Source organism: Lepus europaeus, chromosome 10 (genome assembly GCF_033115175.1).
Source record: "Lepus europaeus isolate LE1 chromosome 10, mLepTim1.pri, whole genome shotgun sequence".
In the NCBI taxonomy this organism is placed as follows: Eukaryota; Metazoa; Chordata; class Mammalia; order Lagomorpha; family Leporidae; genus Lepus; species Lepus europaeus.
The window spans coordinates 82,978,223-83,222,015 of NC_084836.1; the positions used below are offsets into that span (position 1 = coordinate 82,978,223).

Sequence of the window (243,793 nt, forward strand, 5' to 3'; positions counted from 1 at the left end):
CCCCACCACCCGTGTAGGAGACCCGAATGGAGTTCCACAATCCCTGCTTTGGCTTGGCTTAGTCGTCGCTATTATGGCCTTCTGGGGGAGTGAACTAGTGAATGGAAGCTCTCTCTCTCTCTCTCTTTCCCTCCCCCTCTCTCCCCTACCCCTACCTTGCCTTTCAAATAAATACATCTTTTTTTTTTTTTGGACAGGCAGAGTGGACAGTGAGAGAGACAGAGAGAGAGACAGAGAGAGAGACAGAGAGACAGAGAGAAAGATTTTCCTTTTTCATTGGTTCACCCTCCAATGGCCGCTGCGGCCGGCGCACTGCGCTGATCTGGAGCCAGGAGCCAGGTGCTTCTCCTGATCTCCCATGCGGGTGCAGGGCCCAAGGACTTGGACCATCCTCCACTGCACTTCCGGGCCACAGCAGAGAGCTGGCCTGGAAGAGGGGCAACCGGGACAGAATCCGGTGGCCCAACCGGGACTAGAACCCGTGTGCTGGTGCCGCAGGCAGAGGATTAGCCTATTGAGCTGCAGCGCTGGCCCAAATAAATAAATCTTAAAACATATTGCAATGCAGCGTGGGTTAATTGTTGGGGTTCCCCAGATCATGAGTTATTTTGCCACTGTGGTCACTCTCCCGCTCTCCCCTCTTGTTGGGGACAGGGTGGCAGAGCCATCTCCCTTGTGCCTCTTCCCTTCCATTGCTGTATGGATCAGAAAAGACTCAGAGAAGTCAGAGAGGCAATCTCTTCCTTCCGGTGGGCATGGGGGAGACTTTCCATCCTGGGTGGACAGCTAAGGCAGTGCAGCCTGCCACTCCCCTGCTCATCCGTGAGCAACTGGAGCTGCCCTCTGTGGACTACATTTCCCAGGCTCCTCTTCACTCTGGACTCATGGCAGGTTCAGCCAATGGGAGGCACGGGCGCTTGGGAGGGAGAAGCCTGGGTAACTTCCCCACCAGCCCTCTCTGCTTTAGGTGCTGCCTCCTGCCAATGTCTGTGTTTCCTCCAAGGCTTCAGCCCTTCTCATCCTTTGTCCTTGCAACCCCAGGGAAGTAGCAGTTTCTGATCTCTAAGCTGCGTCACCTCCATCATCCACTGTGGGACCTCGTGGCCTGGGCTCTGTACTCCTGTTGGGATCCTGATGGCTGTGGCTACCACAGCGGGACCTGTAAACTACTGGTGGTTCTTCTCGTCCACGGGTTCCATATCTGCAAAGTCAACCAACCATGGATTGAAGATATTTGGAAATAAAATCGGGTCTGTACTGAAGACTGTTCCCCTCTGCCATCAAAGCTCTAAACAACACAGTATGAGGACTATTTACATAGCATTGCCATTGTGTCAGGTATTATTAGACACATAGGGATGATTCAAAGTGTAGGGGAAGATTGCTTAGGCTACATGCAAACCCCATGCCACTTAAGGGACCTGAGCATCTGCTATATGCTGATTCTGGTATCCCCGGGGGCCCTGGAACAAATGCCCCTCGACTACTTTGGGATGGCTGCATCTGAGTGTTCTCACTTCGTAACTTCCAGATATCTATGATTCTGCAAGACAATGTCCACAGGATTTTTTTTTTTTTCCTAAGGCAACTTCCATACTGACTGTCTCCTAGGGTATGACCGCTTCTACTTTCTCCAGCAGACTCTTGGCAAAATGGGCTGTAGCCATTCCCCCTCCATGTATCACATCCCTTTGCAATGTGACTTGGCTGCTCCTGCCATCCAGAGATGGCTCATTTCCACCCGCACCGGTCTTATGACTTGGCCAATAGAACGTGGTACAAGCAAGAGCCAAGGCCTCCAGGGGCTCAGCAGGCTTCCATTTGCTCCCTTGGAAACCTGCTCCACTGCAGGGCAGACAGGCCTGGGCGAGTGTGCCGGGGGAATGCGTGAACATGGAAGCAGAAAGAAGCCACACCCCAGCTGAGACCATCGGGGACCAGCTGTGTCTTCCCGGCCGACTTCATAGGGTGGGTGCCGGACATAACACCTGGTTCCTGTGGTGCTCCTGGGTGCTAAGGTAGAGACTTTGGGGAAGAGGGGGATGTGGCTGCTCCTTCCACTCTGCTGCACTTCGTGGGAAACTGAGGCAGAGAAAGGCTGCTAGCTGCCTACCCCAATCCTCTTTCCCTTTCTTACCTGTTCAGAGCCTCTGACCTAGTATGAGAAGCATAGGTTTATGTTTCCTTGCTCCCCGCCTCCCCCCCCTCCACACCCCCCGTGCCTGGTGAGCAATTTCTGGAACAGATCTGGGACCAGGTGGGAGTCACCTCCTCTGCCCTCCCCTCCCTTCCCACTTCCAGGGTTTTTTTTTTTTGGACAGGCAGAGTTAGAGAGAGAGAGAGAGAGACAGAGAGAAAGGTCTCCCTTCCATTGGTTCACCCCCTAAATGGCCGCTACGGCCGGTGCACCGCGCTGATCCAAAGCCAGGAACCAGGTCCAAGTGCAGGGCCCAAGCACTTGGACCATCCACAACTGCCTTCCCGGGCCACAGCAGAGAGCTAGACTGGAAGAGGAGCAACTGGGACAGAATCCGGCGCCCCAACCGGGACCAGAACCCCGGGGTGCCGGCAACGCAGGTGGAGGATTAGCATATTGAGCTGCAGCACTGGCTTCCACTTCCAGTTTCATCTCACACCAGGGGATCCTTGAATACGCAGAAATGGCCAGCCCTGCTCCTTCACCCTCCAGCAGTCAGCAGCCCCCATGTTCCCTTCTAGAAGAGGGCCAGGTGGGGCTCTGTGGGACCTGCAGCCTCTCTCACTAGGGACCACAGGCAGTGTCCTGATGTCATTGCAGACAGTAGGGACACTGGACTTACCCCACTTCCCAATGAGCCCCATTCCTTCTTCCTTGGAAGGCTCAGTTCCCTTTTCCTAGCAATGTCAGGTCCAGGCCATTCCCACCCACTCTGTGGTATGGCCAACAAGGTTTTCCTCTACAGAAAGCAGAATGCCCACGTTGGGTCTGTGCTGGGGCACCCCCTTAGAAGGTTGCGAAGCCGCAGAGGGGCCATCTTAGCCCGCCCTGAGCAGATCCCCCTCCTGGGTGCTGCAGGCCTATGAGTCGCCCACTCCACCCGTGTGACCCTGCCCCCACACCTGCTGGCCCTTCCTGTGTGAGGCCACTCTGAGGCTCTCAGCTCCCAGCTGTGTTCTCCGGTCCTGGAGCGTCTGCTGCTCAGAGTGTCACCCAGGAAGCGTGGAGCAGATGTTTTTGGCAAACCACTGGTCTGTGGTTAACCTGTGTGCTCATGGGCAGGGGATGCACTGGGGGTTCCTCCCCCCAACCCCGCCTTTCCCCAGGCCACCTGGGCTCTTTGGCAGGGCGAGCCACGTATATATTTATAGCAACCACAGGCGCCCTGGAGTAAATAACGTGACCAACGACACTGGGGGGATTGTTGGCCCCTGAATTAAACCCCTCACCAGCCCCCTCCGAGGTCGGCAGCCTCAGCTGGCGGCACCAGCTCCAGGGCCTTGCCTGGAGCTGAGAAGCTGCTGCTATTACAGACGACAGACCGAAGTTCTGTGAGGAGTAGGGACTTGACCCCAGCTTTCTGACTCCAGGGACTCCTTGGGCTCCTTGGGGGCCGGGGGGACCCTGCAAACGGCAACTTTTTCCAACCAGTCTGCTTAAGAGGCTGTGCATTCAGAGAGTGCTTCTGGCAGGGAAGAAGTCCCTGGAAGCTGTTCAGAGAGCCGAGAAGACCCATGGGATGGAAAAGCATGCCAAATCCCACACAAAAGTGAAAGAGGGGCGGGGCCAGCGCTGTGGCACAGTGGGTTAAAGCCCTGGCCTGCAATGCTCGCATCCCATATGGCTGCTAGTTCATGTCCCAACTACTCCACTTCCAATCCAGCTCTCTGCTATGGCCTGGGAAAGCAGTGGAAGATGGCCAAGTGCCATAGGAGACCTGGAAGAAGCTCCTGGCTTTGGATCAGCTCAGCTCTTGCCATTGTGGTCAACTGGGGAGTGAACCAGTGGATGGAAGACCTCTTTCTCTCTGGCTCTACTTCCCTCAGTAACTCTGTCTTTCAAGTAAATAAAATAAATCTTAAAAAAAAAAAAGTGAAAGAGGAGCTGGCGTTGTGGCAGCTATGGCTGCTTAGGCAACTGTGACAACTCCACCAGCTCACTCCCTTCCCCAAGTGAAGAGATTAGGGATGCTGTGTTTTCTGCCTTAAGCAAGTCACTCAGCTTAGCCTTACTATCTACCTATCTACAACCAGGAGATAAGAACGGCTAGTTCGGGGCAGTGCTGTGGTGTAGTGGGTAAAGCTGCTACCTACAAGGCCAGCATCCCATATGCACACCAGTTCAAGTCCTGGCTGCTCCACCTCTGATCCAGCTCTCTGCTGTGGCCTGGGAAAGCAGTAGAAGACAGCACAAGTCCTTGGGCCCTGCACCTGCGTGAGAGACCTGGAAGAAGCTCCAGGCTCCTGACTTCAGATCAGAGCAGCTCAGACCATTGTGAGCATCTGGGGAGTGAGCCAATGGATGCAAGACCTCTCTGTAACTCTGTCTTTCAAATAAATAAATAAATAAATATATTTTCTTTTTTCTAAGAGAAGAACAGCTAGCTCACAGAGATCTTGCATGTGAAGTGCTCCATGGAGGCTGAGTGTGTTAACTGTTAAAAATTTGTATCATTACCACCACAGTTCTTTCTTCCAGGAACTTGGGAACTGTTCGCTGGGATTTGGGTCAGCGGATGTAAAACTGGCTTCCCTCATTATTCCCAACATCTTTTGATGTGAAGGGCTCATGGGTTGCTGGGAGAGGGCCAAGAATCATGGAAAGGAAAAGGGGGAGACCTGGAACCTTCTCTTTTGTTTTCTAATTTTTTGTTTGAGAGACAGAGAGCCCTATGCTGCGTGTTCCCTTCCCAAATGCCTGGGAGCCGAGAACTCCAGGTCTCCCATTGGGGTGGCACAGACCTGAGGACCTTAGCCGTCACCCATAAGAGGGTGCTGGGATGTCCCAATGGGACACCCATTGGGAGTGAGCTGGGATGCACACCCAGGCACTCCCGTATGATGAGAGCACCCCAAGGGGCGTCGCAACTGCTGTGCAAGCCTTTCCTTTGGAGATTGGCTTCAAGGCACCTGGAGAGGCTTGAGATGGTCACCCAAAGCTTGGGGACCTCATCATGATAAAGCACCGAACCTGCTGGGGTCTTTGTACAAAGCCAAGGTCTGTGGGGTTCAGGGGATGCCCTCTGCTCGGCATGTGGCCGAGGACAGACCCACAGAACTGAAGGGCAAGTTCTTGGCATCCACACCTCCAGCCCTCTCCAATCCTGCCATTCCCTGTCCTTCTACTGGCCACATGTTTGCTTCCCTGCCCGGCCAGCCTTTTCCTGTCTTACCCACCCAGCAAACTTCTACACACCCATCCTTCAAATCCTGGCTGAGTTCCCACCCCACGGGGGCCCTCTGGCACCAGCCCCAGGCAGAACGAAACACACCATTCTGTGTGCTCCCTGGGCTTGTCTGAGCTTCTACAGAGGCTCCAAAGAGCTCCTCTGGCCTTTCATGATAGGATCCCCACGGCTGACCCTACTGACCATAGGGACGGCCAGAAACTGCTGAGAACTTGAACCGCACTTAGTGCTCTGACCGCACTGCCCTGCGGACCCACACCTGTCGTATCACAGGTGAGACAGACGGGTGTTCAAACGCAGCAGGCACCTTGGGAAGCCCCGGAGGGAAAGAGACCAGTTTATCCCCCTCTTTCCTGCACCTAGGAGCTGGCAGGTGCTCACTCAAGCACCAGATGAAGTAAAACATCCCAGGGCACCGATGTACCCAGGTTTATGAAACCATCGCCCTGATGTTGCTGTGACTATTTCCGGCCCTAGCTCCGTCGCCTGGGCTGGATGATTTCCTTTGGGTCGGTTGCTGAGAGTGGAACAACCCGGGCCTCCCCCGCCACGGCTGCCAAGCTTCAGCGCTGCGCCACGTCATCTCCCCTGCCGGCCGCGGCCGCGGGAAGCGGCGAGCGCCTCTGGGCAGCCGGCCCCGCATTCACCTGGACGCGTGGCTGCATGGCGGCGGCGGTGGCTGCAGGGCTGTGGCCGAGTTAGGCACCCCACGGCGGCCGCCGCAGCCGCATCCCCGCGCGCCCTGCCCCGGCTGCCTCGTTGTCAGCCGCGGGATCCAGCCTGGGGCCGGGCCCAGCCCGCAGGCATCCCCGTCTGGCCACTTGGCGGCCACCGGCTGCCTTATTTGGAGGGACGGGAGGTGGGGGAGGGAGGCGGCTCGGGGAGGAACACTTAGAGCAGAGGAGGCCCAGGCGGCGGGGAGGGGTGGCCCCGGGTGCCCGTGAGGGGCCGAGCCTCGGGGCCGCCCTCCCTGCGCTCCGGGGTTCTCCTGCTCTCTGCAGCTTCCCATCCTGGGCTCCCAGCTCGCGCTCGCCTGGGGCTGGGCGCAGAGGCGGTGGCCGGCAGCCAGGGGGTTCTGGCCTCCCTCTCCCCACCACATGGACCCCTCTTCCTCTCTGGCTCCTCCCCATTCTATCCCTTTATTTGTGCATCTTCTCAGGGCGTCTCCACTCCCACTACAAATATGGGCAGGCCATGGGCTAGCAGCGCCCGCATGAGGCTAGCGCAGTGGCGCCCAGTGTGACCCAGGGACTCAGACTGGGAGGTGTTCCATTCAATTTGTGTGTGTGTTAGGGTTGCCAAGTAAAATCCAGGAGGCCAGTTCCATTTGAATTTCAGATGGGCAATGAATAATATGTTTTTATTTATTTAATTATTTTTATGCAGGGAGGAGAGAAAGGAGAGAGAGAGAGGAGAGAGAGATCTTCCATCCTCTGGCTCACTTCCAAAATGCCCACCAGTCAGGGCTGGGGGCCAAGCTGAAGCCAGGAGCCCACAACTCAGTTCAGGGCTCACACAGAGGTGACAGCGCTTGAACTGTTCCTGCTGCTTCCTGCACATCTGTAAGAAGCTGGAAGCTGGGGGGGAGCGGGACTTGAACTCAGGCACTCAGATTGGGAATGCAGGTGTCCCGAGCAGCATCTTAACCGCGGCACCAAATGCCTGACGCATGAATATTCTTAATTTTTAAAAATATCTATTTATTTATTTGGCAGGTAGAGGTACAGACAGAAAGGTCTTCCGTAAGCTAGTTCACTCCCCAAATGACCACAACGGCTGGAACTGGGCCAATCTGAAGCCAGGAGCCATGAGCTTCTTCCAGGTCTCCCACGTGGGTGCAGGGGCCCAAGCAGTTGGGCCATCTTCTACTGCTTTCCCAGGCCATTAGCATGGAGCTGGATTGGAAGTGGAGCAGCCAGGACTCGAACCAGCACCCATATGGGATGCTGGCACCACAGACGGAGGCTTAACCTACTATACCAAGCAATGGCCCCTCATGAATATTCTTAGTAGAAGTGTGTCCCGTTCAATATTTAGTGTAAGCACATCCCAAATATTTAATAAGGAACACACTTTAAAAAAAAGTATTCATTTTTTACCCAAAGTTCAGAATGAACCAGGCCTTGTGCATTTGTATTTGCTAAAGCCGCTGTATTTCCCTTAACTCTTGGAATCCGGAATCTCTCTCCCACCCCCAGCTTCCAACCTTCACCTTTTTGGTGGTGATCTGGCTCCTCCTAGACCAGAGTCCTTTTTTAATTTCCCTCCTCCCCTGGGTTTTATTTACTCTAGCAAAGTCACCCGGAGTCTCAATTTCCAAGTCTTTGATGTTATTACTGGAGTCTGGAGTTGAGGCAGCATAAGCTCTTAGGAAGGTTTCTTCAGGACATTGGAAGGAAATTAAACCTCAGAAAATATGCTCGACATTTTTTTTTTCTTTCTAAAAAGAAAGCCTGTGGACCGGGCTCTGTTACGGTCACGGGAGCATGAACAACAGAGTTAGGGCCAAAAAGCTCATTTCTCAAGCCACCACCAGCTGCAGCCCGAACCAGGGAGTAATTTATCTCCAGCCGCCCCGGCCACTTTCTCAGGGTTTCCATCCTCAGCTGAATTTGCTCAGAGGCCCCAGACTTTGGAGGCTCAGAGTGCTCAGAGAAATAAGCCAGATCAGTGCTCCCCAAACTGTCAACCTGCACAAAAGCCACCCAGGACGAGCTGACCCCATCTCACCTTCCAGGGTCTCCGGGGGTGGGACCCAGGCATCCGTGGAAAATCACAGCTCCCCAGATGGTTCTGGGTTGAGAGCAGGGCCTCTGGAGCTGAAGATCAGGGACCCGCCCCCCTTCTGTTGGTTGGGACAATTCTCAGGAGTGCAACCCCCTTCTACTGGATGTCTCTATCCCTGGTGGCCCAGTTTCCCATGGCGCCCCCTAAAGGCTGCCTTCTCGTCCCTGTTTCTCTTTTCTGTGGAGCGGGCTAGGATCACACCCCTCAACCCCCATCATCCGCTTGTGCTGCTGACAGACATCAGTCTGTGATGGGGGCCTTCTTGCCCATAGCTTGCTTTCTGCTTTAAAACTGAACTCTCGGCCGGCGCTGTGGCTTAACAGGCTAATCCTCCGCCTTGCGGCGCCGGCACACCGGGTTCTAGTCCTGGTCCGGGCGCCGGATTCTATCCCGGTTGGCCCTCTTCCAGGCCAGCTCTCTGCTTGGCCCGGGAGTGCAGTGGAGGATGGCCCAAGTCCTTGGGCCCTGCACCCACATGGGAGACCAGGAAAAGCACCTGGCTCCTGGCTTCGGATCAGCGAGATGCGCTGGCCACAGCGGCCATTGGAGGGTGAACCAATGGCAAAAAGGAAGACCTTTCTCTCTGTCTCTCTCTCTCACTATCCACTCTGCCTGTCAAAAAATAAATAAATAAATAAATAAATAAATAAATAAAATTAAAAATTCTTCTGAATAATAAATACATTAAAAAAAAAAAAAAACTGAACTCTCCATCTAACAGGAGGCCTGGAACGGCAGATGTTTTGGGCACTCCTGGCTTGGACATTCCAAGTTGTCATGGGTACGAGGCGCCGGGCAATCAATTTTACACACGTAACTTGGTATTTTTCCAAGCACGTCTTCTTCATCGACTCACTGAGGTTAACCATGGCTGCCCGTTAAGGTTATTGAAGAAGATGGAATAAAATTGCAGCCGTAGAAGGCAGAATTCGTGCTCCCTTTCTTCACATCCCAGCAGTGGCAATCATATATTTATCTGCACTTCCAGCCTGTTGGGGACAGAGTGTACTTCCTGCTTCCTGATGCTAGTCTTTGCCATGTGACTTGCAGTGACCAACAAGACATTAGCAGACATGATGCAAGTGATGGTTTGAAGGGAGCTGTGCTGTTAGGCACACGCTGTGCTTTCCTCATTGCACAGGCCTTTCTTTAGGTTACCGCTGGTTCTAGAAGCACGGGGAGCATCCTTTGGCGGATTTGAAACCATTCTGTGGCTTGCAGTCAAGCCTGGCCAAGCCCACTTAGATCAGCCAAGCTCCACTTAATCTGCATACACTAATGTGGAGGCCAAGGCATGGACTTGATTCTTTTTTTAAAAAAAAAAATATTTATTTATTTGAAAGTCAGAGTTACACTTAGAGAGGAGAGGCAGAGAGAGAGAGAGAGAGAGAGAGAGAGAGAGGTCTTCCATTTGCTGGTTCACTCCCTATTTGGCCACAATGGCCGGAGCTGCGCTGATCCAAAGCCAGGAGCCAGGAGCTTCTTCTGGGTCTCCCATGCGGGTACTGGGGCCCAAGGACTTGAGCCATCTTCTACTGCTTTCCCAGGCCATAGAAGAGAGCTGGATCGGAAGAGGAGCAGCCTGGACTAGAACCAGTGCCCATATGGGATGCCGGCGCGTCAGGCCAGGGCGTTAACCCACTGTGCCACAGCGCCGGCCCAGCCTTGATTCTTTTCTCTCAAATCAGACTCCTAGATCAAGACCTTGCAGCGAGACCCATGCTGGGATGGAAGCTCCAGCCCACAATGGTGCCTCCCACCCTGGGCCTTTCTTTGTTCCTCATGCAGCTGTAGCCAGAGGGGGGACCTCTGCAAAATATCAGCTCCTCCTGAACACCTCTTTTAAAGCAAGTCCAAGTCCATCTCTGAGCTTTCCTAGACGCCAGCCACAAAGGCCTCCCTTCTTGTCTGTGTTTCTTGCTTAGCTCCTGGCATAATCTCTCTTACCAGTTCACTTTTCACCTGCCATAATTAAAGATAACTATCACAGTAGTCAACATTTTCTTTCTTTTAAAAATTTATTTATTTATTTGAAAGGCAGAGTGACAGAGAGAGAGAGAGAAAGAGAGAGAATTTCATTCATTGGTTCAGTTCCCATATGGCCACAATGTCCTGGGGCTGGTCTGGGCTGAAGCCAGGGACCCAGAACCCCATTTGGTCTCCCACGTAGTGGCTGTGGCCCAAGTACTTGGGCCTCCTTTTGCTGCTTCCCCAAGCACATCATCAAAGAACTAGATCAGAAACAGAGCAGCCAGGACATTCTGATATGAGATGCCAGTGCTGCAAGTGGCAGCCTAACCTGCTCTCTTTTTTTCTTCTTTCGGTAGCCAACACTTTCAGCACCAGTTGCATACCAGGCACTATGCTAGGTGCTCAGCATAAATATTTGTTCAAAAGTCAACACATCCAAGGAAGAGCACATTAACACTTGATTTACAGGATGCCCAGTGGTTTTGAGTTTCATGTGAGTCCAGTTCCAAAAGCTCAATTAACTTTGAAAATGTATTTTTAAATAGTCAACACATCCTTGTGATATACTTGATGGAATTACTTCCATTTTATACAAAAGGAAACTGAGGCCTACAGGGATTTGGCCACAATTGATCCTAAAGCCATCCTCTTACTCTCACCCCATAGCCAACTTGGTCTCTCTGACGGGACTGTCAGGTCCTTGAGAGAAGACATGGTACTGGATCGGCTTGCTGGACACGTCATCTGCGGTAGGCACATGGCTGTCATTTGGTGAGTGGCTGACAGGACCCCATGAGGGGTGTTTGTATTAGGGGCAGGGCTGGCCCTGCCAAGTGGCAGAAGGCTGTTTGGTGCACCATGAGTCTATATGGATGGTCCCATGTTGTAGAAGGGTTGAGGTCGGGTGGGGTGGGAGAGCAGAGAGGCTGTAGAGGGGCCCAAGCACCCTAAGTTGGTTCCTGGACAAGGTCTTTGTACAACCATGTCCTCTGAGGCTCTCAAACTATTGTGTCAGACCCTGGAAAGATCATCCTTTTTTTCCACTGTAAGAGAACGTCGTCCACTGGCCTTGGCTGTATCTAAGGGGGACCCTTCAGAATGATCCTGGAGCAAAGACTCATGGGAGTGCTATTGGGGGAAGCCAGGAAGGGGATGACAGAAGCAGGCTAGGGTGGTGAGAACGCCAAGCCAGGGCCATCTCAGGTGGAATCCCATTGAAGCTGGCTTCAGTGGGTCCCATGGAGGTGCCCCAGACTATGAGGGACCCCTCTGAGCTCTCTTGACTCAAGGCAAGGGACCTGGACTTCCCAGGCCCAGTGGCCACAGCAGGGGAAGCGCTCCAAGGAGGAGCCCCAGGTGCCCAGTGTGGAAAGCAAAAGCACTCGTGAGCTGGGAAAGGCCAGGGACACATGACTGGCAAAAAGGCATCCAAGACAAAGGGTGGGGGACCGACAGTGCCTGCTTCAGGCAGGGGTCCAAGGGTCAACTCTCTCCCATACCCTAGAGGTCCCTAACTCGGGCCCTCTGCCCTGACCCTTCCATGAGATGTATTTTTGCTTAACTCATGCAATGCTGACTGCTCAGTGTCAAAGTTTTTGCAAGAGTGGCCAGCATTTAAAATCCTGGGCAAGTTCAACAAAAAAGTCCAGGTCTCTGTCTCCTCTAGGAGAATCAGCCTTCTTAGCAGAGGCCCACATATCCACATGGCCACAGCTGGTGGATGCCAGAGTCCACCCAACCTAAGTAGTTTTGCTTGGTGGCCCTGAATCCACAGTCCCCACTAATCTCTATTGTGTCCCCAAACCATGGGCTATCATTTTTCTTAAAAGGGGAAGTAAGAAGAAAGAGAAAGGCTTTTGGTAGTCACATCTCCACAGTGGAGCAGACATCCCTAGGCAAGGATGGGTAGAAGGAATAAAAGATGTGTCTGTGTCAAGAGCAGAGTTCAGGGGCCAGTGTTGTGGCCCAGCGGGAGCAGCCATCTGCGACACTGGCATCCCATACGGGTGCCAGTTCGAGTCCCAGCTGCTCCACTTCCGATCTAGCTCCCTGCTAATGTGCCTGGGAAGGCAGCAAAAGACAACACTAGTACCTGGGCTCCTGCTGTCCTTGAAGGAGACCAGGATGGAGTCTCTGGCTCCTAGCTTCAGCCTGGCCCAGGTCTGACTGTTGTGGCCATTTGGGGAGTGAACCAGCTGATGGAAAACCAGTCAGTCTCTCTCTCCCTCCTCTTCTCTCTGTCACTCTGCCTTTCAAATACATAAAAATAAATCTTTTTTTAAAAAAAAGAGTATAACTCAGGGGCAGGCTTTGGCACAGTGGTGAAGATACTTGGCACACACGTGTCCCATATCGGGGAACTTCTGTTTGAGTCCCAGTTCTGCTCCCAATCCCAGCTTACTGCTAATGTGCACCCTGGGAGGCCGTGGGTGAAGGCTCATGGGCGTAGGTCCCCTATGTGGATGACCCTGATTGAGTTCCTGGCTCCTGGCTTCAGACTGGTCCAGCCCCACTGTTGTGGGGAGTGAACCAGCAATGGAAGATCTCTGTCTCTGTCTCACTGCCTTTCAAAGGAATATATACACATTAAAAAGAAAGAAAAGGATACAGTTCAAATGCCATGATAAGCCGGGCCCCTCACGGCCTTGTATTTGTCCCCTCTGTTGTGAGTGGTATACTCCCACCAGACTCTTGCTTTTCCACCAAGATCCAGCTGTTCTGCTCCCCTCCCCCCACCCCTTTTGTTAAAAGCAGCTGTTTTTCCCCTTCCAGCCCTCCAAGTGCTGATTTCATCTCTTTCCTGACAAAAGTTTGGAGCCGGCAGGGAAATGGTTTGGCAGCAAATCAACTCGCGGTGGGAGGAAGGAGCCACGTGGAGAGCGCAGATGCTGGGTGAGGGTCTGGGATGAGGGGTCAGGACGAAGGGTGGGCGCAGGTTCTGGAGAAGTCCCGGGGATCCGGGAGTGGGGAGGGGAACTCCAGGCTCTGTAGCACCCCCCCCCCCCCAAGATGCTCCCAGAGACTCCAGCTAGGGGCAGAGCCCAAGGACGTCTTCCCAGTAGCGTTCCTTCCTCTCCATGCAGCCTGTGAGGGCTGGGGACTAGCCAGCAGGGACACGCAGAGGAGCCACCAGGGGCCGGCAGCAGCTGGCTCCTTCCCCACTTCTGCTCTACAGGCAGAGCACAGATGTTGTCTGTTGACTGTGCAGGGAGACTGGGGAGGTAATGAGATGCCTAGGGGATGACCCAAGACTAGGGAGCTGGTCAACGTGGCCAGTCAGCCCTAGGGCCAACGGGCAGCTGGAGCAGTGTCCACACCCGTGTCGTCTCCTGCCCCACTCCCTGGGGGCCTGGGATCGTTCCTGCTGCCACCCACAGTCATCACAGCCCCCTAGTTCTTATCAATACCGTTCTCACCAACTGAGAGCCGAGCCAACGTCTCTGGCTGAGTCCTGGAAAAATTCCTTTCTCCTTGACTCTGCCAAAAAAAAAGCGTTGACAATTTCCAAAAGGAATGTTGAACTGAGACACAGAGCGGGGGAAATGGAGACTTGGAGACAGGGCTGGATTCACAGGGCACAGAAGTCTGAATTCACCTTGACCATCGGTCTTGGGGAGGTCCTGCTTGCCGAGAAGCAGGGTGGAAGCCACAGTCGCTGAAATCCCTCGGCTTGGGTGGGCTGGGGTAGAGGTCAGCACACACAGGGGATCATCCGTGGAGGAGGGGCCAGGGGCGGGGCTAGGGGCTGCTTCCTGCCTGGAAGGGGCTCTCCACCCCCTGCCATGCGCTGGCCTCCGGGCATATCCTGCCCCTTCGCTTCCATGAAAAAAGCCCTGAGTTTCCTCCCTCACTGTTTCCTGGAAGTTGCTGGCTCCTGGCTCAGGATGGCCCTTCCTCCTGCCACTCCCACCTCTTCTGCCTGTCTGGTTTTGCAAAGCAGTCACAGGGGCCAGGCTTTTCTGTCCAGGAGCAGCCAAGCTCTGCTGGGCCCACCAATGGGTCAGTATGGACTCTCTAGGACTCCCTGGTTCCAGGCCTCAATCATTTTGGAGGTCCCCTACGTGTTTGGTGTCTGACTTGAGCAACTGAACTTAACCTTGGGGAAGCCATGGCTGACCTACCCAAGTGTAACATTTATAAAAGCGTTGTTTTACAATAGTTAATGCCAGGCTGGCATAGCAGTGCAGTAGGCTAAGCCACTGCCCGCAATATCAGTAACCCCATATAGGCACTGGTTCATGTCCCAGCCGCTCACTTCCAATCCAGCTCCATGCTAATGGCCTGGGAAAAGCAAAAGAAGATGGCCCAAGTGCTGGGGCTCCTGCTACCCAGGTGGGAGACCTGGAAGACCCTCCTGGGTTCTGGCTTTGGCTTGGCCCAGCCCCAACTGTTGTGGCCATCTGGGGAATGAACCAGAGGATGGGAGCTCTCTCCCTCTGTCTCTTTAGTTCTGACTTTTGAATAAATAAACAAATCTTTAAAAAGAGAATGAAACCATTAAACAGGCAGTGCGTGTGCATGTTAATGTAGTCAAATGTGAACATAGGTGGCTTCTTTCCCTGTCTCCTCTTCTCTCTAGAGGCAACCACTGCCTGTGCATCTCCCAGAGGTAGTTTATGCAAGCGCGTGTATACACACACATATACTCTCTGCTAGTACACACATACACACACACACTCTGCTAGTACACACACACACAATGCTAGTATACACACACTCTGCTAGTGCACACACACAATGCTAGTATACACACACTCTGCTAGTGCACACACACAATGCTAGTATACACACACACACTGCTAGTACACACACACAATGCTAGTATATACACACATACTATGCTAGTACACACACTCTGCTAGTATACACACACACACAGAGTTGACTCTCTGAATATCACAGTTCCACATCCACAAATTCAGCCAACAGCAAATTGAAAATACTAAAAAACAATTGCAACTGTACTGAACAAACATGGACTTTTTCCTTGGCACGATTCCCTCAACAACTCACCGTAACAACTATTTGCATAGCACTTAACGTTGTATTAGGGAGTCTGAGTAATCTAGAGATGATTTAAGGTAGAGGGGAGGATGTGCATAGATTATATATGCAAGTATTACAAGATTTTACCAAAGAAAATTGAGCATCTGTGGATTTTGGTATCTGCAGTTGGTGGGAAGGGGGTTCTTGGAACCAATCCCCCCTGGGTGCTGAAGGATAATTGTGTGTGTGTGTGTGTGTGTGTATACCCATACAGCTAATGTATTTTGGAAGTCATTTACTATCAGCACATAAAATGCTTCTTCATCACAAAAATGGCTGCAGCATCCCTTGTAGAACTGTGCATTTGTTTAGCCCCCTCCCTACTGCCAGGCACTGGGCCTGCCTTCTAGCTCACTCGCTCGGGAAGCTTTCCAAGTGGATTGGCAGGTGTGCCATGCACCTGCAGGACAGCACCCTAGAAGTGGAGTTGCTTGGGCAAATATTGCCAGAATGTCCTCTCGAGTGAATGTATTGCTTTTTTGCTCCCATTAATAGTATCTGAGAGTGTCTATTTCTCTATGCCCTCAGAGCACAGAGAGCCAGCAAGCCTTTTGCTGGTCTAAGAGCTAAACGTGATTGGTGACACTGCAGTTCCTAAGGTGGGAATCTGCCCAGGCTCCCCAGGATGTCAGTGGCATTCGGACCCAACTGGCTGAGGGGCAGTGCGGAAGTTGATCAGGAGACCACCCAGCGGCTCCTGGAAGAGAATGAGCTGTACCGTGGAGTCTTAGAACAAGGGCCGGGCGAGCAAGCGCCTCCAATACCTGCGTGTGTTACGTTGAGGTCTCATGGCCTCCAACGCACATGCCAGCCCAGCCCGTACTTCAAAAGCAGAATTATCTTCCTGTTGGCCATTGTGAAGAGAAATTGAGTATAATCCATTCCTACAAAATGGAGACAGAATCTTTACCAACTCAACTGCTCAAAACATGAAGGAAACCCCTGTGGCTCTTTTAAAAATGTGAAGAAGGGGCCGGTGCTATGGTGCAGTGGGTGAAGCTGCCGCCTGCAGTGCCGGCATCCCATGTGGGCGCCGGTTTGAGTCCTGGCTGCTCCACTTCCGATCCAGCTCTCTGCTATGGCCTGGGAAAGCAGTAGAAGATGGCCCAAGTCCTTGGGCCCCTGCACCTGTGTGGGCGACCCAGAGAAAGCTCCTGGCTCTCTCTCTCTCTTTTTTTTTAAATTATTTATTTATTTATTTATTTTGACAGGCAGAGTGGATAGTGAGAGAGAGAGACGGAGAGAAAGGTCTTCCTTTTTGCCGTTGGTTCACCCTCCAATGGCCGCTGCGGCCGGCGCATCGCGCTGATCTGAAGCCAGGAGCCAGGTGCTTCTCCTGGTCTCCCATGCGGGTGCAGGGCCCAAGCACTTGGGCCATCCTCCACTGCCTTCCCGGGCCATAGCAGAGAGCTGGCCTGGAAGAGGGGCAACCGGGATAGAATCCGGCGCCCCAACCGGGACTAGAACCCGGGGTGCCGGCACTGCAAGGCGGAGAATTAGCCTGTTAAGCCACGGCGCCAGCTCTCTCTCTTTTTTTTTTTTTATAAGAATTATTTTATTTATTTGAAAGACAGTTACAGAGAGAGGTAAGACAGAGAGAGAGGTCTTCCATCCACTGGTTCACTCCCCAGATGGCTGCAACAGCTGGAGCTGCGCCGATCTGAAGCCAAGCTCCTGGCTCTTGGCTTTGAATTGGCACAGCTCTGGCCATTGCAGGCTATTTGGGAAGTGAACCTGTGGGTGGAAGACCTCTCTTTATCTCTCTGTCTCTGCCTCTCTGTAACTCTGCCTTTCAAATAAATGAATAAATATTTTTTAAAAATGTGAAGAAGGCTGCTGACTTAACTGTATTCTCAGTATAAATATTTATCTTAATAATTAAGCAGATCCCTCAATAGATTGGGCCCAGACATCCTTTCCTAAAATGAGAGCACGTTTGCATAACAGACACAGTGGACAGCTTCAAGGCTACATTTTTGCTCCAGCCTAAGAAGTTTCTACTGAGTGTTGGGTGATCAGCAGGAATTGGTGAGACTCTTGACTCTGACCTTGCCGGATGGACACATGGCTGTGCGCTCCTTCCGACCAGTTTGTAAATGTCCTCTCTCTGACAGCTCTTCCCGGTTGCTTTGAAATAAAACTTGCTTTTCCACAATAAATAAAAAAATAAAATAAAAGCAATTGGCGTGCAATAGTAATGACAGGAGCTGGTGTTGTGGTGCAGTGGCCTTCCCCACAATACGCCCTACCCGGCCACCGGAACCCCACTCCCTGCCTTTGTCTCCTTGGTTCTCATGGGCACTGTGGAACCTTCCTCCCCAGCAACGCTGCCGATACCACTCCATGCTATGCAGTCGCAGGCAGGAGAGTTTTAACAACAAAGGCGACGTAGTGGTCAACCCAAGGTCTGGGCTCCTTATCAAATCCAGCCAGTACTTCCACGTGGTTCGAGCAATGTCCCTGGGTCCCCAGCGCTGAGCCTGACTTCTGCTGCCCCCCTGCAGACAATGCCCTCTGTAGCATTCACTCTGTAAAGGCCACCTGTGCAATTGCTTCTGGTTGTTTTTTTTTCCCCCTAAATCGGAGTTTATTCAAAGAAAAATGATTCTCGCATGGCGTTTGAGAAAGGTCAGCGCATTACAGGGCTGGGAATGTTCGTGGGTCTTGGAAGGAAGACGCAGGGGGCTCGGAGCAGGCAGCTTCCTCTCTGCTTTGCGGTGATCTCCCGCCCAGCCTAGGGGGGCCCAGGTCAGCGGGGCTCACTGGTTCCTCCTGTAGAGCCGAGGGCTGGCCGCAGATCAGCTGGCCGCCAGGCTAGGCGAGGCACTTGTTTCTCACTGAAATATGAAGAGCTGGAATCTACTAACCCTTGGAGGGATTTTTCCTTTCATAAGTAGATTTTAAAATGTTTTAAATTTTCTGTTCATCTTAATTTTCCCCTGACCTTTCATTTTGGAACATTTTAAACCATAGAGAAACTACAAGAACAATCACTGTTAAAATCACTAACACTCAAACGTTTCGCCTCATTTGCTAACTCTCTCAAAAAATATGCACAGGCCAGAAAATATCAGGAATAATTTTTTGCCTTTCTCTCTCTCTCTCTTTCTTCTTCTGGGCCTTTTCCTCTTCTGTCCTTATAGCCCAACATTTTGCCCAGGTGTTTCTGGACGTGTCTATGACGATCATGGACATTTTCCCACAGAAGAACAAAACTGTCACCACACTTGACGGATTTAATTAACATAGATACAAACCCAGTTTCCGTAGGCAGCCTCCTTTCAGATTTTGCTGTTTGTTTTTTTTTTTAAATATTCTAAAATATTTATTTATTTATTTATTTATTTATTTAAAAGGCAGAGAGAAAGAGACAGACATAGAGGTCTTCCATTGTTAGTTCACTCCCCAAATAGCTACAACAGCAGGGGCTGGGCCAGGCTGAAGCCAGGAGCCTGGAACTCCCCTCCAGGTCTCCAGCGTGGGTGGTGGGGGTCCAACTACTTGGGCCATCATGTACAGCCTTCTCAGGCGCATTAGCAGGGAGCTGGATTGGGAGTGGAGCAGCCAGGACTTGAACCAGTGCCCATACAGGAGGCCAGTGTTGCAAGCAGCGGCTTAACCTGCTGTGCCACAGCGCTGGGCCCAGACCTTACCATTTACCGTATGTAGAGCCAGGACCAGTCAGCTCAGTCACTGGCACCGTGACCCTGACATTTTAAAGTCTTCAGACCATTTGTTTTGTAGAATATGCTTCAACTGGATTTGACTGATGCTCCTTAGGAAGTTTCAGGTTGAAGTGGCTTTTTGGTTTATTTTTGCTTTTTGTTTTGGTCAGGATTCATCTTCATTTTTCTTCCATTCTATTTTTGTTTTATTTTTTTTTTTAAAAAAAGATTTATTTATTTCAGAGGCAGAGAGGGAGGGGGAGAGAGAGAGAGAGAGAGAGATAGATCTACTGGTTCACTTCCCAAATGGCCGCAATGGCCAGGGCTGTGCCAGACTGAAGCCAGGAGCTCCTTCTGGGACTCCCATGCGAGTGCAGGGGCCCAAACACTTGGGCCATCTTCCACTGCTTTCCCAGGTACATTAGCAGGGAGCTGGATCAGAAGTAGAGTGCCTGGGACTTGAACCGGCACCCATATGCGATGCTGGCTCCACAGGCAGAGGCTTAATCTACTACACCACAGCACCTTCCATTCTATTTTTGAATAGCTGTCACACTTGCGTGAAATAAAATCCAGGATGTAGACAGTGCACATTCCGAAAGGTCTCCCTCTTTCTCTGGTCCCAGCAGGTCCTTCCCTGGACTGGCAAAGCCCGCTCAAACGTCCTGTGTCTCCTTCCAGAGCTGACCACAGGAAGCTCTGTGATGGTGGCTCCTACATCTCTCACCAGACTGTTTTGTGGGTGGGTATGTCTGATATGCCTCTCGCTTGCCTGGAATCCCTGGAAGCTCTTGGGGGGCCGCCTAAGCACCTCACTCAGCTCACAGGACCTGGAGCTCTGGCCTGGCCCTCTCTCAGCCTTGCCCTGCTCCACTGGTGCCTGGATAGGCTCCGGCATTGCAGCCTCTGCACACCCCCGCCATGTGCCGCTCCCTCTCTCTGCATTGCTCTTGCTGCCCTTGGCCTAGCCAGCTTCCCAAGGTCCCCTAACCCACCCAGTAAGTCCCTCTCAGGTCGCCCTGTGCCCTCCCCTTGCTCCAGGAGGGAGACACTGCTTCTAATTTGGGCACCGAGTGCATTGCCTGGTGCCTAGCAGGTTTTTGGTAAATATTTATATAGAGAGAGTGAATATGTGTGAATCCTTCGTGTCATGGCAGCTGGGCTCAGAGAGCCAGGGCTTGAGGGTAGGAGTGGAAGACATACCCTCCCCTCTCGCTCCATGGCCTAGCTACAGAAGGTCAAGTTCAGGGCCAAGAGGAAGAAGCCACACCTCCCCATGCTGGCCAGTATTCAGCAATGGTGCCAATGACGAACAGGGTCCCCTCTGCCAGGCCTGGACCGTGGGCTTCCTGGGAAGGGGAGGGAAGGACAGAGCAGACGGGGAACAGAAGCAAGGTGTGCAACCAAACAGGAATGAGAACCGGGGTTCCTCAGATGGGCCCAGGCTGGAGTGGGAGTTATCCAGTGGATGTACAGCGCCGGCCTCCATGCAGGGTCCTGCTCCACCCTGCCAGGAGCTCCTGACAATGCCTGGCTGAGGGCACGGCCAAGGCCAGGCAAGGCTATGACAGGTCTCCCTGGTAGAGGTGGCAGGAGGTCGAGACGGTGACTTCTGCAGTGTCTTTTGGGCCAGGCAAGATTGTCTAAGGGAGGAACAGGACAATCTGCAGACAAAGGGTCCCCGTGTTTTGCTGGTAGCTGGAGAGAAAGCCAAGTCCACCAACAGCACCGTCCCTCCCTCTCCCTGCCCTTGGGGGTTGAAGCACAGGACAGCGTCAGCAAACCTGTACCTGCTGTAGAGCTGTAGAGGTGGGGAGGGAGTGGATTGTACTGGATGGAAAAATAAAAAGCCCAGCCTGGTAATCATAGTGCATGCAAGTAGCTTAGTTTTGTTTTTCAGATTTCTCTGCAGCTTTTGAATTTTTTTTAACCACAGATGCCAATTATTTGCATACTTTTATATAAAGAAAAGTATCGTTCCAAAAATTCTGTACACACGCCCTGAAAGCACTGGTTCCAAACCTTGGCTGGGTGTTGGAATCCAGGGAGCTGCCTGCTCCCACCCCCAAGCAATTTGTGTTTAACTGCTTGGGGGTGTGGCCTCCCCCTGCCCTGACTATAGTATGCAGCCATGTTGACAGCCACTGACCCCGAAGGTGTACGCTCCAGAGAGACAGAATGAAAAGGTGACAGACTGGGGCAGGCTTCTGGCGCAGCTGCTAAGTGGCTGCTTGGGACGCCAGCTTCCCGTACTGGGGGGTCTGGTTCAAGTCCTGGCTCCTCTGCTTCTGATCCGGCTCACTGCTTATGTGCACCTGGGGAGGCAGCGGTAATGGCTTAAGCACTTGGGTTGGATCTTGGAGCTTTTAAAAATTTATTATTTATTTATGTTCACTTTATTGGAAAGACAGAGAGACCAAGATTTTCCATCCAGGGTTTACTTCCCCAAACATCTGCAACATCCTGTGCTAGCCCAGGCCAAAGCCAAGAAGAGCCCAGGTCTTCCATGTGGATGACAGGGAACCAAATGCCTGAGCCATCAACGCTGCCTTGCAGGAAGCTGGATTGGAACCCAGGGCTGATACAGGGGATGCAGGCGCCTCCAGCGGCAACTTAGCCCGTGTACCACGTGACTGCCGCAGGATGTTGGAGCATTTCGGATTCGGGATTTTCAGATAATGAATGTTCAGCCAGGAGAGATAAGACAGCAACTCAGATCCGTCGCAAAGATGATGGTGAAAGACGACAGTGTTCCCTGCTGTCCAACACGCTCGCTCCCAGGCCCACTGCCCAGAGACAGCATGTTTTGCTAGTTTCTGCTGGAGGTTTTTCTCCATATTAGCACTCTCACTTCCAAGTGACCGTCTTGAGACAATAGCTGCTCACTCTCCAGTACGTAAGATGAGGCTATGGGGCTGGCGTCGTGGCTCAGCCGGTTAAGCTGCTGCTCCCTGCCTCCCATACTGGAGTTCAGTTCAAGTCCTGGTTCCTCTGCCTCCAATCCAGCTCCCTGCTAATGCACCTGAGAAAGCAGCAGAAGATGGCCCAAGTACTCCGGGCTCCTGCCACCTGCGTGGGAGACCTGGAGGGAGTTCCAGGTTCCTGGCTTTGGTCTGCCCCCGTCCCAGCTGTTGTGGCCATTTGGAGAGTGAACCAACGGATGGATGATCTCTGTCGCCGTCTCTATCCGTCACTCTGCCTTTCAAATAAACACATAAATCTTTACAAGAAAACAGAGATGAGGACATAGTTCACTTGCCCGACGTCTGTGCCTTCTTTAACTATTTGCTTCCTGTGTGAGCACTTCCTGTGCTCCCATTTCCCACTGTAGAAGCTGAGGATGTTACTGCCTCCCACCTTCCGTTCTTTTTGAAAAAGATTATTTACTTATTTGAAAGTCAAAGTTACAGAGTAAAGGGGGGGGGGGGGAGAGGGAGAGAGAGAGAGGGAGAGCGAGAGAGAGAGAGAGATCTTCCAACCACTGGTTCACTCTCTAGATAGCCACAATGGCCAGGACTTGGCCAGGCTGAAGCCAGGAGCTTCTTCTGGGTCTCTCACGTGGGTTCGGGGGACCAAGGACTTGGGCCATCCTCTGCTGCTTTCCCAGGCCATTAGCAGGGAGTTAGATCAGATGTGCAACAGCCAGGACACAAACTGGCATCCATATGAGATGCTGGCATCGCAGGTGGCAGCTTTACCTGCTGCACCACAGCCCCAGGCTCCTCATCTTTTGTTCTTCCCCTCAGTAATCCCATGGTTTGTGACTCCATGTGTTTAACCAGGGATCCTCAGGCTTCCAGGGAGAACCTGCATGAGCTCTTAAAATTAGGTGCAGAAGTGTATGTGTGTGTGTGTTTTCATTCCACTCCTGGGGAGCTTCCATCACACTCTCGAAGGAGTGTCCAGGCTGCATGCTATGCTGCTCTAGTCTGTGCCAGGCGTCTTCTGTCTGCCCCCCAGAGCCGCACTCACTGTTCCCCCACTCCTCTGAGCCCTGGGGCACTGGCCAGCAGGTGGACTGTCTCAACGGCTCTCACACACACGATTTTTGGGTAGGTTCAACAGGTGGGGAGCCTGGCAGTCAGGCGAGAAGGAGCGGGAGGAAGGGCACTTGCTCCATGGTGCCCTGGGCTGGGCTGCCTCTGACAGGCTGAGTTTCTGCTGAAGGCTATTTGTTTTATTTTTATAAAGTTTTAAAAAGATTTTATTTTTTATTTTGACAGGTAGAGTTACAGACAGTGAGAGAGACAGAGACAGAGAGAAAGGTCTTCCTTCCGTTGGTTCACTCCCCAAATGGCCACAATGGCCGGAGCTGCGCTGATCTGAAGCCAGGAGCCAGGAGCTTCCTCCGGGTCTCCCACACAGGTGCAGGGGCCCAAAGACTTGGGCCATCCTCCACTGCTTTCCCAGGTTATAGCAGAGAGCTGGATGGGAAGAGGAGCAGCCGGCACTAGAACCGGTTCCTATATGGGATGCTGGCGCCACAGGCGGAGGATTAACGCACTTTGCCATGGTGCCAGCCCCTGAAGGGTTTTCTACTCCACTAGAGGTGGCTTCCCCCTGGGGCTTTCCCCTTTGAGTCCAGAAACCATGCCCTCTCTGGGGGGACTTCTGGCTGGGGGCAGTCACGGTTCAGTTGTTCTCAGCCCCAGGCTACTGCCTCCACCCTGGTGAACCTGCCACACCCCACCCACACCTCGGTAAATAACTGGCTGTGAATGTCTTAGTTTGTGCCATTTCTTCCCTGTTGGGAGTCTGCAATGACCCCATTCCTGGAACACAAGCTCTGAGATGATTTGGGGGCGTGCTCTTGGGCACTTCAGGGAAAACCTGAATTATGATGTTGTCTGGGTGAGGGTGGGAGCTGACATGTGGGAGATAGAAGCTGGGGTAGGGTTTGGAGAGGCACTGGATGCAGGCAAGGGACAAGAAAAATTTAACCACACCCCCACAATGATGATACATTAGATGCTGGGGGTGGGGGGGGCATAATCTTGGCCAAGTCCCAGGGCCCTTTGGGCTTCCTGGCAGCAGCAATGGCCTGGCCTCTTGGGCAAGGAGAGCCTTGGTCTCAAAGGGGCAGGGGCAGGGGCAGGGGCAGGAGCCGGGGCAGGGGCGGTGGGGAAGGGGGTGGTTATGCCCAACGGAATCCACTACAAACCTGACCTTGGCCTGGCCTAGTTATTCCATGCAGCCCCATCCCTGGCACAGTGTCTGGCCCAGAGTCATTCAGCAAGAGTTTGTTGAATGAATGAATGAACGAACAAGGACCTTCTTTGATTAGATTTAAATGTGCAGCTTCAGAGGGTTTGCATCAAGGTTTTAAATTTTTTTATGTAACTTTTTGCTTTAAAGTATGTTTCCAGGGCCAGCATTGTGGCACAGTGTGTCAAGCTGTCAGTTGCAATGGCTGGCATCCCATATTGGAGTCCCAGTTCAAGTCCCGGCTGCTCCACTTCCAATCCAGCTCCCTGCTAATACATCTGGGAAAGCAGCGACGATGGCCCAAGTGCTTGGGCCCCTGCACCCACATGGCTCCTGGTTTCAGGCTCCTGGTTTCAGTCTGGCCCAGCCTTGACCATTGTGACCATTTTGGGGAGTGAACAAGCAGAATGAAGTGCGCTCTCTCTCTCACACACACACATACACACACACATGCACACACACATACACACACGTTACTATGAATTTCTGAAACACTGGAGAAAGTTGGACACGTTTACTTCTAAATGCCTCTGTGTCTTCCTCCTGAACACACCGGGCATCAGGGCAATGTATGGATTCACAGCTGTGTCGGATGCATAATCTGTGTCTGTGCTCATCAGGAGTCCTGTAGGAGCTGCCTCTGGAACCCAGGACCGATGTCCGGCGCACGTCACCCTCCACTGTCTTGTTCCCCTGGTCTCTTGTCTTTGTCCCTTCCGGGTCTGGGCAGTTTGAGGATCACAGAGCGACTGTTCTGGGAAGTTCTTCAGTTAGGGTTTGCTCAAGATCAGATTAAAAGGCTTTGCTGTGGCAAGATGTGACCCCTGCGTGTCGCTCACCATCTCCAGACCCAGCAGGTTCAAAGTTCACGGAGCCTCTCTTCCCGGAACCCTTCTTCACCCTTCAGGGAGGAGCCATCGCGCTCAGTTTCTGTTCCTGAGTCAAGGTCCAAGAGTTAAATACCTACCCAAGGTGGCACACTTGATTAATGACTGAGCCAAGATGAAACCCAGGTACTCGGAACTGCAGCTGAAATAATCTGATGTCAAACTCCTTCCCTGGCCCTCACTCAGCCGCCTGGGGACTTTGCCCCCAGCTGCCTACCCAGCCCTCAGCTGTATTCATTGGGATAATGAGTGAGAGGCAACTAGAAGAAGCAGAAGGCTGGAGAGGGTAAACTTTCTTTCTCTCTCTCTCTCTCTCTCTCTCTCTCTCTCTCTCTCTGTCTTTCTAAGATGTATTTGTTTGTTTGAAAGCCAGAGTTACAAAGAGAGAGGAAGAGAGAGCAAAAGAGGTCTTCCACCCACTGGTTCAGTCCTCAAATGGCTGCAATGGCTGGGGCTGGGCCAGGATGAAGCCAGGAGTCTGGAACTTCATCCAGGTCTCCCATGTGGGTAACAGGGCCCAAGCACCTGGGCTCTCATCTGCTGCTTCCCAGGAGCATTGGCAGGGGGCTGGAGCAGCTGGGATAGAACCAGCGCCTGCTGCACCACACCAGCGGCCTCTAAACTGATCTTCAAAAGAAAGCACTTAGACTCCTCTGAGCTCCTGGAGGGGGTGTGTGGGAGGGAGGAGGCCCAGAGGCTGGTGGGAGGGGGAGAGGAAGGTCTGGTGGGCTCCTGCCTTGGGGGTGGGGCATGAGCTTTGGAGAGAGGTGGCTTTGGAGGACAGTCCCCTGCTGGCTGCTCCTGCCTCCCCTCCTTCAAGGCTCTGGGAGAAACCTGTTCCACTGCAGAGCAGCTCTGGGTTGCGACTGGCCCCACGCTGGCCTAGTTACATGGTGGTCACGTGGGGACGGACGGAGGGGATTTCCTCCAGGCCAAGTGCGTTAAATAAAGATCACAGCAGGCTGCTGTCCTGGAGGAGGCGCCTGCGCCAAGCCCCAGGGGACCAGGCTGAAAAGCAACATGGAGTCACTCCTGTTGACTCCTCCAAGCCATCAGACCAAAAAGCAGTGAGAAATCCAGAGGGAGAGACAGCAGCCAGGTCTCCTGAACAAGCCCAAGCCCCTCGGCTCTGGTCCCCCCAGAGAAGCAGCCTGCAGGATCCCGAGATGAACCCAGCAGTCCCTTCCCTGTGGTTCTGCCTCCCCGGCCCGTTTCCCAAGGAAGCCACTTAGGAACGCCCAACTGCTTTGTGTGCTTTATTCCTGCTTTTTTCAGCCTTTCTCTGTCTACAAAACCAACTTTTTCTGCTTAGCCCATCAGAACCCTTTTTTTTTTTTTTCTGTTTTATGGAATCAAGTGTTGCCTGGTTTTAGAAATTCAAAATAAAGTCAACTAAGATCTTCAAATTACATTGCTGTGATTTTTTTTTTATTCGTTTGATTTTAGAGATGTGTTTATTTGAGAGGCAGTCAGAGAGAGAGAAAGAGAGAGAGAGAGATCTTCCATCCACCAGTTCACTCCCCAAATGGCTGGGCCAAGCTGGAGCCAGGAAATCCATCCTGGTCTCCCACATGGGCAGCAGGGGCCCAAGCTGCCTTCCCTAGTGCATGTGCAGGGAGCTGGTTCGGAAGTGGAGCAGCCAGGACTCCAACGGGTGCTCTGCTATGGGATGTGGCCACAACACCAGCCTGAAACAGCTGTAGTTTTGACCTTGAGAAGTGCGAGGGCTGCTTCTGTGAAATGAGCCCTTGCAGGTGGGTCCGGTGGTCCTGATGGAGCTCCCTGAGCTCCCCAAGGGGCTCCTGCTGAGCCAGGGTCCTCTGGGCTGTTGAGGTGGAGCCCACAGAACAAGCTCATGAGTGTAGGTTGTGTGTCCCCAGAGGGGCTGCACTTGGCAAGACCAAAGTATTGGACAGCAGCGAGCCTCTGTTCTCCCATATGCTGCCTGGTACAGTTCCTCCTGTCTTTGGGCCTTGGCTTCCTTGCCTGTAAAATGGGTTCCTAAGTGATACTTAGATGGGATAATGCCTTCAACAGCACGTGACGGGCCGTGGAGGGTGGCAGCGACTGAACACTGCAGGACAGAGGAGTGAATCACGGATCTGATAGCCTCAGGCATCGCACCTTCAAAACCTACCCTTAGCCTTCCCTGTCTGACTTTCCCCTTGTCACAGTGGAGATGGGGGCCCCTGAGGGACCCAAGGCCTCAGCGGTGTCTGTGAAGTAGGCCCTCCACCCCCACCCCTGTGGGATGGGAAGTGGGGCAGCCAGGATTCAAACCAGCACTGATATGGGGTTCCGGCATCACAGGCAGCGGCTTTACCTGCTATGCCCAGCGCCAGCCCTCCGTTGACAGCCCTTGACGTGCCCTGTACCCACTGGGGGTTTCAGCGTGGTTGGATGGGATGACCCACGTGAGGCACGGGTCACTGAAATGGTGCCTGGATTGGGTCAGGTGGTGAGGCCAGGAGAGGGAGAGGCTCTGAGCCTTAAGATACCAAAACAACCCTTTCCTGTTCAGGGTATCATGACCAAAAGTGCCCCACCACTCTGTGACCTCCTGTTTTTGCCTTCGTTTGAAAGGCTATAACAGTATTTCCTGGGTGCCGTGGTAAAGATGGCCACATATTTTTTGCAACGCTTTACATTGAGATGTGGGGTCTACATCTCTTCCTTCTAAATTTGGGGTGGCTCTGTGGACACGTGGCCAGAGAAAGCAGCAGACGTCTGAGTCCTGTATACTGGCTTTTGGACCCAGGTCTCAAAGGTCTGATGGCTTCCATGCCCTGTCTTGGGACACCTGCTACAGAAACCCTGACCCACAGTGCAGAGTTGGATGCAGCAGGCTTGTGCTGACGAGGCAATGTGGTTACTCTGGCACAGAGTTGCTTGGGGCCTGCACTGTGGGGGTAGCAGGTAAAGCAGCCGCCTGCAGTGCTGGCGTCCCAAAAGGGTGCCGGTTCAAGTCCTGGCTGCTTCACTTCTGATCTAGCTCTCTGCTATGGCCTGGGAAACCAGTAGAAGATGGCCCAAGTCGTTGGGCCCCTGAACCCCTGCGGGAGACCTAGAAGAAGCTCCTGGCTCCTGGCTTCGGATCAGCACAGCTCTGGCCGTCACGGCCAACTGGGGAGTGAACCAGCAGATGGAAGACCTCTCTCTGCCCTCCTTCTCTCTTTGTGTAACTCTGACTTTCAAATAAATAAGTCTTAAAAAAAAAAAAAAAGTCACAGCTCAGAAATGTCTGCCCAAACAGCACGGCACTTACTTCTGGGACTCAAGTGAGTCTCCCGTCTGGGTACACTCCCTCCGAAGGTGAACTAGGGCTTACAGCAGGTAGGTGCCTGCATGGGTGGCCCAGTGGTAGCTCTTTGTGGAAGTGGAAGTGAGTGGAACTTGGACTTCAGGCTGGGTGTTCACGGACCTTCCCACAAGCCCCGCAAAGCCAGATAGCATTGTCTGGAGAAAAGCAAGTAGCTAGGTCATGCCCTGGGTGAACCCTCTGGGCACTGCCATGCGTGCTGTGGAGCAGAACTCCACAGAGCCCTGAAATTCTGAATTCAAAGCTGGTCTCCCAGATCTTACAAAAGGATGTGTGTCAAGATTGGATCATATTGTAAGAACAGCTCATTTGCTTGATTCATTACATTTAAATGCTCACACATCCGGTATGTGGGCCACCCTTTGAACCCCTGACCCAGGAGGCCTGTATGCCCAACTGCCCAGAGGCTGAGCCAGTGCTGGCGCCCAGGGCTACTGCCTAGCATCCATCTAAGCTTCTTGGCCATGGAGAGTGGTGATGGATGGGCCGAGAGGAGAAACAAATGTTCATGTTCTAAAAGTGCTACTTACAGCATCAGATTGTCTCAGAATCATTCCTGACCCAGGCCAAGTGCAAATTGGCTACGGAGCGGGGCCAACTCCTCGGATGCTGGATCTATGGGATTGAGCTGTAGGAGGGTCCAGTACTCAGGCCGCCCTGGAGGGACAGGAAATATTTTCAGGGTCTCTGCTGTGCCCTTAGGGCAAAGCCAATGAAGAGGCTGAGACGAGGTGCTCAGGGAAGAGGGGGCGAGGAGCCCACCCTGGCTTGGGCTCACTCGCAGCTTTCTATGACCCATGAGCCACATCCCCCACTGGGCTTTGTAGCAAGTCCACCTTTAGGAGCTGTGGGCTTCGCTGCTGGCCCCGAGGGGTGTGGGTAGCACTGGCTAGTGGCATGCCCAGCGTTGCTGGTTGCGTGTCTGTGAGGTTTGTGTCTCCCACCAGGAAAGAATTCAAAAGATAGTTGTTGGTCATTTAGAGGACACATCTAAGAGAGACGGAAATGCCCAAGGTGGGGAATCCTTTTCTAAATCAGCTGTATTTTTTTGGGGTGGTGGGGAGCTACGGATTTGGAGCCCAAACTTTTTGCAGCCTTCTGGGGAGCCACGTGGCCGGGAGCCTCTGCCTCCCCTTGGCCTGGGACTGAGTCTCCCGACATGGACTTGAGGTCACTTTTTCCCTCTCTTCATAGGAAATTCTGAGAGCATGAGGTAAACCGTGTCTGGGCGGGAAGGAATGTGTGGTGTGGAGTTGCCAGCCGGCAGGCTCCCCACGGGAGGTTAGGGAGGGAGCCCGATCTCAGGACTGGGGTTTCCTAACGCCGAGGACGAGGTGGGCTTGGGGGAAGAGCAGTTTCCCATGTTGGCTCAGCCAGAGGGACCCTGCTTCCCGCCCTCGAGAAGGGCAGGAGGGGGAGACCTGGCTGCTGGCCCGACCCAAGGGCGGCTGGAGAGAGGTTCTTGTGTGCTGTTTCCCAGCCTCACACAGGGGCCTCTGCTGGACCCAAAGTGGCCAAGGCAGATGGGGATGCTTGGGGAAAAGCCACTGGTGCAGTAAGCCCAGGGGCGCCTTAACGGGTTGAAGGTGGAGGCTTGGTCCAATTGTGGCTTGCAGGAGGTGGAGCCACGGGAGGTCTAAAGCCCCCGCTGGGGGCCAGCCCTTGGAAGGCAGCTGTCTCTCAGAGTGGGCTGATCACAATGTGCAGCTGGCCCTCACGTCTTCCCGACTCGCCATGCACACAGTCCCCCGTCCACCACCTCATCAGCTACCAGACCAGTGTGGCCAATGGACTACAAAGCTCCAGCTCTCTGGGCCAAAATAAACCTTCCCCTCCCCCCCCCCCCCCCCCCCCCCCGCCTCCCCCAGCAGCCTGTCTGTTATTTGTTACAGGGATGAGAAGCTGCCTAGTGCAGCCAGAGTTGTGTTGCTAGCCGGCTTTCCAGCAGCCCTGTGGAAGTCAAGAGGCTTGGAAGCCACTTGGGGAGGGCGTGGCGGTGTTTCTGGGTGGTGGCCCCCGGCTGAGAGTACAGAAATGACTCTGCTGCCACTGTGGGAGAGGCCGGCTTAGCACTGAGGGGCCCAGCCTGAACACGAGCTTTTTCTACAACCTGTGTCACCTTTGAAAACACCTTCTCATTCTCCTGCCTCCATTTTTCAGCCATTGATGGAGGCTGGACTAGCTTCCTAGGAGCACTATCACGAAAGACCACCAACTGGGAGAAATTTATTCCCTTGCCATCTGAGGGAGTGAAGTCTCAGAGCAGGTCATTGGCAGTGCCATGCTTGAAGTCTCGAGGGAGAATTCTGGGCTCTTCCAGTTTCTTTTTTTTTCTTAAATTATTTATTTATTTATTTATTTATTTAAAAGGTAGAATTACAGAAAGGCAGAGGCAGAGAGAGAGAGAGAGAGGTCTTCCATCTCTAGTCCACTCCCCAAAAGGCTGCAACTGCCAGAGCTGGGCTGATCTGAAGCCAGGAGCCAGGAGCTTCTTCCAGGTCTCCTACATAGGCCCAAGGACTTCTACTGCTTTCCCAGGCTATAGCAGAGAGCTGAATCGGAAGTGGAGTAGCCGGGACTCGAACCAACACCCATATGGGATGCCGGCACTGCAGGCAGCAGTTTTACCTGCTATGCCACAGGGATGGCCCCTCTTCTAGCTTCTAATGGCGCAGGTGTTCCCTGGTGTGAGGCTACAACTGTCTGTTCTCTACTCCATTGCCACATGGCCGTCTCTTCTTATTCTTGTGTCATTCTGTAGATCTCGTCCACAAACACCTGTCGCTGGATTTAGGGCCCACCCAGATAATCCAACCCAACATCCTTACTTATGATCTATGGAGTCCATTTTTCCCAAATAAGGTCCCAGTCTTAGGTTCTTGGATTTAGGACACAGATATATCTGGGGGGGGGGGGGGGGGGGGAATCACTATTCAACCCTAAGCATGGGGTTTCTGAAATGAAGCACTCGGCTAGGGCCTCTGGTGGTTGCCCAAGTGTAGAGAGTTCCCAGCTATGAGTGAAGGTGCCTGGGCCCCTGTCCTGACTGTGAAGGTGGCCTGTTGGGTCTCGGTCTGCTCATCTACAGAATGGCTGCGTGAGCTCAAGGGGCTCTTCCTTCTGGCACGTTCCCAGTGTGCACCTGTCCGCCCTCAGCACCCATGCACTTGGCCTCCGAAAAGTAGGCTTTAATTTAGCCTGTGGTTTTACAAATAGTTATTTACGTGTGTATGTGCACATATGTGTGTGTCACTATCTACATGTGAATCTACACACACACAGGGTAATTTTAAAAGTTCATGGAAATGGAATTAGCGTGCAGGTTTATTTTGGTGCACAAAATTTTGAAATCCATGCATACAAAGTGTCTTCAAAAAGTTTATGGAGAGGGGCCGGTGTTGTGGCATAGCGGGTAAAACTGCTACCTGCAGTGCTGGCATCCCATATGGGTGCCGTTTCGGTTCCAGCTGCTCCACTTCCAATCCAGCTCCCTGCTAATTAGCCTGGGAAAGCAACAGAGGATGGCCTAAGCCCTTGGGCTCCTGCATCCACATGGGAGACCCAGAAGAAGCTCCTGGCTTCTGGCTTCAGCCTGGCCCAGCCCCTGTCAATGTGGCCATCTGGGGAGTGAACCAGCAGGTAGAAGATCTCTTGTTCTCTCTTTTTCTGTGTCTCTCCTCCTCTCTCTCTGTAAACTCTGCCTTTCAATAAATAAATACATGTTTAAAATTTTTTTTCTTAAAAAGTTCTGGAGAGGGGCCAGTGCTGTGGCACAGTGAGTTAAGTTGGTGCTTGTGACACTGGCAACCCACATCAGAGTGCTTGGTTTGAGTCTTGGCTTCTTTGCTTCTGATCCGGTTTCCTGCAGACGCACCTGGGAATCCACCCATGTAGATGGCCTGTATGGAATTACCAGCTCCTGGCTTCAGCCTGAACCAGCCCTGAGCTGTTGCAGGAATTTGGGGAGTGAACTAGCAGATGAAAAAATCTCTCTCTCTGTTGTTCTGCCTTTCAAATAAATGAATAAAATATTTTTGAAAAAGTCTATGGAAAATACAAATTATGAATAAGCTATGCAGGGATTTCTAGATCTTTCTGTACCCAAATTAACTTGTCTTTTATTTCCATTTTCCACAAACTTTTTGCAGTGGCTTTGTACATGCTTTATTGTAAGTAAAATGTACACAGTATAAAATCGGTCATATTAACTGTTTTAAAAAGATTTATTTATTTATGTATTTGAAAGTCAGAGTTACACAGAGAGAGGGAGAAAAACACAAAGAGCGATATATCCCATCGACTGGTTCACCCCCGAGACGGCCAAAACAGCCAGCGCTGGGCCAGGCCATAGCCAGGAACCAGGAGCTTCATCCAGGTCTCCCACATGGGTGGCAGGGACCCAAACAGTTGGGATGTTTTCCACTGCTTTCCCAGGCCATTGGCAGAGAGTTGGATCAGAAGTGGAGCAGCTGGGAACCAAGCTGGCATCCATATGGGATGCTGGCATTGCAGGCGTTGGTTGTACCGACTACACCACAATGCCAGCCCCATATGTTAGTGGTTTTTAAGTACAGGGTTCAGTGGCATTAAACACCCTGACACCACTGTGCGGCCGTCACCAGTCTCTGTGTTTCTGCAAGGATGAAAAAGGAAGACTCATCCCCAGGATCCTGGGGCTCTCAAGGTGTCACTCACAGGTGCAGCTTGCTCCAGGAGATGCCCCATTCATGCTCACCTCAGGGAGATGTGAGAGCAGGGGGACGGGGGTGAACCCATAGCGATAGCCCAGTCCCCAGGTGACCCCGTGACCTTGAAGAGAACAACCCCGCAGCTCCCAACCTGCAGGCTGCCCTGTCTTGTCACCAGGTCTTCTCCTCGATTTCCACCCATGTTCTCTGCTTCCCTCTGGGCCCTGATGCTTAGAGTCTGGTCCCTACGCCTGCAACAGCAGCACTACCTAGGAACTCTCTAGAAATGCAGGTTCTCATCTTCACCCCACAGACTCAGAAGCGAGGGGCAGGGCTCTGTGTCTGTTTCTACCGTCCTTCCGGGGGATCCTGATCCACACAGCTCTGGGTCTGCAGGAGGAATCCTGCTTTCAAAGACCGCCCCCCCCCCCCCACCTGCTCTACAAAGCCATAGGTTTTACTTATTTATTTATTTATTTTTAAGATTTGTTTATTTACTTGAGAGGCAGAGTTACAGACAGCGAGAGGGAGAGACAGAGAACGGTCTTCCATCCACTGATTCTCTCCCCAGATGACAGCAATGGCTGGAGCTGGGCCGATCCAAAGTCAGGAGCCAGGAGCTTCTTCCAGATTTCCCATGTGGGTACAGGGGCTCAAACACTTGGGCCATCTTCCACTGCTTTCCCAGGCCATCAGCAAGGAGCTGGATTGGAAGTGGAGCAGCCGGAACTTGAACCAGCGCCCATATGGGATGCCGGCACTGCAGGCAGATGCTTAACCCACTATGCCACAGTGCCAGTCCCAGCTTCAGTTTTTATTGCTAGAGGCTCTGTGAATACCACCCAGGTCTCCCATGCGGGTTCAGGGGCCCAAGCACTTGAGCTATCACCTGCTGTCTCCCAAGCGCATTAGCAGGAAGGTAGATTGGAAGCATGGAGTGGCCAGGACCTGAACTGGCACTCTGATATGGAACGTGGCATCCCAACTGGTGGCTTAACTGCTCTGCCACAATGCCTGGCACCCTGACCCTCACATGAATCACACCTTCTCACATGATTCTAGAACCTTCTTGGGCTTCTTTAATCTTAGGTGCTTGCAAAACCCAACCTAAGGTTAATGGTTTGGGTCTTTGGTCGTAGGTTGAGTTCTCCCAGAGACAGGCGCTGGAAGCAAGGATTTTACTGATGAACAGCTTATTTGGGAGGTGATCCCAGAAAATAAATACTGGCAGGGAAAGGGTCAGGGTAGCATGGTGGCAGCTGAGCCTCAGGCACTCTGGACGCTCTGAGGGGCAAGGTGGGTAGTTGTACATCACACACAGGTGTGCACTATTTGCACTGGACTGCGTGTGGGTCAGAGGGTCTCAGAAAGCCAGAGCCGTGGCTCAGGAGGACAGACACAGGTGCGGGCAGCTGGGGGATAGTGACACCCCATGTAGTGGCGTGGCCTGTGTACTGGGGTGGCACTGCCAGCAGCCCCTATGTATCTGGGGGAGGTGCAAACCATATTAAAACTCTGAACAGATTGTTTAAGCCATGCCACGAAGACACAGTCAGGAGTAGCTGAGCTGGATCTGGGACAGGGTTGGGGAGGAGGGAGGTTTATTATTACCCAGCATAAGCCTGCTGAGGGAAAACCCCTGTGTAAGAACCAGGCCCGGAGGCAGAAGGAGCTATGAGAACCAAGGGAGAGGCAGACAAATCCAGTACTGCACACAGCGTAGTGTATGTTTACTGGGGACTTACAGACAGAAGCTTAGCCCTGGGTGTCTGGAAGACAAGTGGATTCCAGTACCCCGAGGCAGAAGGAAGAGCCTCACATGCCAATGCAAACAAAGGTGGCGCACAGCCAACCAGAGCGTCCCCAGACTTTCTCAAGGCACATCAGCAGGTCAGGCTCAGTGAAGGGACAGTTCAGGTGGTAGCACCTGGCACGAGGTGCTTGGTAGCCTGGCTTAACATATTTGTTTACCACAGGTTCGGGGCAACTTCCAGGGTCACCTAGTGGGCAGGATGGCTGCTGTTGTGCTAAGGTGGATCCCTACGCAAGCCCATCTCTGTTCCAGGCAAATCTACTCTGGGAAGACAGTCACCCTACCATCCACGTGTGCCACCGCTGGTCTCTGGGCCCTGCTGAGACCGTGGCACGGGGCTGGGAGAAGGTGGAACCTTGGTAGGGTCTGGGGGTCCCAACTCCACTTTGGCCTCCACAGAGCTGTCCCAGCGACAGCGCCCAGTGGTCCTCACCGCTGATAGCTGCCCTTTTTCTTTCCATCCCGTAAATAGCACAACCCATGTGGAAACCAGAGTTCCTTAAAATAGTTTTGTTTAAAGAAACAAAAGCACCACCTCTTGATCAGCTAATTTTCTTTTTCCACCGAAGGCCAGCAGCAAACATCTCTTGAGTTCCAGGCCTGATGCTCACAGGGGGTCCCCAGCCCTCAGCCACCCAGGGCTCTGCTTTCCTGTAGATGCAGCTCTCAAGTATTCCAGACGCCAGATGGCTTTTGTTTAGGGAAAGTGTTACTGCAGAAATGAGAGGGCACTGCTGCAAATGGCCAAATCCCTGCACTGTGGATGGTGTCCTTTGGAGTCCCACAGAGCCACGGCAGTAGCGTCATAGAACCTTCCAGAAGGAGGACAATGTTCTGTGTGAGTCTGTGCTGTCCACCACAACAGCCATGCAGCTAGTACGACCAAGGAACTGAATTTTAAATTCAGTTTCAAGGGCATGAGTGTACTTGTAGCCCACGTGTGGTTGCCGAACTGGACAGTGCAGCTCAGGAGCCGAGCAAAACGCTGCAGCTGGGCTCTCTGGGATGGGGCTGGGTAGAGGGGGTGACATGCGTGCCCCAGGGTGTGTCACACCCCGGACCGCCGACCAGAGGAAGAGCCTCGGAAGGTTTCATCTCCAACGGAAGACCGTTCTAGGAGAGAATCCAGTTCACAAAGGGCCACACTCTGCCCTTGGCCTGTGACGATGACCCTGACCCTGGTCACCAGTGTGGACAGGAAGAGCTAGCAGTTCACACGAGCCTCCTTCCTTGCCCTTGGTGACACCTGGCTGGGAGTCTGTGCTTTTCACTCGTGTCGTTCTGGGAGAGGAAACGGGGGTAGGCAAAAGCAACCTGCGCTGGCTCAGTCAGGATTCGCCCAGGTCCACCGAGGCTCACCGGCTCTAGGTGTTGAGATTTTCTCCTAGAAGGTGGGGTTGCCCTGAGCTTCCTCCCACATTCCTGCTGGAAGCTGCAGAGTGGCACCGGGGTTGAGAGGTAGCTGTGGGAAGCTCTCTGCTCCCTCTGGGTCCAGGCTCACCCCACTCCCACCCTTGGGCCTGGAGTTAAAAATAACAAAGAATGACAAGGCCCGGGGCTCTGCGGTCAGGAGGACAGCGTGTGGTTTTCATTTTCTTCTTTCTCTTCTCTGATTCTCGAGCCTCAGATTAAAGCGGAGAAATCATTTCCTGGCTGAAGGGCTGGGAGACACTGGGAGAGGACTGTCCGGCGGAAAAATTATTCTCCAGAGGTTTTTCTTAAAGCCACGTATTAAAAAACCCTCAAACTTTCAATTATAAAATTCGCATAAGTTCCTTCAAGGAAACTTGGAAAATGGCTGAATGCAAAGAAAGAAGAAAATGCATTGTCAGTCTACTCAAAGGATCATCACTCACACTTGCCATATTCCATTTCAGTCCCTTTTTTTCTGGGCATAAAAAATACGTATTTTAGTTTTTTGTGAGTTTGTGTGTGCTTTAGTTATGACTATAGATTTCAGGGTCTCCCAGATCATGGTGGGTGGATTCAAATGCTTCCTAGGAGATCCTGCGTTGTGGTGCAGAGGGTTAAGGAACTACCTGTGATGCCGGCATCTCAGAGGAGTGCCCGTTTGAGTCCTGGCCACTCCACATCCAATCCAGCTCCCTGCTAACACGACTGGGAAAACAGCTGAAGATAGCCCAAGTACTTGAGCCCCTGCCACCCACATGAGAGACCCAGGTGGAGTTCCAGGCTCTGGCTTCTTCCTGGTCCAGCCCTGGCTGTTATGGCCATCTGTGGAGTGAACCAATGAATAGAACATATCTCTCTCTCTGTCTCTTCCTCTCTCTATAATTTTGCCATCCAAAGAAATAAAATAAATATTTAAACAAAAATCTTTTCTTGGATGAAAGGAATAATCTAGATTATTTCTAATCTGTTATTGACCACACGTGACCAGGACGTAGCCTGCTGTGGCCTGTGTGGACCCATCATCACTCTCACCTGGGCTAAGTTTAAGTCGCTGTGAGAGTCCCTGAGCTCTCACTGCTTCCACACGGGTTTCTCACACCAGCATAGGGCTGGAGTGAGGCACCTGCCCTCCAAACCCTGCCCACCACCTGCTTTATGTTAAGGATGTTTTTTTTTTTTCTTACATTTCAAATGATTGGAAACAAGCATCCCCAATGAGTAATATTTATGGTATGTAAAAATTCCATAAATTAAAATTAAAATTTTTCAATTTCAAATATCTATGAAATTCAATTTTTAAAGAAATAATGTCATGCTCATTCATGTATGTGCTGTCTATGGTACAAAATGGAGCTTGTTGGCCATGGTGGCAAGAGTGAAAGATGGCTTCCCTGACCAGGAAATGGACCAGACCCTGAATGACCCATAGATCCACTCACTTCTCAAACATCGATTTGGCTCCTGGTAGCCAGCTGGTGGGGGATGGGTGGGCAGAGATGAGCAGAACTGGAGACCACCTCTCTAAGTCCTGCATCCAAAGGACCACAGCGGGGGCGCGGTGCTGTGGCATAGTGGGTCAGGCCCCCCTGTCTGCAACACCAGCATCTTCTAGCAGAGGGCTGCTTCAAGTCCTCGCTGCTCCATTTCTGATGCAGCTCCCTGCTGCATCACTGCCTTTGAAATCAATACAATCTTTTTAAAGAAAGATCTTATTTATTTCAAAGGTAGAATAGAGAGACAGAGAGCAAAGGATTTTCCATCCACTGGTTCATTCCCCAAATGACCGCAACGGCTGGGGCTGGGCCAGGCAGAAGCTGGCAGCCTGGGACCCCATCCAGATCTCCTGAGTGGGTGGCAGGGCCCCAAGCACTTGGGGCCATCTCACTGCCTTCCCAGGTGCATTATCAGGGGGCTGGATAGGAAGTGGAGCAGCTGGGACTTGAACCAGAGTATGGGCTGCTGGTGTCACAGGCAATAGCTTAACCCACTATGCCAAAACGCCAGCCCCAGGCACAATTTTGTCCAAGAGATTTGCCATCTATGGCTGGTTGAACTCATAGATATGGAGGCCGGCTGTGCAGCTTGCCAGGCCCTGGCCCAGCCCTGGGAAAGCAGTGAGCAGGTGAGGCCTGGCACTTTGGACCTTGCAAAGCACCCTGCCCCCACCCCTGACGTCAGGCTCTCTGGGAAGCACAGGCCAGGTGTGACCACAAGCTGAGCCCTGGCTGCTGAGTCCTGGCAGAGTCTGCCTTGGGACAAAACTCCTTGTGTCCTGAGCTTCCCCGGAAGTGGGCTCTGCAGCTGTAATTGCCGGTGGGTCCAGCTCTTCTCCGGGCCCACAGTTGGGGTTCACCGGCAGAGCCCGGGCCTGGAGCCCCTCCCACTACAGCTCAGTGCTATCTGAGCTAGCCCTCGATCCCCACTCCCCAACCTGCAGCAGGCCCCAGGGCCTTCCCCCACGCCTACCCCTGGGGCACTTCAGAAGAACAGCCTGTGGCTGGGGCATTGGGCAGCCTGGCCTGCCTCATCTGGGCCCCATGCCTCTCTCACTCTCAGTTTATGTTTCTGGCACCAGAGTTGGAGCTCCGAGCCAGCTGCACACATGGCCAAAGCCAGTTCTCTGGGGGAGTTGAGTGGAGTGATCTGGAAGGCGGGTGAGGACACAGCCAGCATCTCCCAGCTCGTGCCAGTGCCTTGTCTTTCTCCAATTCCTTTCCTACTCTTGCCTCTTTAGAACTCCAACTCCTCCTCCTGCCCCCCCTCGTCTCTGCTTGCTTGCTGTCTCCTTCTCCCCCGGGCCCTGCTTTTCCTCCCTCCCTGGAATTCTTTCCCCTCCCACCTCGAGTTTTCTAGAAAGTCAGGCCAGCTGCTTCCAGGCAGAGCCTAGCTAACCCTCTCCAGAAAGGGACATGCCAGAACGCAGGCCTGTGGGCTGCTGATGTAGGTGGGTGGAGTTTATTCAGGCCCTGCCTTCAGAGAGCTCCTGGCTTATGGGAGGGACAGAGGAGCCACGGCCAATTACAAAGGGAGCTCCAAAAGCCTCCAGGAGAAACAGAATTAAAACAAGTTTCCGGGCCGATGCTGTGGCATAGCAGGTAAAGCCTCTGCCTGCAGTGCTGGCATCCCATATATGCGGCAGTTCAAGTCCCAGCTGCTCCACTTCCAATCCAGCTCTATGCTGTGGCCTGGGAAAGCAGTGGAAGATGGCCCAAGTCCTTGGGCCCCTGTACCTGAGTGGGAGACCCGGAAGAAGCTCCTGGCTCCTGGCTTCAGATTGGCCCAGCTCCAGCTGTTGGGGCCTCTCTCTTTCTGCCTCTGCTTTTCAAATAAATAAATAGATCTTTAGAAAAAAAAAAAAACCAAGTTTTTGTTGGTGCAGAAAACCCCAAAATTCAGAAATCCATGCATATAAAGGATTTTCAAAAGATTCATAAAAAAGTACATTATGAAAAAGTTATGCATGGATTGCAAAGCTTTTGGCATCAAAATAAATGTCTTTTAATTTTATCTTCCAGTTTTTGAAATACCCTTGTGTATGTGTGCATTGTGCTGTTTTTAGCTTACATTTTTATTTTTAACTGAAAAATAATCATTGTGTATATTTATGGGGTACAATGTGATGTTTTGATATAGGTATACATTGTGGGAAGGTTTAATCAAGCTAATTATCATATGCATCACTTCCCCTACTCGGCCTTTTTTTTTTTTTTTGGAGACTGAGAACATTTAAAATCTTTTCTTCCAGCAATTTTGAAATACATAATACATTATTATTAACTATGGTCACTAAGACTTACTCCTGCTGTCTAAATGAAACGTTGTACCGTTGGTCCGTTTTCTCCCATCACCTCCCAGCTTCCGATAAGCACTGTTCTACTCTCTGCACCTGTAAGTGCTCCCTTGTGAGATTTCACTTAGAAGTGAATCACAGGCGACTGTCTTTCTGTGCTTGGCTTCCTTCCCTCTGCTTTATCTATGCTGTCGCAGACAGCAGCAGAGCCTTCTTGTTAGAGGCTGAATAGTACTCCACCGTGCACAGGTGCCCCTCTTCCTTAGCTGTTCCTCTGTTGAGGGTCATGACGCTTCATGCCATATGCTGGCTATTGTGACTAGTACTGCAACGAACGTGGAAGTGTGGAGACCTCTCCCACATACTGATGTTCGTCTTTTTTTTTCTTCCAAAGATTTATTTATTTATTTGAAAGGCAGAGGCAGAGAGAGAAAAAAAAATCTTCCATCCACTGGTTCACTCCCCAGATGACCACAATGGCCAGAGCAGTGCCGATCCAATGCCAGGAGCAGGAGCTTCTTCTGGGTCTCCCAAGCAGGTGCAGGGGCCCAAGCACTTAGGCCATCTTCCACTGCTTTCCCAGGCTATAGCAGAGAGCTGGATCGGAAGTGGAGCAGCTGGGACCCAAGTCGGCGCCCATGTGGGATGCTGGCAGTGGCTTTACCTGCTACATCACAGCATCCGCTTTACCCACTAGGCCACAGTGTTGGCCCCGTGAGGACAGTTCTTTTGGGTACATACCCAGCAGTGGGATTGCTGGTTCCTCTGGTAGTCCTATTTTTGTTTTTTTGAGGAATTTCCATTCTGTTCTCCATATGGGCTATCCTAACACTCGTCCCCACCAACAGAGCTACAGGCAATTTTCATGGTATCCTAAAGGGTGACCGTGGTCAGGGCAGGTGTTTGGTAAGGCAGCGGCCAGCAGACCGCACCCAGGCACTGGGGAGGCTACGGCAGGGGGTTGAGAGAAGTTGCCAAGGCAGAACGGGGGAGCTGGAGCTAAGTCAAGGTGAGGGTGCAAAGTGTCCGCCAGGGAAGGGAATGGACTGTGGGGGTGCCTGGACTTGTCTCATCTTAAGGTCAGGGATACTCCCTTAGCTAAAACCCCTGGAAGGCTGATGATCTGACACTTCAGAAAACTCACCTTTGCTACCCAGAGCGGATTTGGAAGAACATTCGTCTAATCTGAGGGGATGAGGCCTGACCACAGGGCAGGGGAGGGGAGTCGGAGAGGCTGGTGGAGCTTTGAAGAGTACTTGGGCCGGGCATGAGTGATGGATGGCATCCAGCAAGGCTGCCTGGGCAGAGGGCGCACCAGTCAGATGCCTATATGACAACACAGCATAACAACAACCCTCCCCCCCCAGTCTCAGTGGTTTACATCTACAAAGTTTTGTTGCACTCTCCGGGCTGTAGGCTGGCCGCAGCAGGCTCATCTTGGGTGTGCTTGTCTGAACTTATCCGGGTCAGGCTTCCGGTTGGGTTCCAGATGCTCCATTTGACTTCATTCTAGGGCAAGCCAAGGGGCAGTTAACTGTCAGGTGCACGTTCTTGTCATGGAAAATCCCAGGAGCACAGATTGCACAAGCACCTTTAAAATCTTAGCACAGCAGGTACAGAGGTGACCTCAAAGCCACCAGAGGGGGCAGGAGATAAGGCCCCTGGGTACTTGGGGTTGGGGCTGCTCTTCTTTGAAGTAGCTTGCTGGGCTTCCTGCTCTCCTGATCAACAAAGGTCACTCTTGTCATTTATTTCTCAAGTCTTCAAAAGAATGCTGGGGAACAGAGGTGTGGTTACCAAATATAAAGACAACTGATATCTATAGACGTCTTTGTCCATCCAGCAAGTACCTACTGCACCCACTCTTGGCCAGACGGACCGGACCATTCTGTCCTGCACGGTAGGCATGATTGCTGGAACCGAGGCCTGACTTTGAAGCCCCTGTTGTCCTGGCATGGAAAATAGGCTTCGGATGTCCTGAGGGCTAGTTGTTATCATGTAGTGAATCTGCTATCAGAATTTCACAGCAACCAGTTATGTATATTTTATGAATCTGAAAACTGCAGTTGGCTATAACAGAGACCTAAAATAATGGCTCAAACAGCCAAGCCTTTATTCTCTGATTTATTAAGAAATTTAGAGGTAGGCCATCCAGGGCAGGACCAAGCTTGTTATTCGTTTCTGCCCCATTACCTGCAGTCAGTAGCTTCTATCCTAAGGTGTCCTCATAGTCCAGCTTAGCTGCTGGAGCTCCAGCCATCACGTGAGCTGCAGGCTGGAAGAATAGGGTAAGGCAAAAGGGGATAGTTCTCTCAACTGAGACAGTTCCTGTTGAAGCAGGATTCCTGGAGGTACCACAAAGCATTAAAGTTTACATCTTATACTCATGTGGCCTTACTCAGCTGCAAGAGAGCCTAGGAACTTGCCTGAATGAAGTCAAGGTTCTGGGCTGGATTTGGACGTGGTTTGAGTGTGTTCTGCAAAGGTTCCTGGGTTGGAAGTTTTGTCCCCAAGTGGCGATGTTAGGGTGGAGAGATGGAGACCCACAGGGGGATATTAGATCACTAGTGGTCCACTTCATGCTGATGCAGGCTGGGCTTGCACAGTGGGGTAGACTTCATCAGAATGAGCTGTTATAGAGCAAGTTCACTTGTTTCGTGTCTCCCGCTTCCTGTTTCGCTGTGTCATCTCTACAGCTCCCACTGCTGTGATGGCCTCTGCCAGGAGGCATTCTCCAGAGTGAGCAGATGCCAGCGCCATGCCCTTGAACCTCCAGTGCGAGGACTCAGTCTCAGGTTATAGCAACGCAAAACGGACGAGAGGGGCCAGCATCGTGGTGCAGCAGGCTAAGCCACCGCCGGCAGTGCCGGCATCCCACATCAGAGCACTGACTCAAGTCCCGGCTTGCTCCACTTCCTAGCCAGCTTCCTGCTGCTTTGGGGGTGTCTCTTATGGCTACAGTCAGATGTCAGCTGGCATTGAAGCCACGTGAAGGCTCCACCAGGCTGGAGAGCAAAGCAACTGGGCTCTGAGCAGGAACTTCCCAAGAGCAAATGTCTCAAAGCAGAAGCTGCCCCTTCTCTTATCAGCTAGACTGGAACTGGCCTGGGTCCCTTCTGGCCAGATTCAAGGGGGTAGAGCCACCCCCCATGTAGACTGAAGAACATCTGTTACCCACACCCCTTCCAGTCCCTTCTGCCCCAAGCCCCAGGCTCACATCCAGCACAGCCCAGGGCATATTCACTGGCTGTGTCTCTGCAGGCCACCTGAGCCCTATTTCCTTCTCATTAACACAGCCCTTCATTGATTTCCCCTTCTTCCCTGTCTCACTTACTCATTCCCTCCCAGTGCACCCTGGGGCCAAATTCTCAGATAAACTAGCAGTGCCCAATGCTTGTCTCAGTGACATCCCCAATGGTGATGATACATTGAGACCAACACCACGGGCAGGAATGGGGCTGGGGATGAGAGGGTTAAAGCTGCCCTGCACGCGGCCACGGGGCAGGAGGCTGAGGTGACCAGCAGCAGCCTTGGAGCCTTTGTCGGCACACCGCCTAACTCTGCAGCCGGCTCTGACACAGTCCTGCTGGGTCTGACCCCCAGCTCCAGCCTCATCACAGCCCAGTGGTGGGCACGTGACTGCAGGATAGCCAGTCAGAGCTTTCTATCCTCCTGGGCACTGTGATTGGCTCAGGAAAGTCCAATCAGAAGCCTCCTGGGAGAGACTATAAAGGGGGCTTGTAAACCAGGGTTACAAACTAGGAGCGTTGGGGTTGGGGTGCCTGGCGTGTTTGTCTGCTGTGTGAATGGAGCTTGTGTGCAGAATGTCGGTTGATAGAGACGAGATGAGGGGTGTGTGTGTATGAGAGAGAGAGAGAGAGAAGGGGAGAGACAGACAGACCCACGGTGCCCGCAGCATCAGAGCCCCTCAATCCAGTGACACCCGTGGCCAGTTGCCTTTGGAATCTTGTGGTTACCGGAGTGAACACACTTCTCTTGTGCTTATTTGAGTTCAGTTTCTTCCACTTGCACCCAGAATGGTCCTGTCGAAAGGGAAGGATTTCTGACAAAATGCAGCTGTTTAGTTACTTATCGTGGAGAGATGGGAGTGACACCCACCCATGTATCTATGCCGTCACCTAGTTATTAACAAACATTTGTTTAGAGGCCTTATCTACGGTTCTGGGCAAGCAAACCTTCAGAGGGTACTTGAGCTGCAGGTGGGTGTTGTCTGATAAATTGCTCGGGCCGACTTTGCCACTGACTTCCTTATCCATCTGTTCCACAGTGCTACTTCAAAAGGAATTTATTTAAGGATTAAAAAAAAAAAAAAAGGCCGGCGCTATGGCGCAGCATGTTAAGCCACCAGCTGCAGCGCCAGCAACCCATATGGACACTGGTTTGAGTTCCAGCTGCTCCACTTCCAATCCACCTCCCTGCTAATGCACCTGAGAAAGCAGCAGAAGATGGCCCAAGTCCTTGGGCCCCTGCACACATGTAGGAGACAAGAAGAAGCTCCTGGCTTCAGCTTGGCTCAGCCCCAGCCATTGCAGCCATTTGGGGAGTGAACCAGCAGATGGAAGACCTCTCTAACTTTCAAATAAATAAACAATTAAAAAAAAAAAAAAAAAAGGAAGTTACTCAACTGCAAGTAACAAGCCAGCCAAGTAACAATGGCTTAAAAAATAAAGACAAAGGGGCAGGCATTTGTCAAAATGGTTAAGTCATTGCTTATCACATAGTATAAAGTACAAGGACTTGGGCTATCTTCCACTACTTTCCCAGGCACGTTAGCAGGAAGCTAGACAGGAAGAGGAGCAGCCGGGACTCAAACCAGTGCCCATATGGGATGCCGGCCATGCAGTCTAGGGCTTTAACCTGCTGCGTCACCGCGCCAGCCCCAAAGTATAAAATTTTTAAAAAGACACAATTATTTCATCAAACAAGAATATTGTCCAATGATATGAGGAAAGACCATGGGTTTTCTTCAGCATTCCTTCACCACCACCGTTGGTGTCTTGGTTGGAGAGACATGAATTCTCATACCACCCCAGTACTCTCTCAGTCAGTGTCCAGGGAAACAGGAATCTCACTGGGTCCTTCAAACAGAAGGAATTTAATACAGGAAATTGGTTACAAAGGCACTGGAAGCGCTGGATTTGCAACCGGGGGAGGTAAGGGTACCCAGTGATGAATAACTGCAGGCATCCACAAGCACTTTGGGCCTGGAGAAGCAACCGGGAAAATGGGATAACCCAGAGTCATCAGTCACCTGGCTACCGGAGCTGCCGGAGCGGGAGCCCAGAAAGCCGCCCCTGCTGCTGCCTGTGCTGGAGGGAGGGACAGCCTGGAACAGGTAAGGGCAAGATCCACTTTTTTTTTTTTTTTTTTGACAGGCAGAGTGGATAGTGAGAGAGAGAGACAGAGAGAAAGGTCTTCCTTTTTGCCATTGGTTCACCCTTCAATGGCCGCTGCGGCCGGCGCATTGTGCTGATCCGAAGCCAGGAGCCAGGCGCTTCTCCTGGTCTCCCATGCCGGTGCAGGGCCCAAGCACTTGGGCCATCCTCCACTGCCTTCCCGGGCCATAGCGGAGAGCTGGCCTGGAAGAGGGGCAACCAGGATAGAATCCGGCGCCCCAACCGGGACTAGAACCCAGTGTGCCGGCGCCGCAAGGCAGAGGATTAGCCTGTTAAGCCACAGCGCCGGCCAAGATCCACTTCTGCTTCTGCTCCTCTGGCATCTCTCCTATGCCTCCTAGCAGGGAGTGGGATCAGAAGAGGAGCAGCCGGGACTCGAACCAGCGCCCATATGGGATGCTGGCGCTGCAGTCTGGGGCTGCCAGCTGGTGAGGGAGCCTGGGAGATATCCCCTGCAAGGTTCCAGCCCCTGTGACAGAGAGCAGAGCACAGAGGACAGGAATGGAGCCAAGAACCAACAAGCAACTCACGGGGCAGGGTGTGAGTGGAGGACTATGTGGTTGAGCGTAAGGGAGTCAGTTAAATAGCCAGAACTGGATGAGAGAGAGAGAGAGAGAAAGAGAGAGAGAGAGAGAGAGGCAGCTCATCGCTTCCCAGTTGCGTCAGCGCAAATGTGCTGGGCTGCTGGTGTCCTGGGGTCATGGGACAAGGCATCCCGCAGGTGACTTCCATGCCCAGTAGTCTCAGGTTCCAGTCGTCCGCATTCACGCTTCCACACCTGCCTTCCATTGGACGGCTCTGTGCGTTTTTCACGCGTGTTGATTATGCGGTTCCATTAGACGTGGATTCTCATACAATCGCCCCCTCACCTCTTGGTGCAGCCTTCATCATTGTTATTATCAGACTGGCTGGCAGACGCCTCTGTGTGGGGGGTTATTTACAACTCCACTCTACTCTTTTTTTTTTTAGGATTTATTTTATTTATTTGAAAGACAGAGTTACATAGAGAAACAGTCAGAGAGAGAGAGGGCTTCCATCCACTGGTTCACTCCCCAAATGGCTGCAATGGCCAGAGCTGAGTCGATCTGAAGCCAGGAGCCAGGAATTTCCTCCGGGGTCTCCCACACAGGTGCAGGGGCCCAAGGACTTGGGCCATCTTCTACTGCTTTCTCAGGCCTTAGCAGGGAGCTGGATTGGAAGTGGAGCACCTGCGGCTCAAACTGGTACCCTATATGGAATGCCAGTGCTGCAGGCTAGCACACAGCGCTGGCCTCTCCACTTGACTCTTGAAATGTGCCCAGGGTTTTAGGGAAACATTCCTTCCAGAAAACGGACAGACACCAAAAAATAAATTATTCTAGAAAAAAAATTGCACCTCATTCACTAAGGAAATTTAACAGGTCGTCAGCTATAGGAATAAATTTTCTAATGTGCGAGGGTAGTAGGCAGGACCGTGAATAGACATGAGCGTGCTTCTGAGATGAGGCTGTTGGAAAGCATCTCTGACCCACTGCCTATCTGGAGGGAGGGTGTACTGGAAAGGCACATTAACTCTTGGTAGGCTGATTGGTCCAAAATGCTGTTAACCCGGGATTTCTGCCGATTGTGTCAGAACTCGCAGCATGTACAAACCAATTGCTGGTGAAGCAAGGGGGAAAACTAGCCACCCTATGGCCTTCAGGTCAAAAGCCTGGGAACAAAGTGATGTCCAAGCCATTTTGTAAACACTCCCGGGCCCATCGTCGCTTCAGCCTTTCCACTTTGAGCTTCCGTACTGCTTGATTCCCCACCCACGTGAGCTACCTACACGCAGGAAGTCCCATGAGAACCAAACCAACACTGGGAAGCGGTTGGAGCAGAGGATCATAAATGTCTGATTAGGAACTCGCAGGGCTCAAGGACCAACCCTTGTCTTCTTTCTGTCTCTGGGTCTTTTGATAATTTGTTTCTCTTCAGGGTTGGGTTAAGCCAATGGTTCTCAACCTTAGTTGCACCTTAAAGCCACCTTGGGAATTTTAAAATAGCATGATTCCGAGGTCCCCTCAGGAGCGTCCATCACAGCTTTTTTTTTTTTTTTTTTTTTTTTTTTTGCCAAGCAGAGTTAGTGAGAGAGAGAGAGAGAGAGACAGAGAGAGAGAGTTATAGACAGTGAGAGCGAGACAGAGATAAAGATCTTCCTTCCGTTGGTTCATCCCCAAATGGCTGCCACGGCCGGCGCTGCTCTGATCCGAAGCCAGGAGCCAGGTGCTTCCTCCTGGTCTCCCATGCGTGCATCACAGCTTTCTCTAGGGGTACACCTGGCCTTGAGTATTTGCTCACTCAGGTGATTCTGAAATCCAGCCAGAGTGGTGTGTAGCCTCGTAGTGGGCGTGCACTCTCATATCCTTTATTCTGTTTAAAAGATGTATTTATTTTTATTTAGTTGAAAGGCAGAGTCACAAAGAGACGTCTCCCATCCACTGGTTCACTCCTCAAATGACTGCAATGGTTGGGGCTGGGCCAGGCTGAAGCCAGGAGCCAGAAACTCCACGCGGATGGCTGTGGGCCATCTTCCACTGCTTTCCTGGGCACATTTGCAGGGAGCTGGATCAGAAGTCAAGCAACCGGGCCTGGAACTGGCGCAAACCGGCTGCACCACAAGGCCAGCCCCTCCCATACACATTATGTCATCGCTAGGTTACTTGGAATACCTAATATGATAGGTAAGTATCTAATATATAGACGGCATATACCTAATACACTGTGTAAGTGATTCTTACACTGTACGTGTTTAGGGAATAATAGATCAGGCAAAAAACTCTGTACATGTTCAGCACAGATGCAAAAGTTTCTCCAAGTTTTTGTTCTGTGATTGGTCGAATCCCCAGCTGCAGAACCTGCAGGTACGGAGGCAGAGTGTGCATCAGAGACACACAGGTGCTTAGAGAGGCAAGCCCGTGGCACAGCCTGCACTGTCCACCAAGGCTGTCAGTAGCCTCCAGAGTGGGTCTTGGGCACCAGGGTTTCTGCTGCTATCTGCTTCCTATTGGACCCTTACAACAGCCCTGTGAGGAGTTGTTACTCCATTTGCCAGTCAGGTACATTGAGGCCCAATCAGTTTCAAAGTTCTGAAAACAATGTGCACAATCAGCAGACAACCTGCTTTTTAAAATTGACCTAGTTTACAGAGTTCAGGATTTTACAAGTTTCTTCCAAAAGTTTGACCTGCATCTTATCTTGAGAGTTTGTTACTACAGCTTGCTTGTTCATTGGCACTAAGACTCTGGCAGTCATGAGTATTATTATAAGACATTTATTCATTTGTTTAAAAGGCAGAGTGACAGAAAGAGAGGGAGAGCTAGAGGGAGAAACAGAGATGTTTTCCCTCTGTTTTATTTTTAAGATTTATTTATTTATTTGAAAGGCAGAGTTACAGAGAGGTAGAGGCAGAAGCAGAGAGAGAGAGAGAGAGAGAGGGAGGGAGAGGGAGAGAGAGAGGTCTTCCATCTGCTGGTTTACTCCCCAGTTGGCCCTAGTGGCCAGAGCTGGGCCAATCCGAAGCCAGGAGCCAGGAGCTTCTTCTGGGTCCCCCACGTGGCTGCAGGGGCCCCAGGACTTAGGCCATCTTCTCCTGCTTTCCCAGGCCATAGCAGAGAACTGGATCAAAAGTGGAGCAGCTGGGACTTGAACCGGCCCCCAAATGGGATGCCAGCACTGCAAGCAGTGGCTTTACCCACCACAACACAGCGCCGGCCCCCATCCATTGGTTCACTTCCCCCAAATGGCCACAGCAGTGAGAACCAGGCCAGCTTGAAGCCAGGAGCCTGGAATTCCATCCAGGTCTTCCACATGGGTGACAGGGCCCCTGCTGCCTTCTCAGGCACATTAGCAGGGAGCTGGATCAGAGGTGGAGCAGCTGGGACTTGAACTGGAGCGCTGCTATGGGATGCCAACATTGCAAGTGGCAGCTTACCCTGCCGCCCTGCAACGCCAGCCCCAGCTCCTGGCCATTATTATCGGATGGTGCTGGCTGTTCAGAGCCTGTGGAAACAGACACAGGGTGAAGAATCCCTGGGCTGGCGCTTTGCAGTGTTGATGTGTACCCCCAGGAGACAGGGCCCCAGCACACCCTGCTGAAAAGCGAAGTCACAACTTTTCCCCCACGCTGCCTCATCCCACTGTGAACAGGATGTGGCTGGCAGCCCTCCCTGGAAGCCAGCCAGTTTTTCAGACATCACAGGCACTATTTTTTTTTTTAATGCTCCTGAAAGTCCAGGAAACATCGTCCCACAAATCAAGACCTGGCTGCAGCCCTGGATTCTGCCACTTTGCTCTCCAAGGACCAGATGAGAATACTTGGCACACAGGGGCCAGGCTTAATTATTCGGCATGGACGTGTGGGGATGCGGCAATTGGATCAATGCCGCTTTCTGCTTGGCTGCCAAGTAACGTAAAGAAGCTCCCTGGGCACGCAGCTCCCTGGGCACAGCAGTGTAGCCTTGGGCAAGTCACTTAGCCTGAGTGGGACCCAGCTGCTTGTGTGGAAGATGATGAGCTTGGTTCATGAGGTGGCCAGCCTGAGGCACAGGTGCCGACCCTCCCCTCTCTCATTGCCGACGACCAGAGTTGGCATTTGGGTTGAAAACCATTTACCGTCCCAGAACTGGACAGTTTCTGAAGTTCCTTCTCATTCTTTTTTTTTCTTTTAAAGATTTATTTATTTGAAAGTCAGAATTACAGAGAAAAAATGGAGAGACAGAGAAAGAGAGAGAGAGAGAGATCTTCCATCCCCTGGTTCACTCCCCAGATGTCCACAATAGCCAGGGGCTGGGCAAGACTCAAGCCACGTGCCGGGAGCTTCCTCCAGTCTCCACGTGGGTGCAGGGGCCCTGAAACTCTGGAGCAAAATCAAGCAGGCCACTCGGCACCTGTCAGTCTCTCAGCTCCTTCCCTGAACTTGATGTTGGGAAGGTCTTTCCAGGGAGAGTGCTGGGGGAGGTGGAGAGAACCACGGGTGCTGGCATTCCGTGGAAGCTGAGGCTGGATCCACGGCACAGTTACTTTACACAGCTACGATTCATAAAGCAGAGGAGGATCCTGGGGTATCTCCTGGTACGTAACGCGCTTCAGTTCTTCAGATCTCAGACAACAGCCGTCTACACTCAGGAATGCCCAGAGGGACCCCTGGTCCCTCTGGTTGTTGCAGGCATCTAGGGAGTGAACCACAGGATGGAAAATCTCTCTCTCTCTCTCTTTTTAAAAGATTTATTTATTTATTTGAAAGTCAGAGTTACACAGAGAGAGAAGAGGCAGAGAGGGGGGGGGGGGAGGTCTTCCATCTGATGGTTCACTCCTCAGATGGCCGCAATGGCTGGAGCTGCGCCGATCCAAAGCCAGGAGCTTCTTCCCGGTCTCCCACGTGGGTGCAGAGGCCCAAGGATTTGGGCCATCTTCCACTGCTTTCCCAGGCCATAGCAGAGAGCTGGATCGGAAGTGGAGCAGCTGGGTCTCGAACCGGCGTCCGTATGGGATGCCGGTGCTTCAGGCCAGGGCATTAACCCACTGCGCCACAGCGCCGGACCCTGGAAAATCTCTTTTGCTCTGTGTCTCCCTCTGCCTTTTCAAATGAATGAAGTAAATAAATAGAGCAGAATTCCCCTCCGTAGAGAGAGCTTCCCCGGCCTCTGTACCACAGCAGCCTTCATGCACTCAGTGTCTTAAACCATCTCAGTTGTCTGCATATTGCTCTCTCTTCCCTGAAGAGTGATCTCCACGTGCACAGGAACTGTGTCTGGTTCCCTGTTGTGTCAGCCCCTAGTGAGGGACTGGACGCTAGTCCTTCAATTCCAGATGTTCGTTGAGCATCTACTATGTGCTGAGCACAGCTTTGGTACCTGGCTCCCGAGGACATGGTGCATTGTAGAGTTTCCTCCCATGGCTGTGGGTGGAAAATTGGGTCCACGCTACGTGATTCAGGACATGGCAGGTCCAGGAGGTGGGACTGGCCACAGAGATGCCTCAGGCTGGTGACCCATTGTTCCACCAACAAGTTGCTGCATAGCAAGCCATCCCCAAAGTATGGTGGCTTAAAACACAGCATTCTGGGGCCAGTGCTGTGGTGGCCCCAGAGCCGCCCTGGCCTGAAGTGCTGGCATCCCATATGGTTGCCAATTCTAGTCCTGGCTGCTCCTCTTCCCATCCAGCTCTCTGCTATGGCCTGGAAAAGCAGTAGAAGATGGCCCAAATCCTTGGACCCCTGCACCCGCGTAGGAGACCTGGAAGAAACTCCTGGCTCCTGGCTTCAGATTGGCATAGCTACAGCCATTGCGGCCATTTGGGGGTGAACCATCGAATGGAAGACTTTCTCTCTCTCTCTCTCTCTCTCTCTCTCTCTCTCTCTCTCCCTCCCCCTCTCCCTCCCCCTCTCCCTCTCCCTCTCTTTCTCTCTGCCTCTCCTCTCTCTATGTAACTCTGACTTTCAAATAAATAAATAAATAAATCTTAAAAAAAAAAAAAAACAACACAGCATTCTGGGGATGGCACTGTGGCATAGCAGGCTAAGCCGCCACATGTGTCCCATATGGGTGCCGGTTCTAGTCTCGGCTGTTCCTCTTCTGGTCCAGCTCTCTTCTATGGCCTGGGAAAGCAGTGGAAGAGGACCCAAGTGTTTGGGCCCCTGCACCTGCATGGGAGACCCAGAAGAAGCTTCTGGCTCCTGGCTTCGAATCAGCTCGCTCAGCTCCAGCCATTGCAGTCATTTGGGGAGTGAACCAGCAGATGGAAGACCTTTCTCTTTGTCTCTCCCTCTCTCTGTCTGTAACTCTACCTCTCAAATAAATAAATAAAATCTTTAAGGAAAGCAATTTATGATTTTATTTGTATTTAATATTCTCTCTTGCCATTTTGGGAAATAAAACCTGCCACACCAAGCCTGCTGAGTTCCAGCTTCTCCATAGAACTCTGATGAGGATTATGTGTGAAAACTCAAATCTTAAAACCTGAGCTGAAGCCACCAGCAGCTTGCCAGGCACACAGAAGGCCCCAGTGGGTGGCCATCCTCTCTTCTACCTCTCACACTCAGAGGCTGTTACTGTTGGCTTCATTTTGTAGCTGTTTGCAGAGATCTCAGAATAACAGATTTGCCAGGCAGGGATCACCAGCTTTCTTTCTTTTTTTTAAGAGTTTATAGAGGTATAATTTGCATACAGTAAAACTGACACTTTCCTGCCTAGGTCTGTGAATACAGCGGCTTGAGCACCACCTTCCCGTTAACCCCAACCCCCTGCGACACTTGTGGTCAGCCCTTCCTTTCCCAGTTCCTGGCAACCCTTGATCTCTTTTCTGACCCCACTGTTGCGTCCTTTCTAGAATGCCACCTACGTGGATCCCCAGCATGTGGCCATTTGGTTTCTGCCATTCGAGGCTCCCCGCACTATGTGTGGGTCGCTTGTTGGGTGCTTGGCTGTTGGGTGCTTGGCTGGATGGGAGTGCTGACCTGTGCCTTGCTTACCTGCCCAGACTTGTTTTTCAGATAGGGGATTCTGTACGTGGAGTCTCAAAGCAGAAAACAGATGCGAACTGGGATCCGATGAGGCCAGAGTGCTGCTGGCAGGTTGGGAAACCAGGCTGTTGGAAGACCCCCGCTCTCACTCATCTCTGCTTCCTTCTCCCTTGGTTGTGTCTTGGATCTTCCGACCATCCTTTGACACTGGCTGTTCCCCGTGCCTGGGATGCTTTACCTCAGTAAACACAGAGCTCACTCCCTTAGTGCCTTCCTGTCTTTGCTAAGATCTCACTTTCTTGAAGTCAACCCTGACCCCTTATTTAATCATTATGCAAACCTGGGTCCCCACCCCACACTTCCAACCTCTTCACCGTTTCCTGCTTATTTTCCCATAGCCTTTACCTCTTTCCAACCTACCATATTTATTATGCCTATTATCATCATTTTTTGGAGTGCCTATTATTTTTAAATTTTATAATTTAAAATTTTTAAAATAAATTTTATTTATTTATTAGCGAGACATGGGGCGAGGTGGGGGTGGGACAGGGAGAGAGCTCCCATCTGATGGTTCACTCCCCCACGTGCCCACAATGGCCAGGACTGAGCTGAATTGAAGCTGGGGACACAGTCCCGGTCTCCCACATGGGTGGCAGGAACTCAACTACTTGAGCTGTCACTGCCACCTCCCAGGGTCTGCATTAGCAGGAAGCTGGAGACAGGAGCCAGAGCCGGAGATTGAGCCCAGGTACTTTGATGTGAGACCTGGGCGTCTGCTAGAATGAGATTTTCAGGAGCCAGGTTCTTGAGTGCATCCGTCTCTCTCACATGCCTAGAGCAGTCCCTGGCCAACTGTAGGTGCTGAATAAGTAGTGTTGGGTGAACAGAGTATCTCAGATAAGCAATGGAAAGGGCACTGGAGCCTGATGAACCTGTGCCTGGTGCTTAGTAGCTTTGCCACTTTTGCACGCACCCTTCGCCTCTCCGAGCCTCAGTTTTCTCATCTGGAAAATGGGAATAAGGGTGTGCCTGCATCAAAGGTTCTAGTCATCACATGAAAATAAGGGAAAGGAAACAGGGGTGGGTCCTTGGGCTCTTAAAGCAACATGAATGAGTTGATCTGAAGCCAAGAGCCTGGAGCTTCTTCTGGGTCTCCCACGTGGGTGCAGGGGCCCAAGGGCCTGGGCCATCCTCCACTGCTTTCCCGGGCCATAGCAGAGAGCTGGATCGAAAGTGGAGCAGCCGGGACTCGAGCCGGCGCCCATGTAGGATGCTGGTGCCACAGGCAGATGCTTAATGTGCTATGCCACAGCGCCAGCCTTCTCAGGGTTTTCTAAGAGATCTCTAAAACCTCTGTTTCCCCGTAGATCATTTTGTAGGGTGAGTGACCCGGGGCTCCCACACTGGCCAAGTCCGAGTACACGGATATGGAGGGCGAAGTGGTCTTAGAACATTTATTTCTGTTTTGATCCTTCCTGCCTCTTTGTTCCAAATCTGAGCCTGAGGCAGGGTCGAGCAGCACTGCCCTGGACTCCCTCGTGCCTTGAGTGTTGGGCAGTCTTGTCCAAGTTCATGTAAAACCAGACCCCCAAGGGTTCCCAGGAGCTTCCGGGCATCCAGATTCCTATGGAAATGGCCCAGAGGTAGGCTCCGACTGGGGCCCAAGAGGCCTCAGCACTGCTGCTCCCTCTCTTCCCTGCCCTGCAAGGACTTCCATGACGTCAGCCCCACCCCTCCCTCCTGGCTCTCGCCCCCTCTTGAGCCCTTCCCTTGATTTAGCGCAGTACCTCTTCTGCTCGTTGAACTGCGATTGTGTCTCTTCCTCCTGCCTCCTGTCCCAGCTAAAGGCAAGTCTGTGAGGGCGAGGAATTTTATTTGTTTTCGTTTGGTGTCCACCCCCAGAGTGGAGAACACTGCCTGGCACACAGTAGGTGCTCAATAATCCGGGCATGCGTCACTCAGTAGGGGACGAGCAGTGTTCTGAGAAATGCGTCCCTGGGTGATTTTATTGTTGGATGAACTTGCACAAGTGCAATCGAGAGGCACAGTGAAAAGTAGGAGGCTGCTACTGGCATAACTTAGAGCCGGATTGTTTGTTCTGTTTTATTAAAAAGGCAGGGACAGACAGAGACAGAGAGATCTTCTATCTGCTCAATGCACTCCCCAGGGGCCTGCAACAGCCAGGGCTGGGCCAGGCCAAATTTAGGAACTGAAACTTAATCCAACGTCTCCTACAGGGGTGGCAGGGGCCAGGGACTTGAGCCATCACCTGCTGCCTCCCAGGATGCACCTTAGTAGGAAGCTGGCTAGGAAGCAGAGCCAGGACTCAAAGCAGACACTCTGATATGGGACGCACGCATCCCTAGCAGCATCTTAACGCTGTACCAGATCTGCCCCCTCCCATCTTTTTTGTAAGTAGAAGAAATACATTCCAAAATAATGATACAAGTCAAGTGTACACAGACGCCGGTAACAAAGTGTGTTATTATCATCAGGTATCAGGTACTGTACGTAACTGCTTTCCTTTTATCGGGTGCTGGGTGTGTGCACTTTAACATCACCTCAAACACAGGAGTAACCCATTGCTCCATGACCTTGAGACACGAGACGTCACTAGGCTGCAGGAATTTTCCATTCCATTATCATTTTATGGGGAGAGCCATCATAAGTGCGCTTCCTCCCATGGCTGACCGAAACTTCCTTACGTGGAATGCGACTGCACGATCCACACGAGTGATGGCAATGATAACCCCCTGTGTCGCTGCTTTATGCTTGTGCTCACTGAGAATGCTTTCTTCTATATTTTTCATTTCTGCCTGGAGGAGGTTGAAGCTGGCAGCCTTATTGAGAGAGGTGGGGACCACAGCTGGGGACCACACTTGCCGTATGCAAGAGAGATCTTTTGGTTACCTACCGTGAGCCAGACACCAGGTTGCAGGGCACACAGAATTCCAAAACCACCCTACAGATTGCACACCGCGGTCCGTGCGTTCGTTCCAGAAAACCAGGCTCTCTCTTTTCTTTTTTTAATCTGTGTTACATTTTTGACAGACACAGAGTTGCATAGATAAAATATACGAAGTGACATTTCCCTCTCACCTTGGACCCTGTGTCCCCGCTCTCCTCCCCAACCCCTGACGAGTTCCTTGTTTATCCTTCCAGACACATGTCATGCATTTATTAACAGTTTTTTCCCTTTTGCACAAGTAATAGCATATCATTCCCACCCTTCGGCACGTTGCTTCCTTCACTTAACAATATGACTTAGAGGCACTTCCATCCCAGCGCTCAATGAGCTCCCATTCACCCGTCTATAGAAGCGGCTATCAAGGACTTCACCCACCCGAATCCACGGGCACGCAGGTTAATTTCAGACCTGGCCTATTATAAGCAATGGCAGCAGGTGGATACCTTTTGCAGAGGAAGAAAAGAAAGAAGCAAGCAATGGAAAGAAGGGAGGCAGGGAAGCAAAGGAGGAACCCTTCGGGATTTACAAGACAAATCTTTATCGGTGCATCTCTTCTGTGCCGGGTTTGTTGTTAAAACGTCGTGGCGCCCTTGTCCTTGGAGCCAGTCTGACAGCGAATCAAAGCCCCGCTGCCTTTTCTCCATAGAAATTCCTCGTGGCTTCTCCTATGGGAGATGGAGAGAGGAGGGCAGCGGAGAAGAGGGCTCTGTTCGGCTTTGAACTTGGCCTGCCACGCTGGGTTTTATGTGGAACCACTCAACCACAAGCTCAGCAGCAGCTCTCGCCAAGGTGCATTGAGACAGCCCGAGGGTTCTGAGTTTGCCGTGATATATTTAGAGTGAACCCTTTAGTGGTGCCCTGAGCTGGAGAGTAAATAGCTGCTTACAGGGCATTGAGAGCCAACCTAGAAAGAGGCTGTAATTGCAGAGAGCAGGAAACACCGTACTGGAGAGCTTTGCTCAAATGACATGCTATTTGAGCCAGTATTCTCCAGAATGCAGAGGCTTCTTTGATCTTCGAGGCAAGTGGCCTTGCACAATCACTAGTTCCCAGCCGGGCTCCAGCCAGACGTGCCCAGCCAGGGTAGGCTTGATAACGGGGAGAACCTGGGCTGAGAGCTAATGGAATGGGGCTTGGTGTGAATTCTCCCAGAAGCAGAGGAAGACCAAGGTCAAGTAGATTATTTGGAAGGCGATTCTCTGGAAGTACCTTGGGGGAGCAGGGAGAGAAGGAAGCCAGGCACAGTCATCACCACGGACCTTGGAGGCCAACAGGATACTCTCCTGAGCTCCCCGCTGAGGGGGAGAAATCTTCGGTGTTTATTCCACCGACGTGCACCTGTCACTGGCTGAAGGTCCCATGGGAGGGGTGGGGTCAGTTTGTGGTCTGCATGAAGCTGGGAGCAGAAGCTCTTGAGGTGGTCTCCATGGGGTTTTATGGAAAAACCTCCTGCACTGACAGCGTTGGCCAGTGATGGGCCAATTCTCCAAGTGCTGCAAGTGTCAAACAAAACAAGCTGAGGTCCCTAGATGCAGTGTGGCGACTTCTAGGGTGCAGCTGGCAAACCCCTCCTTCCCTCCCTGCAAGGTCTGCCTCCTGGATGTCTGATCACATGCTGCCTGGAATGACCAGAGAGCTCTGAGTGTACCCTCAGCGCCTAAGATAATGTGAAGGTATCCACCTGCCCTTCTCCACCTGAAAAATCCAGGTCAACCCTCTTGAGCTGAAACCATATCTAAACACGTGAGGCTCATGAGCCTGGAGCAACACTGGAGGATTCTTCAAATGGGACTCAAAGAGCCTTCAGTGTGAGTGTCTGACTGAGGGCTACACCAAGGTGGGCCTGTGAGTGGTGGGACAGTGCTTGTTAACAGGTGGACTCAGGTTGCACCAACAGACCCTCTAGACCCCACCCCCAAAAAACTCCACCTCCTGGTTTCCCCACAGGGGAGCTGGCCCCCCAGATGCCATCAATACTACACCTTCTGGGGCCAGCACTGTGGCACAGTGGGTTAAAGTCCTGGCCTGCAGCACCAGCATCCCATTGTGGGTGCTGGTTCGAGTCCTGGCTGCTCCACTTCCGAGCCAGCTCTCTGCTATGGCCTGGGAAAGCAGTAGAAGATGGCCCAAGTGCTTGGGCTCTGCACCTGCGTGGGAGACCCTGAAGAAGCGCCTGGCTCCTGGCTTCAGTTCAGCCCAGTTTGGCCATTGCAGCCATTTGGGAAGTAAACCAGCAGGTGGAAGATCTCTCTTTCTCTCTGCCTCTGCCTCTCTATAACTCTGCCTTTCAAGCAAATAAATAAATCTTCAAAAAATTAACTGAAAAAAAAAAAAAACTATCACTAAAAGAAAAAGGAACAGATCCCTGTCGACACTTGTCAGAGTTTAGGCAGACGGAAGATTGACAGGGCAGTGCTGCCTCAGCAGGCTGCATTTATTTAAAAAGCTGATGTTAAATGTGCCCAACACGGGGTATGGCTCGCGGTGGATATGTAATTCATGTCAAAGCATGGCCATTGAACAGTGTCAGGGAACCGGGGCAGGTTCCGGGCGGAGGTGATGGATCAGAAAGGATGGCAATTAACTTCACCTGGAGTCGTGTTGCGCAGGATTCTGAGTCCCAGCTGGGCTCAGCAGGAATCGGAGTAGCCCTCTCTTAGTGATGTCTGCTGTGTCTGTGTCGGGCATTTGCCATGTTCTTGCTCTCAAGTAGCTTAAAATCTTGTGAACTGACAAAAGTGTATTTTTTTAAAGATTTATGTATTTACTTGAGAGGTACAGTTACAGACAGAGAGAGGGAGAGACAGAGAGAGAGGTCTTCTATCCGCTGGTTCACTCCCCAGGTGACCACAATGGCCAGAGCTGAGCTGATCTGAAGCCAGGAGCGAGGAGCTTCTTCTGGGTCTCCGACGTGGGTGCAGGGGCCCAAGGACTTGGGCCATCTTCTACTGCTTTCCCAGGCCATAGCAGAGAGCTGGATTAGAAGAGGAACAGCTGGGGCTCGAACCAGCACCCATATGAGGATGTCAGTGCTGCAGGCTGGGGCTTTAACCCACTGTGCTACAGTGCCGGCCCCTTGGAGAATTCTTAGAGAGAATCTAGGGAGGTCACCCAAGGCCTGCTCCACAACCCAGCAGCTGCACTCCTGACCTTCCCCCAGTAGAGAGAGATGGCACCAAGACCACTCCAACAGTATTCATAGCCACTCCCCGCATGATGGCCCCGAAATGACATCAACACAACTGTCCATCAACAGGGGAGTGGATAAATAGGTTGTGTTGTATTCCCACAGTAGAAGAGCACACAGCAATGAGAAGGCATGGCTGTCACCACAGCGGGTGAAGTGAGGGACTCTCTCAGAGAAGAAAGTGGACAGAACAGAGCCAGGCAAAAAGAAGCATCACTATGTATTTCTATTTATAGGAAGGTTAAGAACTGGCAACACGAATCTCTGGGGGTAGATGTGGGGAGGGTGGTCGTCTTGGAGAGGGCATTTGATGGGCAGAGGGCACAGGGAGCCCCCAGGGGGCTGGAGAAGCTCTCTGTCTCGCTCTGATGGTGCTTTATTGGGTGTGTGTGCATGTGACGTTCATCGGTCCATCCACGCCTAGGGCTGGTGCACTTTCCTGCGTGCTAATTATACCTCAGTACAAAGGAGGCAGAAGTACACCCCATAGGCCTCCCACTGCTCTGAGAATAAAGCCCTCATTTCTCTAAGGATGTCACAGGCTGCTGCTTGTCCCCTTGCCGCCTCAGACACACGGGCTTGCTTGCTCTCTCCCTCCCTCCCTCTCTCTCTCTCTCTCTTTCTTTCTAGATTGATTTATTTATTTGAGAGGTACAGTTACAGACAGAGAGGGAGAGACAGAGAGAAAGGTCTTCCATCTGTTGATTCACTCCCCCAGATGGCTGCAATGGCCAGAGCTGCGCTGATCCGAAACCAGGAGCCAGGAGCATTTTCGGGTCTCCGATGTGGGTGCAGGGGCCCAAGCACGTGGGCCATCTTCTACTGATTTCCCAGGCCATTAACAGGGAGTTGGATTGCAAGAGGAGCAGCCGGCACACGAACCGGCACCCATATGGGATGTTGCTGCCACAGGATGAGGCTTAGCCTGCTACACCACAGTGCCAGCCCCCACGGGCCTTTTTTCTATAAACTCCATCCTGTCTCAAGGCCTTGGCACCTGCTATTGCCTCCTCCCAGGTTGCTCTTCCTCCAGATCTTTGCATAGCTGGCACCTTCTTGCACTCTCTCCCCACCAGGTAGTCCCTATCCCAGGATCATTTCTGCATTAGAAAGAGATGAACAGAGTCTCTGCTCTGAGCCCTACTCCTGCCCTCCCAAAAGAGCAAGGGGCAGATGGTCTGAGGGAAGATAACCCAAACCCAGACTCCTACTGGACCACACAGCGGGGCTCTCCTCAGACTGCCTGGCCCTGCGTCCAGGGCCGCATAGGGCTGGGCTCTCCCGCAGGTGCATCACACCCCAGGGGGAGGGGAGACATGGAGGGGTGCTCAAGGCCCCTCCAGAAGCAGGTCAGAGCATGGAGTAGGAATTGGGGTGTCCTCTTTGCTATTTTTTACATTTGCCAGAGCTGTGAGATGAGAAGTGGATCCCCACTATCTGGTACACTGCCAGGCACAGAAGCCGCTCAAAGCTGCTCAGTAATTGTTTGCTGTGACCAGCGCTGTGGAGCAGTAGGTTAATCCTCTGCCTGCAGAGCTGGCATCCCATATGGGTGCCGGTTCTAGTCCCAGCAGCTCCTCTTCCAATCCAGCTCTCTGCTATGGCCTGGGAAAGCAGTGGAAGATGGCCTAAGTGCATGGGGGACAGATAAATAGGTTGAGTCGAACCAACCTGAGGCATGCCCTTGACCTTGGAACCTGGTGGCGCAGGCGGGTGAGTGATGGCCCCTTCTCACCTCCTCTTCAAGGGCTTACGCCTCCTTCCCTGCACAGGAAGGATCACCTACCCCACCAGCTGTATCCCTTAACTCATAACCTGGATGGAGTCCCATGGAGGGTGTGCCTTGGTCAGACAGGGTGCTAGGAGAGTTTGAGTCCTCAGGATAGGCATGGTGTCCCACTCATGCGGCTTAGCTACTCCAGTGGGGGACAGGGGAGGGAGGGGAGTCAGCTTTGAGGGCTGCCTTTCCCACCTCTCCTCACCTCCCAGGAAGTCTGAAAGGCCAATCAGCCAGTGAGGCAGCTACATTCTAGGTTGAGTGTATTTGGATACAACAGGTGCACAGAAACACACACAGGCCGTAGCATGGAGACGGTCAGTTCTCAAACACACTGTGCTACCCAGCACCAGGGTCAAGGACCACGATGGTCTCAGCCCCCAAGAGCCCCTCGCACGCCCTCTGTCTGGGCCTGCCATGGACACAGACAGCAGAGCGCCCTTGGCTTGGATGAAGGCAGCCTCACCCAGCAAGTGCTCGTTGGGCTTGGCTGCCTGTGCTCCGCAGGGGTACTTTTGCATCAAGCTGTAGATTGTTCATTCTTGTTGCTGGAGTATAGGCCATTGGATAGCACTATTGAATTATTCATCTATTTATTTACTATGATTATTATTTATTCTATTTACATCCATTTTGCTGTTGATGGGCTGTTTCTAATTTGGGGCAATGGCGGCTCCTGCCACTGTGCACGTGGCTGGACTGACTTCCGGAGACCAAATCAGTGCTCTTCTGTCGGTTGCACAGGCTGGACAGAATGGAGGGCGGGGCTGAGTCTGCAAGAGCGAGGTCTGCGTCCGTGAACTCCGGGTTTGTTTTCTTGTAGGGAGGGGATGGTGAGGGCTCGCTAAGGCTTCTGGTACTGCCCACTGGAGGTGCAAAGTGCATGAGCTTGTTGGGCACCCACTTTCAGGGGCGGACAACCTTTTTCCTGCTAGGCACCATTTAGGTATTTGCAGCATCGTTTGTGGGCCATACAGAATGATCAGCTTAAAAAATCAGCCTGTTGTTATAGATTTATGGAATTTCAACTGTCGCCTGCGGTTGCTTCAGCAGGGCCAGACTAAATAATTTTGCAGGAATTATACCACTGCGGCTGGACGTTCCCCGCCCCGGGGCAGCTGCCTCTCCTCCCCTTCCCCCACGGTGACCTCTAAAGCAAGAGCTGCCAGAGCTTCGATCTTGAGGGTGCACATTCCCCCTTCCTCCCCCACCCAGCCCCCTTCTGCTCTGTCTGCCACCCAGCACCCACCCCAGTCCTAGGCCTCAGGGATGGATCCTGGGGGGGTGGTGGCAGGGAGGAGGCAGAGCCCCGAGGGCCCACTCAGGTCCTTGTTGTCTGCACCTGCTGGGCCCTGGAGTGAGGCTGCAGGATCCCAGGAGCCAGAGCAGCCACTCAGAGCTAGTGAGAGAGACAGAGACAGAAGAGAGAGACGAAGGGAGAAAGAGAGAGAGAGAGAGAGAGAGAGAGAGAGAGAGAGAGAGAGAGATAGCCCAAGCACCACAATGATAAAGTCAGCAGCCAGCAGCTAAGCAAAAAGAATGGAAAGCTGGGGCTGTGGAGTGAAACCAAATAGCACTGGGGAAAATCTCCATCTTCAAACAGGTGACAATCGTGGTTTTGACCAAACTGTTGTAAGATGTGGTTTCAGTTTGAAAGGCTCCCAGGGCTCACTCAGAGTAACTTCAGGGAAATGACATGGGGTGGGGGTGGGGCTGTCCATGGCCCACTTCAGAGGCAGCTGGAGCCCACGGAGGGGGGGCGGGGGAGGCCTTGGAGGTGAATAGGGCCCTTTCTTCACCTGCCAGCTTCCTGGCACAGTCAGCACTAGCCCTGGTGACAGGTTTCCCAGCAGCCCCTGACTCTAGCCCCTGCACTCAGGCACCTGCCCTGCACCTGGAGCAGCCCAGGCCCACCTCCTGCTCCTGGGGTCTAGCTCAGAGCTGGGCACTCTCCCAGGTGCTGGGCCAGGCCTAGGGCTACTAGAGGAAAGAAGGCACCTGCCTTGGGGGCCACACTGAAGGGAGCCCCAAGAAACTTAGCAGTCTAGAGAAATAACCTTTTAGTGTACTATTTTTAAAAATCACAGTGAATGAAAAAAAAAATGATGAACCAGCTGAAGAGTTTTTATTTGTAATTATTTTTTATTTATATATTTGAAAGGCAGAGTTACAGAGAGAAAAAGCTCTTCTACCCACTGATTCACTCCCCAGATGGCCACAGCCAGGAGCCAGGAACTCCACTTGGGTCTCCCATATGGGTGGCAGGGGCCCAAGCACTTGGGCCATCTTCAACTGATTTCCCAGGCCACAGTAGAGAGCTGGATCAAAAGAGGAGTAGCTGAGACTAGAACCGGTGCCCACATGGGATGCCAGCGCTTCAGGCCAGGGCTTCAACCTGCTGCACCACAGCACTGCCCCACAGTGCCCCCCCCCCCCAATACTTTAAATACAGGAACTAAGACTCAGATTCTCTTTCTTGGAGGCTCTAGGGCCTCCAAATTGTATTCCCCAAATTGTAGAAGTTGGCACCTGAGGCCCCATGGAATAACAGCTGGAGGGCAGAGGAAGGGATGGGAGGTAGCGAGAGACCAGGACGGTGTGTGTGTGTGTGTGTGTGTGTATTCCAGCTGCCTGTGTCCCAGGCTTGCTCCTGTTCTCCCTGCACCTGCTTGAGATGTCTCAGGAAGGGCTCCTTCCAACAAATTCTCCCTCTGAGCCAGGCATGCTCCAATCAGACTTCTGTCACGGACACACCAAGAATTCCAACTGAAACCTAATTACTTGTGGGATACCTACTGTGTGTACCTACTATGGTGACTTTGAGAGGGACTTTAGGGAAGAATGCCTCAGGAGGACATGGAAGGGGTGGCCCCCAACAACGGGGCTAGGAGCCTCTGCCCAGGAAATGGGGTTGGGAGAGAAGGAGAGAGAGAGAGAAACACCTCCATTCACAGCCTTGTTTAAGGACAACACAAAATCTACTTGTTCCCGGCTCTGCCCCCTGCCAACTTCAACGTTCTGTGGGTGATTTAGAGGCATAATTATCTCTAGAATTGCCATGTCCTGGCTGTGGTAGCCTCAGCTGGCAGAAGCTGGGCGCCAGCAAATGTGACGTCTTGCAGAGGATGTAGGTATTTGCATGGCACGTGGGATTTTGCTTTTCAAAACCAGAGCTCGGAAATGGACATTTAAAACCAAAGAGGATACAGATGGCCAACAAGCAAATGGAAAGATGTTCCGTATCTTTAGCCTTTAGGCAACTGAAAATTGGAACCATGACGAGATATCATCACACACACCTATCCGAATAGCCAAACTCCCAGATGCTGTTGGGGCTGCAGGGAAGTGGGGCCCCGCACTCATGGACGGTGGGGTGCCGAAGGGAACACTCTGGGAAATGGCTTGGCAGCCTCTCTAAAAAAAAAAAAAACATGTGACTACCACGTGACCCACAAGTTTATCACGGAGAAGTGAAAACAGATGTTCACACGAAAACCCGTACCCAAAGATTCGCAGCAGCTGGTTGTGTAAGGGCTGAGACTTGCTCAGGTGGCCTTTAACAGGAACAAACCGTGAATCCATGCTGTGGAATAGAGGCATGAGTTACTGATACCTGCAACACGGAAGAATCTCCAGGAAATTCTGCTAAGAGAAAACACCAACAAAAAACCAGGCTCCGAAAGGTTACATACCGTACGATTCCATTGATATAACATTGTTGAAATGTCAGCGTTTTAGAAGTGGGGAAGTGATGAGTGGTTACGAGGAACTAGGGGAGGAGGCGGGATGCGAGGCAAGCGGGCATCGCTACACAGGGCAACATGGGGACCTTCCGTGCTCTATCCTGTTTCGGTGTCAGGATCCTGTGGTGACCTTGAACTATATTTTGTCCAGATGTTACTGGGGGAAGCTGGAAAAGGTGCAAGAGCTCTTTCTGTATTATTTCTTTCAACTGTGTGTAATTCTTTTTTAAAAATATTTATTTATTTATTTGAAAGGCAGAGTTTCAGAGGCAGAGAGAGAGAGAGAGAAGGAGAGAGAGAGAGAGAGGAGGAGAAAGAGAGAGAGAGAGAGAGAATCTTTCATCCACTGGTTCACTCCCCAAGTGGCTGCAATTGCTGGAGCTAGACCAATCTGAAGCCAGGAGCCTGGAGCTTCTTTCAAGTGTCCCACATGGGTGCAGGGGCCCAAGTACTTGAGCCATCTTCTGCTGCTATCCCAGGCCATAGCAGAGAGCTGGATCAGAAGACGAGCAGCCAGGACTTGAACCAGTGCCCATATGGGATGCCATCACTGCAGGCAGTGGCTTTACCTGCTATGCCATAGCACCAGCCCCCAACTGTGTGTGATTCTATAATGATCCCAAAAATAAAAAGACTAATTAAGCAACAAAACTGCCTGAAGGCACTGGAGAGTGAGCAAAAGCAGGCATTATCAAGAGGAGACTGTGTGCGTAGAAGAAAGGAAAAGCGAAGGAAGAGTCTCCCATGTTTGTTCGTACTGGCTTCTGGCCTTAAAGCTGTCCCCAGCCTGAGCTACACGGGGTGGCTACAACTCCAGTAGAACACCTGCAGTGTTTTTGGCTTGAAGAGCTGGAAGACAGAGTCTGGACAACCACAACTACTGGAAAGCAAGAGAATCCCAGAAATGCGAGCAGCAGAGAGGATGAGCTCCAAACTCTACCCACGTCTCCGGCTGACTCCTCACACATCCACATGTGTATCCCCTCCCTGGTTCTACTGTTCTAAAGCACGGAGTCACCACCCAAGTGTTTGTTTTTGTTATCTGTTCTCCCCAGCTCAAGTGTTTGCCCTGGACAGGAAGGGACTTTGCCTACCTTGCTTATTGCTATCTGCAGTGCCTGGAGCAGCGCTGAATACACAGTAGGTTTCTATACTAGCTATCTAGTATAGAATAGAATATAGAATAGTATAGAATAGCTATCTAGTATAGAATATACTATACTAGCTATGTCTATGGCCATACCACCCTGAACGTGCCCAATCCCGTCTACACAAGCTATCTTTTATACATGGTGACTTTTCCAAACTCTGAGACATTAAGACAACCACTATTTCATTAGGCCTGTAGATTCGGACAGGACTGAGAGCAGAGTATGTCCCTGTTTTACAATGTACGGGGAGACAGGGCTGGCTGATAGTGTCTTGTAGGACTGGGACTGAAGGATCGTCTTCCAAGTGGCCTCCCCCAAACACAAAAACTACACATCTGGTGCCTGGCTGGAATGGTCGGGAAGCAGGATTATCGACTGGGTTCTGCAGGTGGTCTCCCAGCCTGGAAACCTCAGGGATGTCAGATTCATTGTAAGCTGGCCTAGGTTTTCAATGAACCAGGCTCAAGCTGCATAGCACAGACATCACAAAGCAGAACTCCCATCATACTAGAAGGAAATATGCACCCGATGGGAAAAGGGTACAATAATTTGCGGCCATGTATAAAAACTGCCACAGTCCCCAACAAACATTGGAATGGATCATCTTCAATAGTAGGTACTGAAGACAACCAGTACTGAGGAATGCCAAAGGGAAGGGACCTACATAAGCATGCTTTTTTTTTTTTAAAGAATTTTTTTTTATTTTAAAAACAGAGTTACAGAAAGAGGTAGAGCAAGAGAGAGAGAGAGGTCTTTCATGCTGCTGGTTCACTCCCCAGATGACCACAACAGGCCAGAGCTGCGCTGATACAAAGCCAGGAGCTTCTTCCAGTTCTCAGACAGAGAGAGGGAGAGACAGGGAGAAAGACCTTCCAACCACTGGTTCACTCCCCAGATGATCGCAACTACTGGAGCTGTGCCGATCTGAAGCCAGGAGCTTCCTCTGGGTCTTCCACACAGGTGCAGGGGCCCAAGCTCTGCTTTTCCAGAGAACTGGATTGGAAAAGGAGCAGCCAGGACTTGAGCAGGTGCCCATATGGGATTCCGGCACTGTAGGCAGAGGCTTAGCCCACTATGCCACAGCACCCGCCCCATAATGTGAGGGATGGGGGTTAAGCCATCCTAAAAACTCAGGCCCGAAATTGGATCCAAAGCCAAGGCACCCTTTGTAAGCAGTCATAAGCCCTTTCCAAAAGTGCTTGGGAAAGAGAGAGAGAGAAATGAGGTTCTTTTCAAACTTGGTCAAGCCAGAGAAGTTGTGGATTTGCAAACACACACATTTTTAAATGTCTGTTATATATGTGGCATTGGATAGAAAGTAGAAAAGAGGGCCGGCACTGTGGTGTAGTGGGTAAAGCCGCCACCTGCAGTGTAGGCATCCCATATGGGCACCAGTTCGAGACCCAGCTGCTCTACTTCCGATCCAGCTCTCTGCTATAGCCTGGGAAAGCAGTACAAGATGCCCCACGTCCTTGGGCCCCTGCACCCACATGGGAGACCTGGAAGAAGCTCCTGGCTCCTGGCTTCAGATTGGCACAGCTTTGGCTATTGGGGCCAATTGAGGAGTGAACTAGCGAATGGAAGACCTCTCTCTTCTCTCTCTCTCTCTGCTTCTGCCTCTACCTCTGTGTAACTCTGCCTTTCAAATAAATAAATAAATCTTAAAAAAAAAAAAAAAAGACCTAGATTCACCATGTTCAGAATATTAAGGGGATCAGTTCTGGGCTCTGGCTGCCATTCCAAAGGAGGAATTCCAGAGTGAGCTGAGCCAGGAGTGGATGGCCTTCAGCTGTGACCGGGTCCCCTGCCAACCCTCAGTGGGCACTACACTTCCATGTGGCTCTGAAGACAGCCTGCTTGTTTGTGCAAGTTCAAATGCAGCTTGGAGAGCAGCTCAGGATTTGGATCGCCTCTGAATTTGTTTCCTCTCTGGAGGGCCCGTCTGACACCAGTAATTATGGGACATTGTCTGCCTGTTGACTTACTGACACTTTAAGACACAGTATTGGGTTGGGAATTTTGACCCGGCGCCTGCCCTGGGGAAGCGGGGGGCCTGGCAGGAAAGGCTGCACAATGGGAGACTCCTAAGGGACTCCCAGGGCCTCTGCCGGACTCACCAGAGAAGGGGTTTCCCCATTCCTGTGGGCTCTTCCTCTCCCGCCCCCGGGCAGGAGACTGCAGACTCTGTCCATATTTGGGCACTGGGGCCAGCTCCCTGGGAGGTCCCAGTGAGGTCAGAGCACATCAGTCTGGCCTCAGGGCAGCCAGAGCGGAAGCAGGCTGGCGGCTGAGGAGGCCTGGTGGGTTCTGTGCGCTCTGTGTGCACCCTTTCCAGAAGGGATCCCTGTTCGGCCTGCTCCCTGTGGGCCCTTTCTCTCATGGCCAGCCTCTTCCAGCTTTCTCTTCTGGCCAGAGCAGACAATCCCGCGGCAGCTGCCTGTCTAGTTTGCTGCAGAGCCGAGGCAAGGAAGCCAAGCTGACACGCATTTGTTGAAAGACCAGAAGAGAAGGCTGGAGCAGGCAGGAGGCAGAGGCCTCTGGTCTTGGAAGAGTGACCCTCAATGCTGGCCACCGACTGGACTCAATGCATTTATTGGTGCTTGTACCCAGGCCAGGTTCCGGGCCAGACTCTAATGATTGATTTCAGTGGGTTGAGATAATATACCGAGTGAGTAAATTATGCAGGAGATTACAATAAGTGGAGAGAAGAGATAGGGAATGCTGGGAGGGGTGTTTTTCATGGGAGGGCCTCATGAGAGAGTGTAAGCAGAGCCTTGAAGGAGGTGACGGGGCCAGATGGACACTGGGGAAGGGTGTTCCGGGTGCAGGGAACGGACCATGCAAGGCCACCACCCAGGACCTCATGCGGGGCCATTGGGCAGATTGGTGTGTTTGAGAGCAAGGAGGCTGGCCTGACTGGAGCTCCCAGGGCTACAGGGGCAGAAAAGAGACAGTGAGGGAGGGAACAGCCCAGATTAGGCAGGACCTCCCAGGCCATGGCAAGCCATTTGTTTTTATTCTGAGAGTGATAAGATGGCATGAGATTGATTCTCTTAAAGCCATAGTCAACAAGTTGGATCAACCATTCTAGGAAACAGCTGTCGGAGTTGGTGCTGTGGTGCAGCAGGTTAAAGCCCTGGTCTGCAATGCTGGCATCCCATATGGGAGCCTGTTCGAGGCCTGACTGCTCCACTTCCAATGCAGCTCTCTGCTATGGCCTGGGAAAGCAGTAGAAGATGACCCAAGTGCTTGGGCCCCTGCACCTGCATGGGAGACCTGAAAGAAGCTCCTGGCTCCTGCCTTTGGATCAGCACAGCTCTGGCCATTGCAACTAACTGGGGAGTGAACCAGTGGATGGAAGACCTCTCTCTCTCTCTCTCTCTCTCTCTCTGCTTCTCTGTAACTCTACCTTTCAAATAAATAAATAAATCTTTTTTAAAAAAGAAAACAGCAATCAAGTCGAAAGACTTTCAAATTTTCTTTTTCTTTTCTTTCTTTTTTCTTTTTTTTTTTTTTTTGTTTCACTTCCCAAATGCCTCAACAGTTGGGGCTGGACAGGGACAAAGCCAGGAGTCGGGGACTCCATCTGGGTCTCCCACGTGGGAGGCAGAAACCCAAGTACTCGAGCCACCGTCTGCTGCCTCCCAGGGTTCATCATAGCAGCAGCTGGCTCGGAAATGGAGCTGGACCTCGAACCCAAACACTCTGCTGTGGGAAGTGGGTACCCCAGCCAGCAGCTTAGCCACTATGGCAAACACCTGCTCTTGTGGCTGCTTTTAGCATAGGATCTTTCTCAGGCCCCAGGAGCAGAGTTGTCAGATTGTGGGTTATCAGCACAGATGGGGCCCCCATCCCCAGTAACCTTTAGGACAGAGGCCCCGTGGTGACTCGCTTCTCAAACTGGGCCAGCTCCCCGTGCGCACTCAACCTCTGTCTGCTTGAAACCAAACAGGGGAAGTGTGCTGGCTGCCACAGAGTCCAGCTTTACCTCTTACCTGTTCCCGTAGCTTCCCACTGCCACTGTGTGCAGGCAGCTGGGTTTATTTCCCCTTTATAGCTCCTACTCTCCCCCTTGTCCTCCTCTTAGCTCTTCCCCATCCTCAGCTTGTCCAACCCTGACCTACCCTTTTAATACCAAACTCACATGTCACCTCCCCCCGGGAGCCTCCCCTGACCGCGCTGGTTGGTCAGTATCAGCCTCTCCCTTCTCTAAATCACCAGACGCGACCCAGGCTGCACATTCTGACACTTGGGTTTTTAGGGCCACTGAGCGTGAGACTCTTACCAGGTGCCAGGAATCTGAAACTTTTTTTTTAACACCTGAGTAAATGCTGTTATCACCATATTACAGCCAGATAGCTGGGGCCAAGAGGACGGCCTTATAACTCGTGGCCAGGGCTGGATTCTACTTTCAAAGCCAGGCCTGTCCTACTCCAAAACCCGCCAGTGCCCACCTCTGTCCCCCTTGCCCTAAAATTTCAGGGCAGGTGCTGGGCCCCACTGGCCACCACCAGTACCTGTGTTTCTTTGCCTGAGCTCTTGGCCAGCGAGGTTCGTTTGCCCACGGGGCAGCTTCAGAGGCCCCAGGGTGGGGTAGGTAGCTCGGGAGTGTACTGCAGGACGGAGCTCGTCTGGCCGATAGTGAGAACCAGTGACAGTACCTCCATGGCTGCCTCTCCTCGCTGTCGGGCCCCCCATGCCCTACCTGCCTTTTCTGGGAGTGCCTCCAAATAAACCAGTCTTACTCAGAAGCTTGTCACAGTGTCTGCTTTGAGGGGAAACCAAGCTAAGCCCACCTCTCAATACCTTCGCTGGCGGCCCTCCCTTCTGGATGATATCCTGGAAAACTACCCGCCCTGGAAACCAGGGAAACTCCTCCCTGTGTCCCCTGCTTCTCCCACAGCCGTTAACCACATATGGAGCCATAGACGACCATAAATGCTAATCAAAATCATGTGCTGATTCATAGAGTCCCCCAAACTGCGCTATCAGGCCAAGAAGAGGTGAACACCACCCTTTCCTTGTGGACATCTTAGCTCCTATTGAAATCCATGGTCAAGTCCACGACCATGGCCAAGTAGTCTCAAGCACCAATGCTCCCCTCTGTGTCATTGAAACAACTGCTGAGCCCGGTAGAAGCTGTGCTGTTGGCCTGGCTTGAGGCCTGGCTGCTCCTTTCGGGAGCCCTTTTGGGGGACTGGGGGTGGGGCTCATGTGACCCCACAAGATCATAGTCAACATCAACATCTGGAACCATTTGATTTTCACCCTTGTGCTGCCTGCCTACCCATTAGGCAGTGTGCAGGCCCTCACCGTTACAGAGTGTCCAACTGGACAGAGCTAGACTAGACTGGATAAGCTCTATCACTTCCGCTGTGAATTCTCCTCCAGAGCTCCAAGGACAGCGCTACACACACAGGCAGCACTGGCCGTTTACTGTGCTCCTGCTGTAGCCAGGCAGGGCTATTACTTCCATGCTCATATTTCACAGATGAGGAAAGCCAGGCTCAGAGACGAAAACTCACTCTCCCAGGATAAGGTGATGATTGGCAGAACTGAAATTCACACCCATGCCTGGCTGGCTCCACAAGCAATGTACTTTCTCTCACCTTGGGCCACTTCTCTCCATCGAAACATTTGCTTAGGGGGCCCGTGCTGTGGTACAGCAGGTCAAGCTGCCACCTGCAGTGCCGGCATCCTTTATGGGCACTGTTTCATGCCCCGGCTGCTCCACTTCTGATCCAGCTCCCTGCTCATGGCCCGGGGAAAAGCAGTGGAAGATGGCCCAAGTGTTTGGGCCCCTGCACCCACACGGGAGACCCAGATGAAGCTCCTGGCTCCTGGCTTCAGTCTTGCCCAGCCTTGGCCCTAGCAACCATCTGGGGAGTGAACCAGCAGATGGAAGATCTCTGTGTGTGTGTGGGTGTGTGTGTCCCTCTTTCTCTGTAACCCTGACTTTCAAGTAAATAAATAAATTGAGAGAGAGAGAAAGTTGCTTGGACTTCAGTACCGTACTCCTTGACTGGATAATGATATTTCAGACTATAAAAAAATCATCCATCAAATGTTGCCTCCTGGCAAACTGTCCCCACATCTGTGGCTTTAAAATGAGACCCTCCTCTCTTCGTGACTCAGGTAAGCTGAGGGTTGGCTTATCCAGGATGGGTTCACCTGGTCAGCCACACATCAGCTGGCCTTAAGTCCTTTTGGCTCAGGCCAGCCCCACCTGACTGCATTCCGGGGACCAGGCTGAAGGGGCAACAGTCATGCAAGGAAGTAGCTCTTCTCTTGGTGCTGTCAGAGACACGGAGAGTCAGTAGAAACATACAAGGAGACTAGGAACTGGAACCCTGTCATCTCATCTCCCACCACTGGTCAAAGCAAGTCCCAGAGTCAAGTCTAACTCAAGGGGCCATCCCTGTGGCATAGCGGGAAAGCTGCCGCCTGCAGTGCCGGCATCCCATATGGGCGCCAGTTCAAGTCCCTGCTGCTTCACTTCTGATTCAGCTCTCTGCTATGGCCTGGGAAAGCAGAAGAAGATGGCCCAAGTCCTTGGGCCCCTGTACTCATGTGAGAGACCCAGAAGAAGCACCTGGCTCCTGGCTTCAGATCGGTGCAGCTCCAGCTATTGCAGCCATCTGGGGAGTGAACCAGCAGGTGGAAGACCTCTCTCTCTGCCTCTCCTTCTCTCTCTGTAACTCTGACTTCCATTTAAATAAATAAATCTTAAAAACAAAAGTCTAACTCAAAGGGCTGGGCCTTACTCTCTGACTTGTGGGAGGGACTGCAAAATCCCACAACGGAGGTGAAGAATGAAGAGAGAAAGGAGGAATCAAGACTAATAATTTTATTAATGAATTGAGGTCAGCAATTTTATCTCCCTGGGGGGAATAAACCAATACAAGGCTGCTCGGTTTATGGTAGTGTTACATTCTGATAGACCCACTGTACGTTGAAAGTGCACGGAACGCACCTGACCTGCCGGACTTCCCAGCTCAACAACTAAGCACAGCATAGAGCACTGGGTGTTTCCCCCGGTGACTGCAGGGCTGACGGCCAGCTGCATTTGCACTACTGTTCAGAGTCACCAGGGAGGATTGGGCTACATAGCACTAGCCTAGGAAAAGGCCCAAATCCAACATGGCAAGTACAAGTTCTGCTGAATGCATATCCATCTTGTACCATCACAGAATTGAAACATCCTGAGTCAGGGATCAACTTTACAGGGACTGATTGGTGATGGGAAAAATTCCTGGTGTCTGGGGGAAGTAGAGTCATTCCCAGCATCCTTTCCATTACACTACACAAGGAACAGCTACTCCTGTCTTCAATGTGTGTGCGAGGGGCCCCTGTAGAGGCTCCTTCGCCTTGGGGAGGTCCCATCTCCTCCAGGTTTCTCAGTTCCTAACCTTCCTACAGGATCCTAGACATCAATGTGGCAGTAGGGATGGATTTTAGCCATCGGGGAAGCATGTGGGAACAGACCAAGAGACAGAACCACTTCCCTCTTTCCCTGGAATCAACCAGCTCTTACCTTAGAAATGAGTGATGTCTAAATACCAAGACTGCTTCAGTAGAGAATTATTCTAAGGGTGAGCCACGCAAGAGGAAGCCAGAGAAAGGCTCTCGTTAGCCAAAGCCTCTGTGCTCAGGGATGGCACTGTTTAACTCTTTGGGTCAACCAGTTGGTCCACCAGAAATTCTTGACTCTTTGGATTCCTCTTGTCTCCAGGAGAGTGAGAGAAGCAGAGCAAGAAAGGACTAACAGACTCCATTGGGAATATTCCATCCCATCATGGATTTGGGAAGTATGACACCTGAGAATCATTCAGGGAAAAAACGAAGAGCTTAGTTGATGCCAATGTTCTTGATGAGTGGCGTCACCAAATATTCCCATTTCTGAATCCAGAAGCGCCCTAGCCCTTGTGAAGTTAGGGCACGTGACTTGCTTTGGACAATGAGATGTGAGTACAACTTGAATCTGTTGCTTCCAGCAGAGGGTGTGAAAGCCAGTATGCAATTGACCGTGCCCCTTCCCACTGCTCTGGTGGTTGTGGAATTGTGACAAGAATGGACAGTGCTCTCCCAGTGACATGCACTGGCCATGCAGCATGAGGGAATGGCTAAGTCAATGAGATTTTTTAAATTATTTATTTATTTGAAAGAGAGGAAGAGGGAGAGACAGAGACAGAGACAGAGAGAGACTCTTCTACCTGATGGTTCACTCGCCAAATGGCTGTAATGGCTAGGGCTAAACCAAGCTGAAGTCAGGAGCCAGGAGATTCATTGGGTCTCCCACGTGGGTAGGTGCAGGGGCCCAAACACTTGGACCATCTTCGGCTGCTTCCCCAGGCCATTAGCAGGAGCTGGAGAGGAGCAGCAGGACTACAGCCAGCATTCATATGGGATGCCAGCATTGCAGGCAGCAGCTTAACCTGCTACACAACACCAGCTCCCAATCACTGGGGTTCTGGAGGTTGTTTGTTACAGCAGCATAACCTGACCTATTCTGTCTGATGCAATATTGCAACTCAACCAACAGAGAAGTATCAAAGTCAAGGATTCAGGATTGGCAAAGCTGTGATCTTTAAAATAATGATGCTAACAAGGATTGATGATAAACTCTTTGAAAAGCTTTCTGATACATCATAAGAGTCCATAATTATATGGCACAGTGTGATGGTTTGACACATGTATACAATGCATCATGATCAAATCAGAGTAATTGGTGTTTCCATCTTCTTAAACATTTACCATTTCTTTGTGTTGGAAGCCTTCAACCTTGTCTTTTCTAGTACTTTATAGTACATATATCAAGATGCTATGGGGGCCAGTGCTGTGGTGTAACGGGTAAAGCTGCTGCCTGCAGTGCTGGCATCCTCTATGGGTACCAGTTCAAGTCCTGGCTGCTCCACTTCTGATCCAGCTCTCTGCTATGGCCTGGGAAAGCAGAATAAGATGGCCCAAGTCCTTGGGCCTTTGCACCCATGTGGGAAGACTCAGAAGAAGCTCCTGGCTCCTGGCTTCAGATCGGCACAGCTCTGGCCATGGCGGCTAACTGGGGAGTGAACCAGCAGATGGAAGACCTCTCTGTCTCTCTCTCTCTCTCTCTCTCTCTCTCTCTCTCTCTCTGTCTCTGCCTCTTTGTAACTCTCCTTTCAAATAAATAAATAAATCTTTAAAAAAATGATGCTGTGAACTAGAGTCACTCGGCCATGTGCCTCCTAACTCTACTTTGGTAGCTGCTATCCAAACTCCCTGCATTGCCCTTCGCTGCCCTTCCTGGACTCTAGTGAGCTCCTCTCCACTCTCTTCTTCCATGAGATCAATATTCTTGGCTTCCACATCTGAGTGAGAACAGGTGGTAACCGCCGTTTGTGACTGGCTTATTTCATGTAGCATGATGTCCTCCGATTCCATCCTGGCCTTTGCAATGGCTGAGTAGCATTCCATTGTGAGTATGTTACCACATTTCCTCGGTGGTGAGTCCTTAGAGATAGAACCAAGACTAAACAACTGCCAAGATGATGCTTACGGGAAGCCTGGAAATGCTATAAACCTTGACAAATTAAAAGTAAGAATGAAACCAATAAAAATGGGAAGGAAAAGGGAAGAGCTATGAGTGTTAATTTCTTTTTACTCTCACACCATCTATCACTGAAAAATTGAGTTCAAAGGAAGCCTAATGATTTCCGACCATTATTCTTAAAGTCAGGACATTGATTTGTACATTTATCACCGTATCTACCAATGGAGAAAAAAATCCAGTGAAGTTCGGCAATTCTTTCAGTTCTACTTTTTTTTTTCTTCTGCTAAATAAAACTAAAGATTTAGTCTCATTTGACTATCATATACATTTTTCATGAATTTTCAGGGGTATTTTTGCTTTTGCTTTTGAGAGGCAGAGAGACAGACAGAGGATCATCTGACAGACAGATCCCATCATTAATTACCTCAACAAATGCCAGCCATGGCTGAGGCTGAGCCAGGCCAAAGTCAGGGGTGGGAACTCGGGCCAGGTCTCTCTCTTGGGTGGCAGGCGTCCAACCACTTGAGTCACCACCTGCAGCACCCCCAGGGTCTGTACTAGCAGGAAGCTGGATTTGGAAGCCAGAGGCAGGACTTGAACCCAGACACTCTGATAAAATTTACATATTTCATGGCAGTGGTGAGCCTGGGGGAGGAGAGTGAGCCCAGGAAACACCTGTAGGGAAGTGGAAAAGCAGAACAAGAAAGAGAAGGAAGTAAATACAAGCGTGTTACAAAAGCAGGTGCCCACTGTGGACAGCTGGGCTCAGCACCACTGGGAGACTGTCAGAGCTATCCCACCTGAAGGCCAGGGACACTGGGACATTGACCTGTCAACTCAAGGGCTCTCCTGGACACTTTACTCCCTGGCCAGTGTGTGTGTGCTGATCCCCTTCCAGCAGCCAGAGACTCCCAGGAAAGGGCCTGTGGTGAGGCTACCGGAAGTCACTGGGCTTGACTGGATAGGGAATGCCAGCAGGGCAAGGCACCGGCACCATCATGAAACTCTAGGCTTAAGAAGCCCATTCAAGGAATCAGTGTTGTGCAGCAGGTTAACCTGCTGCCTGCAATGCTGGCATCCCATTTGTGCGCTGGTTTGAGTCCCAGCTGCTCCACTTCCAATCCAGATCACTGCTAATGCACCTGGGAAAGTAGCATAAGATGGCCCAAGTATTTGGGCCCCTGCCACCCACAGGGGAGACCATGATAGAGTTCCAGGCTCCTGACTTCAGCCTGGCCCACACCCATTGTGGTCACTGCAGGAGCGAACCTGCAGATGGAAGATCTCTGTGTCTCTCTTCTCTCTGCAACTCTGCCTGTCAAATAAATAAATCTTTTGTTTAAAGCCTGTAGATTCAAATCATCTCAAATACATTGTGCTAAATCAAAGAAGTCAGTCTTAGAAGGCTCCATGCTGTGTTCTTCTACTGTTAGGGCTTTCTGGAAAAAGTCTAAACCTTGAGGACAGAAACAGGGTTGTGGTTTCCAAGTGTTGGGAGGGAGCGAGGACAGAGAGGCGTGAGGGGAATTCTTTAGGGTTACGGCAATGTTCTACATCTTGGTTGGGTGGTGCATTTGTTCAAATTTGTAGGACTGCACCCTGGAAAAAGGTTTTACTGTATATAAGTCCCATCTCAAAAGCCTGATTGCAATGTTTTTACAAATATGTCTGCATTATTTGCAGTTGCAACAAAGTTTAATGTTTCCCTTGAGGACTTAACACTTCGAACAAATGGAGGAAGGCAGAAGAGATGTGTTCCTGGGTCACAAAAGGTGCTGCGGCCTCCTGATTCTGCTCTCACTGTCTCCTGGCTTGACAGCTCTGGGGGCAGCCAGATACCACACTGTGTGGACAGGCCCACATGGTGAGGAGCTGAGGCCGCTGGCCAAGAGCCATGGCAGCTGCCATCTTGGAAGTGGATCCTCCAGCCTGGTGCATCCGTCAGTGACTGACACTTGGCCAGCAGTTATAATCTCCTGAGATCCTGGAACAGAACCAGCTAGCTGAGCAATTCTGTTTCCTAACCCTCGGGAATGATGTGAAATAAGATTGTTGTTTGTTGTGTGAAGCTGCTACTTATAGAGCTACTGTGTTATATGGCCATCGATCTCATATGAGGGTTCTTCAGAAAGTTCGTGGAAAATTGAATTTCAAATAAAAAAAGAGAAATGTTATTTTTGTGCCCCCAGATTTTTTTAAAAAGATTTATTTATTTATATGAAAGTCAGAGTTACACAGAGAGAGGAGAGGCAGAAAGAGAGGTCTTCCATCTGATGGTTCACTCCCCAAATGGCTGCAACGGCTGGAGCTGTGCCAATCTGAAGCCGGGAGCCAGGAGCTTCTTCCAGGTCTCCTACACAGGTGCAGGGGCCCAAGGATTTGGGCCATCTTCTACTGGTTTCCCAGGCCATAGCAGAGAGCTGGACCGGAAGTGGAGAATCCAGGCCTTGAATGGGAGCTCATATGGGATGGCGGCACTTCAGGCCAGGGCATTAACCTGCTGTGCCACAGCACCGGCCCTGCCCCCAGATTCTGAAACCCACGCATACAGAGGCTGTTCAGAAAGTTCACAAAGGGATGAGCATTTGGCCTCACAGTTAAGACTAGTTGGATACCCACCTCTCATTTTGGAGTGCCTGGGTTCAAGACCTGCCTCCGGCTCCCAATTCTAGCTTTCTGCTAGTGCACACCCTGGGAGGCAACAGGTGGTTGGATCCCTGCCACTCAAGTGGGAGGCCTGGATGGAGTTCTCAGCTCCTGTCTTTGGTCTTGTGCAGCCTTAGCCATTGCAGGCATTTGGGGCGTGAACCAACAACGACAGATCTCTCTGCCTCTGGAAAAAAAAAAAAAATCATGAAAAATGTGTATAATGAAAACCCGCACGGATTTCTAATTTTCTTTCAAAACTCCATGTATACTTTTTTTCATAAAATGCATTTTTCATGAACTTTTTGAAGACCATTTGTAAGCATGGATTTCAATTTTATTTTTGCACGAAAATAAAGTTACCTTTTAATTCCATTTCCACAAACTTTTCAAACTATGTGTGTTCACTGACTTAAAATTTAATTCTCAGTTTTACATAAAATCATCAGTTTTTTTACAAGAAGTGTTCTGAGAGATCTTTGGCATGGTACTCATCTAAGGTGGGTGACAGTGGCTTCTGGGCTGTGGGTTTTTGGGGATAATTTTTCTTGTGTGTGTCCTTGCTATCCTTGAACTGCTTGTTATAATGCGTATCACTAACGTTCAAAACATAAATAATGGAGCCAGCATTGTGGCCAAACGGGTTAAGCTGCTGCCTGCAATGGCAAATCCCATATTGGAACACTGGTTCAAGTCCCAGCTGCCCTACTTCTGACCCAGCTCCCTGCTAGTGTGCTCGTGTAAGCAGTGGAAGATGGCCCAAGGGTGTGGACCCCTGCCACCCACGTGGGAGACCCAGATAGAGTTCCTGGCTCCTGGCTTCCAACTGGCCCAGCCCTGACTATTGTGGACAAAGGGGGAGTAAACTAGCAAATGGAAGATTTCTTTCTCTTTGTCTCTCTCTCTATATATATAAATCATAAAAAAACACACCCAAAAGCCCTATAAACCCACAAAAAAAGCCTCGGAGCCTGGCATAGGCAGAGGAGGTGTTATTCAACCAGGGCCGGGCCAGGTGTCTACAGGAAGCAGGTGCACCACTCCTTGAGACATTTGGAGCTCCTCTTGGCCTCACACTCGGTGGCACCACAACAACAAATGATCCAGTTCTGAAACTCAGTTTCGTTCTTGTGCATCAGAAGGAACTGTCCCAACAGGATGTAGGCCTGGGGGAGGGGACAGGGCAGGGAGGAAGAGAGGAAAGGTTATAACAACCTGGCCTGACATGCTCTTCTTCCCTCACCCACCAGGAGCAAAATCACTAGGACTCCTGGGTCCCATTCGAGGGAGATTTGCACTCTCTGCAGCCCTGAGGGGGGCCGTGTGGATTGGGGGGCAGACTCCTGTAGAAGCAAGGTCACATCCCCCGGGGGTTGGTTGTGGGGGTCGTCTAGCTTGGAATGAATGAGAATCTGTTCACCAAACTGTGCTGACCACAGGAACGCCCTGGGGTGTCCTTCAAAGGCAGGTTCTGACTCCGAAGGCCTCAAGCTGGGGTGGGCATCAGTGTTTCTGCCCCGCTCCCAGCTGAGGCCAGTCCAGGGACCACATCTTGAGTGGCAGGGGGCCGAGCATGCCTCCGAGGCTCCCTCCCCACCTCTGATCCAGGAGTTCTGTCTCTGCAACACCCAGGGCTCAGAGTTGGAGATGCTCTCACCCCACGCATCCTCCATGGCCTGGGCAGTGAGTGTCTCAACCACTCTCGGCACTGTTTGGTTAAGTCTGCGCTGTGGCACTCTGTCCTGTAAGTGGCAGCGTCACCCCTGGTCACCTCTTCCCACGCACCCAGCCACCTGTGACGATCGAAACCACCTCCACACGTTGGCCAAATGTCCCCTTGGAGGCAAATTCTCCCTTGCCGGAGAGCCACTGCACACGGAGCTGCTGGATGAAGGGCACCTTTAGCGTTGGTGTGTCCTTGGAGACCACCTGGGGCATCTCAGGCTATGCAGCCACCTGAGGTCAGACCCAGCAGAACCTGGGTCTCAGCGGCTGAACCTGCTTTCTGCACCTCAGGCAGCCGGCCCTGCAGATCGAATTAAGGGAATCCAACAGGAAAGCACTCAGAAAATGCAAATGCCACTTTTGTCCGGGGAGATGTAGCCCTGTGGGAGGGGCACGGCAGGTCTAAAGCATGCTGAGATCTGCGGATGAAAACAGATCCCATAAACAGCGCGGCACCCTGACACAGGCTCCTGGGGGCATCGTCTGGTTTTCTTAGGACCTGCATCCGCGGCTTTGCATTTCTCTTTTCCCGTTTGATCACAGCATTGTGGATGAAGGACAAGAACCACAGGAAGAAAGGGAACAGCTGAGACCCTGCGGCCAAGCCGCTAGTGGTGGCGGCTGGAGATTCCAGGTCACATCCAGGACCATCTCTCCAATGAGAAGCAGCACCCCCCAGCCCCCACCCCATGCCTCCAAGCTCTGGGCCCTTTCCAGGAAACTTGCTGCTGTCTGTTTACTTTCAGTTGCATAAAACAAAGCAAACTTTATCTTAACCAGAGGGAATTTTTTTTTTTTTTTCAAGAGAAATCAAATAGAGGCTGAATCCCAGTCACAAAAGGCAGCAAGCATTGGAGCTAGGGTTTTATTTTTGGTCATCATGGTCCAGTTGTTGAAAACATAAGAGAGCCAGGATTCCTGGTGATTTTAAACTGTTACTTTAATCACCTTAACTAACAAACAAACAAACAAACAGACAGACGCAATACAGAGATGTTTCCTGTGATCTCATTTCGCTTTCCCACTGGTGGATTGCACTGAGGTGTTTTTAAGCCAAATTTATTTTTTAAAGATTTATTTATTTTATTTGAAAGTCAGAGTTACACAGAGAGAGGCAGAGAGACAGAGAGAAAGGTCTTCCATCCACTGGTTCACTCCCCAAATGGCCGCAATGGCCGGAGCTGAGCCGATCCGAAGCCAGGATCCAGGAGCTTCCTCGGAGTCTCCCATGCAGGCACTTGGGATGACTTGGGCCATCTTCTACTGGTTTCCCAGGCCATAGCAGAAATCTGGAGTGGAAATGGAGCAGCCAGGTCTTGAACCAGCTCCCATATGGGACGCTGGCACCGCAGGTGGCGTCTTTACACACTACACTACAGCGCCAGCCCCTAAACCAAGATTTTTAACAAAGCACATGCTGGGGTTAATAGAACAGGATCAAGAGGTGTGGAGCTTCATCCAAGGACAGAGAACATTAAGGAGAATCATAACAATTATCATTATTACTTAATACAGGTTGATCATTCCTGTTCTAAAAATCCCAGATACTGCAAATTACAAAACTTCTTGAGCATAGACACGGTACCACCAGTGGAAAATTCCACACCATGCAATCTCCTCTCATGAACAAAATTATTAGAAACACTGTGTACAATGACAGGCTGCGTGTGTAAGCTGCATAGGAAAACATAAAGCAATTTGGCATTTAGACTGGGGTCCCCTAGGATGTCTCATTATGTACATGCCAATATCCCCAAGTCCCCACATTCTGAATGCAATCAGAAACGCTCCTCGTCCCAGGCATTGCGATGCGCTCTAGTGCCCCACCCTGCTCTCCAGCACTGTTGAGGGCAGGTTCCACTGGAGACACCAAGCGTGATCCTCACACCCACAGGCAGACACAAACCCCTGCTTCCCTCTGCCCTGCCCCGGCACAGCCCAGACACCTGCAGTCTGGCCTGGAGGCTCAGACATACCTCTACCCATTTCTGAAGCCTTACTAGTGGCATCAGCTGGCTTGGCCATCGGAGCCTCCGTGTCCCACCAGGCCCCGCAGCCAGGAAGCCTGGGAATGTGTGGCACACAGGAGCCAGGCAAACTTCGCAGGAAGAAGGGCCTCGTCTTGTAGCCTCTGGAGCCGAGACGCAACCTGAGGCTCCCTCCTCTGCTTTCTCTCCGGCTTCACCCTGCGTCTCTCAAAGGTGAGGAGACAAAGTTGGTGCCTTCTCCATTCATTCCTGAAGACTTCACTCTGCTCCCCATGGAAGCTCCCGGTGCCTGTCGCTGCCCTGCTGGAGGCTTGCGTGGTTTCTCTACTGGCTCTTGATAGCCACCCCTCTCCCTATTTGGGCCACAGCTCTCAGAAACCCAGCTGCAGGGAGCGTGACATAGAAACACAGAGTCACTGAGCAGGATACATGCTTGCCCTCTCTCTGCCCTGGACAGCGGCCGTGACAAACCAAGGGCCCTGGTCCTTCCTGCGGTAGCAAGATGGGAGTACAAGGGCAGACTGCCCTCAACCCCAAGTTCAGACGGGGAGACTCAGCCCCGGGGCTGGGCCTTCCAGCTGGCCAGGTGCACTTCCTGCTGAACAGCAGCAGTCTGAATCTGCCCCCGTGGGGATCCGCGATCCCAACAGCGCTCAGCAGAGTGCTCACCTTGGTTCAGCGCCGTGCGGCCACCATCCTCAAAGTCTCAACACATCTGAACAAAAGACCTCACATTGCATTTGGCAACTGGGCCCTACCAATTAGGCAGCTGGCCCCGGTCCACCTTCAAAATGCTCAGCCTTCACCATGACAGCTGACCTTTCAGAGACCAGCTCTGTCTTGGCCTCCCTTCTCAAGCTTCTGACACATGGCCTGCCCGAGTCCCCACGCCCCCGGCACCTGTACTGGCTGTACCTCACACCACTGCATGACCTCATAGTACAACGACACAACTTTCTCTGCTGTCGCTAAACAGACGTTGTCTCCCCAGTCTTTGTGTTCCTGAGAACCCATGGGATCCAAATCCAGCATCTCCCAGTCAATTCAGGCTTTATACTCTGTGACATTCCTGGGAATGCTCAATCCAGTGTGAGATGTGCACCCTTTTTCTTTCTCCTGGGACCTACTTATATGAAAGAAAAAAAATCAAAAAACAAAAGCAGGGGCCAGCGCTATGGCTCAGTGGGTTAAAGCTCCAGTCTGCAGTGCCAACATCCCATATGGGCACTGGTTCAAGTCCCGGCTGCTCCACTTCCAATCTAGCTCTCTGCTATGGCCTGGGAAAGCAGTGGAAGATGGCCCAAGTCCCCGTGGGAGACTTGGAGGAAGCTCCTGGATCCTGGCTTTGGATCTGCACGGCTCTGGCCATTGTGGCCAATTGGGGAGTGAACCAGTGGATGGAAGACCTCTTTCTCTCTCTCTCTTTCTCTCTCTCTCTGCCTCTCTGTGACTCTGCCTTTCAAATAAATAAATAAATCTTTAAAAAAAGAGAGAGTAAGAAAAAAAGAAAAAAACAAAACAAGGGACCGGCGCTGTTGCATAGTGGACGAAGCCACTGCCTGCAGTGCTTGCGTCCCATATGGACACCGGTTCAAGTCCCGGCTGCTCCCCTTCCAATCCAGCTCTCTGCTATGGCCTGGGAAAGCAGTAGAAGATGGCCCAAGTCCTTGGGCCCCTGCATCCTTATGAGAGACCTGGAAGAAGCTCCTGGATCCTGGCTTCAGATTGGCGCAGCTCCAGCTGTTGCGGTCATTTGGGGAGTGAACCAGCAGATGGAAGACCTTTCTCCCTGTGCTGCTGGAGACCTCCAGAATTGTGTCCACACTGTGGACACAATTGTGTCCATTCACTCATTGTCTGGAAATAATCCCTGGCCGGGGTTTTCATGGGAAGGGAAGGATCTGGAGAGAAAACCACAGGCAAGCCATGCCTCTGTGTCAGGGGTGTGGGTGCTCAGACCAGGCGTGGGAAAGCAGAGTCCGCAGTCATGACAAGGGCTCCCTCTGAAAGCTCAAAGTGCTCAAAAATAGAGGCGATTGGGTAAGGTGGGCAGAAGGAGGGCTTCCCGGCTGGCGCCATGGCTCACTAAGCTAATCCTCCGCCTACGGCGCCGGCACTTCGGGTTCTAGTCCCGGTCGGGGCGCCGGATTCTATCCTGGTTGCCCCTCTTCCAGGCCAGCTCTCTGCTGTGGCCCAGGAAGGCAGTGGAGGATGGCCCAGGTCCTTGGGCCCTGCACCCGCATGGGAGACCAGGAGGAAGCACCTGGCTCCTGGCTTCGGATCGGCACAGCACACTGGCCGTAGCGGCCATTTGGGGGTGAACCAACGGAAGGAAGACCTGTCTCTCTCTCTCTCTCACTGTCTAACTCCACCTGTCAAAAAAGAAAGAAAGAAAGAAAGAAAGAAAGAAAGAAAGAAAGAAAGAAAGAAAGAAAGAGAAGGAAGGCTTCTCAGAGGAAGGGGACCATTAATAGGGCCTGAAGTGGACCACAGTCCCTTTTTTGAGGAGGGTGCCAGGTGGGAGGGGGGTGGTTCCCATATGTGCTTGTGGCTCCTAGAGAGATTGGCGCCAGTGATGGGGTGGGGAGAGGGAGGGAGGAGGCAGGGAATATAAAACAGAGCCAAAGAGACAGTGTTAAGACACCACCTGGAATGCTAGCACCCCAAATCAGAGAACCTAGGTTCCTTTACTGGCCCCGCTTCCCATCCCAGCTTCCTGCTAGGGCACCTGGAGAGGCAGCTCTTCAAGTACTGGGGTCTCTCCCGCCCACATGGGAGACCTGGATTGAGTTCTAGGGTCCTTGGCTTCGTTTTGGGCATTTGGGGAGTGAACCAGCAGACAGGAGTCCTATCTCTCAAATAAGTACAATATATATATATATATATATATATATATAAAAACCTTAAAAAAATATTAAATGGAGCTAAAGCCAGGCCATGGCCAGCCTCGACTCCGTGTGTGCACGAAGTGTTCTCCCATTTCCATAATTCTGGTCTCTCCTACAGCCCTTCCTCCGTTATTTCTAGGCCAACACCGTTCAGTAGGTACACACAAGGTGAGCCAGCCACGTCTGTCATTTCTCACTTTCTAGTACCCACGGGAACAAGCAGGAGTATTCTTTTTTTTTTTTTTTTAATTTTTATTTTTTGACAGGCAGAGTGGACAGAGAGAGAGACAGAGAGAGACAGAGAGAAAGGTCTTCCTTTTTGCCGTAGGTTCACCCCCCAATGGCTGCCGTGGCGGGCGCGCTGCGGCCGGGGTATCGCGCTGATCCGAAACCAGGAGCCAGGTGCTTCTCCTGGTCTCCCATGCGGGTGCAGGGCCCAAGGACTTGGGCCATCCTCCACTGCACTCCCGGGCCACAGCAGAGAGCTGGTCTGGAAGAGGGGCAACCAGGACAGAATCCGGCGCCCCGACGGGGACTAGAACCCGGTGTGCCAGCGCTGCAAGGCGGAGGATTAGCCTATTGAGCCACAGCGCCGGCTGCAAAATGAATATTCTAACAATTGATTTCATTCTTATTGGCTCCGCTGTTTCTGAAACAGCACCACTCTGAGACGTAACCAATGAGAACATGATTGCTGACCCACTCTGCGCCCTCTCGAGTGGGGGGAATGAGGCCATGACATCACAGCGTGCGTTTTCTGTGTCTGGCACACAGCAGTTCAGTCGTGTGCTCGGCAGGCTCACGTGGCTGGTGGCCACCATGTTGCATGCGGATCCTCAGACCAAAGCAGCCTGCCTCTTGTGGGGAGCAGACACAAAATAACCCAGACAGAACACAGTCACAGCTTGGGTTTTTGAGCTCCTGAAGAGAATCCATCATTGCAGAAATCAATGGTTTTGAGAGTCACGACTCAAACTGCGAGCTGGAAACCCAGTTGTGCTATCGGCCAGAGGTCTGGAGACCGGGGCAGGATGTGAGGACAGCTCCTCCGGCCCCCCACCCTGGTGTGGAAGACGAAGACCTGCGCAGAGGCAGGGATGGAGGCAAAGGTGTGAGAAGCAGGGGCTGGTGGGAGAGGTGGGGAATGTGCCATGCCAGGGCCTTAGCCTTCCAAGGGGGTAACACAGCCAGGTGACTCAGGTGGGCATCCAGGGCAGGCGGCTGGTGGCACCTCTGCCCCTGTGCGTCCAGCGTCCTGGTGACTCTGGAGAAAGCTGGTGGCTGAGAGAGGAGCCCAGCAAATAGATTTGGGGGCAGCGCAGGGGTCTTTGTGCCAGTGCATCCTCTGAAAGGGAGCAGAGAGAGCCCAGACAGGCGGGGTCCACCGGGCAAGGCCAACAAGGGAGCTGCAGTGGGGTTGGCTCACAACAAAGAAATTGAGGCTGAGCCCCAGTGTGGGGAGGGGTGGGCAGCAGCAGAGGGCCAGCCAGCCCTTGGCAGAGGCCCCAAAATATGGCCCTTCCCTGTGCCATGCTCAGGTCCCCTCCAATCCAGGCAAGGTCTCAAAATACAGGAGCTCGCATTTTCTTTTATTTTCTCTCTCTCTTTTTTTAAACTATATTCTTCCTCTATTTGAAAGTCAGAGAAAGATCTTGCACATTTGTTCGTTCACCCTCCATTATGCGAACTGTGTAACTCTCACTTTCAAATAATAAATCTTTAATGCCCATTGCCACTGTATAGTTGCCACAATAGAAAAATAAAAAAACAAGTATTTATTTTTTAAAAAACAATTTAAAAAAATTATTTGAGAGGGAGAGATTAAGACAGAGAGAGAGAGAGAGAGAGAGAGAAAGAGAGCGTGCTTATGTGCTGGTTCACTCTCCAAGTGCTCACAGTGGCCAGGTTTAGGCTAGGCTGAAGCCAGGTCTCTCCTCTGAGCAGCAGGGATCCAGTCACTTGAGCCATCACCACTGGCTCTACCAGGGTCTGAATAAGCAGGAAGCTGGAACTAGGAGCTAGAGCTGGGTATTGAACGTAGACACTTTGATGTGGAACCCAGATGCCCTAGCCGGCAGCTGAACTGCCAGGCCAAACCTCTGCTCCCCTAGTAGCTTTTTAATAGCCCCATCCAGACAAATAATTAGTGACCACGTCACTGACACATTGTCCCTGGAAGGAATTAGTGTTCTTGTAAGAGCAGATTATGATAAAAAGAGCAAGACTTGGGGGCAGGCCTTGTGGCGCAGCTGCTTAAATGACCAGCTGCAACGCCAGCATCCCACACCAGAGCGTCAGTTCCAGTCCCTGCCACTCCACTTCTGATCCAACTTCCTGCCACTGTACCTGGGAAGGCAGCAGAAAATGACTCAAGTGCTTGGGCCCCTGCACCAACGTGGGAGACCCAGATGGGGTTCCAGGATCCTGGCTTCAGTCTGGCCATGGTGGGCATTTGGGGAGTGAACCAGCAGATGGAAGATACCCCCCCAACCACCTCTGTCTCTCCCTCTCTGTCACTTTGTCTTTAAAACAAGCAAACTGAATCTTTGGAAAAAAGGGTGGGGGGCAAGATTGGCCTCTCCTTGCTCTCTGGCTTTTGGTCCCATCACATGATCTCCCTTCTCGCAGGCACTCCTGTCATAATACCATCCGCTGGGATGTGATACAGCCAAGGGAGCCCTCACCAGTGCCAGTGCTAGTGCCAGTGCCAGTGCCGTGCTGCTTGGACTTTCAGCTTCTAAAAATGCAGAGCTGAATAAACCTCCCTTCTGTGTATGTACTCAGCACCAAGTACTCCTTATAGCAACGGAAGATGGACTAGCACTATCGGGTTCCACTAGAAATTCTGGAGACTGTCCTTGGATGGGGAATGACCTCTTAGAATGACTCACATGCCCTGACTCTGGTGTAGACCCATGGCCAGGCTGGTGCCCTGACTGGGGGCAGGCGAGACTCCACAGGTGCCTTCCTGGAGGTGGGGCATGCACCTGGCTCATCCAACAGCTCTGTTCCACGCTCCAGAGCCTGGTCCACTTCTGTGTGACCCCGAGCGATTGAATAACCAGTGAGTCTTGCCTAGCCCAGCTGGTCTGAGCTGAAGCAATTCTATCTGCCCATTATACACAAGCCCTTGAGGCTGCCCGAGCACGTGGGCTCAGTAATACTGAAGCACGTGGCACCCTGCCAAGTGGCAGCTTTGCTCTCTGCTGGCCCCTTGCAGGGACACATGGCAGGAACTGCCATCTGGCAGGACCGAGGAGAGAGAAGTTGGGGAGAGAGGTTGGAGAAGTTGAAAAACAAAAACAAAAAAAACCCAAATTACCTTGCTGAAACCTTTGGTGACTAGATTGATGGCAAGCTCCCGGCTAATCCCGTCTATACAGCCAACATCCTTTTCTCCAATGGGTTCAGAGAGGAAGGCTCTGAGCTTGGGGGACATGTGAGCCATCTCCTGCAACAGCAGTGGGAGGGGAGCGGAAGGGATTAGCAGGTGCCTGACCGTGTACAGTGCGTGTGGGCACTGGGGAATTCCCTCAGCCAGCCAAGGGACCGGGGACAACAGATGGTAGACTCCCTTCCATCATGCAGCATTTGCTCAGGTCTTTTAAAGCAGCTGCAGTGCCTGCACTGCAAGCCTTTGCACACCCATTCCCACCTGGCTAGGGGAAGAGAAGGGTAATGATGACCGCAGATGAGCCCCATAAATCCACTGGCCCAGGGTGTGCTTGATGATAAGAACTGCAACGGGCTTCTCGCCAAGTCTTCCCACTACACGCTTAAAGACACAGCTTGCGGGCCCAGTGATGTGGCACAGCAGGTTAAACTCCCTCTCGGAACACCGGCTCCCCACATCAGAGTGCCAATTTGAGTCCTGGCTGCTCCACTTCCCATCCAGTTCCCTGCTAATGCATCTGGGAAGGATGGCCCAGGAACTTGGGCCCCTGCCACCCAGGATGGAGTTCTGGGCTCCTGGTTTCAGCCTGGCCTAGTTCTGCCATTGTGGCGATTTGGGGAGTGAAACATCAGATGGAAGATCTCTCTGTCTCGCCCTCTCTTTGTCACCCTGCCTTTCCAATAAATACATAAATCTTTAAAAAGAAAGAAAGACACAGTTTGCGTCTTAGCAAATTAACCTACCCTCCTCTCTTAGCCACCTGACACTTGTGCCATACTTTTTTTTTTGACTTGCGGAGTTAGACAGTGAGAGAGACAGAGAGAGAGTTACACAGTGAGAGAGACAGCGAGAAAGGTTTTCCTTCCATTGGTTCACCCCCTAAATGGCCGCTACAGCTGGCGCGCTGCGCTGATCTGAAGCCAGGAGTCAGGTGCTTCCTCCTGGTCTCCCATGCAGGTGCAGGGCCCAAGCACTTGGGCCATCCTCCACTGCCTTCCCCGGCCACAGCAGAGAGCTAGACTGGAAGAGGATCAACCGGGACAGAACCAGCGCCCCGACCGGGACTAGAACCCGGTGTGCCGGTGCCACAGGCAGAGGATTAGCATAATGAGCCGCAGCACTGGCCCATACTTTCGTTTTAAATAGTTGCCCTGTTCTGTAGTAGTTGGATGTCTGGTTGCAAGTAAGAGAAAACTCTTTAAACCAGCTCTGATACTAGGAAAGGCATTATATAACTCAAAAGCCCAGGGGAGAGGGTGGATATGGTATCATCCAGGTCCAGCTCCATGTGTCTGGGATTCTCAGTTCCCCTCATGGTGATAGAATAGCTGCTCCTGCACTCCTACGCTCCAACAACTGCACCCAGAAAGAAGGAAAAGAGAGAGCTCTGAGCAGATGCCTCATCTGGTTTCTTTTTTTTTTTTTTTTTAAAGGCAAGTCTGGCTCTTTCCAGCCCTCTCTTGCTTTGTTTCTTCTTCTTCTTCTTCTTTTTTTTTTTTAAGATTTATTCATTTATTTATTTGAAAGTCAGAGTTACACAGAGAGGAGAGGCAGAGAGAGAGAGAGAGAGAGGTCTTTCATCTGCTGGTTCACTCCCCAACTGGCTGCAACGGCCAGAGCTGCACCGGTCCGAAGCCAGGAGCCAGGAACTTCTTCCGGGTCTCCCAAGTGGGTGCAGGGGCCCAAGGACCTGGGCCATCTTCTACTGCTTTCCCAGGCCATAGCAGAGAGCTGGATCAGAAGAGGAGCAGCTGGGACTAGAACTGGCGCCCATATGGGATACCGGCGCTTCAGGCCAGGGCGTTAACCTGCTGCACCACAGCGCCGGCCCCTCATCTGGTTTCTAAGATGGAAGCACCCACTTGCTCGCTCGCTGTCCCTGATGCTCTTGAATTAAAGAACAACACCCATTTCCAGAAGTTTTTTAAAGTCCTCTGATATTCCCAGGAGACGGTGACAACCCTCAAGGGCCACTTTTACGCTCCAGCCCAGGCCCAGTGCCCCGTGAAGTGCCGGATGTTGCACAGCACCTGCCCCATCTCCTTTCCCCACTACCCCCACCCTCCTCCAGACCTGTGCCTGCAGGCCTGAGCTCCTCTTGTGAGTCTTCTTGCAGAGGGGACGATTGGTCATGCTCCGGAGGAAGGAAGTCTGCGAGCAAAGATGGACGCGAAGGCACGGAGTTTAGCAGTCAGGGGTCTCTTAAGGCAAGGGGCCTTCATGTGTTCTGTGATTCTAGGAGGGAAACAAGGCGAGAGAGCTTGCCCAGGTCCCTGACTCTGGGGGCTCCAATACACAAGAGGGTGTGAGCTGTGATATGTGGGACATCCGTCTCTGAGTTCAGTTTGAAGATACCTTTCCTAAACACAAAACAGTGTTTAATGCCAGTGCTAACTGTGGGACTTCTCGATGCCCGTGGCCTTCTAGGATGACCACCGGAACCCTGGTAAAAGTCCAGGACTCCTGAGCAAGGAATCACCCAGCGATCCCACAGCCCACACCAAGCTCTGCTGAGGGAAAATTCCACTTGCTCCCCTTGGTGGCCACCTGTTAAGTTAAACCTCTCTGCCTATGAAACCTTCTGAGAAAAAAAAAAAAAAAAATGGAAAATACAACATTGTTATCAGGGCCCCAGCAGCATCAAAGGCGGGGCCTGATTGGTAGCACCCTGTGTGTGTGTGTGTGTACGTGTGCACTTTTTCTCACACATCTCATCCAACGGGGATCCTTGAAACACCTGGGGTGGGGTGGGGGTTGGGCCGGCCAGGCAGTGATTTCTTACGCGGCTAAGGCCCTGCGGCAGCAGCAGCCACCAGTATAAGAAGGCTGTGCCCTTCTCGGGATAAGCTGGGTGGGCTGTGACAGTGGCTCCCAGCTGGGGGCAATGAGGCTCCCCAGGGAAGCTTTGGCAATGTCTGGAGACAGTTGTCCCGGCTGAGGGGAAGGGGCGGTGTCACTGGCATCTCGAGGCTGCTAAATATCCCACAATGCACAGAATGGCCCCACAACCAAGAACTAGCCAGCAACTTCTAGAAAATCCTGACTCACAGCCGGTGCCACGGCTCACTAGGCTAATCCTCCGCCTGTGGTGCCGGCACACCAGGTTCTAGTCCCGGTTGGGGTGCCGGATTCTGTCCCAGTTGCTCCTCTTCCAGGCCAGCTCTCTGCTGTGGCCCGAGAGGGCAGTGGAGGATGGCCCAGGTCTTTGGGCCCTGCACCCGCATGGGAGACCAGGAGGAAGCACCTGGCTCCTGGCTTTGGCTCGGCGCAGCGCGCCGACTGCAACACACCAGCTGCAGCATGCCGGCTGTAGCGGCCACTTGCGGGGGTGAACCAACGGAAAAAGCAAGACCTTTCTCTCTCTCTCTCTCTCTCTAACTCTGCCTGTCAAAAAAAAAAGAAAAAGAAAAAGAAAAAGAAAGAAAGAAAGAAAGAAAGAAAAGAAAGAAAATCCTGACTCACATGGTCAAACAACACAGCTAACCTGCTCATCTCACCTAGCAGAAACTTTGCAATGAGAAGGACTCAGGATTTGGGGACTCTGTGTTATCAAGGATGAGGCTGGCTGCCCCCAAGGTCCCAAGATACCTGCACAATTGGCTTCGATCCTATTCTGACATGAGAGTGTCCTGCGGAAGAGAAGTCATTTTTCGTGGGCGTCCTTAAGAAGCAAGATGTCTTGCAAGTTCTGCAGCAGAACTCCTTGTAGCGTCATGGGCAAGAACCAGGCAAGAAGCCCACCTGTAATCCGGTGCCTGGTGGGGCAGTGAGACCGGCGTGGCGGTGTGGATGAAGTCAGCCTTCCCGGAAGCACATGACTGCATGGGGACTGTTCAGCCTGAAAGAAGTAGGAAGAGAGGAAACGGATGCTGGGCAGGCCAGCAACAGACTCCATGTCTTCTAAACCCAACTGCTTGGGGAAAGTTTATTTGAAAGGTAGAGAGAGTGAATCAGGCCAGGCCAAAGCCAGGAGCCAGAAACTCAGTATGTTCTATTACAGCTAGCGCTTCTCAAAGTTTAGCAGGTGTAGGTACGGGTCTCTCTCTCTCTCTCTCTTTTTTTTTTTTTTTTGACAGGCAGAGTGGATAGTGAGAGAGAGAGAGAGTCAGAAAGGTCTTCCTTTTTGCCGTTGGTTCACCCTCCAGTGGCCGCCACGGCCGGCACACTGCAGCCGGCGCACCGTGCTGATCCGAAGCCAGGAGCCAGGTGCTTCTCCTGGTCTCCCATGCGGGTGCAGGGCCCAAGGACTTGGGCCATCCTCCACTGCCTTCCCGGGCCATAGCAGAGGGCTGGCCTGGAAGAGGGGCAACTGGGATAGAATCCGGGGCCCCAACTGGGACTAGAACCCGACGTGGCGGCGCCGCAAGGCAGAGGATTAACCTGTTGAGCCACGGCGCCGGCCAACTGGTCTCTTTTTTAAAAAAATAATGCAGGATCTGGTGTGAGTGTCATGGTACAGGAGGTTAAGGCCCCACAGATGTCCCATATCAAAGTGTCTGGGCTCAAGTCCCACTTCTGCTTCCCATCCAGCTTCCTGCTAATGCGCCTGAGAGGCAGCAGACGATGGCCCAAGTACTTGAGTTCCTGCCACCCATATGGGAGACTCAGTTGGATTTCCTGGCTCCTGGCTTTGGCCTGGTCCAGCCCAGGCTGATGCAGGCATTTGGGGAATGAAGCAGAAGATGGAAGATCTAGACAGAAGATATCTCTCTACGTATCACTCCATCTTTTAAAAAACATTTTAAAAAATGCAGGCTCTGACGCCACAGGTCTGGGATGAGCTCAGCTGCTGCATGTCTAACCAGCTCCTGGTCTACAGGCCTCCTCTTCAGACATAAGTCACTGATGGCACCACTTCTCTTTCCGTGTGATTTTATTAATTGTGGTCAAATACAATTTGCCATCTTGACTACTGCTAAGTTCACATGCAGTGGGTTAAGTACATTCACGTGGTGGTGCAGCCAATCTCCAGATTCTTGGTGTCAGACGGAAACTCTGTATCCATCACAGCAGCTCCTCCCAGACTGCTGTTTTCCATCTCTGTGAATCTGACTACCCAAGGCGCGTCTCGAAAGAGGACTCATTCAGTGTGTGTCCCTTTGTGTTGGCTGGCTTCTTGTAGCATAATGTCCTGCAGGTTCACCCATTGTCGCTGTATCAGGATTTCCTTCCTTTTCAATGCCAGAATTCTACCACATTTTATTTATGTTTCATCTGTTGATTGGCAACTGGACTTGCTCCCACCTTGACTGTTGTGAGTACAGATGTGCAAATCCAAGACCCAGCTTGCAGTTCTTGGGGTATCAACCCAACAGTGGAGTAGCCAGCTCATCTGCAACTTCTGGTTTGAATTTTTGGAGCAGCCATCACACTGTTTTCCGAGAGGCTGCACTAATGCCACTTATTCTTAAATTTGACAACACATTAGACTCATGTGGGGAGATTTACAAATGGCTGGTGCTTGGATTCCTCCTCCAGAGAGGGATTTAATTACCACGGAGTATGGTCAGGACATCAGAATTTTCTAAGCTCGCTACGTGACTCCAAAATGATGCAAAGTTTGAGAGCCATTCTGTTCATGTCATTTGCTTCTTTCTCACACACTCTGAGCAGGTTTGCTAGGGTGATGGGATTCCAGCCAAGAGGGACTTCCTGGTGGGACCGCATTGTCTTTGTCACCTTGTGGTGCAGGTCCCCCAGCTGCCAGGCAGTGTCTTACTCAGCCCCCAGCCCCAGGTGCATCCTATCCTCATTACCCATCCATAGGAAGACTTAACGATGACCCTGATGGCTTTGAAGTTGGAAAACTTCAGAGAAGGCAAGCTCCATAATAACCTGTTCTTTTCCCCCAAAATTAAAAAAAAAAAAAAAAAAAAAAAAAAAAAAAAAAAAAAAAAAGGACAGGGGGGGATCTTTACTTCAAAGGAAGTTTTACCTGCAATCCATTTATATAAAATAGATCAAAGCAGAGTTCCTCTGTTGACTTGGGAATGAGGTGAAGGTGCCAGAAGTCCCCCACCTTACAGGGAACAACCATTTGCACTGCACCCCTGTGCTCCCCAGCCCTTCCTGACTTAACCTAAATACTTTCTTTCCCACAACAGAACAAGTGAGGCCGAGAAGTTAAGCGATTTGCTCAAGACGTGCACCTAGTGGAGGATCACCCCTCTCAGATGAGCCTCAAGGCTGGCTATGTTCTCATCAGCCTAAGCATTTAGCCTCCCAGATGTCAGAAGTGTGGCAAACACCTCAACATAACCCCATCTGGTAAAAGGGTCTTGTATTACAGGCGTTCTCTCGATTACTTGACTTTGAACCACAAAGTACAGCTCAGGGAAGCCATGCTGGTGGGTAAGTGACCTCAATCAATTCTGGTTTGAGATGCTTACAGAGTCACCTATTTAAATAAGGAATAAATGAGTCAATATAATTTCATCACGATTCCTAAAGGAATGGCCTCCCAAATTCTGTTGTTTGACAGCCTTTAAAAGTCATTTGAAAGTTAAAAAAAAAAAAAGCTGTCTGCTAAGTCTATGAGAAGCTGGTTATAAATATGTGCTTTTCAGATAAATGGAGTGAGGGCAGGAGGACATAAAAATGGGTGTTCGGGGGCTGGCACTGTGGTTCAGTGGGCTAAAGCTCCAGTCAGCAGTGCCAGCATCCCATATAGGCACCGGTTCAAGAACTGGCTGCTCCACTTCTGATCCCACTCTCTGCTATGGCCTGGGAAAGCAGTAGAAGATGGCTCAAGTTCTTGGGCCCCTGCACCTGCATAGGAGGCCCAAAAGAAGCTCCTGGCTCCTGGTTTCAGATCTGCCCAGCTCTGGCCATTGTGGCCATCTGGGGAGTGAACCTGCGGATGGAAGACCTCTCTCTCTCTCTCTCTCTCTGCCTCTGCCTGGCTGTAACTGCCTTAAAAAAAAAAAAAAAAAAGAATGAGTGTTTGTCCCACGTGGGAGATCTGGAAGAACTCCTGACTTTGTCCTGGCCCAGCCCTGGCAATTGTGGCCTTTTGGGGAATGAGCCAGCAATGAAAGATCTCTCTCTCCCATTATTTCAAGAAAATAAATTAAATCTCTAAGAAAAAAAATGGGTGTTTGGGGTTAGGAATAACATTTCCAGCAGGGACATTATATGCAACTTCAAAAAGTGACATCTTTTAACAAGTGAAGCTGTGGGGGCCAGCACTGTGGTATAGCAGGTAAAGCAGCCGCCTGCAGTGCTGGCATCCCATATGGGCGCTGGTTCGAGTCCCGGCTGCTCCACTTCCGATCCAACTCTCTGCTGTGGCCTGGGATAGCAGTAGAAGATGGCCCAAGTCCTTGGGCCCCTGCACCCATGTGGGAGACCTGGAAGAAGCTTCTGGCTCCCGGCTTCAGATTGGCGCAGCTCCAGCCATTGTGATCATCTGGGGAGTGAACCAGCAAATGGAAGACCTCTCTGTGTGTCTCTACCTCTCTCTGTAACTCTGTCTTTCAAATAAATAAAATAAATCTTTTAAAAACACACACACACACACAAGTGAAGTTGTTAGTCTCTGAATACTGTGAGAGATGACACAAATGCCATTGTTGAAATATGAATGGGAAAAGGGCAATATTTATAAATATATTACTTTATTATATTATAGGTGATTTTAAATGTATGTGCTTATAAAACATTTTTTTTTAGTCTGTACGTCTTAAAGTGCACATAGTCAGGTGCTGGCATCGTGGTGCAGCGGGTAAGCCTCTACCTGAGAAGCCAGTGGCCTCCATGCACTCTGGTTCCAGTCCTGGCTGCTGCACTTCCAATCCAGCTCCCTGCAAATGTGCCTGGGAAGGCAGCAAAAGATGGCCCAAACACTTGGGCACCTGCCACCAGAGTGGGAGAGTAGGATGGAGTTCCTGGCTTCTGATTTCAGCCTGGCCCAGTCCCAGCTGTTGCAGTCATTTGAATAGTGAACCAGCGGATGGATGGTCTCCTTCTCTGTATGTCTCTCTATCTCTTTTTGTAACTCTGACTTTCAAATAAATAAGATCTTTAAAAAAATAAACTCATATATTCAAATGGCCAAAATCCATTTGGGAGACAATAGAGAAAATGAGGGTTACCTTTTTTGTTTATTTGCTTTTGTTTTAGAGAGAGAAAGAGCTCCCATTCACTGGTTCACTTCCCAGATACTCACAATAGCTGGGGCCGGAAGCCAGGAGCCAGGAACTCAATCCATGTCTCCTACGTGAGTGGCAGGAATCCAACTACTTGAGTCATCATTGCCTCCCTGGGCGCACATAGGCAGGAGGCTGGAATCAGGAGCTGGAGCCAGGAAGAATACCCAGTTGCCCCTAACCAGCATCCTAACCACCAACCCAAACACTTGTCCCAGGGCTACTTGACCTTCAAGTTTGCTTTATGTTTGGGCATGTGTGATGCTGCTCAGCCTAGGGAACTGAGATGTTAAAACTTAAACTTCATGTTTTCCTCCCTGCCCCCTCCCCCACTTTTTTAAAAAAGATTTATTTATTTGAAAGTCTGAGAGAGAGAGAGAAATGGAGAAGACAGAAAGATCATCCATCCATTGGTTCATTCTCTAGATGACTGCAAAGAGGGAAGGGCCAGGCCAAAGCCAAGAGTGTCTTCCAAGTCACCACGTGAGTGCAGGAGCCCAAGGACATGGGCCACCTTCTACTGCTTTCCCAGGTGCATTAGCAGAGAGCTGGATCAGAAGCAGAGCAGCTGGTATCTGAACTGGCACCTATATGGGATGCCAGCGCCACGGGCAGTGGCTGTACCCGCTATGCCACAGTGTTGGCCCCTTCTCACCCCTTTTTTGAGAGAGGTAACAAGAAACATCAGAAAGGGAAAATTCTGCATCTATAGTAACATTGAGAACACCATGACTCACATTTTGCTCTTTAAAATCTCCCACACGGTATATTTCTTTTGGCATTTTAATTCCAAGAAAAAGAAAACTTTCAAAATTAGTATATCTTAATGACAGAAAGAAGTTTTAAATATCCTATTTCCCTTTTCCCTCAGTCTATCAGGAAGCTCTGGGCTAAATATTCTAATTGTATGGAGATGAGAATGAAGGAACACCTCTTACTTTGTAGCGATATTTGCTAATTTTTTTTTGACAGGCAGAGTTAGACAGTGAGTTCACACACTGCCCATGTTCACACTGCCCATGTTCACACACTGCCCGTGTTCACACACTGCCCACGTTCACACTGGCCGTGCTCACACTGCCCGTGTTCACACACTGCCCATGTTCACACTGCCCGTGCTCACACTGCCCGTGTTCACACACTGCCCATGTTCACACTGTCCATGTTCACACTGTCCATGTTCATACTCTCCGTGCTCACACACTGCCCATGCTCACACTGCCCATGTTCACACACTGCCCATGTTCACACTGCCCGTGCTCACACTGCCCATGCTCACACTGCCCATGTTCACACACTGCCCATGTTCACACACTGCCCATGTTCACACTGCCCGTGCTCACACTGCCCATGTTCACACACTGCCCATGTTCACACTGCCCATGCTCACACTGCCCGTGTTCACACTGTCCATGTTCATACTCTCCGTGCTCACACACTGCCCATGCTCACACTGCCCATGTTCACACTGCCCACGCTCACACTGCCCATGCTCACACTGCCCACCCGCTGGGATAAAAAGGATCATTGTACAATTGTCAGTTCTGCTTTCTTGGCTCCCTGCACCTCTGTCCCCACTCCTAAACTTAAAGCTTCTCCCTCAAAGAACCAGCCCTTCAGGGAAAGACTAAAAAGAAGGGAGATGATGCTCCTTTAGTGGAGTTTGGCTCGTCGCCACACTGGCAAGGGTCTCAGGAGCGCCTGGAAGGATAAACGCATCTCCAGATGAAAGCTCTTGGCCTCACTGTGTGCAGTCAACTCCAGAGCTGCCTTCCAGGGGGCACCCAGGATCCCGCAGCTGGTAAGTGACCTCCGCTCACCGTCTCATGCCCTAGGAGCGGCTTCCCCTGCGAGGATGGCTTAGCTGGTGGGACCTGAGCCTGCCGCGACCATCTTTGCCCCACTGGAGAAGGAGGGGGATGGATCCCCAGGAATCATTTGCATGCCTGGGTCTAGCCCTGCCTGAAGGCAACTACCCTTGGGCTTTACATGTTAAACAACATAACAAAAGAGATGTTCTTGCTTAATTCAGTCTAAGTTGAGATTGCCCCCCCCTTTAAAAGATTTATTTATTTATGTATGTATTTATTTATTTAAAGGGCAGAGTTAGAAAGAGAGACTCTCCAATCTACTGGTCCACTCCCCAAATAGCCACAACAGCTAGACCTGGGCCAGGCCAAAGCCCGGAGCCAGGAGCTTCATCTGGGTCTCCCACACAGGTCCAAGGGCCCAAGCACTTGGGCCATCTCCAGCTGTTTTCCCAGGTGCATTAGCAGGGAGCTGATTGAAAGTAGAGCAGCCAGGACACAAACTGGCACCCTTATGTGATGCTGGTGTCGCAGGTGGAGGCTTAACCTGCTGCACCACAACACTGTCCCCATGCGATTGCCCTATTTGTACCAAAGGGTCCTAAGGAGTGGAGCCCCAGTAGTCACTCACTCACCCACTCAACAAGTTTTCATGGAGCATCCACTATGCCCCAAGCACTGTGCTAGACACAAAAGCATCCCATGTACTTAGATGCCTGGGGTAAGATGGTCCCATGGCCTAGGCATTGGAAAGAGAAGAAGTTAAGTTTCCTTGACTGTTGCGGGCCATCTTTCAAAAAGAAAGGTAGACTTCCCTTCCCTGCCCTTTGTTCCACTTCTACGATGACAACAAGTTCCTTCAATCCTCTGCTGCTTCATATGTTGTTGCTTTGGCTTGGGGCAGGTGGGAGGAGGAGCCTTATTTGGCAGCCAAACCCAGCCTGAATTGACATGAGCCTATTTATAGTCTTTATTATCCCACGTAGTCTGAATATGTATACATTTTGCCCCAGGAATATTAATGGATTTGTTTACAGGGAGCTTAGCTAGGCTCCACTGGGAATGTCTGTAACATACAAAACAGGCACCATGTTGCTTTTCTAAAAGTAAAAATAAATAAATAGATGAATAAAAATCCAAATTCCCCCCAGACTTTGGGCCCCAGCAGGTTTTGCCGGTCTTCCCACGAGACCACTGTGCCTGCGGCCAAGGTCACCTTGCAGCTCCTCACCCGGGAAGCTGCTGGCTCCCCAGCCAGCCCACATTCCACCATGCCAATCCGAGATTCCCAGCCCCCTTTCCCAATGTAATGGCCCCTTTGTGTAAAATCCTACGTAACCTGGATGTCCTTGTCTGGATGGTGATTCTAGCCAGGACAGCTCCTGGTTGCATCTTTCCTTCATGAAAATAGCGGGCAACTTCACAATGTTCATGGGAAATCTCATTAAAAGATAAGTATATTTGGGTGCAAAAAATGTTTGAAATCTAGGCTATCAGACCCACATTGTCTTCGGAGCACAGTCTGGAGTCCATGAAGTCCTTGCGTCCTGACCCCCTGGAAGAGGCAAGCCCTTCCCTTTGGGAATGTCCCCTTATAACGCATGCATTTTGGTGGGACTGGACATTGTGGCACAGAGGGTTAAGCCATCACCTGCCATGGCTGCAGCCCATGTGAGTGCAGGTTGCTACCCAGATGGAGATCTTGGCTCCTCCTGGCTTCAGTCTGGCCCAGTCCAGGTCACTGCACTGCTACGCCACAGTGCTGGTCCCTATTTCGAAGAGTTGGGAAGTGAACCAGTGGATGGAGATCTTTCTCTGTCTCTTCCCCTCTCTCTCTGTAATGCTGCCTTTCAGATAAATAAATCTTTTTAAAAACAATGATACATGCATATTATCATAGTAAAAGGCATATTATCAACAAACTATGCATCGATTTAAAAAATGTTTTGCATGGAAAGAAACACGTCTTTTAGTTCCGTTTTCCCCACAGCATTTGAAAAAGTATCCTTGTGTTCCCTTTCCTTTGTAGCTTCTGTTGCCTACAAGAGGTTGGGAGCTGATCTATAATAAGCTCTACAAAGAACAGATCCATGGTCAAGGCATGTTTGGCTCCGATGTCCTTTTTGTCACCTTTCACTGTTTTTTTTTGTTGTTGTTGTTTTTTGTTTTTTGTTTTTTACAGGCAGAGTTAGACAGTGAGAGAGAGAGAAACAGAGAGAAAAGTCTTCCTTTGCCATTGGTTCACCCCCCAAATGGCTGCTATGGCCTGTGCACTGCGCTGATCCAAAGCCAGGAGCCAGGTGCTTCTTCCTGGTCTCCCTTACAGGTGCAGGGCCCAAGCACTTGGGCCATCCTCCACTGCCTTCCCAGGCCACAGCAGAGAGCTGGCCTGGAAGAGGGGCAACCGGGACAGAATCCGGCACCCCAACCGGGACTAGAACCCCGGGTGCCAGTGCCGCAGGTGGAGGATTAGCCAAGTGAGTCACGGCGCCGGCCATCCTTTTACTTTTCATTGTGGCAAAATGCACAGCTCAAAATTCTCCACCTTAACCACTTTTATGTGTACAGCTTAACTGTGCTAAGTGCCTGCATGCGACTGTGCCGCCGACTTCCAGAACGCTTTCACACCTGGAAACCCCTCCCATGCCCCCTCCTCCAGGCCCCGGGTAACTACATGCTACTGTCCGTCTCCATGACAGTGGAGGGGGCTGCCACCTCATGTAGGTGGGATCAGACAGTATGTGTCTTTCAGTGACTGGCTGATTGCCCTTGCACAGTGTCCTCAGTGTTCACTCTTGTTGCAGCACAGGGCATGCATTTTTTTTTTTTTTTTTTTTTTTTGAGAGGCAGAGTGGACAGTGAAAGAGAGAGACAGAGAGAAAGGTCTTCTCTAATCCGAAGCCAGGAGCCAGGTGCTTCTGTCTCCCATGAGGTGCAGGGCCCAAGCACTTGGGCCATCCTCCACTGCACTCCCAGGCCACAGGAGAGAGCTGGCCTGGAAGAGGGGCAACCAGGACAGAATCCAGCACCCCAACTGGGACTAGAACCTGGGGTGCCGGCGCTGCAGGCGGAGGATTAGCCTAGTGAGCCACGGCGCCGGCCAGGGCATGCATTCTTTAAGACTGAGTAATATTCCATTTCATGTATACACAGTCGTCTCTCTGTATCCATGGCGGACTGGTTCCAGGATGCCCCACAGACACTAAAATCTGAAGACGCTCACATCCCTTATATTAACTGTATTTGCATCCAACCTACCTGCATACTCCCATCTCTAAATGACTTATAATACCTGATACAAGGGGGCGGCGCTATGGCGCCAGCATCTCATATGGGTCCCGGTTCGAGTCCTGGCTGCTCCACTTCCGATCTAGCTCCTTGATGATGGCCTGGGAAAGCAGTAGAAGATGGTCCAAGTCCTTGGGCCCCTGCACCCACATGGGAGACCCGGAAAAAGCTCCTGGCTCCCAGTTTCAGATCAGCTCAGCGCCAGCTGTTGTGGCCACTTGGGGAGTGAACCATCGAATGGAAGACCTCTCTCTCTGTCTATAACTATGCCTCTCAAGCAAATAAATAAATAAATATATATATTTTTTTTGACAGGCAGAGTGGACAGTGAGAGAGAGAGATAGAGAGAAAGGTCTTCCTTTTGCCGTTGGTTCACCCTCCAATGGCTGCCGTGGTAGGCGCACTGCGGCTGGCGCACCGCGCTGATCCGATGGCAGGAGCCAGGTGCTTCTCCTGGTCTCCCATGGGGTGCAGGGCCCAAGCACTTGGGCCATCCTCCACTGCACTCCCTGGCCACAGCAGAGAGCTGGCCTGGAAGAGGGGCAACCGGGACAGGATTGGTGCCCCGACCAGGACTAGAACCCGGCTGTGCTGGCGCCGCAAGGCGGAGGATTAGCCTAGTGAGCCGCGGTGCCGGCCAATAAATATTTTTTTTAAAAAATACTAGATACAAGGTAAATGATATGTAAATAGCTGTTATATCACATTGTTTGGGGAATACTGACCCAAAAATAGGAACTTATTCAGTACTGCTGCAAATTTTAAAAACTGTTTTTAATGCATGATTGTTTGTTGCAAACAATGCACAGATGTTGAGGGCCAGTCATGTCTTGCTTATCCAGTCACTCATCAATGGACTCCTTTTGGCTATTTGGAGTAATACTGCTGTGAACATGTGCGGACTGTAAATGGATTGCCTTTTAAACCTCTGAATTTATACTCGCTTGTAAGTAGAGTGTGGTTATTTTTTAAATGGATATTGGCTTATTTATCGAGAGGTAGAGAGTCAGAGAGAGAGACAGAGAGAAAGAGAGATCGAGCTCCCACCTGCTGATTCACTTCTCAAATCCCTGAAATGCCCTGGTCCAGGCAGAAGCCAGGAGCTGCGAACTCAACCCAGGTCTTCCACATGAGTGGTAGAGACCCACCTACAGGAGGCATCGTCTCTCGGAGTGTGCAATAGCAGGAACTGGGATCAATCGGGAGTGGAGCTGGGACTCAAACCTAGGCACTATGATGTGTATACAGGCGGTCTTCACCACCAGGACAAAGGCTGCTCCCAAGTACAGTGGTTCGAGTCCACTTGTTTTTGCCATTACAATCCTAAAGGCAATGCTGACTTGGGAAGGAGGGGTTTCTGCAGAAGAAAGGGGCAGCAGGTCCATGTTCCCTGTCCCGTGTCCGCACCACCCTCCCAGGGAAGGCAGAAGAAAATAATGTTTGGGAAGCAGGTAGTAGGGGCAGGGACTGGACCTTTCCTCTGTGGACAAACACTGGGCAGTGGGCAGATGCGTTAGATTCCAGAGACTGAGGCTGCAATGTTGGCCGGACTGTGGGAATGGTGCACAGGAAGCACAGGCCTGCTTCCCGGGGCTTATGGGGTGATGCCAAGAACAGGGCCATGTCCAAAAAGTTCCGGGGCAGTGCCACAAATGGTGGCGAGTCCGACGAGCCTGAGGGGGTGCCCTTGGCTTTGAGCAGCAAGGTGTTCACATGTCCAGGCCAGGATGAGGTGGAAGATACCTCAAGCCCTGACAGGGGAGCCAAAGCCTGGAGTCAGGGTGAAGAGAGATGACCAGGCCGCAGGCTCCAGCAGCGACCACCAACATATCCTCCACAGAGCGGAGGGGCTGGGCAGCCTGCAAGAAGACACAGCAAGGGCCTGCCCTCACCCACTCTCCTACAGCTGCATCAGTCCTTAGGGAGGGCGGGGGAGGGGCAGAGCGTCCCTAAGGAGACTGCATCCCTGAGCCGAGCAGCCTGCCCGGAAGCTGCCTGTTTGAAGAGACGGGGGGGGGGGGGGGGGGGGGTGTTGGTGCCACACCCATGTCCCCTTGGCCAGCCACAGTGCCCAGCCCAGCTGTGGCTGGTGTTGCAATTGTCCCTCACTGTGGCGATACAAGCTGCCACACCTGGAGACAGCTGGGTGGTTGGAGGCCAGCCCCTTGCCTAAGGCTAATGACCTATAGGTATGCAAGTCCCAAATCAGATCCCTAGTCTTAAGGTGGGGCCAGCTCTCTGGAACCTAGGGATCAGACAATAGGCCATCCACCTGACACAGCTCCCTGTCCTGCTTCCTCCTCCTGCTTCCCTCCCTGAGCCAGGAGCACCTGGTCTCAGGCTCTGCTTCTAGGGTGCACCACACAAGATATAAACATTTGTCTCATAGTCTACAGACTCCTGCTCCCCAGAGGGTGAAGGTGCCCAAGCATAAAGAAAGGGCATTTTCTTTCGGTAAGAGTGAGCCTGTGCCCCCTACTGCAGAGTTTAACAATGTCTTAAGGTCAAGGTGACTCCAAGGAGGCATTTACGCCCTGGAGTAGGGCCTCAGGGGAGACACTCCCAGGTGGCCACTCTGCCTCCCCTTTGCCTGCAGGCCCTCTGGGAGGTTGCTGTGCTGCTTTCCAACCCCAGTCTCCCCATCAAAAAGGTTCTCCTTTTGCCCAGATGAGCAAATTTAGGAAATACAACAAGATGCCCAGCTAAACTTGAATTTCAGATAAATGCTATATATTTTTTTCTTTAAAAAGAACTTTTGGGCTGGCGCCGCGGCTCACTAGGTTAATCCTCCGCCTTGCGGCGCCAGCACAGCAGGGTTCTAGTCCCGGTCGGGGCACCAATCCTGTCCCGGTTGCCCCTCTTCCAGGCCAGCTCTCTGCTGTGGCCAGGGAGTGCAGTGGAGGATGGCCCAAGTGCTTGGGCCCTGCACCCCATGGGAGACCAGGATAAGCACCTGGCTCCTGCCATCGGATCAGCGCGGTGCGCCGGCCGCAGTGTGCCTACCGCGGCAGCCATTGGAGGGTGAACCAACAGCAAAAGGAAGACCTTTCTCTCTGTCTCTCTCTCACTGTCCACTCTGCCTGTCAAAAAAAGAAAAAACCACTTTTGGCATGTGCCGCGGCTCAATAGGCTAATCCTCCGCCTTGCGGCGCCGGCACCCCAGGTTCTAGTCCTGGTTGGGGTACAGGATTCTGTCCCAGTTGCCCCTCTTCCAGGCCAGCTCTCTGCTATGGCCCGGGAGTGCAGTGGAGGATGGCCCAAGCGCTTGGGCCCTGCACCCCATGGGAGACCAGGAGAAGCACCTGGCTCCTGCCGTCAGATCAGCGCCGCACGGCCATTGGAGGATGAACCAACGGCAAAGGAAGACCTTTCTCTCTGTCTCTCTCTCTCATTGTCCACTCTGCCTGTCAAAAAAAAAAAAAAAGAACTTTTAACATATTTTGGGATTTTTTTGGGGGGGGTTTGTTTGTTTTTCTGAAAGAAAAAGTGGCAGAGGGAGAAGCAGAGAGAGCTTCCATGCACTGGTTTGCTCACCAAATGGCTGCAACAGCAAGGGCCTGGCCAGCCTGTAGCTAGGAGCCTGGGACTCTATCTGGGTCTCCCACCTGGGTGGCAGGGGCCCAAGTACTTGGACCATCTTTTGCTGCCTTCCCAGGTGCGTTAGCATTGAGCTGCATTGGAAGCGGAGCAGCCAGGGCTCTGATATGGGATGACAGTGTCCCAAGCAGAGGCTTAACCTGCTGTGCCACAATGGTGGTCACTAAATTTTTTTTTTATTTGACAGGTAGAGTTATAGACAGTGATAGAGAGACAGAGAGAAAGGTCTTCCTTCCGTTGGTTCACTCCCCTAATGGCCGCTATGGCCGGAGCTACACCAATCTGAAGCCAGGAGCCAGGAGGAATCCTGATCTCCCATGCAGGTGCAGGGACCCAAGCACTTGCGCCATCCTCTGCTGCCCTGCAGGGCCACAGCAGAGAGTTAGACTGGAAGAGGAGCAACTGGGATTAGTACCCGGCGCCCCGACAGGGACTAGAACCCGGCGTGCCGGCGCCGCAGTGGAGGATTAGCCAAGTGAGCCACGGCGCCGGCTAATATTTTAGTATAGTAAGATCCTAGATTTCCATAGGACATATTTATAGTTTAAAAAAAAAAAAAAAAGGTATTCAGGAGCAGAAATTGGCCTGGAGTGAAGCCATCCACTGGGACTCGGGTATAGCATGCTTGAGTGCCTTGATTTGAGTCCTGGCTCCACTTCTCATCCAGCTTCCTGCTAATGCTCACCCTGGGAGGCAGTAGGTGATAGTACTGGGAGCTGGATTCCTGCTGGCCCTGTGAAATACCTGGGTTGAGTTTCCTAGCTCCCAGCTTCAGTCCTCGGCCTGGCCTCACTGACACTGGAATTTGGGGAGTGAACCTGTGGATAAGAGATCTGTCTGTCTCTGTCTCTCAAGAAAATTAACTAAATATCTTACTCATGGTTTATCTGAAATTTAAGTTTAACTAGCCTTCCTGATTTCATCTGGTAACCCGGTCCCAGCTAGTGTAACCCAGTGTGGCTGCTGTTTGGGGAGTGAACTAGCAGATGGAAGATCTCTCCCTCTCTTTCTGTATCTCTGCCTTTCAAGTAAATAAATTTATCTTTTTTTAAAGATTTATTTATTTATTTGAAAGTCAGAGTTACAGAGAGAGAGAAAGAGGGGCAGAGAGAGAGAGGTCTTCCATCTACTGCTTCACTCCCCAGTTGGTCACAATGGCCAGAGCTGTGCTGATCCAAAGCCAGGAGCCAGGAGCTTCTTCCGGGTCTCCCATGCAGGTGCAGGGACCCACGCACTTGGGCCATCTTCTACTGCTTTCCCAGGCCATAGCAGAGAGCTAGATCAGAAGTGGAGCAGCAAGGACTTGGATCGGCTCCCATATGGGATGCCGGCACTGCAGGCAGTGGCCTTACCCGCTATGCCACAGCGCTGGCCCCCAAATAAATAAATATGTCTTAAAAGAAAAAAGCCACAGACTCATGCAGCTCAAACCTAGAGGAAACAATATGAGAATGTGCAGCTGGTGAGACCGCGTGGCAAGACATCCACCAAAAATCCACATTAGAGGCAAACCAAACATTGAGTGTGAGTGTTAGGGAGTCCCTAGCACTGGTCTGGGAAGACGCCCCAGTGTTGGTCTGGCTCCCAGAATGAGAATGGCGAGCAACCGGGAGAAATAAAACCCAAGGGCACTGGCCAGTAAGGGGGCTCGCATTGGTTGAGCTTCATGTTCAAAATTTGAACTTCATGTTCAAAATTAATTTGGCATCGCTGGAAGATAGATCCTGTTTTGAGATGTGGGGAACTGCGGCGCCGAGAGGCCAAGAGGCTCACCTTTGTGGCACAGTCAGGCATTGCAGAGAGCCGGCGGTGGGAGAGAACCTTCCATTAGTGACTTTACCCTTTATCACCTGGGTCACAGTTGCAAACGGCAGTGATGGGACGCAGCTCAGGTCTGGGGGGGCTGCGAGGCTGAGAGCTTTCCTCTCGGCCGTAGAAATCAGAACCACAACAACAATCTTATTTTTTTAAAAGATTTATTTATTTATTTGAAAGGCAGAGTTACAGAGAGAAAGGAGATCTTCCATGGGCTAGTTCACTCCCCAAATGGCCGCAAACAGCCAGGGCTGGGCCAGGCCAAAGCCAGGAGGTTGGAATTCCTTCCAGGTCTCTCAGGTGGGTGGCAGGAGCAATTGGAGCCATCATCCACTGCCTTCCCAGGTGCATTGGCAAGGAGCTGGATAGGAAGTGGAGCAGCCAGGACTCAAACAGGTGCTTAAACGGGATGCCGGTGTTGCAGGTAGTGGACTAGCCTGCCGCACCTCAATGCCTGCCACCTGCAGTGACAATTTTAGTATGCCCATGTCCTTTCATGGCTCCCTGGCTAGTACCTCTGACTCTTCACATGCAGACAGGCCAAGATGGGGTGCTGGGGTGCCAGACCCCTAGGGACGAATCCAGTCCTCACACCCTCTGCTGGAACAACTCTGAGCTGTGTTCTCCACCACTTCCCAGATGTCCCCAATGGGAGGAGCCACGATGGCTCACGGCAGCTATCTGTGCTGCAGGAGCATTGCTTCCACCCCATTGCAAAATCAGGAGATCCGAAGCTGGGGGCCATTTGCACTCACTCCTGGACAGTGGCCACCACTCACCGAGGCTTCCTGAGTGCTTTACTGAGCACTGCGTTAAGCTCTCCTTGTGTATCATCTCATTTAACTTGCCTGTCCACATGATGAGGTGTGTTCCATCCTTATCCCCACTTCAAAGATATGATACAGTCACTGGCCCAAGGCCTTGTCAGGTTCAAGCTCAGCATGCCTCAGACTAACCTCTGAGTCTTTAAGAAAGGCTCACGCTGGACTTATGGGTGCTCTTCCCCTCTGGACTGAGTTCCTCCACGTGGCACCCATGATGGTGCACAGAGGGCCGCAGCGGTTGGTTGTCAGCCAGCAGAGGGACGTCTTGTGGCATAGGTGGAACTGTGGGATCGTGTGGTGCTTTAAGCATTGCATTCATTTCATTCCTAAGATACTTAAGGCCCACATGCTATACTTCGCTCTGGGTCTCTGCCAGACAGAATGCTGCACGGACGTTTCCCCTTTGCTGTGCTGCTCTGCTCTCACAGTTTGTAGGCATTGCCTTTGCATGCTGGTGCTCAGCACAGCACTTCTGGTGCCTTCTAGGAGCCAGGCAGCTCTGGCTCTCCATTCCACCACTTGCACGTGTCTGCCTACCTTGTGAAGGTAATAAGCAGGTGTTTCTGTGAGTTTCAGTATAGAAATTGGCTCAGGGATGGGCATTTGGCCTAGTGGTTGACCCTAGTGTGATGCCTGGTTCCATATCAGAGTACCTAGGTTCCTAGTTCCAGCTTCCAATTCCAGCTGCCTGCCAATGCAGACTCTGAGAGGCAGCAAGCAATGGCTCAAGTTGTGGGGTCCCTATCACCCATGGGGAAGACTTGGATTGAGTTCCCAGGTCCTAGCTTCAACCCTGGCCCCGATCCCTATGGTTGTGGGCATTTGGGGAGGAAACGAGTGGAGGGGCTCTTTCTGTCTATCCTCTTCTTTAAAAAATTTATTTGAAAGGTAGAGTTATATATAGAGAGAATGGGAGACAGAGGGATATCTTCCATTGGCTGATTAACTCCCCAAATGGCCACAACCACTGGAGCTGGGCCAGGCTGAAGCCAGGAGCTTCCTCCAGATCTCCCATGTGGGATCAGGGGCCCAAGGATTTGGGCCATCTTCTGCTGCTTTCCCAGGCCATCATCAGGGAGCTGGATCAGAAGTACAGCAGCTGCGTCTCAAACTAGTGCCCATATGGGATGCCAGTGCTGAACCCACTGCACCACAACATCAACCCCAATAAAAACTTTTAAGAAAATAAAGAAATTGGGCCGGCGCCGCGGCACACCGGGTTCTAGTCCCGGTCGGGGCACCGATCCTGTCCCGGTTGCCCCTCTTCCAGGCCAGCTCTCTGCTGTGGCCAGGGAGTGCAGTGGAGGATGGCCCAAGCGCTTGGGCCCTGCACCCCATGGGAGACCAGGATAAGCACCTGGCTCCCGCCATCGGATCAGCGCGGTGCGCCGGCAGCAGCGCGCCTACCGTGGCGGCCATTGGAGGGTGAACCAACGGCAAAAAGGAAGACCTTTCTCTCTATCTCTCTCACTGTCCACTCTGCCTGTCAAAAATAAAAAAAAGAAAAGAAAAGAAAAGAAAGAAATTGGGGCTGGCGCTATGGTGCAGTGGGTAAAAAGCCGCCACCTCTGCCTACAATGCTGGCATCCCATATGGGTGCCAATTCTAGTCCTGGCTGCTCCACTTCCAATCCAGCTCTCTGCTATGGCCTGGGGAAGCAGTGGAAGATGGCCCAAGTCCTTGGGCCTCTGCACTCGTGTGGGAGACCCAGAAGAAGCTCCTGGCTCCTGCCTTTGTATCAACTCAGCTCTGGCTGTTGTGGCCAATTGGGAAGTGAACCAGCAGATGGAAGACCCCTCTCTCTCTCTCTGTCTCTCTCTCTGCCTCTCCTTCTCTCTCTGTTTAACGCTGACTTTCAAATAAATAAATAAATCTTTAAAAAAGAAAAAAGAAAGAAAGAAATCAGCTCAGAGTGCCTTGCCTGATTTTTCCAATGCAAGCACTTACTTGAGGCCCTTTCCAAAAAAAATCACTAGGCTGGTTGGCTCTGGCTTCGGAAAGGAGATATCAGCAAGAAAGTTCTTTCTGATTTGCTCCTTGCAAAGCCAAGTTCCCAAGGCTTTGTGAGAAGAAAAGATTCCCAAAGATTGCTGTCACTTTCACTCACTGCATTATCATCTGAGCAGTCTCTTTCAGAGGCTACAAGAACAAGTTTCAGGTTTTTTGTTGTTGTTGTTGCCGTCAAATGATAAGCTTGGCTGTTTGGGAACCCTTGGGTGAAGAGCGTAAACATATTCCTTAGGACGAAGGGAATCAGCATTTCCAGCATGGGTGGGTGATGTTCTGCTCCAGCGCCTGGGTTGAGCTGTGAGAAAGCTCAGTGTCAATGATATCTTTGGAACCAGACGCCCTCTTGAGCGCCTCTTAAGAGTTCAGATCAGGGGATCACAAATGTAAAAGCTGGAGGCACCAGGCAAATGCAAGACAGAAAGAAACCAATGTGGGGCCCAGGGCCCAGATCTTGTGAGCCTTTTAAGAGAAGTCCAACAGCTAGATTTTAATTTTTTAAAAAAATTTCTTTTCATTTATAAAGGAGAGCAAGAAAGAGGGACACAGAGATGACACAGAGAGAGAGAGAGAGAGAGAGAGAGAGAGAGACTGGTCTTCCACTTGCTGGTTCACTCCTCAAATGTCTGCAACAGCCGGGGCTGGGCCAGGCTGAAGCCAGGATCCAGGAGCTCCATCTGGCTCTCCCATGGGTGGCAGGGACCCAAGCACTTGAGTCATCCTCTGATGCCTTCCAGGATGAGCACTAGCAGGAGGCTGGTTTGGAAGCAGAGCCAGAACTCCAACACGAGATGGGAGCATCTCAGGTAGCACCTTAACCACTACGCCCAACACCTGCTGTCTACATGGACTCGGGATAGAGACCTGGGAAGGACCATAGAGATGCACCTGTCACCCTTCCTCCCTCTCCGAGAAGACTTGAGAAAGCCGTTGGTGCTGCTCTGTGCTCAGAGCTCAGCGACTACTACTTCTCTCTGAGTGGCAGTGTAGCGGCAGGATGATCCATACCTGGCCCCTGACTAACTGGACACCTGGCCCTGCTCCTACCTCTCCATCCCCTACCCCCCACATAAGGAGCCCTTGCTGCGGGATGGGCCAGCCATGCTGCTCTTTCACAGACATTATCTTATTTGATACTTATAACCAAGCCAGGAGACAGAAACTCATTTTAAGCCCATTTGCCAGATGAGAAGACAAAGGCTTGGCAAGTTTAACAATACACCCAGGATCATGTGTGTGCCAGGGTGAAGAGCCAGAGCTTGAATCCTGTGTGTTTAGCAAACACTCACTCCTGTGAGTTCAGCCAGCTAAACTGAAGGCTGCTTTTCTCTATTTTCTTTATGTAGGTCACAGGCAAAGTCTGTACCAGGTCACAGGGAGCCTTAAAACGAGTTCATTTTGAAGTACCCAAAGAGGTTCTCAAAAAAATGGGATTGTCACAGAGGCTGCCCTCACGTCAGCACGCCTCAGCCCTGACGCACAAGCTCTCTCTGGCTTTCAAGTGCGTGCGCGGCTCCAGGAATATTCCTTTCCCGCCCTCCCCTCCTGCCTGGCTCCCTCGGTGTCTGCCTGGCACGGACTCCCGCAGGTTCAGCCAAGCTTTGAGCCTATTCTGCCCCGTCCGTGCCGTCAGCTTGCTGGTTGGGTGGCTGTGTTTGCCTAAGTCCAGACCCGCAGGGCTCTGTCACTTCTCCACCCTTCCCTCGGCCTCCCGTTCCAGGCAGGGGTGACAGGCGCTCTGGGTGCCATCACTCCCCACGGGAGCTGTGCCATGGGAGCCCAGGGAGCCACTTGAGCTGTGTGTGTGTGAGAAAGGAGGACAAGTCCAGCTCTCTGCTGTGGCTCAGGAGTGCAGTGGAGAATGGCCCCAGTGTTTGGGCCCTGCACCCCATGGGAGACCAGGAGAAGCACCTGGCTCCTGGCTTTGGATCAGCGCGGTGCACCGGCCGCAGCGGCCATTGGAGGGTGAACCAACAGCAAAGGAAGACCTTTCTCTCTGTCTCTCTCTCTCTCACTGTCCACTCTGCCTGTCAAAAAAAAAAAAAAAAAAAGAAAGACAAATTCTGCCCAGACAGAACAAAATTATGGGGGAGGGGCAGGATGGATGGGTGGGGCTGCCCTGGGGTACAAGGAGACACTTCTGCTTGTCACCAGCACTGCATTAGGAGGTGCTCCCAGCACTAACTACTGTCATTGTGTCATTTGCCCTTGTCACCTTCCCTTCATCTCTACAACAAGTGGGGTGGAGTTAGGGTAGCTTGTCCACCCCAAATCCCTAGCCTTCCTCCCACTCCTGTTGGAAATTCACAGTGTACCCTTGCTGGCTTATTTAAGGCTCTGATCAGTCCTGCATAGCAAGGGAACTGCTGACTTAGGCTAATCTGTAGTCTCCTGAACTCTGTTGACCACCCGGCCTTTTAAGGAACATCAGTTGCTATGCTTCGAGCCAGTGTTCTGCAGAACATGCCTTGGCTATTTTTCAAGTTCCTTCTGGGGGCTAAAATTCTTCTTTGACAGCCCCTCTGAGTTTGTGGTGGGATCGGGAGACCTGCTTTGCTGTGGGCCCTCTGATTATTTGAGACCCCTGCCCTCTGCCTTCTCAGCCAGCATGAGGAAACACAAACACCTGCTTTCCTGGCCAACTGGGGTAATTTTCTGGCTGCCCACATCTCTCCCTCCTTTCTAGTTTTCAATGGAGAGTCGCCCCATTCCTGTTTTCATTCCATCTGGCATGGGTAGGACTCAGCTCCAGGCTCAGACATAACTCAGCCTCTTGGCCACCGTGGTCGCTTCCTTGTAGACATGTGACCCCGGCTGAGCCAACCAGAAAGAAGCCTGGAACTTTTGCTGGAAAGATCTGCAAAGAAGTGGTGCCTTTTCCTTGCTGGGGATGCCAAGAAGGGGGTCGTCACTTCCCCCACTTGGAGGAGATCCTGCCAGAGAGATGCTGGGGGAAGGCAGGACTGAAATAGGTGACAGACAGTTTCTTGACAACATCAGTGGTACCCCTGGGTATAGCCATTCCTGTAGCCATAACATGCTCCAACCAATTCTGTTCTTTGAAGCTATAGATGTTCCTGGATTTGTGACAAGTTTCTGTCCTAATAAGTCTACCATAAGTTGACGATATTGTTAAGTGGGAAAAAAATGCATTACGGGGCCAGTGCTGTGGCATAGTGGGTAAAGCCACCACTTGCAGTGCTGGCATCTCATATGGGTGCTGGTTCAAGTCCCTGCTGCTCCACTTCTGATCCTGCTCTCTGCTATGGCCTGGTAAAGCAGTAGAAGATGGCCCAAGTCCTTGGGCCCCTGCACTAGTGTGGGAGATCTAAAAGAAGCTCTTGGCTCCTGGCTTTGGATCGGTGCTGCAGCAATCTGGAGAGTGAACCAGTGGATGGAAGACCTCTCTCTCTCTCTTTCAAATAAATAAATAAATCTTTTTTTTTTAAATGCATTAAACACATCTAACCTACCAAACATCACAGTTTAGCCTTGCCTACCTTAAATGTGTTTTGGATACTCTGTTGGCCTACAGCTGGGCAAAACCATCTACAACAAAGCCTCATTTAAAATCAGGTGCAGCATGTCTCACATACTCTGCTGAATACAGTGCACTGTAGAGTTTTGGTTGTTTCCCCTCATGGTCACGTGGCTGACTTGGAGCTGGGTTGGTTGCTGTCTGTCCAGCCACTCAAGAACTTCCTATAGGGGCTAGTGCTGTGGTGTAGTAGGCTAAGTCTCTGCCGGCAGCCCCAGCATATCATACGGGTGCTGGTTCAAGTCCTGGCTGCTCCTCTTCTGATCCAGCTCCCTGTTAATGGCCTGACAGAGCAGTGGAGGATGGCCCAAGTGTTGGGGCCTCTGTACCTGTTTGGGAGACCTAGAAGAAGCTCCTGGCTCCTGGCTTCGGATTGGCTCAGCTCCAGCTGTTGCAGCCATTTGGGGAGTGAACCAGTGGTTGAAAGACTTTTCTTTCTGTCTTTCCCTCTCTCAGTCTGTAACTCTGCCTCTCAAAAAAATAAATAAATCTTAAAAAAAAAAAAAAAAGAATTTCGTACAGTGTACCACCAGCCTGGGAAAAGGTCAAAAGGCGAGTCTGGTCTCCACTGACCATGTACCACTTTACTCGCTCGTGAAGCTGGAAAATCATACATGGAACCACTGTGAATTGGGGACCTGTAGGGTTTGAACGCTGTAACTGAAAGGTGCCCATCTCACCATGCTGACAAGGTGATGAGAATTACATGTTAATGAAAAGAAGGAAGGGGCTCTAGAGTGGGTAAGGCCATGAGTTGGAGGAGTGGAGTCAGCAGTTACCCTGTGCTACAGCCCAGGTGCAGGGGAGAAGGAGCTAACCACGTGGGCCTCAGCCGGAGCGGGCAGTGCCTAACCGAACGCGGTGCACTGCAGTGCCAGACATGAGGTCAAGGCCGTGCTAAGCACAAGGTCAGACCTGGTGGGAGGCAGTCTTACCACAACCTAGCTGCCCCGAGGGCGGCCTGTGGATCTGCAGTCTTGGTGTCTCCTGGCTCCCTCCCAGGCCTACCGAGTCTGCATTTTAACTTGCCTGCATGCCCATTCATTTCGAGAAAGCACACCACAGATGTGTTTACAGTGACTGTGGCAGTGTAAAGGGTGCTGCCTGGGATTCTGCCTACTTTCTTTTTTATTATAAAGATTTATTTATTTATTTGAAAGTCAGAGTTACACAGAGAGGGAAGGAGAGGCAGAGAGAGAAAGAGAGGTCTTCCATCCCTGGTTCACTTCTCAAATGGCCACAATGGCCAGAGATTCACTGATCAGAAGCCAGGAGCCAAGAGCTTCTTCAGGTCTCCCACGTGGGTGCAGGGGCCCAAGGACTTGGGCCATCTTCCACTGCTTTCTCAGGCCATAGCAGAGAGCTGGATTGGAAGTGGAGCAGCTGGGAATTAAACTGGTGTCCATATGGGATGCCAGCACTACAGGTGGCAGTTTTCCTGCTATGCCACAGTGCTGGCTCCCTCTTGCTTTCCTTTTCTTTTCTTTTTTTTTTTTTTTTTTTTTTAAGATTTATTTATTTATATGAAAGGCACTGTTTGAGGGAGAAAGAAAATGCATATTTTATCTGCTGGTTCACTCCTCAAATGACCTCAACAATTGAGGGCTTGCCCAAGCTAAAGCCAGGAGCCAGGAACTCCAAATGGGTCTCCAAGGACTCAAGCCATCATCTGCTGCCTCCCAGGCACGTTAGCAGAAAGCTGGGTCAGAAATGCAGAGTAACTGGGGCTCAAACCAGCTGTCCCAATCCAGGATGCTGGTGTCCCAAGCAGTGACCTAACCCCCTGCACCACAACGCCTACCCCTCCTTCTTCCTTGCATGCATATGTGCCCCCCCAATCAGGAAGCGCCCAGCTCCTCAATCCCCTTCTATCTGGGCTCCCCTCATGGCTTGGCTGCACCAAGAGCATGTGAGGGAGATGGCTCCTGGCAGCTTCTGCTTCCTCTCACGGAAGCTGTCATAGCAGAAGTTGGATGGATCACTGGAGACCTCCGTGCTGTGAGGAAACCCAAGTTCCCCACCTAGGAGATGTCTGCTGGGGGGCTGAGAGTCCCAGGCCTGTTGGGTGTGAAGCCTTCTTGGGCTGCCTAGTCCAGTGTCCAGCTGATGGAGTTGAGACCAGCCCTCTTCTGTGTAGCTGGGCCAGCCCCACTCAAATTTCCGACCCAGAAAATCAGGGGGAAATAACTGATGCTCGCTGTGTGCTGTGGATATTTTTGTTACCCAGGAAAAAGGTTGCTGAAGGAGGTGGCTGAGGGACCACCTGCAGGTGTTCACCTGCTCTGCTGAGTTCTCTCCACCTGCCAGGTGCTGTTCCCAGCATGGGGATGGAGTGGGGCAGAGGACAGTCAGTGCCTCTTGCCCTAATGGGACCAATGTGCTTGTCCAGGAGACGGCAAAGAGAAGAAAATATCCCACCATGTGATTTCAGAGAGAGAGAGAGACAAAGAAGGGAACCCAATTAGATAAAATAGGGAAGATTTCACGGGGACTCCCTGGATCCAAGGCCCGCGTGCTGCACAGGGGCAGAGTGTAAAATGATCAGAGGAGAGCGCGGTGCCAGCAGAGGGAAGTGCACAGGCAAGAGTCACAAAGTACAGAAGGCCTGGGAGGTGAGAGCACTGGGTGGGGAGAAGCGGGGGTGCGGATGAGATCACAGATGAAGTCACAAAAGTTGGCAGGGCTTAGCGCTGCAGTGTCCAGCTCAGCAGCCCGAGCCACACGGGGCTGTGCAACCCAAACTTAAGCTGAAATTAAAATGCAGCTCCTCGGTCCCACTGGCTATGTTTCAAGCACTCAGTGGCCACACGTGGCCAGGAGCCGCCATGCTGGACAGTGCAGATATAGAACATTTCCATCACTGAGAAGAGTTCTATTGGCCAGTGCTGGCTCTAGAACAAACCAGAAGTAGACCAGGATCCAAGTTCAAGGTCAGACCACGTGCCCTTGGGCTTGATGTTTCAGTAAATTCCTTAAGATTCTGGTTCTCCCGCGGGGGTTAAAGGAGGAGCTTCCAGCCGGGCAGTGGGTCCCGATTACCCCCAGCTTTAAAAGGCCAAGTCCACCAGCAGTTTAACCCAGGTCTTAGGCGGAGAGCCAGATGGAGGCCTCATCTGCGGAAACTGGCAGCAAAGAGGTCCGTTTGACTGCCTTCTCTGCAGGCTCGTTTAAGCTGCCAATTTGGGGCTCCCTGATGTGAAAAAAGAACAGAGCATGGCTACTATTTCAGGGCAACACGCAGAAGGGAAATTGCCACAATTAGCTGAAGCTGATTTCGATTAGCATATTTTCTTCCGAGGCGCATAACATCTGCCGGTGTGCAAACAGTCGTTGGGTCTCGTCCCAGCAGCGCGAGAGGCCTGGGCAGCAAACCAGGTGGGCCCACAGGGAGCCCAACATCAGCCAGGACAAAGTCCAAAGGGGCCCTGAAACAGTGCTCGTGGAGCTGGACAAGGTAATGGCAGCTTGTCTTGGGGAAAGGGTGAGAAAGGACGCTGTTTCCCCAAGCAAGTTCCCCTGGGGGTCAAGGACATCTTGATATCTCCACAAATGCCCGAACCCTTAGGGCAGTCACTTAACCATCCTCATCTGAGAAACATGGACAATGACACCCACCTGATGAGGTAAGGAGAGGAATCTGAGAAATAATCCTGACAATGCACTTGGCATACAGGAGGTGCTCAATAAATGGTGGCTGACTAGTAATGTTTACAGGAGTCAGGTGAGGAAGACAAAAGGGCACAGGGCTGTTAGGTTAGCTCTCAAGTCCCCAGGGTTTCTCCTTCCCTCCCTCCATCCACCCCTCCCTCCCTCCCTCCCTCCATCCATCTAACTGCATTAACTCTGTGAATTGGCCCTGTGGTCCTGGACACCTCCTTAACCAGCCTGGGCTCCACCTGCCTACCTAGGGCCCTGCAGGGCAACAAAGCTGATCTCTACAGTTCCTTCCCACTCTAACACAGAGTTGGCTGCTGTCCCGGAAAGACCACCCCATCTAGGTTCAAACATGGAAGGTGAGAAAGGTATTGAGACCCAGAATCATTCAATCCCAGACTTGGAAACAACATTTAAGACCTTTTAGGGGGCTGGTGTTGTGGCATAGCAGGTAACACTGCCACCTGAAGCACCAGCATCCCATATGGGCACCGGTTCATGTCCCAAATGCTCAACTTCCGATCCAGCTCTGCTAATGGCCTGGGAAAAGCAGCTGAGGATGGCCCAAGTGCTTGGACCCCTGCCACCCACATGGGAGACCTGGATGAAGCTCCTGGCTCCTGGCTTCAGTCTGGCCCAGCTCTGGCCATTGCGGCCATCTGGGCAATGAACCAGAGGATGGAAGATCGATATCTACACCCCTCGCTCCATAATTCTTTCAAAATAAATAAGTACATCTTAAAGAAAAAAAAAAAAGACCATTTGGCCCTGCTCCTGAATGATCTCAAGAATCCCATTCCTGGGGCCAGTGTGGTACAACAGGCTAAGCTGCTACCTATGATACTAGCATCTTATAACGGAGCACCAGTTCAAATCCCAGCTGTTCCACTTCCAATACAGCTCTCTGCTAATGCACCTGGAAAAGCAGTGCAATATGGCCCAACTCCCTGGGCCTCTGCCACCCAGTGAGAGATGTAGATGGAGTTCCTGGCTCCTGGCTTCAGCCTGGCCCAATCCTGGCCATTTAGTGAACCAGTGGATGGAAGATCTCTCTCTACATTTGCCTTTTGAATAAATAAAAATAAAATCTTTTAAAAAATATTTATTTATTTGAAAGGCAGAGTTACACACACAGAGAGAGAGGATGAGACAGAAGGAGAGAGAGAGAGAGAGAGAGAGATCTTCCATCTGCTGGTTCACTACCCAAATAGCTGCAAAAGCCAGAGCTGGGCTGGTATGAAGTCAGGAGCCAAGAGCTTCTTCCCAGTCTCCCATGTGGGAGCAGGGGCCCAGGCACATTAGCAGGGGACTGGGTCGGAAGTGGAGCAGCCGGGACTCAAACTGGTGCCCATATGGGATGCCAGCACTGCAGGCAACAGCTTTTACCCACTATGCCACAGCACTGGCCCCAAAAATAAAATCTTAAAAAAGTAAATAAGAACCCCATCTCTGGTGGTGCTGATGGATGGTCCCTGGCTTGCCTGTGATCTTGCTGCCTTACAAAGCAGCCCACTGTATTTTCAGAGATCCTTGATTCAGGAGACAGTACAGAGTAAACTTGCATTCCAAGTTCATGTCCCTGTTTGTATGTGGCTCCCAGTGCAGAACAGAGTTCTCAGAGTTTGTATCTGAAACGAGCACCAGAACACCTGCTTGACAGAGCAGTGGCAAGAATTCGGAGCAATAATGTAGGTCAAGGGTCTGGCACACAGTAGGGGTGGTGTTTGCTGGCTCCGTCCTCTCCTGGCCACAGGCCCCTCTAGCTGTGGCCCCTGTTCTGTTCCCTTTCCGTGGGATGTCAGACAGAGCTAAAGTGTTCTCGGTACACATGGGCACTAGCGGTGTCTCAGAGTGGAGACTGGCTTCAGTCCATCACACGCACGAGACAAGGACGGACAGCTAAGCCACGTCCCCTTCTGCCTTACACACTCAGATTGATCCATGCAGTCCTGGGGAAAGCGAAGTCTGCTGCTGCTGTCTAGACCTGCTGGCAGTTGCAGATAGGAAAACGGTCCCTCCACGTGCAAGAACCCCACAGGCAGATGGTGGGAAGGCAGGAAGAGGCCACAGCTGGGAGGCTGCCTCAGCCAGCTGCTGGTGGCCCAGCTGTGACGAGCCCCAGCCTCCCAGAGATGGCTTCGGTCCCTGCCCCATCCCTGCCGTCTTCAACTCCCTCTCCTTTTCCAGTGCTCTCTAATCCTGTTCCCCTTGTATTGTCCTAAAGGGAAGGGAAGGGACTTGCTTCCCCGGAGGATCACGGGGAGCTGGATTGGGACACATGGTGGAGGAAGGGGGCTTCAGCCTCTGACCTCGATTACAGCTCAGAGTGATGCTCCAGTGGATCTGCCACCTGGGAGTCTGGATGCTCTGCCTATGAAAAATACAGGTGACCTGGGCCAGGGTGGGAGGAACTGGCTGGCGCAGGTGGCAAGCCGAGCCTTGGAGGTGATTACGCAGCAGGAAGAGGCTACGTCAGGGGAGAGTTCAGGGATTGTCTTGGTAACTCTCTCTGGCCCATCCACGCCTGTTGTAGGCCCATGACCCAAGTCGCTAGGCCAGCCAGCTATACCAGCTGTTGGCTCCATCTCCTTCCACAGGGCCAGGGTGTTCTGAATACCTACCGGGTGTACCTGGGATGTCAGTGGCAGCAGGCTAGCTCGTCTCCGTTGTGGTGGCTCTGTAACTGCAGGCCAGCCCTAGGAGGTTATACCTGGATGCCCTGGGCCCCAGCTCCTCACTGGCCTACATTGTGACGTCACACCACTAGGGTGGTCCCTCAGGCAGGCCTGCTGGGGCTGCTGGCATCAGAGGCTGGGGTGGGGTAGGGGCAGGAGTGGCAGAAATGGCCACTTCGGGGAGCTGTTCTCAGCCAGCACTGCTAAACCAGCCACGAGGTGTGACTGCCACACAGAGAGTGGCACGTGGTAGACACACAGCCTGGGAGACGCTGACGAAACCACCTCACTGCTCACTGCCATTTGCTACTACCGTTCCTGTCCTCTCTTGGCATAGGCTCACTCGATGAAACCCAGCCCATCTTTTTTTTTTTTTTTTTTTTTTAAATAAAATTTTCCTACTGACATTGACTCACAAGAGCGTTCCTAACTGCAGGTTTTCTGTGATTGACTTAAAATTCCAAAGCAGCTGTTTCTGGCATCTCCCTGACTTTTCCCCTACTGTGCACCTGGTGTGGCCTAAGGCAAACACAAGAACTTAAATATTAGCTCAGGAAGACAAACAGGAACATACATCAGACCTGCCCCTCTCCCCGCCAGTTCAAATCCCACACAGATGTCTCTTGGGTTATCTTCTACCTTACACATTCCCTGGGCTACTTTCCATTGTGGGCACTTGATAATTAGGTATGGTCCCTAGTTAATCAGTGTCAAAGAAGAGAAGAGGTCAGGAAAGGGGGCAAAGCCTCAGAGGTTTGTTTCTAGGGGTAGGGTGGGGTGGGGATGGGGTGAGGGGTCTTCTAACGGAAGTGCATAGGGCTCTGTTTGGTTGCCCTAGATTTCAGAGATGGGAACAGCAGGTCTCAAACTTCAGGATGTATCAGCATCACTGGAGGGCTGTTGAAATGCAAATTCCTGGGCCCCATGCCCACAGTTCCTGATTTGGTAGGTCTGGGGTAGGACCCACGAAATCCACACTTCCAACAAGTCACCAGGGGCTGCACTTGGGGAACAGGTGGGTGCTCGTCTCCTGAATTTGACTGTAAAATGGCACTGCCGGCTGGTGGCGGCGCTCATGCGCAGTGGGAGAAACAACTGGGAGCCAGAGCTCTGGGGCTAAAGCTGGCTGAGCTCTTTGGGATCTATTCACTGTCAGGACCGAGCCAGGTGCTGCGCAGACACGGCTGGCACCGGTCTCTTGGCCTCATGACTTCAGAGGGTCACCTGCTCCAGCTGCAGGCACCTGCGGCTCTTGGTTTGGGGGCCTTCTCCAGCGGTGGGAGCCTACACCCAGGGCAGCTGCAAGTGCCAGGAGCTGAAGCTTCCTAGGAATGTCCTCAACCACCAGCAGCTGTTGGCTGCACGCAGACACGTACCCCAGCTCCCTGCTACCCAGGTAGGACAACCTGCGGGCATGTTCTGTACACCTCCCAGAGGTCCCCCAGGACCTGTGCCTGCAGCGTGAACTAGCGAGAAAGCACGCCTGCACAGCTCCTTCCCCAGTCTCACCTCCCTGCTTCCCTGCTGCTGTTTCCTGGGACCGGCCCTCAAATAAACCACTTCTGCTCAAATCCTGGTCTCAGGGGAAGCCAAGCTAAGGGGAACCATGGATAAGGAACGGTGTTTGTCCTTGCTAAGTTCACGTTTAGAGAGGGACCAATGTGTATGCAGACTTGGGAGTTCCCATATCAAACGCCTCCTACATTCCCCCCGCCATCAACCCTCCTAGGGTCCCCCAAACAAACCCACAATCCAAGTGAAGACACTGAGCACAGCAAGAAAATCCTCTTCTGGTCCAGCTCCCAGCCCCCTGCGATGGGACATTGCATGTGCGGAAATTCCAGAATTGCCACGGATGGATTCAGTCACCGCCTGGCCGGTCACCTCACAGATCATTCTCAGGGGAGAAGGCACCCCGCAGTTCTCCTTTCCCCGCCTTTCAACTGGGCTCAAGGAAGAGCGGAGTCCAGTACATCATAGCATTGTGTCAACCACAGTATTCACCTTTTCAGCACCACCCAGGGCTCAAAAGACAGTCGACTGCACGCAGCCATTCGCTCTACCTGGGGACAGGAGGATCCGTTTTGTGAAAGGGGCCAATTCAGAGACCCCAGGATGGAGCTGGGAGACGGGAAAGGCCGTTGAGTTTCTGCTTTGATGACCCTGGGTCTCAATGTCCACCTCGTATTTTATGCTCTCACTGCCACGGACATGCCTTTGACCTGACAACTTCATAATCTACAATGCAGAGGGACACATAAGCATACATATAAATGTATAAATCTAAATTCTGGGCTGAGGAATATATGCATGAAAATGTTCACTCCAGTGTGATTCAGAATTGTGATCCAATGAAAGCGATTTAAATGTCTAGTAGAGAAAGGAGCAAACAAATGGTGAAGAATTCTCTCATTGGAATAGAGCAGTCATTAATATAATGGGTACGAAGATCATGGCTGTGATGGTGAAGTACTTTAATATGAAATATAAATTTAAAAAGCAGAGAACACCAAGAATTACACCTGCCTGTGAAAAACATTCAACACCATTAGTGAATGGGGAGGTGGGAATGGAAACCTCACCCGTTGGACCAGAAGAGGAGCAGCCAGGACTCAAACTGGCATCCCAGGATGCCAGGGTTTTAATCTACTGTGCCACAGCGCCAGCCCCAAGAGTGGCTAATATTAAAAAGAGCAACAACCCCAAGCGCTGACAAGAATGCAGAGTGGCTTTTGTTCTCCTCCAGTGTGAAATGGTCCAACCACTTGAGAAAGCTGGTAGTTTCCCGTGAAGTTCAATGTCAGACCTCCCCTCTGAGCCAAAAACGCTACCTGAGAGAACTGAGAACACGGCCACAGGCAGGCTGGTGTTCACAGGTGCTTCATGTATCACAGCCACAAGCTAGAAATAACCCAAATGCCCACGAACAGATAAGTGCATCAGCACGTCTTTGTGTATTCTTACAGCAGAACACTTGTCAGAGACAAAGAGGAACAAGCTGTCGATACAGGCACCGAACCACCAACAACTTCAGAAACGTTATGCTGTCCAACAGAGACTGGAAATAAAAGAGGGCCACATGTGATTAAATTGATATGATGCTCTGATACAGGCACACTGATCTAAGATCAGAAATCGGTTCAAGGGGAGCCAGAGTGTTGCGGGGTGGGGAAAGCTACCACCTGCGAAGTCGGCATCCTACATGGGAGCCGGCTCACGTCCAAACTCTCATGACACTTCTCATCCAGCACCCTGCTAATGGCCTGGGAAAGCAGTGGCAGATGGCCCAAGTCCTTGGGCCCCTGCACCCATGTGGGAGACCCAGAAGAAGCTCCTGGCTCCTGACTTTGGACCGGCCCAGCTCTGGCTGTTGTGGCCATTTGGAGAGTGAACCAGCAGATGGAAGAACCTTTCTCTGTCTCTCTCTCTCTCTCAGTAACTTTGACTTTCAAGTAAATAAATAAATATTTTACAAAAAAACAGAAGTCAGTTCCGTGGTTGTCTGTAATGGGGGGCTGGGAGGGATGGGCTAAAGGATGCAAGGCATCTTGGAAGGGTGAAGGAAATATTCTAGATCTTTCTTTGTTCAAGTGTATACATTTGTCAAAACTCATTTACTTATACGCTTAAAGTGCATGAGTTTTTTTTTTAAGATTTATTTATTTATTTGAAAGGCAAAGTTATGGAGAGGCAGAGGCAGAAAGAGAGAGAGAGAGGTTTTCCATCTGCTGGTTCGCCCTCCAGATAGCCAAAATGGCCGGAGCTGCGCCGATCCAAAGCCAGGAGCCAGAAGCCTCTTCCAGGTCTTCCATGCTGGTGCAGGGGCCCAAGGACTTGGGCCATCTTCTACTGCTTTCCCAGGCCATAGCAGAGAGCTGGATTGGAAGTGGAGCAGCCGAGACTCAAACTGGTGCTCATATGGGATGCCAGCACTGCAGGTGGCGGCTTTATCCACCATGTCACAGCACTGGCCCCAAAATGCATGAGTTTTAAAGCATGTAATTTATACCCATATAAGTGAATATCTACATACCACAAACATATACATATATACAGTAAGACATAGGCCAGAAGGAAATACACCAAAATGTAACAAGTAATTTTTTCATGGATGAGATTACAAATTATTTTTTTCTCATCTCAGATTTACCAGTTTTTCCTGTATGATTCTATTTTTTATATGATAGAATGACAAAGTTTCACTTTTTAAAAAATTACAAGCTGCTAGAGGCAAGTATTTATAGTGGTCTGCAATACACCACATTTTTAATGCGTGTTTGTGGGATGGAGACCTGTGAATTTTTTCCACGTATATCCACCAGTCTAAGTCTTCCAGGCAGGCTCAAATAAGCCAGGCTCAAATCTTACATCCCCAGCTAAGTCATCCACAGTGTCCTTGCCAGAAATAAACACTGTGTTTAATCATCCACTCTCTTTTCATACATTGTTTCTCTTTAACAACCTCATGTGCTTACCAAGAGCTGGGATAGTATCTTTATTCTTTGTATTCCCAACATCCCCTTGCACAGAAAAAGCACAGAATTTTGGAGAAAATAGATCCAAGCTGCCATGGGGATGCTATGTACGGTGGCACGGTGGCACAGGCTGTTCACTGCACAAACTAAGTAATGATACAAATGGCTACTGTGTGGCTAGTGCTCTCTAGCATCCGGCAGAGTCCTTGTTCCAAGTCCTTGTCCCACCACTTTTTGGTATGGTGATCTTGAGGAAGTTATCACCTGAACCTGAATTTCCTTATCTTTACACCGGGTTCGTTGGGATGGTTGGATGGAGGAAGTGTGTGTTCAATTCCCTCTGCAAACTATAAAACACTCTACAACGTTAGATGTGACGCTTTATGTATTAGAGCTAACCCGGGCCTTTCTTTCTAACCTGTTCATTATCTCTATTCACTGGCTTTCACTCGGTCCCCTGAAGTTGTCACTCACACACACACCCCTCAGGGTCTTTGTGCACACCGTTCCTGCCACACAGACTTCTGCTTCCGCATCTCCCTGCAGCTGGTCCCTTCAGATGACTCAGATTTCAGCTCCAGTGCACACTGAGGCTTTACCTAAGTCTCCCACAAACAGTCTCCGCCCCACTGTCATTTTCTGTCATTGTTTTATTAGTACTTGAAATTAATGTGTCTAGTGCTGATCATCCACCTCCCATGCCACTCCCCACGTGTCAAGGGTTCATGTCTGTTTTGTCTCTGCTGTCTCTGCAGCCCCCCAAGCATAGAAGGTGCTGAGAATCCATTTCCTGAATCAACCCACAGGCACTTAGGGACAATCAGGGCACACGCGGTGCGTCTGTAGTTTCGCCCGTTTTGGAGAAAGGACACACTGTAAGGCAAGCCCTATTTCTTCCCACCCCGGGGCCTGAGGACATTTGCCCCAAGACGTGCTCCCCGGCCCCGGGGCTGAAGGCTCGCACACACGTCAGCCACTGCCTGGAGAGCAGGGGACTGGGGAAATAAGGAAGGCATTGTGCTGCCTGCAAAGATGGATGTGCTCCGGGAACAGCTGGGAGAGCGCTGCTCCCACCGTGCACACCTTGGCAGCCAGCGGCTTTGTTCTGCGAGCAAGGGAACCAGACCGCTCTGCTTCCCCTCTGTCGCTGGTGGCTCTCAATGCGGGGTTTCTTTAAAGTTCTGGAGCCGGCGGAAGCCCTGCCAACGCCACGGCGGAATCTGCTAACCCGTGCCAGACACGGAGCTCATTAATTTTTTTGTGCGTCTGAAAGAAAGAAAACACTTCTTTTTAGGAGCTGTGTTCCCCTCTGCTGAAGAAGGGTGCGGTGTCCCTGCGGGAAGATTCATCTAGGTCTGGCGCGGGGCCATTCAGAGCGACACCAGCTCGTTGCAAAGCGCTTGGGCCACACTGCCGGCCCGCTGCCCATCGGTGACTGGAGCACAGGAAGGAACGCACAGCCCCTCCCCTCCTTCTCAAGTGTCCACCCAGTTCATTTCCAGAACATTCTTCTGTTTCTTCCCAAACGCCCATGGTTTGGAAGGGACACACTTGGGTGCCTCCTTTACAAACTGGATGAGTTGGATCACTGCCAAGGCCTGACACCCCCAAACAGCCAGGACCTGTCTGCACAGGGTAAGGAGGTAAGGAACTTAAAACAAGATGTGCATCTTTTTTTTTTTTTTTGACAGGCAAAGTTAGACAGTAAGAGAGAAAGAGAGAGAGAGAGGTCTTCCTTCCATTGGTATACCCCCCAAATGGCTGCTACGGCCAGCGCACTGCGCCAATCCGAAGCCAGGAGCCAAGTACTTCCTCTCAGTCTCCCATGCAGGTGCAGGGCCCAAGGACTTGGGCCATCCTCCACTGCACTCCCAGGCCACAGCAGAGAGCTGGACTGGAAGAGGAGCAACTGCGACAGAATCTAGCGCCCCAACCGGTACTAGAACCCGGAGTGCCGGCGCTGCAGGCAGAGGATTAGCCTAGTGAGCTGCGGCACCGGCCAAGATGTGCATCTTTATAAACAGAAAACAGTGTAGAAGGGGAAAATGTTGGAACGCCACAACAAGGAGCTGGGGCTTCAGGTGATTCCCTCCATTTTTCTTAATTCTTTCTCCTGTATTTTATGTATCCACATATATGATTTGTTGTATGTCATGCAGATAACAGTTTGAAAAAGCCTGCTTGTGTGGATATATTTTGGAGAAAAAAAGCAAAACTCCCATGAGATTGACATCAGTCTTTTTTTTTTTTTTTTGGACAGGCAGAGTTAGTGAGAGAGAGAGAGAGACAGAGAGAAAGGTCTTCCTTTTTCCGTTGGTTCACCCACCAAATGGCCGCTATGGCTGGCGCACCACACTGTTCCGAAGCCAGGAGCCAGGTGCTTCCTCCTGGTCTCCCATGCGGGTGCAGGGCCCAAGCACTTGGGCCATCCTCTACTGCACTCCCGGGCCACAGCAGAGAGCTGGACTGGAAGAGGAGCAACTGGGACAGAATCTGGCGCCCCAACCAGGACTAGAACCCGGAGTGCCGGCACCACAGGCGGAGGATTAGCCAAGTGAGCTGCAGCGCTGGCCTTGACATCAGTCTTAATACCTTCCTGGGATTAGATGGTTTAGCGGCCAGAGGGGCCCCTCCCCCTCCAATTTGGTGTCACCTTCACTCCGCAGTTTGCTAAAAATGCTGGAGAGGTGTAGCATGGAAAGTCAATAATACTTTAGTGTGAATTAGTTTGAGTTCTTTTTTTTTTCCCTCTCTCTCTCAAACACCAGCACCACCACCACCACAGAGGGTACCTGGAGCTCTGTGAGAATCTACAGACTTTGCAAGACATGAGACTAGAAGAAAGAATGAAAGGTGCCTATAGGAAAGCAGCCAGCCCTGGAGTTCTCTGTCCCCTAAGCCCACCCGCAGTCTGAGAAGAGCACTGGTGTGGCTGCAGGCGAAGCGTTGATCCCTCTACATCTAATTTTTCTGCAGCTTGCATTCAGATCAGGGGCTGGGCGGGCCCGGCCGAGTTGGGACAGACTGCTTAATATATTTATTGGCTGGTGGAGGGGCCCACCAGGCCAAAGGCAGAGAACTAAACTCAACCAGCCTTTCTGAATTTTATCATACTTTTTTTTTTTTTTTTTTTACTTCTGGTTTGAGGACCTTCTTCAAAACTCTCACTAATGATTAAAAAATAAAGAAAAAAGCTGATTAGCAGAGTTTGAGAAGAGCCATCCGATGATGAATTAGTTGGGGAAGGCAGGTCTCAGGAGCTGTGTCTGCAGAGAAGGGCCTGGAAGATTTGGGTAACGATGTTCAAGTCCCAGGCACTTACTAATCAACCGCCAGGCACTTCACGAACGCTGAGCAGACGCCCTGTGTTGAGTGGGTCGCCTGAGCACTGCTCTAAAGCCACGAAGAAGGTGACTTTAAGAAACAGTGAGGCTGGAGTGATTTAAGGCAGACATGAGAAAGGACTTCCCGAGGCTAACACAGCTCACTGTAGAAATGCAACCACAAGGAACTCAGACCTTTGGTCAGCTTTATTTATTTCAGATTTATTTATTTATTTGAAAGTCAGAGTTACAGAAAGAGAGGATGAGAATGAGAGTGAGAGAGATCTTCCATCTGCTGGTTTACACCCCAGATGGCTGCAATGGCCAGGGTGAGCCAGGCTGAAGCCAGCAGCCAGGAGCTTCTTCCAGGATTCCCACGTGGGTTTAGAGGCCCAAGGACTTGGGCCATCTTCCACTGCTTTCCCAGGCACACTGGCAGAGAGTTGGATTGGAAGTGGAGCAGCTGGAATAGGAACCAGCACCCAATATGGGACTGGTGTTGCAAGAGGTGGCTTTGCTTGCTATGCCACAATGCCAGATTTATCATGAAGAGCCATCTGGCTCTATCCTCACCGATGAGAGGAATCTGGCAAACACAGCACTGATTACAGAATGGAAGACTGAAAGATGAGTGGGTGGGGGTGGCACTCAGTTTGGGCAGTGGCACAGGGTAGGTACAGATGCAAATAGACAAGAGCTTGGCCCCATGGAAGTGGGCACTGGTAAACAGGGCTCCACAAAACTCAGGCACAGAAACAGACTGGACATGGTAGGGGTCATTTCTGGGCTCCTGAGTCAGGGAGCCAGGACAGAAGCAGTGGTTTGAGAGGGTTACGACTGCTCAGGGTGACAGCTTGGAAAGAGAAGGAGCTGGGGAGATGGCACGGTCCTTCAGGGTTCTGGTCTCCCACATCACCCATGGATGTACTACAGAGCCCGTAGCACAACTCGAGTGCTAGTCTACTGCAGTATTTTTTGCATGCAATCAGGCTCTATTTATTCTTCAAATACATGACACGTTGTAATTGTACATGTTTACGGGGTACGGTGTGACTTTTCAATTCAGTCTGTGGAATTATTGATTGCCTGCCCATCCCTCCCCCACACACTAAATTATAAACTCACTGTGGGGAGGGGTCCCATTTGTTTTGTTCTCTGTTGACATCTTATCAGCCAGTGTAGACTGGGGCATTCAGCAGTGCTCCACAAATACGTACCTTTTTTCTCTAGTACTTTATGGTTTTTTATTTTTATGTTTTGTTGAAGGTGGACTTTTTAGATTTATTTGAAAGGCAGAGTTACAGAAAGAGAGAGAGAGAGAGTGAGAGAGAGAGAGAGAGAGAGAGAGAGAGAGAACAAGAGAGATCTTCCATCTGCTGGTTAATCCCCAAATGGCTGCAACAGCAGGGGCTAGGATGGTCCGAAGCCAGGAAACAGGAGCTTCTTCCGGTTCTCCCACAGAGCTGGCAGGGGCTCAAGCACTTGGGTCATCTTCCATTGCTTTTCAAGGCACATTAGCAGGGAGTTGGATCAGTGGAGCAGCTGGGACTCGAACCGGCAACCCATATGAGATGGCAGCGTTGCAGGCAGCAGCTTAACCTGCTGTGCCACAATGTTGGCCCTGGTGCACATTATCTTTTAGCATGTTAGCCAGTTGTGATATTGTTTATTACATGACCTCTTTTCTCTCCACTGATTGGAAAGCCACTTTGAACAAACTAAATTCCTATACATTTCGGGGTGTGTTTCTGAATTTTTTTTTTTTATCTTATTGATCTGGAGAGCTAGCTACACATCTTTCCATGTGCCAGAATCCCACAGTTGTTGTTTTTAAATATTTATTTATTTATTTGGGAGGCAGAGTGACAGGGAGAAAGAGAAAGGGAGAGAGAAAGAGAGAGAGAGAGAGAGAAATATTTACTGCCCAAACAGCCACAATAGCCAGGTCTGAGCCAGGCTGGAGCCAGGAGCCAGGAACTCCATCTGGGTCTACCACCTGAGTATCAGGCCCAGGCACTTGGGCTATCTTCTGCTGCCTTCCCAAGCACATCAGCAGGGAGCTGGATTGTTAGCAGACTTGAACTGCCGTAATGCCAGCCTCCATGAGTGAATGTCAACGAGGAATAGAGTTCAAAGTCTGGTGTTTGGGGCTGGTGCCATGGCGCAGTAGGTTAATCCTCCACCTGCTGTGCCGGCATCCCATATGGGTGCCCGTTCTAGTCCCAGCTGCCCCTCTTCCAATCCAGCTCTCTGCTATGGCCTGGGAAAGTGGTGGAAGATGGCCCAGGTGCTTGGGCCCCTGTACCCACATGGGAGACCGGGAGGATGCATCTGGCTCCTGGCTTCAGAGCAGTGCAGCTCCACCTGTTGTGGCCATCTGGGAGTGACTCAGCGGAGGGAAGACCTTTCTCTCTGTTTCTCCCTCTCACTGTCTATAACTCTACCTCTCAAATAAATAAATAAAATCTTTAAAAAAAATTTTGCGTTCTTTGTTCCTGGTAATTTCAGAGAAGAGCCAACATGTGAAGCAGCTTTGCTAGTTAAGGATGCTTCTTGTTCAGGGTTAGAAAAATGAAGCCCCATTGTGCCTTCCAATCCAATGGTCCTTTGGGTTTTGTCCAGGATGTCCAACATGGGGCAAATGGCACCATCAGGCTGATCTTTTGGGTCACAAAGTATTTCTCCCAACTGGTATTTCCCATCTGAGATGGAGGGGAGTGGCTCCAGCATTCCTAGGACATCATGGCTGGACAGTACAAGTAGACAGCGTCTTTGGTTCAATGGAAAATTATTGACAGTACTGTGATCCAAGCGGTGGGCTGCAGTGGATATGCATGGAGCCCCAGAAGGCCAGTAGGGTTCTGCTAACTCATATAGCTCTGTCAGACCTATGCTGGTGTTTCCATGAGGGAAGCAGAGAGACATATCCTGGACAGATGTGTCTGGGGGAGGTGGGGAACAACTAGTCTTTAAGGCCTGTTTAGCTTTGTCAAAAGCGTGAAGCCTTGGGCAAGCTATTGATTGCACTTCTCTGAATCTCGGTCCTCATCTGTAAACAGACAATAGCAATAATACTGCTTCCTTCTCATGGTGATGGTAAGGGTCATTTGGAAAGCATTTTAGCAACAGAGAAGTACCACCTATTATTTTGTCTTCCCTTGTTTTCTCTGGGGACTCACAGCCAGCTACTGGGTCCTTCATTGTCACTTCTGCAAAAGCCCTTATTTCGAAGCTCATTGCCAGCATCACCTACACAACAAACCAAATATTCCTACCCGAGTTCTCTCTGTCACCACTAGCAACCACAAAACTTGGTAACTTGAGTTCACAGTTGCTAACTTTTTTCTTTGTGTATGTTTCATTCTCCTTCTGACAATTACTACAGTCCACAGACATTTCATGTGTATAACCACCGGGCTTTCTGATTTTGAGTTAACACTGTCAAAGGATTTACAGGGTCTCAGGTATCACCTAGGTCCTGTGCTCTAGACTATGTAGAGGTACAAGGCACACATGTTGACTCTGCAATGGAAGGGTCTCCAATCTGTTTTGAAAAACCCTGAATTTGTGTTTAAAGGAGTTCCAAGGGCACTGTATCTGTTCATTTGAAAAAAACACCGCTCAGTGTTGGAGCAGACACCGTGGGTGCTGGGCTCACTGCTCCTGGGCCATTCATTGTGTGCAGCAATGATTGCAAACATTGGCGACCTTCTTCCCAGTTTTCCTGGGACATGGGCTGGCAATGCTGAGAGTTTAATGCCTTCAGGAGCTGCCTGCAGCCAGAGACGGATCAGAGTTAGTGAGCGCGTACTCCAGCGCCCTTGCACTCTCGGATAATTCTGAGGCACATTCCACACTGTCTCCCAGAGTTCTTCCATGGGATTACATTTCAGCTGCCCACAGTTCAACTGGCTCCTGATTCCTTTCCAGTGGCTTGTTTCCTGCTTCCTTCCCTACTACTGATTCCTGGGATCGCCTTCCTAGTCAACTGCTTTCCCTCAAATCTTTTTCTTGGGGTCTACTTCTGGGGAGATCCAACCCAAAGTGAGTTCGTTCTTTTTTAACTTTTTTTTTAAAATTTATTTGAAAGGCATAATTACAGAGAGAGATAGAAAGTGAGTGAGAGAGACAGAGAGAGAGAGAGAGAGAGACAGAGAGAGACAGGGAGAGACAGAGAGAATCTTTCAATTGCTGGTTTGCTGCCCAGATGGCCACAATGGCTTGGGCTGGACCAGGCTGAAGCCAGGAGTCAAAATTCCATCCAGGTCTCCCACATGGATGACAGGGTCCCAAGCACTTGGGCCATCTTCTGCTGCTTTCCCAGAAGTTGCAGCAGCTGAAACATGAACCGGTGCTCAAATGGGATGCCAGCGTCGCAGGAGGTAGCTTAACACATTGTGCTACTACACCTACCAGAATCAAGCAATTGGGCTTAGGTGTTCAGTGCTACATCAGACAGAGCCACTGACCCCTGTGAGTCTCCAGGTCAGACAGGGAGATGAGATGGGTACAGAACTGTCAATGTGAATACGCACTGTATCTCATTTTCCTAACATTTAAAATGGCTGCTGGCTTGCACACGTGCTCGCTCTCTCACTCTTATACACATACACATACATACACACACACACACACACACTCCACTCTGGGCCAGATGAGCACTATACTCAGTTGTGTGGTAGAACCAGCTTGCTTATGAGAGCTGATTGTTATATTTTTAAGACTTTTTCAAGCAGTTCATTAAACACAGCTATTATTCAACAGGGAAATTACACAATCAAGATGAAATAGATTGTATTAAAAACGGAGGTAATAAACCCTCAAGCCCACCCGTTCCTCTGTGTTTTATGACATTTCACCATTACCTGTGCTCCCGAGATGACTGACGCCTGCAGTGTCTACAGTAGAGACCATATATAGTGGTATACTGCCGCAACTGTCCACCCACGTTTGCCTGCAGTGGAAATCAGTGGGCCCTGATGGGAGTGTTTATCTGGGAGAAACTGGTAAATGCTATAAAGCAGGGAGTGCCCCTCCTCACCCCTGTCTGGGAGAGCTGGTTGTTTAATACGTACTAGCACATCAACCCTATTTTGCCTGGAAGCTGGCAGTGGCCTCCTAACTTGTGTCTGTGAACTCTCCGATGCGCGGCCCAGGGCATCCAGCACACTGCTGCCAATGTGACCCTGCAGGAGGCGGATCCCATTGCACGACCTGCCCCAGGGAGGGTCCCTGGCAGCGTCCTGTCCCGTGCCACAGCCTCACAGATCTGGTCCCCTCCTGCCTGCAGATGCCCTGCCTTTCTCTCCCTTCCTCCTTGTGCCCCATACCACCTTGCTGTTCTCCGAGCCAGTTGCTAAGCTATCTACTGTCCCAGGATTTCTGCCCTTCCTCTTCCTCTGGCTGAGATGAATCCGCTTCTTCTCATCTTAAGTCTCACTCAATCATCAACCTCCCCAGGGAGGTTTTCTCGGACCATCTTCTTCACGTCCACTGCACTCCCTACTTCCAAACCCCCATCCTTCTCCATCCCGCGAGCCTGTCCTCCATTCTCTATTCTGCATTGCTCTTCAAACAACTTTAACACATCTTGCCTATTTACTGGTTGGCTTGTCTACTGTCTCTCTCTTCCCACTACCATGGGAGTGAGCTCCATGCAGGAAGACCATTTACCTGGCTCCTGGCTGTCTCCCCAGCAGCCAGGCCAGGGACTGACATGTGGTGAGTGTGCAGCTGGACGCACCTGTTGGACGAATGGATGCATAATAATGCTTCTACCTTCTCCCCTCCCACTCATTTTTTTTTTTAAGATTTTATTTGTTTATTTATTTGAGAGGTAGAGTTACAAACAGAGAGAAGGAGAGACAGAGAGAAAGGTCTCCCATCCACTGGTTCAATTCTCAACTCGCTGCAATGGTCTGAGCTGGGCTGATCTGAAGCCAGGAGCCAAGTGCCTCTTCTGGGTCTTCCACGCGGGTGCAGGGTCCCAAGCACTTGGGCCATCTTCCATTGCTTTCCCAGGCCACAGCAGAGAGCTGGATCGGAAGGAAAGCAGGCAGGACAAGAACTCGTGCCCATATGGGATGCTGGCACCACAGGAGGAGGCTTAGCCCACTACACCACAGCATTGCCCCCAGCCCCAACACATTCTTCATCCTTCTAGTCTGGTGGCCACCTCCCACCCACCCTCTCCCTCCTCTAAAGCTGCTGCTCCAAGGTCCCTGATGCTTTCTGAGTTGTCACAAGTAACACACTGCCTACTTTTTATCTTGCTGGACTTCTGGGCTACATGTAACTCTGCTTCCCATTTCCTACTTCTTGACACTCTCCCCTATGGTGAACGCACCTGCCCCCATCTACCTGTCCCCCCTTTCCTTCTCAGACTCAGTGGGAGACTGCATCGCCGGTGTCACCCCTTCACCCCTGCCTGAGTTTTTCTTCCTCTTGAATCTGAGCGCATCCTTGTGGTATGCTTTGGCCAGTGGGATGAGGTGGACACAACACCATTCTGAGCCCCATCCAAGAGACTTGTGTATTTCGGCTTGGTTTCTTTTATTTCAACCATCGCCACTGGAAGGGTATTCACTCCGACTAGCTCACTGATTCCTGGAAAAGGGGGTGAGGCAAGAGCTCAGGGGCAGGGTTTCTAAGGCACCCTAGTCAAGCCCAGGCTAGAGGCAGACCCTTGCTGACACAGAGCCACCTGAGTGAGATTGTCAAGGTCAGCCAAGCCTCAGCTGTGTGAGCTCTGGTAGGAAGCCCGATTCGTTGTAAGTTACCGAGTTTTGGAGAGGTTTGTTACGCAGCAACAGCTTTCTTGTGGGGTTTCTTTTCTCTCTCCAGGTCTCTACCACTGTCTTTCTCCTGTCCCCACCCACATGTGGATTCCAGCTCCGGATGCTACATCTGATCCTTGCTGTCCCTGGGGCTTTGAACTTCCACTGGCATGCCTAGGTTCCAAACGGTATGGCCAGCCCTAGCCTTAACCCTCGAGCTCCGCACCCACAGAAACAGTATAGCCATGTGCTGCAAACGACGCTTCGGCAACCACAGACTGCACATTTGATGGTGGTTCCAGTAACACTGCATTGCCCAAGGATGCCATAGCCCCCTGAGCGTGTGTGCCTGCTCTCTGATGCTGGCACTGCGACAACATTACCTGGTGGCCCATTTCTCAGAATGTATGCCTGTGAGGAAGTGACACATGACTACACCTTCACCTGGACTTCCCTCACGCTCCTGAACCTCAGCGTGCCAAAACGAAATACATTTCCCCCATTCCTGTCTCCTGCCAGTCCACTCTGTGGGTCCCGCCCTAATAGTGACACCACCATGCTCCTTGTCACTCCAGAGAGAAAAGAGGGCCTCCTTCTCCTGCTCCCTGTGGTCACTGAACCTCACCTACACCTAAGTAAGCACCCCTTATGAAGAACCCTTGCCATCCCCCGCTGCCTAGTTCAAGCTCTTGACACGTCTCACCTGAGCTACTGCCATGCATGGCCTGCCAACCCAGTGGGCCCCTGGGCCTAGCGGAGGAGAGCAGTCATCTAAAAGAATTCCAAGGGCTGTCACGGATCACAAATCCTTCCTCGAGTCGCCTCCACCAGGTTAGGCCCAGCTCCATCCCTCCCCATAGCTACACTGCTCCTTCCAAGATCTGACACAGAACACAGTGCTTACGTGGATGAACCCTGGGGCTAGCTGCACCCCCTGTGATGAGCCCTGTGACTCATCTCTAAAACAGAGATAATAATGGTACCTCCCTTACAGGGTTTTTCCAAGGGTTAAATAACTGAACATATTTGTAGGGCATCTCGGATGGTGACCAGCAATGGTGACGAACCTAAACATGTTATGGATTGTTATGACTTTTCTTCACATGACATTCTAGTCTGTCATTTACCGTCCTTTCACAGTAGTTGACAAAGCAAAATCTCTTTTGAAGCTGTAAGATAATATAGTCTCATCTTTCTGCCAGCCCTTAATAATAATTGTATTTGGTAATAGAAAATAAAGCACTGTCATGAAGTAATGGTCCATATTAGATAATTATTCTTGTATGTTTAATTTTTCCAAATGATTTATTTGTTTTTAATAATCAACTGAAATCTAAAATATCGGTTTTTTTTTTTTTTTAGTTATGTTCACTGAAATACAATTTGCTAATACAATAGGCTAATCCTCCACCTGCGGCACCGGCACCCTGGGTTCTATCCCGGTTGCTCCTCTTCCAGTCCAGCTCTCTGCTGTGGCCCAGGAAGGCAGTGGAGGATGGCTCAAGTGCTTGGGCCCTGCACCCGCATGGGAGACCAGGAGGAAGCACCTGGCTCCTGGCTTCGGATCGGCGCAGCACACCGGCCGTAGCGGCCATTTGTGGGGAGAACCAACGGAACGAAGATCTTTCTCTCTTTTTCTCACTGTCTATAACTCTCTCTCTGTCTCTCTCACTGTCTAACTCTGCCTGGCAAAAAAAAAAAAATACAATTTGCTTGCAAAATAAATTCACATTTTTTAGAGTGTACATATTGGGGCCGGAGCTGTGGAGCAGTGGGTTAAGCCATCGTCTGCAATACTGGTATCCCATATGGGTACCCATTCGACCAGGCTGCTCCACTTCCAGTCCAGCTCCCTGCTAATGCACCTGGGAAAGCAGCAGAAGCTGGTCCAAGTGCTTGGGCCCCTGTACCCACATGGGAGACCTGGATGAAGTTCCTGGCTTTTGGCTTCAGCCTGGCCCAGTCCTAGCTGTTGTAGCCATTTGGGGATTGAGCCAGCAGATGGAAGATCTTTCTCTGTCTCTGTGTCTCTGTCTTTCTCTCTCTCTCTCTGTAATTGTCCTTCAAACAAACAAATAAATAAATCTTAAAAAATAAACTCTCAGGCTATTAATGTAATAGCCTCTCAATACTTATTCATATTACAGAGTGATCTTTCTAAAACAAATAAAAGAGTGTACAATTTGTTGAGTTTTACCACAGCCACTGAATGATTACTGCAATCAAGATATGGGATGGGGAGGGGGGCTGGCATTGTGGTGCAGCAGGTTAAGCCACCTCTCACAATGCTGGCATCCCATAGTGGTCTGAGTGTTGACTATTCTGCATCTGATCCAGTTTCCTGATAATGCACCTGGCAAGGCAGCAGATGATGGTCCAAATATCTAGGCCCCTGCCACTCATGTGGGAGACCTAAATGGAGGTCAGGGCACTTGGCTTTGGCCTGGCCTATCCCTGGCTGTTGCAGGCATCTAGCAAGTGAATCAGCAATGGAAGATTATCTTTGTGTGTGTACCTTTCAAATAAATAAATAAATAAATCTTTAAAACAAAGATATGAGAGAACATATTATATGGGGGAACATATAACATTGAATCTGTCAGTTAATTTGCCCATGCCCCATGTCAGAGTGCCTGAGTTCGATTCCAGTCCCCAACTCCTGGCTCCAGCTTCCTGCTAATGAGGTCCCGGGAGGCAGCGGCAATGGCTCAGGTAGCTGGGTTCCTGCCACTCTTGTGGGAAAACTGGACTGCATTCAGGCTTGTCTAGCCCTTGCCATTGCAGACATTTGGGGAAGTGGATCAGCAGATGGGAATTCTTAATTTTTAAATAAAAATGCAAAAAAAAAAGGGCATCTGTATTAAACATGTGCAGACTTTTTTCCCTTGTCATTATTCCCTAAACAATTGTAGGATAATGACAGTTTGCAAAGCTTTCACATTGTATGAGGTATTAGGTACACAGAAAGATGTGAGTAGGTTATGTGTAAATACAAGGCCATTTCATAGAAGGGATTTGAGCATATGTGGACTTTGGTATCCACAGGAGGGAGGGGATAAGCCCCAGCCCTCCATGGATACTGAAGCACAAGTGTATTGGTACCAAATCCTCCTGCCAGGATCTGGTCCTTGGTACACTGAAACATGGATGGGCCCTGAGCAGACGGCTCCTTTCTGGATCTATGAGTCACCCTGTGCTGCTTACCCAGCTCGGTGGTGTATCTCAGGTACTCAACAAACACCAGGAACAAAGGAATGAATGTCAGAGCAGGGAGGGGCTGTCCTGGAGGTGTTCACCATGTCCAGAGAAGTTAACTGGCTCGTCCAAGGGGAAGGAGGACTAGCTGGTCGCCAGCGTCAGCCAGAAGCTAAGGTTCTTGACTTTTACGTCAAGCTGGCAGTCACTGCTGAAGAATGACTGGGTGCCGAGCGCTAATCCAGGTTAATTCCTGTTGATCAATCACTAAAGCGCTAAGGAACTGCTGAGATTAAAATTCCTAATGAATGGTTAATTTCAACCCAAGTCCTCTTTATTCCCTCATGAAGGCTTGTATTTCCCGATTTTCCTAACAATCAATACAGTCCCAATGACAAATGGGGGGAGGGGTGACAATGTCCAAGAAATAGATGTTAAGAATGGGATTCAGCAGCCACAGGGGCCGGCTCAGGCAGCCCGCGGCCCTTTTTGGCCTCTTGGAAACCTAAATTCAAAGAACCTGGCTTTGGCTCACGTTTAAAGGGTTCGTTTTAAGAGACATTATATGGTGAAAAACCAAGCCCCATACACCCATACACACCCATACACACACACACACTATTTGAAAGGAAGACATCTTCCATGCACCGGTTCACTCCCCAAATGCTGGCAAAGCCAGGGAGCCCAGAACTCAATCCAGGTCTCCCACGTGGACAGCAGGGACCCAGGGGCTGGGGCCATGGTCACCTGCTGCTCCTCAGTGTGCACAGGAGCTGGACTTCACCCAGGCGGCCATCCAGGGACTCCAAAATGGGCTGCGGGTATCCCAGGTGCCGTCTCAACTTTCAGGCTTAGGCGCATTGGTTAGTAAGAGCAGAAAGGCCTGTGATGAGGAAGCAGTGAGGAAGCGCAGGGTTCCGGGGTATGGGCGAACCCCCTTAGGCCACAGCCCATCACACGGGGCAGGGAGGGCGTCCTGAGGCGGACGGCGGCCCCAGACCCTCTGTGCCTCAGCGAGACCCTCCCCGACACTGCAATGCCGTCCACCTCCATTCCTCCTGCACCCTCTGGCCCTTCTACCCCGCGTCCTCCATTTGCTCAAGGAAAGTCCTTCCGGTGCCAACAGCAATCTCTCCGAAGGTAACGACTTACCCTCTTGGGCAAAACCCATCCTCTTTAGCCGGGGGACCCCAGGGGGCGCGGGCTGCTTCAGGGGCAATCAGCTGGCTCGCCAGAAAAGCATTTTCACTGGCCGCTCGCGGATCTCGCCGCCTCAGCCCCGCGGCGTCCCGGGCTGCCGGGATTCGAACATTCCGCAGCCCGCCCAGTCAGAGCCGGCCCGCACGTCAGCGACCGCATGAGGGCCGCGGGGCCTGGAGTGGGCCGGCCCGGCCGCTGACCTCCTCGATGTGGGCGGAGCGTGCCGGCCCCGCCCCGCCCCCGCGCACAGCCGAGCGCGGCGCAGCGCGGCCCCGCCCCTCACCGGCCCCGCCCCCTCGTGGCTCCCCGCAGCCCCTCCCCTCTTCCATTGGCCGAGGCGGAGACCCTCCCCTTTGTCCAATGGCCGCCGCCGCGGCTCGGCCGCCCGCGTCCTGACTGGCCGGAGACCGGCAGAGTGGCGGGGAGCGGGCCAATGGGGAGCGGCGGCTCGATGAATGGCTGGCCCGGGTGGGGAAGGCAGGAGGCGGCGATCCCGGCGGAGGGGGCCGTTCGCCAGCTCCGAGGCAGAAAGTGCCACGACTCCACACGCGCGCACGCAACCAGCGAGCGGCCGGAGCGGACGGCGGACGGGGCGGACGGCGTCGGGGTCGCGGCGCCTGCAGCTGTTCGAGGGCGGCTTCCCGGCGGAGGCTCAGTCGGCTCCTCTCTCCCGAGTCTGTGGCGGCGGCGGCGGCGGCGGCGGCTCCTGCGCTCTCCTTCTCCCTCCCGCGTCTCCGGCTGCAGGTAAGAAACTTGGCTGGGCCCTGCAGCGGCGGCTGCCGCGGCGGCGCGCGGGCCGGGCCGGGCCGTCGGGGCGCCGGGGCCGGCCGCGCAGCGCCGCGAGTGACACGTCTCCTTGGCGGCCCCTCCCCCGGCGGCGCCGGCCGGCCCGCCCGCCCGCCGTGGCCACGGCCGCCGACCCTCAGGGTCGCTCTCGGCCGGGAGGGCGTGTGGCGGGCCCGAAGCTCGTGCAGGGGCGGCGGCCGAGCGCGCCGGGCCGGGCGGACTCCCCCCTCAGCCCTGGCCGTCGGGGGCCCCGGCCGCGGCGGTGCGACGTGGCGACCCCTCCCTCTCAGGCCGGACCGTCGGGCCGGCCCGCGCGCTCCCAAGTTGGACGAAGAAAGTTGGCGGCGGGGCGGGGCGCGCACAGCTGGCGGAGGAAGGGGTTAAGTTTCGGGAAGCGGCGGGATGACGTTGCCGGGCTGGAGTCCGGGCCGGAGGGGTGTGGGGGGGGGGGGCGCGGGCGGAAGGCGGCGGAGGCCGGCCGAGGGGTAGGGGGTGGGGGGAGCGGAGAGCGGGATTGAATGAGGGGCCCGCGGGCCGAGCTCGCCCACCTGCGGCCCGCAGCCGGGGGGTCGCTCGGGGGGCTCGGGCGGGTCCCCGACGGGGCGGACCGGGGCCGCGGCGCTCGCCTTGCGCGCCCCCGGGGGCTGTCCGGGGCGCGGACGCCCGGGACAACTTCCCGGAGTGCGGGAGGCGGCTCCCTGCTCCCCCTGGCGGCGGGGCCGAGAGCACCGTTCCCCCCTCCAGCGGGGCCGCGCGGAGCCCGGCGCGAGGGCGCCCGGCCGGGGCTGGGGGGTGGGGGGACGGGGGCAACCCAGGCCCCGCCAGATGAATGGGCCGGCGGTGCCAGGCCCGGGCGGATGCGGGCACCTCCGGCCCGGCCGGCCAAGCGCTCTGGCAGCCGGCCTGACGTCCGCGCCGACGCACCGGGCTCTCCAGCCGAGCCCTGGGCAGGAGAGGGCGGCTGCGGCCGCCGCTTGCGGTGGGGGCGCCTGGGGATGCTTTAGGGCTCCCTTCGCGGATTATCTGCGGGACGTTGCCGCTCCGTGTGGTGCTGTGGCTCTCCACTTCCCCGTTTCTGCAAGACACAACTCCTGAAAACTCTTGTGCTGGAGGGAGCAGCTTGGAGAGCCGGTGCACGGTAGAAATAGCAACAAGTGAGGGCCACAGGAGTCCCCGCGCTGGCCAGGTCACACCCTAACCCCTGCGAGCCTTATCTGTAGCCTGGAGATAGGACCACCCGCCCAGAACAGGGTCAGGGGAGCTGCCTGCGGGGAAGTGCCCAGGCCTTGTGCAAACACGAGACAGTTTGGCAATAACTCCGGAGGTCAGAGGTCAGCGGAGACTGGGAGGCACCGAGGAAATGAAACTTTGGAGGCTCTCTGGAGCTTCCCAGGTCACTGTTGGCTCAGCATGTGCTGGAACCTTCCGGGTAGGGGGCGGCTGGCTGGCCTGCAGTGGGGCCTAGTGAGGCCTCCCATCCCGGGTCAGAACTGGGCCAGCACTCCTGGGAAGACACCGTGGGGCCGGGAGCATTCCCCCACCATCCCTGCCTCCCCTCCATAGGCGTTTCCAAGCGTCCCTGTGGCTCTTCTCCCGGGGAACCTGAACCCAGAAGCCCCTGTGGTCCCGCTGGGTGCTGCTGTGACCGGGGCTGGCTGACTCGCCGCTGACCTTTCCTGAGGTCAGCCCCGCTGTCCCTTGCAGAAGCTCCTGGAGGTGCCACTTCCCCTGCTCCTGACGCACGGAAGGGAAGCTGGGGGCTGCCGGGTCAGGTTTCCATGTCCGAGCCACGCAAACCTGACTTCGCAGGCACCTCTGCCAGTTGACCCCTGGAGGCCAGGATGGGGGGGGAGGGGCTCCTGAGGTGTAGGAGCAGAGGGGTCTGTGTGTGTGACAGAACTGTGCATGGCCATTGGCTGTCTACAGAGACTGAGAAGTCGGAGTTGGTACCCTAGCGTGTGAATGTTTTTGTTGATGGGAGAGTTTTAAATAAATCCCGAATCGAGTCACATTTGAGCAATTATGCTCTTTGCCGAAATGAGCCCTCACTCTACAGGCTGCAATAATTACATAGCACCAAGCTCAGGGTAAGTGGTTGCGTGCCAGTGATTTAATTGGAATATTGGTTTATTTTGTAGCAGTGACACCTTTTAAAGGTGTCAGAGCCCTGGACTCTTCCTCTCCCTGGGGAGAGGCAGAGGGTCAGCAGTTCTTCCGAGACACCAGAGTTCTCTGCTAAAATCTTATTTCTGAATACAGTCAGCCAGAGTGTTCAGGCCGAGGCTGGGCCATCCTTCGGCCCATCCTAGGCCTGCGGTGGCTAATAGTGATTGCGAGAGTACACGCCGTCCCTGTGAAGGGTTCCTAGTAGCTATCCAGATATCTCAAGGGAGACATGAAGCTGAGCCCAAACTGATCTTTAAGGTCTACTGTTTAGAATCGGGTTCCCAGTGCCATGGGGCAAGTGTGGTTGCTGCCCGCTGAGTGCCAGGCGACTGTCAGCTCTGCCCCTGTTGCCCTGTGGCTAGCACTAGTGAGGCGGTAAGGACCCTCCTGAAGATCCTGCAGGACGGTGTAGTTGCAGCTTCCTGGACAGCAGTGGCCTCCAGGAGGACAGAGGACGGAAGAGCAGCAGCAGGAAGATGGGCAGTGGATCAAAACGTGGCCCTGCCAGGAGGTGTTTGCGTTGCTGGACACTTAGGGAGTGACACCTGGCTCTCAAGACGCTGCTGTCTGGAATGGTGTTGTCCCCCACACATAAAGCTGTTTAAGTTTAATTTTGAAACAATTACAATTGAAAAATATTAGAAATTCTGTTTCTTAAGTCCATTAGCCCCATTTTCAAGTGCTCAGCTGTCACACCTTGGTCAATGTGAGTTTAGATCTTTTCCATCCACACAGGAAGTTCTTTTGGCCAGCACCTGTCAGTGGGTAGCTGGTGTTTTTGAAACGTTTAGGTCTCACTGTTCCATTTGATCATGGAGAACTTTGTGATGTTCAACCATATGAAACCGCTCATTTTGTAAGTAAAAAACGGCCAGCTGGCGACAGTTCATCCCCTTCAGCCCAGCAGGATGTTCCCTTTGGAAGGCATGGGTGCTGCTCCCGGTATACATGGTAAGCTGCACACCCAGAGAAAAGAGGGGAACAGGGGGAAGGCACAGATGGGCTCCGTCCCGCAGAGATGTTTACCCAAACCAGCAGCGTCAGAGTGGTCCAGTGTACCACACATGGAAAATAAATAGGTGTTAGGTAGAAAGCATATGGCCTGCAAGGAAAGTAAATATTTAATTCTACATGAGCGCGCTGGGTGAGGAAAGCCACTTTAGCATTTCAGAAAATTAACGCGGGACTTCCTAGAAGGGTGTTTTCTTAGGCAGACAGATGCTGAATAAACCTCCCAAAATGGGCATTTTGCCCCTACCCCCCCATTTAAAAATCAGACATCTCCACTGCCTTCCCTTTATTTTTTATTTTTCAAAAAGATGTATTTATTTATTTATTTGGAAGGCACAGTTACAGAGAGGTGTAGAGAGAGAGAGAGGTCTTCCATCCACTGGTTCATTCCCCAGATGGCTGCAATGGCCAGAATTGCGCTGATCCAAAGCCAGGAGCTTCCTCCTGATCTCCCACATGGGTGCAGGGGCCCCAAGGACTTGGGCCATCCTCTACTGCTTTCCCAGGCCATAGCAGAGAGCTGGATCGGAAGTGGAACAGCTGGGACTCAAACTAGCTCCCATGTGGGATGCCGGCCCTGCAGGCAGTGGCTCTACCCGCTATGCCACAGCGCCAGCTCCTGTCTTCCCTTTGAAGAATGTGCATCTCCCCACTCATCCAACCACAGGCAGCAACTTTGATTTAGAAAGAACATTTTGCAGTTTGTAAGTTATTATGGCAGAACCAAAATACCTGCTTAGTCCTCATAGCTCACATATTCGGATAGTACTGGAGTTTTCCGAACTGGCTGGTGCAAATCGTTGCCAGGTCAGGGAGTGCCTACAGGGCTCTGTTAATGCTCCTTATAACTTGGAAAGGATCTCTGGAGGAATTTGGGAATTCTCGGTTGTGCCAGTGGGCTTATTTTCGTGCTCTGCATCAAAAGACCTAAAACTGCAGTTTAAACAAAGAACCTCAAATGATGAGCAGCGAGTTAATCTCTTGTTGGCTGGAGAGGGGACCCACTGAGATTGTGCCAGAAGATAACCAGCTATTTATAGTGATTATGAGTATCAGCTGCTGACTCAAAAGTTGGACGAGAAAACTGTCTTGAACCCAAACTTTTGCCCCTGTGCCCTAACCCCGGGCAGGGTATAAACAGACAAGGTCAGTGTTGGCCATCTGGACTCAGAGGCCAAGCTGGTGTCCTGTGTGGACGGAACTGGGCCTGCCTAGGACATTTTTTGTTGTTGTTTTGCCAAGTCCACATTATTAAGCAGTTGAACCACCTTTTAAAAAAATGGAGAATTTCTTCCATTAAGACTAAGATTTGGGGGCTCTCCTGGGGAAAAGCGAGAATTTCTGGCTGCTCTGCGTCGGGCTTCTCAGGTGGTGACTGTGTACAGGATGCGCTCTGGGGTTGGCAGTCCCTGGGGGAGGTTTGGGGGCATCTGGTGTAACCTGGTGGGTCACCAGCATCTTGCACTGAGTCCCAGGCCAGGGGGTAGGGGTGGGATGGGGCGGGCAGTGAGACAGGCACTGGTGGAAGTCCTCATCCTAGAAGTGAGCGGTGTGGCCTTGGGGTGACGTCTCCTTGGGCTTCAGTATCCATGTGTAAAATGGAAGGAGACCAGATGGCCCCATCTTTGAGCCCACACACCTCAATTCCGGCTTGAAGCCTCGCCCTGTGAGCCCTGACTCTCAGCTCCGCCTTCCACAGAGAGCTAGAGGCTGGCCCTTCCCACCTCTGCTGGTACCTCCTGCTCCAGACTCCCCACTTGCCTGGTCACTGCACCTGCCTCTGAAGTGACCTCCTGGCTTCTGCCCTCGCCCCCTGCCCCCCTGAGCAGACCACATCACTCCTCTGTGAAAGACTGCCCTTGGCCAAAGTCCACGACGGCCTCCACGGCTCGACTTTTCGCCCTGGCTTCATTCCTACCACCCCTCTTGTTCCTCCAGCACACCCCTGCTTCCGCCTGCCCACAGGTGGCTGCGTGGCCACTTCCCAGGTCTGCAGGTCTGTTGCCCACCTTACTTAAGTGATAGCCCCACACGCCCTGCCCCTTAGCTCCTGCTCCCACTTCTCCCCAGCACCTCCTGACACATCCCGTTGTCTGACCGACCTTGTTGTCCCCCCGCTGCCACTGCAGCGGGCTCTCTGCCCAGGCAGGGACATCCCTGTCCTGCTTCCCGAGGCGGCCCCAGGGTTGAGACCGGAGCCTGGTGCGCGGTAGATGCCCCGTTCATGCTGAGCTGGTGGTGAGCTGGTTTCTAGCGCTTACGTGCCATGAGGATATTTAGCCTGAAGTAGCCTGGATTCCTAGAGCATCAAGTATAAACACAAAAACATATTCCAGAGCGAGTGATTTCTGGATTGCCTCCAGTCTGGCTGCAGTTGGGAAATGGGCAGGAAGGCGGTGGAGGGTGCTGTGGCATACCAGGAGAGGCAGGGGCCTCAGCGAGCCTCTGGGAAAGTGGGGGCGTGCTCTCTCCTGGGCACCTAAGCCCCCAGGGCTTCCTGCTGCTTCCCAGGTGCCCCCACTGACTGGGTGGGCCTGCAGAGTGACAAGCATGGCCCTGAGGACACACTGCCCGTGACACAGAGTGGTGCTTTGGGTTTGAACAGTGCGCTGGCTTGCGTGCGATTGTTCCTCAGCGGGTGGAGGGAGAATTCTTCTGGCCTTGGCCAGACTTGGTCAGGTGAAGGTGCGAGTCGTTGCCAGGAGGCCTCTCCTCTGAGGCCTTTTGTGTGGAAGTGGCTGCAGGGGAGGGCGAGGGCTGAGGTGGGGTAGGCTGGCAGCTAAGAGTGGATCCCAGGCCTGGCTTCCTCCCTCTTCCTCCTCCTCTGCCGCTTCTGATTTGAGGCAAAGAAGTGGAGAGTGGACCCAAGGCTCCCGAATTGCGGGCACGTCAGAGCCGTTCTGTGTGCGTGCAGCGGTGAGCCCCTTGTTCCCGCCCAGGTGGTATGGTTTTTCTGGAATTAAAGTGCACCTCTCAAGCACATCAGACAGTTTTGTTTTCAATTCAGACTGAGCCTGAAGAGGACTGAGATACTGCTTTATTTCTGTGGAATGTGTTTTTATTTTCCTGTTGGGTCTAGGTATTTATAGTAATTAGCAAAGTTGTAATTTCCAGAGCTTAATTGTAATCACAGTGAGTGAAAGAAGAACTCAAAGAATAAATGAGTTATTGACACTCCTAGTGAAAACTCTTAGGAGTGACGTGTCAAGAGACAGCCAGCCGGTCTGCTTCAGCCACGGCCCTGGAGCCCAGCCAGGGGCTTAACGTTTCAGCTGGGAGATCCTGCACCTTTTCCTGTCCAGCTTGTGAGACTGAGGAGGACAGTGCAGAGGGCCTGGCCGCAGGTCAGCTCAGGGTCTGGGGGCTCCAACCTGTCACTGCCCTCATCACACCAGGAGGTGATACCTGCCTTGGCTCTGGTCCCAGTGCTGCCTTTCGGAGGAACGGTGTTATGTGTACGTGAGAGTTGGGAAGGGCAGTAGGAACTGTGTCCTGGGACAGATTCTTCAGGCCCTGAAGGTGCCGCTCCTTCAAGATCCGCAGGGCACATTTTCCTGGCAAGGATGACGCACCTGTTGCACTCTTTACCGAAGTAAAATGTGGATGTACAGGCGAGTGCACTGTTGCTGCATCTGCTGCTCCGCACCCAGACTGAGCGCCCTTGTGTAGCCAGCGGATGCAGAAATAGGTGCTCTCGCCCCTCCCTCCGCTCTGGTTGCTGCCGTCCTGGACTTGAACTGGCTGCGAGTGGAATCCTGGGCCATGTGCTGTTTGTGGTGGGGATGGTCGTGCGTGCGGTCCTTCTCATGACCATGCCAGTGTGTGGCTATGTCACAGTTCCTCCATTGAGCGCTACGTGGGTACTTGGAGAGCTCCCAGCCAGGGGCCGTTATGGGCCACCCTGGCATAGACGGTCTTGCCCTGACTTTCAGGGAACATTTGTACACATGTCCGTCCAGTCTTTGTGTCTACAGTGGAATTGTGGGCCGTGGGAGGCAGGTGCTCAGCTTTAGATCACGGTGCTGACTTTTTTCCCAACATGCTTCTACTGATTCCTACTCCCACCCACAGTATATGGGAGTTTGGCGTGTATTATAAAATGGCTGACTTTAAAAAGGAGCCACAAAGAAGCTTGAGTTACAACTGATGATAAGTAAGAACCTTTCGGCTGGCACTGCAGCTCACTTGGCTAATCCTCCGCCTGCGGCACTGGCACCCCGGGTTCTAGTCCCGGGTGGGGTGCCAGATTCTGTCCCAGTTGCTCCTCTTCCAGTCCTCTGCTGTGGCCCAGGAAGGCAGTGGAGGATGGCTCAAGTGCTTGGGCCCTGCACCCGCCTGGGAGACCAGGAGGAAACACCTGGCTCCTGGCTTCAGATCGGTGCAGCTCGCCGGCCGAAGCAGCCATTTGGGGGGTGAACCAATGGAAAAAGGAAGACCTTTCTCTCTGTCTGTCTGTCTCTCTCTCTCACTAATCTGCCTGTCAAAAAAAAAAAAAAAAAGTAAGAACCTCAGGCATGCAGAGGTTCTCTACTGTCTGAGGTGGGACTGTTGGGCTGCAGAATTTGTTAATCGAAGCCCTTTGGAAAGGGCTTGTTTGAAGATCAAGATCTATTTGAAAGGCAGAGCAATAGAGAAGAGAAAGCACATACAAGAGATCTCCCATCCACTGGTTCACTCCCCAAATGGCTGCAACAGCCTGGGCTGGGCCAGGCCAAGCCAGGAGCCCAGGACTCCATCCATGTTCCCCACATGGATGGCATGGGACCAAGTACTCGGGCCGTCTTCTGCTGCCTTCCTGGGCACATTAGCAGGGAGCTGGATCAGAGTGTTAGCAGAGCAGCTAACGCTCAAACTGGTGCTCCTGTATGGGATGCTCACATCGGCAGCAGCAGCTGAACCACTGTGCCAGGACGCCGGCCCTGTGATAAGCTAGTTCTTAACCATAAATCTGAGTGGAAGGGTGTTAAAAGAAGGGTGTGCCACAGAGCTCTAATCTTGAGGTTGAGTTTTTCATCAGACACCGCCAGCCCCTAAGTTGATTTCTTCTTCTTCTTCTTCTTTTTTTTTTTTTTTTTTTTTTGACAGGCAGAGTTAGAGAGAGAGAGAGAAAGGTCTTCCTTTTTCCGTTGGTTCACCCCCCAAATGGCCACTATGGCCGGCGCGTTGCGCCAATCCAAAGCCAAGAGCCAGGTGGGCCCAAGAACCTGGGCCATCCTCCACTGCCTTCCTGGGCCACAGCAGAGAGCTGGACTGGAAGAGGAGCAACCAGGACAGAACTGGCGCCCCAACTGGGACTAGAACCCAGGGTGCTGGCACCGCAGGTGGAGGATTAGCCTATTGAGCTGTGGCGCGGGCCCCCTAAGTTGATTTCTTAAAAATAAGGAACCATCAGTGGGGGTCCCAGACTTCATTCTGCCTTGGCTGTCACATTTCTAACTGGAGCGTTGCCCACTCCCCTCCAGGGCTTGGTGGTGGCGAGGTTCTCCTGCCAGACTGCCTGTCACCTACCTCCCTATTTTCCCACCTGCCAACCTCCCCATCCTGGGACTGTGGCCTTTCCTGTGCATGTCAGATCTGTACAGCACAGCTGACCCTCCAGTCAACCAGCCACGGGGGCTCCCCCCCCCCCCCTTTTTTTTTTTTGACAGGCAGAGTGGATAGAGAGAGAGACAGAGAGAAAGGTCTTCCTTTTTGCCGTTGGTTCACCCTCCGATGGCTGCCGCGGCCGGCGTATCTTGCTGATCTGAAGCCAGGAGCCAGGTGCTTCTCCTGGTCTCCCATGCGGGTGCAGGGCCCAAGCACTTGGGCCATCCTCCACTGCCTTCCCGGGCCATAGCAGAGAGCTGGCCTGGAAGAGGGGCAACCGGGATAGAATCCGGCGCCCCAACCGGGACTAGAACCCGGTGTGCTGGCATCGCAAGGCAGAGGATTAGCCTGTTAAGCCACGGTGCCTGCCAGGGGGCTCCCTTTTCTTTAGGACTTGGTCCAAGGTGGGGCCGGCGCTTCGGCATAAAAGGTTAAGCCCCCACCTATGGCTCTGGCATCCCATATGGGTGCTGGTTTGAGTCTCAGCTGCTCCATTTCCAATCCAGCTCCCTGCTAATGCACCTGGGAAAGCAGTGGAAGATGGATCAAGTGCTTGGACCCCTGCACCCACGTGGGAGACCTGGAAGACACTCCTGGCTCCTGTTTTCAGATTGGCCCAGCCCTGGCCGTTGTGGCCAGGGGGGAGTGAACCAGCAGATGGAAGATGCCTTTCTCTCTCTCTCTCCTTCTCTCTCTGTATCTCTGGATTTCAAATATAAATTTTTTTTTTTTTTTAAAGGCAAAAAAAAAAAAAAAAAAAAAAAAGACTTGGTGATTGGGCTTTGGTTTGGCTGCGAGTGGCAGCAGTGCCTCGGACCAGTTAGTTTAAAGATAGAAGGGCACTGGTGATAGGTGGCGTCTGCTGACTTGGAGGTGAGCTGGGACAAGTTCTAGGTAACAGAGGAAAAACACCTTCTGATAAACATCGAATGGCCCAAGAGACAGAGACAGATGGTGAAAAGAATGCCCAAAAGGATAAACAGGACCTGAGGGCCTTGGCTAGGCTTTGATAGCATCTCCTGACACAGGGCACACTGATCAGAGAGGCAGCAGGATGGGAGATACCCCCTCCATACACACACACACCCATGAGCTGGGAGCCACAAGGAGGAGGTGGTTGGACGTAAGCACTTTTCATACCCTAGAGGTGGGATGGGTGGGAGGATGCGCCCTGGGCAGAGTGCTCCTGGCCCATCCTGCAACAGGCAGACCTTCATCCCAGGCTCAGCAAGTCCCCAGGTATAATTATGAGAGGAAGGCAAACTGTCCCTCCTAAGGAAGGATGCAAAGCATGGTGAACGATGACTGGCGGGAGCAGATCTGTGAAAACACAGATAACGGGGTTCACACAGATTTTAAACAGTGCCACTTACTAAAGTAATGGGTAAGATTGAAATTATCTAGAGGAACAGGAAACTATAAAATGAGCGCACCAGGTACAACTCCATAGACTTGACATTCAGTTAATTGTAAAAATCCAGAGGATGGATTTATCAGCAGATTAGACAGAAGTGAAGAGAACAAATGAACCGGAAGAGCAGAAGAAAACAGAATTTGTTTTAGAGAACCGAACAGAGGGTGAAAACCAATTAAGAATCCAAGAGAACAGACTGAGAAGTGTGTCTGATTGGGATTCCAGAAGAGGAGGAGGGCAGAGCCAGTGTTTGAAGAAACGCTAGCTGAGAAGTTTACAGAATGTGTAAGACCTGCCTCCCCACCCCCAAAAAAGAGCAAAACCAAGCCGCTGGGAACTGTAGATCGCTCAGTGATAGGGCAACTGCGAGGAAGCATTCAACCGTGAGGGTGAAGAGATCATTTAAACACAGACCCGCAGTTCCTGACAGGTCTGAGGAAAGGAGATTGGATATTCCTGGAAGGATGGTGTTGCCACAGAAAAAGTGAGCTATAACAAGGAGTAAGGAGGATGCTTCATATTCAGACGGTGCTGAACTAACACTGGGGAATCAGCATCAAAACAAACATGTAAGTCAGAAGAGGTAATGGGATTAATGCAGGGAGGGGTAAAGGTTTTGTTAATTTTGAATTTTGTAAATCCTGCATTTATTTTAAGGACAATTATTAGAGGGGAGAAACAGTACAGTAGAGTGGAAAAATGGAATATTCTAAACAATCCAAAAAAGATAAGAAAGGAGGCCCCCCCCCAAAAAAAAAAAAAAAAAAAACTCCCAGACGGGTGTGAAATGGCACAAAACAAAATTACAGATCTAAACCTAAATATATTAGTGTTCTTATTACATACAAGTTAACTAGATACTCAAGTGAAAGATATTCTGCTAGATTTTAAAACTCTTATTCTTGGGCTGTTTACAAGAAACGGGATAAAAATAAAAGAGTAGAAGAAGATATATGATAAAATACTATTTAAAGAAAACATGTTAATGTTACATAAAATCAAATTTAAGGTGAAAACAAGCATATTATAGAGGGTCACTCCAAAATGATAAAAAGTAAATGCATTTGGAAGATTTAGCAATTTGAACTTGGTATATTTATTAGCACAATCTCAGTTCATAAATTGATAAGAAGTAGACAAATCTATAATCATAGAGAATTTTGGTGCATCCTGTTAGTAATTGACAGCTAAACAGACAGCTCAAGGATTTTTGAACAAAACAGTAAAAGATGTGGTCTCTATGTAATCATATACAAATAAAACACTGTAGCTGTGCATACTCTAAAATTTTCAGGTTGGTCATACCTCTGCCTCAGTGTTAACTTTCAGCAAATGCTAAGGGATTGAGAGCATACAAAGCAGGTATCCTCCCTTTTTTTTTTTTTTTAAAGATTTATTTATTTATTTTAAAGATTTATTTATTTTACTTGAAAGAGTTACACAGAGAGAGAAGGAGAGGCAGAGAGAGAGAGAGAGAGAGGTCTTCCATCTGCTGGTTCACTCTCCAGATAGCCGCGACGGCCGGAGCTTGGAGCCAGGAGCCAGGAGCCAGGAGCTTCTTCCAGGTCTGCCATGCGGGTGCAGGGGCCCAAGGACTTGGGCCATTTTCTGCTGCTTTCCCAGGCCAGAGCAGGGAGCTGGATCAGAAGTGGAACCGCTGGGTCTCAAACCGGTGCCTGTATGGGATGCCGGCCTGCAGGCGGTGGCTTTTACTCGCTATGTCACAGCACTGGCCCCCTATTTATTTGAAAGTCAGAGTACACACAGAGGGAGAGGCAGAGAGAAACAGAGATTGCAGTTTTCAATCTGCTGATTGACTCCTCAATTGGCTGCAATGGCTGGAGCTGCACCAATCCAACGCCAGAATCTAGGAACCAGGAACTTCTTCCAGGTCTCCCATGCGGGTGCAGGGGCCCCAGGGACTTGGGCCATCTTCTGCTACTTTCCTAGGTCATAGTAAAGAGCTGTATTGGAAGTGGAGCAGCTGGGACACAAATCAGTACTCATATGAGATGCCGGTGCCACAGGTGATAGTTTTACCCACTATGCCTTAGTGCTGGCTCCAGCAGGTATCTTCTTAATTGAAGTAAGCAGAACTATAAATAGAGATAGAAAAGATGCATGTATTTGCAAATTTTAAAATGCTTCTCATTTATTTGTAGGTCAAAAAAGTAATGACAGAAAATGTTTTGAAATCAATGATAATGAAACTATGGCAAAACTTGTAGAATATAGTTAAAATATTATGTATTTTAAATACATTTAAAAAGAAAAAAAGATGAAAATTAATGAGCTTGGGCTGGTGTTGTGGCACAGCAGGTTAAGCCACTGCCTGTGATGCCTGCATCCCATGTAAGCACTGGTTTAAATCCTGGCTGCTCCATTTCCCATCCAGCTCCCTGCTAATAACCTTGGAAAGTAGTGGAGGATGGCCCAAGTGCTTGGGTCCCTGCAACCGTGTGGAAGATCTGGATGGAGTTCTAGGTTCCTGACTGCCTGGCTCCCCACTCCCTGAGGCTATTTGGGGGAGTGAACCAGCAGATGGATTGAAGATCTCTCCATCTCTCTCTCCTTCTCCCCCTCACCCCCTCTGCCTCCCCCTCTGCCTCTCTCTCCCTCTACATTTCCCTCTCACCCTCCCCCTCCTCTCTCCTTCCCTTTCTCCCTCTCCTCTGTAACTCTGCCTTTCTTTTTTTTTTTTTTGACAGGCAGAGTGGATAGTGAGAGAGAGAGAGAGAGAGAGAGAAACAGAGAGAGAGGTCTTCCTTTTTGCCGTTAGTTCACCCTCCAATGGCTGCTGCAGCCAGCACACTGCACTGATCCGAAGCCAGGAGCCAGGTGCTTCTCCTGGTCTCCCATGCGGGTGCAGGGCCCAAGGACTTGGGCCATCCTCCACTGCACTCCCGGGCCATAGCAGAGAGCTGGCCTGGAAGAGGAGCAACCAGGATAGAATCCGGCGCCCCAACAGGGACTAGAACCCGGTGTGCCGGCGCCGCAAGGCGGAGGATTAGCCTGTTAAGCCACGGAGCTGGCCATAACTCTGCCTTTCAAGTAAGTCTTTTTAAAAAATTAATGAGCTAAGTACCTATCTTGATATTACAAAAGGCAAAATAAATCTCAGTTGGAAGGAAGCAACAGTGGGAAAGAATTTATGAAACAGGAAACTAACATACAATAAGGAAGCCTAACAAAGCCAAAGCCAAAACTTCATTCTTAAAAAAGATGGATAATATTTAAAAATTTCAAGCAAAATTGATCTAAAAAAATGCATAGGTAGTATCAGGAATGTAAAATGGGACTTCATGACAGATGTTGTAGACATTAAATAAGTTATGTAGGAAATGTGCTAAAGAAAAATTAAAAATTAATGCCACTTTGTATAATTAAAAATATTTAAATGATTGAGAGGAGGAAGGCTATCCACATTTCATGCATAGAGAGCCTTGTTTTTTAAGTAATTTTTTTTGAAAGAGAGGAGAGACAGAAATCTTCCATCTGCTGGTTTACTCCCTAAATGGCTGCAACAACTGGGGCTGGGCCACGCCAAAGCCGGGAGCCTCTGGATCTCCCACACGGGTAGAAGGGGCCCAGGGACCTGGGCCATCTTCTGCTTTTCGAAGCTAAACATTAACAGGGAGCTGGATCGGAAGTGGAGCTACAGGGATATGAACTGGCGTCCATGTGGGATGCCGGCACTGCAGATGGTGGCTTAACCCATTGTGCCACAGCGCTGGCCCCAAGAACTTTTTTTGTACATCTCAGCCTGGTGAAAATTTTGCAAGGTCTGACCTTATACATTTCTAGAAAACTGTAACTACCAACACTGAGCCAAGCAGAGATAGGGAATCTGTATCGTCCTATAATTAAAGAAGTTAGTCCTGTGATTGTCTTCTCACAAAGACAATACCAGGCCCAAATGGCGTCACTGGTCAGCTCTGCTACGCATTTTTAGAATAAGCATTCTAGTTGTTCTCAACCTCTTCCAAAAACAAAACAAAACAAAAAAAAAAAAAAAAAAAAAAAAAAAAACCCACACTACCCTGTCTGCTGTGTTGATGCCAGCCAACCTTGTTGCAAAACCTAATATCAGTCAAATCTCATGCGAACTCCTGCAGCATGTCTAGAAACTAAATTGTATGTATCCTAGAAGTGCAGACTTGGTTTAACACTTAAAAATAAGTTTATGTTCATCTCCCACACTCATGAATTACAGGGGTGGAATAGTGTGATTATCTTCATAGATACAGAGAAAGTGTTTGATAAAATACAGCATCTGTTCATGCAAAGAATAAATGGCACTTCTTGAGCCTGATGAGGGATGTGGACAGCAAACACAGCACTGAATAACGAGACCCCTAAAACAGGAAAGGAAAAACAGGATGCCGCTGCCGTTCCTGCACTGCTGCTGGAGGCCCTGCCCTGTGCAGAAATTCAAGAAAAATGTAGAAGATAGAGAGACTGGAAAGAAAGGAAACTGTGAGTCACATGCTTATGCATGTTTGAAAAAACGTTTCAAAATCTACAGATGTGTTATTAGAATTAGGCAAGGTTGCTGGGGGAAGCAAGCTCACCCTAAAGGAATCAATTATACTTCTACAGACCAGCAACAAACAGAAAGTGACACTTAAGGGACACCATTTGCAAAGTGTAAAAAGTATGAAGAACCAAGAAATAACTGCAGGAATATGTCAGACACCATGGTGTGCCTCACTGTCCTCTGTGTAAATCTGACCCTTTAGCCACATAAACCAGGAGGCGCTGTCCTGATAGGACGTCTGGTAGGTGACGCATTCTGCAGACGCTGGCTGAGGTGTGACTCCGGTCAGGCTGATACCCGGCTTGTGGCAGTGGGTGTCTGGTGGGCCAGCACCACACATGTGTTCCTGCCAGGATTCTCAATTCCTATCTGTAGACCCGTTGTCTTCCTTAGTAAGGTGAAGCCTGTAGGTGTCTAGTACGCCGTCAGAAGACTTAGGTCTGCTTCAGCATTACTTTTCCAAAGACAATTGTTTCGGAGAAACAAAACCCTGTCAATTCTTTGTGTTCTCCCCCGCCCAGGCGTAGAGATTGAATCTGAAATGGCTGATGAATAAGCAAAGGCTTACAATAGAATACATTTCTATTTTTAGTGTTTCAACTCTTGAAAATAAGTAGCATTGTTTCTTTAAAGTAGGAAATTAGATATTTTTATCCTCTTAATGAAATGAATGATTTCACAGTCCATCTTCTACTTGCTGCATTTTTCTCTGGATTAAAAAATAATCATTACAGTTAAATTTTTAGATCAGATATTCTGAAGCCCTCTTAAAAATGTTAGATAAAGTGAATAAGTATTTAAAAAGCACAGCTGAACTTGGGAGGTAGCCATGCACTGAGTGCGGGGAGTGGCTTAGAGTTCATCTCTGTGCTGACTGGCATAGGGTGTTGTCCATCAAAGTCATCGGCTTTCACCTACAGGGGAGCAGGAATGTATTGTAGATGGGGAATGGGGTCTTAGCCTTTACTTACAGCCCTTGTGAAACCTGAGCCTTGAAAGGATGCACCTTTCAGAAAAACACTGGCCTGGTAGCAAAGGACAGATGACATGGGGTGGGGAGCTTATCTATCTTGTCCTGAGGTTTTGTACCAGCAGGCCCATCCCTCATAAAAGTGCGTCCTGTCTGCTGACTTCCAAGGCCCGGTGGGAGCAAAGAGAAAGCATCTCTTCCGAGAGAAGCCACAAACCACCCCTCCCCTGCAAGACAGAAATCACTATTCAGGTTGGAAAAGAAGGTGATGAAGAGCAAAAAGGGAAAACATGGCACTGTGCAAAAAGACCTGACAGAACAAACAGCAAACTCAAAAGGCTTTTTACCGAGCTGGTTGGATGTAGCTGAAGAGAGAATTGGAAAGTGGAGCACATGTTTGAGGAGTTTGCCCAAATGTAGCACACGGAGATCAAGGGCTCGTTGTGGACTTCTGACATGAAAGGTAAGAACATGGCAGTTTCCAGAGCACCAAGCGGACAAGGATTTTTCAGACTTGATGAAAAGGCCATGACTCCTCAAAGTCGGAAAGCACAGTGAAACTGATTAGAATAGATACGCTTATTTGGTTGACTCCTTAGAACCCCAGAGATGAATCCTTAAAGTGATGAGAGATAAGGGAGTGTGATAAAGGAGTGACAGGTTTACAGCATGGGTCTCAGTGGTACTCCTCCTGCTAAGAGAAAAAAAAAAAAACAAGACAAATACAATAGTATCTTCAAAGCAGTGAGAGAAAGCTGTCAGCATGAAACTGCCCAGTCCATTCATGAAGAATGAAGGTGAAGTCAATTTTTCAGAGCTGTAAGGACACACAGTTTGTCAAGGAGAAAGAACTCACCAGTGTGGTGCTTGGGCAAGACCCTGAAGGAGGAGGGGATACAAGAAGCAGTTGTGAGCAGATGGCAAACGTGTGCCAGCCTCAGCTACCTGGCTCCAGCAGCGTGTGGTGGGACAGGATGACTTCAAGTCTTCTAAGTCCTGTTGAGAAGGTGGCTGGTGACAACAGTGAACTTTTGGTCAAGTATATATGTTAGGAAAATGTAAGCATAAAAGAGGACTCTGAAAAAAATTGAAATAGAATGCTCAACTTCCAAACCATAAAGGAAAAAGGATAATGCGTGAATAACCCCAAGAAGAATACAAACAAGGAGGAAATTAACCAGAAAAAAAAAAAAGCATTGCAGAGAAGAAGCAGTAAATCAAAGTGCAGCTGAGTCCCATTACCTAGGGAACTCACAGAAGATGCTAGTTGACTAAACGCACCAGTTAGAAAGACAAATTACCACACTGATCTTAAAATAAAACCCAGCTATCTGCTATTTTTAAGGGCTCCTATTAAAACATAGCAACACAGGGGTTGGAAGTGAAAGAATAACAAAAGACTTCAGGCCAATGTTAACCCCCCAAAAAGTTAGCAAAACTTTCAAAATAATCATGCAAACTAGACTTTAGTGGGGAAAAATTCATTATGAGGATATTTAAAATGGTCATTATAGAATAGTGAGGAAAAATAACAGCCACTTTACTAGAATGATTTAACAATTCTGAGTCTTATGTTTACCTAACGAGATGGCCAGTAAGTCACAAACTGACAGATTTCAAAAAGAAATCAGAAACTCTGTGATCACAGTGGGAGAGTTAAGAGCTCCCAGAAGTTGCTAGAATAAGCAAGCAAAACACTGGCAAGGATCTGCGGAAGATCACTAGACTTGGATTAAGGATCCATGTAGAGCCCAGTGCTCCACAGACTACACGTCTCTTGATAAAAATTGACCACAGTCTAGCAAAATTCCCCGAATATGGTGTAGTCTAAATCAGTGTTTTATAGCTCTAGGCCCATCTTGTTGTGGGCCACAAAGTCAGTTTATTTGGTTGTGAAAAACCTTCTTAAATTTCTTGATGGTATAGAAAATACCAGTGCAGTGTGCATACTAAGACTTTGTTTTGTGAGGGTCTTGCTATTTACATGTGACAGTATACATATACGTGTGTGTGTGAGAGAGAGAGATCGATCGATCCATGTCCTGGAACATGTATAAATTTTTTTGATTCATGGTTAAAAATCTGAAAGCTGGGACAGACGCTGTGGTGCTGTGGGTTGAGCTGCCGCTTGGGATGCCCGCATCCTGTGTCAGTGCATAGATCGAGTCCCACCTCTGCTGCTGATCCAGCTCCCTACTGAGTGTGGATCCCGAGAGGCAGCAGATGATGGCTCAGAGGCTTGAGTGCTTACCACCCCTTCTGGGCTCCTGGTTTGGCTTGGCCCAGTCCTAGCTGTTGCAGGCATTTAGGAAGTAAGTAGCACTCTCTTTTGCTTGGCCTTTCAAATAAATACAGTAAACAAAAAAACCTGACAAGTTGGACCTGTATCACACATAATGTATTCCTCTGGTAGCATAGCAGCTGAATTAGGATTTATCAATGATAATTCCAAACCCTGTCATGTATTAGGAAACTTAAACATGCTGCCAACTCACAAATCAAAAAAGATAATATGGGAATTAGAAAATTAAAACTGGACAATAATGAGAACACTGTGTTGTAGGTTGTAGGATGAAGCTATAGCTGTATTCAGAGGGAAACTGTGTCTTAAATGTTTGGTGCAAGAAGAGAAGGGCTGAAAATTAATGGATATCTGTCAAGAAGTTAGGAAAAACTGAATAAACCAATAGAAGATGGAGCCAGCAACAGTGAAAATTAATAATATAGATTGGATTACCAACTCAAAGGCTGGCTCTAGAATTATCATTGAGATTGAATCCTCAGTTAAAAATCAGTGCTCTGGCCACCCTCCCCACTCCAGGGCAAAATCTGCAAACACGGATTCTGACGGTTTTGAAGGCGCATTCCTCCAAACCTACAAACAACAGAAAGCCCCATTGTTATACTAACTGTCCCAAAGAACAGGGGAAAAGGGATAAGCCTTAGCTCCTTGCTGGAACTTGAGTGGCCCTCACACCAGGACTGGAGGGCAGCCTGAGAATGCCCTGTGACCTTTGTCACTTACAGCACATGCAGAAACACCCCATAACATGGTGAACAAAGCTCTTTTCCATCAAGGAATGTTTATACCATAAAAGCCATCTGTGACTAAACCATAGAATATATATTACAGTTATTTTTGTTGATCTCTTGCTGGGCGTGATTTATAAATTGGACTTTTTCATTGGTATACACAAAGGGTCTTTAAAAAGCTCATGGAAAGTGTATTGTGGAAAGCTATGCAAGGACTTCAGAATTTTTCCTATCAAACTTACTGTATTGTATTTGAGAGGCACAGAGAGCTCTCATCTGTTGATTTATTTCCCAAATGCCCAACAGTAGCCAGGGCCCAAGTCAGGAGCTGGAAGTTCCCTGCAGGTATCCCACATGGGGTGGCAGTAACCCAGTGGCTTGAGCCATCACTGCTGCCTCTCAGACTCTGTATTAGCAGGAAGCTGGAATCAGGAGCCAGAGCTGGGAGTTAACCATGGGCAATTGGATGTGGGATGCAGTTGTCCCAACTAGTGTCTTAACTGCTGAGCTAAGCCCACTCTTATTATTTTTTTTTTAAAGATTTATTTAATTTATTTGAAAGAGTTACACAGAGAGAAGGAGAAGCAGAGAGAGAGAGGGAGGGAGAGAGGGAGAGAGAGGTCTATCTGTTGGTTCACTCCCCAGTTGGCTACAACGGTTGGATCTGTGCCAATCTGAAGCCAGGAGCCAGGAGCTTCTTCTGGGTCTTCCACATGGGTGCAGGGGCCCAAGGACTTGGGCCATCTTTTACTGCTTTCCTAGATCATAGCTGAGATCTGGACAGGAAGTGGAGCAGCCAGGTCTCAAACCGGAGCCCATATGGGATGCCGGCACTGCAGACAGCAGCTTAACCCACTACACCACAGCACCGGCCCCACTAAGCCCACTCTTTATCTTTTAACTGCATTTTTAAATCATGAACTTTCTGAAGTCCTCTCTTGAATATACTTTCAAAATAACACCTGTTGTGTTGAGTGTCATCTGCAATTTCAAGCATTCCCTGGGGGTCCCCTGGAGATGGGGGTCTACTATATTGTAACTCAACACATTTCAGATTAGAGGAGGAAATTGTCATGTGATAAAGAGAAACCATTGGCTGCACGTAAACACTGAATTGAAGAGTCTCTGTGTCACCCACAAAGAGGTTTCTTCCAAAACCCTGTGGTCAGCCTACCTGTGAGAGTGGCACATGGGCAGTGGGAACGGGCACGTGGAGGGAGGCTGCCCTCTGCCAGCTCTGTTAAGACAGGAGAGAGAAAGCAGAAACAGTAATACTGCCCCCTCCCCACACACGGGAGGGACCAGACAGGAAAAGGTGCTGGGTCATTCAGCCAATGAAGAAAGTCAGGTCACTTAATCCTTGTAAATTGAGGCTTGAAAATAAACCTAACTGCCAAAGGTATCACTGAAGCTTTCAGAAGAAAATAACTGACAGTAAAGGGACTCCCGCCACCATATTGGGCGTCCCCAGGAAGGGACTCTGCGGGGGGCTGGGGCCAAGGACACGGGGAGATTGTTCACTGTGGGGAAGACCTGCCACCCTACAGTTTTGTGTGAACAGCATAAACTTTAAAACCCAAATGTGTGGGTATGGATAATTGTGCTCTGGTTACGTGATATGTATAGGAGTTAAAATGAATGAACTGAAGAAAGCTATGACCGCCTATAGGAGGAAATCTCAAGAAAAAAATTAGAAAATTGTGCCAGGTCACACCCAGAATAGCGTTCCTCACAGCAGTTACCAGGTTTACAACGATGTCATTACATTTCATTTGTGGAGACGTAGGCGTAAATAATGTGGAAGTGCTAAGTGACCCATTCTGGGTATCAGAGAAGACCAGAGGCAAATACAGCGAAATGGTAGGATTTGAGAAACCTGGGTGATGGGTAAATGGGTGTTCATATGTTTCTCCTTAGCTCTTCAGTGTTTGAATTGTGTTATAATACTGGTTGGGTATTCCTCATCCGAAATGCTTGGGATCAGAAGGATTTCACATGGAGGAGTTCTTTGACGTGGGACTATTTGATATGAGACATGCGATAACTTAAGGAGGGGGCCCAGGTGTAGAGACAAGTTTGTTTGTATTTCACGCGCCGCTCGTACATGTAGCCGGAAGGTAACTTTGTGCAGTGTTTTTAGTGTGCCTGTGTTAGACTGCTATCACATCACATGAGATCCTATAGGAAATCTACTTTGGCATTGGATTGACGCTCATGATTTCAGGCTTGGGAGCATTTTGGATTTTCGGATAAGGCGTGCTCAATCCATATCATTGAAAATAGCGCTGAGGCAGCCGTACCTGTTAGTCTCTCTTCGTCACTATTGCATTTTAGCTCTGTTGCTCCCTGGTGAGTCACTTGATGCCCAGGAAAAGGACGTGGAAGCTGTTCTCTTGGATCACCCCTCCCCATGGCTTCAGCAGAGGTCCAAAAGTGATTTACGGTGGAGCAGCTGGGTAGAGAGGAGACCGAACCCCAGGGGTGCTGTTGGGGTCTTTGCCTAAAGCCTACCCAGATCCCAACTGCTAAATTGGACTTGACTGGCTTGCTCAGCCTTGTGACTTAGCAGGTGTACTCCATGTCTAAAGAATTTGGCACTTTCACTACTTTTATTCCCAAATTCTAAGAGCAGAAGAAAAGCCGTTGTTTTGGGATCCTGGAGGTAGGCAATGAGTTGAGCCTGCCAAGTCTGGGAGTGCCCCAGCCTCTGTGTGATCTCCTGCCTCCTCCTCTCCAGGGCCCTCATTTGTTTGCCCCATACTCAGTGCGTACTCAGAATAGTGAATCAGAGTGCCTTTTGCACAGAAGTTGCTGGAGTTGATGCAAGTAAGATTCCTTGTGGTCAGGCTGTAGAGGGTATGAGCAGGCACCCCTCGGGCGTAATTCCTTGCGTTCCTGGGCACGGTCCTGGGTGAAAGCCCCGGGTCCTCTTGCCACGGTGTGGATTTCAGAGCAGAGAGCATCTTTGGGAGGCATCCCTGCTCTATCACTCCTGCAAGTTGGGGAGCTCCCTGGTGATGTGTCTGCCCTGCCACGCCAGCCCTGCCGAGCAGCAGAGAGCTAGCTGGTTTTCATTTTGACTTCTCTGCTCTCTGTGGTTACACTGCCTGAGCTGTGAATGTCTCTGTGTGTTAGCGCTTAAGACTAGGGCTTTTCATTTTGCTGTGAAAGATTTCTTTTACTCAAGTCTAACTCGGGAATTAGTGGTGAGTATGTAATTTCTTTTTAAAGCGACTCATTCTGCAGAAGTTGGGAAGCCACGTTGGTGCTGCTCTAAAACATACATTTGTACGTGCTGTGGAAGAAAATAGTCTCCCCAAGTTTGCCTTGCTCGATTCTGTGTTCCCCGCCGAGAATGCATTTTTGTATGCCATGTTTGCCTGCGTGGAGTGAGATTAAAGGCTGAGTTTCCAGCCCTGGCCTCCCGGCTGGAGTTTCAGACATTGGAAACCACGAGGCTGCACAGAACTCCACAGTCCTTGGCGGCAAACAGGCCCTGCCTTGTGGATGGCCATTGACTGGTCAGGGTCTGGAGACTGCCCAGTGCCAGCTACAGCTGCCCAGGGACCACCCCTCCAAGCACGTGGTTGTTGGGAAACCCTTTGTGGGTACAGAGCCTCAGCCAGGGCGCCTGGCCGGGAAAGGGCAGGTATTTTAGAGGTTTGTTTTTGTTTTTTGTCAGATGAATAGGATGAGTAGGGTGAGTATAATGTGGTTTTTGTCCTGAACACTTCCTTGATGGCAAGGTTCTCAGAGGTCCCTGTGTGACGTGGAGTGGCTCCGCGTGGTTCCCTGCCCTCCTCCCTATAGGGCCACCACAAAACACAGCGAACACCAGAGGTAAAGGGAAGGCTTATTGTCGGGTGGGGGAAACCCGACAGGCTGGAGGGAGAGGACAAGAGAGAGAGAACACATGTGTGGGGAAGCAGGTCCTATTAGACTCTTGCAGGGGGGTAGGGACATGGGAGCCGCGAGTCCTGCTAGGGTGGGGGTGGAGCAGACTTGTGGTTGGGCCATTTGGTCACCTGACTTCTAGCAAGCTAGACTGGGTTCTGGAGAGGCCGAGCTTAGAGTACAGGGTGGTGGCTGGGCCAGAGCCTAAAACGGTGTCTGGGCCTTGAGATGGCGCTTTTAGATAAGATGGCACTGTTCAGCGAACACTCCCCACTGGATCAGTCCAAGGCTAAGTAGGTGAATTCCCTCTTCAGCACCTCGGCTTGGGCTCAGCCTTTGCATGAGGGTCACACCCATGGCCACCCAGGGCCAGGGGTCAGAATCCACCTGGAATGTAAATGCCACCTGGTGTGGCATCCAGAGGCCTCTGTGCCTGCGTCGGGCTTCATTTGCAGTGGTGACAGCCAAAATGGACGGCGGGACCTCGGCCCCGCCCACGCCAGAGAGGCATCTGTGGGCAAAGTGAAGGGCACAGCTGCAGCCGATGGGGTGATGCTACACAGCACAGGCTGGGAAGCTAGTCTGGAGCACATTACACCCTCTTGCCACAAGGGTTTTACTTCTTAGAAAGGTGCGGTGAGAGCCTGCGTTGGGTGTTCAATGGGAGTGATCTCTTCTTGGAACAGAATGCCCACTGAAACAGGCTCATTTCTCATTCACGCCTACAGAGTGCCCTGAGGTCAAGTCTGGGATTCCTGGGTTGTTGAGGACTCCCCCGCCCCCGGCTTTTCCAGGCTGGTTCATACTTGGCATCATGCATGTTTGAGAGAACAGCATTTCATTTGTAATAAGATCTGAATATTTGGAACTCTTAAAGAAAGAGGAGTGGGAATCTCAGTGTCTGTGCCACCAACCAGCTGTGACTCACCTACCCCAGCACCTGGTGACTCCCTTTCTCCGCCCCACTCCTTGGCTCATTAAGATCCCTGCAGACCCTGTTTGTGTCTCACTGCAGTCCAGGGGCCTGGGACGGGTGATGGCACCCACAATAATTGAGTGTATCCAAATAAATAAGTCTCCTGGAGTTCCCAGTGAAGTGGAAGTAGCCTGTGCCTCCAGCATGGAAGGTGTGGACCGCATGCCTCTGCCGCTGTGGACTTTGCAGGCAGAGTGGTTTGCAGGGTGTTGTCCAGCGTAGGACCTAGTGACTGTGAAAATCTCCACCTGGCTTGTTTCCCAGCGTGCAGATCACGGCTCCATGATTTCAGGAGCTAATGCTGGCCAAAGCAAAGTGCGTGAGCTTTCAGGGTTGGAATGCACAGGTTTTTCTCTCTGACTCCAGGTAGCTGTGTGTATTGGTGCTGGGAAAAGGGGAGGCAACATAGAAGAGATGGCACGTGCACCAGGGTTCTGCTGCCAGAGCACGTGGCTGAAAGTGCAGGCATGTTTGGTGTGGCCCACTTGGTGTTTTTTGAATGAATTGATTTCACATTGAGAGAAGAAACAAAAGATTTCTGGCCCGATGTGAAAAATCAGACTTTCAACTCGGTGCTCACATTTCTGTGGTGGTCAGCTAAGACAGAGGGCTCCTACTGCCCACTTTAGGTGGGGCATTTTGTCCTCCCACCCATGCACACACACCCACCCACTCCATTGTCTCACACCTTGTTTGTGCATTACCCTTTCGTGTGTCTTTGAGCCTTACGGTGGGGCTGTCTTGTGCTATATCTTGTCTGAGCATTGTGTACTCAACGTGTAGACCTGCGCTCTGCCCCTTGCCCGCTAATAGGGACTGCTCCTGTCGTGGCCAGCCACTGCTCACTTTAAATGGGGCAGGCAAGAACGTGTGGCCTCAAAGCTTGCCTGAGTGTGTCTCTTCTCATGACCCCTTAAGTTTGGTGGCCCGGGCAGGGGTGGAAACTGTCAAATGCCTCAGTTTCTACAAAAAAAATAAATAAATAATCTCCCTGTGTGTTTGGCAGGTGAAAGGAAAGCCAGCCAGGATGGATATTTACGACACTCAGACCTTGGGGGTTGTGGTCTTTGGCGGGTTCATGGTGGTTTCCGCCATTGGCATCTTCCTGGTGTCCACCTTCTCCATGAAGGAGACGTCATATGAAGAAGCCCTCGCCAACCAGCGCAAAGAGATGGCGAAAACTCACCACCAGAAAGTAGAGAAGAAAAAGAAAGAGAAGACAGTGGAGAAGAAAGGAAAGACCAAGAAAAAGGAAGAGAAACCCAACGGGAAGATCCCGGACCACGAACTGGGCCCCAACGTGACCATTCTCCTCAAAGACCCAGTGCGGGCACCTGCTATGGCTGTGGCCCCAACTCCAGTCCAGTCCCCTGTGGTCATTGCTCCTGTAGCCACCGTAACAGCCATGCCCCAAGAGAAGCCAGCCTCCTCCCCTAAGGACAAAAAGAAGAAGGAGAAAAAAGTAGCAAAGGTGGAACCAGCAGTCAGTTCTGTAGTGAATTCCGTCCAGGTTCTCACCTCCAAAGCTGCCATCTTGGAAGCCGCTCCTAAGGAGGTGCCTATGGTTGTTGTGCCCCCTGTGGGTGCCAAGGCCAGTGCCCCAGGCACTGGCACTGCCCAGGGCAAGAAGGCAGAGGGTGCCCAGAGCCAGGGCAAAAAGGGGGAGGGAACCCCAAACCAAGGGAAAAAGGGGGATGGAGCTCAGAACCAGGGCAAGAAAGGGGAGGGGGCCCCAAACCAGGGCAAGAAGGGGGAGGGAGCCCAAAACCAGGGTAAGAAGGGGGAGGGAACCCCAAACCAGGGTAAGAAGGGGGAGGGTGCCCCAAGCCAGAGCAAGAAGGGGGAGGGAACCCCAAACCAGGGCAAGAAGACTGAGGGGTCCCCAAAACAGGGCAAGAAGGCAGAAGGGTCCCCAAACCAGGGTAAGATGGCAGAAGGAACACTAACCCAGGGTAAAAAGGCCGAGGGGGCCCCAAATCAAGGCAAGAAGGCAGAGGGGGCCCAGAACCAGAGTAAGAAGGGAGAAGGGGCCCAGAACCAGGGTAAGAAGGGGGAGGGGGCCCAGAACCAGGGTAAGAAGGCGGAGGGGGCCCAGAACCAGGGTAAGAAGGGGGAGGGGGCCCAGAACCAGGGTAAGAAGGCGGAGGGGGCCCAGAACCAGGGTAAGAAGGCAGAGGGGCCCCAGAACCAGGGTAAGAAGGCGGAGGGGGCCCAGAACCAGGGTAAGAAGGGGGAGGGGGCCCAGAACCAGAGTAAGAAGGGGGAGGGGGCCCAGAACCAGAGTAAGAAGGGAGAAGGAGCCCAGAACCAGGGTAAGAAGGCAGAGGGGGCTCAGAACCAGGGTAATAAGACAGAGGGGGCCCAGAACCAGGGTAAGAAGGGAGAAGGAGCCCAGAACCAGAGTAAGAAGGGAGAGGGGGCCCAGAACCAGGGTAAGAAGGGAGAGGGGGCCCAGAACCAGGGTAAGAAGGGAGAGGGGGCCCAGAACCAGGGTAAGAAGGGAGATGGGGCCCAGAACCAGGGTAAGAAGGCAGAGGGAAGCCCAAACCAGGGCAAAAAAGCAGAAGGGGCTCCCAACCAGGGCAAAAAAGGGGAAGGGGCTCCCAACCAGGGCAAAAATGTAGAGGGAACTCCAAACCAGGGCAAGAAGGCAGAGGGGACCCAGAACCAGGGCAAAAGGGGGGAGGGGGCCCAGAACCAGGGCAAGAAGGGGGAGGGGGCCCAGAATCAAGGCAAAAAGGGGGAGGGGGCTCCTAACCAGAGCAAAAAGGCAGATTCTGTTGCTAATCAGGGCACAAAGGCAGAGACGAACCAGGGCAAGAAGGGGGAGGGGGCCCCCAATCAAGGCAAAAAGTCAGAGGGAACCCCCAACCAGGGCAAAAAGGCAGAAGGTTCCCCCAACCAGGGCAAAAAGGGGGATGGGGCTGCCAATCAAGGTAAAAAGACAGAGCCAGCTCCTATCCAAGGCAAAAATACAGACGTAGTCCAGAGCCAAGAGGCACCAAAGCAAGAGGCGCCTGCAAAGAAGAAGTCTGGTTCAAAGAAAAAAGGTGAGCCTGGTAAGTGACTGGTTTCTTTGTGAACTTGGAGGGAAAAGCTATCTTTAAATGGATTGTGGATTTCCTTTTGGGGTGTTGTCTGTACCAGTCAGGTGCTGCCTCAGCAAGGCTGCATGACAAACACTGCAGAAGTCGGTGGCCTGCGCTGGTAAGTGTTTATCCTAGTGCTTTTGTGCCGTGGCTGGCCTGCTGATCCTGGACTGTCTGAAGGTGTGATCCAACTGGGTCAGCTCCTCACTTGCACTTGTGTGCCTGTGATCGCCCGGGACCTAGCCTGAGGCTGCAGAGACTCATGGGGGTGCTTCAGGCAGGTGCGTTTCACTCCAGCAGCCCATTGGCCAGGGCAGGTCACGCAACAGCCGGCCTGCTGCCAGAGGCTGGGAGTCTACCATGGCTGAGTGAGAGGGACTTCTGAGTGACATGGGACAGGCGCTGTGAGGCTAGCAGAGTATCTGTACAGGGGGGCTTTCGGCACATCTGTCTTGAATGTCAACCTTTTGAGTGTTCTCACCTGCTGCTGTGGTGTAGACTGACCGTTTTTTGTGCTTGTTGAGTGAATAACCGCTGGAGGCTGTTTCCAAGGAGCAGTTGTGTCCCTCTGTGCTGTCCGTCTTGCCCTCCTCCCTGCTGCCACCAGTCGTCTCATGAAGCATTGTAGACGTTCATGTAGGTACATGGCACTTCCAAACCTTCAGGCAGAGTGCCAGTAAACGTATTTTGGTGCAAAAAAATTTCAGAAATCTAAGTGTAGTTTTTTAATAATAGCATTTCAATGAATTTTTTGGAGAATGCTCATATGCACGGATTTCAAATTTTTTTACACCAAAATAAACTTACCTTTTAATTCTATTTGCTGTGAAATTCTGAAAGTACCTTTGTATTATATCAGCTAGACGTTAAATAGCACAGAGCCTTGATTTGCCATTATGTTTTTAGTGCATGTTACAATAGAATTTAGGCCAGGGAATTTTCTTTCATGTTCCATCATTCATTTGAGTCCACTTTTTTTAATTTTTAATTTTTAATTTTAAATCTTTGAATAACCATTGGCCAATCTGGAGCATCTTAGGGATTCGACGGTGTTGGGTGGTGCAGGGCCCTGTGGCTTTAGCCGAGCTTTCCCTAGCTTGCCCTCTGTTGAACCATGTTACTTTTTCTCAGATTTCCTCCTCCCCTGAATCCACCCCCAACTTTTGATGGGACATTTGCTTAGGCAGCAGCCTGCCCCACATAAGGGGACCCAACCCAGGTGAGCCGCTATGGGCTCCCAGGAATCAGTGACCAGCCTGCCTGGCCCCAGCGAAGGTGTCTGAGGTTGTGGTCCACCGGCACACTGCTCTCTCTCTAACCAGCTGGACCCGAGACAATGATGGGCCTGAGAGCCGGCTGGTACCCGGGTCTCCCACCTCAAGTGTGTCCAGTGCTCCCTGTGTCCGGTGGTCAGCATTGCCTTGGGTGATTTTACACATTGGAAATGAGATGTGTGACAGACTTGGGACGAGAATATTGGAAAGGAAAGTGAAATTGACCCAATAAAGAAACTGGTTAGAAATGCCACCTCCATGGGACCAGGCAGCTTGCTAGAGGTGTTAAAAGAGAAAGCAGTTAAGCACCCCATTCCAGAGTACGGATGATGAAATGCAGGTTATCATTCCCAGCTTAGCCTAGTGGTCTACTCTTGTTCCAGCCAAACTTCCAATGGGATCCCCCACCCTCACCCCACTAACTTGACCAAATGACTCTAAAAGTGCCATCTGCAGTAAGAACGTTGAGGTGGTGTTTTAAAGTGGCTGGAAAGCCAGCCCTACCTGGTGTGTGACCGTGTTCTCAGCTGTTGTGATTACAAATGAGGAGACAGAAAGCTCTGGAATAGACTGTGTTGGCCCCAAGGACGTAAGGGTGAGAATCATGGTACTTCTATAGGGAAAGAGAGTTCCCCCAAGGATCCTGGGCAGTGTGCTCATCATCTGGAGCACCTGCTTAGAGCCCCAAGCACTCACCTCTGTCTCAAAATGTAAGGCTGGCAGGAAACGCATTTAGGTTTCTTTTTTTTTTTTTTTTTTTTTTTTTTTTAAGATTTACTTTATTTATTTGAAAAACAGTTACAGAGAGAGGTAAAGACAGAGAGAGAGGTCTTCCATCCGCTGGTTCACTCTCCAGATGGCTGCAACAGCCGGAGCTGAGCCGATCTGAAATCAGGAACCAGGAGCTTCTTCCAGGTCTCCCACAAGGGTGCAGGGGCCCAAAGACTTAGGCTGTCTTCTGCTACTTTCCCAGGCCATAGCAGAGAGCTGGACCGAAGAGGAGCAGCCGGGACTCGAACTGGTGCCCATGTGGGATGCCGGTGCTTCAGGCCAGGGCTTTAACCTGCTGCGCCACAGCGCCAGCCCTGAAACGCATTTAGGTGTTAAGTATCTGTCAGCCAGATGGTAGAAGAAGGTCACTCAGAGGCTGCAGTCAACCGAGGCCATTGTGGGTAGGGAAACCTAACCACCCTGCCAGCCCCAGGGGACTTGGGGACCCAAATGAAGAGCCAAAGGTGTCGGCAGTGCGTGTGGCAGGTGTGACACCTGAGCAGCGGATTTCTTCGTTCACCAGTGTGTCTCAAAGTCTGTGAGAATGGGAAGAGTACTCTTGTGCTCTCTTGTTTTCCTGCCTTGGCACCGCACAGCCGCAGCCCTGTTTTCCCATGGCTGATGTGTGAAGGCGTCTTCCAGGCTCACTGTGGTGGTCGTAGGCCACCCACAGCCCCATAAAGATCTCAGCGATTACTCTGTTTCAGTGCTTCTCCAACTTCGACATACAGGTTAATCCCTTAGGAATGTGTTAAGATAAAGATTCCAGGGGCCGGCGCTGTGGTGCAGCAGGTTAACGCCCTGGCCTGAAGCGCTGGCATCCCCTATGGGCACTGGTTCTATTCCCAGCTGCTCCTCTTCCGATCCAGCTCTCTGCTATGGCCTGGGAAAGCGGAAGAGGATGGCCCCAAGTCCTTGGGCCCCTACATCCGGGTAGGATACCTGGAGGAAGCTCCTAGCTCCTGGCTTTGGACTGGCTCAGCTCCGGCCATTGCAGCCATCTGGGGAGTGGACCAGCAGATGGAAGACCTCTCTCTCTACCTCTACCTCTCTCTGTAACTCTGTCTTTCAAATAAATAAAATAAATCTTAAAAAAAAAAAAAAAAAAAAAAAAGATTCTGACTCTGCAGATTTAGCTGGGCCTGAGGTTCTGCATTCTAACCATCTGCCAGGGGATTCTGATGTTGCTGGTCCCAGGGTATGGACCTTGGAGACATTTTCCTAAAACCAGCAAACAATTCCAGAAATTCTTGTGAAAACAAATAAGCCTTATTAAACATGGTTAGTGTACACAAAACCATGAACTTGATTGAAAGTGGCATCACGTTCAGCGATGTGACCCTTTTGAAAAGCAGTTTTGCAGGCTGTGGAGAGAACCTGAAAGGGGCTGGTGGTGGTCCTTTGACTCTCGAAGTGCTCTCTGGACACATGGTGCCCACTGAGTCAGCAGGTCTTGGCTTAGCAGCCATGCTGTCAGGGGGACCTGGTGCTCCTGCCCCACCAGGCACCATGCAACCCCTGGCAGAGATGGTTGAGAAGCTGCCGCCATAGTGTGCAGAGATGTGGGCACCGGGTGATTTTTCAATTGGAAAAAAGGAAGATAACCCGATCCTCCACATGCTGCGGAAGCCTAAGATCTTAAGTGAGCAGTGACAATTGAGACAGGAACCTCAGGACATAGGCACTGCTCACTGTCCACATGCAGTGGATACCAAAACCCCACAGCTGCTCAGATCCCTCCAAAGAATTGTGGCACGGTATTTGTACACTGTCCCGTTTGCCTTCAACCGTGACTAAGCCATTGCTACGCCGGGTCGATCAGGGAAGAAGAGCAGGGCAGCCGGCCTGCAGTAGAGATGCAGTTTTTTCCTCGAATATTTCCGACCCTGGGTTGAGGGACTCTGGCTGTGGAACCGACAGACACAGAGGCCGACGGGCCCGCAGTGACACCGTGGCAGTTGTATTTTTCTTCAGGGTGCTTAACAGTCTGTCCTTCAAAAGTCAAAAAACAGCCCTGAAGAAGGCCCTGTACCTTGTGGCTATGACAGTGCCCCCTGGAGTTGGCAGTGCCTGTTAAGGCCTGAGCGCTTTTTGGTGCAGCAAAGCTATGGGCAGGAATCCGGGCAAGCTGTTGGTGTAGATAATTTTGTATTAAAACCCTTCTTGGCCAGCACCGCGGCTCACTAGGCTAATCCTCTGCCTGTGGCGCCGGCACCCTGGGTTCTAGTCCTGGTTGGGGCACTGGATTCTGTCCCAGTTGCTCCTCTTCCAGTCCAGCTCTCTGCTGTGGCCTGGGAAGGCAGTGGAGGATGGCCCAAGTGCTTGGGCCCTGCACCTGCATGGGAGACCAGGAGGAAGCACCTGGCTCCTGGCTTTGGATTGGCGCAGTGTGCCGGCCGCAGCAGCCATTTGGGGGGTGAACCAACAGAAGGAAGACCTTTCTCTCTGTCTCTCTCTCTCTCTCTTTCACTGTCTAACTCTGCTTGTCAAAAAAAAAAAAAAAAAAACAAAAAACAAAAAAAACCCTTCTTATGTAATGGCCTTTAAAAGTTATTTTTAGGGCTGTGCAGCTGGATCCTGACATATTATTTTAAATGCTGTAGTCATCATTCCAGAAAATAAAGCAATAATGACACTTCCAGGTCCTAAAACAGCCCAGAGATTCCTAGAGGGCAGGAGCCCATGAGGCTCCCCGGATGTAGCTCAGTGTGTCAGTCTTCTGCTAGGAAGGGTCTCGCAGCACAGTCAGTAAGGGACCTGGTGACAAAGCCCAGAGCTCCAGCCCTGGGAAAGATACCCTCTGGTTTTCAAGCAGTGTGCACTCCAGACAGAGGAAAGGAAGCAGTTGTGAACATGGAAGGGAGTCACTGACCAGCATACACATTGTTGGTGGTCGGGCCCAAATGCCCAGGTGCTGTCTAGGTGACCAGTGCAGGTGTGCCATCAGCTCTTTGTCCATAGTCATAGTGCGTGCTGAGAGGCTAGCCACAGAAAACTTGCACATCCTTACTGTGAGGCTCTGGGCCCACAGGCGGAGGTCTTCTCCCCGGAGCAGAGTGTCTTCAGGGAAAAGATATTCAGAATCCTTGCCCTGGGTGCTCAGCACCCAGCCCCTGCCGCAGTCCTGGCTCAGAGAGCCAGCTCAGCGCCAGGCAGTGGGGCCATGCTTGCAATGTGAAATCTGCACAGGGGCTTTTTCACCGTGCAAGTTTCCATGAGCTTCTTGATAAGCCCTGTAGCTGCTGGGACGCCTGGAGGTCAGGCATGCATCTCTCGGAGTCATCCTCAGCCTGTCCGCCTGCCTGGCCACAAGAGGGGAGAAACGCATCCTCTCCTCATCTCCTTCTCTGCAGCAGGTACACCCCCAACCCCCCATGTGGCCGCTGTCAGACCAGAGCAGACAAGGCTGTGTCTGTGACTTGCTGTGTGTTTAATTGCACAGTGTGCTTGTCCCTTGTCTGTCTGTGCAGGTGTGTGTCAGCAGAGGCTGAGGCTGTGTGTGTGTGTGCACATGTGTACGTATAGTGCTCTCTCTGGTTTCATCAGAGCCAGGCTGTCCTTGGCCAGGTGGCCGTTTGGATTTGTCTCATCTGGACTCTGTCACAGTCTGCTTGTTCCCCAGCACAAATGTATTTTCCGCTCTTTCTTAACTGACAGGCTCCCGGGACATCTCTCGATGTCCTTGTGGCTGCTATTATCCTGCTGATAGAATAAACGGGGGACAGGGCGGGGGCACACAGTCGCTGGGCCACTGCCCAGCAGCCCAGGAGGAAGGGTGAGGTGAGGTGTGTGCGGAGCACCTGCAGCTTGGCAGGTCTGTGTGTACAGGACAGGTCCCGGGGGTGGCCTCAGGGCAGTGTGCGCCTGTCTCCTCAGCCCCTTTGCTGATCCCCAGTGAGGGGGATGCAGAAGTAGAAGACTTGTCTGAGGGCTCACTGTATACCACCAAGCTCCCCCTTGCAGACCTACCCCAAAGCCAGCCATATTTTGGATTACTAGCCATTTTGCAACATGAAGTCCCCTTGTCAGTTCCCTCTGTCAGCCACTTGCCACAGTACTCCCACCTTGTCCATCATTCCCTTGTACTTTGTTCAATTCAGCAGTAGCTGCATTAGCCACGGGCTGTGGTGCCTGAGGCTTTGAGGCACAAAACTGTGAATTGATGGCATGGATTTTCCACCAGGGGATCATGAAATTGACCTCACACGTCCTTGCAGCTATGTCTTGTGTGAAGGGTCTTGTTCCAGAATTAATCTGAGTCACACTCATCATCAGTGGCTGTGACCCTGCAGCCGAGTGAGGCAGGCTCCATGTTTTGTGCAGGTCAGCTGTGTTCCTCCCTTGGTTGGCGAGGCTTCCGATGACCCCAACTGCCGCTGCCCCCGGCCTCCTTACCCTTCTGCAGGCCTGAGGTTCTCTGTGTCTCCGGCTTCTCTGGGGGGCTTGTGTGCCCAGTCTGGGCATGTGGGAACAGTGGGCGTGACTCCAGGTAGGCTGACTGCCCCTGTGCCTCCAGAAATCAGGACCCTGGAGGGTGTGAGCATTGGGGTGAGGTAGCCTGGTGACCATGCTGCAGGGGTCAAGGAGATGTTTGTGGCAGGAGTTGGGAGCTGCTCCTACAAATCTCTTCCTGGGGCACAGGAGCATTCTTCACAACAGCCAGCCAGGAGTGAGGCCTAGGGCTGTGCTGCCCAGCGTGGGAGCCACCAGTAAGGGGCCCTTAAAAATCATGCCAAAGTGAGTAAAATTAAAGATCCAGTTCCTCATTTGTGCCAGCCACATTCCAGCACTCCGTGATCATGTGGCCAGTGGCTGCCTTTGGACAGTGCAGGCAAAGGACATCTCCAGCATCACGGAGTGTGTTGCATGGCACGGTTCTAATTAGAAGCCGTTTGGAGGGAAGTGTTCCCTTGGTCCCCTTGCAGGTGACGCTGAAGACTGGCCTGTCTCGGAGCCCCATGTTGACGTCACACACAGCCCCTTCGCCTTGCTTGTGCTGGGTGCCTGCTCCCAACGTCTGGGTGGCATGAGCAGCCTGCTGCCCTCCACGTCACTGAGCCGCTTCAAGTGAGGGCACAGGACCCAAGATGCCTGGTCCACGACACACAGCAGATTGACAGCAAAGCCAGCACTGGAGCTCGGGTCCTCCAGAGACAGGAGGTGCCTCCTCAGACTTCCGGGCTGTCCCTGTCATCTGGTCAGTGCAGGGCCCATGTGGCTGACAGGTGTCCCCACACTGGCAGGTGTGGAGGCTGGCTCAGGACGTGGTTCTGCAGGCCCAGGTTGGAACTCTTCCAGACCTTCAGCTCTGATTTTCCTACAAGAGCAAATTGGGGCCATGTGACAGGTTTTTACCCCTTGTGCATGCTGTGTTTAACAGGGAACACCTGCCTTCCTCATCCTTGCTTTTTCAAATTTATTGTGGAATAAATACATGTGTTCAGCAAACAGAATCGGAGAGTACAGAAGCCTGGAGAGTGAAAACTGAAAATCCTTTCTCCCTATCCCACCTCCATCACTCCTCACTCTCCAGGGGCCCTGGGGACACTCTGCTTGTCACATGGGTACCACACACGGGAGCTGTAATGCCCTCCGCCCAGGAATTGCTCTCTCTGCTTAACAGTGTGTTGGTGACATCTTTCCAGATTGCACTTGCAAAGCTCCCAGTTCAGCCGCATAATATTCAGTAGCGTGAAAGTATCATAATTTATTCAAATTGCATTTAAGTAGTATGCAGACTCTCTGTGTGTGTGTGTGTAGTTTTTTTTTTTTTAAATCAGTGCAGTAATGTGCATATATCATTGAGTGAGTGTCTATAAGTTCCTAGAAGGGTGATTGCCGAGTCAGAAGTGGGCTGCATGTTTAAGACAGTGCTAAAAAACACATCACAGCGGACAGCCAGTGGCCCATGTGATGGTGTTCTGACTTAGTCACTGTCTCTGCAGTCCCATGGCCCTGGAAATGGTGATAAGTTTAAGGGGGAGCATCATATACCCAGGTGTGGAATAAGGAGAAATACTTGCTTTTAATAAGAGGGCCGGGAATTCTCTTCAAAATGTTTGGAGAAGGAGAAATGGGTGGAATCACAGAGAAGGGGCAGTTTCCCAGAACTGAAGCTGCACTGTGCTTGGCGTCTGGCCCTTAGCCGGTTCCTTCTGCAGTGGTTAACTCAGCGTTCGGGCACAGGGTCTAATAAGAAAGCATGTGTGCTTGATGGGGGCTGTTTGTTAAAAACCTGCTTTTATCCTTGGATTTGGTCTTTGCCCTTGTAATGATGCTGGCTTGCCTCCCGCCCCCAGCCCTGTCCCGTGTCGGTGGTGTGGCCGTTGCATCTTGGTTTTAAGCCATCAGGAGAGCTGTTCCGCCCTGGCACCTGGAGCTGAGTCCCAGTCAGTAGGATGTGGGCCTGTGCCCTAAACCTTGGGCACGGGATGTGATTGTGGGACCCCAGAGTTAGCTGAGCTCCAGGACAGTCTGCTGTCAGCTGGAGGTGGGGCCACTCTGTGCTGCTGTTGGTTGAGGCCAAGGCCAGCTCAGGCATTGCCTTCTTGACGTTCCCCTGCACACCAGGGAGCATGCAGGCACCAGAGGACCCGGCGTTCTGCCTCACAAGGGCAACTCCGCTTTGCTCTGAGAATGGGGGTTGGCTTTTTTTTTTTAAGATTCATTTACTTATTTGAGAGGTAGAGTTACAGATAGAGGGGTGGAGAGAGGTTTTCCATCTGCTGGTTCACTCCCCAGATGGCTGTAACAGCCAGAGCTAGGCAGTTCCGAAGTCAGGAGTCAGGAGCTTCTTCCAGGTCTCCCACGTGGGTGTAGAGAGCTAAGGACTTGGATCGTCTTCCACTGCTTTCCAAGGCCATTAGCAGGGAGCTGGGTTGGAAGTGGAGCAGCTGGAACTCAACTCGGCACCCAAAAGGGATGCTAGTGTTGCAGGTGGAGGCTTAGCCTACTATGCCTCAGTGCCGGCCCCTGTAGGTTGGTTTCTGCAAGACCTCCGCTCCTGGCTTGCCTCAGGAGTCACAAGGCCCAGGAGAGCCTAACCTGCTTCCACAAGGTAGAAAGCACCTATGGCCACCCCCCACGCCACCTTGTTAAGTCTGGGGGAGCAAGAGACCCCCTTTGGGAGGTAGTATCATGGGTAACTTTGAGTATCTTGCACCCTTCTGCATTTGCATTTTCCAGCTTTTCCTTTTTTTTTTTTTTCCCAAGATTTATTTATTTATTTGAAAGGCAGAGTTACAGAGAGGCAGAGAGAGAGAGAGTCTTCCATCTATCTGTTGATTCATTCCCCTAATGGCTGCAACAGCTGGAACTGTGCCAATCCGAAGCCAGGAGCTTCTTCCGGGTCTCCCACGTGGGTGCAGGGGCCCAAGAACTTGGACCATCTTCTTTTTTTTTTTTTTTTTTTTTTCCGATAGGCAGAGTTAGACACTGAGAAAGAGAGACAAAGAGAAAGGTCTTCCTTTTTTCCGTTGGTTTACCCCCCAAGTGGTTGCCACTGCCAGTGCACTGCGCCAATGCAAAGCCAGGAACCAGGTGCTTCCTCCTGGTCTCCCAGGCAGACTGCCCTCCCAGGCCACAGCAGAGAGCTGGACTGGAAGAGGGGCAACCGGGACAGAATCTGGCGCCCCGACCAGGACTAGAACTCGGGGTGCCGGCGCCGCAGGCGGAGGATTAGCCTAGTGAGCCGCGGCGCTGGCCATTAGGCCATTTTCTACTATCCCAGGCCATAGCAGAGAGCTGGATCAGAAGTGGAGCAGCCAGGACTCGAACCGGTGCCCATATGGAACTCTTTCCATGTGGAACGCCAGCACCGCAGGCAGCGGCTTCACTGCTACATCACAGTGCCAGCCCCGCATTTCCCAGCTTTTCTGTACCATGTGTTGTTTTTTAAGTGGAGAAGAAACAAAAACTCCACTGTGCTCTCTGAATTAAGTAAACCTTCCAGCACAGCTGATGGAATGCTGTCCTTTGGTGTTTCTCGGGCATCCTGTGAGCCTTGGAGGGGAGGGTCTCGCTCCGTTGGGCTGGGATGAGGAAAGATGATGGCCGGTGGCCAGCCCAGCCCTTGGCACACAGGTGTTCTGTTCAGGGTGGCTCCCACACTCTGGAACTTGGCAGTGTCTTGGGGGGCAGGTTATGTGAGCTCCACATTATGTGCAGCCTTAGTGGGTGCCTGCTCCAGCTCTGGAAATAGAATTTAAAATCAGACTTTGTAACCCAGTGTGGGCAAGGGTCACGGGGCTGGGGGAAGACAGCACGCTTGCCAGGAAAACTGCGTTCAAGGTGTCTGTAGCGTAGTAGGGCTGTTGGACTTCTGATAGCGACACTCCTTCCTCCCCACCGTGCCCATGTATGCCCACCTGGACCTGCCGTGACCTAGGCCGGCGCTGGCCACCACACACTGGGTTGCTTCTCAGCCAGGCATCTGGGGAGCTGTGTGGTTTAGGAAGCTCTGTTCTGTGCATTTATTCCCCATGCTGTTCTGCCGGGTGGATGTGCCCTGAAGCCTGAAGGGATCGTCTTTTTGTGTTGCAGAAGCAGGAAGCAGGGCTCAAACTTGGCGGAAGTGACTTGGCCAGCAGATGGCAGCGTGGGATCTCTCCTGGGAAGCCCCCTCTCGGGCCCACCCTCCCTTGCCCAGGTGCAGAGATGGGGAGGAGAGGAAGTCTGCCCTATTCCTTCGCTTTGTCGTGGTCTGAAGCTCTGAAGGAAACTCCTGGGGGCTGGGGACCTGTATTCACTTTCTGCATTAGTTTTTTAAACCCAGCCTTGCCTTTCCCTCTGCCTTATTTATTTATTTATTTATGTTACTTGAAAGTCTGAGTTATAGGGAGAGAGGAGAGACAGGGAGATCTTTCATCCGCTGGTTCACTCCCCAGATGGCTGCAACCGCCAGAACTGGAGCCAGGAGCTTCTTCACTATCTACCACATGGGTGCAAGGGCCTAACGACTTGGGCCATCTTCTTTCCATGACCTGCTTTCCCAGGCCATTAGCAAGGAGTTGGATTGGAAGCAGAGAGCCAGGACTCGAACCCACGCCCATGTGGGATCCCGGCACTGCAGACACAGCTTAACCTGCTATACCACAGCACCGGCCCCCATCCCTCTGCTCCTTTTAAAAGGAGAACACAAAGTCCCCTAGAGAAGTGAGCCAAGCATCAGTGTGAGCGGCCACTAGATGATTCTTCTAGAAGCCTTCCTTCAGCCACCTGAATACAGCAACGCCAGAGCCCCATGGCAGCCCCAGGCCCTGGGGATCAGGGAGCCTAGGGCTGTCTATCTCGGGTCCCCACGTGCCTGAGAAGGAAGGGTCTCACCCCCTGTTCCTCCAGAGATTGTCTTTTTGTAAAAAACAAACAAACCTGGGACATGAGTTTCCCCTGGGCATGCATTTGTTTTTGTTGGAACTGAGGGAAGCAACAAAGCAGTGAAGTCATTCACTCCGCTCGGCACTTTTAAACTCCATGAGACGCTGTCAACGTGCAGCCACCCAGTTCTGCACACTGTGTTCTTTGTGCAGCCAGAGGAGCCAGACACGGGTTGTTGTAGACGTGATTTGTACTTAGTTCCAGCACACTTACAACTCCAGGGGGGATGGCTGTGGCAGTCGGGGGTCAAGGGCAGCCATGCCTCCCAGCTCCAAGTGGGCTGGACTTCATAGCCTGGGCTGGGTTTGGAGGTGGCCATTGGCGTGCTGCCCTGGGCCTGCCTGGGTTGCCGGCAGGTGAGCGGTGAGAGGAGGATGGAGTGGGGAGGACTCACGATGCCTCCCGGCACATTTGGCAGCTCTGCTACCTGCCAGGACTTTGTACAGGTTGCTGTCCTCATGGCTTGGGACCCTTCACAGCCACAGACCGCAGAGGTGCAGTCGGGGCGAGGCTGGCCGTGATGTTGGCCAGAGCCCCTTGGTCCTGCAGACAGGAACCCTGAAGGGAGCTGCTTCTGACACAGGAGGAAAGCCGTCGGAACTTGGGCTCAGCAGGAGTAGGGGCCTTGTCTTACATTTCTGAATCTCCAGCTGTAGACGCTGGTGGTTACCTGTGCAGCGCTGGGCTTCTAGGAGCACAGGGAGCCCCTCCCGGGGGTCCTGGCCCTTTGCCTTTTTGCAGCAGACTGTGTTTGGCTGGGTGACTGGGGATGGCAGGCCGTGGAAGCTGTTTGAGTCTGGGTTCAGATTCCTTTCTGTGGGGACCCACGCTCTCCAGGGTGGCCCCTTCACCCTAGGAAGATGAGTGAAGACCAGGCGCTGCCTCAGCTTCCGCTGTCAGAGTCCCTGGCTTGACCCCTGCACCTTTCCTACCACCTTGGCCTCCTGAATACTCCGGCCTGGCCCATGGTCCTGGCCTCCTGCCTGGAGTGCTGCCTCTGGCCTCATCCCTCTGGGTGTCCTGAAACCACGTTCCCCTAAATGCAAACCTCGCTCCCTCCTAGGCATCGCTCTTCACCTACAGGATGAAATCAGGATGCCTGGGACCTACTCCATTGCCTGTGGGAGTCTGACCAGCCAGTCCTGCGAGCTTCGACTCCTTTCCTGTACCACGTCCCTTCCCGAAGCCCATTCGCTGCCTCCTTCCATGGCTATGTGTGTGGCTCCTGCTTAAAGCCCTTGTGCTGCTTGCCTGGACTCCCTCCGTATAGCTCTATTGTCCTGTGTCCTCTGCGTCTCTCAACTGCAGTCCTGCCTTCCTAGCTTACCTTTCCAGGCTTAGCATTTTGCAGACTCCCAGGTACACAGTAGGTGCATACTACTGTGGAGACCCGCTAGACCTGCCTGCTCCAAGCATGGCTGCTGGGCACATTGAGTGGCAGCTGCTGTGGAGCTGGAGCTTTTCCATGGGCCCATCCTGGGCCCGAGGCGATAATCCCCACTGTTCACCAGTAGCTGTCCACGGACATCGGAGCAGTCCTGGCACGGTTCCGATGCCTGCGCTGCTGGCTGAGTGAGCCAGGCCTTCAGTAGCTGGACACTGTCGGGGCAGCTGCTGAGCCAGTGCTGGGCTGCAGAGCCTCCTACGTCCCTTACGGTTGAGACCTTCCTCTTAGGGCTGAGAGCTGGCCATTGGGAACCTGATAATTATGTAGGCGGAGAGCACATTCTCTCTGAAGGGCCCCATGGTTAACAGTGAGAAGGAAACACACTCCTGCATGCCTCTTTGCGTGGCAAGTTTAATTTTAGGGTTAAGCTTCCAGCGTGCTTGCAAAAGGGAGCATAGCATCATTTTGAAATTTGGGGCATAATGCACATTACCCGAGCCACTGTGTAATTTTGGGCTGGGAGTCCTAGGAGCCACAGGGCTTCTCTTAGCTAAAGAGCTGCCTGTTGAGCATCTTGAGTGAGGACAGTGGTGTCCAGGCCAGAGCAAGAGGCTCGCAGGCTCCAGTGCTCTGTCCTGGCCACAGCCCTGGGCAGACTTTGCTCTGGAGTGCCAGCCTTGCCTGCCTTTTCCATTCCATCTGTGAGAGCAGGGAAAGCGCCTAGCTGTCCATCCTGAGGGGTCAGGGTCTGGGCCTTTCCTCTTGTTGGGCCTTGAAGGCTGGCCCCGTTGCTTCCTTCTGCCGTGCGTTGTCCCAAGCGTGTTGCAGTTTAATCTCTGCAGCTAGGATGTGAGGGGGGACAGGTGACACCTCCACTTCACAGACAAGGGAACTGAGACCAAAGACGGTTAATAAGCCCCTTGTCCAGCGGCATGCAGGTGGAAAGCCACAGAGCCCAGGCCACCTGCCGACCAGACCAGACACCATCCATGGGGTGTGTGTTCACAGCCCCTCAGTTTTATTCATTTCTTTAGTTTTTTGATGGAATTAGCTGACAGCACTAAAGGTCAGAGATGCACATAAAACTCATTCCCAGTCTCATGGACAAGTCCGCAGAACTGAGGATTCTGGCTCAACTTCCCCCATGGGAATGTTGCCTGGGAATGAAATAATGTGTCCAGGGCCCCTCTGGGTGTCACCGTGCCCTCTTTGGGGTGGGGGTCTGCACGACGCTGTCACGGTGAGACTCAGCCCCTGTCTCTCCTGCATTGTCTGCTCCTGCAGTGAGCTGACCTGTGGGATTTACTGCCCTGGGCTCTTTTCGGTCTGTGGTTTTACAGATTAGATGTTGAGTGTTGACAAATCTTAGTACCTTAAGGGTTCACAGTACCAGGGATTACGGAGCTGCCGGTATGCCTCCTGGTATGCATGAGACATGTGAGCAGGTGTTGCTGTTACTGCCTTATTTAAATGTGACTTACCCAGGGGCCCAGGAGTTCTGCTTCCTGCTTGTGAGCACTTTTCTTTTTTATTTTGGTTTCATAGTCCATGATTTGGGGACAGTAAAGGTGACACAGTCATTACCTAAATGATTCCATGAAAAATACTTTTGTAGAGTTATGGGTTGGTTTTTTCTTTAAGAATTTATTTATTTATTTGTGAGATAGAGTTACAGACAGAAGGAGAGAGAAGGAGAGAGGTCTTCCATCCACTGGTTCACTCCCCAGATGGCCACAGTAGCCAGAGCTGGGCTGATCCAAAGCCAGGAGCCAAGAGCTTCCTCCAGGTCTCCCACACAGGTGCAGGGACCCAAAGACTTGGGCCCAAAGCCAGGAGCCAAGAGCTTCCTCCAGGTCTCCCACACAGGTGCAGGGACCCAAAGACTTGGGCCATCTTCTACTGCTTTCCCAGGCCACAGCAGAGATCTGGATCAAAAGAGGAGCAGCCAGGACTCAATCTGGCACCCACATGGGATGCCAGCACTGCAGGAGGAGGCTTAGCCTACTACGCCACAATGCCAGCTCCGAAGTTACGGTTCTTAAAAAGTAATTTTAAAGATAAGTGTAGGCAGTAGCATGGAGAAGGTTCTGCAAGTTTATGTGGGGGGTGTTGAGTGGGCAGAGGGGAATTAAACTTTATGTAGTTTTGAGTACAATTTTTTTGTTTTTAAATTAAAATATTAATGAAGTTTAATTAAATTAGCAAGCTTTAATAAAGATGTCTAAAAATGCCACTCTCAGAGAAAACCCTGGAAACACTGGACAGCGGATGCTGGAGGAAGCATACAGCTGTGGAGGCACCACAGAGAGCAGTGGGCCAGGTGGTACTTGTGCAGGAAGCCAAGTCGAATAAGGCCTGGAAGGGGCACCTTGTGGGGAGAGCGTGAGAGAGGCCAGAGCCCTCCACCGCCTGTGGCCCCTGCAGGGACAGGTGCCACCAGGATTTCAGCAGGGTTGGGAGGGGGTAGAGCAGCCTGTGGTTGCAGTGTACCATCTCAGCCACGTGAACCAGGGCTGCCAGAAACAAATGGAGTCCATTTTAATGCCGTGTTTTTGCCTAAGCCAATTGATCAGAAGTACTGTTGCAGCATGCAGTCAGTATATGACATCACTACAGAGAGTTTATTCTTTGACCAAGCCTTTGAGTGCATCCTACCTGTAGCACTGCAGTCCCAGCAGCCTTGCTGTGGGCTCGGTGACCTTTGCAGGCGTCAGCAGGCCACAGGCCACGCGCTCTTCCTGTCCAGGCTGCGTTTCCGGTGGTGTCTCCGACACAAGGCTCCCTCTCCTGGAAGCCTGTGGGCAGGAGGGAAGGCCATGGGGCTGCTTCCAGGGTGAGTGCCCGCGTGGGCTTTCCTCGTGGCGGGCTGTGCTCAGACTCTCCTGCAGAGAGCAGACGCTTACCACGAACCGTTTTATATCAGAACGTGGACAGGATGCCACAACGAGAAAGAAGGGGGGCTTCCTCCATCCCCTGCCCGCGACGCCTGCAGTGTCAGCGCGGCTGTTTAATCCGCCGAACTTCTCCGAGTTCTGTTACAGAGGTGCTCATAGCAGGCAGCTCGCCCATGCCCCACACTCCCCTTGCCGAGGTATCATGCTAAATGCTTCAACTTGCCATGAAAATATTGTGACGAGGCAGTGGAAATATTGTGACAAGCCAGAGAACTCGGGGTTGCTATGGAAACTGCCCCCCCAGTCCTTGCCCTTCTGAGGTGGGCTTAGCTGAAGGGGCAGGCCGGTCTGTTTGCTTTGTCTCCACTTGTTTTGGGCCCTGTCATTCAGCCATGATGCAAATGTGGCCTGGACAGAGATGACTGCCTGGGCGTTCATTTCATCAGTCTGCCCTGTCGCACCCTCAAGGCTTCCTGAGAGCCACAGTGAGGGCAGAACTGGCTGGGGGTGGGGGAGGTGGGGGGAGGTTTTCAGAGGAGGCTGTTGGTGGTTGGCAAATGGCTGTGTCCTCCAGGCAGTCACTGGCCCAGGCTTCCCCTTCCCCAGACCTGTGCTTGAACTTGCCCCAGGGGGGTTGGGAATAGGGAGTTTGGGCCAGGATGTGCAGGAAGCAGCTTCCCCTTGCCTTCTGTTCTTCTCCAATGACTCTGCACGTGTGTGGTGAGTGATGGATTTGGGGGGTCAGGCAGGGCCCACAGGGCCGTGGGGCTTGGTCATGGCCAGGTTGGGGGAACCTTGCTGAGCCAGGCAGGGGAGAACTGGGCCCAGGCATTGCTGGGAAAAGAAGGAGAGAGAAGCCATCTCGGGGAAATGTGCCTCGCGGAGTTCTACTCTGTGATTAACAAAGGAGGTTGGTTGCTCTCAGCCCAGGCTGAGACCTCTCTGGGCAAGATCAGAGGCTGGTGCAGGGGCCCCTTAAGAGCAAGAGGCCCCCAGAGCCTGCCTACGCACCCAGCCTGCTGCTCCAGCCAGGCAGAGTCCTCCTCCTCGGCCCTACGGGGCAGTGAGGGAGGGGCTTCAAAGCTGTGGCGGGCATTTTCATGTGGGTGTTAAGTCCCTGCTCTTCTGCTCTCACGGCACAGGGCCCCCGGACTCTGACAGCCCTCTCTACCTGCCCTATAAGACACTGGTCTCCACGGTTGGAAGCATGGTGTTCAACGAGGGCGAGGCCCAGCGGCTCATCGAGATCCTGTCCGAGAAGGCAGGCATCATTCAGGACACCTGGCATAAGGTGGGCCCCCTCCCCTGGTCATGCTGTGAGGCCCCTGCAGCTGGTCAAGGCAGTCTAGCCCTCCCTTCCTCTGCCTCCCTGGCCCTGGAGCCCCAACTCCCCAGCGGGGGATGCTTGTTGGGCTGGCCATACCCACCTGCTAGGCTGTGGAGAGAATGTTCACAGAACAGCCTGCACTTCTTCTGGGCAGGGTCCTGAGAGGCTGTGAAGGAGCCGCTGCAGACTGTTACAGGGGCCTCTGGGGAGGTAGCAGGGGTAGTACACAGGAACTGGGGCCCCATTGGTTTGCAGCCAGAGCTCCAGGAGCAGTGAGGAAGTTGTGGGGCATAGCATATGTGAGGGAACCCTTTGATGAGCCCAAAAGCACCCCTGCTGTCAGATGCAAATCCAGAGGCTAGCTCCATCCCTGGCCCTCCGGCCAGTGAAGCCAGGAAGTCCTGTGTACCTGTTTGTTCCTTAAACCCAGAGTCAGGATGCAGAGTAATTTTGCTGGAGAATTTTGTGCTGGGGAGCCCTGCCCTGAGGCATGACTCCAATCGTGATTACTGTCAGCCCTGCTGGGGGTTCCTTGCCCAGGGAGCGGGGGCCTCCTGGACATGAGTGCAGGAAGAGGTAGGCTCAGCTCAGGCCACCAACCCAGGGACCATCTCCCTTACCTTCAGGCTGCTCACACCAGCTCAGGGGTGACTCCGAGCCAGAAACGAAGTCTAGATGTCCCTCGGAGGGGCTGGAAATGGCCACACTTGCAAGAACTGCCCAGGGACATGTCTACCTGCGTGGCTGGGGCAGCTTCCAGAGTCAGGCGGGACGCCCGTGTTGAAGCATGCACTCCCCCTCCAGCCGGCACTCGGGCTCTGCCCTTGTCTGATGGCTGAGGTGGGGGGCCGAGCCCAGGGTCTCTCTGTCTCCTCTGTTTATAAAGCTCTGGTGGGCATTTCCAGGCCACTCAGAAGGGCGACCCCGTGGCTATTCTGAAACGACAGCTGGAAGAGAAGGAGAAACTGCTGGCCACGGAGCAGGAAGACGCGGCCGTCGCCAAGAGCAAACTGAGGGAGCTCAACAAGGTACAGGCCCTGCTGTCCCTTGTTAAGTCTTGTTTCCCTATCTTTGTGAACAAAGAGCCTTGTGAAAATGTGACCCCACAAAGTCTGCTCGAGGGTCACGCCTGTCTGCCCCTCCTGCGCAGAGTGGCCTCTGGCGGTGACGCGTGGCCCTCTGTAAGGTGTAAGGGGGGGGACGTCCCCTCTAGAAGGAAGCCCAGGAGACGGGGCCCCCATGCTGGTCACCGGGCGCCTGTGCTCAGAATTGACCGTGTGGTTTGATTTCCAAAACCAAGATGGCAGCAAACACAGACAGCTCACCAGGCCAGCAGCCCCGCCCTGTCTGTGCGGGGCAGTAGGAGACATCACGGGCTATGAGCTCTGGAGCGAAGCCTTTGCTTTCCACTGCCTCCCGCATTCCAGCGCCAGGTCGTGGCTCCAAGGCGAGCAAAGGTTTAAAGGCCTGTGCAGCCAGGGCCCTCTGCACTCTTGCCACAGCTTCCTCCCAGCAGCCTGAGGACGTCCACACTCTCGGAGGCTGCTGTGGCCCTGCGAGGACCCCTTCCAGCTCTGCTCAGCTCCCAGGCCTCAGCCCCGCCTCCCCGCCTGCCCGCCCGCTCTGCCTCTGGCCTTTCCCCCGTGCCCATGCTGCTGTCTGCAGACAAGCAGCGCCCATTCTCACTTCCCTGGGCCTTGTCTCCTGCCCTTCTCTTGCCCTCGGGTGCCCTCCTCTGCTGGGCTCTGCACATTGCCTTCTTACTCTGGAGCCTTCTGGAGCTCCCTAGGCTCTTCCCACACGGAGGTCCTCATTCCCATCAGGCATGCTGTATGTGGCTCCTGTTGGGCCGTGGACCCCATGCAGCAAGCCTTCTCTGGCCTCTTGGCCCAGCCCAGCCTGCCAGGCCATCCATGAGCAAGTGGTGACCGGGGCCCACGGCTGCCCCCAGCTAAGGGAACAGGCCTTCACTGGCATTTCCTGGGAGTAGCTGGCATCCATTGTGCTCCTGGGATTTGTGCACCGTGGGCCGTGGCAGCTTTCTGTTGAGAGCCCTGAGCAGAACCAGCGTGTTCTCACTGTAGTGCCCTGTCCCCAGCCCAGCACTCTGGAGGGAAGTTGACGCGTGACAAGGGCCATGTTCCTCTGGCCTTAATCCCCAGCAGGAGCTGGTGAGAGGGCCAGGACCTTTCACAGGCTTGCTGGGTCCCAGTAGCAAAGTTGTGTAGTTGAACTGGAGGGGTTTGGTTAATTCTGTTTCGTGGGGCCGTCATCTGATAGTTCGGTGCTTCCCACATGAAGTCCTAGCAAATGAGGCTCAAAGACCAGTCCAGGTCCCATCCGCTGGGGGTAATGGGCTCGGGCATCCCGAGAGCTCTGTCTAGGCCCCGTGAGCGTCTGCAGGACCCAGAGCTTGGATGCTGTGAATCCTGGCAAGGGCTCCCGCCACATCACCAAGGAGGCTCAGCCTTCTTGGAAGCCTTTGCAATAATCATCTTCCTGGGCACTGCAGTCCACGTCGCCAGGGCCTCTGTCCTGAGCCACACGTGGATGCTGGGCTTTAGGGAGCGCGCCTAAGGAGCCCTGGGGCTCCAGGACCCTTGGGGAGGAGGTATTCAGGGTAGGATGGGAGGAGCTCCAGTTGTCAGGCCTCTGGGTAGAGGTTACCTGCAGGCTATGCCTCTACCCACCCTTGCTTAGTCGAACGGCCAAGGCCCTGGGCCTGAAGCTTGCACCAGGCAGAGCCCTGCCAAGCTGGGAACGTGCCCGAGAGAAAGCGGAGGCAGAGTCATTGCTCAGTGATGGTGCCAGGCCTCATCACCATGCCCAGCCAAGGAAGACTGGGCTCCATGTGGAGGCTCCCACTCCTCCACCACCAGGACAGCTTTTTGGGAAACCAGTCCAAACCTTGTTACCAAAGTCAGAATTTCACAGGAGGGGCCGGGGTGGAGGGGCGGGGTGTGCAACGAGAGTCCTGGAATTCTGAGGTCTTAAAAGAGGCCACAGAACTAAACAAACGTGCTGAAGATGAAGTGACTTCTCTCTGCCCTCCACAAAACAGCCAACAGCCAACCTAGGAGGGGGAAAATCACACTGGATTCTGGTAGTCTCAGGACCCTGAACCCCAGGAGGTTAGGACACACATGCCTTGAGCCTGGTGGATACCAAGAACCACATGAGTCCTGCCCAGGCTGGGAAAGGGTGTCTGGTGTAGAGAACAGAGGTGGGCAGAGGACACCCCTCCCTCTATGTGGCCATTGGCGTGCTGGGGCTCTCCAGGTTTGGTTTCTTCTTTCTTGAGGCTGGGCCAGGTACTTGAAGGGGCTGGTGTGGGGGAACCTGGAACAGAGAGGAGCCCTCCCACTTTGGTGGTGCGTGAAGGCTTCGCCTTCCGCATTGCACCTGCTCTGCCCACGCTGGGCCTGCTTTGAAGGAGGCCCCTGTCACCTCCCTGGACGGAGGAGGGTATTGGCCTTCCTTGCCCCTCCTGAGACCTCTTGGACTGCACCTTCCCAGGTCCGGCTGTTCCCCAGGCCTGGTCTCGTCTGTCCTCTCCGAAGCCCAGCGGCCTCCGCTTGCAGTGGAGACTGTAGTCCTCATGTGAGAAAGAATCCGCTGAATATGGTTTGTCCGCAGTGGGCGCAATGCTGGTGATGCCCTCCCACTGCTGGAGAGGGCGGACCTGCAGGCTCACCTGAGCACAGCCGGAAGGAGGGCTGCCTTTGAAAAGCGGGGTGGCGGCTGCCAGCTGGTCCTGGGAGTGCCAGTGCACAGAACCACACCAGTACCAGCGCCAGCCCGATCAGCCCCACCCTCCCCGGGCCCTGCTGTCTGAGGAAGGGGCGCATCTGCTTGGGGATGGGCCTCCCTCGCAGCCTGGTCCCTCTCCTCTGCTCCTCTGACTGGGCAGGGAAGGGGCGCCCTGGATCTCGTGGGACGCTGGCTTCCCGGTTGCCCAGAGGAGCTGTGCCCGTGGTGTGTGCACACCAGGCAGGTGTCAGCTTGGTCAGAGACAGGGAGCACGTTCACTGTCCCTCCTCAGATTGTCACCCCTGCTGTCCCTCGAGCTTTGTGCAGTGCTGCAGCTCTGGGGTGACTCAAACCGCGGCCAACCCTGCTGCCCCTGTGCTCTGCTCCCCAGACTGGGCATGTGGCACTGACTGGAGCACACGTTCCCTTGGGCTGAGGTGGAAGAATGACAGCTCTAGTGTCTAGGCCCTGCAGTCATGGGGCTGGCCCTGAGCAATGATGTCTTCATCCCCATCCCAGCCACCAAGGTTCACTGCCTCTCAGGCCCGACAGAAGCGCTGAGGGGACGTGGGCTATGGGAGCCTGGACTGAGGCACACTGGGGTGCTGTCAGCAGAGAGGGGCTGAGCTGATGCCCGAGGGCCCAAGGATGGTGCGGGTCTATACGGTTCCACTGCAGCCAAGGCCTGGCATCAGCCCACACCCAGCCAGCAGGATTTCCCAGGATCCCTTGTCTCTTGGTGTTCTCCTGTAGCTGTAGCTGGTGGGTCCCTTGGTGGCTCTGGCCGGCAGGAGGGATGTCAAGCCTCCTCCCAACCCTGGGGGTGCCTCTACTTCTACCCCCGCGGGCCTGACTGGCTCCTTTGCTATTCTCTTCCCAGGAGATGGCAGCAGAAAAGGCCAAGGCAGCAGCCGGGGAGGCCAAGGTGAAGAAGCAGCTGGTGGCCCGGGAGCAGGAGATCGCAGCTGTCCAGGCGCGCATGCAGGCCAGCTACCGTGAGCACGTGAAGGAGGTGCAGCAGCTGCAGGGCAAGGTGGGTAGTGGCCTCGGGCCCCCAGGGAAGGGAGTCTCAGGTCCTGGCAAGGCGCGGCCTGCACTTGAGATAAGGATGCCCTTGGTGGGGTCTGTGTAGTGTGTGGAGGGGCCAGGGGTTGTCACATCTGGCTGGACTGTGTCAGCCCACTAGGCGTATGTTTCTTAATTTTTTTTAAAGATTTATTTTATTTATTTGAAAGAGTTACAGAGAGAGGGAGGGAGAGACAGAGAGAGAGGTCTTCCATCTGCTGGTTCACTCCCCAAATGACTGCAACGGCCAGAGCTGGGCTAATTTGAAGCCAGGAGCCAGGTGCTTCCTTACAGTCTCCCACATGGGTACAGGGGCCCAAGGACTCGGGCCATCTTCTACTGCTTTCCCAGGCCATAGCAGAGAGCTGGATTGGAGGTGGAGCAGTAGGGACTCGAACTGGCGCCTATATGGGATGCCGGCACTTCAGGCTGGGGCTTTAACCCACTATGCCACAGCACCGGCCCCAGTGTGTTTGTGTGTGTGACATTAATAACCAGGAAAGTGTAAATTACAATTTAAAGAGCACTTTCTCCTAAAGAGCGAAACTTCCAGCAGGCCAGTTCCGTGTCCCCACCTCCTGGGCGCCTGTGCAGTGGGAATCCTGACTTGTGGTTTCAGCCTGGCCCTGACCTGGCCGTATGAGGAGTGAACCAGTGGGCGTTCACTTTGTATGTATGTGTATGTGTGTGTCCATGTCCTTCTCTGTCATCCTGCCTTTCAAATAAATAAATAAGTATCTTTAAAAAAGAGTCCCAGTGCTGCAGCGAGGGGCCCCAGGCCAGCGCCAGGCAGCTGCCTGTCCAGACCAGCTGGCTCTGTAGTCAGAGCCTGATCCTTATCTCACAGAACCCGAGCTCTCCTCGCTGTGGCCGTGCCTCTGCCCTGCTGCTCGGCTCAGGAGGCTCATGGGAGGTCAGAGGGCAGGAAGGGAGTGTTCCTCGGGGCAGCTACAGGCTGTGACTTGTGGTCGTGTGCTTCATCTCAGCACAGTCAACCCTGGGTGACAGACGTCACGGGGCGTGTCAGGCTGTGGCCTCAGCAGTGAACCCCAGGCAGGCCGTGAGCAGTGAGAGGAGAGGAGGCGAGTGGCTGGGGGTGGGTCACACTTGGCCTCAAGCCCCTGCCACTGGCGTTCGGGCCTCTTGCTGCACGGCACCCTCCCAGCCTGCCTGGGGTGCAGGGGGCTCCTTCTGGGGGGAGGTCTCTCTATCGTGTGACCTCCCCCCTCCCCATCCAGAACCCAGTTCTCTGCAAGGCCAGGCAGTGTTCTGATGCCCCCCCTACCCCGATGCCTTTCCAGATCCGAACTCTTCAGGAGCAGCTGGAGAACGGCCCCAACACGCAGCTGGCCCGGCTGCAGCAGGAGAACTCCATCCTGAGGGACGCCCTGAACCAGGCCACCAGCCAGGTGGAGAGCAAGTGAGCCACGTGTGCTGCATGACACGGCGGGGGTGCGCTCCAGCTTCCTGCTGGATGTGTGGTCGGTGTGGTGGCCGTGCCCAGGCCCCACGCGGCTCTGCCGCCTACCCGTGCAGAGCCCTGTCCTGGGCTTTCCTCTCCTGTCTGGGTTCTGAGCTGCTGCCTTCTGCCGGGTGGCCTGGTGTCCCCTCAGTGCTCCGGCCTGCAGCGCCCCCTGGCTGGAGCTGGCACCTTGCTCTGCTGGACGCATGGTGCTCGCCCCAGGCCCCACGTCTTGGAGGCGTTCAGAACTCCTGGGTGGCGGCCCGCAGTGCTGAGGCCGTCTCTGTCTTGCAGGCAGAACGCGGAGCTGGCCAAGCTCCGGCAGGAGCTCAGCAAGGTCAGCAAGGAGCTGGTGGAGAAGTCGGAGGCCGGGCGGCAGGAGGAGCAGCAGCGGAAGGCCCTGGAGGCCAAGGCAGCTGCCTTCGAGAAGCAGGTCCTGCAGCTGCAGGTGAGTGAGGCTGGCCAGCTCCGTGCCCTACTCGCTGCCCCGCCAGCCACACTGGGTCATCGCTCGCCAGTGCAGCGCAGGGCCGTGACCTCTGCCTTGTTGGTAACAGTGCCCGCTGGCACAAGTGGGTGCTCCCCACGTGCTGAGCGGCATTCAGAGCGTTCTGTGGGCGTGAACTCAGCCAGTTCCCGCTGTAACCCTGTGAGGGAGGTGAACTGGGGTCTGCATTTGCCCCAGAGGGACGTTTGAGGCCCAGAGGCTAAGCGACTACCCGGGCCCACACGGCCAGGACGTGGCAGAGGCAGGACCTGAGCGGCAGCGTGCGGCCGCAGAGCTGCGTGTCCTCCCAACTCGCCGCCACCGTGGCGCTGCAGGTCCGCAGTAGCCGCACACACAGCCTGCGGCCGGCCTCTGGACCAGGCCTGGAAGCCTGTTCTCGAGGGACAGTCCCCTTTCTCCTTCAGAGGCGGGAGCGTTGTCCCCCGTCCCACGGTGCGCTGGGCAGCGTCCTCAGCCCCCGCCTTGCCGCCTACCAGCCTGGTGACCTCCCACCCCCACTGCTGTCGGGCCCTCTCTGGGGTAATTTTTTTTAAAGATTGATTTATATGAGGGGCCAGTGCTGTGACGTAGAGGGTAAAGCTGCCATCTGCAGTGCCAGCATCTCGTATGGCCACTGGCTCGTGTCCTGACTGCTCCACTTCCAATCCAGCTCTCTGCTGTGGCCTGGGAAAGACAGAAATCTTCCATCCATTGGTTCACTCCTCAAATGGCTACAGCAGCCGGGGCTGGTTCAAGCTAAAGCCAGGAGCCAGGAGCTTCTGGATCTCCCGTGTTGGTGCAGGGGCCCAAGGACTTGGGCCAGCCTCTGCTGCTTTCCCAAGCACATTTGCAGGGAGCTGGATTGAAAGTGGAGCAGCTGGGTCTTGAACTGGCGCCAGTATGGGGTGCTGGCATCGCAGGCAGTGGCTTTACCTGCTGTGCCACAGCACAGGCCCCTGGGGTAATTTTTAGGGAAGCAAAGAAATCCTGGTGATGCCAGGGACTTCCAACCCTTTTTCTATTCCCATTACTGAAAGGCTGTAGGACGTGCTGGGGACACTGGGGCTGTCCTGTGGAAGGGACCAGGACTCCAGACACAGAACACTCAGCCTGACGTGTGAGCGTACACTGGGAAGTAGAGAAGGCGGACGTAAACGCAGCTGGGGCTTGGGTGGAAGAGAGATGGCTGCTGGGAGTCGTCTTGTGTGTACATGAAGCAGACAGAGCCAGACCAGCGCACTGGGAACCAGTGGGGTGAGCCTGGCCTGGTTAGGTGTTAAAGGTGTCCGGGGCTGGAGCTGGAGCTTCCAGCCCTGCCACCTCCTAATAGGTTGTTTCAGAGTCCCAGTTTCTCTGCCTGTGGTGTGGGTGTGACAGTAACAACCGTCTCGTAGGGCAGCTGTGGAGAAAAGGAGGCCAGGAACATGGACTTGACCAGTCCCCGTCAGGAAAGCCTCAGGAGAGACTGAGCTTTGGGTGGGAAGTGCCACCCTCTGGGCTATGCCCGAGAGAAGTTCCAGGACTATCCTTCCTTCACCTGCAGCCCTGTCGCTGTGGGCCAGCCAGACGTGGCCAGACGTGGCCGCCAGCACCCAGGGAGTGGCCCTGGGCCCTCACGTGACTTGGCAGGGCCTGCCTGGAAGAAAGCGTCCGTGGAGACTGAGTGCCGACAGCCTGTCCCCGGCTCGCTGCTTCGGGGGATGAGCTGTGTGTCGGAAATCTGGGAGCATTCTGTAAACGTCCCCAGCTGGCCTAGCTGGCCTGCCTGGCCATGCTGTAGCCCTGGCATTCAGTGTGACTGGCGGGGCTAGCCACGTTCTCCTCCCACTCAAATTGAGATCTCAGGTCCCGTGTTGTGGGCGTGAGGTTTCCTTTTAAGTTGGGTTTAAGTCCCAAAGGCAGGAGGGGTTCTCCATGCTTGTTTTTTGCTGGAACCCGTGTCCTCATCGAGGCCAGTGACGAGTGGAAAAACACGTGTGGTCAGTCTCCCTGCTGCCCGAGCTAGCCGCGGTCCTTCTTAAAGAAAAAGAGGGAGGAAGCAACCGGGGGATCTTGCACGTGCGGGGCACCCCTGCCCTGTCTCCACCATGGCACAGCTGTGAGGCCCTGGAGCCAGGGAGACAAGAGGTGGGGGCTGCTGCAGGGCCCGTGCTACATGCTGGTGCAGAAACTCGGCACGGCCTAACGCGCCCCTAGGGCCACGGCACTGTTCGCTGTATCCTCGGCCTTGAGCTGCCGGTGGCCTCTCAGGTGCCGGAGCCACCCCCGCCTCGACACCACTCGTCAGAATGCCAGCTGAGGTGTGGCAAGGAGCCCGTGAGGTCGCGAGGGCTGAGGGGCAGCTCCTCTGTTGACCGCCTTGGACAACGTGTTGTTTACTCAGGCAGTCTTTGGACTCCCAGAGCATGCACACATTCCCCGGTCACCTGACCAGAGAAACACTGAAACCCAGAATGGAAGTGAGAAAGGAGCGTAGGCCCTTGGCAGCTCTTCTCGCACAGAGAGGATGCTGGCAGGGAGAAAGGTGCAGGGTTCTGGGGCATTTGGGAAGGGTGCTCTTCTGCCTGGACACACCAGAGACTGCAGCGGGCTCTGCTGGTGCAGGGGTGGCCCGGGTGAGAGCTGTGCCCTGGTCTGTGTGCCACTCCCCAGGTGTCTCACAAGGAGAGCGAGGAGGCCCTGCAGAAGCGCCTGGACGAGGTCAGCCGGGAGCTGTGCCGCGTGCAGACCAGCCACGCCAGCCTGCGGGCAGATGCCGAGAAGGCCCAGGAGCAGCAGCAGCGGGTGGCTGGTGAGGGCAGTGCCCTGGCGGCACCCCACTTGGGCTGGGGTCCGGGCTGGGGTTCTGTGCAGGAAAGAAGCCCTGCCGGAACCCAGTGGGCCAGTCGTGGGCCCTGTGAAGTGTGGGGCCTGGGGCCAGGGAAAGGAACGCTGGGATGTGCACTCTGGTCACTCTGGCGCTGGTGGGAAGTCGACCGAAGGGGTGCAGGGGCCGGGGGACTCCCAGGAGGAGGCTCCTGTGGTCACCCAGGCCCCAGTGACAGGGTTGGCTCAAGGCCATCAAAGCAGTGCTGGAGAGGACGGGACCGGCCTGGCAGGCGGTGATGGTGGGAAGCAGAGCAGCCAGGAGCAGGCCGGGGAGGCCGGGATCCGGGTTGGAGTCACCTGGGCAGAGCTGCGTTGGGAGGTGGCCGGCGGCAGAGCCTGAGGCGGGGCTGGGAGGAGGACGAGGCTGCTGGATTCCACAGAGCGCTTTTTAGGGGCCTCTGGCCAGGGTGCTCACCACTGCCCCGGCTGTGCGGTTGCAAGCCATCATTTAAGTCAGTGAGACCCCGTCCATGGTCTGAGGGTCTCGGGACAGCGCTGCTGGTGGCTTTCTGTATCAGCTGATGAGGCCGGGTGCTCCCAAGTCTGTCTCGCCCCCTCCGCAGCCTGCTGCAGCACACACAGGAGCGGGGGACTGAGCCCCTGGGGGCAGTGCTCCGTGTGTCCAGCCCTTGACCCTCGCTCACTTCCCTGTCCTGTGACAGAGCTGCACAGCAAACTGCAGTCCTCTGAAGCAGAGGTGAAGAGCAAGTGTGAGGAGCTGAGCGGCCTCCACGGGCAGCTCCAGGAGGCCAGGGCGGAGAACTCCCAGCTCACGGAGAGGATCCAGTCCATCGAGGCCCTGCTGGAAGCGGGACAGGCTCGGGACGCCCAGGTCAGCTGCTCCCCTGGGTGCCCAGACGGCCCCCGCTCCCCCTGCCTCCCCAGTCCCTCTGTCAGTGAGTCTCATGGAGACCAAGGAGCTGTCTGCCTCTCGTTCCAGGCCAGCCGAGCAGAAGCGGAGCAGCAGCAGGCCCGGTAAGCCGGCGAGGGGAGGCGCTCGGGGCTCCTGTCCACCTGTTTCCATCTCAGCTGCAGGGCAGAGGGCCCTGGCAGACGGGGCCTCTAGGGTCCCCTGGCAGAAGAGCCCCTTCCAGGGGTGGCACAGGTCTGGGCGGGGACATGGCAGCCTGCAGAGAAGAGCCCCTTGCAAGGAGTGGAACTCAGCCGAGCCTCTGGCTGCCCGGCCGCCGCTGGCTGCCCGGCCGCCGTCTCCTGGTAGGGAAGGGGGGCTGGCCAGTCAAGTCCCTCCCCCTCCACAAGGCAAGGGGTCCACGGACTGAGCTCAGTGACCCAAGCAGGAACGTAGTTGCACAACCAGAGGGGAGACCTTGGGAGGCGCCCGTGCTGCTTGCTGCACCAGACGTTTGGGACACGCGAGTAGGCGGAGCGAGCACACCACACAGCGACTGCTCTGCTGGCCAGGCCGTGTTTCCCTTCCTGTCAGCTGCCCCAGCTGTTCCTGGGGACTTCCTGGTTGCCCACACCTGAGTGCCTGTTGTGGCGGCCATCCCCTCTGGGGCTCGCTTCCCTGGGTAGCTGCCCACAGGCCTGGACGCAGGCCCTGGTAGTCCGCAGGGCAGTCGCAGGGAGTCAGGGGTGTCTTGGGTCTCGAGCAGTGTTGCTCAGGGTCCCTGTGGGGTGGTGACTGCGTCGTGAGTCTTCTGAGGGCCAGCTGGCCTGTGCTGTGGTCCCCAGCAGGCCCAGAGCTAGCAGGAGCCACACACCAGGCGGCAGGGCTCGGCTCAAGGGGCAAGAATGTCCTGGGAATCTAGCTGCCCGGGGCTTATCCGGTGCTGGCCGCTGTGGCAGGAGGGGCAGGGTGGCAGCTGGAGGGACTGTCCCTGGCTGACTGGCCCCGCCTCACAGGTGCTCCTTGCCTGTGCTGGGTGGCCTGGGCTGAGGAAGGGGGCGTGCCCGAGGCAGGACCGTGCGGGCCGTGGACACTTGGAGCCGTGGCAGTGACCTCAGCGTGTCCCCGTAGCCTCAAGGAGCTGGAGGCCCAGGTGTCTTGTCTGGAGAAGGAGGCCACGGAGCTGAAGGAGGCCGTGGAGCAGCAGAAAGGAAAGAACAACGTGAGTGGGGGCTGCTGAGCTGGGCTGGGCCGGCAGAGAGAGGCTGCGATCAGCCTCGGGAGGCTGCTGGGTGCCCCCCCCACCCCACTGCCCAGTGACTCCGCCCAAGCGTGGCGCCGTCCCTGTGCTGATGGGCCTGGCCTGGGACGTGGCCTGGGAGTAGGGGATGTAGCAGCCAGGCAGGTGACACAGCTGCTGCTCGCACTGCTACAGAGGGCCTCAGCCACAGACTGCCCACCTGCTCTTCCCACGGGTCTTCTCTGTGCAGCCATGGCAGCTTCCCAGGGAGGCCCCCAGGCTGCGTGGTGGCCGGAGCCCCCTCCCCCAGAGCCTTCCTGAAGGGGTGCTCTGCCTGGGGCCCGACTCGCACCACAGCCGCTGGAACGTGAACATGCTGTCCCTTTGAGGGTCCCTCTTGGGGCCCGGAGCGCTGCTGGGCAATTCTGGCCACGCCAGTGACTGAGCCGTGCTGGCCGCTGACTTTCTCCGTGTCTCCCTCCCAGGACCTCCGAGAGAAGAACTGGAAGGCGATGGAGGCGCTGGCCTCGGCCGAGAGGGCCTGCGAGGAGAAGCTGCGCTCCCTGACCCAGGCCAAGGTCAGAGGCTGGCCTGCCCATCAAACCCACGCTCGCCCAGCAGCACCGCCTGCCACGGGCAGACACACAGAGCAGGCGGCCTGCGTACAGGGCAGGGTAGCCTTGGAGCATCATGTAGATCTGCCCTGGGCCCCGGCCCCTCTGTCTCCTCCTCTTCACTTCTCCCACCCGTCTGTCCCCTCTTTACATTGTTCTTCGGGTGAAGGGGCAAGATACCCACCCTTGTGTGACTGTCAGCTGAGCCTTCTGCCGTGAGGGTGCGAGGGCGGAGACAGAGGCCGTGGGCTGGGAGCCCAGTGCCCGCACTGCCCGAGCGAGCCTGCTGTTGAGCCGTCTCCGACGCCTCGCCTTTTGTCCTGTGACACTTGGTAATCCTGCTTCTTCCCTGGGCCCTCTGCAATCACGGCGCAGAAGTCCCATCAGTGACTCGGTCAGCTTTCAGTAAGCCACAGGCGCTGGGAAGTCGCCTTGGTCCCTCGCTCCGTGCTGCCCGGGAGGGGAGACTGGCTGTCTCCCGGTGTCGGCCCTGGGCTGCACAGGAGCCAGCATGCAGGGCATGTAGCCAGCAGCAGTGGCCGCTGCGGCCCTCGCCTGCCCCTCTTTGTCACCCGTGCCCATCCTTTCTGAAGGACACCCTTCCTAGTGCTGCCTGAAACAGGAGCTTTGCAGTGTTCCCCAGGAAGCCGGAGTCCAGGCAGGATGGAAGGGCAGCCTTGGGCTGGGCCACTAGGGCTGTTAGCCCCTAGGTGACCTCAGGGAGCAGCTGGCAAGACCAGAAGCCGTGGCCACAGTGTCACCTGCCTGACTTGCAGTCACACGGGCAGCAGCAGCCCCAAATGGGCCTCCAGGTTGTCTGCAGATTGCCTGGACTGCTGCGACTGCAGGGCCTCGTGGGGGTCCCGAGGGCAGGGGTGCACAGCAGGCTGCCCACGATACCTGTGGACGGTGACTGAGGCGGGCAGGGTGTACCCCCGGGGTGTGAGTCCAGACCAGCGGTGCCAGGTGGGGCTGGGCTGCCCTTGGCGCCCGCTGCACGCTGCTTTCCCGATCACTGCACGGTGGGTTTAGCCTCCATCACCCCCACTCCACTTGGAGTTCCTGGTGCTGCTCCTGGGTCCCTGGCTGTGCCCGGGTGGTGACAGGGCCAGTGGTGGGTTCCGTCTGCTGGGGGCAGGTTATTAGATAAAGCTGCCTGTTAGGCAGAAACCCCCACCCCTGGGAGGGGGGCCGCCGATTTCTGTCCATAGGATGCTGCCATCCCGGTCTGTGCCCTGTGGCCCCTTCAGTGCTGCTTCTGCTCCTTTCCCTTACACCTGTGTGGGAGGGGAGGGCTTTTCCCTGGGGAGGCCATGGGGCTCTGGGCCGGCCGGTTCCCCTCACCCTGTGGCTCCTGGCAGACTGCCATTCTCTGCTCTGACCCTACACCGTCCCAGCTCTTCAAGACATTGTGGACTGTGGCTGTTCTCCTGCCCTTCTTTGTAAAAACAAAAACATCCATGTTGTTTGAAAGGCAGAGACAGAGATGCACAAAGATCTTCCATCCACTGGTACACTCCCCAAATGTCCCCAGCCAGCCCAGTGGGGCCAGGCTGGAGCCCGGAGCCTGGAACTTAAACCAGGACTCCCTCGTGGGTAGTAGGGACCCAAGCGCCTGAGCCACCACCTGCTGCTCCCAGGCTGTATGTTAGCAGGAAGCTGGAGTCGGAAGCAGAGCTGGGACTCAACCCCAGGCGCTCCATGTGGGTGCCGGCGTCCCAAGCTCCATCTTAGTTGCTGCACCAACCGCCCATTCCCTCTTCCGTTCTGTCCCCCTCTGTCAACCCTGACACCCGTGACTCCACCCCGTCATGGGGAACTCAGAAAACCCTCATGCACTGAACCTGGGCACCAGCACTTGTTGCCCCCCACTGGTTAGCACTTAGTCTTGCTTAAATGGATCCAGTACAGGCCGGGGCTTAAACAGCGCTGCCCCGGTCATCCCTGCAGAGCCACCTTGGCTTCTCCTTGGATTCTCGTCCCTCTCCTGAGGCTGCTGAAGTCAGCCCAGGTGGCCAGCAGCCCCACCGCCACCCCTGCCCAGGTGCCCTGACCCTCGGGCTGAGCGCCACCCTCCACTCCCGCAGGAGGAATCGGAGAAGCAGCTTCGCCTGACTGAGGCCCAGACCAAGGAGGCCCTGCTTGCGCTGGTGCCAGAGCTGTCGGGCTCAGCACACCAGGTAGGAGGGCGGCTGGCCCCCGGTCCCCTGTGCCCAGGGAACGCCCCCAGGCCCACCTTGTGCGTTTCGTTGCAGAGTTACACTGAGTGGCTGCAGGAACTCCGAGAGAGAGGCCCTGGGTTGCTGAAGCAGCCTCCTGCTGCCACGGAGCCCTCCTCGGTAAGCAAGGCCCTCCCCTGGTCGCAGGAGGGGAGGGTGCTGCGGCGGTGCGGCAGCTCACCGGGCCCTGCACCGCCCCCCCTTCCCCCCCAGGACCTGGCCTCTAAGCTGCGGGAGGCCGAGGAGACGCAGAACACACTGCAGGCCGAGTGCGACCAGTACCGCACCATCCTGGCAGAGACGGTGAGTGGCTGACGAGGCCACTGTGAATGGGGGGCTTTTCCCTGGGGAGGCCATTGGGCTCCCCTTACATCCTGTGGCTCCTGGAAGACTGCCATTCTCTGCTCTGACCCCACCCCTGTCTGGGCCCTGCAGGGTGGAAGGCAGCGTGGTGTCAGGCTGGCTCTAGGCATGCCCTTCCCCTCTCCAGCCCCATGGCTGTTGCTGGTACTCTCTGAGGGCCTGAGCTGAAGCTTTGGGGCTGATCTTGCGGAAGAGAGACTTGGTTACGGGAAGCAATTAGCAGCCGGCTGTTGGCTGGAACCCTGCTCCTCGGGACTTCAGGAGCTGTACAAGGGCCAGCCCTTCACTCTGCCCAGCCTGTCCTGGGCCCCTGGTGGGGCTGGCACCAATGGCAAAGCCTCAGGGCCCCATGCAGTCACGGCCCTGTAGGCAGCATCTGCACGGTGGCCAGGACTGAGGCCTTGTCCCTCCCCGAGTTAACACCAAGGCGCCAGAGCAGGGCAGTGCCAGCCCCTTCAACAGGAGCTGGGGGCACGGTGTGGGGTGGGGCCGAGGAGGAGAGGGCCCTGCCTCAGCGCGATCCCCTCCCCACCCAGGAGGGCATGCTCAAAGACCTGCAGAAGAGTGTCGAGGAGGAGGAGCAGGTGTGGAAGGCGAAGGTGGGCGCCACAGAGGAGGAGCTGCAGAAGGTAGGCAGAAGTCACACGTGACCTACCCAGGACACCGGCAGGCCCAGATTCCGGAGGCCCAGGGGAATGTTGATAAGAGACTTGGGTGTCACCGTTGCCCTCTGTCAGGGCATAGAACACGGCACTGCCATCCCCAAGGGCCCCCGCTGCCCGGGGGTTGGCTGTTGGGCAGCCAGGGCCCGTGCTTGTCTTGGGGTCCCCTGGGAGCCTGCCAACCCGGGCGAGGCGCCTGTGTGTGACAGGCGTTTTCCCTGGCTTTGCAGTCGCGGGTCACCGTGAGACATCTCGAAGAAGTTGTGGAGAAGCTCAAAGCAGAACTTGAAAGTTCAGATCAGGTAGGTGGGAGCCGTGCCCAGCAAGCGGCTCCATCTCGAGAGAGAGCCATGGGGCCACGGCAGGTGTCTGCCCCCAGGGACCACGAGTCGTGAGACTTTGTCCTCAGTGTGTGCGTGGCCATTGGAATGGGGGCACCCAAGGGGGCCCCTCTGCTCTTTCAGCCACCCAGGGAGCGCCCGCTTTGTCTCCGTGGGTCCTGAGGCCGGCTGCACCCACACTCGGCAGTCCTGGGGCTTGGGGTGCCGTTTCCAGGAGAGGGCCTCTCGCCACGGCCTTGTTGCTTGCTGGCCTCGGTGGAATCAATAGCTGATGGGCCCCAAGCTTTCCTCACGACCGGCTAGGGTTGGTCCAGAGCGGCCCTAACGTCGGCTTGTATCTGTCCAGGTGCGGGAGCACACCTCGCATCTGGAGGCGGAGCTGGAGAAGCACATGGCGGCTGCCAGCGCCGAGTGCCAGAACTACGCCAGGGAAGTGGCCGGGGTGAGTCTGCCCGCCCGCCAGCAGCCCCTGGCCCCTGGGCTCTGGGCCCTCCCTGGCCCCTGGGTGCGGCTCTTGGCCCGAGCTTCCAGGGTTGGGTTTTGAGGCGTTTGCCTCTGGCCCTGCACATACCTGGCTGGACCACGAGAGCTGCAGAAAGGCATCCTGAAGCCAGGGCCGGGCACCGTGCCAGCCTTGCCCCCGAGGGAGGCACAGCCCTTCCAGGTGCCCCCTCTGTGGGAGCAAGCCTGGCTTGCTAATGTTTCCGGTGGGAAGTGGGTTTAAATTGGTCGGTGCTTTCCGACTGTTCAGAGGCGGGAAGCAGAAACAGGCACACTCACTCTGGGTTAGTCTCAGCCCCATGGCCTGAGCCTGGGAGCGGGTGGGCCCGGGGCAGGCGGTAGGTGTGCTGGCTTGGTGTCTGGATGCCGACTGCCTCCTCTCCCCACAAGTTGAGGCAGCTGCTGCTGGACTCTCAGTCCCAGCTGGACGCGGCCAAGAGTGAAGCACAGAAGCAGAGCGACGAACTCGCCCTGGTGAGTGGCCTTGGGGACCCCCTCGCCGCACAGCCAGGACAGCCAGGGGGTAGGTGTGCGTGAGACGTCTGCCACCTGCCAGAAGCTAGCGCAGCTCAGCAGAGGGGGCGCCACCGACGTAGCTGCCGGGGCTGGTGGGTGCTTCTCCCCTGGCAGCGTGCAAGGAGCTCCCCTCTTGTGAGCGCACTCCTGTGGTCACCCCATGGCTCTCAGCAAGTCCCTTGCCCTATGGGGGTTTTCCTCATCTTGGCAGCAGCTCAGTCCGAGTGAGCCACACCACGGGTGTGCAGGGAACACCCTGCCGTGCCAGCCGAGTTGAGCCCATTTTTCAGTCATGGCATCTGATCCCACGACCCAGCTTTCTGGGGCCTCGCCGCACCCAGCATGGACGCAGCTGTGTTGAGTCCAGTCTGAAAATCTTTAGCTCCAGCTTTCTGCGAGGAGGGGTTTGGTGCGTGGGGCCGGCCTCCCGAGCAGCATCCCCGCCTGGGCTCCCCAGGCTCATCCTGAGTCGAAGGACACTTGTCGCACACGCTGGCCACACAGGGTCAGGCTGAGTCCTGGGAAATGGCTCATGCCATCTCCTCTACAGCTTCTTGGCCTTGAGCTGGCCAGTCGGGCTTTTGCTTTTGGGGGTGCTGGGAGGGAGGGGAGGCTGTTGAGGTTGCCCCTTGAGGCAGGACCTTGTGGATGGGGCTCAAGACCAAAGGCTCAAGGCTAAAGGCCTTGTCCAGGGCTCCCACAGGAACTGGGCCCTAGCCGCTTAAGTGACACTGCCCTTCGGATCAGAGGCCCCACCCCAGTGAGCCCAGGATGTCACCCAGTCTCCTGCAGCCCAGGAATGGGCGCCCTGAGCAGAGGACCGTGGTTTTTTGTTTTTGTTTTTGTTTTTAAGATTTATTTATTTAAAGAATTACAGAGAAAAGGTGAGACAGAGGTCTTCCATCTGCTATCTCACTCCCCGAATGGCCGCAACGGCCAGGGCTGAGCCAGGCTGAGGTCAGGAGCTTCTGGGTCGTCCTTCGGTTTGGCTCACAGTGGAGGTTCTGTTTCTGGCCCCACCCCTCCGCACATGCCTGGTGGGGTGGGGACTTGCACACAGGTCCCAGGTACCAGACCAGGCCCCTCCAGGAGCCTCAGCCCTCCGTGGGCCTTGAGTGTGTGCGCGCGAGGTGGGCGCGAGACCGGCCGTCTTTGCACAAACCCGCCCCTCCCTGTTTCAGGTCAGGCAGCAGTTGAGTGAGATGAAGAGCCACGTAGAGGATGGTGACGTAGCTGGGTCCCCAGCTGCTCCCTCAGAGGACCCTGTGCAGGTTAGGGCGGTGAGCTGGCCCCGAGATGTGTCACTAACCCCAGGTGGAACCTATTCTCACCTAACCCTGCACCATGGTCCCCAGCCCGCTTTGCCCAGAGCACCCAGGGTCTGAGAGACGCAGAGCGAGGGCAGGGCAGGAGCCAGGTGGAGAGGCCCTGAGCCATGAGGGAGGGACTCGAGGATGCGGTGTGGCCACCACCGGGCAGGGGAGGTGCCTTGGGCAGGGGCTGCTGCTGCTGCTGAAGGGAGTCGGTCTGCCCTTGGGGTCCAAGGGAAACATCTGCTCTCCGGAGTTTCGGCCCAAGTACCAGCTAGGCCTCACAGGCAGGGTTCAGGGAGCTGTCACCGGGAAGGCTGTGGCCTGGCTGTCCTCAGGTGTCTCGTCCTGTGGTCTCTGAGGTCACAGACACACCCCCCCATCCCAACGTCTCTGCAGAGGGGAGCGCCGGGAACCACTTAGGTGGGCGGAAGCCAAGGGAGCGCAGAGGCCATTGGAGGGGGCCCCACGGTCTCGGCCTGCCCAGGAGCCCTGGGTTCCAAAGGGTCCTTCACTGGGTTCCCACGGTCCTTGTGTTCCCACACAGCTGAAGATGCAGCTGGAGCGGACAGAAGCCATCCTGGAGGACGAGCAGTCTCGGCGGCAGAAGCTCACAGTCGAGTTTGAAGAGGTGAGGCCCTGCTCATGGACCTCAGCCCATTCCCCGGGGAACCAGCAGTCACCACCCTGCCTCGCTGTGGCTGCTGCTGGGCCTTGCGCACACAGGGGGTGGACGCGCAGTGGGTCCCAAGGCTGCCTGACTGCTGGTGCTCCGTACCACTCTGCTGCCTTCTTTGCCTTGGGGCCCCACTACCCATCCTGGCCACGGGCTGGGTGCTTATGTCCCCAGGGGCCAGGGGGTGTGCCTGCTGGTGCCAGTGAGGCCTCACCCTGTCTGGCTCCCCTCCCCAACAAGGCTCAGACAGCAGCGTGTCAGCTACAGGAGGAGCTGGAAAAGCTCCGCGCCACCAGCCCCCTGGAGTCCCCGGGCACAGAGGAAGCCGTGCAGCTGAAGGTAGGGGCTGGCTGGGGTGTGTGCCAAGGCCGGGGCCCTTCGTGGCCTCGGAGGGGTCAGCAGGGGAGAGCCAACCCCACCTGGGCCAGCTCAGGCACCACCTGCATGGGGGCTGGGAGCCATGCTGAGGCCCCTGAAGCAGGTCCGGCCTTGCAGGGAATGTGGGGGGCCAGGCCCTTCCTCTCTGGGGGACAGAAACTGCCCCCCAGCACTCCAGTCCCCAGAGGGTTGGGACCTGTGGGCATGGCTCTGTACACGTGACCTCCTGTCCTGCAGGAGCGACTAGACAAAGAGAAGAAGTTAACAAGTGACCTGGGGCGCGCTGCCACCAAACTGCAGGAGCTTTTGAAGACAACCCAGGAGCAGCTGGCAAAGGAGAAAGACACAGTGAAGAAACTGCAGGAGCAGCTGGCAAAAACAGTGAGTGCCTGCTCACGCGGGGCCGCCATGCTGGCCTCCAGAGGGGCTGTGGGAGATGCTGGGAGCCCCGGAAGGCAGGACAAGTAGGACCGACCACCCTGGGGGGGTGGTGGTGAGGACAGACTTGTTACCTGGCCAGCAGCCCATAAGGCCTGGTCCTTACTCCACACCTGCACGGACCCTTCTGTCCTCAAGCCCCACGGGCCGAGTCTGATGACCCAGCCTCCCCTTCACACTGCTCTCCACTGTCCACAGGATGGGAATGGCGCCAAGGAGGGTACCTCCGTCTGAGTCTCCTCTGCCGAAGACCCTACTGTTAACTTTACCAAAATGCCTTACACATTCCTTTTACAAGTAAATCAGCCAACCGCCACAGCGTTCACCAGGCCCACCCTCCAGGGGCTCCGGGAGAAGCCATCGGAGACGAAGCTTGCAGACTGCCATTCGTCAAAGAACCTTTGTCACGGTGGATAAACACTATGCCCGCGAGCCCAGCAGCCCTGGATGAGGGCTGCGCAACTCGGGCGGATCCTGGGGGGTTAGCTGGGAGGCCGGGAGCTCAGATCTCCATGGCAATCAGTGCAATTGTTGTGTCTCTGCAGTGGGGCAGAAGGCAGCCAGCCCGGGCCGAGTGCTCAGAAGCTGCAGGGCAAACTGGAGGGCCGCAGCCCAGCCCCGCTCAGCCTGGCTGCAGCCCCTGACCCCTGCGAGTTGCCAACCGGAACTGGTGTTACCTCCTGGATGTTAATGCCATTAAAACCAACGTTGCTGCCCAGTGCAGAAGTGTCGTCTGGTGCTGGGGCGCCCTCTGGGGGAGAGAGCAAGCTTGGGTCTCAGTTCCCTTGAGGGGATGAAACTTGCTGCTTCCTGCCCCTCCCAGGCTGTGGGTGGCCTGTGTGAAGTGAGCCCAGCAATGCACAGGGGGCTTGGCTGGCAATGTCCATACCTCAGGAGGGGGTGGTACTGGCCAGAGAAGCCCCTGCCTACCCTCTGGAAGCGGAGCCTCACAGGTGGAAGACCCGGTGTCCTTGGGAACCCACAGCCAGGGCTCCTGGTTCCTGAGGGAAAGCAACAGGAGCAGCAACTGAGGCAAAGAGGCTCAGTCAGCGCAGTGCCTGGACCAAGCCAGGAAAGGGAGGTGGGCCTGAGTGGCAGGTGGCAGGTGGCAGGCAGTTGTCAAGGAGCTGCCTCCCAGAGCTGCTCCACTCTCCCCCCCACCCCCACCCCCCGCCAAGCCTCACAAGCCTAGGGAGGTGCTGACTGGCCAAGCTTGGCTGAGCAAAGCTGGGCACTCGGATAGCACTTGCAGGAGTGGGGAGTGGCGGGCCTACAGCCAGAACTGCCCTGGACTTCTGCAGCCCGACAGCCCCTCCAGTGGTAGGTGCAACTCTTCTGGGAGTGTCCTCACCCCCACAACGCCCAATGCAGCACCCGCCAGGGGCTGCACTGCTGAGCCTGGGTGTGGCCCCTTGCTAGCCTGTGTTGGAAACAGGGTGCTAGGAATCTGGGAAGTACCTCCCGCCAAAAGTGGGCTTACACTGGAGCTCACCAGAAGAGGTGGCACTTGTTGGGAACCGCAGGCAGAGGTTCAGGTATGCTCGGGGGTGAGGCAGGGAGGGGAAAGCACCAAGGAGCCAAAGGCAGGAGGTGTCACAGAGGGTTTCTCAGCAAGGGGAGACAGCACCTGCAGAACTCTTGAGGCGGCAGAAGGGGCCGGAGCGCCGACCCCATGGTTTCTGGCCAGGAGACAGTGGGAGGAAGTGACCAGTGCCCAAACCTGATGCCTGTACCTGCCCAGACCAAACCCCATGGAAATGAAGGGACCTCACCTGGTAACAGGGCAGGTTTCAAATCTACCTCCACACTTAACACTGGGCAGTGCATCAGCAACCTGGGTGAGTCAGGATGGGAGGGGAAGACACTGGTTTTAGACTGCCATGAATAGCAGCCGCCGAGCCCTACAGTGCCTCAAAACGGATCCTACTGTGTACCCAGTGCAGGAGGGCAGGCTTGTGGCGGGAGCCCAGCGTACCAGTGGCTTTGGGCAAGGTCAGTTGTTTGGGGCCCTGATGAGTGGCTGGGGAGCGGGCCAGACCTGCGCCTGCATCGGGACTCTTGGATTACCACAGTGGGCCTGGGAGCCTACGTTCCCAAGGAGCTCCTCCCTACCACACTGCAGACTTGGAGGCTTTGCTGAGATGCCCTCAAGGCCCAGCCCAGGACTGCAGAGGGAAAGGGAGACCTTGGAGAGAGACGAGGATCCTGGGGGTGCCAAGCTCTGCCTTTGGGCAGTGACCGCACCCTGGATTCTGGCCACGGCCCCCCTCCCCAGCACAGTGAGAGCCCAGCGTCTACCTGTAGGGCAGGAGAGGACAAAAGCAGGTGCAGTACATGTTGTGTGGGGCCCCTACCCGGCTGGCCTGGGAAATTCAGTTAAGACACCACTGAGGGAAACTTCCGCCTGTAGCCTGCACTCCTACTAGAGTCCAAGGTTCTGCCCGCCTGCCTCCGCGGCCCTGAGGCCCAGCAGTGGCACCTCCCAGGCCAGCAGAGGGAGCCTGAATCTGCCAGGCATCAGGCAGGCCTTGCCACCACACCTTCCAGGACAAAGTTCCACTCCAGCAGACAGCAGAGTACGTACAAGAGTCAGCATGCTACAGATTCCACAGGAGCCTGGCTCGTGGCCTGTCCCACAGTGTGGTGCTTGGGCAGCCCTGGACAGCTGGCTTCCAATGGGAAACGCTGGTCTTCCAAGGCCAGAGCCAGAGCCAGAGCCTGGAGCTGCTACACTATAGTGGGGAGAGCACACCCAGCCAAAAAAGCCTCCCTTTAGGGTGAATCCAACCAAGATCCCCAGAGATGAGCCAATACTTCATGGAGGCCCACACGCTCCGGAAACAGCACCGCGACTGCTGGAAGCCCGTCGCCCGTCGCGCAGACAGGGCTCATAAGCCAGCTGACTGCTCACCTGTGGGCGACTCCCCGTAACGCACAGGCCCAGGGTCTACAGGCAGCAGTTGGAGGAGGGAGCAGCACAGGGCAGGCAGATGCATAGGCCAGCTCCCGTCAGGTTTTGGTCTAACTGGAGCCCAGGGAACAGAAGAAATGTCTTCTTTCTTGTCCCTTTCACATCTCCTTTGGTAGCTCTGAGTTCCAGATGTTAGAAATGAACTCACCAGAGGTGGGAAGGGAATGGCTCAGGATGAGAAACCAGCTTTTGTCCCAGCTGTCACAAGTCAAGTGACCTGTGGCAATTACTTTACCTCTGGGCTGGCTACTAAGGGGACTGGCCAGAGTCCAAGGAGAGCCCTGGGCAGCCAGCCAGAGCACTGCAAGTTAGAAGCCTGGCTTCCGGAACACCCTCTCATCACTCTGCCACCATGCAATCCATGTCCCTTTTTCCAGCTGCAGCCCAACTGGGACCCAGTCCAGGGCCTATTACATTTCAGAAACGGCCCCGATCACAAAGCAGTATGTCCTTGGCACATCCAGGCTCCGATGGCCCAGAGGGCAAGGCACCTGTTAAGAAGGAGAAGCTGCCTTCCCAGGTGTGGAGCAGCCAGCACTCTGGGCAGTTTCACGTGAAGGAGCCCACGAGACTGGACTGACTTCTGCTATCCACGTCAATGTGTTCGCTGTGTCCTCAGAGACTACATTCTCTGGAACAACAAACAGCATGGGCAAGCTCTGAATTGTTAGCACTGGCTTTACTCGCCTGTCTAAAGGCCAAAGAGCAGCCACTAGGTATCTGAACCCTAAGTCAGCTTCCCATGCATACGTTTTTGTAACGTGTTTGCTGGAAGCAGAGTATACCTGCAGTTTTACTTCTAACAATTGTCAACTGAGGTCTAAATCCCCGTTTTGTTTTGGCCCCAACCTCAGTTCCCCCAGGAGTGGGTGTTTGGCCTAGCAGCCGAGACACAGATTAAGGCACCTGCATCCCACCTGGGAATGCCTGGAGTCAGATTTCTAGCTTCAGCTCCTGATTCCAACTTCCCGCCAATGCTGATCACGCAAATAACTGGGTTCTGGCCATGCCGAGAAACTTGGAATGAAATCCCAGCTCCTGGCTCTAGTCCCAGCCTCAGCTAATGTGGGCACCTGGGGAGTAAACCAGCATGTAGAAGCTCTCTGAAATTACTTAAAAAGAAAAAAACACCACTCCCCCAGGTGCGTATCTATCAGCATCTTCCAAACTTCTGGACTAAGAGCAAAGTGCTGTGGGAGATGTCTGCGTCACATTACGTCCCCAGCAGCCTGCACTGCTGCCGCACAGAATGGCAGCTACTGTAGCAGGGTCACACTCCATAGCAGAAACCACAAAATGGACTCATCTGACCCAAAACACATCTGACCCAAAACCTGGCTCTACCTACAGACTGCCAAGTAGGGCAGCCTTGGGCCTGCACGGATTCCCTGGAGGCCTATTAATATACGGTCACTCACTCAAAACACTGCTTTGCAGTAAACAAATTCGGGATTAAAGAATGACAATCAGCCAGTACTATTTTCTAGTAAACTCTTGAAAAAGATAAAGTGTTTAACCTTCTTGCGTCCGCAAAGCTTGGCATTTTGGGGAAATATTTGGAATAAAAACTCCTGTCACAAATACTCAAGCCTTGATGTCTCACCCCACATGGAAGGCAAATTCACACGTGAATAATTACACAAGAGATTAAGTTATAAATGCTTCCTTTATTACATAAAGCCAGTAACTGCTACTTCTAAGTTTGACTGTTTGTGCACCTCTATGTTGTTCAAAGTGTTTTATGCCTGTGATGTTTAATGACAATCACTTCCAATGTCATCCGTGGCACCCGCTCCCCATTTCACAGCTGAGCAACAGCTCCCAGGCGCGAGCAAACGCACACTCAATGTTCTTCCACACTGTACTGTCCCAGAAACAGCAATGCTCCGACAGAGACGCAATTTTTAAAAAAAAAATCACAGGTGTCCTAGCTCATCAATATATCATTTTATCATTTTCATTAACAAAGCGCATTACAATGGAGCCCTAATTTGCATTGAAATTAGTTGTTACAAGACACTGCACATTCTCCTGAGGACACACCACCACTTCCAAGATGCAAGGTCACTCTCCAAACAGTCTCCCCACCTGCAAGTAGCAAGCGCACCGCAGGGACAGGAGCTGCTTCCATCGGCATGCCTGAAACAGTGCTTTTGCAAGATCAGCGTGGATCCAAAGTGGACACAATTTTGAGGCAGTCTTCATTACACACTGGGTAGGATTAAAAGACTGCCCAACTTAATCTGTTATGTTAGTATATTAGTATTGTTATATGTTATGGGGAGAATTATATTCCATTATTCTGTTTAGTTTCAGGAAGAATAAAGAATTTGAACCAAAATTATAACCAGATTATGACCAATTCTCTAAGCAAAGAAACAAATTAACTGAGGTCAACACAGATGTAATAATTCTCTTCACATGGCCTTGCCCCATTTTGTGAACTGCATTATTAAAACTCCTGAGCTTAACAAAAATCTTTATAAGGCAACTCATCAAAACAAGCATGAGGCCAGTAAGAATTTAATTTCACACCAACAGAACTGCAGATCTAGATTTATTTAGGGCCATGATTGCACGTTTATAGAATATTTAGTTTACTCTAAAAGATTACAAGACAGCTCCCTCTCAGCAAGACCCTGGCCTAAATATATTTGCTTTACTTATATAGCAAGAAGAAGATAACATTACACATGGAAGCTTTCCATTTGTGGCACTGAATGATGAGCTACACAGGGCATCCTTCAAAAGCTACAATTAAGGATCCACCTAGCTTCTCTGCAATGCTAGCCCGATTGAGGTCTTCTGGCCCATTTGCTTGACATTCATGTTTTATCCCTAGGGAGGAAAAACAACAATTTTATTTAGAATTCAGTAGCAGCTTATCTATTTCTATATGACAAAGACCAGTTCCAGCAGGCATACTGTGGCATTCACGAACTGTGGTATACATTGATCTGTAACTAGGGGCCAGCGTTGTGGCACAACAGGTTAAACTACCACTCATGACGCTGGCGTCCTGGGCCAGAGTGCAGGTTTGAATGCCAGCTACTCTGTTTCTGATCCAGCTCCTTGCTAATGAGCCTAAGAAGACAGCAGAGGATGGCCCAACCACTTGGGCCCCTACATGTCACATGGGACACCCAGATGGAGTTCCTGGCTCCTGGCTTTGGCCCAGCCCAGTTATGGCTGTTGTAGTGGTTTGAGGAGTAAAAACAGCAGATAGGTCTCTTGTCTGTCTCTTGCTGCCTTTCAAATGAATAAAACATGCTTTGAAAAGAAATGTAGCACCATGAAAACTATGTAAAATGTGTTACAAATTGCTTTCTCAGAAAAATTTCATTGCCACCCTGGAAAACGAGCTCAACTGCACAAGAATGCCGTGGCCTCTCTGTGAAGAGCACATTCTAGGTCCATTTCTCAAGCTCTGCTGAAAGCACAGCAGGTCAGCTTTTGGGTCACTCAGTGATGCTTAAATATAAAAAAGACAACAAACGATCTTTTAATATCACCAAATCAAGTCTATGCAGAAAGTCCCTTTAGGAAAGGCAATGCATCACTCATCTGATGAGGAATCCCCTCTGAATCTTTTTGGTTTCACTGTGGAAATGTTGAAGTTTAAGGAGTCATTTAAAACACTGGTTAATAGAACACACTTCTAGGGAACACTCCAACATCCAGCCAAATGCAAGAGGAGCCTGACGCAGCACTGAACTATGCAGCAGCAGGGCTTGGGGAAGGAAGCAAGAATTTTGTTTTCCTAAGTCAAACCAGGGAAAACCTGTTCTGCTATGAGAACACAAAAACCAGTCACAGTAAAACAAACAAAACTAGTGCTGGACCAAGCCCTTGTGACCCTGGCTCAATCAGATGTTTGAAAATAGTCATGGCAGGAAGGCAGTGGGGCAAACCCTTAAACTAATGCTTACTTTTGACCCCAACCACACCTTCCATTCTACAGCTGAGAGAACGACGGCCCATGGAGGTTAAGTGATGTTGGCCAAGGTCACACAGCAGTTAGACGACAAGCTTAGCCCCCACTGCAGGCCTCTGGGCAATCACCCCATGCACTCTGCATCATACCCACGTTTCCTCTTGGCTGGAGTCTGGCTGGAGACCACATCAGGATCCTAATCCCCTAGTGGCAAGTCAAATTTAACTGCCAGCTCGAGGAGTGAGTGCACTCGCCAGTGGACGGAGATGAATCAATTACCTAAAATCATACCGTTCAACAGTAAAGCTACAGGTAAGTTCTCCAAAGAAAATGAGGTGCTGCTGAGAAGAGCTGCAGCTCTCCTCCGTTCCAGGGACTCACCACACTCTAAATGTGGAAGTCAAGTCTAGAACATACCTTGGAACTTCTTTTTGATTGCATCCTTGGAGCTTGCATAGATCATTTTACTTTTCAGAGGTGCTAGTTCTGGTGCCCTAGAAAGGAAGACACCAAAAATGAAGAAAGCCAGTTTAGAGAAAGCACAACGTACACCTTGTTAAACAGCCTCCACAGGGAGGAAGGGGTGCTTGCCTCTCCTGAAAGCATTTCCCTAACAAGTAAAATTGCTTGTTTCCCTGCCTCTTCCCAGAGTCATGTTATGGGTAGGCACACACAGTTACTCGGGGTGATAGCACAGTTTGTAAAAAGCCAGAGAGAGGCTGGCATGGCGGCACAGCACACTGATCCCCTGCAACACCAGCATTCCCTAATGTGCCAGTTCAAGTCCCGGCCACTGCACTTCCAACCCAGCTCCCTGCTAATATGCCTGGATAGGCAGAGGAAGATGGCCCAAGTACTTGGTCCTCTGCTACCCAGCTGAAGCTCCTGGCTCCTGCCTGGCCCAGCCCCGGCTACTGAAGCTGTTTGGGGAGCAGACTAGTGCATGGAATGGCAATCTCTTTCTCCCCCTCTAACTCTGCCTTCCAAAATAAATAAATAAATAAATCTTTTAAGAAAAGAAATTTTTTGAAAAAGCAAAGTACCCTGATTTAAAAACATTATCAGTAATGTAGTTCTTTTTAATTTTTTTTATCTGCTATGTTCGCCTAACAACCACATATATTCAAGTTCTGAAAGTTTTTCTAGTTAGAAGAAGTTTCAGAACATAGAAGAAATACAGAGAATAAATGGTATCTGCCATCCAGAATCAAGTATTTGGGCTTTTTGCTGTAAAATGTTTACTAAAGAACAATAAACTGCAAATAAAGCAAAAGTCTCCTTCTCCTGAGTTCCTTCACTTCTATCTATTCCAACAGCAGTCTCTCACAAACTAATAATCAAAATCTGAGTGTTAACAATTTTCTGGAAAAAATACTAAGTCCATATGTATAATCATAACTCCATGGTACAGGGCACTTCAGCAATAACTACATATTGTCAGTATCACCATCTTGTATTTTCCAAGTTTTAGTGCCTTCCGCCTGGTGAACAGAAGCACACACACGCTTCACAACACTTTCCTCAGCAGCGCTGGAGAACCACGCAGTGCGTAACAGACTGCAACCCTTCATCCCACTCAGACTGTTTATACGTCACTGTCGTCTTCCCTCTAGACCAAGCAGACCTCAGGCCTGGCTCTGTGCCACAGTCCCCACACGGAGCAGAGTGAAATGCTTGGGCATGTAAGGATTCCATTTAGCGGCCATGATCCGGGACGCTCTACAGTCAGCAGCATCACAGTGTGGCCCTCGCCTCACCTGCTCCCACCCTGTGTGCAGCCTCTGTCCCTCTGATGCTCACAGGCTCCAGACCCACAGCCCAGTGAGGGGTCAAAGCCACAGCCGCCTTAGGACCAGCACATGTGTGAGCTACAAAGGTAAGTGGGTACTTTTCTTACACAAATAGGCCAGGGACATGAAAAAGCAATCACTGAGCTGAGTTCATGTAGCCAGATGGTTAAACAGCTTCTTACAGAAAACGCCTGTAATAAACTTTTATTCTTCCTTAAAAATTAATACTGCAAAATAAATCATTGCATTAACAATGATTTTCCCTTTCTTTTTTCTACTTTTCTTTTCCAAGTATTTTTCAGTAATCATGTATAGCTCTCATAATGAAGAAATTCATTAAAACCAGGAAAAAAATCTTTAAGTGAAGGAAATAGCAATTTAAGTGTATGTGCTTTTAGCTGGCTCATGTGACACTCCGCCGTAACACCCAGAACGGCAAGGACTCCGCCTATGTATTCAGAGCTACTTTCTCAGGCTCCCACGCAATACAATGCATTTAATGAATGCACCTTCATTCAAATCAAAATCATACTTATTTTAAATCTTACCAACTATTATCTTTACGGAGCAGCCACAGTAAAGGTGAGTTCCAATACATGCACCCGGACTTCACAGCTGTGGTCCATACAGCACCCTAGTTTGTTACCCTTCTTTGAACTCCGATTCTTTTGGCCTCTTAGCCCCACATCCCTTACACCTCAAGCTGCTGAGGGCACATGGCTAAAGGCTAAGTCCCCCTCTTCCTTGCCCTGGCTCAGGACAAAGTATTGGAAAAAGTGTTCCCTCCTAAAAACTGGAGGGTGTCACCACCTCTTACACTTGGAGTATTTTCATTAGGTGGCTACCTGACCCTAACAAGGAATGTTGTATGATGTCATTAAATGAGGATACAAGTGTGATTTTTATCTATAGCTTCTATAGCTTAAATTCAAATACTGATTTTACCTGAAAAACCCAAATAATTCCAGAAGAAGGCCATCCCAAACACTTTATAGCACCTTTTCATCATCTGGAGCAGGGGTTGTGGGGAACCTTTTTTCTGCCAAGGGCCATCTAGATATTTGTTACATTTGTGGGCCATAAAAAATTATCAACTTAGGGGCCGGTGCTATGGCGTAGCAGGTAAAGCTGCCGCCTGCAATGCTGGCATCCCTTATGGGCGCCAATTTGAGGCCCGGCTGTTCCACTTTTGATCTAGCTCTTTGCTATAGCCTGGGAAAGCAGAAGATGGCCCAAGTCCTTGGGCCCCTGCACCAGTGTGAGGGACCCAGAAGAAGCTCCTGGCAGTTCCAGCCGTTGCGGTCAATTGGGGAGTGAACCAGCGGATGGAAGACCTCTGCCTCTCCTTCTCTCTCTGTGTTAACTCTTTCAAATAATAAATCTTAAAAAAAAAAAATCAACTTAAAAATCTGCAGAGCCAGCCCAGCACTATGGTAAAGCCGCCGCCTGCAGTGCCGACATCCCATATGGGTGCCGGTTCAAGTCCTAGATGCTCCACTTCCGATCCAGCTCTCTGTATGGCCTGGGAAAGCAGTAGAAGATGGCCTAAGTCCTTCGGGCCCCTGCACCCACATGGGAGACCTGGAAGAAGCTCCTGGTTCCTGGCTTTGGATTAGCACAGCTTCAGCAGTTACAGCCACTTGGGGAGTGAACCAGTGGATGCAAGACTCTCTCTCTGTAACTCTTTCAAATAAATAAATAAACCTTTTTAAAAAAAATCTGCATACTTTAGATTTATTGAATTTCGAGTCCCACCTGTGGTTGCCTGGGCAGAATCAGGTCAAATGATTTCAAAGGCCTTACACAGGCCCATGGGCTGAACATTTCCTACCCGATCCAGAGCAACACTGTCCAACAAAGCTTTCTACGATGGAAAATTCTACAACTGCATTACTCAATAAGGCAGCCTCTAGTCACGTGACTAGTGAGCACTTGAAATGTGGTAGTTTATTCAAATAAGAAACTGAATTTTAATTTAAATGAACTTAAAATACACATGACTAGTGGCTGCCCTACTGTATAGTGTGCAATGTAGAGCAAATCACAGTGAAGAGGCAACAGTGACAACTTCTGCCAAAGTGGCACACCATACAGGACAAGTAAGTTCAATTCTTGGCACGGCATGTTGGAGAGGTAGGATTCTGGCTTACAGAAAATGTTAGTAGAAGTTGGAATCTTTAGCTTATAATCAGTAAATTCAGAGCAAAAAGAGAAATCCACCTTCTCTGCCCTTGCCTCACCAAAAAACAAAACAACACAAAACACAATTATTGAAAAGTCACATTCTTTCAAGTAGATACAATAGTGATAATTCGAGTCCCAAAAGCTAAGCCCTTACAAAACCTTATAAACAAAAATTAGATTATAGTAACTGCAAATAGCTTGAATAAAAATGACTGGTCCTAGAACCAGTTCTCTAAGAGCTGACAATAAGGGATTAATTCAAGTTTCCCTGAGGTCAATATTTCTAACACACTTACCACAAGAAAAACATCAACTCTTCTTTTCTGGATTCCTTGGTTTCAAAGCTGGCATCATACAAAGCATAGCGACAATCTTTTTCAGGAAGCATTCCTACAAAATGCTTGAAAGGATCGGTTATGGTCACACCAACATCTCCAACCAAGATCTCCTTGCCTTCTTCTACAATGATGCACTTTTTGTCTGCACTGAGACAAAAAATGACAGCCTTCTTTCTCTTCTTGATTTCTTCTGGTGTGGAGCATTTCCGAACTTTCATGTCATAAAATATGCGACATACTTCATCAGCAACTTGTACTCCTGAGGCCTATCATGAGAAAACAGATGAGGCTTAGAGTTTTTATCATGCAAATACAAAACACTAACTTTTAGTTATAGACTGGCATATACTTAAAATGTTTCACATATACTTACTAGTCAATAAGAAAATGAGAAAATATGAATTGAAACCACTAATTTCAGAAATCAAACTTTGTTAAAAATTACACACATAAGGCATTCATCAGTACTGGGGGACGGGGGGAGCAGGCATGTGGGAAGATTCGGCTACAGCAGCCTCTTGGACCCTAAACCTAGAAAGCAATGCTTCATAGGGTGCTGCTTTATTTTATTATACCAATTGCTCAGAACAATCACCAGAGACAAAGCATCTCTCCAGTTTGCACAGCAGTGCTATCCAAAATTCCTTTCACAATGCACAGATGCTCAGCGTTGCTGGGTTTGGAAAATTCCATTTCTATAGCATCTCTTTCTCTAGAAAAAGTATTAAAAGTTCTGAACCTTGTTGTACTTACATTTCAAAATTATGTGATCAATATTCACTAACATGTTAGTCACCTTCCAATAAAATTCTACTTAACAAAACAATCTCCAAGTTTTAAATTAAGATTATATAAGAAAATATTTACTGCTTTAACAAAGAGATGGCTAAATTTGAGATCTGCATGTTAGAATATTAATTGTACCCATAATTAACACCAGGTAATTTAAGAAATAAAAATACAGGTGAGGTAAAGACATAACTCACAGAATGGGAGAAAATACTTGTAATCAGATTCAGAATATATAAAGAACCCTTACAATTCAACAATAAAAAAAAGACAGGGGTGGGTGTTTAGCCCTGCACATCTCATTTCAGAGTGCCTGGGTTCAAACCTAGCTCTGCTTCTAATCCCAGCTTCCTACTAATGCACACCATGGGAGGCACAAAGTGAGTGGAGACTGAACCAGTGGACAGAAGATCTCTCAATAAATCTGAAAAAGGCAATAAGTCAATTAAAAAATGGTCAAAAGATCTGAACAGATGTTTTTGCAGAAAACAAACATGAAGGCCAATAAGCACATGAAAAGAAAATGATCACTAGGGAAATGCAAACCAAAATCACAATGAGACATCTATCACTTCACAGCAGCCCAGATAGCTAAATAAAAGTGATGGACAGTAACAAACGTTGGTGAGGCTGCAGAGAACCTGGACCCCTTATACACCACTGTGCAGTAAGGCAGCCATTTTAGCAATGTGCTAGCCCTTCATAAAGTTAAACATGGAGTCACATATAACCTAAGAATTCCATACAAATACATGTACACAAATGTTCACAGCAGCATTATTCATTATAGACCCCAAACAGGAAAAACTCAACTTCAATCAAGGGGTCAACAGACTTTTAAAATGTGGTATATCCATACAATGGAATATTATTTGGCCATACACAATGAGGTAGGTGTGGATACATGCTACAACACAGATGAACCCTGAAAAGCAGGCTAAACAAACAGGACCCAGAGGAGCCAGTCTGGTACGGCAAGTTAAGCTGCTACTTGGCAATAACAGCATCCCATATTGGAATGCTGGTTCAAGTCCCAGCTACTCTGCTTCTCATCTAGCTCCCTGCTGGGAAGGCAGTAAAAGATGGTCAAGTACTTGAGCCCCTGATAACCATGTGAGAAACCACCTGGTTCCTGGCTTCAGCCTAGCCCCAGCCCTGGTTGTTGAGGGCACTTCGGGAGAGAACCAGAAAACTAGGAGGAGTTTGTGTCTCTATCACTTCACCTTTCAAATAAAATTTTTTATTAAAGATTTATTTATTTATTTGAAAGGCAGAGTTACAAAGAGGCAGAGAGAGAGAGAGAGAGAGAGAGAGAGAGGTCTTGCCATCCATTGGTTCACTCCTAAATGGCCACAACGGTCGGCCCATCCAAAGCTAGGGGCTTCTTATAGGTCTCCCACACGGGTGCAGAGGCCCAAAGACTTGGGCCATCCTCTACTGCTTTCCCAGGCCATAGCAGAGAGCTGGATCAGAACTGGAGCAGCCCTGCTGGATCTTAACCTGACGCCCATATGGGATGCTGGTACTGCAAGCAGTGGCTTTACCCACTATGCCACAGCACTGGCCCCTTTTTTTCTGTTTTAAAGATTTGGTTTTTTTATTTATTTGAAAGGCAAAGTTAGAGAGAGAGAGAGAGATCTTCCATCTGCTGGTTCACTCACCAAAAATGGATGCAAGAGGCAGGGGCCCAAGCACTGCTTTCTCCAGGTGTATTAGCAGGGAGCTGAATTGGAAGTGGAGCAGCCAGGCTGAGCCTTAAACCAGCATCCATATGGGATGCCAGTGTCTCAGGCGGCAGTTTAACTTACTATGCCACAACACCAGCCCCTCAAATAAATAAATCTTAAGCAAAACAAAACAAAGAACACAGGCAGAGAAGGCTACATATCACATGATTCTATTTTTATGAAATGTCCAAAATAGGCTAATCAGCAGATTTCAGGGGCTACAGGAAAAGGAGGAATAAGGAGTGACTGCTAATGGGTATTGGATTTCTTTATGGAGTGATGAGTATGTTCTGGAATTTAATTGGAGTGACAGATGACACAACTGTGAATATAATGAAACTGAGTTATTCTTTATTTTATGTGAATAGATCTCAATATTTTTTTTTCTTTTTTTTTTTTTTTTTGACAGGTAGAGTGGACAGTGAGAGAGAGAGAGAGACAGAGAGAAAGGTCTTCCTTTGCCGTTGGTTCACCCTCCAATGGCCGCCGCGGTAGCGCGCTGCGGCCGGCGCACCGCGCTGTTCCAATGGCAGGAGCCAGGTGCTTATCCTGGTCTCCCATGGGGTGCAGAGCCCAAACACTTGGGCCATCCTCCACTGCACTCCCTGGCCACAGCAGAGAGCTGGCCTGGAAGAGGGGCAACCGGGACAGGATCGGTGCCCCGACCGGGACTAGAACCCGGTGTGCCGGCGCCGCAAGGCGGAGGATTAGCCTGTTGAGCCACGGCGCCGGCAGATCTCAATATTTTTATCTAAAAATAAAAATGTATGTAAGTGGAGGGGAGTACTTTAAGATCGTAAGCATTTACTTAAGCCCCAAGTTTTCAATTCTGAAAATATTTCAGTGTTATAGTATTTATTTCAAAGTTACTGTAAGTGGTATATTTACTGCTCAAAGTTTTTATCGGTGTCTTAAATATGGGACAATGGGATCGAAAGGGTTAAGATAAAGAGGCCATCTGATCATTTGATTCATTCGAGGAATACCTACATACAATATATTTCAATATCATCTAATTCATATCTAATCATAAGCCAATTCAATCCTATCTAATCTACATTTTCAGCTTATAAATGAATATTTCAATGTAAATTAATGAAGTGATCCAGAAAATTAACATTAGAAAACACAAAAACTACACAATTCTATTACAATCTTTTAAAAAAAGAACTTTTCTTAATCCTTTTTATTGCTTTAAGGATAGTAATTTTCTAACCTTTAAAAATTTATCTACGTTAACAATGTTTATTTTGCAGATAATTAAGATGTTCAAAATAACAAAAATAAAAGACTAGAAACTGACCAAATTCCTCTAACTTCCTAGTTTGCAATACTGATGTGTAAGCCACATTTGACCCAACAATGACTGTAAAATACCACAACATGTGAAACCTTATATTCAACCAGTATCTGACTATATCTTCTTAATATCTAAGAATCTCAAAGGACATTCTAAATTGATTTCAAAGTTAAAAATCTAATTAAACATGTACTGAAAACTGAAAACAGAAAGTACCTGTAACTTGTGCAATTATAATGCAGCTAAATCTGGTAATTTACAGACATCTTAAAAGCCTCAACACAGAGAGCTTGGGCTTTTTTCTATCAGAAATGAGGTCTGGAGGTTTCTGATGAGGGAAGACCATTAGACACTTGTACTTAACGACATGAACACCGTGCATGAGGAAAGTGCCTCAGAAACTGAAAGCAGGAAGAGCAATATTGAGGAGAGAACTCAGAACTACAGATGTAAAGCTGAAAACAAAAAACAAACACAAGGACATGTCAAAGCCAAACCAATACAACTGAGTAAAACAGGAAGGAGCAGCATCAGGTAAGAGCCACAGTGCTCTGGACTTGTGACTTAATGTATGAGCAGATGGGTGGAGCTATCGCAGTATGACACGTCAGCCTGAAGACTGTACAAGACACACAGGTGGAGATGACAAGTCAGCAACGCAAGAGTGAGCATGAGACTTACAGGAAGGCTGCACCTAATACACATCCTGGATAGCTCACACAGCACGGACACCAGCATCAACTACAAGAGAACTCAATCAAGGAAATCAAGAGTGAAGAAGAAAATCAGAAAACAGCATCCTAGAAGCCAAAGGAGAGTGTTTCCAGGAGAGCGATTGCTAGTAACAAAAAACTTCAGAATTTGAGGGAGAAAGACTGAAAAGAAATCTCTAGGCTTGGGGGCCGGTGCTGTAGCACACCAGCCCCACTGCCAGACATTTCTAAATCACATTAATTCTATGAAACAGCTGTCATTATTTGTATCTTACAGATGGGGAAACTGAGACACAGAAAAGTAACTTGCCCATAGTCAAACAGGAAATGACAGAGTGATATTTGGAATCAGGGAATTTAGCTCCAGAAGATATTCTTAACCACTCACATAATTAAAGCAAGAGATCTAAGAGACTGATAGGAACCAGGGGTACGGATGGGCAGTTAGTCTTAGCTAAAGACATAGCTAACTTTTTTTTCCTTTAAAATGGGAAGGAGAGGAAGACAGTTTGGAAGGAAGATGAACTGCCAAAAGCTATGCCAGAAAGGACCTGTTTTCTCTACACAGTGTAAGCCAGGAGGAGTCAGGAGGGATTTGAGGGCACACTATGAAAGGGTTCAGAATTGCTATTCTGGGGCATTCCAAAAGGAATCACCTGAGGATAAGGAAAAGGGCTCTGCGGCCTTCTAAGGGTTCAGGTGGGATCAGAGGAGGCAGCGGGACAAAAAGCAGACGCGATGACAGTGCAGGTGGAGAGGAAGGACTACACATTCTTCTCACTTTCTTCCAAGCTCAGGCTTTCAACTCTAATATAAATGACGCAAATGCTGTTCAGACTTCTGCCTTCCTGAGCTCCTAGCCTTTACACGCAGTCTAACACATACCTCCAATTGAAGTCTCAGCATATCCAAAATGTCCCCTGCTAATCAAATCAATCTTCCTTTCTAGTACCTATCACCATCTTTTTAATCGCACAAGGCCAAGTCTAAAAGACATTCTCAATTCCTTCTCTCTCGCCCTACTTAATTCTGGATTTTCATCTTTTTCCCAGTCATTTCATGCCACTGTCCTAGTCCAAGTTCCCAATGCCTCCTACCTGATCTGCTACAATAACATCCCAATTGCTTGCTGAGTAGAACCACACTGTTCTCTTCCTAGGCAAACAGGAAGACCGCACTCCCCAGTTTTTCTTTCCAGTTCATTTGGGGTCATATGTCTGAATTCTGCACAGCAAAGGTGGGCATGGTGGTATAAATCATTTCTAGTCTTAGCCCTTTAAAAATGATCTTTTAAACTTTAAGTACAGGGTTGGCATCGTGGCTCAGCAGGTTAAGCCGCACCTACAATGCCAGCAAACCCAAACGGATTGGCAGTTCAAGCTCCAGCTGCTGCACTTCCAATCCAGCTCCCTGCTAATGTGCCTTGGAAAGGAGAAGATGGCCCAAACACCTGGGCCCCTGCCAAATCACCTGGAAGATCCAGATGGAGTTTCAAACTCCTGGCTTTGACCTGGCCCAGCCCTGGCCACTGCAGCCATTCGGAGAATGAGGAGGCAGATGGAAGATTTCTCCTCTCTCCATCTCCTTCTCTTATCCCCCTCTCTCTGTAACTCTAAGCAAAAAATAATCTTTAAAAAATATATAAATATGTACATGTCAATCATAACTCATAAAAACGGTTTTAAATAAAAATGATCTTAAGCTTTGTCCTCCCTTGCCATGATGACACTGCTGGACATACTTTACAACAGAAGACAGCTGCCAACCCTGCTGGACTCTGCAGTATAGAGACAAATATTCATTGTATTAAGCCACTGAGATTTGAAGTTCAATTTGTTATCAGCTGTTCCAATACATCAAAGTTGCTCATGATCACAGCTGATTCTCTCTACTCTTTAATTCATTCTCTGTTGCAGCTCAAGATCTGAAACACTATTCAACCACCATACTGAATTGAAAACACTGGGAGTCTGGCCTGGCAGTTAAGGCACTGGCTTGGGACAACTGCATCCCATATCAAAAGTGTCTGGGGGCCGGCGCTGTAGCATAGCAGGTAAAGCCGCCGCCTGCAGTGCTGGCATACCATATGGGCGCCGGTTCAAGTCCCGGCTGTTCCACTTCTGATCTAGCTCTCTGCTATGGCCTGGGAAAGCAGTGGAAGATGGTCCAATGCTTGGGGGGTGGGTACCCCTGCACCCGAGTGGGAGACCCAGAAAAAGATCCTGGCTCCTGCCTTTGGATTGGCACAGCTCCAGCCGTTCAGTCATCTGGGAAGTGAACTAGCAGACAGAAGACCTGTCTCTCTCTGCCTCTGACTCTGCCACTCCACCTTTAAAAAAAATAAACAGATCTTTTAAAAAAAAGGAAAATAAGTGCCCGGGTTAGAGTCCCAACTTGGCTCCTGATTCCAGCTTTCTGCCAGTGCCATCCTGGGAGGCAGGAGGCAATATACCTATACCTCAGATAGTTGAGTTCCACCACCTACGTGTAAGACCTAGACTGAGACCGTGGCTCCTAGCTTCGATCTGGCTGGGCTCTGTTGCGGGCATTTGGTGTGTGAATTAGCAAATGGAAGATCAATCTCTGTATACCTCTCTGCCTTTCAAATAAGTTATTAAAAATTTCAGGGGCCGGTGCTGTGGTGCAGATTAATCCTCCTCCTGTGGCGCCGGCATCCCATCTGGGTGGGCACCACTTCTAGTCCCAGCTGCTCCTCTTTCAACCCAGCTCTCTGCTATGGCCTGGGAAAGCAGCAGAATATGGCCCAAGTGCTTGGGCCACTGCACCCACACGGAAGACTGGGAGGAAGCATCTGGCTCCTGGCTTCGAATCGGAACAGCTCCAGCCGATGTGGCCATCTGGGGAGTGAACCAACAGAAAGAAGACCTTTCTGTCTCTCCCTCTCACTGTCTGTAACTCTACCTCTCAAATAAATAAAATCTAAAAAAAAAAAAAAAAAATTTTTCAAAGCCTTCTAACTGATCTGAGGATAGAAAAAGCAGTAATTTTATAATGCCCATGATCTGACCCTACCTACCTCTGTAGTCTTGCCTTGTTGCACTCCCTCTGCAATCTTACTAGCCCCTGGTCTTCTTTCAATCAGGTAAAAGTATTTGCTATGCTCTCTCCCACCTCAGTGCCTTTGCCAGCCCTGTACATTCTGCCTGGATGGCACCTCCCTACCCTTTCCCTAATTCACTCTTTAGATCTCAGATCAAGTCAAACCTTGTAGAAAAGCTGAAATTCATGCACAGTTTTTTCATAATATATATTTCCCACAAACTTTCTGAAGACAACGCAGGATAAGCACAGCTGTGCTTTTGGGAAATATATTAAGCCATACACAGAACTAGAACAGGAAGAGAACGGTAGCAGGAAAATCAGTGCAAAGGCCTTGATTAAGTTAGAGGCAGTAGTACTGGAGAGGAGGGAATGGGTACCAATACTGCTGAAGTCCCTCTCAGCGGCACTTGGCAGTCACAGGACTGGAGAGGGAAGGTAGAAAAGGACTGGGGATCAGTAGGCCGATTAATATTGCCAAATGCCAGCTTTCTCTCATCCTTCCACAGGGGTGGCTTTAGAGGCTTTGGCATTAGAACTCAGTTTGGCATTAGAACTGGTTCTTCCTATTAATATTATAATACAAAATTTTGTCAGTAGAAATAATAAGAACTCTAGCAGGTAAAGTGCATGTTACATTCAACAAATATATATACATTTGTTATACCCCTTGGTTCACTTAGTACATCCTTGAAATAGCCATGATATGGCAGAAATGAAGATTAAAAAAATGGTCCCTGATTCTTGATAATGATTATACTGTAAAACTAAAGCCATGAGGACAGACTCAGAAACCAGCAAACTGGGACCGGTGCTGTGGCGTAGTGGACTAAGCCTCCGCCTGCAGTGCCAGTATCCCATATGGGCACCTGTTTAAGTCCCAGCTGCTGCACTTCCAATCTAGCTCCCCACTAATATGCCTGAGAAAGCAGCAGAAGATGGCCCAAACAATTGGGCCCCTGTACCCACATGGGAAGACCCAACAGAAGCTCCTGGCTCCTGTCTTCAGCCTGGCACATTCCCAGCCATTGCAGCCATCTGAGGAAAACCTCAGATGGAAAACCTTTCTCTCTCTCCCCCACTCCCTCAGTATTTCTGCCTCTCAAAAATAAATCTTAAAAAAAGTAAGAAAGCAGCAAACACCACCCATAACTAAAGACTGGTCCAGCACTGCCCAGGCTCCTCCCTTCCTCCACGCGCCATTCTCCCAGTGCCAGAGTATCCCCTTCTCAACAAGCTGGGAGCTCTTTTACCTTGGATTCTGTCAGGGGCACTGGAAAGCTGGTGTAAAGATTAATGGGGAGGTCGGCACTGTGGCACAGCTGGTAAAGCCGCTTCCTGCAGTGCTGGCATCCCATATGGGCACTGGTTCAAGTCCTGGTTGCTCCACTTCCAATCCAGCTCTCTGCTATGGCCTAGGAAATCAGTAGAAGATGGCCCAAGTCCTTGGGCCCCTGCACCCACGTGGGAGACCCAGAAGCAGCTCTTGGCTCCTGCCTTCAGATTGGCACAGCTCCGGTCATTGCAGCCAATTGGGGAGTGAACCAGCAGATGGAAGACCTCTCTCTCTCCCTCTGACTCTCCTCCCTCTGTGTAACTCTGACTTTCAAGTAAATAAATCTTTAAAAAAAAGATTAATGGGACTGAAAGAAGATAAAAGAATCCTCAAGTAACTGCAGTTGGTTAACATCTTGGAAACCAAAAGAGAACTTGAAATTAAAGTACCAAAACTATGTCAAGAGTCCACCCAAGTTCCTCTATTAACTAGCTGCGTCACCTTGGGCAAGACATTCAACAGCTCTAAATAAAATCAGTTCTTTAACTGTAATGTAGGGTATTGCACTAGATCAGCTATTATCAAACTTTGGCATCACCTGCAATTTTGCAGAGTTCCATTTAGATTATCTAGAGTAGAATCTAAGAGTTTTCACTCACAATAATTAGCTCCTGGTAAGGATCACTAAAATTTAATATTAAAATTTCAATAAATTTGGGTAGGCGTTTAGCCCAGAGGTTAAGATGCCAGATAAGAAGCTCACATGTCATATCAGGAGGAGAGTTTGAGACCCAGCTCTAGCATCTGACTCCAGCTTCCTGATAATGTAACCCCTTGAGCCCCTGCCAACCACACAGGACACCTGGATTGAGTTCCTAGAACCCGGCTTCGTCTTGCCCAGCCCCAGCTGTTCTGAGGATGGACCATCTTTTTTTTTTTTTTTTTAATTTGACTTCACTCCCCTAATGGCCGCTATGGCCGGCACTGAGCCGATCTGAAGCCAGGAGCCAGGTGTTTCTTCCTGGTTTCCCATGTGGGTGCTGGGGCCCAAGCACCTGGACAATCCTCCACTGCCTTCCCAGGCCACAGCAGAGAGCTGGACTGGAAGAGGAGCAGACTAGAACCCGGTGCCCATATGGGATGCTGGTGCCGCAGCCAGAGGATTAACCAAGTGAGCCACAGCAGCAACCCCTAGAGTGAACGAGAGGATGGACCATCTCTTTCCACCTGTCTCCCTCTTTTTTTTTTTTTTTAAAAAAAAAGATCTATTCATTTGAAAGTCTGAGTTACACAGAGAGATGGAGAGGCAGAGAGAGGCGTCTTCCATCTGCTGCTTCACTCCCCAATTGGCCTCAACTGTCAGAGCTGTGCCGATCCGAAGCCAGGAGCTTCTTCCAAGTCTCCCATGCGGGTACAGGGACCCAAGGACTTGGGCCATCTTCTACTGTTTTCCTAGGCCACAGCATAGAGTTGGATCGGAAGTGGAACAACCGGGACTTGAACTGACACCATAGGGGATACCAGCACTGCAGGAAGCGGCTTTACCTGCTATGCCACAGTGCCAGCCCCTCCACCTGTCTCTTTTCAAATAAAATGAAAATAAATTTTTAAATTTTTTTAAAAAGCATCACACAATGGTGTTAAAAAATTTTAAAATAAATGCAATTGTGAAATTTCACTCAGTATACTAAAATCTTAGCTCACTGCAATATTTACTTCCTTGCCCATGTGTCTTATTTTTATCCTGAAGCTGCAGTGGCAAGGGTACTTTACAAATACTAATAAGGCCAAGCTCAAAGCTTTTCTTCCCCATGAACTCCCAACAAAATCTACTGGGCCCTTTCTCCAAATCATATTTCAAATAAAACACACAGGAATTCGAAAGAAGCCACATATATCGAAATATAGTTTATCTATGATGACAGTTCAACAATTACTGTATTAATTTTGGTGGATGTGTTATCACAAAGTGACATCATGGGAATTTAGAAATAACGCTGTTATCAGCTGTAACACCGACACATGCAATCACTCTGCATGATACCAAGCTGGTTCTACCTAATAGGCTCTCCACCAGTCTTGTGTTTTGGTAGTTCTCTAAACACAGCTATCGAGAAACCTAAGTTTCATTTTATAAAGTAAAATCAGATTGTTTTGATTTTAATTTTTAGAGGTTGACTGATATACAAATGTACAGTTGACAATGAAGACTATTAAGGGATACTCTGAACACAGCACCAAAATTCGCTGTGCAGTTGGGAAGGAAAACATTGAGAACAAAAGTAGATTGTTAACACAAGAGCTTTTTGACTACTGTAAAAAAGTTACAACTTGTTTCTCCCTGTCTTATACTATTGACCACTGGAGAGTAACTGTTAATCTTAAAGCCCCACCCCCCACATCAAAATAGATGCTGTTAAAGAAATACTCCCTGCATCTCACCTGACAAATACCGGATTGTGATCTTGTGAAGTGTAATGATCGTAAACCTGAGTCTCCTCTCAGAGAAATGCTATAAAATATTACAGTCCCCCTTCATCCTTGAGGTAAGTTCTAAGAGCCACAGAGAAGGTCTGAAATCATGTGTACTGCAGAATGTTATAACTTAATCCCTTTTCCATCTTAACCAAGCACATCACACAATGAAGCTGCCAAAAGTAAAGTCTGAAGTGCCAAAGTAAAACTAGCACGAATCTTTCTCTCTTCAATTTCATGTATATAACGGTCGTTCTTACCACAGACCTTAGTTATCTCATGCAATTTTTTCCCTTCCCTTATAAACAGAATTTTCACCCTCTCACTAAGAGAAAGCACCGTACAGGGTTTCTCTTAGCATATTTGCCAGCATCATCACTCTTCACTCTTGCACTTTGTGGCCACTACTACTTACTAAGTAAAACAAGGGTCCCTTGAACACAAGCACTGTCACATCCTGACAGCCCATCTGATAAGGCAATCAGCCACCGCATGACTAACAGGTGAGTGCAGTGTATAACGCAGTTACTACATGACTAACTGGTGAGTACAGTATACAGCATGGACATGTTCGACAAATATTATGCACAAGATGGCAACACAAGACTTCATTATTCAGTACACTGTACAATCTGAACTTATCTATTGCTTATTTCTGGAATTTTCCATTTTATACTTTCCTTTTTAAAAATATTTATTTATTTGAAAAGCAGAATTACACAGAAAGATTGATCTTCCATTTGCTGGTTCACTCTCCAAATGGCTGCAATGGCCAGGGCTGGGCCAGGTTGAAGCCAGGAGTTTCTTCCAGGTCTTCAACCTGGGTGCAGGGTCCCAAGCACTTGGACCATCTTCTGCTGCTTTCCCAGGTGCATTAGCAGGGAGCTGGATCTGAAGTAGAGCAGCCAGGACTCAAATCAGCACCCATATGGAATACCAGTGCAGTAGGCAGAGACTTTACCTGCTGTGCTCTTTAACATTTCCAGACTACAGTTGGCCACAGGTAGGTGAAATATCAGAAAGCACCAACCATGATACTAATTAAGTCAATATGTCCAAGGCAGCCTTTGTATTCAAGATGCAATGCACACTTCTTTAAATGATGTTACTCCTCACACACAGGGAAGTCCACTAAAGAGCATACACAACACAGAATTTTATAGCTGCAAATGACAGAACACAAAACATCAATTCTGGGGTCAGCGCTGTGGCTTAGCGAGTAAAGCCACAGCCTGCAGCGCTGGCATCCCATAAGGATGTGGGTTTGAGACCCAGCTGTTCCACTTCCAATCCAGCTCCCTGCTAATGCACCTAGGAAAACAGCGGAGGACAGCCCAGGTATTTGGGCCTTTGCGCCATGTTGGAGGCCCTGAAAAAGCTCCCAGCTCCTGACTTTGGATCAGCCCAGCTCTGGCTGTTGCAGCCATCTGGAGAGTGAACCAGTGAATGAAAGATACCCTTCTCTAACTGTGCCTTTCAAATAAATAAATCTTTAAAAAAAAATAAAAAGAAAAAAGAGGTACTCATTTTTTAAAAATCAGTTTTTTACAATTTTAGCTAAGAGTGGTAATCTTTGAAGCTTTTCTCATTCTATTTCTGTGAACAAGTGAACCAGTTGAAAAACTAAATGCAATGAATGACATCTTATAGCAGTCCACCCTGAAACAAAGTGTCAGAAATGGCAGTCTGTGCCTATACTATTAAACTCAAGCAGGACACCTGATCTTGGCTGCGTAAAATTAATGTCAATGACATTTACCCCATCTTCATTAGAGAAAAGACAGGAATGAAAGAGACTTCACTGGCTGGCACTGTGGCTCAACAGGCTAATCCTCTGCCTAGCGGCACCGGCACACGGGGTTCTAGTCCCAGTTGGGGCGCCGGATTCTGTCCCGGTTGCCCCTCTTCCAGGCCAGCTCTCTGCTGTGGCCCGGGAGTGCAGTGGAGGATGGCCCAAGTCGTTGGGCCCTGCATCCCATGGGAGACCAGGAGAAGCACCTGGCTCCTGGCTTCAGATCAGCGCGGTGCACCGGCTACAGTGCACCGGCCGCGGCGGCCATTGGAGGGTGAACCAACAGCAAAGGAAGACTTCTCTCTGTCTCTCTCTTTCACTCTCCACTCTGTCAAAAAAAAAAAGAGAGAGACTTCACATCAGAAAATTAGTAATTTTTAAAATATTTTCTAAGAGAGTGAAATATTTGAAAGCAGGATATTGCACAGTAGACTAACATAAAACAGTCATCGGTTCCTTTTTCAACCTACTCACTTTGACCCAACTTCCCAAAGGAGCTTGGGGGGGGGGGGGGTGACAGGGTGGAGAATGGCTCAAAATTGTGTTAATTCTCCTTTATTTACATCACGGCTTGCACAAGGATCAACAGAAAATAGAATGACGGACAACAAAATATTTGGGGGTTTTGGCTACAACTGATATCCTGAGAAATGATGTAGAGACAACAAAATGAAATGACAAGTGCTTGGGTACATTTTTACATACAAATATTAAGAGAAGAGCCTCACAGGTCCTGTGTTAAGATGAGGAGTGAGGGGGAAGGTACTGAACACACACATAACTCCCTAGCAAAATCCAGACAGTATAAATTTTAAAAAGAAAAAAAAAATGAACATAAACACATAATAGGACAAGAACAGAAGAAATGTGGAAGCCTCAATAAGGAGAACGAATGGAATTAGTGTGAGAAGTACTCAGGTCTCTATTATCTCTTCCAGAACTCCACCCAGACTCTAGCCATCCCAGGCCACTCCCCTCCTCCTGCATCGCCAGGTTTATGTTCTGGAGAGGGTAAACAGGTCTTTCTGGCCTGGTCTTCATATTGAAAAGAGGAAGAATGCTAAAGCACTCTCTCCACCACCACTACCTTGAAGCATGACCATGAATTACTGAGTCTTCAGTTTCCCTGTACTAGAGAACCCTACTGCCCAACAGAATTTCATGTTCCTTTCCTGCACTAATACACAATCCTACACATGGCTCTTAGGCACTCCATGTAGCTAATTAAAATTGAGAACTAGAGCCCGGCTCCATGGTATAACAGGTAAAGCTGCCACCTGCAATGCTAGAATCCCATGTGGGAGCTGGTTCAAGTCCCGGCTGGTCCACTTCCGATCCAGCTCTCTGCTGTGGCCTGGGAAAGCAGCAGAAGATGGCCCAAGTCCTTGTGCACCTGTACCCACATGGGAGACCCAGAAGCTGCTCCTGGCTGCAGATCAGTGCAGCTCCACCTGTTGCAGCCATCTGGAGAGTGAACCAGTGGATGGAAGACTTCTGTCTCTGCCTCTCTGTAATTCTGCCTTTCAAATAAATAAATCTTTTTAAAAAAAAAAAACTAAATTTTTATTATATGTTAAATACTTTAACATAAATATTAACACATAAATTATCTTCATACTAAAACAGTATGTTTTGTGTAAACAAACATGTTTCTTGTCTTGGAAAAATGACACAGTATTTTGCTTTACTGATGATCTTTGTCATCAGAGGCCTCAGTTGTTAATACTCTATAATGATGGAATAATGCATCCAAGGGCAAGGATCTTAACTCAGGTTTTCTGTAATTATGGTCAACTACTGCTGGGGGTAAGGATTAGCAATCTTGGGGTAAATTCAAATAGCATTTTTAAAAACTACTTATTATAAGTGTTAATTTGGAAGAATCAAAACAAAGTGAAAAATGGGCATAAAGTTTCATATAAAATGACCTAACCTCAAGCAAAGGCTTTAATTCTTACAGATGGTATTACAAACAAGTTTTCTTTAATTCCTTGAGGGGAGGAGAAACAACCCTGGTTACCAGGAAAAAACTGAAGTAATAAAATTAAAATACAGTGCTTCTATAAAAGCAACAGAGGTAATTTCATTTTATGTAATATCACACACAGGGCTATTCCAGATGAATTTTACAATTAACTAAGAACGCACTTTAAAAAAAAAAAATTAAAAAAAAAAAAAAAAAAAAAAAAGGCAGGCGCCGTGGCTCAACAGGCTAATCCTCTGCCTTGCGGCGCCGGCACACGGGTTCTAGTCCCGGTCGGGGCACCAATCCTGTCCCGGTTGCCCTTCTTCCAGGCCAGCTCTCTGCTGTGGCCAGGGAGTGCAGTGGAGGATGGCCCAAGTGCTTGGGCCCTGCACCCCATGGGAGACCAGGAGAAGCACCTGGCTCCTGCCATCGGAACAGCGCGGTGTGCCGGCCGCAGCGCGCTACCGCGGCAGCCATTGGAGGGTGAACCAACGGCAAAAGGAAGACCTTTCTCTCTGTCTCTCTCACTGTCCACTCTGCCTGTCAAAAATAAAAAAAAATAAATAAATAAAAATAAAAAAAGACTTATTTATTTATTTGAAAGTCAGAGTTACAGAGAGGCAGAGGCAGATGCAGAGAGAGGGGCCTTTTTTTTTTTTTTTTTGACAGGCAGAGAGGACAGAGAGAGAGACAGAGAAAGGTCTTCCTTTGCCGTTGGTTCACCCTCCAATGGCCGTTACGGCTGGCGCACCACGCTGATCCAAAGGCAGGAGCCAGGTGCTTCTCCTGGTCTCCCATGGGGTGCAGGGCCCAAGCACTTGGGCCATCCTCCACTGCACTCCCGGGCCACAGCAGAGAGCTGGCCTGGAAGAGGGGCAACTGGGACAGAATCCGGTGTGCCAGCGCCGCAGGTGGAGGATTAGCCTATTGAGCCGTGGCACCGGCCGAGAGGTCTTACATCTACTGGTTCACTCCCCAATTGGCCACAATGGCTGGAGCTGCGCCAATCCGAAGCCAGGAGCTTCTAGGTCTCCCACTTGGGTACAGGGGCCCAAGGACTTGGGCCATCTTCCACTGCTTTCCTAGGCCATAGCAGAGAGCGGGATTGGAAGTAGAGCAGCCGGGACTCGAACCAGCACCCATATGGGATGCCAGCACTTCAGGTTGAGGCTTTACCTACTACACCACAGCGCTGGCCTCAAGAATACACTCTGAACTAAGTTGAGAAAGTTAGTGAATATTAAAACAAAAAAAACCCTGTTTTTCTTCTCCCATAATTTGGAACATTATCCTTTTGGGGACCCTTTTAACCATAGGAAGAGAGCATACTACAGAGTTGAACAATACTCTTTCAAATCTTGCAACTTAAGTAAATTGCCCAACTTCCAGTAAGCCTCAATTTCATCATCTGTAAACTGCGAATTATGATGCTGCCAACTCAACAAGTTAAAGCACCACATGTAAAGCACCTGAACTCAGGGCCCAGCAATCATACCATTCAGTAAGTGAAGATTTTTATGTCACTATTAACCAGAAAACCTGGTTGGAGCTTCCTCAACTCATTCTAGACACCAAATTTTTAGTAATGGAAATCATAGAAATTTAAAACTAATTTTTGAAACACTGATTTCTGTTTATTCTGATAAGAATCAAGAATTAAAAACCAAACCTTGGGGCTGGTGCTGTGGGGTAGCAGGCTAAGCCTCAGCCTGTGGCACCAGCATCCCATATTGGCACCAGTTCATGTCCCAGCTGCTCCTCTTCCAATCCAGCTCTCTGCTATGGCCTGGGGAAGCAGTGGAAGATGGCCCAAGCCCTTGGGCCCCTGCATGCACATGAGACCTGGAAGAAGCTCCTGGCTTTGGATCAGCCCAGCTCTGACTGTCATGGCCACTTGGGGAGTGAACTAGTGGATAAATGACCTTTCTCTATGTCTCTCCCTCTTTAACTATGCCTCAAATAAATAAATAAAAATCTTACACACACACACACACACACATACACCTGACCTCTTCTTTCACCCCACAACTATTAAGTGGACAAACAGCAAAGATATCCACAGAGAATGGTAACAGTTCTTTTAACACAGTAGATTCAATTGCACTACTACCTATGAGACACAACCATCACCTGTAACCATAAATTAAAACCTACAGTGATGAAAGCTGGGGGCCTACGTAGGTGAATCAATACATCTTGTCCTAAAGTCTTCCTTTTGGGGTAGACATCTGGCCTAGTAGTTAAGATACCCATTAGATGCTCCACATCCCATACCAAAACGCCTAGGTCTGATACTCCCGTCTGACTCCAGCTTCCTGCTAATGGAGACTCTGGGAGGCAGCAATGATGGCTCAAGTTGTTGGTTTCCTGTTGCCTACATGGAAAACCTCAATATCCGTCTCCTTCTCTGCCTCTCAAATAAATAAATTTTAAGAACAAATCTTATTATATATTAGTGTAGCAAGCACACAGCAAATCCCTAATCTTTTGACAAGTTCAAAATGGGCTGAAAGCTGCTGTATGCATATTTATAGGGTGTACCTTGCCTAAGGGAGCATGGCCAAGGGGGCAAGTCAGCACTGAATTAAAGTTCCTGGTTCACTAGCCATGCTAACTGCCTGCAGGGCTGCAGCCTGCTGGAAGAGTGCCATCTGCTTGTCTTCTGAAGCCGCATCACCCTGTGAAAACAACACTATTTTTCATAGTCACTACATAGTCTATCAGTGATCCAGAAAACATTCCCATTTAATACCCTGCCTTAACACCAGTGTATTTTGGTTCATTCTAAATAGCCAAGGTGAACAGTGTTAAATTTATCACAAATCTCCAATTATAGAAATCCTCATTCTCCTTACAGCATAGTATAACATCCTTGAGATAATAGCTTACACAAACTAAATAGCAATTCTACTTGCTATGTTAATTAGTTCCATTAAAACATTTCTTGGTTAAACCTTTCTTAAGGGAAAGAATGTATTTAATAACCTAAATTCTCTGAATCATTGCTTCACTCCACCAAAGAAGGACAAAACCACCTCAACCATGAAAGTAGATTGGCTTCAATAAAGCCCAGTGACGAAAAATAATCTCACTAGCAGTGTAAGCACTATTATCTTATAGACAACCCTAACACAATCTGTTAATGGGTTGCCCTCTCAACTGAGAGGCAGGAAATCACAAAGGTTAAGTAAGAACAATAAATAAGTAATTGTATAAGCCTGATAATAAAGAGTATTTCTTATTTGTCTTCCTCACTCCCCTCCCCTCCCAAAAACAAAACTATACAGAGAGAGGCAAAAAAGCAACCTAGAGATGGTAAGGGCACTGGCAAATAATCCTATACTATTATGGTTTTCTTTCAATAATTTCCAGTTTCCTTCAGGATAAAAACCAGACCCCTCAGCATGCCATTTCAGACCCTTACGCCCTACCTCTCTGGCCTCCTTCCCCACTACCTGGATAAGCAGCTCTTAATTCTAATCACACACAGCTCTTTGAGATTCTCTGAGTACACCAAGGTCTCTTGTCATACTTGACCTTCCCCTCCTCTTCACTTGGTTATCCAAGTCCTTCAAGGGCTCGTACATCACCTCCTTTGGAAAGGCAACTAGTACTTGGCCCCTGCCATCCCTCTCTCTAACTGAGACGATCTGTACACATACTTAAACGAAATGCAATTAATTCTGTCACAGTTATTACCTAAGTACTCTGGTTAGCTGTTTGTTGGCTGAAACCAACAACGCATACAATTCCTTATCTATCCAGAACTGTGAAGCTAATTGTTTAATCAATAAAACTTCTATACTTAGCATTTGTTTAAAAATGTGGATGTGGGGGCCAGCGCTGTGGCGAAGCAGGTTAACATCCTGGCCTGAAGCGCCAGCATTCCATATGGGTGCTGGTTCTACTAGTCCCAGCTGCTCCTCTTCCAATCCAGCTCTCTCCCATGGCCTGGGACAGCGGTAGAAGATGGCCCAAGTCCTTGGGCCCTGCACCCACGTGGGAGACCCGGAAGAAGCTCCTGGCTCCGGCCGTTGTAGCCATCTGGGGAGTGAATCAACGGATGGAAGACCTCTCTCTGTGTCTCTACCTCTCTCTGTAACTCTTTCAAATAAATAAAATAAATTTAAAAAAATAAAATTGTGGATGTGTACTTTTTATATTTTAAATACCTAATATGTAAGCATCACTTAATTTCAGAGACAATGATGTATGTATTTATTAATATGCAAAGAACATGACCTTAAAGAAATCAGTATCCCATAAAACAGACTGACACATTTCAAAATCCCTGTAATCTACCACCTAGTCATTTGATTTTGCAGTTAAAAAAAAATTAAAGGCACTTCTGGATATGGTATAGCTACTAGTAATTTTATCCAAGGTACATAGAATGAACATTTCAAGGATTTATCAATATTAGAAAAAAAATCTTGGCTGCAGTGGCTGCAGCTCACTTGGCTAATCCTCGGCCTGCGGCGCCGGCACCCCGGGTTCTCGTCCCGGTTGGGGCGCCAGATTCTGTCCTGGTTGCTCCTCTTCCAGTCCAGCTCTCTGCTGTGGCCCGAGAAGGCAATGGAGGATGGCCCACGTGCTTGGGCCCTGCACCGCATGGGAGACCAGGAGGAAGCACCTGGCTCAGAATTGGCGCAGCGCATCGGCCATAGAGGCCATTTGAGGGGTGAACCAACGGAAGGAAGACCTTTCTGTCTACTCTGCCTGTCAAGAAAAAAAAAAAAAGAAAGAAAGAAAAAAAGAAAAAAAATCTTTACAATATTCTGCCTCATATCATTCACTAAGACAGGAAACAAAATTTGCCCCCCCCCCCTGCAGTGGCGAATGGAATACTTGCAGCAATAAAAAGGAACAAACGCTGATGTACAAATGCCTTATGCTAAAAGAAAAAAAGCCAAACTCAAAGCATATAACAGCATGATTCCATTTATATGACATTCTTGTAACAGTAAAACACCAGGGATAAGAACTGGGTGAGTGGTTTGGGGGGGATGGAGGAAGAATTAACAAAGATTTTGGGGAATGAACTCTTCTGTATTTTGCTTGAAGTAATAATTACACAACTGCATAATCTGTCAAAACTTGCAGGGTGAATTCTGCTTTATGTAAATATTAGTATACGCCTAATCTTCACTTGAAGGGAAACAATATAAAAAATATTCTATTCCTCTTTAAGAAAAAGCATAGTAAACAAATCAAAAGCTACAGTAAAAAGATTTCTCCTTGGTTTAACAATGAGTCCTAGTTCTCTCTGGATGGTTAGCTAGCAGTGTCAATGAATCTAAGATACAAAAGAGACCTGATGGTGTTGGTTAACTGATAAACTTCTCTTTCACCATTACACTCAGTTTCAACTCCTCCTTAAATGTGCACTTTTAATCTATTGCCTCTCACCTGTCTGTTCTCATGATATCATATTGGGCATGAGTGTGGCACAGCAGGTTAAGCCAGCATCCCCTACTGCAGTGCCTGGGATCAAGTCCCACCTCTGCTTCTGATCCAGCTTCCTGATAATGCACACCCTGGGAGGCAGCAGAAAATGGCTCAAGTACTTGGGTTCCTGCCACCCACATGGGAAACCTGGATGGAGTTCCTGGCTCATGGTTTCCACCTGGCCCAGCCCCGGTTCTTGCTGGCATTTAGAAAGAACCATCATATGAAAAATCTCTCTTCCCTCTCCCTCTCTGTTGCTATGCCTCTCAAATAAACATTTTTAAAAAGGTCTCACATTACTTCCAAAATTAAAAACCTTTCACAATCCCCAATACCTCTAAGATAAAGTCCATATTTATTAACATCATATGTCCTGTATTGTCCGAACCAATTTCTTTCCCAGATTCATCTTCCACCACAAGCAACCCTATTAATCTCTAAATTTTTCATAAAGTGAGTTGGTCACTTATATCAAGACCCTTAAAATAATCCATACTTTTGATCATGCACCCCAGAAATTCCATTTCTAGGAATTTACTGTGGAATTTTTTATGTAACACTAAAACACAGTCCAAATAAACAGGAAAACTGCAAACTAAATTTTAATATATCCGTAAGAAACATTTCTGATACAGACATTTGTGGAAAATTTCTAATGACACTGGGAGAATATTTCTTAGTTATTTTAAGTGAAAGGAAGTTGGATATAAAGTTATATGCACAGTATAATCTCAACTATGTAAAAACAGTCTGGAGAAAAATTCTACAGTTTTATCTCTAACAGTGGGAATGTAAGTGATTTTTATATTCTTCCGTGTTTTGTATTTTCCAAGGTTTCTCTGATGAGCGTATTTTTTAAGTCAGACACACACACACACAAGGGAATACATCTGCCACTTGGAATGCCTGGATCCCATACAGGAGTGCCCAGCTCGTCTCAGCTACTCTACACTTCAAATCCAGCTTTCTACTGTTGTGCTGGCAGGGAGGGGCGGGAGTTCCTGCCACCCACGTGGGAAACTGAGATGAAGTTCCTGGCTCCTGGCTTCAGCTTAGCCCAGTTTGGAAGATGTTAAGGACATCTGGGGAGTACACCATCAAATGGGAGGTATTTCTCACTCATCAAAATAATGTAAAAATAAAAGTTGAACTGTGCTTTAAAGGTGAAATATATACAGGATTCCAAATAATTTCTATGAAAAAAAGAATGTAAAATTACTCAATTTTCATACTGATTAAACTCTGATAAAATATTTTAGATAATGGCTTAAATAAATTTCACTTTTTCCCTTTTTTCAAAAAATACTACTAGAAAATTTAAAAGTCCACAGCTTGCATTTCTGTTTGACAAAACTGGTCTAAAGATTCCTTAAATATTCTTACTACAAAGCTCCAAGGACTTGAGAATCCCTCAAAGCTCCTGAACTTCAAGAACTGACTTAAAAGATGCCTCCACAACAAGCTCCAGCTTACACACGCCTGGGCTTCCCCTTTGCTAGATTACACTATGAAAATACTGCCACCAACAATAAAAACGTGAAAATGTTCTAAAATAAATATTAATTTACAAGTTGGCTACTTTCTACAAGTAAGCCTATGACATGAATAAGGGTAGCAAATTCATCTTTGCTTTCTTTGAGCAATCTATAAAATAACAATAAAAACACTGAGAAGAATAATCTTTCTTTGATGTGATCCAATAGCAGAGACAAACGACCTCCCAGCTGGAGGACTACGAAATGAAGCTTCTTTCAAGTGCTCATCTATGCTCTGCTGCAACAGAATGCATTCTCAGTCTTCTCACATTTTCAACTGAGATAAAATTCTTAATTTAAAAAATCTGGTGGTGGGCATTTGGCCATGTGGTTAAGATGCCCACAGTCCCAGACTGGAGTCCTGGTTTATAGCCCACCTCTGGCTTGATTCTAGCTTCCTCCTAATGCAGACCTTGAGAAGCAACAGGTAATGGCTCAAGTGGTTGGAAGACATAGACCGGGATCCTGGCTCAGTCTGGGGAGGAGGATGTTGGGGATATTTGAGGATGGAATTCTCTCTGCCTTTCAAATAAAAAAGAAAGTTTAAAAAACTGCACTTTTTGGGGCTGGCGCTTTGGCATAGCAGGTAAAGCCACCGCCTGCAGTGTCAGCATCCCATCTGGAAGCAGGTTTGAGTCCTGGCTGCTCCACTTCCAATCCAGCTCTCTACTATGGCCTGGGAAAACAGTAGAAGATGGCCCAAGCCCTTGGGCCCCTGCACCAGCTGGGGGTCCTGGAAGAAGCTGCTGGCTTCAGATCAGCATAGCTCCGGCCATTGCGGCCATCTGGGGAGTGAACCAGTGGATGGAAGACCTCTCTCTCTGTCTCTCTGTCTCTCCTCTCTCTGCCTCTCCTTCTCTCTCTGTGTAACTGTGACTTTAAAATAAATAAATCTTTAAAATATATATATATATAAATCTTTTTAAAAAGGCACTTTTTACTTAAATCAGGAATGTCTTAAAAATCTAAAGAACATAAAACTAATCAGTGGAGCCAACGCTGTGGCTTAGAGGGTAAAGCTGCCACCTGCAGTGCTTGTATCTCATATGGGTGCTGACTCAAGTTCTGGCTGCTCCACTTCAAATCCAGCTCTCTGCTAAGGCCTGGGAAAGCAGTGGAGGGTGGTTGAAGTCCTTGGGCCCCCTGTGCCCAGGTGGGAGACCCAGAAGAAGCTCCAGGCTCCGGATCGGTGCAGCTCCAGCTGTTGCGACCACCTAGGGAATGAACCAGTGGATGGAAGACCTCTCTCTCTGCAACTCTGCCTTTCAAATAAATAAATAAATCTTTTAAAAAAGAAAATCAGTGTAAGTAGCACATAAGCATGATAATGTAAACTACTAGAAAACAGCAACAGTTAGAAATCACTAGACTTAAAAAAAATAACTCAATGAAGGTCCTTGCACAGCAAACTCTGATGTACGTAATAAATCTGTCCAGGGCCGGAGCCGTGGCACAGTGTGTTAATCTTCCGCCTGTGGCGCCGGCACCCCATATGGGCACCAGTTCTAGTCCCGGCTGCTCCTCTTCTGATCCACCTCTCTGCTGTGGCCTGGGAAAGCAGTAGAAGATGGCCCAAGTGCTTGGGCCCCTGCACCCGCATGGGAGACCCGGAAGCAGTACCTGGCTCCTGGCTTCAGATGCGGCCACTTGGGGAGTGAACCAACGGAAGGAAGACCTTTCTCTTTGTCTCTCCCTCTCACTGTCTGTAATTCTACCTCTCAAATAAATAAATACGCCGGCGCCGTGGCTCAACAGGCTAATCCTCCGCCTTGCGGCGCCGGCACACCGGGTTCTAGTCCCGGTCGGGGCACCGATCCTGTCCCGGTTGCCCCTCTTCCAGGCCAGCTCTCTGCTGTGGCCAGGGAGTGCAGTGGAGGATGGCCCAAGTTCTTGGGCTCTGCACCCCATGGGAGACCAGGATAAGCACCTGGCTCCTGCCATCGGAACAGCGCGGTGCGCCGGCCGCAGCGCGCTACCTCGGCGGCCACTGGAGGGTGAACCAACGGCAAAGGAAGACCTTTCTCTCTGTCTCTCTCTCTCTCTCACTGTCCACTCTGCCTGTCAAAAATTAAAAAAAAAAATAAAAAAAAAAAATAAATAAATAAATAAATAAATAAAATATTTAAAAAATAAATAAATCTGTCCAAAGTTATTACTGAGATGAATGAACTTGATGTTTATTTTTCTAAAGTCATACTTTTCCCTAAATAATTTCAAGGAAAATCAGAGCACAGAAGCACTTCAGGTAAAGCATTCTCACATATCATAACATTGAGTCAAGGAAGAAAAATTGTGATTAAAATATTTCTGAAGTGTTAAAAGTAAGTCTTTTTTGTCTTCTTAAAGATTTATTTATTTATTTCGTACGCAGAGTTACAGACAGGCAGAGGTAAAGACAGATCTTCCATTTGCTGGTTCACTCTTCAAATCGTCACAATGGCTAGGGCTGGGCCAATCTGGAGCCAGGCCGAAGCAGGGGCCCAAGGACTTGAGCCATCTTCTACTGCTTTCCTAGACCATAGCAGAGAGCTGGATCAGAAGTGGAGCAGCTGGGACTCAAACCAGCGCCCATATGGGATGCCAACACTGCACGTGGTGGCTTTACCCATTAGGCCACAGTGTGGTCCCTAAACATAAATCTGTTCAGAGTGTAGCTTTGACACACAATCCAGAAAAGAATATTATGCCACAAAGAAAGTTCAAGATGCTTTAATAATCTTCCACTTTTCTTATTTTTCTTTGTGGCTTATGTATACAAACAGTACAATAAAAATCTAATTACCTGCTGATAAAAACAATGTTGAAATTTGAAAAACTAAATTTAAATAATTTTTCAAATTTCAAGTATGATGTGCTTCACCTCAAAGTATTTACAATGTATGTTCTTTCACCAGTAATTAAAGTTACATTAACATAACACACAAGCATTTGGAGTCTCCCTGTTTATTAAGTTAAACAGGATTTTGATTTAAAACAACTATTTATGAAAATGTCATGGTTATTGTTTGCATGACTTTTTTTAAAAAGACTATTTTTGGAGACGTTTTAGTTCACATCATATTTGAGTGGAAACTAGAGTCCTCATATGTACCTATATTTGTTTTTAACATTTTGGCTACATAAAATGCCTAGGAAAAATACAGAGGAGTAAAAGGAAAAGAGGAAGATGTTAACCTCTTGGGCTCTTGGCAAAGAAGGAGCTCTGTCTTGAGCAACTCCAGAGTCTACCATATCAGAAGCCTGAAAATGGCAGGTGTCTAGAATTAGGAATATTGAGACCTAGAAAGAAACTTACATACAAAAAGAAAGGAATATTAGTCTTCAATATGAGGTTCTGGCATTGACAATCATGTTCTTGCTTGATTGTCTGCAATGCTTAATTTACTTAATGACTTCAACTAAGCAAACAAGCTCAGCTGAAGTCAAGTTCACAAGATGTGGCATGCATGTAAAAACATAAGATGCAATAAAATATGAAAGGACAGCTCACTACTAATCAGAACCATGTAAATTAACATAATGAGAAACAATTTCACAGTCATTGAAAGTTTTTAAGTCTCACAGTTCGAAGCGGTAAAAGGAAACAGAGAAACAGGCTCCAGATGATGAAATGTAAAAGTACAGCAAATTGGTAGAGCAGAAAACACACACGCATGCCCTCAAACACAGGTCTTCCACTTCTACATATATTGCGAGGAAGACACATCCACCGGGCCCGGAAGTAATTCAGAATAATTACACAGAAATTGCCTATTTTAAAAACAATTTAAATAGACCAAAAAAAGCAAACCATTAGAAACCTAAGACTGTCCACCAAGCAGGGGTATGAGAACTAAAACTACAGCTAAAACCAAACTTCATCCCCACAAAAACCCACGTTTAATTTTTTTAAAAAAAGCTGCAAGTGACATGAAGCATAACATTCACATAAATTTTAAACACGCATCAATGCAGATTATCAAAGACTAGTAATGTATTTATTAGGCATAGCTAAAAGTATGAAAATGCCAGTGAGGATGAAACATCAATTACAGGCGACTATGTTGAATTTTACCTAAGATCTTGTGCCTGGAAAGCAGTGCTGGGTAGGATGTGCACACACTATTTTCTGTTCTGGAAAGCCAGTCGCTGGCCACTGAGTAAGAGCCATCCCCTCCTTTCTCAAGACTTGCTGGTTTACCAGTCCCTGGTCCCCTTTTTCTTTGAAACGTTTCTCCTTAATGAATGTTCTCCTAATGCAACAGCCTGAAGAAAATCATTTCCCTATCCGGTCAGCACATTATGTCTTTGAGGAACAGAAGCAGTTATCCCTGGGGAGGGAAAGGAATGGGATGAGGAAGATGCATACTTAGCCATAACATAAACACCAGAAATACGGTGTAGTGAACCTGTTGTTTGGTTTGTTTTTTGGAAAAAGGAACTTGTTATTCTGTATACTTTTCTGCTTCAAATGCCTCAACATTAATTTTAACGTATTTTAAGGCTTGATGTGCAGATAAAATGATTTGTCACCTGTTAATCCTTTACACTATTTTCTAACACATTAGACAAATGAACACAATCCCAACCTATTTTGCTGGATTGTCATAAAAATAAGAGTGTCTTTTGCAAATCACGAAGTAGTAGAATACATCTGTAATTCAGCTTAAGCCAATTAGATTAGTTTGTTAGTGCAGAGTTCTGATTAGGGTATGGTTAAAGGTCTGATGACCGTACAGACCTTAACTCAGTTTCAGGGACATCATCACACTTCTAAGTTGAAGTAGCCAGATAGCTACCCTGCAAATGCAAATTTGGGTTACAAGAGAAAGTAGGCAAGTCTGCAAGTGATGTCTTGATCTATACTGAATAGATGTACTGAGAAAATAACACTAACAACTCTGCAGTGGGCCAGAAACTATCTCTGACAAGTAAGGAAACCCGCACATGAAGTACACACATTCGAGTTTTGTGAGGTGTAAATGGTTCATGGGGCCATGTGCATCTGTTTTTGGCACTGTAAAGTAAGAGGTTTTAAAACATGAAATCTCATCTTAAAGTGCTCAGGATGATCTTTTGAGTTGGTTTCAAATTGTTTTATTCCAAGTGCGACCAGAAAAGCTAGTGAGTACCAGGAAGTGATTCCGTTAATTTAGAGCAAACACATCAGCAGTTAAAATTTAATCATTCATACACACACACACACAAAAGCAACTTGGAACCGAGTTGTCTAACCAACAGATTTAAACAATTTAAAATACAAAGGAAAGTGCTAGAATCTGATAAAATAAAAGAATTCTCCATCTTCAGAACAGTTTCTAATAGCTGGACACACATTCTCTAATATCTTGCAGACTAAATTCCGGCCAAGCCAAACTGTTTTTACAGGTAAAAGAAAATTTCAGCTGGAATGAGTGGAGCTACACGGTGCTCATAACGCCAAAAAAGTAACCTTTAAAAACGGCTGGGCTATATTTTAACTCTTACTCCTTACAATCGTCCAAAAACAGGTCTTGACCACACTGAATACAAAAGTTTGAAATATACTTGGAATTGATCCCTCTTTAATTTCTCCTCTCCTCCTTCTGCATTTTAATGTACAGAAGAACAGAATGTAATATTTAAGACCAAGCATTTAACATAAGCATTTAACTAAAGTTAAAACATCTGATTCTATTTGCAAACACAAAAATCAATTATATTGGTAAAAAAAAAAAAAAAAAAAAACAGACCATCAAACCAGAAAACACAAGGGTAGGCTCCACTTAATAACACTTTCATCATGGGTGGATGGTCTTAAATTGATCAGAAATCAAACCCTTCGGTTAAAAGTATTTTAGTATGAAATTAAAGGCATTCTGATATACACTAATAGACACACTGGATAACAGGTCAGAAAGTTTCAGATGCTGATCCTCTGTAGTTTACAGCGGTAAGCCAAAGAACCAAAAACTAGGTATCAAATCTCTCTTACATATCTTCAGTCACCAACAAACTACCGATTCCTCTATTTTTCTTTTATGAGTCCTCATAAAAGCTGCAGCACTTCAAGAAAACCGAAATTGTTATTCAGTGAGAAGGCTCTGTATGCAGATAAACCGGTACCAACTGCTTCCAGGCCGACAGATGGGGTAACAATGTAACAAGCCTAGCGAAGTCCGCGAAGGCTTCTGCCCGCAAATCATTGACCAAAAATGGTAACAGTGTGTGCAGACTGGAGAAAAATGGCAAAATGTTCTACCTGCCTGTCCAGCCGAGAGCGTTATTTACAGCAGCTCAGAGTGACAGTTCAGAGCGGCAGGGGAAAAAATATGTGAGTTAATAAGAAAAATGCCCACGTATCCAGAATATACTGATGAGCACCTGTTTATAAGGACTCGATCAATTTAACTGACTTTTAAAAATTCGAGTTACATTGGCTTTCCAGCACTATGCCCACACCTTGCACGCTAAATTCCGGCCGAGCCAGGCTTTTAAAAAAAAATGTAAAAAAACAACAAGAAAAAAAAAAAAAAAAAACCAGCTTCTAGCCATACACGAGCAGGTCGGGCAGGGGAGGGTTAAAACAGATACTGCCAAGCCTGACAAGCACAACGAGACTGCTGTTGGAAGCTGATTGCCAGATACGACGAACAAAGCGGCTGCACGGCCACCCGGTTCTTAATCATGCCAGGGTCACGCTCGTTAGCGCGCGTCCCGCCTCTCAGGGTCGTTCAATAAAGGCCTTTATTTTCCCGTCCCGAGGCGCACGGAACCCAAGGGCCCAAAAGCGCACGAGCCTCCGGCCGCCTCCGCGCCGGTGTGGGGCAGGCTGGAGCCCACAAGGGGCCGTCGGCGGGATTCCCAGGCTCCAGTGGACCCCCGAGGCCGCGGTCGACGGACCCCTAGACCCGACCTCACCGCGGGGGCTTGGGGCGCTCGACCCCGCTTGAGGCGTCCCAACGCCCAGCTAGGAACCGCCGACCCGGGGCGGCGGCCTCGCAGCAGCTGGGAGCCGCCCTGAGGCGCGGGGCCCAGCCAGGCGGCGGAGGCCCGGAGACGCTCTTCCGCCGGGAGCACTGCAGCCGGGCCCGGGTTCCTCCTCAGGCCCGGGCGCGGCCCGGCGCCGCGGCGCGCCTCCTACCCCCTAGAGACCCGTGCCACCCCACCCCCAACACCTCCGGCACCCTCAGCCCACGCTTCGGGATCCCTTCCCTCTCACCATCTTCGCCGCGGCGGTCGCAGGAACGCGGGGGTGGGAGCCGGACGGGCGCCGAGGCTGCGGAGCGTAGTCCTCACGGAAGCGAGACCGGGAGACCGAGCACGGAGCCGACGCGGCGGCGCGAGCCTTCTAGGGGGCGGACGCGCGCCTCGAGCCTTAACGCGCCTGCGCACGTAAGGCACCGCCCGTCGTTGCTACGCAACCAGGCCGGTCTGGCCGCGCCACGCCCGAATGGCCGGCGGACACTCCCAGCGGGGCGGAGGGCGCCTCACCTGCTTGAGGCCGGAGGGGCGGGGGTTCCCCCCTCAGCAGCTATTCACGGGGCGGGGAGTGGGTCTTCCTTCTGCTAGGGGCTAGGAGGCAGAGCCTGGGCTGGCTCCCGCCGACGCTGGACGGGCCAAGGGAGAGCCTGGGAGGGGCGTCTCCGGCCGGCCTTCCCCTCCCCCGTCGCCGCAGGACGCCCGCCCACTGCGCAGTGGTTGCCCGTATAAGGAAGTAGCCACCTGGCCAGGTGTGCGCCGCTACTGGGGGCGGAGTCTGCGGCGGGAGTGGGTCGGCGAACTCGCGGAGGGTGCGGGGTCGCGGGCCGAGGCCGCAGGGCCGCGTCCCGCATTTTTTTACCTACTTTGGTGCGATTCCCGCCGCGCGGCCCTGATTGGCCGGGCCGGCCCGTCGGCCCCTCGCGTGAGGGGAAAAGCTCTGGACTTTTTTTTTTTTTTTTCCTCTTTCCCGAGGCGACCGTGGCCGTTCAAAGTGCTCTGTGAGTCACCGCTAATTTCAGGTCTGGAAAACAAGGAGTGATTTATTTATCTTTGGGTCCAGCCCGGGGGGGGAGAGAGGCCCGGCGGCCCGCAGGGGTGTGGCTGGGAAACGGCGGCTGCGTTGCCTCGGGACGATGGCGC

At 51.4% G+C, this 243,793-nt stretch overlaps 3 protein-coding genes and 1 pseudogene across 6 annotated transcripts; 2 read left to right on the forward strand and 2 right to left on the reverse strand.

Annotated features, from left to right (window-relative positions):
- The first annotated feature begins 15,813 nt into the window (after positions 1-15,813).
- LOC133768125 (SS18-like protein 2) lies at positions 15,814-16,048 on the forward strand (annotated as a pseudogene).
- Positions 16,049-78,885: 62,837 nt separating this feature from the next.
- Positions 78,886-138,315, reverse strand: BANF2 (BANF family member 2). Its single transcript, XM_062202265.1, has 5 exons — positions 138,136-138,315; positions 91,450-91,699; positions 89,935-90,096; positions 87,790-87,918; positions 78,886-79,032 (listed from the first exon to the last, which is right to left on the reverse strand). The coding sequence occupies exons 3-5, from the start codon at positions 89,992-89,994 to the stop codon at positions 78,886-78,888; spliced, it is 336 nt and encodes a 111-aa protein (XP_062058249.1). The 5' UTR covers positions 89,995-90,096; positions 91,450-91,699; positions 138,136-138,315.
- Positions 138,316-138,720: 405 nt separating this feature from the next.
- On the forward strand, positions 138,721-203,133 carry RRBP1 (ribosome binding protein 1). 4 transcript variants are annotated; one of them, XM_062203830.1, is made up of 24 exons: positions 138,721-138,927; positions 163,563-165,606; positions 182,489-182,637; positions 183,579-183,701; positions 187,304-187,456; positions 188,790-188,908; positions 189,245-189,398; positions 192,090-192,228; positions 192,968-193,137; positions 193,246-193,280; positions 194,287-194,377; positions 194,881-194,973; positions 197,097-197,189; positions 197,265-197,348; positions 197,442-197,531; positions 198,128-198,220; positions 198,484-198,555; positions 198,941-199,036; positions 199,486-199,569; positions 200,793-200,882; positions 201,469-201,552; positions 201,838-201,936; positions 202,213-202,356; positions 202,612-203,133. In XM_062203830.1, the coding sequence occupies exons 2-24, from the start codon at positions 163,584-163,586 to the stop codon at positions 202,645-202,647; spliced, it is 4,314 nt and encodes a 1,437-aa protein (XP_062059814.1). In that variant the 5' UTR covers positions 138,721-138,927; positions 163,563-163,583; the 3' UTR covers positions 202,648-203,133. The 4 variants fall into 4 exon arrangements, with proteins under 4 accessions (XP_062059814.1, XP_062059815.1, XP_062059813.1 ...); XM_062203829.1 differs by having other exon boundaries at positions 138,722-138,927; positions 163,563-165,615; XM_062203831.1 differs by lacking the exon at positions 200,793-200,882 and having other exon boundaries at positions 163,563-165,615.
- Positions 203,134-207,664: 4,531 nt separating this feature from the next.
- DSTN (destrin, actin depolymerizing factor) lies at positions 207,665-243,026 on the reverse strand. The gene is made up of 4 exons (XM_062203833.1): positions 242,892-243,026; positions 213,589-213,896; positions 209,736-209,812; positions 207,665-208,222 (listed from the first exon to the last, which is right to left on the reverse strand). Exons 1-4 carry the CDS (start codon positions 242,892-242,894, stop codon positions 208,113-208,115), a joined length of 498 nt encoding a protein of 165 aa, XP_062059817.1. The 5' UTR covers positions 242,895-243,026; the 3' UTR covers positions 207,665-208,112.
- Between the last annotated feature and the right edge of the window lie 767 nt (positions 243,027-243,793).

Excerpts from the sequence above, each read along its gene's own strand:
- DSTN (XM_062203833.1), bottom strand. Across the intron at positions 209,813-213,588 it reads GAGTTGATGTTTTTCTTGTG|GGCACCAGAACTAGCACCTC; the intron begins GTAAGTGTGTTA and ends CTTCCTTTCTAG. Across the intron at positions 208,223-209,735 it reads AATCAAAAAGAAGTTCCAAG|GGATAAAACATGAATGTCAA; the intron begins GTATGTTCTAGA and ends TTTCCTCCCTAG.
- RRBP1 (XM_062203829.1), top strand. The coding sequence starts at position 163,584 with ATGGATATTTACGACACTCAGACCTTGGGGGTTGTGGTCTTTGGCGGG. Across the intron at positions 187,457-188,789 it reads TGCAGCAGCTGCAGGGCAAG|ATCCGAACTCTTCAGGAGCA; the intron begins GTGGGTAGTGGC and ends ATGCCTTTCCAG. Across the intron at positions 198,221-198,483 it reads CAGAGGAGGAGCTGCAGAAG|TCGCGGGTCACCGTGAGACA; the intron begins GTAGGCAGAAGT and ends CTGGCTTTGCAG.
- BANF2 (XM_062202265.1), bottom strand. The coding sequence starts at position 89,994 with ATGACCAATCGTCCCCTCTGCAAGAAGACTCACAAGAGGAGCTCAGGC. Across the intron at positions 87,919-89,934 it reads GCTCAGGCCTGCAGGCACAG|GAGATGGCTCACATGTCCCC; the intron begins GTCTGGAGGAGG and ends CTGCTGTTGCAG. Across the intron at positions 79,033-87,789 it reads TCACCAAAGGTTTCAGCAAG|GCCTACATCCTGTTGGGACA; the intron begins GTAATTTGGGTT and ends CCCCTCCCCCAG.